Source organism: Jaculus jaculus, chromosome 17, assembly GCF_020740685.1.
Source record: "Jaculus jaculus isolate mJacJac1 chromosome 17, mJacJac1.mat.Y.cur, whole genome shotgun sequence".
NCBI lineage: Eukaryota > Metazoa > Chordata > Mammalia > Rodentia > Dipodidae > Jaculus > Jaculus jaculus.
In genome coordinates, this window is record NC_059118.1 from 49,222,694 (window position 1) to 49,511,051 (window position 288,358).

At 40.6% G+C, this 288,358-nt stretch overlaps 1 protein-coding gene and 1 pseudogene across 1 annotated transcript; both read right to left on the reverse strand.

Moving 5' to 3' along the window:
- Positions 1 to 93,721: 93,721 nt before the first annotated feature.
- Positions 93,722 to 199,326, reverse strand: LOC123455529 (annotated as a pseudogene).
- A 12,445-nt stretch (positions 199,327 to 211,771) lies between these two features.
- Id4 (inhibitor of DNA binding 4, HLH protein) lies at positions 211,772 to 216,384 on the reverse strand. Its single transcript, XM_012951140.2, has 3 exons — positions 215,597 to 216,384; positions 215,228 to 215,286; positions 211,772 to 214,705 (listed from the first exon to the last, which is right to left on the reverse strand). Exons 1-2 carry the CDS (start codon positions 216,038 to 216,040, stop codon positions 215,242 to 215,244), a joined length of 489 nt encoding a protein of 162 aa, XP_012806594.2. The 5' UTR covers positions 216,041 to 216,384; the 3' UTR covers positions 211,772 to 214,705; positions 215,228 to 215,241.
- Between the last annotated feature and the right edge of the window lie 71,974 nt (positions 216,385 to 288,358).

The window sequence follows — 288,358 nt, forward strand, 5'->3', positions numbered from 1 at the left end:
CCTTTACAATAGCTTTGTGAGACAGGCATTCATGTAACTATCTGGCATTAGGTTAACATACTGCTTAGGGGTTCATACAGGCGATTCATGGGATTAGAATTCAAATGATGTTTATTCATACCTAAGTGGGTGTTGGGAGTACTCTTTGTGTTCTACCACAGTGCCTATGAGATTGAGACACTGGGGCCAGACTGGAGTTGCTACCAAGAGGGGTCGGCCATCTAGAGTGACATGACTTTGCACAACTGGTAACAAAACGGAGCCTACAAAGCAACTGGCAAGTTATTCACTCACATTCTGTGACAGAGCTCTGACGGCTCCTCTCAGAGCAGAGCCTAAGTTGTTGGGTTTGGATTAAAGTATTTGAGAAATCCACAGAGGGTTAACAAGTAATCACTTTCTATTGCTTTATTTAAGTCATAAAAGAGATTAACATGTACTAAGCTGAACTGAAATGACAGGGGCGAAGCTAACAAGAAGCAATTTTGCTTTTGACAGATTCTTTTCCTATCCCTCCACTCACTCCAGATGGAGGGCAATGTAAACTTTATATCGTAGAATAAATGCCTATTGATTGATTAAACATTGATGACATTGCTCTGCCTCCATCTGTATAGGACAGTGGCTGTTTCCAGAATTCACCCTTTGTGGGCCTGACACACACCCTCAAGACACATGTTGTCCACAGCTGTGCAATTATGTAAACAAACCCGTTTTCCAGACTTCATTTGCATGTAATGGTAAAAAGCTACTTCTGTAGTTTAATTTAGATACAACACACTGGACCACTGTTACTGATGTCCTTCCCTTGGGAGCACAAAGCTCCTTGTTAGAGTTCTGTCTCATAACGTAAGTGAGTAATTTCCTAGTTACTTTATCGATTCCATTTGTTAGGAGTTATACAAAATCCTGCTGTTTTTGAACCCCCCCCCCCGCAAAGTCCTGTCTGTACTTATACAATGAAAATTATCTCTAAGTAACTTTCACCAGGAATTAGTTCCCCATATAGTCAAAGTATCTTGTTTATTTGTGTGTGTGTTTGTGCATGGTATACCTGCATGTGTGTATGCATATTTATATGTGTGTGGGTGCATGTGCAGTTTTGTGTGCATGCACGTGGAGGCCAGAGGTTGACGTTGGTTGTCTTTCCCGATGCTCTTCCCCTTCTTTTCTGAGTCAGGGCATCTCATGAGTCCAGCACTTACCCACTGGGCCAGAGGAGCTGCCTAGCAGCTTGTCCTGTCTCTTTACCTTCTTTTCCGAGTCAGGGCATCTCATGAGTGCAGCACTTACCCACTGGGCCAGAGGAGCTGGCTAGCAGCTTGTCCTGTCTCAGCCTCCCAGTTAGGGGATGCCAGGCCCCCACTAGCACACGCACCTTGTATGTGAGTGCTGGGATCGAGCTCAGCTCCTCATGCTTGCAGGAAGAACTTTACTAACGGAGCCATCTTCTCAGCCTCGTGAAACTTGTATTTATCTAGGTAGTGTTTTTGTCATGATGAGAAAAATAAATGTATTTTCCTCCTTGTAGTCACAGGGGAAACTCAAAATAAGAATTTATGTTTATTGTGAGTTTTTTTTTTCTCATCTTAACAACAGTTTTTATAAAATACACCATTCTTTATTTGATTTGTGCCTTTATAGTTTGTGGATAGCTGTCGGTTTCACTGTAGTTCATTTCATCCAAGGTCCCATCCTTGACAGGCCTGAGAAACAAGAAGTCCTGAGTCTGCTGGACATAAGTGTAATAAAAAAAAAAAGTCATGTTTTTCGTTTAGCAAATACTTCCTGAGCAGCTCCCATGAGTAAGGCATTGATGTCCACTGTGGAAGGACACAAAAGTATGACACTCACCTCAGTGCCTTTAGAATTAAGCATAGGAAATAAAATGTGCATAGCAGAACTAGATGCAAGATAGACAATAGTTTTGGAAGGGAGAGGGAGAGACGATAAGAGTGGAGGGGCCTAAGACAATGAAACATTAAATACATTCTGAATGCATTATGCATGAATCTATCTAAATTCTTGACTATTTTTCTTACCTCCTCTCTTTTAAAAAGGGGCTTTTTTATTGATAAGTGGCATGCTGGATAAGGTGTCAAAATTTATTCTGTCCTCCATGATTTAGAAAGTCTTACATCTCAAACTTTCAAGCTCCATTGCATTTCTTGTAAGGAATGAAGTTCCTTAACAAAACCTATTAAGCACTGGCTAATTGTAGATTCCTAATAGACTAGCAGTGGGTACTCAAATATCCACTGAAAATAGATTACTATGGAAAGAGGCATGTGTCAGTTGGTCTGTGGTGTGGCTTTGCAGGTAGGATAAAATGTTGGGTGCCTTTTCCAGTTCTGTCACTCATTCGCTGGGTAGTCACTTCACAACTTTGTATTTGAGTTTTCATAGTAATAAAATGTTATAAATATTTTTGGAAGCCATTAAAGGAAATTAATGGTAGAGATGATCTTTAGAATCCTATTATTTTTAAAAGTATCATTTAATCATGTTAAGCTATATACGTACAAGGACATAGGTTAGTATACTTTCAAGTAACATTATTAAAACTTTATATACTAAATTATTTAAAAATATGTATATAACATAGCTAGATGTGGTGGCCAATGCCTACATTTCTAGCATTCAAGGGGTCAAGACAGATGGATCACTACAAGTCTGAGACCAGGCTGGGCTACATAGTGAGTTTCAGGTCAATCTGAGCTACATAGTGAGACTTTGTCTCAAAACAATAGCACACAAACAAACACATTTTATTTATTTAGAAAGTTAACATTGTCTTAATTTTTTTTCCTCACATTCTCTGGGCATTCTACTTTCTCTTGGTCCCCATCTGAGCTGGCTGTTACTGACCTTTGAACTCAGGCTTGCCTATAAGTCAGGAGAAATCTCTGCATGACAGTCCTGCAGGTTTCATGCTAAATGGATCTGCTCTGAAGGTGACCTGTTTTCAGCAGGAGTGGGGACACCTGAGACAGTCAGTTCCAATAACCTTTTGGCTTTGAAGTGGGCTTCATGATACTTTCCTTACCCCCACTTACCATTCTCATTCTTTTGGCATCACTTTCTGGGCTCATTCAAGGTGGTAATGAGCAGGAAAAAGAATCTCCCAAATAGATGCTTGCACATTGCGGTTCCTTGGGGACCCCACTTCACCTGCACTGTGCCTCCTTCTGTCCTCATGTCACACACAGCCCATTCCTCTGTCATACCCACTCACTTTAGGTCTCTTCCTCCCCCTTCTCAGCATCATTTCCCACATATGCACATGTAACTTCACATCTGGATGCTGCATGGGAGAGAAAACATGGAATATTTATTTTTCTTGCTTGGCTGATTTTGCCTGATATAATGATCTGAAGTGGCCTCCATTTTCTTGCAATTGCTGTAATTTCATGTCTCTTTACAGTTGAATAAAATTTCAATGTGTATACATAGCTTATTTTTTAAATTCATTCATCTGTTGAAGACATCTAGGCTGGTTCTGTATCTTGTGACTGGTGCAACAACACAGGCATGTGCAAGTATCTCTGTAGTGTAACTTAGAGTTCTTTGAGCATGCACCTAGGAGTGGTGTACATGGGTTATCTTCTAGGTCTACTCTTAGTGGTTTAGAGGTTCCATACTGATTTGCATAGTGAGTTATAAATCTTTTCCCCTCAACCTTGCCAGCATTTGTAGCCATTTGTTTTCTTGATAACCATTCTAGTTTCACATTCTTCCTAATCTATAAAATCTCAAGCACACCCACTTTTTGTCTCTGACATTATGAGAACACATATCCCTTTTTATTGAGCTTTATGTCTGCAACAAAACTTGAATTTAAAAATCTAAGTGAGCACTGGTCATCTCCAATCTGCAACACTACTTGGACACCTCCTGCTCACTATGTCCATTCCCGCTCATCTTCTTCCCTGTGTCTGGGTCTTCATTCATTTTTCTCCAAGGTCTGAGAGTCTCCTAAATTTCCCCTTTTCTTCTTACATCAAATCAATTGTTTAGTCCTGATAATACAACCTTATATATGTTGCTCAGATCTGTTTTGCAGTTTTCATTTCCTCTACTGTTGCCACAGATCTGTCAGATTTCACTTTTAAACTGGATCAGTATTTCCTGTTGGTCTGTCTTCAGTTTTGCCCCAATATTGCCTCCCATCCAAGTACTAACCAGGCCTGAACCTGCTTAGCTTCCAAAATCAGATGAGATCAAGCATGTTCAGGGTAGTATGGCTATAGATCTTGCCCATGTCTGTCTTTAAATTTCTACCAAATAACTTATGTGAAACATAAATCTCATCAAGTCACCCTCAAGTTACTGATAGTTACAAAATAACTGCCAAATGTTCTTATTATAGCACACACAGCCCTCTACCAGCTGCTCAAATCTGCCTCTTCCTGTCCATCCTCTGTTAAAGTTATTTTTCAACAATACTGCCTTGTGACCTACCTCCCACCTGAAAATACACATGTGGATGCCTTACACGAGGGATCTCCTTCCTAATGTTCTCTCTCCCTAAAATACTTTTCCTAAGTCCTAAATTCAGAGTCAATAAAACATTTCCTCCAAAAAGTTTCTCTGCCTCTGCCTACGACCTCCCAGGTAAGCATCATCTTGCATTTATGATCTCGTTGTACCTTTTGAACAATTCTTACTGCTATCCTCACTACATTGCAGTGAAAAGATCTACTTGTGGACAAGTCCTTTCACTATAGGTAGTAACTCAAGAACTTGGTGTGTCTAGCTTATCTGGGTTTCTCCAGCACCTCAGCATGGACAGTACTTACATGCACAGTGCCATCTTTCCAGACTGCATGCAGCGACACATGCTGTGACGGTTGCAGCTCAAAGATGATGTCACCTGGAATCTCTTCAGTTTTCATGCAGAGGTACATGGATATGAGAGAGGAGGAAGTAGAATGTGTGAGGCTCCTAAAACATTAGTTACCCTTGGTTGAGGACAACTAAGTGTCATCTATATTAATAGTCTTTGGACCCTCAAGTGGCTTTTGGGCTGGAGATAATATTAGCTCTTCATGTTAGCAGACTCTGGTCTGGTGTGTGGTTGTCATTCTACCATTATAGGCCTGGGCATCTCCTTCTATTTGCACGGTTCTTACCATACACTGAACAGAAGACTCTGGGAAGATAATGATCCTCATTTGTATCTGTTAGGGTTTCAGCCTGTGTTCCAGTGCTCTTCATTAGGCCTGTGAGCTGGATTTGTTTTCATTACTTGTGTCCTTTCAGAAATACTTGCTTCTACCCTTTTCTGGATATGTCTACCCATAGAGTTTTTTTTTTTTTCTGAACAATATGAGAAATGTATGTTCTTGTTTGATACTGTACCATTCATTTATTTTTATAGGACATGTAGCTTTCCCATAGGTGGCACACATCACCCCTAAAGAGTTTGGGTCAGAATGTCTCAAAGGTCCTTCCTACTTTATGGTTCTTTTTCTCTTAATCTTTCCACCTGGTTTGGTGTATTGACCTAGAACTTGTCTTTCTATAATCGTAAACAGACTGTTCAAGCTTTGAACCTTTAAACAGCTCTGTTCTATGGTGATGGTTGCCCCACAATGACAGATGAGTTTATTGGAAATACCTTATTGCAAAAATGCTAGTTTTCCCTTCTTAGAGCAACCAGATAGCTAATAAGCAATCAGGAATATGTTCTGGTTGCTAGGTTTGTGTGAAATCTTAACAAAGCCACCAACTCAATATGCCTGAAGACCAAATACACAGCTGCCTGCAGGCTATGGCTTTACTTGCAGATAAAGGAAGAAGCTTGGCATGTTGATGTCACAATGGCTAAGCCAGGGAAATGTATGCTGTCGCAGAACCTCGCTGATGGTGTGAAGTCCAGGCCAGGAAAATGAGCACTGTCCCAGGAGCTGGGGGATGGGGTCGTGTCCAGCCCAGGGATGTGGATGCTGTCCCAGAACCTACCTGGTGGTTTTAGTGTCCACTGCCAGGGCAGTGGACAGTGTTCCAGAACCCAGTTAGGAGAGTGACGGTGTGAACATCTCTCAGGTCTCTCTGTCTCTCATTCTTATAGAAGGCCCTGCTGGGAATACAGAAAACTACCGAAGAGGGACCCAAAATGTCCTTCAAGGTGCCATGGTGAAAACAGAGCTTTTCCAGTATTTACAACAGCCCTGGCTCCCACGTGGTCTTCCCACAGTCACAAATGCAATTCTGCTAGTAACTGTTTTGGTAAATGAGTCATATTGTAGCAATCTTCATGAATCAAAGATAATTATATTTTTACTCAGCTAGCACTGGTTAAGAAAACTCCCTCATTCTTCAATTAGCTGTCTTTTCACGCCAATATTCTGGAAGGTCTTTCATATAATTTTAACCTACTTCCTTGCTCCCTTTCCCAGATCAGTGAATGCCTCTTTGATTTTCTCGCCTCCCCATGTTTTCTTGTGTTTCCTTTATCATTGTTCCTTTTACATTCACAGGAACCTTCTGCAGTGGATTAAATTGGGCTTGCCGGAGGGGACAGAGATAGCATTCCACTGTAGCCAGGAAAGTTATTTATAAACCATGACATTAGTTTTTCATTCTTCAGAAAGAAGGTTATTCTTCACATCTCATCCATCTTACACCAACTAAAAGTCTTCAGCATGACTCTAGAATTGAAATGAAATTGACTAATTATAGCTTCTCTTCAAGCACTGGACAGTGCATCAAGAGTGCTATACATTCAGTTCCTGTCAGGGCCCTTCCAATTACTCCATGACTTAGCTATTATTTTCTCCATTTAACAGATGAGTAAACTGAGGTTTAGAGGTGAAGTTATTTGCTTTGGTTCAGTTACTATGGTAAATCTATTACAAACAAGCTTTCCTTCAAGCATCATATTTTATGTAAATTTATTTTGAGACAAAATTGTCATGTAAGCTGGCCTTGAGCTAACTGTGTAACAGAGCCTGATGCTGAACTCCTCCTCCTCCTGCTTCCACCTCCCGAGTGATGGGATGACAGGGTGCAGTGCCATGCCTTAGTTTAAAGTGTTATTATACATTGTTTCTTCATAACTTTTCTTTCTTAGTCTGTTTGGGCATCTATAACAAGTTATCCTAGGCTGGTTCACTTATAAATAGATATCATGCATTTATCTCTCCAGGTTTGGAGAGTGGGGAAATCCAAGAGTAGGATGCCATGATTTTAGAGTGTGACCAGACAGAAGGATAAAAATGGGCCATAGCCCCAGCCTCCTCCTGCTTCACTGTTTGCATCCCTACCATGCCACGAGCCGCTTTGGTTCTTCACATGCTCCAGGTGGAGTTCTGCCTCCCCCAGACCCTCATGCAACAGAGTAAGCAAACCATGGCTGAAACCTCAGAAATTGTGACACAAAACAAAACTTTCTTCATTACAGTCTATCTCTGGCACTTTTGTTACAGTGATAGAAAGCTGACCAGTAGAGGGTGTGAGGTGTGACAGACGCCAGGTTCATTTTGTTGAGCATGGTCCAGACATGAGAACGGCGCTCCCCTCCCCTCCATTCTGATGATGTGCAGAGCCACCCAAGTGGGCACCCTCGTGTGGGGCTTGTCTTCCCACTTCTCCATATCAGAACTTGTTCTCACGTGTCATGTATGTATCCAGGTCCAGTCCTTGCCCTAGCTTTGTGGAGACCTGTGACACTGCTTCTTGCTCCAGACTTGTTTGACTGCCGAAGAATTGGCTCCTTGCTTGCTGAGTGAAGCTGGTGGTACAGGTGCTGTGACAGTACACTTGGCACAAGTGACTGAAGTAAGGGAGTGTTTCCTGTAGCTCTCAGTTTGGGGCTGTAGTCCATTGTGACATAGAAGCCATGGGTACAGTGTGAGAGTGGTTACATTGTGTCCCAGTCTGGAAACAGAGATGAATGTTGGTGCTCAGTTTGCTTTCTCCTTTCCTCTTTTTTTTTTTTTTTTTTTGAGGCAAGCCAAACAGACTGGCCTTTCTTTATGAGAGAAAGAGAGCAAGAGTGAGCGAGTGTGAGAGAGAATTGGCATGCCAGGGCCTCCAGCCACTGTAATCACTCTCCAGATGTGTATGCCACCTTGTGTGCATGCATGACCTTGCACATGCATCACCTCATGTGCCTGGCTTATATGGGATCTGGGGACTAGAACATGGGTCCTTTAGGCTTTGCAGGCAAGCACCCCATCTATGCTAAGCCATCTCTCCAGCCCATCCCTTTCCTCTTTTTATTGAGTCCTAGGTCCCAACCTGTGCCATCCACATTCAGGGTGAGTCTTCCTTCCTTAGTTAAATCTTTCTGGAAAATACCCTTACAGAAATACCCAGGGGTGTGTTTCCATGGTGATTTTGAATCCAGTCAAGTTGACAATAAAGATTAACTATCACAGTGAGCAAATCTATCTGCCACCCTGTACTTCTGCTTCCTTTCTAATAAGCAAATGCTCATGAAAATCCTACCTAAATCAGAACCTGGCCTCATCCTTTCTCCGGGAAGATTCGTGGTGCTGGTGCTTCAGGCAGTGGGTGGGACTGGCAGGGGTCGTGGCGTGGATGGGAAGGTGTGTGGGACAAAGAGGCAGTGCTGGCTGTGTGGGCCTGACTTCCTTCAGTCCATCGCCCAGTTTGAAGAAGGACTGTGGAAACCTGGACAATCATTTGGGCCTCAAAGGATTCTGCCACAGAATCATACAGCAGAGAATATCTGGTGGCTCGTCAGTCATTTCTCCAGAGCGATGTCAACCCATGCTTCTCTGCACAGCAGGCTTTTCATCAGTTTCTCCATATGGCTGGATCTGTTCCTCCCCTTGAAACCAGAAGGGTGGATGCATGTACCTGCATGGCTTTCCAGGGAATTTCTTCAGTATCATTCATGTCAGCATTGTCTACGAGAACCAGGAAGCCATTTCTCCATCTCATTCACATAATAGATAAGATGATAAATTAGTGGCTGGATGAGCAACCTGGGGTCTGTTCGTTTTGACACAATAAATCAGGCTCTGCTGGTGCTGGCACATGTGCCCCATGCTCTGGTACACATGACACTTTTTCACTCGAGCCCCCAGTTTCACACCCACTGACCTAATAGTCTGAAACAAAACATATCTCAGTTTCCCTACCCCAGAGAGACATGTGATGATGACCACTTGAAGTTTCTCCTCTGAACAACCATCAGGACTCCTTTTCCTGGCACTTCTCCCCACACTGAGCTACAGCCCAGACCTCAGGAGTGGTCTCTGGAAGCCTCTGTAGTCCCAGCCCAGACTTACTGGGTCTGAATTACCATTCTAACTATGTCCTCTGAAGGACTCTTCTGTGCACACTGAGGTCTGGAAAACATAGAGCCCTGGTCTACAGGAGCTGAAATTGGAGTCAGAAGGCACTGCAATTTTGTACATATACGCAACTTGTGGTGCAGACTCTGGCCTCTACGACTTTCCCTCAGTACATTCTGGAAGCAGGGCTCCTCTCCCACCACACCAGGGACAAGGGAGGGGGAAAGGTCTATGGTTTTGGGTGCCTATATCCATTTATGTCCTGATGTCCTAGGAGAGGAACACTTGTTGATCCCTTCATAGACAAAAGGAAGGAATACGCGGTGCCTTAAGGCTTTAAGGCTTCACTTTCTTTCTTTCCCCCTTTCTTTCTTTCTTTCTTTCTTTCTTTCTTTCTTTCTTTCTTTCTTTCTTTCTTTCTTAATAATTGAGCTCATCGGGCTGTCTGGGTGTGGTAGCACATACCTTTGTTTATGTATTTATTTGAATGGGGGGGAGGGAGAGAATGGGTGTGCCAGGGCCTCCACCCCACTGCAAACAAACTCCAGATGCGTGTGTCCCCTTGTGCATCTGACTAACGTGCGTCCTGGGGAATCTAACCTGGGTCCTTTGGCTTTGTGGGCAAATGCCTTAACTATTAAGCCATTCCTCCAGCCCAAGGCTTCCTTTTCTTTAGGTAGATTTAGTATTGTGCTTAGTGATATCAGAAACTGATAGGCTGGGATAGATATAAAGAATGAGAACTTGGGTTGATGATATTCAAGTTAGAAGTGCTGAAGCCAGGTGCAGTGACACATGCCTATAATCCCAGAATTTGAGAGGGAGAGGCAAAAGGATCAGAAATTTACAGCCATGCTTGGCTACAGAGCAAGGAGTTCAACACCAGCCTGTGCCATGTAGGACCCTGTCTGCAAACAAATACACACCTGGAAACAAACACCCGAAACTCAAACCAAATCAACCAGCCAACAGCAACAAAGAAAATTAGAGACAAGCGTTCCTTGCTGCATGCAGACATTATGGATCTTGGGGTTAGTCTCTGAGGGCTGCATGACAAATCAGCACCACCACCACCCAGTGTCACCAAGCAACCAGAATTTATTTTCTTGTGATTCTGGAGGTGGGAGTGTGAGATCAAAGTGCAGGCAGGGCAAGTTTCTGCCCAGGCCTCTCCCCTTGGCTTGCAGAAGGCTGTCTTCTTGCTCTGTCCTCCCACAGTCTCTTTGGTGTGCCTGTCCTCATCTCCTTGTCTCAAGAGGATAGCAATAGCATTGAGTTAGGACCCATGCTGCTGACTTCATTCTTGCTATCTGCTTGTCTGGGAGAAGGTGTGGATCCTTGGGAGACTGTTTGCTTTTGTGGTTTGCTGGCCATGTTGGCACCTCCCAGAGTGGAGATGCATCCCTGGCTCTGTTCTCTCATCTTCATGTGGCACTCTCTCTGAGTTCATGACTGACAGCACACCCCCATCTTCTCTAAGGATGTCAGTCACACTGGAGTCAGGTACATACTAACAGCCTCATTGTGACTTCATGACCTCTTCCAAAGGTACTTTCCAATGAGGGGCACATTCTGAGGTCCTGGGGTTTAAGACTCCAACATCATTTTTATTTTTATTATTCAAGGAGGCCATTCAATTCATAGCAGAACTGAATTTAAGCATATAATGTAAACCTCACTGTATATTGCTAGGCAAGAACAACATTTCATTCTCATTCCTACCTTCCCTTTGGAAGCCTTTGGTATCAAGAAAGTGTGTGTGTGTGTATGTGTGTGTGTGTGTGTGTGTGTGTGACAAGACAGGCAGTGTAACTGGAAGAAAGAAAGTGTAGTCAAGGCAGGGCTTTTTGTTGTTGTTGTTGTTTAATGTTTAGAAAACTAAAGAAAAGGAAATCAATTATGGGGCCTACCTGAATTTTATTTCCTCACCCAAAACCAAATTACTCAGCAAACTTATCGCTTGCTCTTGCAGGCTTTGGTATTAAAGAAAACAATCAGGCGGGCAGGATTAATCTCTGACAGCCGCCTTATCTTTAACTTGCACCTTTGTTATTTTCTGATGAGCTTCTCCTTTTTTGCTGCCACGTTGTACCATACCTCACTGCTTCCTTTCATTTTATCATCAGGCAGGAGCGGGGGACCTTTCAGTTTATTAAAAAACCTTTATTTGTGAAGAACAAAGAGGGGGGAAAAGGCAGACAATGAGGTCAGACAATCTCCTTCCTGCCAGGAGTCACTCACCTGTTATTTAGAGTGTTATCAGTTGGGGGGAGACTTGCATCCTGCAAAATGAGGCTCTGACAGACTCCTTGGGCACACACACACATACACACCCGTGAGAACTCACACACCCCTCACATCTGACTGACTGCACATCAACCACCACCAAAAGTCTCCGGCTACCAAGGCTGCCGTATTCCTTTTGTTTCTCAGTTTCCATAAAAACAGCATACCCACCCTGTGTCTCTGTCTACTTCCCCACCCGTCCTTCCCACTTTCTCCTTCAGTGTGGCTGAGGCTCTCTACGAAGACAGACGTGGTCATTTTAGTTCCATGTGGACTGCGGATGACTAGGATGGCTATGCGGGTGTGTGTGTCTTCTACACACCACCGTCGTCGTCGTAGCAACAACAGCATTGTTGCTGGGACAAAATACCCAACAAGAAGTGGCTTCGGGAAGGAAGAGGTTTATTTTCAGCTTACGGTTCCAGGAGGCAGAGCTCATTTTGGTGCGGAAAACATGGCAGGAGTAGGAATTCATTATCATGCTATCACATCAGCAGAGAGGAAAGAGAGGGAACAGCAAGCAGGACTGAGTGTAAAAATCTCAAGGCCCACTCCCTGTGACCCACTTCCTCCAGCCAGACTCCACTTGCTAAAGGTTCCACAACCTTCCATAACAGTGTTACCAACTGGGGATTAAATATTCAAACACATGTGTCTATGTGGGTCATGTTACCCTTATGCTGCCATCACCCCCACCACCATCATCACTATTATCTTGGAACAGGGTCTCTTTGATAGCCCAGAGTGGCTTCAAACTTGAAGTCCTTCTTTGGTTTCTCACACATAGTCTCCTCCATTTTACTTGCCATTTGTTATTTAGGGATGGCCAAGGGGGAGGCAGCATGCCGGAGCACATGCTGTCTCACCTTTGGTGGTTGTTGGTACTTGTGCCTATTTGTTCTAGGATTCCACTTGCTAGTTTCCTGTGTTCCCAGTATTTGATGGGGACACTGCAAATTCCCTCATATTTCTGTGTCTCAGTTTCTCCTTGTCTAAGAGGCCTGCAACAAGATGATAAAACTCTGGTAGTTTCTAATGCTCTGCATCTTTGATCCATTCCATGGTGAAATGACTTTCAGATATGGTCATTGTATTACTTCTCTTGTTGCTGTGACAAAATGCCTGGCAAACACAATTTAAAGAAAAAAGGCATTATTTTTGCTCATGGCTTGAGGATACAGTCTGTCGTGGTGAGAAAGACATGGTGGCAGGAGCATGAAGCTGCTGGCCATGTGCATCTGCAGCCAGGAAGCAGGAAGCGATGAGCGTTGGCGCTCTGCTTTCTCTTTCTTTTAATCAGCCTAGCACCGCACCCGTGAGTTGGTGCTGCCCATATTCGGGGTGTGTTTTTCCCCACTCAGTTAAGCATTTCTAGACATACCCTGCGAGTCGCGCCCAGTGGTGTGTCTCCTAGGTCTACACAGACTGACACACATGTTCTCCACTTGCGGATCTATGTGTCTGTGATGTGTATATTCACCTACTTCTATATGAGTGCAAAGAAGCCTGAGGTTCAGCGGACCTGCAGCAAGGTGTGTTTGGTTTTTGCAGCTGGTGAAGAGTATCACATATTTGGCCATAGTCTCCATGGGTCAGTCAGAAGCCCAGACATGGGTGGACTGGGTTTGCTGACAGCTCTCACCAGAGTGATGACAATTCATCACTGAGGTTGTGAGCTCACCTGAAACTCTAAGTTCTCTTACAAGTCCACTATGGCTGAGGAATATTTTCATGCCCCAGTGTGGCGCAGTTGGCATCTTCTAGGATGGTGGGACATTATCCTCTGACATTCCATCTTTTACAAAGGCTCCTTTGATTAGACCATGGTGACCAAGAATGATCTCTGTTGCTTGAAGCTGGTGTCTCTCAAATTCATAACTCTTCTTAGGGTAGGATAGAGCACACATACAAGAATGGTCATTGCGAGGTGAGCATTAGAGACTACTGGAGAACCCTACTTCCCACATGTTTCCAGGCTTTCTGCTTTATTATCACCTCTCTAGGGTCCATGATCACCCACAACCAGTCTTCAGTGTTGCCCCGCCCTCCTCCCTGGGGTTGGAGGTTCTAATTTTCCTGTTTATTAATGACCTGACTAAAGAAATGGGAAACAAATATAGCTTGTATGACAGCTGCTTGGAAAGTCTTATGGTACTATAGTGCTCTGGGGAGAGTGGCTAAGCCCATGGGAATGGCCTTAGTTGGATGGAGGAAGATCCATCTCTAGGGGTTTCTAGGAATGCTGGAGACCCCAGTGCAATGCTGGAGATCTGCTTCTCTGCACTTAATAGAGCTTTGTCAGTGGCCTTGATCCCTACTGTCTTCTTGAGTTTTTCTTGCTTTCAATTTCCTGTGCAAATGATCTCAATTTAGATGTCCAAATGAGGCCTTCCAGTTTTTGACCTTGTTTCCTGTTAATTTGCCTCTGTTTCACTCCAGATCCTAATCTCTGAGGTTCTTATCTCACTGGTAACCTGACATCCTGCAGCTGAATTTCTCCCTTGTTAATATCTGACTCTATCTTTGAGTCTGGGCTGAATCCTGACTGTCATATGATTTGCTTTGACAACTCATTGAGAGGACCTTGATCTTTTTTCAGAAAAGGTCTTGGGGCACTTTTGAATGCTTCTCCTTGGTTACCCTGGCTTTCCTGTGTTCCACATGTTCCTGCTTCCAAGATTTTGGAGGGAGTTTGGGAAACAGTGGAAGTGTGCCAGCTCCTCAGCCTAGCAGGCGTCTGTACACTCGGGGGAACTTGCTCACAGAAGCTAAGCTGGGATCAAGAGTTCCACCTCTCTGGGGATTGATGTCCTGGCCTTACTGAGAGGGCAGGCCTTGGGATCTAATGTCAGAGGTCTTTTCTATCCCTATCAGAGTCAGCTCCTCTGTTTTGATCATACATACACACACACACACACACACACACACACATGTGCAATCAGACACACAGCAAGAAGCCACTTCATACCCATTAGGATGGTTAATATTAAATATGTATGAAAATGCCATAATGAAACCCATTACTTTGTATGCTAACTTAAAAACTAATTTAAAATACTTATTAATAAGAACTATGAAAAAAGTTACACCAGTGGTACATGACTGGTATTGTCAGGGTGCAGAGAATTAGAGCCTAAGGCAGTGATGGTGGGAATGTAAAATGGTGTCATGGTAGTGGAGAGCAGAATTAAAGCTCTTCAACAAGCCAATTACAGAATCCAGCCCTGGGTTCAGGGAGAGAAATAATCCGAAAATATAAGGTGGCAAATGATTGAGGAGCACATCTGATGTTGACCTCTGGCCATCGCACACATATGCACATGTGCATGAGCACTCCCCACATATGCCCACATGCACATGAATACACAATATATAGGGTTAGCACACATGCATACCCAGGCCAAGAAAACAGAAACAAAAACTGGAGGGTTGTACTAGAGCCATCCACTTATCTCATGTGTGTTCACTGAGCATTTGTTTGGGGCAGCAGACTCTTCTGAGGTCTCCATGCATACCAGAATCACAGGAAGACCTGGTCCTGGCCAACCTGGAGTTCCCAGGCTAACATAGGTAATCCCATGGCTTCAGGTATGATTTTTTTTTTCTTTTTCTTCTTTTTTTTTGAGGTAGGGTCTCACTCTACCTAGAATTCACTATGTACTTTCAGACTATGTACTTTCAGCCTTGGAACACTCACAGTGATACCACTACCTCTTCGTCCAGAGCCACCACACCCAGCTCAGGTGTGAAATTTTCTAGAAAAAATGCACTTGTGCAGATGTATAGACATATTTCTTGTCATTATCTCCTGAATGCTGCAACTATTTCCATGGCATTAATATACACAGATGATTTTGTATATAAAAGGATGTGGGCAGATTCTCTGGAAATACTACAGCATTTTAGAGCAAGGATTTGAGTATCTGAGGCTTTTGGTACCTCTGAAGGGGTTCTTGAGCCCATGCCCTGAAGATAGATACTGAGGTCAACTGTATATACTGCCGCCTGTGTTCTTGGGACCTCTTGCTGAATTCTGATTTCTCATCTGTTTTCTTCAAATTTTTAAAGTTTTTATTTATTTATGAGAGAGAGAGAGAGAGAAAGAGAGAGAGAGAGAGAGAGAGAGAGAGAGAGAGAGAGAGAGAGAGAGAGAGAGAGAGAATGGGCACACCAGATCCTCTAGCCACTGCAAATGAACTCCAGATGCATGTGCCACCTTGTGCATCTGGCTTACATGGGACCTGGGGAATTGAACCTGGGTCTTTAGGCTTCAGAGGCAAGCGCCTTAACTGCTAAGCACATCTGCAGGTGTGGCTTTGTTCCCTTCTGGTGCTCCCTGTGTCTCCCCTTCCTGGTGCATTGTTTTGCCAGTTCCTGGGGCTGGGAGTCCCAGAGGTATGAAAAGTCTGACCAATTAGGATACAATGCCCCTGAAATGTTTACATAGCTTATTTTTCTAATTTTCAACGTAACATGATGGTGAGTTAGAAAACAGTGCATAACAGAGACAATAAGATCTGTAAAGATGGCATTGCCCTAGTTCCGGAGAAAGGACAGGGCCTGACCTAAGAATGTGAGTGGGGACATGAAGCAAGCAGGGTGGTGACACTTGGGAGATAGAAAAACCTCATTTGGACTCTGAGTCCGGGGAGCCACACCCTCCAGTGCCAGACTGAGAGCACCCAGCAGGAGGGCGGGGCCCACTGTAGGAAGTGTGGAGGCAGGTGGCATGTAGAAGCCTAGGCAGGTGGTGGGTGTTGGAACAGTGCAAGGCTGGGGTGGGTGGGGTGAAGCACAGGAAGCTAGGGATGGGTGACATGTGTCAATATAGGCCAAATTAGCTCCCTGGAGGATGAGCAGCAGACGGGAGGCTGCCTGGGGTGGGGCAGGGCTTAATTTCCTTATGGGTTGAGTGTGGTGAGGCAAGGATCAGGTTTGGGAGAGTAAGTATGGGGTGGATTATTAGGGCAGAGCCCCAGAAAGGAGGGATCTGATAAGAACTGGAGTGCAGGGTGGGGACTTGATTACAAAGAAAAATCAAAGGCAAGAATTACAGAGGATTTGATGTTTGTTCAGTCCTTGCCTCATTCAGCAAACATCAGCTACATGTCTACTCTGGGACAGGCATACTGGTGGATGGGAGAAAGGTGAGGTGGGACAAAACAGGTTGGGACCTCTGCATACTAGCAACAGGGGTTATCTAACAGGTAGATAACCAGAAAAGAGCTTAGCAGTAGCTGCTGGTCAGGAAATAACATAGTTCGTGAGATGGATGGCCAGATGAAGAAGGGTAGAAAGTGGTGGTCTGTGGAAGGTCTAGAGTCAGGGGCTTGAGGCCAACATGGAATAGAGAGGAGTCAAGGTTGGGAGCAGGGAGTGGTAGCGGTGGTGAGTGCTACAAAATGGTACTGGTCAAGCAGACAAGACCCACACAGACCTTGTAGATTCTGTAGGTGTGACAGGAAGATTGAATGTGACTTATTTATTATTTACATGCAGTATTGAAGAATTATTCATAAATACTTATAGAACATTGGAATTTCTTCTATTTCTTTATATAGAGATAATGTAGAATGTCTTCTGAGGATCTGAGGTAGGCATGCAGCTCAGTGGTAGATCCTGGGTTCAATACCTAGCACAGGACAAAAGGGATTCTAGTGTAGCCTATGCATTTGCTATAATGTATATTTTTGGCTTTATCTATTGGTTATTGCAACAGTGAGGAAGAAAATTGCTTATATTTTTACTTGAAAGCTATAGGCATCTTTACTCCTTCCTTCTCCATTAATATCATAACCTTATGAAGATATTTTTTGCTCTCATGGTATGAAATATTTATAAATAGTACAAGCTCACAAATTATGCATCAAACTCTAAGAAATGATTTATGCCCATCCATCAAAGTTCTGTTGTATGTCTTGATACTAAAGATGGGCTCCCAAGACACCAATGGAAATTTAACTAGGGGTGAAATAGTGCACACCTCATAAAACCCAGGAGGAAAACCTTTTTTTGCAAAGTAGTGTGATTCCGAGGCCCTGGGCTACTCAACTGATAAGATTCAGGATGACAGAAATAGGTAGCTGGGTGGAATGAATTGGACTCAGGGGAAGGGGAGGGTGGGCGTGGGGGCGGACGTGACACCGTGACAGCCCTACCAGGATAATCAGAAGCCTCTTCAAGACCAGAGACCAAAGGCGGGTGGGGAGTTTTTATTGTAAGAAAAAGTGGGAAAGGAGGGTGTCTTCTGTGTCACACATGGTTTTAGAGGCTCACACACTGATCTCCTGGGTCCTGAGGCTGGAAGTCTGAGACTCAGGGGTCTCATGGGCAGGTTCTGATCTTCTAGGCCTTACCTTCTGAATGGCCTCATGTGACAGAAAGAGATCACACTGTGTTTCTGGCACCTTATAAATGAGAGAAGAAGGAGCTCCCCACATCCAGCAGTGATAGGAGCCGGCAGGTGGGCGGAGTCCTTGAGACCCCTCCCTTCAGGCACAAGTGGCTTTGCCTCTTGCTTTTGGCAGCCCTGGAGGCCTGCAGGGGATCGCTGCTGGGAAGTGGAGCCTAGGAGCCAGGCCCCTTCCCTGGGGGGTGACTGGAATTGAATGCTGCTGCTCCAAAATCCAGCATTTCTTGAAAGGCAAGTGCTGCTTCTTGGTGGTCACCATGGCAACAAGGGAACTGGACCCACCCTCTTTTGACCAGTCGCTCTTTCCCCTCCTGGGGGCTGACAGGCTCTTCTGATTGGTCCCTGTGATTTCCACCTCATTTACATGCACTTGACCAAGCAGGGCTTGCCTAGTACTAAAGAAAGCTTTCTCCAGAGTGAATTAATCCGCTGGAAGGTGGAAATGGTAAATGAAGGCATTCTGTAGAAATCCACCTCAGGTGCTCCTGGCGCCTCTCAAGGTGTCCACAGCAGGGAGCTGCCTGCATGTGAGGGTTAAGGCCCGAGGCATACGCTCCCCAGCTATGCCATGCTGGTTCCAGCTCTGTGGCAAACCTGTCAGTGTTCCTCTGCCAGGCGTGGTCACAGGCGCTGGCACACCCCTGTGTGCCTCTGGGCTTTCCTTTGGGAGACAGGCACGGAGGCGCCTGGTCAGCAGGAGGCGCTTGACTGTGCCCTCTGACCCTGCTCTCACCTAGCAGCATGGTGTTGGCCCGCGGTGGGCATGCAGTCCTGATGCTTGCTTTGAGCTTCCTGAGGGCGCAATTCACAGTGGGTCTCAGGTACGAGTCTTTTGGAAGTGGCATCAGGCTTCTGCTCCACTGGGTGCCAGGTACCCCACCCTGCAAGAGTCGGTTTTCCTGGAGTCTCCCTGTGCCAGTGTGACTGCACACTGAGCCTCTCTCCCTTCCCACGCACGAGGAAAGAGCGAGCTACTGATTTCTGAGCCTCGCAGGCTCCTGCCACCTGCGGGCGCCCGTCTCTCTCTCAGAGAGCGTCCCTCTAGGAGGACTTCTTGATTTTCTCTCTTAGTTTGTAAAATCCTCTGTTTTACTTTGCTATTTCAGAAAGAAATATTCAAGCCTCACTCACCTCTTCTGTAGCTATTACCCATCTGTTCCAAGTTTATTGCTGGAGACTCTGGTGAGCCATGCCTGAGTGTCATCTGGTATCTTCTGAGGGATAAAGGAAACCAAAGTTGGCCATGTAGCTATCAGAAGTGGACTTTGTTTGTTTGAACAGTGGGCTCTAAACAGTGGGCTGGGTAGCTCACTCTGGATATGATTGTCTTGTCAAGTTTCACACTGAGTTTTTTGTTTTTGTTTGTTTGTTTTTGTTTTTTTTCTGAGGTAGAGTCTCACTCTAGTCCAGGCTGACCTGGAATTCACTGTGGAGTCTCAGGATGGCCTCGAACTCACAGCAATCCTCCTACCTCTGGCTCCCTAGTGCTGGGATTATAGGTGAGCGCCACCACGCCTGGTAAGTTTCACACTTAGTTATTTTACAAAACAAAATAGGAGGATACAGAGTAGATAGGAAAGCAGATTTTTATTTCATATCTATATCTATACCTGCCTAGCTATCTATCTATGATCCATCTATCTATCTATCTATCTATCTATCTATCTATCTATCTATCTATCTAATTTGTTTTTTCTAAGGAGGGTCTTGATCTAGCCCAGGCTGATGTGTAATTCTCTATGTAGTCTCAGGCTGCCCTCGAACTCACAATGATCCTCGTACCTTTGCCTCCCAAGTGCTAGGATTAAAGGTGTGTGCCACCATGCCCAGCCTTTTATTTCATATGTTACAGTAAATTTCACAATTCTCTCTATACATATCTCTATCTATCTATCTATCTATCTATCTATCTATCTATCTATTTATCATCTATATCTATCTATCTACCTAACCCCATATATACATACATTATATATATATATATATATATATATATATATATATATATATATATATATATATGTGTGTGTGTGTGTGTGTGTGTACAGAGAGAGAGAGAGAGGGAGATCTTCATATATCATGTGTATATGTGTGTGGTATGTGTGCATGTTCATGTGTGTGGGTGCACTTGCACACATGTTCATGTGCATGTGGAGGCCAGAGTCCACACTGATGGTCTTCCTCAGTCACTGTCCACCTCATTCTTTGAAACAGGCTCTCTTGCTGAACCTAGACCTCACCAATTTGGCTAGACTAGCTAGCCCAGCCAGTGAGCCTTTGGAGTCCCTGTTACAGTGCTCTGAGCCTGCTCACCATGCCTAGAATTTCACATGGGTTTTAGGGATCCAAAGTTGCTTTCTCATGCTTGCATAGTAAGTACCTTACACTTTCAACCATCTACCCAGCCCCACAATTATATTTTGAAGTGGACATTTTTATTATTTTTATATATGAGGAAACTGAGTCTCAGGGTGGTGAGATCATTTGCTCAAGATCGCATAACCAAAATATGTCTGCCATGAATTTTCTAGCCAGACTTCCTCTGGCTTGTCAGTATATCTCACTATTGAGTTTTCCCTTTGTCAGTTATGATTTTTTTAGTGTATGTGTGGTGTATGTGTTTGTGTGTGGTGGGAGGTATGGTCTGGTATGTGTGAGGTGTGTGATGTGTTGTGCTGTGTGTGTTGTGTGATTTGTGTGTGGTGCATGCATGTGCAGTGGGGTGACCTTGCCTGTGGTGGCCAAAGGGAGATTATCATGTGTCCCTCTTATTGGTTCTTCTGCCCATTCTTACTTGATCAGTAGCCTCTTACTGATACTGGAATTGACTAATCTTCCTTCCTTCCTTCCCTTTCCTTCCTTCCTCCCTCCCTCCCTCCCTCCCTCCCTCCCTCCCTCCCTCCCTCTTTCTTTCTTTCTTTCTTTCTTTCTTTCTTTCTTTCTTTCTTTCTTTCTTTCTTTACTTCTTCCTTCCTCTTTCTTTTATCTGAGCCATGTTGAATCTCTGGACTCTGCTCCCACAGGATTGGGGTTACAGATGTGTGTGGCTATGACCAGCTGTGTATGTGGGTCCTGAGAATGAAACTCAAGCAGTCTTTCAGGTCACCTTAGGCCTTCATGGTTGCAAAGAAGTGCTGTTAACTACTGAGCCATCTCTACTGCCCCGATTGTGATTTGTAAAGTACAGAAAATAATAATATATGCTCCATTTGTTCATTCAGCAAATTAACATGGCCCCCTTCTCATATTACCCAGGCTATCCTGGGTTCTAAGCAGGTCTCAGGTATTGGTGAATAAATATAATCATACAGCCTACCTTTAGGAAGCCTTGCACTAGTAATAAAACACTCATACAGGCACATGCCAAATAGAGATTGTGAAAAGAGGGGAGAGACAAAGGTGTTAGGAGAAGCCATAATGGGGAATGGGCAGGGGTCTTTGAGTTCAGAAAATGCTGCCTGAAGAACTCGCGCTTGTGAGATGAGTTGCCCAGGAGCAGTGGGAGTTAGCAGGGTGGAATGGTGGCAGGAAGTGCCTTCCAGGTCAAGTGAGGAGCATGTGCAATGCCGGGGACAGGGGTGGGATGATCATAGGGAGCAGAGTGGCTAGAGCCCAGGCATCCTGGGAAATGCAGGCTAGGCACTGCAGGACCAGGACCAGAGCTTCATGAGTCAGAAGAGTCAGGAGTCATCTCAGCAGTGAGCGTTTCCTATATGGCAAAGACAAAGAACAGCAGTGTTCAGCCTCCTTTGTCATCTCCTGTATTCTAGGGAATGCTCTACAGCAAGTGTGAATGCCCCTTGGATTAACACCACTTATTTCCTTTGGGGAAATGTGTTTCTGCCACAGTGCTCTTTAAAAATCAAATTACAAACAAACATCTAAACCAAATTAAGCTGCCTAGAAACGCTGATAATAGGAGCCAAAGTGAAACGAAGTGAAATGCTGAGTTCATGTTAGGCAAACATCACTGTGAGCCTCCTGATCATGCTCCCACCCAAGTCTCTCTAAACTTGAGTTGCTCTGCTCACATCAAGATGCCTTGCATTGCTTGCACTGTGCGGGGAGAGGCAGCCTCGTCACCCTTACGTTATTGTACTTAGGAGCTCATCGGTCTCTTGAGTTCACTCTGTATCTTTGCTTCAGATGCCCAGGGCAGGCAACAAACCCACAATTACACATACCCAGTCTCAACAGCTCTCAGCCAGTGGGTGGCAGAGCCCCAGAAGACCTGAAATCACTTCAGTGGAATCTGAGAGCAGTAGACACACCTTCCATTGGACATAGACTGAATACAGATAAGGTCATCTCTCCCCCTGTTTATGAGCTGTACACGGATGCTCTGTGATTATGGAAATTTATCATATCTGTCAGTTTTAGTCTTAATCAACACAGATGCAAGGATAACTTCTCAGCTGGAGGTGGTCCTTGCAGGTTGTTGACATTTAGAAGGACGCCTTATACTCAGACTATCTAGGTCCCCCCCTGATTAAGCAGTGGGCATACTCAGATTTGACAGGGATTCAGGGAGTGTCTAGGTTATTTATCATCCTCACAGGGGCTCTGTAATGTTGGTGTGAAGTTCCAGCCATGCTAATGAGGACTGTAGAGACTTAGGAATCATTTGTAATATACCAACGGAGATGCTCATGCATCAGCCATTGATGAGGTTTGCCTTGGAGGCATGGAATGAACATGCCTGCACCCAGGACTCAGGCTCTCCACCTGTGTGATTAGATCCAAAGGCACAGCTGGCTATGGGCTGGGAGTGGACACGCTTCCAAACTCACCTGAGTTAATGTGAGGTAATGATTCATGCATTTATAGTTATTTTACAATGCTGGCAATCCAACCCAGGGCTTTGTGCATACTAAGCAAATTTTGCACCACGGAGCCACATCCTCAGTCCTGGAAACAATTCCTAGGTTCATTTTCTGCCAAACACCTCAGACATCCCAGGAAGGCAGCTTGAGATCTATGTGAAATTATCTCCTACCTGAGGAAGATGAGTGACTTGTGGTGCCCATCAGTCCCAGTCCTCATAAGTGAGAAGCATCTTTGTTTTTTATTTTTTTATTAACAATTTCCATAATTATAAACAATATCCCATGGTAATTCTCTCCCTTCCCCCACTTTCCCCTTTGAAATTCCATTCTCCATCATATCCCCTCCCCATCTCAATCAGTCTCTCTTTTATTTTGATGTCATGATCTTTTCTTGCTATTATGATGGTCTTGTGTAGGTAGTGTCAGGCACTGTGAGGTCATGGATATCCAGGCCATTTTGTGTCTGGAGGAGCACGTTGTAGGAGTCCTACCCTTTCTTTGGCCCTTACATTCTTTCTGCCACCTCTTCTGCAATGGACCCTGAGCCAAGGAAGATGTGATCAAGATATTACAGTGCTGAGCACTTCTCTGTCACTTCTTCTCAGTACCATGATGCCTTCTGAGTCATCCTAAGGTCACTGCCATCTAAAAAGAGAAGGTTCTCTAACCAAATATAAGAGTAGCATTAATATATGGGTATGAACATTAAGAGTAGTGCTTACTGGGCAGTTTGATGAGCATAATATAAACTTTTAGTCAGACAGCACCAGACATTACACTCCTAGGGCTCATGACTACTCCTGTTGTAGGTTTTCAGTATCAGGGATATATCCCCTCCCATGGAGAGGGTCTCCAGTCAAATTAGAGGACACTTGGTTTCCCTGTGACAGGCATGCCCCTATTGCATCTGCTGGCTCATTTGGCCTGGCTGGCCAAATATAAGGCTTGCAGTGTCCACTGTTGAATATCCCCTGGCTTCTTCCAGCTTTCTGTCAGCTGGTCTACATGGAGGAGGTTTTCCGCTCAGCTCCAGTAGGGTTTCTCAGTGACCTTGCAGCCCAAGTATGTGGCATCTTCAGTAATAGTGTCTTACCATCTATTCCTGGTGGGAAACCAAGGGACTCAGTAATGGCCTGTAATGTTTTGGGGACATCAGGGACCTCCCTGGCCGACAAGTCACTGGAAGTTATCCCATCCCTGGCACTGAAAATTTTCTAGTAACAATCGATGGCTCCTGAATGTATGTATATATGTATATATATGTATATATGTATGTATGTACATATATATATACATACAGTTTCTGGTAGGCAAAGCAGGCCCCAAATATTTCACACTTATTTTCAAAAGAAAAATAGCAGTCTTAGGGCCATGGGGATACTGCCCCTATTTCTGGCACCAGGGATAATTTTGTTAAAGTCCAGGTGCCTTAGCTTCTGTCACAGCAGGAACAACCTAACTTCATCTTCCAGCCTGTTTAATCACAAAGGGGCATTCCAACCACCAGGAGACATAGCTACCAAGACCCAACTATAGTTGTCCTCATATTTAACTCCTTGCCTACCTGATATCAATAGGAGATGTGCAAAAACAGGTAACTAACACCTAATTCTCCTGTACACACCCACTGGTTCTGTGCTTGGCTTCATTCTTGCACCATAACAAGGGTGGAATTATTACCTCATTTCACAGAGAGGGTGCAGACTTATCAAGCTCATAGAGCCAAGAGAAAGAGCAGGGATGTGGATCTAAGCCCATCCGGTGGTCAGGACTATTTCCTGAACACCTTTCTACTGCCTGAACCTTCAAGGATTTGAAAATTTGCTTTTCAAAGGAATCCATTGCCCATGCAGGTTCTCTCTGTTAGAACTTTGTTACAAGGTGGAGGACGATCTCTGCTGGGGTGAGGTGGTAATTGTCAACAAGGTCTCATGATGAACGTGGTCACTGAGGCAGGAGTGCCTATGGAGGCATTCTGCTCTCAGATGTCCTTCTCTAAAGTGTACCTGTCCCATCACCTGAGCACAGCATGGGGCCCCACCATCAGACCACTATCTATAAAATTCAAATCTATTCACTTTCATTTTCATGTGTCTAGAGAGTCTACCCAGGCTTTTTCCTCTCTTGGATGATTTTCAAAACTCTGCCATAAAAATCAACATAAACAAGGAGGGACAAGCCCAAACAGGTTGAGAATCACCAGGGTACTGATGAAATTAGGTTTTCTTATTGGCAGTCTTGATGCCTCCTGCTTCAGGATAAATTTATTTTTCCTTTCCTCTGTTTTTGATGTCCATGGAAATGAAGAATATGTCATCTCCTTGGGTACCTAAAAATTGTTTGTCACTTCCCAGCCTTTCTTACATGAATCTATGAAATGTTTCCTCCAAGGTCTAGTGTTCACCACCCTGAGAAACATCAGGAAAACTTTGCCAATTCACCTAAGCCCTCTTTTGGATGGTTATCACTGGATATTTGTTTGCCTGATGGAATTTGGCCTTTCCCAGTTGTCTTCCTTTGTCTGTCTTTTTCTTTGTGGTCCTTTTCTTTATCATCACCTTCATTTCTTCCTAAGTGTTATTAATTGATGTAAAGAGATCAGACATCTTGCTCATTTCTGGTTCTGAACTTTCTACTAGCAAAGCCCCAAAATGTGACAGTGGTAAATACAATGAAACTTAATAGGTTTAGGGTGACCATGAGGACAGTGAGGGTAGCAGTGCACAACAGGGCAGTGAATAGTGTCCACATCCCAGGGTGGGACTTACTGGGAATGCGAGTTTCCATGAAGCTGAGACATTGCAGTAAGAGCTGGCAGTACGAAGAGTTCATTTTACTTGGAGAGCTGTGTTTGCATAAAATTGGGCACATGTCATGTGTACCATCTCCTGATAAGTTAGGTGCCCTTGAGTATTATTTTCAGGCATGGTGGCATATTCTGTAATACCAGCATGTGGGAGGCTGAGGCAGAAGAATGAAGGCCAGACCTTGCTACACAGTGAGTTTGCAGCCAATCTGGGACAAAACCTTGTTTCCAAACAGAAACAAAAACAAACAAAAAAACACACTGAGCATAGTGTCACATGCTTGAACTCCAGCGGCTAGAATTTAGGAAGCTGTGATTGGAGGATGACCTGCAAGTTTGAATCCAAACTGGGCTTTATAGTAAGTTCTAGGCCAGTCTAAGGTACAGAATTAAGATCCTGCCCTCTGAAGCAGACAATAACAAAAAAGACATTATTGTTTTAAAGTTTAACTAATAATTAACTCTATAAAAGTGAACATTAATGAGAAATCCCAAAAATATCTATATGGTCAAAAATTATAAATCTGGGAGATGGCCCAGTAATGTTTGCCATGAAAGCACAAGACCCTGAGCTCAGGTCCCCAACACCCATATACATGCTCTTAGTGGGCGATAGCCAGCCTGTAATCCCAGGGCTTGGGAGGTGGAGACAGAGGATTCCAATGCAACACTGCCAGACTAGCCCTATCTCCATAAACCAGATGGAAATGACTGAGGAGACATCCAACATCAAATGGCCTCCATACACATATGCACACACACACATCCTTGTGTACTGCACACACTGGGGCACCCACACATATGAATATACATACACATATGCACGCACACAGCACATAAAAGTGACAAATATGAGTGATATATGTGTGTATTCAGTGCTGTGCTTGGGGGCGGATGGAAACTTTATAAAATCAGTTTTGGTTTATTTATAGAATTATAATTGATTCCATTTTTTTCAGATTTGGGCAAAGTATCTAGTTTTGTGCAGACACATATATGCACACACATACATATACACATGTATGTGCACATGCATACACACACACACACACACACACACACACTTCCTGAGGTCTGAGTTGATACACTTTGCTTTTCTGGTTCTGCCCAGTTATCTGAGGGCTGCTGACTACCATTTGGTCTATGCACAGGACAGAATCTACTTCTTACACATTCAGCATTGAAAGCTGCTGTCAAATAGCTCATGTTTTATGTTTACTAAATCTTACTATAGTGATAGGCACTCCAACTTTACTAAATGTTTCCATTTTCTTCCTGTCTTTCAAATCGTTGTTCTAGCTTATTGATTCTAATATTAGGTTGAGGAAATATTTTAGTGTTGGTTACTGGAGATCAGTCTTTCAGGTAAAATTGTCTCTTTCATGATTTATAAAGATTAGTGAGCATTGTATACATGTGTCTAAAATACTCAAACTTTTCAACTAATAATCTGTATAAACACATATTTGTGCATGTTTTTACATGTTGAATGCTATGTAGGTTTATCAACATGTTGCAGCAAAGGGAAAGTAGTAGGCTTTCTTTCATTTTTTTCATTAGTTTTCTTTATCAATGTGTAAACAGTCATGTTGGTACCTCTGTTAGCCTCCTTCCTATCCTCCCCCCTCCTAAGGGACTCTCCTCATTGGAGATTATGGGTCTTGAATTGTGGTGACAGCCATCAGTCATGGGGAAGAGGCAATGTCTCTGTGCATTATGTCCCAACTTGTGGCTCTAACAATTTTTCTGTCACCTTCTTCTGCAAATTTCCCTGAGCCATGTTGGGTTTGTTTTAGGTCTACTTCAGTGATGAGGTCTTGGGAACCTCTGTGTCTCTGGATCTCTGGTTTGGTGAGAGTTGAGTATTTTCTATGTCTATCTCCTTCACCCTTGTGCTGGTACCAGGTTTACCAAGAAAACAGCACTCTTGTTCATTTCCCAATTACTTTATGGTTTCAACTGGCACCCTGGTAAGGTGCAAAGGGAAGATTCTCTTCTCAGGCTCTGCGTCTATCTGAAAAAGAGAAGCAGAGTCTCCAATGGAGAGTAAAGTCAGCACCAGATAAATGGAATAACCATTATTACTTTAGAGAGAATCTAATAGGTGTAGGTCCTCTTGTAGCCCAAGATTGGTGGGAGCTTGATACTGGAGAGCGAACTCACTTTTTTGATCTTGTTTCCCAGATCAAGCTATGGGTTCCATTCCACTGAGCAGATCCATTTGCCAATTCAAGAGCAGCTGGTTACCCACTATGGATGTTTGAAACTATTGCACTGTGTGAGCAGCACATCAGGCTGTTTGCTGCTGAGTAGCTTAGACCACAAGTTGTTTGGACAGATGCTGGTCATTTTCTCCCAGTTGCTCATGTAGCATCTTCACTGACAATGAACTGTTCCAAATTTGACCATTTTTCTTCAAACTTTATTATTACATTTTCCCTCACTGCTGTGTCGAATTCTATCATGTAGATATACCACATCTTGGATATCCATTCATCTAATGATGGACATCTGGGTTGATTCCAGCTCTTAGCTATTATTAATTGGCCTGCTATAAACAAGGTTGAGCAAATCTCTCTGAACTAAGGCATGGAGCTTTTAGGGTAAATAAGGTTTGGAGCTTTTAGAATAAATGCCCAGTAAGGGAATAACTAAGTCTGTTGGTAACTCTATAGTCAACCTTTTTAGGAGTCTCCATATTGCTTTCCATAGTGGTTGTACCATCTTACATTTCCACAAACAGTGAATGAGAGTTCCTATTTCTTCACATCCTCACCAGCATTTGTTTTCATTTAATTTTTTAATGTTTGCTATCCTTACTGGGGTAAGGTAGAATCTCATAGTTGTTTTAATTTGCATTTCCCTGATGGTTAGGGATGTTGAACATTTTCTTAAGTGCTTGCCATTTATATTTTTTCCTCTGAGAACTTCTTGTTCAGTACTCTGCCCCATTTTGTGAGTGGGTTGTTTGGTTTTTTATTGTTTAGGTTTTTGAGTTCTTTGTAGATTCTAGAAATTATGCCTTTGTCAGTTGTACAGCTGGCAAAAATTTTCTCCCATTCTGTTGGTAATCTGTTGGCTTTGGTTTTTGTGTCTGTGAAAAACCTTTTCATGAGAATGATTGAGTGATTAATTTCCTGAGCTACTGGGATTTTGTTCAGGAAGTTTTCCCCCCTCCTATATTGTGGAAAGTTCCTCCTATTTTTTCTTCCAGTAGTAGTAGTTTCTGGTCTTATATCCATTTGGACTTGATTTTTGTGCATGGTGAGATGTGTGGATCTAGTTTCATTTTCCTGCAAATTGTTATCCAGTTTGTCTAGCACCATTTGTTGAAGATGTTGTCTTCTTTCCAGTCTACATTGTTAGGGCTTTTGTTGAATATCAAGTAGCTGTAGTCACTTGACCCAAAATCTGGGTCCTTGATTCTGTTCCACTGGTTTATACTCCTGTTTTTATGCCAGTACCATGTTTTTGTTACAATGGCTTTGTAATATAGCTTTAGATCAGGTATAATGATGCCTGTAGAGGTGTTTCTTTTGCTGAGGATGTGCTTGGATATCTGAGGCTTTCTGCCATTCCATATAAATTTTAAGATCATTTTTTTCTATCTCTGCAAGGAAAAATGTTGGGAGTTTGATTGGTATTGCACTAAATCTGCATATTGCCTTTAGTAAGATTGCAATTTTCACAATGATAATCCCTGCCTATCCAAGAGCATGGGAGCTCTTTCCATTTTCTCAAGTCCATCTCAATTTTTTTTTTCTTGAGTGTTTTTATGTTTTCATTATATAGGTCTTTCACATCATTCGTTAATGTTTTTACAAGGTTTTTATTGTTGCTGTTGCTACTGAAAATTGGATAATGTCACTATTTTCTTTCTTTGCATCTTTGTCTTTTTCTTATAGAAAACCTGCTGGTTTTTGTGCATTGATTTTGTATCCTGCTACTTTGCTGAAGGAATTAATCACCTTTAAAATTTTTGAGATGGAGGTTCTTGGGTCACTTAGGTATAGAATCATGTCTGAAAATAGAGCTAACTTAACTTCTTCCTTTCCAATTTGGATTCCTTTTATTTCTTTCTCCTGTATTATTGCTTCAGCTAGTACTTCCAGTACTATGTTGAAGGGCAGTGGTGAGAGTGGACACCCTTGTATTGATCCTGATCTCAATGGGAATTCAATCTCTCTCCATTAGGTATTATTTGGGCTTTAGGAGCTTTATATATTGCCTTTATTATGTTGAGATATAAACCATCCATGCCAGTTCTTTCCAATGTTTTGATCATGAAGTGATGTTGTATTTCATTGAAGGCCTTTTCTGCATCTATTGAAATGATCATGTGATTTTTGTGTTTAAGCTTATTTATGTGGTGTATTACATTGACAGATTTATGTATGTTGAACCAACCCTGAATTCCTGGGATAAAGCCTACTTGGTCAAGGTAGATAATACTTTTGACGTATTGCTGAATTTGGTTTGTGAGGAATTTGTTCAGGATCTTTGTATCTAAGTTCATCAGGGAAATAGGCCTATAGATTTCTTTTCTTGTGGCATCTCTGTCTAGTTTTGTTATTAGGGTGATATGAGCTTCATAAAAGGAGTTGGGGAGCTTTCCCTGTTCTCAAATTATGTGGCACATTTTGAGAAAAATTGGTTTCATTTCTTCCATGGAGGTTTAATAGAATTCAGCCAAGAAGCCATCTGGTCGTAGAGTCTTCTTTTTGGAGAGGATTACCTTTTCAATCTCTATAGGTGTGATAGGTTTGTTTAGGAGATTAATCTGGTCTGTGTTTAGTTTTGGTAGGTGGTATGTGTCCAGTAATTCATCCATATTTTCCATATTACCCAGTTTTGTGGAGTAGAGGTTTTTGAAGTAAGTCCTGATGATTCTCCCAACTTCACTTAATGTCTGTTGTGCTCTCCCTTTCTCATTTCTAATTTTGTTAATTTGAAGCATCTCTTTTCTTTACTTGATTAAATTGGCCAGAGGTTTATCAATCTTGTTTAGTTTTTCAAAGAACCAGCTCTTTGTATCATCAATTTTCTTAATTGTTTTCTTAGTTTCCAATTCATTAATTTCTGCTCTGATCTTAATTATTTCTTTCTGTCTGGAGGTTTTTGTGTTGAATCCTTGTTTTTCCAATGCCTTTAGGTGGATGGTTAGGTTATTGATTTGAGCTCTCACTGTCTTTATTATAAAGGCATTTAGTGGTATGAATTTTCCCCTAAGGATTGCCTTCATTGTGTCCCATAAGTTTTGGTATGATGTGTTCTCATTGTCATTCAATTCTAGAAATTTTGCAATTTCATCCACTACTCATTTATTGTATGAAAGTGTGTTTTTCAGTTTCCAGGAGCTGGCGGGATTCCTGGTACATCTTTTGTTGTTAATTTCTAGCGATACAGCATTGTGATATGATACCATACAGAGTTGGTAGTTAGTCTTCCTAAATATATGGAGGCAGGTTTTATGGCCCAGTATATGATCTATTTTAGAGAAGATTCCATGGGCTGCTGAGAAGACTGTATAATCTGTGGATTTGGGGTAGTATGTTCTGTAGATGTCTGTTAGGTCTGATTGATATATGGTGTTGTTGAGCTCTATTACTTCCCTGTTAGTTTTCTGTTTTGATGATCTATCTATTGCTGATAGTGGAGTATTGAAATTCCTGACTCTGATGGTGTTGGTGGTTATTTCTGTTTTGTTGTCAAGTAGGTTTTGTTTTATGAATTGTGGTGCACCTGTGTTTGGTGCATAAAGATTGATGTTTGTGATATCCTCTTGTTGAATCATTCCCTTGATAAGTAAGAAGTGGCCTTATTCTTTTTTTGATTGGTTTGAGGTCTATTTTATCATATATTAGTATAGCTATGCCTGCTTGTTTCTTATTTCTATTTTCTTGTTGGTGTCCAGTGGCAGGAAAACTGAAGGAGGGAGGGAAGGGGCATGCTAGCCGGCTGATCTGAGTCTGAGTAGCCTGCAGGAAGTACTGGAGGATGGGATGATGGGATACTAGCTCCTGGTGGCAGGAAAACTGAGGGAAGGAGGAAAGGAGGGAGGGAGGGAGAAAAGGAGGAAAGGGGAGCACTAGACTGCTGACCTGGGTCCACTTGGCCTGTGGGTCGTGCAGGAGGAGCTTGGTGGCACAGCAGCTGGGACTGTCCCTGGGATGCTGCTCTAGGGATTGGGGACTGATGGGCTGCCCAAGAGCATGGGAATCAGCAGATTCTGTACTTTGCTCCTCCACGCCCTCCCACTGGAGGTCAACTACGTTCTGCAAACCCCTAAAACCCCCCAATAGCCTTGCCTTTCCTTCCTAGCAAGGTGGCAGATGCCATGTTGACTGAAAATCAGGTTTTCTTTCATTTTAAAACTTTAATAGGTTAATGCATAAATAATGAGTAAACATACCATTTGTCTCTGTTGAAAAATTAATATGTTTTCTTATGACAATTTAAGAATAGATATGTCCAACAAATAAAGTTTATCAATATTGCATTCATATATTGTGAGCTGATTGTAAATATAAGGAAAAGTTAGCTATCATAAGTTTTTACCAACTCTGAACAAAAACCAAAAACTTAGTATTTATTGAGTGTTCTTACCTGATGAATTCAACTCAGCATGCGGGCCCAGGGTCAACTTACACTGTGCTCTGTGGCTGTCAGCTATAGGCAGGAAGTGGGATAGAGTCAGGTTGCCAGCAGGGGTCCATGACATTATGACATGGGTGCCCCTTTCTCTAAGTAACTCCCTTCACTACTACCCCCAACTTGATAACTCCTTTTTGGTGGGGTCCCTTTGGCCTTCAGAATATTCTCCATAATACTTCACTATACTGACTGATATATCTATCACCCCTTTGGCTCATATGTTCTTTGAGACAGGGGATTGTCTTCATCATCTTTGTGTCATCATCAGTTACCTCAGTACCTGGTGTATGCCTGACATTGAATTGTAGTTTGTTGAATGAATACATCAATTTACATGATGCATTAGGTATGGTTCTCCTAAGAATGTGTGTGTGTGTGTGTGTGTGTAAAAGAGAGAGAGAAAAAGGGAGAAGGGGAGGGAAAAGGAGGGAGGAAAAGAAGGAAAGAGAGAGAAATAAAGAGAGATTAAAGAACTGACTCATAGAATTGTGGAGCCTTCAGAGATCCAAAACTTGATGTGAGAAGTGAGGCCAGAGAACTAGTAAGAGCTGATGTTGCAATTCACGTCCAAGTTTAAGGTATATCTGCTACTAGATGTCCATCTGCAGACTGTCAACTGATTGGATAAGGCCCATCCACCACTTTAAATATTAATCTTATTCAGAAACACCACCACAAAACTATCCTCGATAATATTTGACCAAATATCTGGCCATTATGTCCCAAACAAAATAAATACAACAGTAGCTGTCAGATATGATTTAGTTATAATTTAGCAGGCAATGAATGATTATTTATCACTAGGTAACTCTGAAGGCCTTGCTTCTACTGTAGAACTATTTATCTAGCTGGATATATTTTGAACAAAACCAGCAAATTTTCATAGAAATAATTGATTGATCTTTGTATACTCTGATTTTCCTATTTATTTGTTTATTTTATTTGAAAGGGAGAAAGAGATACAGAGACAGATAGAGTGAATGAGTGCACCAGGGCCTCTAGCCACTGCAAATGAACTCCAGACACATGTGCCACCTTGTGCTGGGGAATCAAATCTGATTCATTAGGCTTTATAGTCAAGTGGCTTAACCACCAAGCCATCTTTAGAGCCCCCCTTAGTTATTTTTAGCTTAATTTTTGGATATATTTCTAGTGTCTTTACATACTTATAAACATTATAGAATTAAAAATTATAAAATTAAATTTGAATTTCTTTTTTTTTAAAATTTTTTTTGTTTGTTTACTTTATTTATTTGAGAGTGACAGAGAGAGAGAGAGAAAGAGAGAGAGAGAGAGAATGGGCACGCCAGGGCTTCTAGCCACTGCAAACGAACTCCAGACGCGGGCGCCCCCTTGTGCATCTGGCTAACGTGGGACCTGGGAAATTGAGCCTCGAACCGGGGCCCTGAGGCTTCACAGGCAAGCACTTAACCGCTAAGCCATCTCTCCAGCCCTTGAATTTCTTAATAAAATATTAGTTTCATTCATGCATCAATGCATTAAGCTCAAACTAAATTAAATTTATTCATTAAGTACAGTTAATTAAAATTATGATTTCAGGGTTAGAGAGATGGCTTAGTGATTAAGGCATTTCCCTGCAATGCTAAAGAATCCAGGTTGATTCTCCAGGACTCATGTTAGTCAGATGCACAAGGGGTACAGGTTATCTGGACTTCAGTTTGCAGTAGCTGGAGGCCTTGGCGTGCCCATTATCTCTCTCTCTCTCCATCTTTCTCTCAAATAAATAAATAAATTAATTAATAAGTAAAATATATTAAAATAAAGATTTAACTTGAAGTCTTCTTTGCCTAAAAAGTTCAAGCATGAGGAGAAGAAAATTCCATGGAGAAAGAGAATGACTCAGAGGAAGAGTACAGACAGACACAGACAGAGAATGCCAGAGACACAGAGATCAGCAGCTCCATCCATGCCAAGCCCAGAGCACCACAGACTGGGGAAGCTAACTAAACTTCTGAGGGTCTCTGTGGAGTTTAGAGACCTTTGTTATCTCCAAAGACAAAATTCTCAGCAGAGAGCCCAATGAGATAAATACTTATACATTAAAGTTACAGAAACTTATGTGGGCATCAGTTCTTCATCTCTAGAAGAATTCAAGTTCAGGTTAGAAGCTACACCTTAGGAGTTCTATAGAAGAGATTCCAAGCTGAGAAAATCATTCCCAGGCTGTATCATCAATGTGTTCTATGGCTTTTAGTATGAAATATGCCTTTTGAAAATTCAAACATGAAATGCAAACAAAATGGCATTTTCTTTATTAACATATTTTTATTTGTTTTCAAGGAGAAAGAGAGAAAGAATAAATGAATATGGACATACTAGGGCCTATTTACACAGCAAACAAAGTACAGATGCATACACTACTTAAATTTTATGTATCTAGCTTTTGGTGTATACTAGGGAACTGAGCCCAGGCTGGTAGGCTTTTCAAGCAAGTGCCTTTGACTTCTGAGCCATCTTTCCAGTCCCCCAATTCCACTTTCAAAAGGTTTGTAGAAAAGATTCAACTAATAAGTTTATTTATTTGGTTATTATTTATTCTTACATTATAACTATTTCTTTGCTAATTATAAGGTTTGCCAATAAGTATTAACATAAACATGATCTGGAAAGGAAATATGCACACTGTTGGGACTGTTTCTGACATATGATGATAAAGTTCACGGAAAACTGAGCACATTCTCTTTCACCATCACTGTCATAAACTATTAATTATTATTATTCAGTGGTGATTTTTTGAGATTAGGGAAGTTCATATTGAATATATGCAACATAAAATCAAGGTTTCCAATTTGATTAACATCACTCTCATGACTCACAATTATTGAATATGTTGGAGCAGTTGGACTTTCAGAGGTAAGAGGGTGGATTTTCACATGCATTATTTTTGTTTTGTTAAAATCACATCAGAAACATTTAGATATTTAAGACTTAACTTTCCATCACTATAAAAATTGTCTGCATGATTAATTTATAAAGAGAGGAGGTTGATGTTGGCTCACGGCTTTGAAGAGTTCAGTCCAAGCTTGTTGGTGTTCCATCATGGTTGGGGCTGGTGGTGATAAGGACCTCATGATGGTCTTGATGATGAAGCAAGATCATGCTCACAGCCATGAGGAAATGAAGTATGAAAATGATGGCCCTTGCTAGTTATGGTGGTGCATACCTTTAGTCCCAGCACTCTGCTTGGGAGGCAGAGGTAGGAGGATTGCCATGAGTCTGAAGCCAGCCTAGAACTACAGAATGAGTTATAAATAGAATGTATCAAACACCTATAATGAAAGGATTTAAAAGTTATGAAACTTTTAAAAATTGAGCATATTATATTCAAATATATCTGGAGAATTTATTTATCAATACTCAATGTTTGAGAACAGCAATATTCTTTTAAAATTTTTTTTGTTTATTTTTATTTATTTATTTGAGAATGACAGACACAGAAAGAGGCAGAGAGAGAGAGAGAGAGAGAGAATGGGCGTGCCAGGGTCTCCAGCCACTGCAAGTGAACTCCAGATGGGTGCGCCCCCTTGTGCATCTGGCTAACGTGGGTCCTGGCGAATTGAGCCTCGAACTGGGGTCCTTAGGCTTCACAGGCAAGCGATTAACCGCTAAGCCATCTCTCCAGCCCAAGAACAGCAATATTCTTGAATGGGTCATTGAGGTAGTCTTTCCAACAACAACAACAACAACAAAAAACATTTCAATGCCCTTGAGAGGTAGAGGCAGGAGGATCAGGAGTTCAAAGCCATCCTCAGCTACCGAGTGAATTTGAGGCCACCCTGGGCAACATGTGAACCTGTCTCAATCGTGAACAGCAACAAAAGTTATCTTATTTGATAATTATTAGATAAACTCAAGATTGCAGGATGATGTTTTTTTTTTTTTAAACAGGTTTACCCAGTTAAGCATTTTTCTCCCAAGATTTGCTACTTGAGACAAAATGTTTTCTGGAAGCCATGCATGTGTAAAGATAGTAGAATATATTTGTCCAAGCAGCCATCAAAGAAATAAATATAACTTAGTGCTTGTATTAGCTCATTTGTGTCTAGATGCTTAAAATAAACTCAAGAGCCTTATATTTTTATTTTTGAGGCTGAACTTGCTGCTTAGCTGATAAACTTCTGATCTCGTGCCTGCTCACCTGCTCTGTTTACAACTGTTTTTTCTTTTTACAACTTTTGTTCTTTTCTAGTACTAACCTAGTGTCACCAAAGCTTTATGTCCTGAAATATGACATTAATCCATTCATGAGGACAGATCTCCTGATGGCTTAATTACCCACCATTTAAGCTCTGCCTCTTAGAGGTTGGTTACAGCACTTCTCAACAGTGTGACCCAGGGACCAAGTGTTCAGTGTATGAACCTTTAGGATTTCTGCTCAAACATGGTCCAGACTATAGCAGGCAGGCAGCACAATGGTTAGAAATCGTGAGCGGATGCATGAGAATGACCAACGTGGGCATCTCAAGGTCCGGGACCAAGTCTTAGCTCTGTGGAAGGAGGTAGAAACTCCTGGGTAGTGTGGCACTGCTGCTGCTGTGGTGCATGGGGATTGACAGTGGGCTGTGGTACATGGAGGTGATTGACAGTGTGCTGTAGTGAGTGGATGTAGGCAGTGGGGATGTGACACACGGAGATGGGCAGTTGGCTATGGCACATGGGTATAGGCAGTTGGCTGTGGTTCATGGATGTAGACAGTGGGTAGTCCTTTAAGAGCCCGGGGTTTCTTGCTTGGGAGACTACATTGTTGTTCTGTTGAGTGCAAAGCTGTTGAGGAGAGATGTTCACTTCTGTTTGTGCCAAGTTCCCTGGAGAATATTGCCAAAGCATTATGTTCTCACACCAGGGTGCTGTAGCAGAGAGGCTGGAGGCAGAGTGCTGGAACCATGCTCAGCCAGCCTTGGATCCTTCTATGCCACTTCCTAGTATCCTGGAACACTTAGCCAATTCATATTAAGGTTTGTTTCTTGGCTGAAATATGGAGATCAAAATACTGCTTATTTTAACAGGGATATGAGAATAAATAGAAAAATGTATGCAGCACTTTTGAACAGTGCCTGACCCAAGGCACATGATCAGTGATTAATTAATAACCAAAGGAAGCCAGAGACTCACATGAGATGGGTATTACTAGTAATGCCTATTGTAACTCATCCCTTTGGTTCAAGGACTAGGGACCAAAGGTGGAGCTCTGGATTGGATAGAAATAAAGAAAATGGTTGATTCCAAGAAAAATGAGCAGATAGGGAAAGACTTATCAAGGTCTTAGAGCCCCATGACCTGGGTTCAAGTTTCTATTTATTACATAGTAGATATGTGACTCATATGAGTCTAGAACAGTACCTAGTATTAAATGTCAAATGTTCAAGTTCTTATTACTGCTTCATTTGTCACATTCTAATTTCTATGACAGAACACCTGGAAGAACAATTTAATGGAGGAGAGGACTTGCTTTGGTTCATGGTTTCAGAGGGCTCAGTCCACCATATGGGGAAGGCCTGGTGGAACAGGAAGCTCACATCATGGCAAGCAGGAAGTAGTAAGAAGGGAATGCTGGAGATTTTTGGATTTCTTCCCCTACTCCATTTATTCTAGCTTGGCCCCAGACTATGGGATGGTACCACCCACAGTAATGGTGGCTCTCCACCATCCCCTCAGTTAAGCCATTGCAGACTTATTTAGTCCTTTACAGATACACCCAGATGTCCCTTACTAATCTCCTGGGTGATATCAATCCAACCAAGTTGATAACCTTAGCCATCACAGTGGTGGTGGTTATCTCTTTTGACATGTGTGATATTTATGCCTTGTATAAAGTTGCAGAGCATAAATCTGGGTCTGCAGAAGTGAATTTGATATCCTTGTCCACTCATTGTACTGATCATTGTATGGATTATGTGATTCTTTAAGAAGAGTTGGTTCAACATCTTAAGCCTTATCTTGGACAGAGATTGGGGAACAGTAGAGCCATAACTGACAAATTTGAGCTGAAAGTGGCATTGATAATCATCTGCTCCAGGTAGCTATCAGGTTCTTCTTGGGACATTTAATCATAGAATCTCAATTTGTAGATACATGCTCAATATTCCTTTTCTTGTTAAACAGATGACTCATGTTTTGGGGAAGGTGTCGCTAGATATGTAATAATAATTGTGGTTAGAATTCATATTTATTATGTGACATAGTTATTTTCTTTTTAAATTTAAGCACAAGAAAACTAAGAGAATAAGTGAAACATCCACCAACAATGCAATGAGTTTTTAGAATACGATTCTCATTCAGTTCTGGGTGACTTAAAATCAGTGCTTTTATTGTGATGCTATATTATGAATTCATTTGAAAAATCGCCTTGTTTTGTTGTTGAGGAATCAAAGTCCAGATCGTCAGGGTTCTTTTTGAGCAGGTTAGGGGAGAACTGAAACCAAAATGACTTTCTTATTAGTCATCACTTTGCAAATGGCCTCCAAACTGGAGAAACTGGAGAACATACATACAGTGCAAGAGAGAAGTCCAGAAGTCCCTTGCACTGTCTCCTCCAATGGAAGCCACAACACATTCTTGCTCTGTGGTCTGAACTGTGTAGCAGGCATTTGTGCTTTAAACACCTGTATGTTCTCCAGTTTCTCTAGTAAGTGTAAAGACTTATGGTGATATTTTGGGATAGGATGCAAAATTTTGCAAGATAGATGCTATTCAGCTGAAAAATGTTTATGATGAAGTCCATTTCTGAATCCTGAATTGTATACCTTGCTACTTGAACCCAATATTTTTTTCCTAATTAGAATATAAGAAATTTATATGCAGATACTCCACTTTCAATTTAACAGGAAAATATGTAAGTAGTACAAATTATGTATTTTGAATTATGCAAATTGTATATTTCTTTGGAAAGCTATGAAGAAGAAGATATAGAGATTATATTTAGTGTACATGAAAAATTAATTACTCACATTTATTAAACTGCTATATATTGTCTACTACTATAATATTGTGATGAAAAAAGGAAAAGATGTCAGTGGAACAGAATAGAGACCAAGGCTCTCTTAGTATGTAGCAGAGGTAGGTGTTATTTCAATTCAGTAAGTAGAGGATAATGCTGGCACAATCATGATGCATCCAGACAAAAGGAAGTTGTAATCTTAATTCACACTGCATAGGAAAAGCACATCACATTTAAAAACTTAAACATTCAAGTGAAGAATAGTAGGAGAAAATATAAAATAGTATTAGATATCTTTGGGTAGGTGTAGTGGTTTGATTCAAGTATGCTCCATAAGCTCATGTGTTTTGAATGCTTGATCACCAGCTAATGGCAATTTGGGAAATGTATCCTTATTGGAGGAAGTACATCTTGAGGGCAGGCTTTTGGGTACTATAGCCAGCATCCCCTTGTCAGTGTTTGGCAAACTCCTGCTGCTGGACTGATGGTAGCCAGAAAGCGTTGTCTACCCTCTGACCATGCCATGTTTTCCCCTGCCATCATGGAGCTTCCCCTCAAGTTTATAAGCCAAAATAAACTTTTTCCTCCCATCAGTTGCTTTGGGTTGGATACTTTCTGCCAGCAATGTGAATCTGACTACAACAGTACACAAGATAACTTTAAACCCAGGCAACAACCTTAAAAGCTATGAAAGAAAAGATAACCATATATTTCCTTTATTTTTAAGACACTCAAAAAGCAAATTACAAATTTTAGGTTATGCAGAATGTGACAGGGTCAGCATCCTTAACAGGGAAAAGACCATGTTTGCTTTTAAAACATTAACATCTCAATAGAAAAGTGGACCAATTGTGTCACCAGGGAATATATAGAAAACCCAAATGGTCAATAAATTTGTGAAAAGCTAAGCAATTTTCTTAGTCATCAGAAAAACTTGAGTAGATATGCTAGTATAATGTCATTTATTTTTACTCAACTGTCAAGAATTAAGAAATAGCATACGATCCCAGTGATGGCTAGGAAGTAAGCAAAAAGCAGTCTCATTTATGGTTAGCAGGCATAAGAAATGTTACATAATTTTGAAAAAACTTGCAATTGGGCTGGAAAGATGGCTTAGTGGTTAAGCACTTGCCTGTGAAGCCTAAGGACCCCGGTGCAAGCCTCAATTCTCCAGGACCCACGTTAGTCAGATGTACAAGGTGGAACATGCATCTGGAGTTTGTTTGCAGTGGCTGGAGGCCCTGGCGTGCCCATTCTCTCTCTGTGTATCTGCCTCTTTCTCTGTCTGTCATTCTTAAATAAATAAACAAAAAAAAATTTAAAAACTTGCAATGTCTATTTCAATGAAAAAAGTGTAATTGGGGCTGGAAAGATGGCTTAGTGGTTAAGGCATTTGCCTGCAAAGCCTAGTGATCCAGGTTCGATTCTCCAGTACCCATGTAAGCCAGATGTACAAGGCGGTACATGCATGTGGAGTTTGTTTGCAGTGGCTGGTGGCTCTAGTGCATCCGCTCTCTCTCTTTCAAATAAACAAATAAAATAGAAAATTAAAACCATAATTGACTTATAAATATTTCTAGTGAGAACTTTTCCTATAGAATCAACTTAGGAGGCTGGAGAGATGGTTCACTGGCTAATGCATTTGCTTGGAAGCCTGCCAGCCTGGGTTTGATCCTTCTCAGTTCCCATGTAAAGCTAGACAGAAAGTGATGTACATTTCTGTGGTCTGAACATATGTGTGCAATGGGAAAAGGAGCATCCCAAAGCTAGTGGACAAAAACAACAAGAGAGACTCTGTCTCTTGGAAGGAGGATGAACACCTCAGGGTTGTCCTCTGAATTCCACACACCACACATATATACATATACATATGAACACATATACATACACATACACACATATACATACACATACAAACAATATACATATACACATACATATATACACATATACACATACACACAATATACATACATGCATACATATATACATAGACACACACAAAAAAGAAACACCAACTCAGTTTTGCAGTATATGTGAAAGAAGAAGAGAAGAAACACCATTCCTTGCAGAGTGTTTGCAGGGGAAGCAACCTCAGTGATCATGGTGGAGCCAGAACTATGCAAGCTGAAGCTCATCTAACATAGAATGCCATACATAGACCCAAACAATGAGTTATTATCATTCAACCACAGTGCATCTATCCCATGAACCTAGGGGAACACCATGATGCATCATTTAGTGAGAAAGCAAACAGCCAAAATTATATACAGTGCAGGCATTTTTGTGAAAAAAGGAAAATCTTTATGTATAGGGTGAATAAAGACATGTTTTCAACAATGAAAATGGGTGGGGTGTGATGCTAGGGAGAAGAGAGATGAGCGGAGATATCCATGGATGATAAAGGAGAACTTGCTCACAACACAAACAAGTAGGTAAATAACAAGATGATGTTCCAAAAGCTATTACTTTGCATACTTGAGAGACCACAGAGCCTAATCTGTTTTCCTCTAGTTTGGAAGCAACATACCCACTTCAGAAAAGTTGCCTATAGAGAGGTGGTACCTGGCAACGAGAGTCCTTCATCCACACAAATTTCCCAATGCATGACCACTGTTTCTCTTGGTCCTCAGCCTAGTGCCAGGCATAGGTGGATCCTTAGTAAGTGGGACACTGTTGTGCCAGAGGACAAGGGGGCAAAGCAAGAATGCTGAATGCAGATGAGGGGGACCCCATGTGGTCCCATCCTCCCATGGCTGGAGCTCAGCTAACAAAACAGAGCCTGCTGGGCTTTCTGCCTGGCAGCCCTAGAAAAGGACAGAGGAGAGGCCATTCCTGGACACCCTCTCAATAGGTGTATTGATTCTTTGAACAAAAAGTGAATTTGGAGCTGGCAGAAGCTGTGCTCAGTGGCCTGAGCAGAATGAGAGGGTCTGACTGGGCAGCATTTTGTTAGCTGATGCTTTAACCACGGGATGCCACAGCTTTGGATTTGTGTCCAGGATGGGGAATCCCTGGGTCCTGGCATGCTTTTTCTGCACGCTGTGGCATTCAGTTCCTGGCCGGAGATGGAAACCTGACAAAAACAGTTACTGGGAGAAGCTAAAACCATCTTTGTGAAGAGAGCAGAACTGTGTGGGAATAGCAGAACCTATGGCAACATTGTTGGACCCAAAATTGTCTCTCTATAGCGTCATCCTCCATATCCCCTCTCTGCTCCTGCCTCTTTTGTGTAGTTGTTTGAGTTCAGTTGCTTGGATTCTTTCCATTGTAATTCCAATTCAGCCATTAAACTGAATATTATGTCTGAAGAGAAGAGAAGAGAAGGAAGGAAAATAAAACAGTAGGGAAAACTTGACATGGCAATTCCCTTAATGTTATGATGCTGGGTACCATAGATGTCTACACACCCATGCCTGGGTGGCATGATTCACAAGAGCCAAGTTACAGATGAAATGCCTTACATTCTGTAGTAATAAATATTCAGCCAAGATTTTATTCTTTATGTAAAAATATACTAACAGATTCATCTCATTAGTATGTACATTTTCTTTGTCTTTAATAAATGATAAAATTATATGTGTGCTAAAAATGTCTTAAAATAAATTTATTTATAATTTATTAGCAAACTATTTTACATACCTGAATATTCTGGTTCAAATAAAAATTTCTTGAGCAAAGTGAAGTCATGAGTGTAAATAGTTTAAGAAACCTTGTTCTTAAAGTTCAATTTGCTAAAATAGCTAAAAGCTAGATGATTCAGTTCACATTGAAGACCCAGCCCTAGCTTTCCACTGCATTGGAAATGACATTCCTTTCTTTTTTAAAATAAATTGTTTTATTTATTTATTTGAAAGTGACAGGTAGAGAGAGAGAGAGAGAGAGAGAGAGAGAGAGAGAGAGAGAGACTGGGCATGCCAGGGCCTCCAGCTACTGAAAATGAACTCCAGATGCATGTGCCCCCCTTGTGCATCTGGCTAACATGGATCCAGGGGAATTGAGCCTCAAACTGGGGTCCTTAGGCTTCACAGGCAAGTGCTTAACTGTTAAGACATCTCTCCAGCCAGACATTCCTTTCTAACACATGTAAATCATTGCTAATGCTCACTTTCTCCAGTAGCTCTTCAGTACCTTTCACTTTAATCCATCCATCTACCCAAACTCTTTCTTCAAGTAGGCCAAACACTTTTCTTCCCTGGCTTTGTGAATAGTGTGTGTGTTTAAATGGATGTGGATGCCAGAGGGCAGCCTTGGGTATTGTTATTTTCAGTTGCTACCTAGTATTTTTTGCAAGACAAGTTCTCTCACTTTCCTGGAACTGACCAATTAGGCTAGGCTGACTGGCCAGTAAGTTCTATGGATCTGCCTGTCTCTGCCTCCCCAGTACCTAGATTTTTTATATGAATTCTGGGGATCAAATTTAGGTCCTCATGCTGGCAAGGCAAGCACTTTACTGTCTGTGGAAGTTGGAATGAAAAGTGTCCCCCATAGACTCATGCGCTTGTGCTTCAGTCTCATACTTCATACCAGCTAGCGCAGCCTTTGGGCGGTGAACCTTGGAAGAGGTATGCCGTGAGGGTGGGCCTTAAGGTTAACTAGTCCAGCCCCACTGGGTATTCATTGCAAGATCATTCTTTAAAATTTTTTTTTTAATTTATTTGATAGGGAGAGAGAGAGAGAGAGAGAGAGGGAGGGAGAGAGGGAGGGAGGGAGGGAGGGAGGGAGGGAGGGAGGGAGGGAGGGAGGGAGAGAATGGGCACACCAGGGCCTTCAGCTACTGCAAATGAACTCCAGATGCATGTACCCCTTGTGCATCTGGCTAACGTGGGTCCTGGAGAATCAAACCTGGGTTTTTTGGCTTTTTAGGCAAACACCTTAACCACTAAGCAATCCCTCCAGCCCTAGATCATTCTTACTTCCTGATATATGTGAGGATGTGAGCCAGCTTCTAGCTTCTGCAATGCTTTCCATGTCATGACGAAACACCCCCTTGAAACTGTAAGCCTGAGCTTTACCATTTTCCTCCCATAAGCTGCTTCCAGCCAGGTGTTTTGTCCCAGCACTGAGAATGTCACTACTCTAGCATTTGCATTCTCTCCAGTCCTTCCTCTGGCTTTTGTGCACACTGTGACTTCTGCTTTAAGGTCCTTCACCCCTGCTCTTCTGTGGGCTAGCCCCGTTTCTCCTGTTGTCTCTCATTTGAGATATCATTCCCCATTGCCATGTAGAAAATAGGTATTACCATCATCCTCTCTAATGATTCTCTCTTTCCTTGTCATTATTTTTTAATATTTTATTTATTTATTAGAGAAAGAGGGGAAGAGAGTGAGAGAATGAATGTGCCAGGGTCTCAAGTCACTGCAAAGGAACTCCAGATGTGTGCACCCCCTTGCTAACGTGGGTCCTGGGGATGGAACCTGTGTCCTTTGGCTTTGCAGGCAAATGCCTTAACTGTTAAGCCATCCCTCCAGTCCTCCTTGCCATTATTTTAATAATTTATTTGTTCATTTACTCTCTAAGGCTAGACTAGGCATTCGATGAGCTTGTCCATGGATTTTGTCCATTTTATCAGTGTTTTAGCTCCCAAATCACATGCAGAGTAAACAATAAATATGTATTGAGTGAATGAAGGGGTTGGGAAAAGGCTGTTAGTTTTAATGATGCCAAAATATTGCCAGTGGCGATGGTGGAACTCATACATGTTATCCAGCCAGAGGACTGGATTGGTAAACATGAAGACATTCTTCCTTGCACAATTGCCAGTGAGGCTACTGTAACAGCTTTTCAGGATGCTCATGTCTGCCTGGGCACTGGTCAGCATCAGGCTGGAAAGAGCTTTTTAGGCAGCCAAGGCATGACAGGGCTGCACCTAAGTCCCTAGACCATCCCAGGGTTCAGAGGGTCATAGCATCTCTTCAAAGAGCTAGCCAGAAAGAGCTGTGCTAATCCTCTGAGAAAGCTATTCCATTTTAGCCTGCCCTGGAGGAAACAGAATATATTGGAAAGATCAGAAGTAGAACTCTTCCTGTGGCCTTGGAGTTTTGCCTAACACTCAGAAGAGGAGAACAATGGGTTCTGAGAACCTCCGCTTCTCAGGCAGTGTCCAGAGGGCAGCCAGGGTTACATCCCTGGAGCTTAAGAGTTTCCAGGCTCATCCTTTTGACCATCCCCCATGCGGCCCCATTTAAGCAAAATCTTATAATTAACGGAAAAATGGCATCTGAGAAGTCATGTGGCATTTCCCTGTTGGGTAGTGGGGGAGGGTCCATGGGGAGATTCCTCCACCAGAAACAGGCAGGGGAAGAAGTGCAAGTCTGAGCCATGGGGCGGATGGGCTGGCTGAGAAGAGGCTGGGGTGGTTGATATCAGCAGGCCAGTCCTTCTATTGTGACAGGACTCCTCAACTGAGAAACTCAGCTACGAGATCCGCAGCCCAGTTGCTCACAAGGGAAGGAGTGGGCCAATTAAGCTTTGCTCACCAATGGCTCCAGATACTGCACTGAGCACTTCATGTACTGTGTGTGTGTGTGTGTGTGTGTGTGTGTGTGCATGTGCGCGCATACAGATGCAGTGTGTATGTATGTGCGCACAAACACAATGTTTGTATGTGAATATGCATACAGATAGACACCCTGTGTGCATGTGTACATGTGTGCATACAGATGTACTGTGTATGGGTGTCTGTTCACAGACATGCTGTGTATGTGAATGTGTGTGCAGATAGACATGCTGTGTGCATGGTGCATGTGTGCATGTAGGTACACTGTGTATGGGCATGTGTGTGCACACAGATATGTGGTATGTATATGTAGGTGTCTACAGATAGACACACCATATGCATGATGTGGTATACAGATGTACTCTATATGGCATGTGTATACATACAGATGTGCCATGTGTATGTGCACATAGACATGCCATGTGTGTGCATATGTACATGAGCTGCATATTTGTGCACGTATGTGGTATTTATGTGCATATCCATGCACAAAAGCCTGGACAACTTAGTGAAACCCTTGTCTCAAAATGAAATTAAAAGAACAGGGCTAGCAATAGAGCTCAGTGCCCCAGCAATTGCCGATCATGTGTAAAACCCTGCTTCAATTCCCAGTACAGCACATAGACAAAAATCCCCCAGCCCCCAAAAATCACACAAAAAAACCACATTAAAATTCGAACTTTGCTTTGTTTTACTCCAAATTCCAAATTTTTAGCTATTTTACTCTGTCACCATTCTCTATAAAATTATAGGAACATATATATATATTCCATTTGAAAGGGAGGATGAAGAGTAGAAATGGGCTGGAATATTTAGGAGATATGTCCTATGGTTTAGTGTCCATAACTCTGGACTTTGAATCTAGCATTAAGTGTTCAAATCTCCGTGGGGCCTGGAATCTTGAAAGAACCTTTATTTGGCAGTGCTGGTGTTTAAGCACCCATAATTTACATTAAAAGAATTCATTAAAAAATACACATAACTCCAGGGTGTGGTGGTACATGCCTTTAATCCCAGCACTTGGGAGACAGAGGTAGGAGGAGCCCTGTGAGTTGGAGGCCATTCTGAGAGTACATAGTTAATTCCAGGTCAGCCTGAGCCAAGGTGAGACCCTACCTCGAACACCTCCCCAAACACACACACAAAAAGAAAGGAATGCACAGAACTTCTCACTGGGTTCCTATTATGAAAAGGCTTGCCAGTTACTCCCCTTCTAACTGGGACGCTGAGCCCTGTGTGAAGGCACTGCTTTGCTCCAGGATCACCAGAGAGTCACTCGGACCTTGCATAGTTTAGGGGTCTGAGAGTGCTGAGTGGGAGGGTTCAAAGGGCCTCCCAAAGGGTAAGCTTACTTATGCTGTCATGTGTGGCACTGCTAGGGGCCAGACACACAGATTTTCAGGTATGGAAGGAAGACAGCAATCATGGTCAGGTGAGGTGTGGAGTGGTCACCTGGATGGTCATCATTCTAGTTAGGGCTCAGTCACTCTCTAGAAGTGTGATCTCAGGGAGTTCATGTCACTGTCTCCGGCTCCAGCATCCCTATCTGTAAAGTGAGGCAGTTGGGTTGATGTCAAAGATCCTTCTGGATTTCTCAGTTCAGTGACTGTATTCTTGAGACAGTAGGAAGTGCTTTGAGCACAGGAGTTGGGCAGGTGAGCAAAACACAAAGCAGCTTTTAAGACACAGAGAAGTTAAAAACATTTCTGGCTGGCTAGGGAGGTGGCTCAGTGGCTTGCTGTGCAAGCATGAGGAACTGAGTTTGGATACCCAGCATCCACCTAAAAGGAAGGCATAGTGATGCACACCTGAACCTTCAGTTCTGGGGCTGGGGCTGCTAGACAGAAACCAGGGATCCCTAGAGCTTGCCGGCCAGCTAGTCTAGCCTAATTGGTGAGCTCCAGGCTCATCAAGAGTCTCTGTCTCAAAAAATAAGATGGAGAATAAATGAGGAAGACCCTCCAACATTGACATCTGGCCTTTACATGCATACATACAGTACATACATACATGTGCTCCCACACACTCACTCGGGCCATCACACATATTTATACTCATGTGCACCACACATATATCACACACAAAAAGGAGGGTTTTGTTTGTTTGTTTGTTTTGCTGTTGCTGTTTCTTCCTAAACAAATAGGTTCCAAAGAAAACCCAGATTTGCACCTACTTTGATGGCTTGTAGCAGTAGATAAGACAGCAGCAGAAACTCAACAGCATCTTGTGATTAGATAAGGATTCCTGATGCCTAAGAGCTTTTCCACCTACTGCAACCTCAAGGAGACACCGCATGTCAGAAAAACTGCCTGATAAACATGCACACAGCTCTGCAAGGCTCCAGCACATTCTGGATCCTGTTAGAATTCTGATGCTTCCCAGGGCCTTTCTCTTCTCATTAGCATTTTCTAAAGATTGCATGACTAACATGAACTAGTCAGACCCTGCCCTGCTGCCCCCAAGTCATGAGAGGCTGGAGGGAGAGAAGATAAGGCAATGAACTTGAAGGAGACTCACACTCAGCTCTGAATTCTTTTAGGAGCTGGAAAAGTCTGTGTTTCCTGGTGAAAGAAGGGCAGTGACCCCTTCAGACTCTGGCTGAGGTGAGGGGGAGGTCACAGGCTGCAGAGCAGGGGCAGTCATCCACAGGACCCTTTCTGCCACCTCCATCTCAGTCCTTGAAGAGACATTTGCAGGCGCCCCAGGAAGCTGACCCCAGAGATTCACATCTCATTTTGAGACCAGCTCCGTGCCTGTCACATTCGCTTCAACAGAACCTTTGCTTTCATGACAATGACCTAGAGATGACCCTGAGATGGAGACTATGTGTCTGACGTTTCACAAGAACAGGTAGCTGTGGTCTGTTCCCAGGAACAGTGAAGGGAAACGCTGTAGAAACCCAGGCCCATCTGAACTCTGACTACTCAAGAGAAGGGGACCTAAAAACTGCGACTTGAGAAAGACTAGTCACTGTGGACAAGGCTTCCTGCCGCTGAGGGAAAGTGCCAGAAACAAAAGGTGTTAATTGAGTTGATAGGAACTCAGACCTCCCTTGGAGCAACTAACAAATGGATGTGAAAGTAGAAACAGAGTTCTGTGTAAAACTGTTTCAAAGAACCTTGGGACAAGGATTGAGTCCTTAATGGAAGCTTCTAGATAAAAGTAAGCAGTGACTCTTACCTACTCTGGCTAAGGTTAGAAGATACACTGAATCATTGCATAATCAAAGGCAGACTTGCCCGCAGTAAGCCTGAACTCACTTGTATTACAGGCAAGTCATTGCTTTCATGTGTGAAATGAATTTCAGCCTTTCAGAACAAGAAACTTGGAGCTGCAAAGCAGGGTGGGTCTGGAAAGGAGGAGGTGGCAGAAGGAGACACTGGGAAGGCTCTCCTGACTGAAGACTGAGATAACCCAGGAGAAGACTGTTCACAGAGCACAAAACATAGACTTTTATAGATGCTCCCTCAATGAAAAACAATATTGGCAAAATTGGGAAAAAATCATCTTCCACAAAATACTATGGACAGAAGTGAGCATTCTAAATATCTAATAAAGTATATTCAAATGAGCAAGTAAAGGCAGACTCCAAAAGCAATAACAGACAGAGTGGGAAATTCAGAGAAAAAGTATGAATGGGCTAATAAACTTGTGATATGGTTTAACTTCACTAATAGCAAATTAAAAACAGTGAAAAGTTCATCAATCCCATTATTCATTTAAACATGATAATACTCATAGTAGTGGTATATTCCCTAGTTGGAATAAAATTTCTTGGAAAGAATTTTTGAATAAATTTTTACACCCTTTGATTCAGTCTATTTTTCTGTGAGTATCTTAAAGAAATTACATGTAAGTTAATATAGATTTATTTATGTGTTGAAATGTTATTTAGACTAGCATGAATAAGGAAGAAGGAAATGAACCAAATGTAGAATGTTGGCAACTTGTAAAATAAGTTATAGCACAGCCTGTCATACAGTTAACTATTAAAAATTCTTAAAGTTGTATTTTTTTTTTTCAGTTAGGATCTCACTCTAGCCTAGGCTGATCTGGAACTCATTCTGTAGTTCTAGGCTGGCCTTAAACTCACAGCAATCCTCCTATCTTTCCCTCCTGAGTGCTAAGATTAAAGGCATGTGCCATCACTCCAGGCTCTCAAATTGTATTTTAATAAGTGAAAATGTTTCCATGCCATGCTAATATAAAATTGAGTGTAATTATTTATGTTTCAAAACATCACAATTATTTATGTGTGGATATATGTGTTCAGTGAAGATCATAAAAAGAAAATATGGTCAAAGGAAAATTGAATTCTGTACTTCACCAATTTGTCTACAATAATGAGTAGACATCATTACTAGTAGACAGATGATGGGCCTCATTTAGAGTTACAGCATGGAACATACTCTGCACTCTGATATATTTCTTATCTCTGAAGCTAGACCACCAGTGAGGAGGCCACCCTTCAAGACTAGCCATCACAGTAAGTGATGTCAGGTAAATCAGTTCCACCTCTGAGCACAAGTTTTCTGAGCTTCAGAATGGGATCTATGCTAACATGTATAATACCTCATTTGAAGATGTGTTGTGGTGGACCAGAAAATCATAGCATAGCATTATTTTTAATTTTATGGCATTTGGATGAGTAGAATATCTCCTCTCATTTCCTTGAATGCTGATAAGGTTGCTGTGATTTCACATTTAATAGTGAACTAAAATTCTTCTGTGAGTTATCTTTACAAAAATCTTTATGCTATATTCTGACTAGGAATTTTTAAGTATTTTATAAATATTCTATCAATTTATTTACTTTTCTTTAACCTTTTGTACAGAATTTTTATTGTGTAGAGCTTTAAAAAATTATGTATTTTATGAGAGAGGCAGAGAGAGAGAGAATTGGCACACCAGGGCCGCAGCCACTGCAATCAAACTCTAGATGCTCGTGTCAGCTACTAGGCATGTGTGACCTTGTGCTTGCCTCACTTTTTTGCACGTGGCTTATGTGGGATCTGGAGAGTCGAAGTTCTTAGGCTTCGCAGATAAGTGCTTAATCACATGGCTATCTCTCCAGCCCTAGAACTTTTAAATATATAAACATTTAGTATATTTAATGCTGCTTGCTAGAGTCTTTAAATCTACAATATAATGAAATTCTGACTCCCAAGTTACAAAAATTGTATTTTTCTCATCATATGTGTACATAAGTGTATAGTTACATTGAATAGATTTGTAGATATATCAATCTACAGCCCAAAGTATGTTCCATGAACCTTCCATATTGTTATTACTTAAGAACTTTTTCTTTTGCATGTGTATATATGTGTGGTGTGCAAGTATGTGCCTATTCATTTGTGTGTGGGCACATGTGTTTGTGTGGGTGCATATGCACATAAAATCTGGGCCATGTTCCATATCTTAGCTCTGCTTCTGATATTCTCATTCCCCTGTGTACACAGTTTCAGAAGTACTGGCCTAGGGCATGACTTCGCTTGAAAGATCTGTATACAATACTATGCTTTGTTGCTTTTGTATCCAACTGAGCACACAATTGACTTATGCATTTCCTTGGATGGCTATTTTAGTTCTGAGAGTCTTAGGAGGGATGTGGGATGGAGGAGGATGAGTGTAGAGATAGAGAAACAAGTTTGCTTTTTCAGAGGAAGTATCAAACAGTACACTCTAGAAAAGGTATCTGTAATGGTTCATCTACAGACTTGATTGGATTTAGAATCAACTGGGAAACATACATTTGAGTGTGTCTATGTGCTGTTTCCAGAGAGGTTTAATGGAGGAGGAGTGTGGTGGTTTGATTCAGGTGTCCCCCATAAACTTAGGTGTTCTGAATGTTAGGTTGCCAGCTGATGGAGATTTGGGAATTAATGCCTCCTGGAGGGAGTGTATTGATGGGGGCAGGCTTATGGGCTTTATAGCCAGTTTCCCCATGCCAGTGTTTGGCACACCCTCCTGTTGCTGTGGTCTACCTTATGTTGGCCAGGGGGTGATGTCCACCTTCTGCCATCATGGAGCTTCCCCTAGAGCCTGTAAGCCAAAATAAACCTCTTTTTCCCAGAAGCTGCTCTTGGTTGGGTGATTTCTACCAGCAATGCGAACCGGACTGCAACAAGGAGAGACCCATTCCAGTGTGGTAGCACCATTGTAGGGGCTGAGGTCCTGACTGAATAAAAAGTGTACAAAGAGGAAACCGTCTGAGCACCAGCATTCATGTCTCTCTGCTTCCTGACGGTGTATCAGTGTGACCTGTCACCACATGCTCTTGTCATAGCAACAAAGAGTACACTCCCCACCATGCCTACCCTGCCTTCCCGCATGAAGGACTGTACTCGCAATGCAAGAGCCTAAATGACTCCTTCCTTCCCGAGTTGCTTCTTGCCAGGTATTTGGTCACAGCCTGAGGAAGCAACTAACAGGGTGTCTAACAGTGCATTCCTTCCACAGCTGAAATTAGAGGAGAAGGCAGGAAGGAGTATTGCCAGGATACATGTGTTTGTTTTGGGAAAACATTTAAAATATTTTACAAATGAGACAAAACTTTTTCACATTGAGATGACAATTTACACATGTTCAAATCATGCATCACACTTTGTTTTGGGCACAAAACTATAAGGCTTACATCCATGTATTCTTTTGGGGGCATCCTGTAACTCTTCTAAAGGCCAAGTCAACTTTAAAGTCGCAGTGATAAATAAAACTATCCTAAATCAGCAAAGATCTTAATACATCAAAGTGCACACTGCTACTATTTCACACTACTATTACCTACCATTGTAGGTGGCTGACTGATGTATATGTTTTACCAGGTTGGACACAATGTAAAAATGCCTAGAAACAATGCCTTTAATCCCAGCACTGGGGAGGCAGAGGTAGGAGGATCACTGTGAGTTTGAGGCTAGTCCGAGACTACATAGTGAATTCCAGGTCAGCCTCGGCTAGAGCAAGAGCCAACCTCAAAAAAAACAAACAAACAACCCCCCCCCCCACAATACAGCAATAACAGCAAATGCTTAGAAACATAAAGACAACTTTGAAATGAGTTACAGGATTAATAATATTTTATTTCTAAATAATAGATATTTTTCTTTTTGAGAGACCAGCACAAAAGAGGGTATGGATTTCTTCTGTTTTCTTTAGCCTGGAATTTGGTTTTGTTTATTGAAAGTTTCTCTGGGGCATGCACTGTACATATGGAGTAAATTCAGTTTTCAGCTGGATCAAATTACTCAGAATACACAATGGTCAGCTTGTGGGTGACTTAAGCAGTAGATATATAGTGTGCCACAGTTCTGGGGTCTGTGAATCTGAGATCAAGATGTGAGCAGAGCTGGTGGTGGGGTAGCTGTTCCCAGACTCTCTCAGTGGCTGGCACATGACTGCCTTCTGTGTGTTCACATATGGTTCCCTCTGCACATCTTCTTCCCTCTTTTGTACAATAAGTTTGTTTTGACTTAAGGCTCACCCCAGTGAGAATGATAATGCGATATATTTATCTGTCTCAAGGCGCTTTCTCCAATCACAGTTACATTCAAAGGTAATGGGGGTTAGAACTTCAAAATAGGAATTTATGAGAGACAGTTCAGCTCCCAGCTTAGGTGGTGTTCTGGAAGGGCTGTGAACAGGTAGGTAGCAGGTCATCTGGTTAACTTTAACCTGGCCATTGGTGCTGTCTTACGTTAGTCTTTAAGATGTCCAGGTTTGTGCTCCTATATGTAATGTTGTTAGTTTCCTGCTAAAATCTAAAACTAATATCCCAAGTTTTGGTTCCAAGCAATGAACAAAAACAAAAACATTTATACCTGATTAGTGAGCTATTTTTGATTTTGCTTATGTATTACAGACATTGGCATTTCCTGTAAAATTCTTGGTCACTTTTTTATTTAGTGTCCACATAATATGGTTCACATCTCCATTATGCATGCTGTAGAAATGTCCCTGACATTCCTGGGCCTTGGAGAGGGGCTCAATTCTTAAGAGTTTCCCTGGCTACAGTTGTCCCAAGTTACTGACACCACTCTTGTGAGGAAGGACCCAACTTTACTTCCTTGTTCCAAAAGTGTTATTGTAAGGGCTCTTGTGGAGAGCAGGTTTTTTTTGTCAGAAGGTTTGTGTATGACTGTGGTGTCCATGCATGCATGTGTATATGTGTATATGTATGCACACCTGTCCATGTTTGTGAATGTGTATATGGAAGCCACAGGTTGACATTAGGTTTCTTCCTCTATCTCTTCTCCACCTTATTTTTATTAGACAGATTTTGTCACTAAACCTGCATCTCACCAATTTGGCTAGACAACAAACTTCTTGTCTTGTCTCCATCTTGTCCCCAGCAGTGGTATTACAGGTACATGCCATCATGGAAGTTCCCGTGGATGCTGAGGACTTGAAATCATATCCCCATGCTTACATATTATCCACAGAGCCACAGCCCCAACAGAAAATTTTAAGGGAGGAGCTAGAGAGGTGGCTCATCAGGTAATGACATTTGCTTGCTGACCTTCCCCAAGCCACTTACATGGAGTTAAACAGTCATTTTATTTTGCAGTGGCAAGAGATCCTAGCACAAACACACATAAGCAAATTATTTAAAAAATCAAGAGAGGAACAAATAACATGATGATCATAGTGTGCTCCAAGAACTTGTTCAAAATGTAATGTAGACCTCTGACCTTTCAATGGCTCAGGGCATTTCTTGCTGAGCCACCAGCTCAGACCTCAGCTCCTGCTACTGTCATGTGTTTCAACCACTGACAGACGAGACTCCAAGTGTTTCATTACTGTGCCTTGCCCTTGATCTCCTGCCCTCAGAGCCTTTCTTCTGATGTCCATTGCCCTCTCTCTGGCTTTGTCACAAACCTCACCCCAGTCTCTCAGAATCAGTGGACAGCCTGTTATTTTCTCACAAGGGGATGTGGCTCCTTTCCAAATGCATCTTTGCTTTTAGGCAGCCCCTGGGAGGCAGTACAGTTGGATTGGATCTCCCCTTCTTCAACCAAAGAGCCATCAAGACTGTTCCTAGCCCAGAGCCAGCCTCTGGTTTGCATTATGTCCCTAGTAAAACAGAAGGGCTATAAGGTCTCATCTCCATCGACATTGTGTGCTGTGACATATTCAAGTCTGCATAATTTATGATTTGCATTCAGGTGTTTTCATTTTTAAAACCTTTTTATTGACAACTTCCATAAATATAGACAATAAACCATTACCCCCCTCTCAAATCCACCTCCCCTTTCCCATTTAAAGAACAGAGGTTTTGTTTTGTTTTGTTTTGTTTTGTTTTTCCAGTTCTGGAGGCTGGAAAGTTCAAGATCAAGGATGTGGTCAGTTAGGTGTTGGGAGAGGGCCTTTGTGGTAGAAAGTGTGTAAGCAGCAAGGTTAGAAGAATTTAAAAAGAAAATGTGGTACATGCACAATGGAATCTTAGCAGTCATAAAGAAAAATGAAATCATTCCATTTGCATAAAAATGTATGGAACTTGAAATCATCTTGTTAAATAAAATAAGCCAGACTCAGAAAAACAAATATCACATGCTTTTCCTCATATGTAAAAATCTAGAATTAAATTTGTATGTGGGGATATGTGTATGTGTGTGTGTGTGTGTGTGTGTGTGTGTGTGTGTGTGTGTTGTGTTGTGTGTGTATGTGTAGAGAAAGAGAGAGGGAAGAAGAAGGAAAGGGAGAAAGAGAGACATCAGATATTATGATGTTACAAAACCAAAGACTAGAAGATGGAGGAAATCCACTCCCACATTTCCCTTTCTAAAATGGCATTAATCTGCCCATGCGGAAAGAGCCCTGTTGAACCTAAATATCTCCCTAAAGTCTCCCCTCTTAATATCATAACACTGTGATTGAGTTTCTACCACATGAATTTTGAAAGGCACATTCAGCAGTCTCTGTTTACAACAAGGCTCCCTCCTTTGCTCTCAATTCTAACTTATGCCATCATAGCTTTGGGAGTCATTTTTTAAACTGTCCAATGGTGAATAGCAGCTGGGGCTACATTTTAGTATTTTCATGTGCCAGAGATGTTAATGGCAAGAAGACAGAAGACATACTTTGTTGTTCTGTTGCATAGTACAGACCATTTCAAGTAAGATACCATGATAATGCCACAAGCCAGGGCTAAGCTGGGTAGTTATCGTGACTGTAGACATATGCTTACATGTCTGGAGGTTTAACTGGCATAGTTTGGGCTTGCCCAACAAACTCAGGGGAGTCCAGGTGACTGGCTTTACTGGACCTGACAGTTGACCCCCTAAGAGTGACAAGGAGCAGTGGGGCTCTTTCCAAATCCCAGAATGCTGGGGGAGGAGGGTGGTGGAGAGCATTCATGTGCACATGAAGAGTGCTCCCCTGCTGCTTCCCAGTGGTGCCTCGGTGGATCAAGGGTGGTAGGCTTGTCCCTGGAAATGCCCTAGGACACTGAAGAGGGCATGAGACCTAGGAACTCTGAGGATCTCCATTTGCAGGACAAAGCTAGCTGCCACATAGGGTCCCTGGAGATAAGCCTCTGCCATGCTGCAGACTTGTGTGAAAGAGTTTCAGGCTATTCTTGCCCTGGGCGACTACTTTTCAAAGCAGCAGTTGCTTCCATTCTGAGTGTAAATGCAGAGGCAGGGTGATTGTAAACTCATCAGAGTAGACTGGGAATATGTGGGCACATGGATATATCAAAACCACATAAGAAATCTAGGTCTGAGGGCTGGGGAAATGGCTTAGAGGTTAAGGCATTTGCCCACGGAGCCTAAGAACCCCGGTTCGATTCCCCAGGACCCACATAAGCCAGATACACAAGGGGGTGCATGTGTCTGGGTTTACAGTGGCTGGAGGCCCTGGCACATCCATTCTCTTTCTGTCTGCCTCTTCCTTTCTCTCTCTCAAATAAATAAAGAAATAAAACATTAAAAAAATTTAGGGGGCTGGAGAGATGGCTTAGTGGTTAAACGCTTGCCTGTGAAGCCTAAGGACCCTGGTTCGAGGCTCGGTTACCCAGGTCCCACGTTAGCCAGATGCACAAGGGGACGCACCTGGAGTTCTTTTGCAGAGGCTGGAAGCCCTGGCGCGCCCATTCTCTCTCTCCCTCTATCTGTCTTTCTCTCTGTGTCTATCGCTCTCAAATAAATAAATTAAAAAAAATAAAAATAAATAAAAAAAATTTAGGTCTGAGAATTTACTGAACATGCTAAACCGAAGAAAGGTGAAATACCCTCAGCTGGACCCCGCTGAAATAGAATGAACACTGATAATGATGGAGGTTAGAATGGTGCCCTTCTTTTGCAGGCAGTGCACAGGCAAAAGAACATGGATGCCACCCTCCCTTGGCAAGGCTGGAAGAGAAATCTAGTTTGATTTATCATGATGGTAATAAACAAGTAGCATCCTGATTCTTCTCCTTCACTTCTCTAAGTCTCTGCTTTCCTCCTGGGCTCACCCATCAGTCAAGGTTCTTCATATGCATTTGAACTTGGCAATGAGGCTTATCCCAATTATAAAAGACCTGCTCCAAGTTGCCATGTGTATGTCCCTGGGTTTTTCCTCTTGGGAGCCTTCCCATTTTGAAAGCTTTCTTTCTTTTCTTCTTTTAAAATTATTCTATCTTTCCCTACTTTGTGTTTATGTTTTATAATTCTTTGCAAATTGTAGATAATACCTCTTTGACAGCTACTGGCTTGGGGTTTCTAGGCCCATCAAGGGCCCAGAGAGGCATTGTTGTCTCTCAACCCCACAACAATAGCAACAGTGCTATACATGTGTACAGGAAGGGCTGGGCAGAGAGCTCTTGATTGTCCCTGGAGTTTCAGTTCAATTGGCTTGCCCAACAGGAATTGGATCATCTGTCCATATGTCCAGACATGATCCTGTGCATCTGAAGCTGTTGTGACCTTGCACCACCTGTGGCTTCGCCTCCAGTATTTCTTTACCTGGGGTCCCTCTCATTTCATCTAATCACCCACATTTGCTTCTGTCTGTACATCTGTATCAGCTTTCTGTCACTGCCTTCACTAAGGCTTTGGAACACTGTGTCCTCTTTAATCTCTATTTTTTTGCTTGTGTATAAATTGTGGTGGTGGTGGTGGTGGTGGTGTGTGTGGGCTAGGGATTGTGTAATGTATTACTTACTAGGGTCCTATGTGTATGCCTTCAGAGGCTAGAGGAGAATGTATGGTATCCCCCTCTCCGTTGCTCATCTGCCTATGTTTCTTTGACATGGAGTCTTTCGCTGATTCTGAAGCTTGCTGTTTCTTCAAAAGCCCCAGCAATTCTCCCATGTCCGATCCCAAGTGGAATGGGGCCACAGATGCATGTGGCCATAGCCATCTGTTTGTATGGATGCTGGGAGTATCAAACTTAGGTAGTCTCAGGTCCCCTTGGGCCCCCATGCTTGCATGGGAAGTGTATCTAAACACTGAGCCATCTCTCTAGCCATTTAATCCTCCTTTAATATTTTTGTAAACTACCTACCTATATCTATATATTGCTGTTTAGAGTACAATGTGTGATCTCAGTGTTAATATTAGTAATTAAGATTAGAATAAAAAAATGTGTGATTGCCAAAGGCCAGCTATCAAGACTACTCAGTAAATTGCAGCTGACAAAACTTAAGTAGCTTGTGTAGTTATTGTTAGTTAATAAATTCTTACACAGTTGGAAAGACAGAAATGTATCCATTTACGTACCTGACATAGTGTGGTTATAGCAGATGGATGCAGGGCTTGAACATTCTAAAACATTTGGGCAGTGTTCTTTAAATAAATGCACATTTCTGAATATAAAAGTTGGCATGAAACGTACTATTTCTTTAGAATGATAAAATAAATCACAATAAATTACATTCTTTAAAAGAAATTTTTGGGGCAAGCCCAACACATGACTTTAAAAAATTTTTTTTTTGTTTATTTTATTTATGATTGAGAGAGAGAGAGAGAGAGAGAGAGAGAGAGAGAGAGAGAGAGGAGGGAGAGAGAATGGGCGCGCCAGGGCCTCTAGCCACTGCAAACTCCAGACACGTGCGCCCCCTTGTGCATCTGGCTAACGTGGGTCCTGGGGAACTGAGCCTCGAACCTGGGTCCTTAGGCTTCACAGGCAAGCGCTTAACTGCTAAGCCATCTCTCCAGCCCAACACATGACTTTTTTAATGAGCAACAGTTAGAGCGAGAGTGTATGAGAGAAAATTGGTGAAACAGGGCCTCTAGCCTCTAAATCAAGCTCCAGATGCATGTGCCGCCTTGTGCACGTGTGACCTTGCACATGTGCCGCCTTGTGCACGTGTGACCTTGCACATGTGCCGCCTTGTGTGTCTAGCTTAGGTGGGATCTGGGGAGCTGAGCATGGGTCCTTAGGCTTCGCAGGCAAGCACCTTAACTCCTAAGCCATCTCTCCAGCCTTGAATTACATTCTTAAAAGGCTGACAAATCTTATAAAAAGTCAAAAAATATTTTCATTAATAGTCTGACTCATTTTTTAGTACAATTTCTATTTCTGCATCTTTTGACCATCTCTTCCAAGGACAGCAAGAGAAGGTAAACATAATTTGGTCTTTTTTTCTAGGCTAGTTAACCAAAATTAATTCTCTTTTTGATATATTTTTTGATGTAAGTTCAACAGACTGTCTTTTTATGTGTATGTGTGAGATAGAGCGAGAAAGAGAGAATTGGCATGCCAGGGCCTCCAGCCACTGCAATTGAACTCCAGATGTGTGTGCATGTGTGACCTTGCATGCTTGTGTCATTGTGTATATGGCTTACATGGTACCTGGAGAGTCTAACATGAGTCTTTAGGGTTTGCAGGCAAGCACCTTAACCACCAAGCCATTTCTCTAGCCCCCAAATTAATTCTTAATTATTGATTGCTTAAATGTATAATAAGATGAAAGCAATGTGAGAAACACAGTCTTTGAAGTAGTCAAAGAGCCCCGTGGCATCAGGTGGATCTGTAGATGAAGGCCTCTGTCTTATTCCTTCATGTTTAGAAATTTAGGATGCTTGGTTTAAAAGGCCGGAGGATAATTCCTGGACACATATCTATACTCATACAGTCAATGATAATTTCATTCTAACAGGAAACAACTTTGAGCCACTGAATCTAGAATTAACTTTCCTTAGATTGCAAAACTTCACTCCCTTAACCATTCCAATGGCATTGGTAATGAGGTGCAGTATAAAAGAAGGGAAATCAAGTTGCAAAGTGACAGTGCTCTTGGCAAGTGATAGTTAAAATAGTTTAATTTTACAGATTTTAGCAAAGAGCATGATTTCATGAGTCATTGATAAGGTCAAGGTCTCTCTCAAATTCTTTGAAGGGATTCTGAAAGAAAGGGGTCCCAAAATTAGACTTCACTACTACATTGTTTATTCCTTTTGTTGCTTTGATCAAATTACCTGACAAGAAGCCACTAAAGGGAAGGACTTATGGTTGCCCATGACTTGAGAGGGGCTACGGTCTATCACGACAGGGAAGGCATGGCGGCAGTGGCTCAGTTTGTGGTGGCAGAAGTTGGCAGATGGGACTAATTGTTCCATGTCCCTCACCAGGCACAGCAGGAAGCAGAGACCTAACAGGAAGTAGGGCAGGCTATCAACCTCAAGGTCCTCTCCAGCAACCTTTCAAAGATTTCACAATCTCCCCTTGTAGCACTACAAGTCAGGGATCCAACACACAAGCCTGTAGGAGAAAGTTCACATTAAAACTGTAGCTACAGTTTTGGAATAGTAGACAAACTCCCTAATTTTTATGTTTTAGCACAATAGTTTATACTTCATTGAAGTGAAGATCAGTGGGGTAGCTGCTATGGGACTTGAGTCGGGTGGGTGGGGAGGGCAGTAAGTAAGGTGTAGGAGAAACCTTGCTCCATGCTGGCATTCAGGAACCCAGGTGACAAAGCTTTTAGCATCTTCAGTATGTGGCCTCCATGGTCACCCTAGGCACTAACAACAAACTGCTGGTCAGAGGAAGAGGGAGAGAATATGGAAAGGACTATATGGGAAGTTTTATGGGCTGGGATGGAAAGTAAGTACATATCACTTCCCTGCACACTTGGCCATGTAACTGCAAAGAAAACTGGGACATATATTCTATTTGTATGCCCAGGAGAATGAAGAAAATAGTTCTTGACATTGGAAGAAACAGAACTTTCCCTTAATTGGGATTGGACTGGTACAATGTGAAGACAACAGTTGGAGCCACAGGAAGCATGCTGACAGACCATCATAAGCTGATGATGGACCATGTTCAGGACATGGGTCCGAAGATGTGTTATAGGCATTGACAGACACTATTGGTTTATAACTGGTATTTTTTTTTACTGTTTGCATCCATCCCTCCACTACTATGTTTTCAGATAACATGGCTGGAAACAAAGCATGGGAATAACCTTATGATCATTGCGGGGAATATGAAGAGATTTTTCAGGGAAAATTTGGGTAAGTCAGATCACTACATTCTACCTACTGTTACTCACTGAAGGAATTTATAGTGTCTATTTCTATTAGACTATGAGTCCCAGGAATGATTAGGTCTCATTTATTTTGGGGACTCAGTACCTAGTCTATTGCTGTGCTAGACAGTGGTAAGTAATATTCCTTTTAGTCTTCTAAATATATACATATTACATAAGCACATAAATTTTTGATATGTTGCATGGTTCAGAAATTTGACAGAATAGATTTTGATTTTAATGCATGAGTTCAACAAATTTTGTTATTCTCTAAACCTAATCCCTTGAATATTCCATATGAATGAACTTTAGGTCATACTTTAAGATTGAAACTTTCCATTAGACCTTTTGTATGGTAATTAAGGAAAGATTGGTTATTTCAAATACATTTCCTTGGCTTTCTTGGAATATGGAAATTTTCCAAATCAGTTGGAAAATATAAGTTCATTATTTCTTCTGGCAAATGGAAAATTACTTTTTCCTTGCAGGGGTTTTCTTCCTTCATGTAAGTTAAAAATCCATTAGTAAATTAGGTCTAGCTGGGCCCATTCATTGATATTTGATCCTTGGAAGCTCTCAAAGAAAATCAATGTGTGGCTTTTCAGTTAATTACCATAATGTTAATATAAAGTATAATGCCAGCATAGCTGGAATCCTCATACTTAGCTTTCTGCTTATCTGAGTGAGCAGAAAGTGCTGATCAATATTTCAGAGACCATCTCTAGACTTCTTAAGAGAAACAAACAGGGCTCACTTAAATTAAAAGTCATCTCATCCACCCATTCCTATGCATTTATTGGATGGGGTGGCTAAATCAGGAAAGAAGATGGCTGTAATGTCTGAGATCAGAAGGTGGAGATACAAATTCTGAATCCACAAAGGTAAATGGTGGCAGTGTCAGATTCTGACCCGCACAACAGACTCAAGTCTACTTATGTGATACACAGAGTTTGAGAAGGGTGTGATGAAGACATGAGGGCTGCTGAATAAATTTTGCTCTCCTTTCTCTATCTGGTCAACAGGTATAACCTCCTAGAACTCCCAGGAACACAGTAGGCAGAACTTTTTGTCATCTACTTATAAAGGTCTTTGTAACTGCAGTTCAATACACATGCCAGAAAAGTTACCAATATGGCCCTGTGTGAGTTTTAGTACTGTAAGAATATTGGTACTGCTGTGTGATCATTACCACCATTCTTTCCTAGTTTTATTTATTGTGCAAAACTAAAATTCTGTACCCATTTGTTGAATAATAAGTCCTTAATCTCCTGTTTCCCATATTTGAGCAGCACTATTCTGCTTCTTCTCTTCATGAGCCTCAATATGAAGCACCTCATGAAAATGGAATGATATATGTCTGCACTTTTGTGATTGGCTTATCTGACTTAGCATAGGTCTCCAAGTTTAATCCATGTTATAGCATGAATCTGAACTCCTCTTGTAAAGGATGCATAATATTCTAATGAAATATATGCCACAGTTTGTTTAGCCATTCATCTTTTGCTAAACTCTTGATTTGTTTTTACTTTTTGGCTATTGTCAGGAATGCTGTTATGAGCTCAAGTGCACAAATATTTCTTCAAGTACCAGACTTTGATGATTTTTTTATAGCTACTAGTGGTTTTGCTAGATCATATGATAACTCTGTAATATTTTTTGAGGAACCACAATAGTGTTTTAACATTTTTTTTTCAGTGCTGAGGGCCAAACCAAGGGCCTTGTGCTTTCTAGGAGAGTGCTCATAGTCTGAGCTAAAGTCCCAACCCCCACAATAATGTTTTAAATATACCACTTTATATATTCACCAAAATGCAAAGTTACAAATACTTACTGAACCTGGTAACTATCCATTCCAGCTATTTATTAAACATAGAATTTCATTGTGGTGTGTTTGTATTGCTGTTTCCCTGATGGGAAAAAATACTTAAAAGTACTTATGGGATATTTGTATCTTTTTTGGAGGAATTTCTATCTGGTGATTTGAATGCAAATTATTCCCCCATGGGCTCATGTGTTGAATATTTAATCCCAAATTGGTGGTGCCACGTAGCCTTCAGGAAGTAAAGATTTGCTGGTGTACGCACATCACTGGGTCTGGGCTTTGGGGCTTTATGGTTCAGCCCCATGTGCTGCACTTAGCTCCTCCTATTTTGAAGATGTGATGGCCAGTAGTCTGCCTCTGCCATGTTTTCCCCACCATGAGGGAATTTTCTCTTGAAACTGCAAGCCAGAAATAAACTCCTTCCATAAGCTTATTCTGGCTAGGTGTTTTGTCCAAGCAATGAAGAAGTAACTGATTCAGAAAACTGGTAATAAAAAGTGGACCCATTGCTGAACTAAATCTACCCTCTTAGTCTTTTGAAAGTGGTTTGTGGGAGGAATATGGAACTTTGAACAAGAAGAGCTTTATAGTACTATAAATAGAGCTTAGGCCATTCTGGGGAGTATTTGAAATATCAAAATACATAGAGAGATGCGGACTGTGAAGGCTTGGCCTGTGAGGTTTCAGTGAGGTGTGAGGGGAGGCCTTTTTCAGGAAATGGGCTAGAGGCAATTTGTTTGATACTCTGAGATACTAGGTGCATTCTGCCCATGTTCTGAGAACTTGAGCAAGGTTTAATTTTGAAAATTATGGGCTTCTGTGTTTGGCTGAGGAAAATAGCAGAAGGGTATAAAAATCTAAAATTTGCCAAAGAGAGAAATGTGACCAAGTTTCAAGTCTTAGGTCATGAGGCTTCAGCTGTGATTGTTAAAGAGTTTATGACCACTGAGGATGAGCCAGCTGCTCTGCATTGGGACCACAGGAAAGATACCCTGAGGGAAAGATCCAAACTAATAAGAATGTTAATTATGTTGAAAGCAGGGGGCCTGAAGGAAGAGTGCTGAAGGAGCTTCCTGCTCTTCCAGATCAGGCTTCATCCCTAGCAGACTTAAAAAATCTAGCAATCTGCTCACATGGCACTAGTTTTGGCAGTATGAAAACTGCAGGAGCTAGCCAGTCATGGATTATGGCACAGTGTTAGAGCAGCTGAGGTCAGGCATTGTGAGGCCGTGTGATGTCCTCCCAAGAAGACTCTGGGAGGCCACTGTGGGAAGCTGTGCAGCTGAGTCTTGGATTACAATGAGCATCCTTGAATGGTAGAGCTGCCAGGACCACAGGACAAGCTGTGGGCTTGAGGCAAATCCTGCCCAAGAGAGGGGCTACAAACACCTCCTGAGCTCTTAAGGAGTGAATAACAGTCCAGGGGCCAACTGGGAGAGGAGAAAATAAGGGTAGTAGTGAAGTGCCCACTCTTTCTAGCCAAAACAGCTCTTTTCTTTTTTTAACTAAGTCTACTCCTTGAGGCTTCCACATAAAATATCATTTGATCTTTTTCCTTATAGAAGAAAGTTCCCAAAAGACTTATGATGAGAATAAGTTGGCTTTAATTGTCTTGTTCTGTTCTTCCTGTTTTGAAAAGAAGATCCACCACTGTGGGTTGTTTCCTTCTTTTGTAAAAGTATTTATTTACTTATTTATTTATTTAGAGAGAACATGCCAGGGCCTCCTTCCATTGCAAACAAACTCCAGATGCATGTGCCACTTTGTGCATTTGGCTTTATGTGGGTACTAGGGAATCAAACATGGATTGTCAGGCTTTGCAAACAAGCACATTTATCCATTGAGCCATCTTTCTAGCTTCCACTGTATTTTTTGAGTTGTTTTCTCAGAAGTGATTTGAGGAGAACCATCATTTCACTTACTGCCATAATCATGGAATCATGGAATGCCCACTGTGTGTCAGACATGTCTTGATCGCTAGTGGAAGCATTCAGAGCTGACTGACCTGAGGGTGGGGTCTGGGAACAGGCTATGAGCAGATGAATGCAGCTTGGGGCTAAAATGTCATCCTGGCTTGCGCTGTATCCCCTGGATCAGCCCAGTCATAATTATCTTATATGGGGCCTGTGGCATCCCTCTTGTCCACACTAGTCTCCTAAAGGCCATGCCAATGGCAGCTGCTCAGCCTAGATTCTGTATGATGAGGCTGTTTTCTGTCTCTGCTGGCTCTCCACCAAACTCTCAATCTCTTCCACATCCCACAACCTTCTCTTTCCCCTCTCTCTCCGCCACATTTCACAAACCATCTGCTGGAACTACTATCTTCCTTCACCTTTTCCTGCTTGTCTACTCTTCAGCAGGAAAGTGTCCCCATCTAGTGCTGACAGACTCACCTCTTCCCTGATCCTTGATTTCCGAATTTTTAAGGGGAGGGGATGGGGAGGATGCCACAGTAAACCACTTTCCCTCAAAAAGGAAGGAATGAGGGAGGACATGGTACGTATTTAGAGCACAGGAGATGACACTGTGGATGCTGGAGTGACCGAGAAGGCCCATCCATGTAATTGCTTCAGGGAAGGAAGCTGCTCTTGTCTGCCGTGGCTCTGAGATCTGTCCTTTCTGGTCTCTAGGTCACACCTTAAGCAAGTCACCTACCAAGATGATTTAAATTTTTTTTAATTTAAAAATTTTATGTGTCCATGTTTTGTGCATATGGTTGCAAATGCATGCTTATATGTGTGCATGCACATGTGAATGTGTACTTATGGAGGCCACAGGACAGCCTTGGGTCTTATCCTCAGAATTGCTGTTAATCTTTGTAGAGACAAGGTCTCTTATTGGCCTGGACTCATAAATAAGGACAAATTGGCAGCCTAGTTAGCTTTTGAGACTCATCCTCCTCTGCCTCCCCAGTGCTGGGATTACAAAAACACACTACCATGTCAGGCTTTTTTTTAAAACATGTGCTCTGGGGATCGAACACAGGTCTTCATGCTTGGAAGATGAGCACTTTACCAACTGATTCGTCTCAAAAGCCCCAAGGAATTTTCCTCTATTGCTGTTAAGATGGTGGCGCTATGTAGGAATTGTTCCTTCTTCTATGTTTTTGCTTTTATTTTTTATTTTTGGAGAAGCAAGTTCTTGTCGCTTACAAAAAGAGCAGGAAACTTAGTCACATAAAAGTTACTCCAAATTACGGACTATGTGACTTAAAAAAAAAAACTACTGAAATATGTGGGGTGACCCCAGTGTGTGTACTGTGAATGTTGAATATGCATATTCATATGTATGCTTGTATGTGGGTAGCTATGTACATAGATGCAAGTGGAGGAAAGAGGTTGATGTCAGATGTCTTCCTCAATCACTCTACACCTGATTTTTTGGGAGAGTTTCTCTCGCTGCACTTGGAGCTCATGGATTTGACTAGCCAGTGAGTCCTAGGGATTGTACCACCACACCCAGATTTTCTGTGGGTGAAGGTCGCCATGCTTGTGTAGCAAGCACTTTATAATCTGAAACATTACCCAGTCTAACCAGAGAACTTTTAAAAATGCACTTTTCTATTTTACTTCAAATAATATGTACCTTTTCACATTCTGAGAGACCCTTTACAAATCCAGAACATTCTCCTTTTATTTTCTATAACATATACATACATACATACATACATACATACATACATACATACATACGTGTGTGTGTGTGTGTGTATTTTTTTTTCTCAGCATGTGCTTTCTTCCCTTCCAAGTGTGGCACATAAATAAGCTGGGCCTATATTTTTACTACTTTAGTGTGCCAAAGTATAAAGTGAGTACGCTACAATTACAGCATTGAAGTGCTGAGGAATGCACACTGGGGAAATGAAGATCTGGCAATGTGTCCACTCTCTGGAAAGGAGGAATTATGATGAAGTGCCGGAGCTTTGTCACTGTTTCAGAACTCTTAGAAGGAAGTAAATTATCATTACTGCAGATGTTATTGCCTTGCAGCTCTTCTCCAACCCTAACATATATCAGGCAATAAAATATGTTCCTGGAACAAATGGATAAAATTACTGTGCATGTGTATGCGTGTGTGTGTGTGGGGGGTGTGGAGCTGATAAAATAGTGAAATTAGGTCCAGATCTCTTGTTATCATTTCTCTAAGATCTAAAGTTTTGCAAGGATAATGGCACAGGAAGCAGTTTTCTTCCACTGAAAGTGGATTTCACAGATTTTTTTCTGCTGCATGAGTACCATTCATGAGCCATAGGACACTGCAGCTTAGGGTGGGGACTTGACAGTCTTTGGTCTAAAGTCCATACTCAGTAAGCCATGATCACATAGCTACAAAGTGACCACCTTCATTTCTGGGAAGACGCAACAGTAAAACCGTCTCTGGCCAGAACACATCCTTTTAGCTATGCTGGCAAGTCTCTCTTCTGTTTGGTACCATTAAGATGGTTTTAAGATACTTGAAGATGGGCTCTAAATGATTTTCATTAAAATTCAGGTCAGATGGTATCATGGTCATGATACATACATAATACTTAGGAACAAATTACAGGCTTTTTTAACATGTTTTTTTTTGTGTGTGTGGCCTGTATATATGCAGGCATGCTTGTATGTGTGTGGGTGCATTTGGGAGGGTGTACATGCACATGTGTGCACATGCATGTTGAGGCCAGAGGTCAACATCAGCTGTCTTCGTCAGTCATTCTCTATCTTATTCTTTGAAACATGGTCTCTCATGGAACCTACAGTTCACTGGCTTGGGTAGAGGAGCTGGCCTGTGCGCTGCAGGGACTCCCTGTCTCTGCCTCCCCAGCACAGGGACTTCAGGAGTGAGTGGCACAGCAAGTGTTTTATGTGGAAGCTGAGGATCTGCACTGCTACTTGCGTGGAAATCACTTGACCCACTAAGCCATTGCCCCAGCTGTATAATTGTTTTGTTTTACATGATACTGCCATATAGATTAGCAGAGGGAACAAATTGCCTTAGTCAATATTCATAAGCTTAGTTCATATGAAGATGACAAGAACAAAAGTTAAATGGCACAGTGTGAAAAAGCCTTTTAAAAATTCCCTCAGTGGTTTTTTCTAGGAAACAGTGAAGTTCAAATCTAAACTCATTATTGTCATGAGATTTATATGTGTTGTTTGTCATTCAAGTACTTTTATTATTACAGAAATTGTCATTGACTTATTTAAATGAGTATCTAAATTAAAGTGAATTATCTTAATTATTTGATAAAAATATCAGGAGGATGACAGCTTAGCATCCCTATGCTGACAATTTTATTTCAATCAAATGACTACATTGAAGGACTTCAGATCCACTGGGACATGTTAAGCATTCATCTTTTTCACTTTTGGGCTCCAATGAATAGGTTGATTATTTCATTTTCTACAGAAGAAAAACCAAAAGAAAATTTAAAAATGTAGTGCATTTTCCATCTTCATCTTTAAGGTTTCAAATCCCTCACTATGTACCCTGTATAATGAGATTGTTTTGAGCTGGGAAATGATGGCTATTATTTTATATAATCTAAGCCTTTAGCCAGGTTATATTTCCATGAGGCATATGGAAGAAATGAACAGACTTTTAATAGATTACCATTATGCACAATTTGTTCTATGCTTCTGAGTAATGAATTCAGTGTAAACATTGCCCTTTCTGCATGAAAGTGATAGTCATTGATGATGAGGAATTCATCCAGAGTAATAAATTTTTGTCTTATAAGGAGAAATCGGTCACAATTCTTTACCAGCATGAGAATTTTAAATTGCTTTTTATTAAAAAAGTCGTTTATTTATTTGAGAAAGAGTCAGACATACTGAGAATGAGTATGGTCATGCCAGGGCTTCCTGCTTTTGCAAACGAACTCCAGATGCATGTGCCGATTCATGCATCTGGCTTACATGGATAACTGGGCTATCAATTTTTGCAAGCAAGTGCCTTTAGCCACTAAGCCATCTCTCCAGACCCTTTAATTACTTTTTGAAAAGTAATGCATTGTAAAGCATCTAATAATGAAGCATGAGAAATGAATGTGACCGTGGGTAAATTAATAGAGTTTCAGTTAGTTGATATTTAGTCTGCTGCTCATCTTACCCCGCATTGCTTTCCAATAATCTCTGGCAGAATATTGTCCAGAAACTGTCTCAGTGCATTTCCTCTCAGAAAAAGGACAATTCCTTTCTACTCATTGGTACAAATTCTCCCTTCTGAAGTCACAGAGAAAAGTTCGGCCTTTAGTCCTAGTCACCCACAAGTAGAAGATCTCTGGTTTGCAAATATCCCCCTTTAAACTGAACTTTCAGAGTAAATGTCATTCAGCTGCTATGCATATGCAATGCAGGATGAGGACATGCTGGACAGAGCCCATCCTGCAAAACCGGTCATCAAGTTTTTCTTTCCTGTGGCATCTTCTCCTCTCATGAGGTTTATTGAATCTCATATAAATGATACCCAGTACATTTTGCCATATATAACATAATATCCTTGTGAGTTTTGAGGGACAAATGGAGTTGTGCAACCTCACTAGACTCAGGATATAACATTATTGTGGCATTTTGTAGTTATCTGCAGTCTTCATCCTTAGTCCCTGGCAACTATTAGCTCACTATCCCCTTGTGTAATTGTAACATCTCAAGTGCTCAAGTGTAATGTTATTTTAGTTATGATGTCCTTCATTAGGATGACAAAATATATACAAACTTATGTGGAATAAAGCTATTTTCAAAATGGATGAGGTGCCTGGGGAGATTGCTCAGTAATTAGAGGCAGTTACTTGTCAATCTACCAGCCTGAATTCAATTCTACAGCATCCACATAAAGTGGCGTATGTGTCTGTAATCCCAACATACCGAAGGCAATGGGAGGTGAATCTAGGGGAACCGGAAGTTTTGGGGACGTCTAGACTGGAATATGCACAGCAGCAAAGTAAATACAAAACAAAACAAATGAAAAAGAGATCGTGTCTCAAAATGACATCAGAAAGGGAGAAATACCTCGATTATCTTCTGACGGCCACATGTGACTCCCTACATCATACATATTCATGCATACATAAACATACACAGATATTGAGATGTGGATGATGCAAGCATTAATGCAAGAATACTTGAAAAAGGAAGAAAAAGAGCTACAGAGAGGGAAGGAAAGGTCAAAGAAATGCTCAACATTGTGATACAAAGTGCCTACGATACTCTTTTCAATTTCTGTTTGGAAACTTCATGTGTCCCAGTGGGAAGTTCACCCATTATATCAAATGGAAACTGGAGAGAACACACAATTGCACAGAGGGAGAAGTAAACCCCTATGTCTAAGTAGTTTAGAATAGCCAGTGTGGGGGGCCGGTGTGCATCCCTAGAACAGAAGCTACTGTCCAAGGTTCTGAATCGCCACTGTACGTTTATGTATGTGTTGGCTTTGGATTCTGGTGACAGAATTTCTAAGTGCTCTCACATGTAAAGGAGCGATAAAATTTTGGTGAAGAGATTATAATGTGGGTTTTGAACCACTGGTTTTTGGAAAACCACTTTCAGAAAATTCATTTAAAATAATTTCATTTGCTTTGAATTTTTTTTTTTTCTGGCCAGTCGGGCAGACACATTTCCTCCTGTATCTCCCCACCACCATTTTCATACTTAGTGATTGGTTTCTCAGATGCTATTACATTAATTCTTAGGGTATAGTATTAGATTCTTTACTCATTGTTATGACCCAATACCTGACAATAAACAACTTGAGAGAGGAGAATTTATTTTGGCTTATGACTTGAGACTACGATGGCGGAAGGCATGGTGGAAGGACCAGCTTTGTGCTCGTGGGTCAGGAGGCAGCAAGGATGCTGGTGCTCCATGTGCTCTGTCTGCCTTTTACTCTTCATTACATCTGGCCCGTAGCTGATGATACAGCTGATGATACCTGAATCCATGGTGTGTCTTTCTCCTCAGTTATCCTCTCTGAAATCCCCCCACAGACATACCCAGAGGTGTGACAATGAAGCTTTCAAATTGTCCTGAAATATGCAAATAGCATGGTTTTAATACTTAAAATGTGTTATTGACTTGTAGGTATCCTCTATTGTATAATTTCTTTAAAGAGATTATTTTAGAATTCTAAATATTGAAAGTAGCTTTAAACTGTGAAATCATGGGGTTGTAATGACAATGCATTGATAATTTTCATGGATGTAAAAATGTATTTTGATCAAAATCACTTTCTCTTATCCCCCTTGATCCCCTCTACGTCCCCACTTCCACTGAACTCCTTCCAACTTGTACTAGTTTTTGCCTTTGAATTTGCAAGTGAAATCATCTCCCTGGTTATATGGTAAGGGCACTTCTAGGGGCTATATTTCATGTGATGTCATCTCATTTTTAGCCAAAGTGAATTATATTTCCTGTGACTTTTCCAAAGGCCTTTCATTCTACTTGTCCTTTTCTTTTTGCTCATTGGCCCATTTAGTTTCCCAGTTTTTGTTTAGCTCTTTACTGTTGGTTTTAATTTAGAATGGCATTCCATGAAAAATAGATTTGTAAAAATTCTTTGCCTTGGACACAACATTGCCAGTTTTTATTTATTTATTATCTTTGTTCTGCCTGAGGGAAGACAAGTATTTAAAATGCATTGTTGTCACATCTGTGAGTAGATAAATTTATTACTTATTTGTGATGGTGCCACAGTGTGCTTCTTACTCCCAATTTTGCCAACAGCAATTATTTGGTTACAATCTTGAGCAGACTGTGTATACTCTGCGTATCTCTGAGAAATCTCCTAAGGTTTTAATCTTGGCAAGACAAATGACAGCAGAATGGACAATGAAATTGAGCCTAATATAAGCATTGCTAATTCTTACCAAAGAATGAATTGCACTCTAAATTTTAGCATTTTAGAAAATGACTATATTAAAATTTTTATAAGTTCGTGTGTCTATCAAAAAATTGAGTGAGCACAGACCAGAATAAGAGATAACTCTTCACCATCATTGTTGAGTGACAGGAAATGTGTTTCGATGGAGCTGGTGTCTAATGCATGTGTGACTGGCAGGCTCATCATGACATGCACATTTGCCTTCCCACATCTCTCCTCTGTAGGTTAAAAAGTCATTTAAAATAAAGGTAGTCATATTTTGGTTAATTTATTGTTAACTCATTACATAATGGCAAGTTCTTTCAATGTATAGTTGAGTAATAAATTTTCTGTTGATTTTTTTCTGTGTAGCTGAAGATGACCTTGAACTCCTGATTCTCCTGTCTCTACTTATCAAGTGCTGGAGTAAAGGCATGTACCACTATATCTGATTTTATGTGTCGCTGAGAATTAAATTCAGGGCTTCATGCATACTAGGCAGGCACTCGACCTACTGAGCCACATACCCAGCTGGTGATTGCTTTTAGTGGTGCTTCTGTGTTCCAAAGTCATTGGGTCCTAGCTAAAAGACGTTGGTCAGAAAAACAAGAGTACTTAGCATGGATAAGTCAATAAGATAAGATTAGAGCCACCTAATTAAAAAAATGGGCCTTCTAAGTGTTGCCTGTGGGCATTGCTGGATATTTGAAGGTGTAATGGGGATGTCTTTTTCAAGAGGATGCTGATAGACAGGTTGGTTACATCTAGGCTCAGAACAGGTTGTTAAGGCAACATGAGCAGAGCACCAGGATAACATAGGAGTGATGGGCACAGCTGGAGTTGAGAAATACACTTTTCCCTTCATTATCCTTCTTGCATCATTTTGTCTTCCTTTCAGCATACAGAGCAGTTTCAAGCCAAGAAAGACTCTAAGCTCACCAACTCAACAGCCTCATTGTGTCCATAAAGGGTCTAATGATGAGAGATTCTCTGAGCATTTCACCAGCACAAGAAGTACCTAGTAGAGCTGGGATCAGGACTCAGGTACGGCATCTCAGACTGGCTTTGAGCTCACCCTAGGACGTTGTACAGTCTGAGTCACATTTTCTAGTTCTATTACAGCTGATGTAGTGCCTGAGTGTTACTGAATGTGGGAATCTTGGAACAGTTATGAATAACTTTGGCTAGAAGTATCTAGATCTATTTGGTTAATTCTGCTTTTAAGGCAAGTCCTTTAATGATCTTTTAAGAATAATATTTTTTCCCAGTTTTCTTGCTTAGGAATGTCTGAGATATTTATGAAAGTGAAGGTGTAAGGTTATGCATGTCACACACATTGGAAAGAACAAATTCCTGGGCCTTGATTTAGGCTTGCTAAGTCAGAATCACTAGTTGATCCCAGAAATATGCATTTTTGTGTGTGCTCTGCTTGTCCATGTGTGTGGTGTTTGCATGCCATGGTGCACATAGTCCATTATCTTCTTGTTAGAGAGTGGTCTCTGCTTTAGTGCTCCATTCACCAGGCTAGCTGGCACATGAGCTTTCAGCACATTCTTCTGTCTCTGCCTCCCTTTTAAGTGACAGCACACTGAAATTCCAGTATCCTGCCACAGTGTCCAACTTTATGTGGGTTCTCAGATCCAAACTCAGGTACTCATGCTTCTGTGCTAAGCTCTTTATCTACTAAGCCATCTCCCCTTGTCCTAAACATGCATTTTTGTGTGATGTGTGGGGGTGTGTGTTGCTGGATCCCCCAGAACAACCCTTGGGTTGGGAGTAAGAAGCTGCATGCAGAGTCAATGACAAAGCCTCTGAGAGTCAGGTGAGAAGCTGAAAGCAGACTCCTTTATTGAGGAGAACAGACATCTCTATGTGTCCCATTCCCTGCTTCCCATTGGTCCTTTTGTTGTTTGGCATTGTGTTGTCCCTTTTCATTGGCTCGTTTCCTGCATCAGCAGAGTCTGGGTGTTTAGACAGGGTTTAGGTTGGCTCACAGGGGAAGTAGCAGTGGCGCATTGCTGTAAACTCAGTGCCTAGTCCCAGGGCCCCCTGGCTATGCTTCTCCTACATATCCACATATCCACCCTTTTTTTAAAAAAAAATTCTTTTGGCATTCCAGCGTGAGTTTGAGCCTAATGCTCTGGTATTATTACTCCTGTCTCAGAGGGCACCCAGCATAATGGTCCATGTCTGTCTTAGGTTAAGCCTTACCCATCATTGGCACATAAATTTTTCTGTCTTAGGTTGACACAGCCCAAGAAGACATTACCTGTCTTTGGCTACCTGGCCCTGGAAGGATGACCACTCTGGGAGACATGCCAGAGTGTTTGGGAGGGCAATTTATATAGAGGGTTCATGGATTTCCATGAGCCAGGCCCGAACGACGTCATGAGACGGACCACGATTAGGATGTTCAAGAGCTGTGAGTACCTGGAGTGGAGACTTATTGGCAGTGCGCTGGCGTGACACATGCTACAGGAGACACACAAGGAGAACAGTTAGAAACAAAATAACTCCACCCATAATAGCATATGTAACGACCCAGGAGGAGTCCAACAGTCTTTTAGAGCACATTTGATTACTGAAATAGATTTATTTAAAGAATGGCACAAGGGCTTCTAAAATCATTTTGTCCAATCTTTATAATTTTTGTTGTACTGTGCCAGCATAAGCCATATATATGAGGTATGAAAGTAGGCACATATCACACCTTAAATATCTAACATAAATATAGGCAGAACCTGTTATCAGTCTTGAGAATGGTACCAATTGATTTACAAACTAACTAATTTAACCTAGAAATTGTCAGAACAGAACAGGTAAGACAGTATAAAGTCTTAGCACCTGTGTTTGAAAACATTTTTGATTAGTTTAGATACCTGTGTAGGTACCAATTACCCAGAGAACATTGAAAAAAGAACCACAAAGCTTGAATATTATTTTTCACAGATGAGGATCATTGTTTGAGCATGAGGCTTTATCCTAAAATAGGGAATATGTGTTAAGAGTTCATTTTGTTATAAGCACTTTGCTTAATATGTTAGAAATGAGACAGTTACTAAACAGCTAGCTAAATTTTAATATAATCCTTGATAAATCTTTTTTGAAAGAAAAGACATCATTTGACAACTAATGATTTTGGTTGAATCTTGATAGCTATTGAGTTTATGTACCAAAAAATTTATTAACATAAAACAATTTTATGTTTTACCCATGACTTGATTTTGATAAGCTTAAGCAAGCTATCACAACATATTTTAGCCTGAAATTAGTATTTTGTTTAAGATTTTGTAAACAGTTGAAAAATCTCTAACTTTAGACATGGTATTTAGGTTTAGTCTGAAAATTCTTTCCTACACACACACATCTTTAAAAAAATTCTTTTTGGTGTTGTTTATTTTTATTTATTTATTTGACAGCAACAGACAGAGAGAGAGAGAGAGAGAGAGAGAGAGAGAGAGAGAGAGAGAGAATGGGCGCGCGCCAGGGCCTCCAGCCACTGTAAACGAACTCCATACGTGTGCGTCCCCTTGTGCATCTGGCTAACGTGGGTCCTGGAGAATCAGGCCTTAAACCAGGGTCCTTAGGCTTCACAGGCAAGTGCTTAACTGCTAAGCCATCTCTCCAGCCCAACACACGCACATCTTTATACACATACTTTAACACTCTGATCTATGTATCACTCTAAAAGCATTTTATTTTGTTTGTTTTTTTGAGGTAGGGTCTCACTCTAGCTCAGAGTGACCTGGAATTCACTCTGCATTCTCAGGGTGGCCTCAAACACATAGCGATCCTCCTACCTCTGCCTACCGAGCACTGGGATTAGAGGTGACCACCACCACGCCTGGCTCTAAAAGCATTTTTAACATGCATTCTATTTCCCAACATTGAAAAATTCCTTCCCAGTTCCTTAAATCAACTCATCTCACCCCATTATTAAACATCTTTCTTATAAGGCTATTAAGAAAACTACACCAAATTGATTAATCCTATTACTCACTAACAAACAAGTAGTCTAAAGACAAGTTTATGTCATTAATACCAATAACCCACTTGGAAATGATTTTGTTAGGAGTAACTATGGCCAATTTTGTTGCTATCATGAGGCAGGCTGGCCTAGAAGTCAGGTTAGTTGCCTCCTCCTTTTAAGTAACAAGATATTACAATCTTTTTTTTTTTTTTTTTAAGACCTAACAAATTGTAATTTACCACTTCAGAGAGAATTCTGTTCTTTTTGATAATCCTTTGTGTAAGTTGAAGTTGACCTAGAACATAAACTCAGGAATTATATTTATGATATCATGTAACAAAGTACGGCATTGTTTATGTAAAACTTCAGTTCACCACCGCATAATTAAATGTGACTTTATTTATTTATTTTGACATGTCTTGGTGCTGACACTGTGGTGGATGACTTCTTCAGGAAAGAAGACTTCACACTGGCTATGATGCCAAGGAGAATAGGGAGAGAAGAGGCGGGGGCCATCCCCGAGCCAACTTCGTGCTTCCTGGCGAGGAAGAGAACCCTCACCCCTGTCTGGGTCCCACATGTTCTCAGGAGAGATCCAGGGTGCCAGTATCGCAGCCTCATTCCAAAATCCTCCAACTCTGCAGGCTTAACCTTAAGCCCCAGAGTTACAAGAAGGGATCTGAGTGCCCTGAATGGGGACTGCCTGCAGTGTGATGGCAGGTTGCCCATCTCATAGGCAAAGCGAAAGCAGAAGAGACAAGAAGTGTGTTGGACCTGAGCATCTTGTGCTTAGTGGGGGACTTCTGTGGTTCCCTAGGCCATGGCCATATGCCCACACAGTGTCTCCGGTTGAGGAGGGCCAGTGGGGTGACCACCCCAGGGTTCCATCTCCTGGGCGGAAGGTCAGCCCTTATGTGGAGACACCGGGCAAACCGAGCATGAAGAATGTACCTTCCCAACGTTCAGACGGACAAACATGGAAAAGCAAAGAGAGGCCACCTCGCTCACCTTTGAGGGGCAACGAACACGGAACACAAAATGGACCAACTTATAGAGAAAATACCGAGTAGGGGCTCCATGTCGTGCCACGAGAGAGGAAGGGCGTCCGTGAGGTTGCCAGTGGGAGAAAACGAAAGTCAGCTGGAGAAAGGGGTAAAAATCAGGACCCAGGACGCGAGGTCAGAACTGGTGCCCGCAGGGTTAAGGAGCACCATGTTGGGCGCCAGCGATTGCTGGATCTCCCCACACAGCCCTTGGGGGTGGGGGAAGGCACCAAGTCAAAGACAGACTCTGAGAATCAGGGGAGAAGCTGAAAGCAGACTCGTTTATTGAGGAAAACAGACCGCTCTAGGCATATACCCCTTCCTGGCTTCCCATTGGTCCTTTCATATACCCCTTCCCCGCTTCCCATTGGTCCTTTCATTGTTTGGCATTGCGTTGTCCCTTTTCATTGGCCCATTTCCTACATCTGCATGTTTAGGCAGTGTTTAGGTTGGCTCACTGGAGAAGTAGCAGTCGGGCATGTGCTGTAGTCTCAGGGCCTGTCCCAGGCCTCCCCTGGCTGTGCTTCTCCTACAGGTGTGTGCATGTGTGTGTGCAGATCCTGTGCACATGCAAAAGCAGAGAATATGCTAAGTGTCCTTTATCACTTGTGTGCATAAATTTCCTTGAGATGGAGTCTCTCACTGGATCTGAAGCTGCAACTGCCATGAGCCCCAGTGTCTGCTTCCCACAGGAATGAGATTACAGGCATCTGTTTGCATGGATGCTGGCGAGTCTAACTGAGAGCGAGTTGGGCCCTCTCAGGCCCTCATGCTTGCATAGCAAGCCCTACTGCCTATTGAGCCACATCCTCAGCCCCAAAACATGAATTTTAACAAGGCAATGCTAATGTAAAAGTTGATAAGCCCCAGTGTGAAGGAACCCCAGGATGCTTATGAGTGACAGCATCCATGTGAGTATTTTATGTGTCTGTATAGTGGCTTTGATTTATGATTACAATCTTCCATGACACTAATGATTATAAGATGCACTGTTAGAGTGGGTGTTATTCAGAAAGAAAGAAGAAAACAACTTCAATGATTGTAATTTTGAGGCTCTATAAATTGTAAGATCCATCTCATTTCAGAGATGCTAAAATATAAGAAAAAAAATCTCAGAATTGATGCAACAGGACAAAATATCTTTCTTTTATGACCTGAGCATACAGAGGATGGCAACTCTATATTTTACTCACAAGAAGCATTCTTGCATATTTATCATTTATTTATCATTAAGTTAATATAAAAGTAATGGGCTTCATTACGTTCTTTTCTTACAGATGTGTCTCCATCATTTCAATGAAATTTATCCCTTCCCTACCATTCTCCTCTGTCCTCCCTGCACACCTCTTGCTTGCTCCTTCCTCCTTCCAAATGCTCCTCCTTTTGCCTTCATGTCAAATGTATTACATTATCTCTTTTTTCCTTTCCTACTCTTCTCTTCTCTCTCTCTCTCTCTCTCTCTCACACACACACACAAACACACACACACATCTTTCCCTCTCCTCTTAACAGTTCTTCCTAATCTTCTCATGGTCTTCTTTTTGGAAGCATATTGTTTTAAAATAATGCACCCATCCATCTAACCATTCATCTGTCCGTACAGCCATTACACATAGAGTCAGGGAGGTCCGACTAGGTACCAGCTGCTGTGCATGGCATTTGGGATATACTAGCTAAGGAGATATGCCTGTGTGGCTTACTCCTTAGAGGGGAAGGCATAAGTTAAATATGAACGTAGGTAAATATATATCTGCTAATCAGGATAAGTACATGAAGGACAAAGAGGGACTTTCAAGTGGCAGTAGACTTGTGGGTAGAGAGAGCTAAAGGAATTAGGGAAAGTGTGTGGATATTCTACTTCTATGACAGAGGGGAAGACGAAAATTGTAAGGTAGTGGCTGGCATGAGGCATATTGGGTTAATGAGGCTAACACCAATGAGTTCTTAGGAACAGTGCATGATCCTGTGGGCACAAGCAAGTCTAGCACAGACTTGGATGTATACACCAATTTATTCTTGTTGGTGTCCAGGTGACCAACAGTCTGCAGAGGCCAGCTATGGAAAGTTCAGAGATAAGTGGCAAGAGAAGACAACAGCTTCCCCTCTCAAGAACAATGGTGTGCTATATTGCCTAATGTCCCTAGCATTCTCAAGAGAGAGTGTTCTGTGTACTTGTGGCCTTTCCATTGCCATTTGCCTTCATGTGGCCTGGGAAGAATACCCCTACACATCAATGTCATTGTGAAATAATGTCTGTATAACACTTCATGTGACATATGGGATTGATGCTACTTCCTGCTAGCTTGATGCAATACTATCACTTCTCCTTTGATCTCTTCCTCTCTCACCGCCTTGCTTCACACTGGTCCTGTATGAAAGGAATGACATTTTCCTTCAAGCACAACATTCACTGTGTGTGCCGAGGCAAGATGATAATATTCTACTCCACCCTAGCCTTCTCTTTCCTTCTCATGCTAATTGAATGTGAAGGCATGCCACAGTCTTGTCAGTTCCCTAAGTGCACTTCAGTCTTTATTTTATAATAATTTTTGCATAAAATCAAATCAACCTAGGTTTTATCTGGCAGTCTAAAACAAATGATATTGTAAAAGTGTTTACTGCTGAGAAGTCATTTGAATAACTCCCCCATTCAAAACCCCTTTGCTAGAAAAAAGCCCTCAAGATCAGTTTTCTCAGGAAATTTAAAAGAAAAAGGTACTTTCATAATAAAAAAGGAACTCAGGATGTTGTTGAGGTGAGTGCTATGCAGCCAGCAGTCATAGGGTAAAACATAAAAGAAATAGCATGGAGTTTTGGAAAAAAAAATTCTGTTGCATGCTGCTTCTATCAAACCACCTAAGAGGTGATTTGAGAAGAGCACCACGGAATAAAGACATTGTTCTGATGGCAAACACAAATGAAATAAGATTGGCTCAAAGCTTTGATGCCAGAACCCACATGGTGAGTGGAGACATAGCAACACACAGCTAAATGCACAAGAGGAATAGACCAGCATAATTTCTAGTGAAGTGTGAATCAGGAATGAAAAAGGAAAATACCATTTTAAAAAGTCCAACCTTCCCCCCCTCCCAGAGATTAAAACAGATCTTTCATGTTGTATTAATTCAGCTGTTTAGAACACTTTCCTAGACATAAGAGTCTGGCAATTTAGCTAACACTTTTTGTTTAATATGTCAGGGAGATGGATGAGTTGTGCCTGTCTATTTTTCTTTTTCTTTTTATTTTTTGAGACAAATTCTATAACTCAATGTGCAGCCTGGGCTGGCCTCACACTTATTAAAACCCTCCTGATTTGACCTCCCAAGTGCAAACATGAGCCACATACCTACTTTCTTCCTACTATTTAAGAGGGATAAGAGGAGAAGGAAAGGTATAGTCCACCTTTGAATATTGCTGAGATTCTAGCTTCACACGTAGGATCATCCACAAAATAAATTCCAAACATACTCTCAGTCACCAAAATTAATTTTAATTAACTTTTTGTCTCTGCCCTAAAAGTGAGAAAGGCACTGAAAATGCTCCTAGTCATTTAGAGATAATACAAACAGAGAGGGAATCAAAACATAAGGAAAAAGAAGAAAGGTGTCAGACATCCTAGGTAGCCATATGTCCATGAGATAGATGTCCACGATGTGCTGGTGTGAGAGTTTAAGAAAAACTATAAATTCACTCACACACTCAGCCTTGAAGATGGTTATATTTTTAAAAATTTTTTATTTATTTATTTGAGAGCGACAGACACAGAGAGAAAGACAGATAGAGGGAGAGAGAGAGAATGGGCGTGCCAGGGCTTCCAGCCTCTGCAAACGAACTCCAGACGCGTGCGCCCCCTTGTGCATCTGGCTAACGTGGGACCTGGGGAACCGAGCCTCGAACTGGGGTCCTTAGGCTTCACAGGCAAGCGCTTAACCGCTAAGCCATCTCTCCAGCCGGAAGATGGTTATTTGCTTATTGTTTTCAGACCAATTACAAAGTACCAAAGCAGAAGCCACAGGAAATAGTGTCATTGTTATTAGTGAAGAGTCTGTTCCTCATTGAGAGGTGATATCACCAGATGCTTCCTGAAGGAGGTGGCTGACAACTGATAACTGATCCTGTAGACTACTAATTGAGTTACTAGATTGTAAGGCTCAAATAGTACTGGCAGATGTTAGAAAAATGAAAAATCCAATAAAAGCAATACAATGACTTAGATTAAACATGTGGTATAATCTTAAGTAATTAAATTCATCATTTATTTTTTTCTTCTTAATAAATGACAAATAAATAGACCATTTCAGGCATTTTGAGCATTGGTCATAATACAGGCATAATATGGTATTCAAAGGCCAGTTATGGATCTTAATAGCTCTATGATTTTGGCCAAGATGCTTATATCTCTTTAAACTTATGCTTCTTGATACCTCAAAATGAAATTAATACCTATTTCTCAGTTTGTCATAAAAAATTAAATGAGTTGTGTACAGCTTCATAGCAGAGTGCTTGATATATATAGGATGACCAAGTCCCAGAGTGTCCAATGGACACAAATAGCCAACTTCTCTTGATTAAACAGATCTCATTTCTCACAGATCTACAAAAGAAAAAGTAAAAATCTCCGGTTTTCCAAAGCCTGTAATTTTTTTCAGTTCCCAATATAATTCATATTTTCATTAAAATTGAAATGTGAACTATTGAAACAAAAAAGATTTTTATCTATGATTTCACCAGTCTTAATATATTTATTAATAATGTGTTACATATAGTATATTAAGAAAGTAATGATAAAAGTATAAATAATATAAAAATATTCTTATGTTTGTAACTATCATAAAATAAGTAAAGCCCCTCAGAAGGTATCTTGGAAAAATCACAAAGTTATTTCAATGAGAGCAACACAATCAGAAACCATAGTCTATTTTTGTGCTTCTTACTATGGTCTATAAACATTTCCTTACTGTATTCAAAACTCTTAGTACATATAATTTGTAGGATTGTATGTTTCATTTGTATAGATATGTATCATAAGAATTTGGAATTTTTCAATGTTTTACTTTTAAAATTCATATTGATATAAATATATGCAGCTATTTAAAAAAATCCTTGGGCTAGAGAGATGGCCTAGCAGTTAAGCATTTGCCTGTGAAGCCTTAGGACCCCAGTTCCAGGCTCGATTCCCCAGGACCCATATAAGCCAGATGCACAAGGTGGCACATGCATCTGGAGTTTGTTGGCAGTGGCTGGAGGACCTGGTGCGCCCATTCTCTGTCTCTTTCTCTCTCTGTCTGTCACTCTCAAATAAATATATAAAAATTTAAAAAATTATTTTAAGAAATCCTTAAGTTTCTGTACTGGTTACTTCCTTGATGGTGAGACAAAATGTCTTATTCAAAGCAGAAAAGGAAGGAAAGGATTTATTTTGGCTTACAGGTTCAGGAGTGGGGTAGAGTCCATCATGGTGGAGAGAACATGGCAAGTGCAAGAAGCTAGCATTATATCACCACATCAGCAGGGAAGAAGTAGAGCTGAAAACAAATGCTGAATACTCAGCTAAGTCACTACTTTTTATACAGTCCAGGAACTAAGCACATGGGATGGTGCTGTCCATACTTAGGGTGAGTCCTTCACTTCAACTAATCTAATCTAGAGCATCCCCCACAAACATGACCATAGACTTGTTTCTATGATGATTATAAACCTTATAAAGTTAACAATCAAAGATTAAGCACCACAATTTCCAACTATTTTCTGTAAAAAGAATTTCAAAGTAAATGAGTATTCATATTTCTAAGACTTGAAACAATGGCAAATAGCTTTCCTATAGAAGAGGATTATTAGGTCATACTAGTAGTGAATGTGAGTCTTGCCCTCATTAACATGAGTATTACTAACTAATCAATAAGCTTTGCAGAAGTGAAAACTTCATTTAGTTCTCATCTGATTATTACTGTAGTTAAGTGTGTTAAGTTACCTGATCCCAACCTGGTCTGTTGGGACCCTCATATTTCATGTTCAAGTAAGTATATCTGTGGAACTGATAAACATCTGGACAAATTTGCTCTGAATATTTTTCTTTAATATTAATTATTTTACTTTTTATAGATATAAAAGTTGAATTAAAATTTTAAATTGTTTTTATTCTTTTTTCATATATATTTATTTTCCTTCAATGTTATTTCTTAATAGAACATTGTAGGACTATTGTTTATTTTTCTTTGGAAAGTTTAGCAACTCAAAGGGTTTCTAATGCAGCAAAAAAGGTGTCCAATATTTTCATCTTTGTGACCCCAGTTAGGAGGAACAAAAGGGCATAATGGGAGTAAAAGATCATAAATGTGATTTATTTCAAACATGAAACTAATTTGTGAATATTTTTTAAAATCAAATACCAACAGAATTTCAAAGACTGCAGAGAATAGAAAGAGTTTATATAACTAAATAAAATGCTAAAATCACCAGGTTTCTTGACAGGTGGGACAAAATACTCTATAGGGAGCATTCTGAGATAGTAAGATATGGCACAGTGGTGATGTGCTAAGTGGTGATGACTATTCAGGACTTTGCTACTCCAAATATTTTTCTGGTCTGCATTTGTCAGAACAAACCTGTGACAGATCTAATTGAATCTGGTCTTGAGATTCAGTGAATAGCAAAAGAGAGCTGAATACTGATTCCTGAATGAAAGGGCATATTCAAGAATGTCTTTTCCCCTCATGCTAACAGGAAACCAGCATGAAAAAATCTTTCTTAGCTTAAGGTCATAGTTAACCTATCTCAACATTAGGTTTGTAGAAAATTATGTAATCCCCTAACAAACACTGCTGGTTGCAAATACAAATTTATAATAAGCAAGACATTTCTTCCTGTCTGACTATACTCTCTGTGTTTACATTGTATTTTCAAACACTAATTTTAGAGAAGTCAAAAAAATCAAATCTTTCCAATTCTGTATATAATAAAACAAATGATTAATTCATAAATTCTGCATATAAAAAATACATAGATACCATACCAAGTGGCAAGGAGAGTGCATCACGAGACAGTGCTGGGTATATAATGCATGGGGAATAGAAATGGTAAATAAAGTATTAAGTCAATATAAGAACATAAGAATATAAGAATGTACTGAGAACAATACACATGACAGGCAACCAGAAGAAAGCAACATCTATTCACCTAGCAAATGGGAAATCATTTATGATTGAAATCAAAATCTTAAGGTGTTTTCTGTGGAGCAAGTACTCATGATCCAAACAATCTCTAAGCAATGTGATGGAAGGGGCTTCTCCAAGCTCTTTCACAGATTTCTTCAAACACTGTCTATCTCATATCATACTTAAGATACCTCATATGGACTCTGCAATAAAATATATAGAAAAGTGACTGGGGATGTCCCTTCCTTGTATATTCTGATACAGTCTTTGGAATTTTTGTAAGTGATGGGAACCATGAAATACTCTTGTACCAGGAATAAATGATCTGATTCTCACTGAGAATGTTCTGCCTGGAAGGCGAGTGAAGACTGGATTGTCTCTGTAAGTCAGGGAGTAAAGAGAACGGTGAGAGGATTTGCAGAATGAGATTTGATGGGGGGCTGAGTGATGAAAGCTAGATGTAGAGTCAAGGGTAAACCTGAGACCCATTTAAGACCCTAACCTCTCATGAATATCAGCATGATGAATATGGACCAAGAAAACAAATGGAATCAAGTGGAATGTTCAGAGTGTCCAGGCACTGCATAACACCAAGTGTACCTCAGTGTCTCAAAGCATTCAAAGAGGAAAATGGCACTTCACATCAAGTTGAAAAAGGAAACAATAAAAACCCAATTTTCATTTTTCTAAGTGAGGTAAATACACTGCCTTTTGTTTTTGAGACAGGATTGTATAATGTAGACCAGATTGGCTTTGAACTCATGTTCCTCCTTATTCCTTCTCCTAAGTGCTGGGGTAATAGGCATGTCCCACCACCCTGGACTTATATTGTTATTATTTTTTTTTGACCCAGTGTATGTTATACATTGTCAGTGCTTGTGCCAAGTGATTACCTTCATGATTTTGAGTTTTGACTTCACCTTTCAGTGGGAGTGTTATGCATTTATGCCCCACCATCACAAGAGATTTCAGGTTTTGTAGGCTGCATTCTATAAAGTCTGTTAACCAATAATGACAATTATTTTCTTTAGGTTTTTGAGAAGCTGAGTTACAACTGTAGAACTCACACTAGCTTTTAAAGATAAGGGTTCCTAATAACCCTGTGAACAGAACTGTTTCATATTCTGACCTTCTCCCTTTAGTTGTTCAAGTCCTTCATGCCAAGTGTATACTATTAGTGTAGGAAGGGGTTTGGTGGTGGAAATACCTTTACTTCCACAAATGCTTGCTGCTCGCCCTTTTCATTCCTGTTCATTGGGAAGATGTTAGGTTTCCTTATTCTGTGGCTATTATTTGGGGCTGGGGGTGGATAGAAATGGGAGCCAAAAATGTATTTTAAAAATTGAAGTGTATCAAGATATCACAGCCTGAGTTGGCCATAAAGATTCACAATTACATTTCCATCACAAAGCCCCTGGCCTGTCATATTTGGCCATGATCATTTATGTTTTGATTTCCATTTCTTTGGCGGGACAACACCCCAATTAGACAGATGAGCATTCAGTTCTGATATTGGAGCCCATCCTTGCTGGCCTAGGTTACTCCAGGACTCCTGTGGCCACTCTGTATTCAGCTGTGCTCTGGGAGTTAGAGCCCTGCTATCCACAAACTCATAGCATATGAAAATCTGTCTAGTTTAATATATGCCCAGCAATTTAACCTTGAACATACCCAAGATGCCCAGTAAAATGACCAGAATTTTCCTAGAATTCTCTGAGCTCTTGCCTCCCTGTCCTCTTACTCTGTGCTTGCTAGGTTGAGGCTTGGTGATGGGTAGGGAATTGTCAGAAATTCACTCTTCTCCCCTTAAGCCCTATGACTGGCTATCTACCTTAGCCATCCTGGTAGCAAACAGTATTCTTTAAAATATCACCCTGGAGCCACCTCTTAGAGAACTGTTATCGCATAAGCTGAGTGTTTTTTTTTTTTTTTAAATGAAGATGCTGACTTTCATGGAAAAAGAACCATTTTTCACTTAGAATTCATGTATTGTTATAATATAGAGCTCACCCTTCCATAGCAGTGGATTGGGTTGTGTGGCAGCATACCACACATCTTCAGTAAGGGAAAGGCAAAGGGGGAAATAGTCACACTTCTATTACTTGCAAGAAATGACAGCCACGGTCACAACCAGGGCTTCCTTTAGATTTCAAACCATTCCAAGGGAGAAGAAAAAGACAGGAAGAGTAAAAAAAAAAATCACATCAAAGATGGTTTTTCCATTTCATCAGGATCAGAGCTGTATTTCATGACTTAAAAAAAAAAATCCTTGTTCACTTAAATAACACTAAAATGCTTCCTGGTCTGGATATATCAGACCATTGGATGGCCACCGTTGACCGTTCATCTGCGACCCTGACTGCCACAGTCAATTCCTAAGAACTGCACTGCCACTTAATGTGACAAACACCCAGCCTCACCATTAAGGGCTCTTTGAGAAGGGCCATCCCCACATGAGATGAATTTAACAGCAGCCATTTGTCATTTTGCCCTTCCTTTGCTGGAGAGAGAGAGAAAAAAAAAATGCTAGTAATTTCTTTTGACTTAAACTGGGCATTCAAAAAGCTGCTTTTATTAATGAATCATATTAAACTACCAGTGAAAGGCTCCCTGACTCTGTTTAAATAACAGGCTATGATTCCTCTCCCCTCAAGCTCCCCCCACCCCCCATTTGGCTCCGCTGTTATTAATTGAGGAGTTTCTTTGTTTCTTTCCTAATGAAGCTAACAGAACACATCTGTCAGGTGCCCGTATTCTTTGCCTGTGTATAGTATGTAATAGACCAGCTGGAGGCTATGATGCCGCACAATACCCCTGGCCGTTACAGCAACTATTTATTCCTGGGCTTTTCCTCCGAAAGGGATTTGAAAAAAAAAAGTCTGAAATTTGGGCCTAATTGCTATTTACCCAGCGATAGACACCTGTTCTAGCTGAGACATTGGCCCATGAATCCCACACCTGAGACCTTAGAGAGAGGAGAGGGGAAATTTCCAGCAGCTGCCAGTACATTTAGATATAAAGAGCTTAGACTGGCCCCTTTTGTGTGCTTATATGTATATATTTTAAAATACTGTATGTTTAGTATGCACACCCATCACCAGAGGGTATATATTAAAGCTGTGTACTGTTATTTCACGGTCAATTGCTTATCTGAAGGCTACTGGTACTGGCATACAGCTACAACTGTGATCGCGTTTAACAGTGATGTGTGGAGGGAGGTTGAATCCAGTATCAATAACAGGCACGTGCCCTTCACAAACGTCTATTCGTGACTCCTAGGGGGAAATGGTTTCTTAGGATGGATGTGAGGGAAAAATAACAAACTGTAACTTTTCTCAGAAAGATTCAACCTTGTTTTATCCATCTCCTTTGCCAATAACTGTGACTTTCCCTGCCACATTGAGCTTGTCTCTTCATCCTGTTCCTAGCAACAGCTTTCTGCATATTTTTAAGTAAAACTTGGTATTTATCATTCTTTCTCTTTTTTATGGTTTACTTTCATAATGGTTATTTTGCCAATAAACCCTCAAGAGAAACAGCTTGTGATCACAATAATTCCCTTTACATGTGAAAAGAAATTAAAAATGTATAAAGTAATTAATAAAATTAATTTATAAACTCTGTATAACACAATTTAATGTATTACCCACTTCTAAGTTTAATCATTTAGAAACTCAAATTTACTAAAATGCTATTTAGTTCATAAAAAACAATTTCTTGCATTTGCAAAAGAATTAAAGTTGTAAGAATAGAAATATGTGTGTATAGATATGCATATGTTTCTATGTGCGTGCCCACATGTGTGATCTTTAACTTCACACATTCCAATTCTATTGCCTCATTTTTGCTTGCTCCCCCCCCCTCTCTGAGTGTGTGTATGTGTGTGAGGGAGAGAGAGAGAGAGAGAGGGAGAGAGAGAGAGAGAGAGAGAGAGAGAGAGAGGGAGGCTGAGAATAGATAGATTTAGTAGAAGCTCAAAACGAACACAACAGTATTGCATTATTATTTTATCTGGCCATTAATGGAAGACAATCGTAAAGCCAAAGCTAGCTTGGGGGCTTGGCAGGGGGATGAGGAGTAGAGATGGGAAAGGAGGAGAAAAGATGAACTAGTCTTTTCTTTCCCTTGTCTTTCATGTCATTTTCCCCCCAGACTTTTGAGTTTTTTGGTGGACTCCTCATTTGTATTATTGAAAGCCTTCTATTTACTTACTGTTTTAGAAATTTGGCCTTTCAGTGCAAAACAAATAAATGATACTTAATTTCTTACCAACCCATAAGATTATTTATTTCTCCCAAAGGACATATGAATCAAATTCCATACCAGTATGATAATTCACAAATAAAATTAAAACAATAAAAGAAATTTAAATAAAATTCCCAAATACAAGTCATAAATGGAAGGAAAATCACTTGAGTAATGTCAAGCACCCTTTTTTCATGTGCATGTGCATACCACACACACTCACACATCCACATAGGTCAGGAAACTCCCTTTGGTCTCCTCTTAAGCCAGGGAGGACGGAAGAGTCAGAGCCTCAGGAAGTGGCCTGGGTGACAGGAGAGATGGACAGTCCTCACATACAAATGAGTTCTTTGCCTCGGGGCTCACACGGTGGAGAGAGCTGAAGCTGAGACAGAAATTCATTTCCCTTGAGAAAAGAGAGAAGTGCACAGTAAATGTAGGGTCATGCCAGAACAGGTGATAATGAAATTAGAGTTAATGAAAGCTGGAAGAAACCAATGCCAGATGGGTTGGTGAAAACTGTTATCTGAGATGCATGCTAAAACCAGACATATATATCAGTATGGGAGAAAACAATTATTAGAGGCCCATGATTTTAAAAATGCATCCTATCTAGAGTAGGCCATCTCTTTTCTATTGTACATTACAGGATTATGACAAGGGTTGGTTCTAGGAAACAAATGATAAGGTTTAGTAGCTTCAGTTTCCTCTCTGGTAAAATGAAGTTGCCAACCTTTATTTGTTAGTTTTTTCCTCTCATCACTGTGAGAAGTGGTTTACTTTGGTCCATGTTCATGGTGCAGTCAATGCTGGGGGTGCAGCTAACATATAAGGCAGACAAGAAGTGTTTGTGAGGGGAAGACTGGAGAAGCACATTTCCAGGTCTGTCTATGGCGGCATTTCCAGAGACAATGGGATCATGAGGGCTCTGGCATACCAACAGCTTCATGGATACATGATGTGGTGGCATTATTGGCAAGAAATTAAAGGTAGGTGGAGCCTAGATGGAGGAAGTAGCTCACTCAGAGTGTTTTTTGAGGACATAGATTTTGCCTTGTGTCCTTTCCATTTCTCTGCTTACTGGCTGCCTAGAGGTGAAGAAAACCATGCATGACATGTTCCTACTGCCATGATGTACTGCACATGTACTTAAGGTCTATCAACCATAGACTGAATCCTCTGAAACTGATCCAGAAGAAATCTGTCCTTCCTTATGTGGTTTCTGTCAGATACTTTGGATATAGTGATACAAAATTGACTAACATGTGAAAGAACTAAATGAACAACTCTTTGTGGAACATCTAGTACAAGCATACAACACTGGTGTCGTGTATAATATTGTTGAACTTGTCACAGGACACTTTTCCCTTGGGGAGACACAAACATACATCTTCACCTCAAATACAGCAAAGGTAGCAGGCCAGTTGAGTACATCGGTACCAATTCAGTGCACCAATGAGCTTATCGGGGCTCACTTGCAGAGCATGGAAAGGGGTTATTAATAGAAATAAGGAGTCCTCAAAGCTGCCACTTTATGGGGTTTTCTGTGTCAAGATTAATCCTTGGATGCTCTTCCTGCACCTTCAGGATGAGGGCTTACTTACAGAACATGGAGGTCTAGTACCACGAAGTCTCATCCTACTCTGAATGATGACACCCCTGTGGCCACTTCCAGAAGCTCCTTGTCCCTGTCCGAGAGTATGAGACCACAGAGCAGACAGAGTGGAGCTCTCTATATTGGAACTTCCTCAGAGCATGCTCCTCCCTCAGCCTCTGGGTGAGGGCTTACTTAAAGAGCATGGAGACTCCAGAGATCTCACCTTAGTGGGGCTCATTGTCCCTTGATCTTTTTTTTTTTTTAAATTTTTTATTTATTTATTTGAGAGCAACAGACAGAGAAAGAGGCAGAGAGAGAGAGAGAGAGAGAGAGAGAGAGAGAGAGAGAGAATGGGCGTGCCAGGGCCTCCAGCCACTGCAAACGAACTCCAGATGCGTATGCCCCCTTGTGCATCTGGCTAACCTGGGTCCTGGTGAATCGAGCCTCGAACCAGGGTCCTTAGGCTTCACAGGCAAGCGCTTAACCGCTAAACCATCTCTCCAGCCCCTCCCTTGATCTTTTACTCTCTATATGCTCTAGCTCCTCCTGAGGACATGAGAACTCATGCATTTTTTTCTTATAGCTGGCATAGGAGATGCCTGACTCTCAGGTGGGGGTGGGTCTGAAGACCCTCCCCACATCTTCCCTCATGAGTTGACCCAGCTTATTTTAATAAAGCTAGCAATAGTTGTTTATACCTTACAATGCAGAGGAAGTTTGCCATACAACAAACTGTGTGTGTGCTTGTGATGCGGTGTGTGGATGTATATTATATGCACATGTGTGTGACCTGTATGCAGTCATGTGGAAGTCAGAGGCACATGCCAGGTGTCCTTCTCTATCCCTTACATATTTACTTGAGATGGAGTTTCTCACTGAACCTGGAGCCTTTGGTCAGACTGGTTGACAGTGAGTCCTAGCAATTCTTCTGTATTCCCCCTCCACACACACAGGACTGGAGCTACATATGTACATGGGCATACTCAGCTTTTTACATCATGTTTGATTTCAAGCTTAGGGCCTCATGCTTTGAGGTGAGTGCTCTTCCTTGCTGAGCCATATTCTTAGCCCCCACATTATCATATTTTTTGTAATAAGCAAGGAGGTCTCATAAAAACATCAGTGCAGGCGCTAGCAATTGGCCTATAAATGTAGTTGTTTATTATTGGGACCACTAATAGTGAATATACCACACCAGAAAAATGAACCATAAGTATATGTTGCTGCTCTTAAGAGGTTTTCATACAAGCAATATATTATTAAAGATAAAGATTTTGTCAGGGGTAAAGGAACTAAGTTATATGAAAGTAACACACAAGACAATTGTTAAAGGGAATTTTTGTTCTGACAAGGGTTAGCATTGGTCCTACAATGATGTGAATTTTGAGCTTACTACAGGTATAGGTTGAGATGGGTTGGCAAGTTTTTCTTCCCAGAGTATATTGTTCATAATGCCACCCTGTTAACTTGAGTATGAGGCATATTATTAGTCATTTGGTAAATAAATCCTTCTTTCTCTGGGTTGGGATTCATCTATCAGAGTGTACATTTTCCTCATCTTGCAGGAATAGGGAATGACATGCATGCAGAGGTTACATTTAAGGCTGTTCTAAATACTTTCTAGAACTCTTATCCTGAACACATTCCACACAGAAACCCACCTATTCCAGTAGGTGTTTTTAAGTCCACCACGATCCTCCCTGGAAGAGAGAGATCAGGTTCAGGAATTGGGCTCTGCCACCAGACACACACACATGAGATGCAGATGCAGAGGTCACAAGGACAGTAATCTCTCAGAAAGCATGCTGTCAAAGGTGTTTGGTTTTGTGGTGTTGTTGCTGGCTGAGTTCCTAGCATTCAAGTTTTAACGCCATCTTGTCAAACAGTATTTACAGGATGTTTCAGCATCAAAGAATCTGGTATGGTGGAATAGTTTCATTGTCTAGTTTGAAAGTTGGCTTTTTTTTTCTTGGTTTTCCAAGGTAGGGTCTCACTCTAGCCCAGGTTGACCTGGAATTCACTGTGTGGTTTTAGGGTGGCCTTGAACTCACAGTGATCCTTCTACATCTTCCTTCAGAGTGCTGGGATTAAAGGTGTGCACCACCACGGCTAGCTTATAGTTGGCTTTTGAGACTGGGTCACACTCTGTAACAAAGGCTGGCTTTGAACTCAAAATTTTCCTGTCTCAGCTGCCCAAGGGCTAGAATTATAGGTATGCAGCACCATGACTAACTCTTTAAACTTACTTTTTTTCATTTTGTATATGCCTGTGTGGTGTGCATGCATGTTCATATGTGTGTGTTGTGGGGGTGCATACACATTGATGCTTGTGCATGTGGAGACAAGAGGTTGATGTGAAGTGCCTCCCTCTATCACTTTCCATATTATTTATGAATACAGCATTTCTCTGAACCCTGAGTTCACCAATTTTAGCCATGCTGGATAGCTAGCTTGCTCTGGGGATCTACCCCTCTCCACCTGTCACACACTGGGACTACAGGCGTGCACCATCATATCTGCTAGTTACCTGGGTACTGGCATCTGAGTGGTCCTTCATGCTTTCCTGGAAAGTGCCTTACCCATTCAGGCATCTTACCAGCCCTTCTAAAGTTTTAAATAAAGTCCTTTTCTGTTTCCACTAAGCTAGAGTGAACTATTATTTTTATTATGAGTGCTTATTGAAATATCACCTATTTTCTTTTTCAATAGGTTGTTATTGTGGCTGTGGTTTGATTTTTGAGACAGATTCTCACTTTGTGGCTTGCCCTCAAATTCACTGACAACTTAGACTGCAGGGAAATCCTTTTACCTTAGCCTTTTAAGAGGGGTTATAGGCCTTTGTCACCATGCCATGCTTCATGATTTCTAATATAATAAGAAGTAAGGGAAAAGTAAGTTATGTTTTTTTTTGTTTGACCAGGGCAGCACTCTGTAGCCCTTGCTAGCCTAAAACTACCCACTATAGTGGTACAGTATGGCCTCAAACTTTCTGCTTGAGCTTAGAAAAAATAAAATTACTGTAAAATACTTGTACACCCTCTGTCAACCTTTTCTTATGTAAATACAATACAGCAACATACAGTTTAGGTATTGGACAGTATTCCTTTTCTCCTTTAATAAGTGACATTTAAATTTTTAAAAGTTGAGGTAAGCAGTTGATGTAGTCAGCTTTCTATCACTATGACGAAATTCCTTGACATGTACAACTTAGAGAGGGAAGGGTTTATTTTGGCTTGTTATTTCAGTGGTTTCAATCTATGGTCAATTGGTCACATTGGCATGGGCTTCTTTTCCAGTACTCATGTTTGTATTTATGAATATAGTACAGATGGTAGTTTATAGAATATAGTTAGCTGATAAAATTATAAAAAAACAATCAGCAACATCTTGGCAAAACAGTAATTTATGGCAATTCTCCAAAAGTAACATAGATCCAAGTTCAATAGTAAAGAAAAAAAAATCACCAGCAGTTGCTACATTAGCACTTGCAAAACTATTTTCAATCTCATTTCATGTTTGGAGCAGCAATTATTTTTCAGATGAGAAGCCTAGATGGCAGAGGTGTGGTTTTTTTTTTTTTCGGGGGGGGGGGTAACCTAGGTCAGAAAGCTACTGGCAGTGACAAGCAGTGTGTTTCCCTGGTCAGACAACCAAGTGAGGAGGTAGCTATTCTGAGAAGCTCCCAAGCAGAGATGCTTGCGCTCATCTAGTGAGAGCTATGGAAGGAGCAGGAACTTCTCTGAGATGCTCCAGGGTAGTCAGAACCAGGGTGTCAGTGCAGCAGCTTGGATGTGGCTCTTTGCTGATGACAGAATTATAAGTATCTTGTTACATTGCCACACATGGTGACCCTTGAGTTCTCCTAGCATCACTGCTATTGAGCTTTTGCATTCAGTGTTAGTGTATTTCTCTTACCAGCACATAAAAGACATCTTCCACACCTTGTCTGCTCTTGGCTAAGATTTCAGTCAGTGGAATTCCATAATTCTTGACCAGTTCATGGAATTGCTTTGTTTCTACTGTCTTTGTTGGCCACTCCTATTTATTTCTTACAAGCGCTATAGGTACATTATTTAAGTCTTTTACTCACTTAATCTGCTCCCTGTGGAGGTCAATATCTACAAATCGCTTGCCATTCTTTTTTATTTTCTTTATTTATTTGAGAAATAAATAGAGAGAAAGAGGTAGACTGAGATAGTGAGACAATGAGTATGGGCATACCCGGGCTTTCTTCCACTGCAAATGAACTCCAGACACATATGCTGTATTTTGCATCTGAAATTTTATTATATGGGTACTGGAGAACTAACCTGGGCCATCAGGCTTTACAAGCAAGTGCCTTTGACAACTGAGCCATCTTCCCATCCCTGGTTTGCTATTTTTGATGGCAAATATTAGGAATGCTTTCTCTGTCCTCATGTACTCTTGTACCCTCATGGTACTAGACCCCCTTGTCCAGCTGCATCTCGTGTGTCCAACAGACAGATCTTGCTATCAATTACTTCTATGGTGGCATCACATTCACCCACAAAATGGTTCTTCATTTGCTAGGTTGTCAATGCACTTCTCCCATCATCACCTGCTCCAACCAACACGTTTGTGCTCGGTCATTTCACATCAGAGAGTACCTCAGTGCCACTAACTTTTGTTTAAATGGATTTTGATTCTCATCTGAGAAAACTGTCTGAGACCCCAGGATTGGCACTTCCTATGCTATGGGCTTCTGTTGAAGATCAATACACATGAGCCTTTGGGAACATCTTATGTCCAAACTGAAGCAATGGTATGTTGAGGCAGCACTTCATAAGGAACCATCCACCCTGTCCTTGTGGTCACCCTGAACATTAGGGGGATGTTAGGATATTGTTATCTGTGATCCCTTTGTCATTATGTGTCTAGGGGATACTAGCTATACCCTTGTCTTTAGGTATAGGTCACTCATGAGGTCCAAGCCTTTGCTTATTAGTGCAATCCTACTTGTTGGGCATAACTGTGGGGCATGAATTTGGTACAATGAAGGGGAAAATGCTCCAGATGCTTCTTGGAAAGTTCTCCTAAGACAGTTTCCAGAAACGTTAGTATCTTCTCATGCATATTGAGAAACAGCTCCTTAACAGGGTTGTTGACTGCCTTATGTTAGCTGTAAGAGGCCATGACCAAGATGAACATGACCGTGAGAGACATGGCAGGAAGCCAGAGGGAGACTATCTGGTTGGTGCTAACCCTAACCCACTCTGAAGTCCACCTACATATGTATGTTCTGCTAATGGAAAATAACTCTTTTTTTTTTACCATTTAAAAATATTTTATTTGTATTTATTTGAGAGAAAGAAGGAGAGAGAAAAAATGGGCACACAAGGAACTCCAGCCACTGCAAACAAACTCCAAACACATGTGCCACCTTGTGCATCTGTCTTACGTAGGTCCTGAGGAATCAAACCAAGGTTCTTTGGCTTGGCAGGCAAGCGCCTTAACTGCTAAGCCATCTTCCAGCCCCTTGTTTACCATTTTGTACTGTGTTCTCTGTTGCTTGCAGTGAATGCATACTTATTATCCAAAGGTATTTTAAAGCAATGCTACTGAATATATGACTTATCTGTATTCTATGAACTGTTAAGAAAGGGGATCCCATCAATTACATGGTGCAATGTTTTTGTTATTTAGAAGTTTTGCAGAACTTTGCAGAGGTCTGGTGTGTCTGGTCATGTCTGTGACTTGGGGGAGGTCTGGTGAGTCTGGTCATATATGCAACTTGGGGGAGGTCTGGTGTGTCTGGTCATATCTGTGACGTTGGGGAGGTCTGGTGTGTTTGGTCATGTCTGCGACTTGGGGGAGGTCTGGTGTGTCTGGTCATATCTGCAACTTGGGGGAGGTCTGGTGTGTCTGGTCATGTGTGCGTTGGGGGAAGTCTGGTGTGTCTGGTCATATCTGTGACTTTGGGGAAGTCTGGTGTGTCTGGTCATATCTGTGACTTGGGGGAGGTCTGGTGTGTCTGGTCATATCTGTGACTTGGGGGAGGTCTGGTGTGTCTGGTCATATCTGTGACTTGGGGGAAGTCTGGTGTGTCTGGTCATATCTGTGACTTGGGGGAGGTCTGGTGTGTCTGGTCATGTCTGTGACTTTGCAGAGGTCTGGTGTGTCTGGTCATGTCTGTGACTTGGGGGAGGTCTGGTGTGTCTGGTCATATCTGTGACTTGGGGGAGGTCTGGTGTGTCTGGTCATGTCTGTGATTTGGGGGAGGTCTGGTCTTATCTGCAACTTGGGGGATTGTACCTTCTCCAGTTTTCACTGAGTTTCTATTAAGATTGCCTCCCTTTATATCTTCAGTTCTAGAGGTAGTTATTTCTTTCTATTTGAGCCACAATGGTAAATTCTGATTCTTGACCATCCCGTGGCTGGTAAAAAGCCAATTCTTGGAGCTTGGAAGATAGTTCAGTTGGTAAGGTGCTTGCCATATGAGCAGGAAGACCTAAATTCATTTGCCAGTATCCATGTAAAGTGCCAGGCTTGGTGGCACACATCTGTAATCTCAGCATTGGGGAGGTAGATACAGAAGGATCTCTGACTCACTGGTTTGCTAATCCAGTTTAATCTGTGAGGCCCAGGCCAATGATAGACTCTGACTCAGAGGAGATGGATGGTATTACACATATGAACACACCCAACTCATACACATGCACACTCATGAACACACCCATAAACATGAACACACACATAAACATACACATGCACATGCACACATACACATGTGCATGTGAATATACATATGTGCATAAATATTTTTAAATTTAATTCTTATAGAGAACTTTTCAACTCATAATCTTTATACTCAGGGCCTCCTTGCTTGGTTAATCCTTACCACTAAGAACTCTGTGGGCTGGGGTATTATTAGTCAGTGACCTGCATTTGGATCCTTAGAACCCATGTAAAGCCATGTAGAACTTGAGTATTTCTCTTGATGGTTCACCATTACTGTCCATAATCCTAAATCTCGTACGTGCTCAAACGCATCTGTGCCACTTCTGACTTCTGAGTAGTCCTTGCCCATCAGGCTTTTCCTGGGAGATGCTATTTTCTCACACTCTGCCCGCAGCCTCTCTGTTCTCCAGCTCACACACACACCACTGTCACACTACAGTAACTATTCCTTGCCCGAAGATCAAGAGCTTCTATGGTCTTATTCCCTTGGAAATACATATTTTTATTCTTAAAAGTCACACCCTTTTATTGTGCTTCTGGTATGTACCTGCCAGTGTTTCAATTACTGTAGATATAAACATGAGATACCCATTGTCAAAGGTTGGAGAAAGACAGGCAAGCTAATGATTATGCTGCAGTATGAATGTAGCACAAACCTGTGTTTTGTTGATTATACTACTCTGGACAGTAAAAACTGGGTCACTTTAACATATATATATATATATATATATATATATATATATATATATATATATATATTCACCTTATTTGAGGAAAGCAATATCTCCTGTGATATTTCTTTCATCTTCAATTCCTGTTCTCCCATATATTTTCTATAAGACCTTTGGCTTCTTACCTAAATTCACTATGTCTCAGTTTCTTCACTTTTTAATGGAAGATAACAGTAAATTCCATTTCAGAGAGTTGTTACAAGAAATAAAAAATAAATATTTATGAAAATCTTATTTATCACCTATAATTTAGTATTGTTCATTCAACATATATATTTAATAATTGCTTACTCCACACAAATATTTCAAAGGCAATGGAAATTGCACTTTCTCCCCATATCAAGACTTTGATTTCTCCTTCTTCATGGGCAGCTCACACTTCCTGTGGGAGGTTTTGGTTCTTCCTTTCCTTCAGGTCTCTGGCTTTCCTCCACTCATTTTAGGAGAAGGGGATTATTATAGAAATCCATACCACTTGCTGCTGGCCCTGGTCTGATGGTCTCAGAGCAGGCAGCTGCTGCCTGCTTTACCCTCAGTGGGCCCCAAGATCTCTGCATTGTTGCCTTTCTCTATTTGCCTCTTCTGTTTCTTCTTTGGAGGGAAACCCACTGATTAGTCCAAAGATTAGCCTCTTCTCCTCAGGCAGACTCTCATGTGTTGAGTCTCATTACACAGATCAATAGTCAGTTTCCTTGCTGGGACACAGAACCTGACCAAAAATAGGTAATAAGAGGAAAGGTTTTATTTGGGTTTACAATCTTGAGGGGAAGCTTCATGATTGCAGGGGAAAACATGGCATAAGCAGTGGCTGGATATCACTCCTGCATGGCAGGTGGATAAGAGTGGTAGGATAGAAGCTGGATTCTAGCAAGGGGGAGCTGGATATAATACTCCGAAGCTCACCCACAACAACACACCACTGTCAGCAGGGCTCCACTTCTCAAATTGCCATCAGCTGGGGCTCAAGTACTCACAACACATGAGTTTATGGGGGCGGGGGGGGGGGGAGCACCTGATTCAAACCACCACAGCCCCTGAGTGAGCTTCTTGGGTTGAGATCCCAAATGTGGTCCAGTCAAGAAGCAGCTCAGCTGTGCTTCATTGACTCAGGACTGTGGGCTGGACTGTGTAAACTTGTCAGTGATATTTGAACAGAAGCTATGACACAGAAACTGCTCATAGATCAGTAAGTGTCAGACTAAGTGTTTAGAAACCTTTGAGGAAACTCGCAGAAACAGCTGGATGCATAACTAGGGCCTTGTTTTGCAATCAAGATAGGGACCACTGGGATATTGTCATGGACACTTATGTGAATTCTATGTGTCAGCCATGTGGTGGTCACTAGAAGAACCAAATTCTAATTCTGCAGTGGATTAGACATTAAATCAAAGCAGCAGGAAGCTGGTCTTTTGTCACCGATCCTATCAGATATATGGTTATAAGCATTCTCTCGCATGTCTATGTGTGTATAATGTGCAAGCGTGTGTACAGAGGCACATGTGAGGATGTGCATGTGTGAGGGGCAAAGGCTGATATTGAGTGCTTTCCTCAATCACTTTTCCCTTAATTCAGTGAGGCAGGGTTTCTCAGATGAACTGACAGCTCCGTGTTTAGCTAGTAGCTTGCTATGGGGATCCCCTTCCATGTTTGGGGATTCTGTGTGGTTACCACACTCGTCCAGCATCAACATGGGTGCTGGGGGTCTGAATTTTAACACACATGTGCAGCAAGCACCTTGTCCACTGAGACATTTCCCCATCCAGTTATAAGCATTTTTGAGTGAATTACAGTATATAACCTCTCTGATGAACAAACTAGTGAAAGCTATCTTTTTATGTGAACACAGACCTTGTGCACACATGGCTTAGCAAACAAACACATTTGAAGCTTTCAACCATAGCTCATCCACTAGCCAGATCTTCTATGCCAGATCTAAACCACAAAACTGCCCACTATCTCCCACAACAGCTGTTAGTCAAGGGCCTTCTGAATGCATGGTTTGTGCTCCCGTCCACATGCACAGATTTCTTTTTTCAAGAATCTCTTCAGCAGGGCCAATACCAGTCTGATCACCAATTTGGGACAGAATTTAAGATAATTTGTCTCTAAAATCTGGTAGATTGAGCAAATCCAGATATGCTGATGGTCATTACTTCAATCATTCCCAAATGCAAGAGGTTCCATGATAGACAAGAGGTTTCTGATGTAGGCTGAGTCTGGAAGAACACCTGGTGAGCTGGCAGGAAAGGCATGCCTAGTTCTACCTGCCATCTGCAGTCCATAGATCACGTGAACCTTGCCCCCTCTGTCCATATGCCTTTGTGAAGTGACGCCCATCAAGAGTTTGGCTTTATTATTTTTTTCACCTCCTTGAATCTGATTGGGTCTTTTAAAGTTGTTTTGACTGATCTAGTGTGTCCAAGGTGGAGTTGTTTTAATTCTGGAGCCCAAACCTGTTGCCCTACTGAAACACTAAAGCCATTAGATAAGCCAGTGTAAGATGAGGGATGGCGAGGAGAACCAAGATGCTAGGTGGCAGCCAGTACTGTCTGACACAGGACTGAATCTGTCTTGAACTTCTGGCTGGAGCTAAGCAGCTAGTGATGGTAGTCGCATGAATGACTGTGACCAGCAGAAGAATGATTAATATGACCAATTCAGGACAACGGTAAAACTTTAATTTTTGAGATGACTTATAAGACAGCAGTGGATAACCAAGATACTATCCCACATGACTGTTCTCTGACCAGCCAAAACCTATAAACATGGGCTTTAGCAGTTTCAACATATATTTTACTATTTCAAGCCAGCCATGAGTTCTTGAGGGCTCCTTGTATGGTTTCTCTTATGCATCTCAAAACAAATACCAGTGCACCTTCCATACACCAGACACTCAAAAATAGGTACTTTAAAAGAATAGGATCTATTCAACATTTCATAATTAAAGGGTCACAGTAGTCTGGTCTTAATAACCCATGCTGAGAAAGGATGAGTACATCAGAAATGCAAATGTAGAGAGCTGGCAATTTAAGGATTCTATCTTTGCTACTTCAGAGGAAAAAGGACAAGAGAATTGAAGACTGACATTTTCTATATCCACATGAAACTTTGGAGAGCCCTCCTAATCTACTCAGTCTTTTCTAATATGATGGATTTTTTTTAATATTACTTATCACACTAAAACTTCAATTAAGAAATTTGATATTAATGTCTTATGCCTTAATATGTCCTCATTATGTGTCATAAAATGGAACTAAGTGATTTCTAATATTGATCTGACCTTTGAGTGTCTAAGTTGATGTGGTTTTCCATTTGCAATAGTTTTTCTTGTGAATGTCCTTTGTCTTGGGTTCCAAGCTCATATTTTATATACTTAGTAATCTCTTTATAAATTTAACCTGTCCCAAAGCCACCTAAAGAGGACTTTTAATATGAGTTTCTTAGTGGCACTAGATATAAAGCTAACCTAGTTAACTTAAATCTATACCATTTTCCTTTTTGTTATTTGTTATATTCGTGAAATTATACCACCTTCCTGTTTTAGAAAAATGGACTATACATCATACTTCAAGACTCTAGAAGCCTATAATTGCTTACTCTCTATTGTTTTCAAGTTCAGTCAAGAGCTCTGTATTTAAAACTTTAGGGGATGGTATTGTATATATGTAAGTAGAAGAACACATTCCAGGGAGGGGAAAGCCTAAGTGAGGTCAGGGGAAGAGATTGTATAAAAGAAGGGTGGGGTTGAGGGTCAATCAAAATTCAAGATATTCTAAATAAGACACATGATAATCTACTTTCTTGAATAGTGGCACATCCAGAAGCCATTGATTGTTACTAGAAAATTTTCAGTGCCATGGATGGGATACCTTCCAGTGAGTTGTTGGCCAGGGCGGTCCCTGTTGCCTCCAAAACATTATAGGCTATTGCCAAGGCCCTTTGTTTCCCATGAGAAAGAGATGGTAAGACCCTATTGCTGAGGACTTCGCATGCCTGAGCAGCAAAGTCATTGAGAAATCAAACTAGTGCTGAGCATAAAACCTTCTCCCTGTAACCCAGCCAACTGAAAGCTGGAAAAAGCTGTACTGTATGCAGCCTTATGGGAGACAGAAGTCATCAGTGGTGAAAATAGTGGACACTGGAAACCTCAAGTTTGGCCAGACAGGCCAAATGACTGAACGAGCACAATAGTGGCATGTCTGCTCTGAGGGAAACCAACTGCTCTCTAATTGGACTGAAGGCCTGCTCTATGAGAGGTAATATATGTCTGGTACTGAAAACCTAATGAAAAGACTATGGCAGGGGAGGTCATGAGCCTTAGTGGTATAAAGCCTGCTCTTGTCTGGATAAATGTTCATATTCATATATTAATGCTAATCTCACTTCTAGTTGGAGAAGCTTCTCTTTTCAGATGATGATGACCACTGGGATGACCCAAAAGGCAACATAGTGCTGAGAAGAAGGGACGGAGGAGCGTCCAGCACGGAAACTTCTCACACCCTCCAAGGTTCAGGGTCCATTGCAGAAGAGGTGACAGAAAGAATGTGAGAGCCAAAGGAAGGGTACCACTCCTTACATAAAACTGTCCAGACAGAAGTTGGCCTCAATGTTCAAGACCCTGCAGTGCCTAGCGACACCTACACAAGACCCTCATAATAGGAGAAAATGTTGATGACATTAATTAAAAGAGAGACTAATGGAGGGAGGGAGGGGATATGACAGAGAGCAGAGTTATGAAGGGGAAAACCAGGGAGGGGAGGAAAAAACCATGGTTTGTTGTCTGTAAGTATAGAAGTTGTCAATATATATATATATATATATATATATATATATATATATATATTATTTACATTTAAGGTAATATATCTATATTGTAATATATCTGATATCTATAGATCTATATTGTAATAAATCTGGATATGTATGTTCTACCTTCCTCTGTTGTCTTTAATAGTACTAGTTATCCAAATATTCACTTTCCAGTAATGTCAAATTGGAAGATGAGGAAACAGAATTTCAAATTAGAGTCCAGCAAAGAAATACCAGTTTGCTTTAATGCTTGCAATGTATCTCTCTTTTACAATTTACAGTCAAATTCATTGGCTAATTACAGGTGACAATAAAATCTGATGTTATCATAAAAAGAAGTTTAATGATGGCTAATATTTTAAACATTATTATTCCTTATTAAAATAGCTGATTCCTTGATTATCCCTCCCTCACTTTTTCCCTCCCTCCCTTCCCTTCCCATTTCTTTCTCTTTCCCTCCTATCTTCCCTCCCTTCCTTCCTTCCTCCCTCCCTCCCTCCCTCCCTCCCTCCCTCCCTCCCTCCCTCCCTCCCTCCCTCCCTCCCTTCCTTCCTTCCTTCCTTCCTTCCTTCCTTCCTTCCTTCCACTTTGAGGTTTGGTCTCACTGCACTGTAAAACTGATCTGGAACTTGCTATGCCGCCTAGACTGGCAATCCTTTTGCTTAGGTCTAATGAGTCCTGAGATTATAAGTGTAAGCTACCCAGCCCAGCTATTTCTTGCTTCTTGAAATCTGTTTTTTAAAAATTTCAAATACTTACAGTTGAATTTCCTGGGTATTTATGAAAGTTTACATCAATTATGGCATAAATTATCTGGAAGTGAATTAAAAATCAATAAATGAAAAACAATGGCCCAAAATTTCAATTAAGGATAATTTATAATCTTTTCCATTGTGGTAATTCCTACCTCATATTATTTTAACCCATTTTCAAATTAATTATGACTAAATAACTGTTCGGATGGAGATGGAAAGAAAAAATCAGAATACAAAAAAGATGGATAAAAATACAGTTCCAAATAGCCTCTAATGTCCAAACCACTGCTTAATAACAAAAGTATATCATTACATATTAAGATAAATATTATACCTTAAAATCAATACACAAAAATAATTCACATGAAATATACGTGCAAATTATCCAAAAGGTTAAGATCTTTCATTGTCCAACAAATATTTATTATCTACTCTGTGTTTGGGTACATGGGGGATCCTTTAAGTACCACAACATCCTAATGCCCAGAAACTACCTGTGGCTTTCTGTGACACCCTCCAGGACTTCTCAACCACCACCCACCTTGGTTTCAATGTGCTCATAAAATGAGTTTCCCATGGATGCCCATGGGAAAATTCCACAATGCTGCTGCTGATGTTGCAGGAACCAGGGCTATGAGAAATGATGCTGGGTTTATTAATATGTTGTTTCATTCGTGCAATTGGAGTTTGCACAACTATCCATGAGCTGTAACTAGTACTGAGTAAGGGGTATATTTGGGTCAGATAAGCCTAACATTGACCATTTCTTGAGTTTCATAGTTTCAGTAGAGGAAGTGGCATGGGCTCAAGTGTTCAGGCTCCTTTGCTGGCTTCACCAAACATCAAACACACTAGTCAAACATCAAACACAAACATCAAACACACTAGTCAACAGACACCTTTGAATCCATAAACACACAAGCACTAGGCACTGTGGAAGCCCACAGCAGGGTCTGTAACTCTGAAGGGAGATGTCTGAGCTTAAGCATGGAAAATGAGAAGATGCACCTTGGGCTGTGGGTATAAGGGCAGGAGAATTTTCTGTGGAAATGTTGGTGGACCAGAATAATTTAAAAGACATGCAGTGGGTATCAGGACAGAGTGTGCAGCAAGGAAGTTTAAGAAATACTGGAGCAGCAAAAGGGACCAGATCATACAGGGTCACAGTACCTTGCTGTGAACAGGTTGCAGTGGAACCACTTTGAAGGAATCTAAGGAGTGGCAAGTTCTATTTTCATGCTTCTAGTTATGCACTTGAAAATATTGCCTACTTTTTACAGGGACAGGAGATCACATTGAACTTCCAGAAGAGTGCACAGCAATCCTTTCTTATCAAAGCCTTTGACTGAATCATATTTGTAATTAATGATTGTTTTCAAATAATCCTTAACATTTTGCCAGAAAAGATAATGTATTTAGAGTTGTTGGAGATTTGGCACAGTCATCTTTGGTGAGCTACTGATCAGCCTAGCACAGGCCATGAGAAAGCTAGATGTTTGCAGGTCTGTTCTAATATCTTTCTGAGACTGGTGTGTGTTTAAGAAGGCTCATCCCAGTATTATTTAAATATCTAGGGACTATGCTTGTGTTTGACTTTGTTATTAGTATTAATAACTTTTCAGATAGTGTATTAACAATAACTCTGATAATAAATGCAAATAATTGTTGTTTAGGAAAGATAACCTCAAAAGTTATGGCTTGTTACCCTTGTAGGGCATTCACTATGTTCCCCCCTTTAATCCAGCAAACATATAGAATCAACCTTTAGTGTAATACATGTTCCCTTTCACATAAATTATGCTACTATTTTAGTGGTTTAATATACTAATGCATTGGATTAATGTTTTTACACAGATTAATAAACAGTATTTATATGTGATACATGGTCTTAACTTTTTGAAAAATAGTCTTTTATAATGTATTTAACCAGCTAACTTTATCAAGTGACCACATCATATGGACATAGTAGATATTCAATATTCCTCCTAACTCCAAAAGTCTGTTATGGTTCTTATCTATGATCTCTGCTCTCAGATGCATATTACACACTCATGGAAACAAAAATGAGGTGGAATTTTCAGCCTAAATTTTGTAGCAAAGAGGTGTCCACCCCAACTTGAATATTATTAATTTTTGATACTTCACCATTTTGCTAACTAATGTATGAAATTGATAGCAATAATGATTGATGAGTAGCTGGTTTCCATGACCATCAGATGAAGACAAGACAAAGGAACCTTGAGGATAGAAAATCCAGGATGTTGGCATTTGATTTGACAAGCCACTAGAAGTGGAAATGGCTACTCATAGGGACTGAAACTGGTTTGCAATGTGATAGGTCCAAAGAAAACAAATATTGAACACTTGAGGAAATCTAGTTTAAAGGTACAGGTTAGTCACTATTGATGACTTTACTTTTTAAAGATCAATGGCAGTAAACATTAAAATATCATATGAAAATGCTTTTAACAAACACAGACTATGTTCTGTTGCCACAGTTTTACATGAGACATTTATAAAATCATAGGAACATGTCATGACAGTGATGGTTTGAGTCAGGTGTCCCTCGCTATAGAATTTGATATTTGCCCTGTTTGTTTTAAATCTTGTATCAGGTCAGTCTTTCTTTGCTATGTACAATGCCTTCTTTTGCAGTGTGAATGCTTATTTTGTGCTATTATGTTTTTTTGTTGATGTTGTTTTATTGATAGTAGTTAAGAGACTCTGGACTATAGGGATGTTTGAACGGTACTGTGATTGATAAAAACTTGGGGACTTTAGCCGGGCATGGTGGCACACACCTTTAATCCCAGCACTTGGGAGGCAGAGATAGGAGGATCACCGTGAGTTCAAGGTCACCCTGAGACTACATAGTGAATACCAGGTCAGCCTGGACTAGTGTGAAACCCTACTTTGAAAAACCAAAACAAAAAACAAAACTTGGGGACTTTTAAAAGTTGGACTGATGGGTTGAGATATTGCTCAGCAGTTAAAAGAATGTGCTTGCAAAGCCTGATGGCCTGAGTATGATTCCCTAATACCCATATAAAGCCAGATGCACAAAGTGGAACATTCACCTGGAATTCATTTGCATGGGCAAGAGGCTCTGGTATGCCCTTTTCTTCTATCTCATCATCTCTCTTATCTCATCATCAACAAAAGTTGGCCTGAATGCATTTCATTTTAAATCATGAGATGCTGTGAGTTTATAGGTGTCGGTGTGAAATGCAGTGGTTTGAATTAGGTATCTCTCATAAACTCATGTGTTCTGAATGCTTGATCCCCAGATGATGGTAATTTGGTAGTTGGATGTTTGCTAGAGGAGATGTGTTCTTGGGGGCAGACCTTGATCATTTATTAGTCCTAGTTTGACAGTGTTAGTTTGGCACAATATCTTACTGTTGTCCACCTGATGTTGGCCAGGAGGCGATGTTCAGCTTTTGTTCATGCCACATTTTCTCCTGCCCCTCAAGTCTGTAATCCAAAATAAACTTTTTCCTCCCATAAGCTACTTTTAGTCAAGTGTTTTTTTTTTTTTTTTTTTTTTTTTTGGTCTGATGTTTTTGTACCAGCACCAAGAAGAAACCTGCAAACCTGTGTAGGAAGGTATAAAAGAGTATTGTGTTAAGGTGTTAAGGATTCTCTAGATAAACTTGGATTCTGTCAGCAACACAGATAAGTCTAACACATTTCTTTTACAAAACTTTTTGCTTATTTTTATTTATTTGAGAGTGACAGACAGAGAGAGAAAGAGGGAGAGAGAAAGAGAGAGAGAAAGAGAGAGAGAATGGGCATGCCAGGGCCTCTGGCCACTGCAAACAAACTCCAGATGTGTGCGCCCTCTTGTGCATCTGGCTAACGTGGGTCCTGGGGAATAAAGTCTCAAACTAGCATCCTTAGTATTCACAGGCAAGTGCTTAACCGCTAAGCCATCTCTCCAGGCCAAGTCTAACACATTTCTTAATCCAGTGCCATAGACTGCTCGGCCATGCTACCAGCTGAGTCTAACACATTTCTAAAGCAACAGAATTAGCAATGCATTCTTAAGAAGGCAAAGGGGCTAAATGTCATTGTAGCTTGGTATTATTTATCAGAGAATAATCATAATCAAGAACAACAACAAACTCTGGCTCATAAACACTGGAAAGCTATAATGGTTGAACTCCTCTGTGTAGTGTAGTAAGAAACTGCCGGAAGGGAGGCTAATGCCTGCTGCGGGAGAAAGGCAAGCAACAGAAGCAGGCATGAGAAGCGGAATCAAAAACATGGGCTGTTACCCCTCTTTGCAGGCATGCTGTGACTTTTTCTTACCTCGATTTAATTCAAATCCTTGACTCATTTGAAGTTCATACTTTATATCTAACTTCCATTGTAAATATTTATTTTCCAATACTGCAACCCGATCTATATATTTTTTAAGTTCCTTAACTTTTTTGTGCTTGCTTTCTAGCAGTACTGTGTTAGTTAGGTCACCATCATTTAGTTCATTGCACTTTGAAGACATGCAGTATTATACCCTGGGCAGATATGGAGAATGGTGTGGGTGGGTTCAAACTAAATAAATTACCTAGCAGTGTTTCAGAAGAAGGAACCTTTACTGGCTTCCTGTTACTTTAAGGCGAGAGTCTCTTAGACTGCTAGTACTAACAGTAGGCAGAAAAACCAAGGAAACACAGTGTTTTTTTTTTTTTTTTTTTTTGTAATGCCAGAGAAAGTGAAGTCTGGTAGAAATATTCAAGACATTCCCTTGAGGTGATGGTAGTAGAGAATGATTTCTGATTGCTGGGGAGAATTTTAATTGGGCTGCTACGAATAGCTGTAGAGAGCATCAAACAATCTCCAGGTAGAGGCTGAGCTAGGAAATGATGGCCCCTGGATGTGATCAAAGCCCCCTGGGTCTCCGTGGTGCCCCTTGCCTCAAACCCATCCTAGCTCCTTTGGATGCTGCTCAGTGTTGGCAGGGCTCCTGAGCTGCGTTTCCTCCAGTGCTTAACCTCTTCTCCCCTCAGACACAAATGTCAATATTGGATTTGGTCTGGTTGAATGGCTGTGTCAGAGGGGAGATTAGTGACTGGCAGCTACAAAAGGGTTTTTCAATTGGCAAAAGTAAATTTCTCACAGATGAATCAAAACAGTTTGAGGTGGAAAAGAAGCAGGGGAAAACGCTTGCCAAATATAGTCATGATGCCTCATTAAATGGATTTGAAGACTTCTGCATGGCATTTTATGTAGAAGCTTCTAGATTCACCTGGCAGGAAGCTGGAGCAGTTAGGAAAGAATGCCTCCTGTAATATCCTTAGTATATTTTCCCTTTGTATGGCACGAAGCCATCTGCAGTCTCACTTTAGATGTTTAGAGAGTGTAGTTCATTGTAACAGTCCCTGGGACATTTTAAATAATAAATTGAAGTGGTAGAAGTTTTTTAAACTAGCAGTCACATTCTTGCCATTTAAAATTGGTTGCAGTCCACATTTTGGTTTATTGTTTTGTTGCAAATGCTTTCCAGAAAAAAGGCATCCTTGCTTTGAATGGTGAAGAAGAAGCAGAGATAGCAAATTGTCTTTCTTGAACAATTGACACTCATACACAATGGCCAAAGTTGGTGTTTTGGTGGTTATATTTATGTATCTAACTTAAAAAATATTTTTATTTATTAATTCGAGAGAGGGAATGGGCATGCCAGGGGCTCCTGACACTGCAGTTGAGGAGCACGCTCCGCTTTTCACATCTGGCTTTACATAGGTGCTGGGGACTCAAATGCAGCCTGTCAGGCCTTCCTAGCAACTGAGAGCCTTTAACCTCTAAGCCATCTCTCCAGGCCTCTGTTTTTAACTTTTTGTTTGAATCAGGGCACCATTGTAGCTCAGGTGGGTCTACAGTGTGCTATGTAGCCTAAGCTGTTGTCAAATTCTCAGTCCACCTGTCTTGGCTGCCTTATTGCTGGTCTTATACCTTTCAGCTCAGTGGCAGAACCTGTGTCTAGCTGGTGCTGGCCCCCTGGAATTTCAGTCCTGGAAAATAAACAATACCTGGGAATTTTCTACTTTATAGGACACATTACCAAGATTTCTAGCATTTGGTGTATAACTTATGTGGTAAAGCACTTGTCTAATGTGTGCTAAGGACTTGAGTTTAATCCCCAGCATGGGCTGGGGAGTAGAGAGCAAATGACTTCTCTGTTCTAATAATAAAGAATTATCAGACTATATAAGTTTGGATTATGTTTGGTCACATGTACCAAGATGCCTCCAATGCCAGTGTCTTAGCCATGCCATACACAATCTCTTGGGAATTTGGCAGCAGAAGACTGATAATGATAACTCTATATGTAATTAGGATCCGCATGGCATCTCTCTTGGTCTTTTGCCACCTGTAGCCTGGCATCTAAGAAGCTGCAGAGTACTTGTGATTTTAAATGTCTTAAGTTGTTTACAGTCTTTTAAGAGACAGGCACATAGAAATTTAACTGTAATGAATAAGTAAAGTATCAATGTAAGGAAACATATATAAGATGGATGTTTTCTTTCTAAGTGATTTAGGATGGCTATAACAGGAAAAACATATTTGTGTGATGGACAGAAGAGTAGCCGCTTCCTCCCGTCTGTCTTCCTTATTTATTTCTCACTGTTGACCAGCCAGCAAGACAGTCAGACCTGCTGATTCTTTCACCAAGTGTCCATTAGTATTTTCTCTCTTTTCCTTTATTTATTTTCTTTATCTTCTTTCCTTCCTTCCTTCCTTTCTTTCTTTCTCTTTCTGAGGTAGGGTTTCACTCCAGCCCAGGCTGACCTGGAATTCACTATGTAGTCTCAGAGAGGCCTCAAACTCACAGTAGTCCTCTTACCTCTGCGCACCAAGTTCTGGGATTAAAGGCATGCGCCACCACACCCAGCTTACTTTGCTTTCTTCATGTCCCACAGCCCCTGCCCCAACCCTGACTTCTCTGAACAGGCTACAGAGTTTGAAATAGTGTTTTTCATCAATTCTCTTGAAATATTATCATCTAGTCTCAATAAAAACTGTTAACAACAAACAAACAAAAAAGAATCTGAAGATATATCTCAGTTGGTAAAGTGTTTACCTTACAAACATAAGGACTTGAGTTCTATTCTCAAAACTCATCTAATAAGCCAGGCATAGTGGTGTGCACTGTCACTCCAGAACTGGGAAGGCAGAGATGGGAGGATCCATGGGACTCAGTGACCAAACAGTCTATCCTAACTGGTGAACTCTAATCCAATGAGAGACTTTCCTCAAAAAGAAATACATGACATTCCCGGGGAACTATACCCAAGGCTGTTCTCAGACATCTACATATGCATGCCTATGTTTGCACCTGTACACACACACACACAAACACACACAAAGGTTCACATTCACATACAGGGGCACATATGCACATTTATACATAAAAGCCCCTCCAAATAAAAATTAAAGTCTTAATATACATCATATTATATTCCCCCTTCTCCTTATCTTTTTCTCATATTTTGACATTTTTACCTCTCTTTTGAATGATGCCCTAGAAGGATTATACTCTCTTAAGGTTCAGGCCACATGTTAAGGCTTGTGTATCACTACTACCAGGAGAGTGACTTGCAATGGTGACTGAGAGTTGTGGAGGACATAAACACATGACTTGATGTATTAGTTTTCTCACTGCTGTGGTAAACTACCTGACAAATATAACTCAAGGGAAGAAGGGTCTACTTTGGCTCACAGTTTAAGATTACAGTCCATCACGGTGTAAAAGACATGGCAGAGGCAGCTGACTACATTGTGTTTGCACTCAGGAAGCAGGGATGAATGCCGACATTGGCCTTACTTCCTCCTTTGTATGTAGCTCAGGACCCCAGACCAGGAGATGGTGCTGGACACATTCAGAGTGGGTCTTGTATTCTCAGTTAAAACTCTCTGGAAACAACTTCATACACATTCCCAGAGCTTTGTCTTCAAGGTGATTCTAGATTGAGTGAAACTGGCAACAATGACCATCCATATTACATGGTCATACTTGACTTTTACAGATAATAACATCCTTGAAATTTGTCAAGTGGTCCTAGGTCATCTAAAGCTTTCCCACAGGGCTCTCCTCCTTTCCAAAAGCCTTAAGATGATCCTCCAGGGAAAATGATGGCATTCTGGTGCAGATGCACAGTGTTTAGTGTATTTGGCTTCTAGTCATATATAACAGTCAATATGGACAGTAGAATTTTAAATCCCTGCTCAGTGGTAAAGTTAGGATCTCCAGTCGTGCAAGGAGGGACGTGAGTGCTGATATCCCCACATAAGCCCACACGCCTCAAAGATCTTCCCTTTTGCCTTAATGGAAGCATGAGAGTAACTGATCTGAGGGTCACCATGGAAAAGTCACCTGTGAGAATTCGTGACAAATCATGTAGATTTTGCTTCTGAATTTATAGCACGCTAAAGGTTCACACAAACAAGGTACAGTAATTTTTGGGATTTTGCAGATTAAAGCAAATTTGCTGTGGAGAAACAGACCTCTAACTCAGGCCTCATGGGTTCTACAGAAAATACTCTCTAATGATGATGGGAATTTGTTTGTATGGTTTCTGCTTTCATCACAGAATACCTGAGACTTGGTGATTTGTAAAGAACAAAATGCACTTATTATTATAATTCTAGAGGCTAGGAAGTGTCTAAGAAGGGCCTTCTTTCTGTGTTGCAGCATGCTGAACCTATCACATGCAGAAAGAAAAAGTCCTGGTTAGACTCATCCTTTAATCCTTCCGTAGTGACAGCCCCATCCATTCATGAGGAACCTCATAACCTAACATATCTTCATGTTATAATTGAAATGAAATTTCAACATGAATTTGGGGGGAGGGAGAATTCAAGCCTTAGTAGTTTATAAGAAAAATTATAAGACATAAGTGAAAACAGGCTACCATGCCAACATCATAATTAGTAAAAATAGTTCTGAAGGGATTTAATATTGAATTAAAATACAAAAATAAATTGAATGTCAGAATAGAAAAATAAAAGAGAAGGAGAAATTAGTTGAGTACAATGAAAAATTCTGTTTAAAGTTCTGGCACATATAAAAATAAATCATGAATTTCTAAAAGTGGAAAATATACTCTTTGATATTAAAGACAAAGTTAAAATGTAAGTAGCAGATCAGCTAGGCCTAGAGCATAGATATGAAATGTAAAAATTAACTTGTACAAAGAATGAAGAAATATAGGATATTAAGAAAAATTAAGAAAAAGTTCTTCCAAATGTCTAACGAAGCTCCAAAAAGGAAGGCTGACACAGTATTTATAACTTAAAATGCTGCAAAGTTTCTGCAATTGAAGACATATAAATAATCAGATTCAGAAAACAGAAGGAATCCCCAGAAGGAAGAGTAAATACAAAATTTCCCAAAGTATATTCAGATATTCAACTGTTGGACATTAGAATATGAGAGACAATGAGCTATTAAAGGCAATAAGAAAGAAAAGAAATCCCCATAATTCCATAAGTAGACTTGCCTGCAGCAAAACTGAAGCCATAACACAGAGGAATATTTTCAAAGCGCTATGATAAAATTATTCTTTAACTGTAACTATATTTGTTTTAAAAATTATTTAGAAATCTTTTTCAAGAACAGGGCTAATGTAAAGATATTGTTGGACAAGCAAGACTGAGTTTGCCATTGGAAAACCTTACTAAGGAAACTTCTGAAGTGAACTCTACAAGGAAGGGTCCGGAATGAAGGAGCTTTCTTGTAAGAAGAAATAATGTGCAAACTTAGGCTATCATTTTGAATCTAAACCAAAATACACTGTATGCAGTAGTGATAGTGATTATAATCTGGGAGTTCAAGGAAGCAAGATAGTGAAAGCCCTTGACAAAACACGTGAAGATAAGGTGTGGGAAGTGGAATTACTGTGTACTGAGGTCTCTGAGTGCTTAAGAGGAGGTGAGAAGAACTGATTAATTTCAAAAGATCCAAGTGAGCACGTTAAAGGTTTCCACTGAAAGAAGTCAAGTATGCCATTCACAAAGTAGGGGATGGGAAAACAGAATGAATAGCACTGTCAATGAAAGGAAGTATAGAATAATTCTTTTAGCTTTGAAAGGGACCGCCATTCTATTTTCCATGATGCCTTTACTAAATTACATTCCCATCAACAGTTTATAAGAGTTCCATCACATCCCCATCACCATCTGTTGTGTCTGCTTGACATTGATGACATTTGATTTGACATCGACATTTGACACAATAGACAGTGGTAGAGAGATATTTCCAGAAGGTAGAGTGGAAGGAATTTTTTTTTAGGAGGTATTAGAACAGATTTATGGCTTTATGGAGCAGTGTGGGGGGTGAATGACTGCAAAGACTATCATGAAAGCCTTGCCCTTCTGACAGGAAGCAAGGGGTATAGAGCACTGTGATGACGTTTGGGAGGAGAATGTTTGTTCCCATCCCTACATTGCAGAAACGTCACACAGGGAAGATAAGGAAATCTCTACCAGACAGGCAGAGCACCCTTGTAGCAGCAGTGAACATGGGGTTTGTGGTCTCATGGAGACTTGTGCTTTGAAGAAGTTACCCTAAGGAGCTTTGCATGGCAGCATACATATTTGTGTATAAGGATCACATGTGTCTGTGTATGCACATTTTATGTGTGTGTTGGCACACGTGTATGCAGATGCATGTGCACTGTGAGTATGAGGAGGCTAGAGGTCAATGTTGGGTGGCTTTTTTAAATCACTCTACCTTATTTGAGACAAGGTCTCTCACTGAATCTGGGAACTCAGCAGTTTTGCTAGCTTAGCTAGCCTGCAGGCTTTCAGAGACTTCTTGTACCCGCTCCCCCAGTACTGGGACTGCAGGCCATAGCACCACACTGGGCTTTGATGTGGGTGCTGGGGGTCTACTTGAGTCCTCCTGCCCGCCTCACGGCAAGCACATTAATGACTAGGCTGTCTCTCCAACTCTATCATCTTATTTTTAATAACAAAAAGAGAATATTTTAGATGCCTAAAAATATGGAATTGGCTAAACCAAGTATGAAGTTGAGAATTTTGTATGCACATAAAGTACTAGAGGCTTATATTATGATGTGAGAAAATTCCAATGTTTTAAATGAAAAACACACATAGTATAGATGAAGAGTGTAAGGATAAATGATTAGTGACATTCTACTTCCTGAATTGGTCATTAGGTTTACGAATATACATTATATTAATAAAAGTAGAAATGAAATAATGGGAAACTGTGGCTGAATGAAGGATGAGTGTATTTTTAATCCAAGAGTTATATTTAAATTGTATCTATATAAGGTTCAGTTAAAAACATTTATAAAATAACAAACAGCGTGGCCCCCTTTTTTTGTTGTTAAATAGAATATAAAACAGAAATTTCTTTTCTTCCATCTCCCAGGCCTTTGAGCACATTGATTATTCTCCATATTTTAGCTTACTCTGACTGAATTAATTATCCATTGCTGTGTAGTGAATTATAGCATGCTGCCAAAAGCTTTGTGACTTAGTATATATTTATTATCACAGAGTTTAAGTGGTCAGGCATCTGGGAGCAGCTTAGCTGGTAGCTCTGGCTCTAAGTAGCTTTGGGGCTGTTTGTAAGAGATGCAGTATCCAATGGCTTAGCTGGGCAGGAATACCAACTTTCAGCTTCCTCATGTGGTGACCGGCAAGGAGCCTGTGACCCTCACCCAGTGGCCCTCCTCACAGACTTATTTGGTTGTCATTCCAACCCAAGGAGGAAGCCACAGTGTGGACTGTGACCCAATCTGAGAAGTCACTTCTGCTTGATTTCATTCATTTGAAGCAAGTCACTAAATTCACTGAAGGGAAAGATGCATGTTCTGAGGCTAGAAGTTGGATGAGCAGACATGGAAGAAATGAGTCCAGTAGTCGGTAGATCAGTGACAGCCCTGTTATACTCCCATCATTTAAAAAACTCTATAATATGAATCTGTCATTGTAGGAAGTGGAAGTTCTTCAAGTTGTAGTTCCTGTCCCACTTCGCTCACTTCCACACTACATATGCAGGTGCTTTTACATAACTCATGGATTTATCTACCATGTGTTCTCATTACATAGAGACCTCCACATGGAAGAGTATTCTGGAATGGGAAATAAAATCAAGAGTTTCTGCAAGTCAACCCTCTATCTGCACTAAACATTCTTTCAAAGCATTTTGTTTTTGCTTTTCTGAAGTAGGGTCTCTTTGTAGTCCAGGCTGACCTAAATGCACTATGTAGCCTCAGGCTGGCCTCAGATTCACAGAGATCCTCCTACCTTGGTCTCTGAATGCTGGGATTAAAGGGATGCATCACCACACCTGACATCAAAACATTTTTTTACTGGTGGTTTTTCAGAATCTGCCTGTTCCATCACTTAAATGGGCTCACGATCTTACTTCCATGTGAAACTATTTAGTAAAAGCATTTGAGTACAAGGATGAATTTTTTATTGCTATTTTTGTGGTAGTGGGGGTAGAACCCATGGCTTTGCCCATGCTAAGCAAGTGCTGTATCACTAAGCTATATCTCTGACCTCATTACATTTTATCTTGAAACAGGATCTCATAGTCTTGAACTTGCAATCCTCGTACCTTGGTCTTCTTAGGAACAGTGATTATAGGTGTTTACTAGCAGTTCAAGCTTCCAGGATGATTTTTCATTTTAGAAATTAGGCACATCAAAGAGAGTAAGCTTAGAAAACAGTACACTGTGGCAGCCCATAATATAACCCATAACATTCTTTCATTCCTGACATCAGATGAGATTATTCTTGTTACCTTTTGGTTGAATTCATCTCTGATCCTAGCAGGAAATGATGATGAAGGACACATTCTTTCTCATGATTTCCCCCTACTAGGCATTGAGTTTAGGGTAATAGTACGTATTTCTCTTGGTCAATTCTCTTTTCTTCAACAGACAGAGAAAACAGGAAAAAGTTCTCTTTACTCAATGCTGGGCCTGATTCTTCAGCACATGAGTAAATGAATCAGTACTATTTACCTAGGAGGTTTGTGATGATTACTACATGTTTGAAATTCAATCCCAATTTTCCTGAAAATGTAGTATTCAGAGGCAAAGAAAAGGCTCAGCTGTCTGTACAAACATGTGGAAGTCAATGATAAATGGACAGAGACTTCTCATTACATTTATTAACCAAGCTCTTGTAAATCATAATTTTTCAACCATTTATTAAACTAATAGGATTGTTTTGGGAACATCAAAGGGTTCTTTATTAAGTCAATAATCATGCTTATCCGCTCAGTTATGGGGAAAGACGAATCATCCACACAGCATTTACTCTGCCTCATCAGATTTCATTGCTTTCAAATGTCAGCCGTTGATAATTTTTACCAAACAACCTGAGGGGAAAGTCCAAACTTCTACTAGGCTCCAGCCACCTTATCAGTTCAGGGAAAGAACTGCTTTCTTTCTGGATTTCTATTTCTTTCCCCCTCAACTGGATACATTCCCGATGTGGTTCTCTCCTATACAGAGGTCAAGTGTGAGTCGTTGGCCATTTTAGCCAACTTACCCATCCATCTGGATCCCTCCCTCCTTGACTGGTTATTATTTGGCCAGCCAGGTCAAGACTACTTCGTTGATTAGGAACAACTACATATCCTTGGTATCAAACTTTGTACTTTTTCCCTCAACCTATCCAACCAGCTAGTATGGGGTCAGAGCACTCAGTGTTAACAGAAATAAAGCACAATTAGAATGCGAAACCTGCTGTCTGCCAGACAGGACACAATCAAACATTTGTTATATTTATTTATAAAATCAACACTATCCTGAAAATTATTTTACAAATCAGAATTTTACAAATAAAATGCACTTCAGTTATATTTGCAATGTTCCAGGGGGATTCCATATTACCCTCATTGATAAATAGTTATTGACCACACTAAGGCTAATCACTGGGCATAGTGGACATTAAAAAAAATTATTGATTTACTCAATAGACAGTTCCTCAGTGCCAGCTATGAGATAGACCCTATTTGTGATGCTGGGAATTCAGAGATGATCACAAAACACATGATACTTGATCTTAGGGAGCAAAATTGATAGTGAGAAAACAAGGTAATAAGCAAAGAAAATGGTTGTCACGTATTATCAAGAAAATTAAAATTTAATAGAGTAACATGGGAGTTGCTATAGCAGTGAGGAAACATGTATTTAGATAATGGTCATGAAGGAGAGGGAACCTTCATGAGGTTCCAGTCTTGTCATGAGGTGCATAGGATGCGTTTCTTTCCTTGGAATGGTTGATAGTCAAGACAGACTCCGGGACTGAATTCAATTTAATATATAACCCAAAGCATGCATCAATAAATGTATGTTTAATATGGAAAAATATCCTATTATTAGTGGTACCAGCCCTGGGTGACTTTAGGTGTTTGGCTGCTTATTTACGGACTGGAAAACACACACACACGCGCGCGCGCGTGCGTGCGCGCACACATACACACCTCTCAAATAAAGCAGCAAGAAATTTTATTAAAAGCAAAATAGCATGCAAAAATCCTGAAAAAATATCTTTGCAAGCTGAATTCAACAACACTTCCAAAGCATCATTTACCTTGATCAAACAGGCTTTATCCCAGGGATGCAGGAATATTTCGACGCATGGAAACCAGTCAATGTAATACACAACATAAATAAGCTTAAACACAAGAACCACATGATCATTTCAATAGATGGAGAGGAGGCCTTTGTCAAAAGACAACACCACTTCATGATTAAAATGCTGAGAGATTAAGCATGGGGGGTTTATATCTCAACACAATAAAGGCTATATACAAAGACCTAGAGCTCAAATCATACTTAATGGAGAAAGGCTCAAGGAGTTCCCATTAAGATCAGGTACAAAACAGGGGTACCCACTGTCACCATTGCTCTTTAACATAGTGCTTGAAGTCCTAGCCCTAGCAATAAGGTAGGAAAAGGATATAAAAGGAATACAATTTGGAAAGGAAGTCAAAGTAGCCCTATTTTCAGATGCCATGATACAGAGATCTGAAAGACTCCACCAAAAAGCTTAAAAAAGGTGATCAGTTCCTTCAGAAGAGTGGCAAGATATAAAATCAACATGCAAAAATCAATAGCCTTCCTATATGCAAAGAGACAAATATATAGAGAAAGAAATCAGCGAGGTTGTACCATTTTCAATAGCCACAAAAAAATCAAATACCTTGGAATAACACTAACCAGAGATAACAAAAACCTATATAATGCAAACATACAAATACTCAAGAAAGAAAGTGAGGAGGACATGAGAAGATGGAAAGTCCTCCCATGATCCTGGATAGGTAGAATTAAAATTGTTAAAATAGTAATTCTACCAAAATCAATATGTAGATTTAATGAAATATCAGTGAAAATTCTGGCATCATTCTTCACAGAGATAGAAAACATAATTTAAAAATTCATATGGAATGGCAGAAGGACTGGGATATCAAAAAGTATTCTCAGCAAAAGGACCATTTCTGGAGGTATCACTATACCTGATCTTAAGCTACACTACAAAGCCATAGTAATAAAAAACAGCATGGTACTGACATAAAAACAGACATATAAACCAATGGAATAGAGTTGAAAACCCAGCTCATAGTCCAAGTTGCTACAGGTAGTTGATCTTTGACAAAGATGCCAACAATGTATATCGGAGAAAAGACAGCCTTTTAAACAAATGATGATGAACAAATTGAATAACCACATGTAGAAAAATGAAACTAGACCCACTTTTCTTACCATGCACAAAAATTAACTCCAAATCAAATAAAGACCTCAACATAACACCTGAAATTCTCAATCTACTGAATGAAAAAATAGGGGGAACTCTCCAACACAGAGAAGTGGGGAAAAACTTTCTGACAATACCCTTAGTAGTGCAGGAAATTAAACAATCACTCAACCAGTGGAAATCTTATGAAGCCAAAAAGCTTTTGTATAGGCAATCATACTATAAACAGAGCCAACAGACTATCCATAGAGTGGGATAAAATCTTCACCAACTATATCACTGACAGAGGCCTAATACCTAGAACCTACAAAAAAATTCCAAAAACTAAGTGATAAAAAAAAAATCAAACAATTGACTCAAAAAATGGGGCAGAGGACTGGAGAGATGGTTTAGTAATTAAGGTGCTTGCCTGAGAAGCCTCAGGACTCATATTCTACTCTCCAGATCCCACATTAGCCAGATGCACAAAGGTGAGGCAAGCACAAGTTTGCACATAACCAGTAGGTGGTGCAAAGCCTCTGGCATTTGATTGCAGCGGCTGAGGCCCTGACATGCCAATTCTCATTTGCTCTTTCTTTCTCTCCTCTCTGTCTTTAAAAAAAGTAAAATAAAAATTTGGGCAGAGACCTGAATAGGGAATTATCAAAGGAAGAAATACAAATGGCTCATACTTATCTAAGTAAACTTTCAACATCCTTATCTATCAGGGAAATGTAAATTAAAACAACTATGAGTTTGCACCTTACTCCAGAAAGGAGGGCAATCATTGAAAAATCAAATGACAATAAATGTTGGCAATGATGTGGGGAAAGAGGAACCCTCACTCACTGCTGGTGGCAGTGCAAACTTGTACAACCACTATGGAAATCAACATCAAGACTCCTGAAAAAGATGAAAATTAAGCTACCAACTGAACCAGCTATTCCTCTATTGGGCATCTTCCCTAAAGGCTCCACTCTTTATTGCAGAGATATTTGCTCAACCATGTTTATAACTGCTCAGTTCATAATAGCTAAGAACTGGAATCAACCTTGATGCCCATTGTTTCATGAATGGATAATGAGAGGTACTACTTATACATAATGGAATTCTCAATGCTAAGGAAAAATGATATAATAAAATTTGTAAGGAAATCAGTAGCATAGGCCAGTAAGCTAGAAGGGGACTAAAAAGGAGGGAGCAGAGTGAAGGACATATGGGGATGGTATTGTATATACATAAATAGATAAACAGATTACTGGGGGTGGAATGGCCCAAGTGAGGTCAGGGGAAGAGATTGAGTAAAGTAAGTGTGTGTGTGGGGGGGAGGGTTAATCAAAATTTAAGAGGGTACAAGTAAGGCAATGGCACACCCAGAAGCCGTAGATTGTAACTAGGAAAAAAAATCAGTGCCATGGATGGGATATCTTCCAGTGAGTTGTAGGCCAGGGAGTACCCTTATGTCCTCAAAAGATTATAGACCATTGCCAAGGCTCTTGGTTTCCCACTAGGAATAGATGATAAGACCCTATTGTTGAAGACTACACATACTTGTGCTGCAATGTCACTGAAAAATCAAGCTGGAGCTGAGCTGAAAACCTCCTTCCTGTAGACTGACTGACAGGAAACTGGAAAAAGCTATGCTGCATTCAGCTCTATAGGAGAGAGAAGTCATCAGTGGAGATAAACAACAGTAGACACTACAAGCCTTAAGTTTGGCCAGCCAGGACAAATGAGCCAATGGGTGCAGTAGTGGCAAGTCTGTTATGGGGGAATCCAACCATTCTCTAATTGGGATGGAGGCCTCCTCCATGGGAGGGAATACATTCCTGGTATGGAAACCTATGATGGGGTAACTCATGAGCCCTAAGGTTGCAATGCATGCTGGTTTCTTGCTAAATGCATATATTATGCTCATAAAACTGTCCAGTAAGTACTTCTCTTATGTTCATACTCATATATTAGCAATACATTCACTCTTGGATTAAAGAAACTTCTCTTTTCAGATGACAGTGCCTTTGAAATGACTCAAAAGGCACATAGTACTGAGAAGAAGTGACAGAGTAGTGTTCATCACTAAAACATCTCTGTCACATCCTCCAGGGCTCAGGGTTCACTGTGAAAAATGTGGCAGAAAGAATGTAAGAGCCCAAAGAATGGTATGTCTGCTTACAATGCAGTCTTCCAGAAAAAAAAAAATGGCCTTGATATCCATGACCTCTCAATGCCTGGTGCTGTCTACACAGGACTGCCATAATAGGAGAAAAGATGGTGACATCAAAATAAAAGACCGACTAATTGAGAGAGGGAGGGATATGATGGAGAGCGGATTTTTGGAGAGGAAAGTGGGGGAAGGGAAGGAGTTATCATGGTTTCTTGTCTGTAATTATGGAATTTGTCAAGAAAAAAGTGAAAAAATAAAATAAAATTTGTAGGAAAATGGACAGAATTGGAACAGATCACACTAAGAATACTTACACAAACACAGAAAGGCAAACGTCATACATATTCCCTCATCTGAGGTTCCTAAACTAGAACAGCTTGAGTTGCAGCACACCTGTCAGTCAACTCCAGGGCAGATAAGAGGAACGGAAGGGCGTGGTGGATGGGAAGTAGGAGGGATCTGGGAGATATACACAAAACTAAATCCAAAGTGGCATGGGTACCAAAGAAACCTTCCTCCTTGATAGCAGATTAAAAAACATAACCCTCAATAGATGGATGGAGGAGTCATCTGGTAAGAAGGGCCCTGAAGAGGGTGGGATGAAGCTTAACCCTAAAACATCTGGCTCTGGCTTGTAACTCTGAGTGCCAGAAATTGGTTTCAGTCCTTGTTGAGCTGTTGATCAGAGAGACCTATGAGGTTTTTCACACCAGACTTGCTTCTACTAAAGTACTTGCTTACCTACTTGAGGTAAAAGGTAAGACCCTATTGCTTAACATGCCACATGCTGCTTGTTGCAGTCCGGTTCGCATTGCTGGTAGAAATCACCCAACCAAGAGCAGCTTCTGGGAAAAAGAGGTTTATTTGGCTTACAGGCTCGAGGGGAAGCTCCACGATGGCAGGAGAAAACGATGGCATGAGCAGAGGGTGGACATCACCCCCTGGCCAACAGAAGATGGACCACAGCAACAGGAGGGTGTGCCAAACACTGGCATGGGGAAATTGGCTATAAAGACCATAAGCCCAACAATACACTCCCTCCAGGAGGCATTAATTCCCAAATATCCATCAGCTGGGAACCTAGCATTCAGAACACCTAAGTTTATGGGGGACATCTGAATCAAACCACCACACTGCTTATGCAGAACATTGAAAGATCTAGCTGAATCTGAAAGGAAGATAGTTTCCAGATGGTTAGCCCATATAGTGCCAAAAAGCACCTCATGGGCTGCTGGGGGGAGGGATGACCAACAATGTCTTGAGTGAGCAGGAGAAACTGCTATATGAAAACAACCAACCTGACAAGATGTGCATACCTGTGCAATAGTGGCACACAGTTACGTGGGGTAGCCAATTGCTCTTTATATATATAAACTTCAATACTTACACACCACAAATCATGGTATTTCCTTCCTGTCCATGGCTTTCCCCTTCATAACTCAGTTCTCTGTCATATCCTCTCCCTCTCTCCATTAGTCTCTCTTTTAATTTGATGTCATCATCTTTTTCTCCTATTATGAGGATCTTGTGGAGGTATTGCAGGGAACTGTGAGGTCTTGGATATCGAGGACAGTTTCTATCTGGACAGTGGTAGATAAGAAGTGGAACTCTTCCTATAGCTCTTACGTTCTTTCCGCTAGCTCTTCTGCAATGGACCCTGAGCCTTGGAGGGTGAGATGTTTCAGTGCTGGACATTCCTCCGTCCCTTCTTCTCAGCACTATGTTGTCTTTTTGGTCATCCCCTTTTGATTACGTTTTCAGTACCACGCATGTATTCCCTCTCATAGAGCAGGCCTTTCAGTCCAATTAGGGAGCAGTTGGTTTCCCTCAGAGCAGACATGCCACTATTGTGCTCATTCAGTCATTTGGCCTGTCTGGCCAAACTTGAGGTTTCCAGTGTCCACTATTTTCACCACTGATGACTTCTGTCTCCCATAAAGTGCACACAGTGCAGCTTTTTTCCAGCTTTCAGTTGGCTGGGCTACAGGAACAAGGTTTTCTGCTCATCACGAGTTTGATTTCTCAGTGACTTTGCTGCTCAGGCATGTGAAGTCTTTGGCAATAGAGTTACCATCTCTTTCTCATGGGAAACACAGGGCCTTGGCAATAGCCTATAATGTTTTGGAGACAACAGGGACCTCCCTGGCCAACAACTCACTGGAAGGTATCCCATCCATGGCACTGAAAATTTTCTAGTAACAATCTATGGCTTCTGCATGTGTCACTATTCAAGAAAGTAGATTATTATGTGTCTGTGTAGAATATCTTGAATTTTTTTAATAATATTTTTTTAATTAATTATTTATTTGAGAGCGACAGACACAGAGAGAAAGACAGATAGAGGGAGAGAGAGAGAATGGGCACACCAGGGCTTACAGCCTCTGCAAACGAACTCCAGACACGTGCGCCCCCTTGTGCATCTGGCTAACGTGGGAACTGGGGAACCGAGCCTCGAACTGGGGTCCTTAGGCTTCACAGGCAAGCGCTTAACCGCTAAGCCATCCCTCCAGCCCGAATATCTTGAATTTTGATTGACCCTCAACCACATCCTTCTTTTATACAATCTCTTCCCCTGGCCTTGCTTAGGCCTTTCCCCTCCCGGTAATCTGTTCTATTTACATATATACAATACTAACCCCTAAATTCCTTCCCTCTCCTCCTTCCCTTATAGCTTTTTTCTAGTTTATGGGCATCTGCTGCTGATTTTTGGTTCCAGCTCAGAAATCTATACACTTGTAGCTAAGATCCACATAGGAGATAGAACATGTGATGCTTGGATTCCTGGGCCTGGGTTACACTACTCCATTGTGCAAATATTCCACATCTTTATTATCCATTCATCTGTGGATGGACTCAGTGGCTCTTTTATTGGCTATGAGATATCTGCTCAGAGGAAAGGAACCCATAACTAGAACTATGAACCAAGTCAGAGCCTCATGGAGACCAAGATAATGAGTTCCAATTAGAAGCTCCCAGTAGCCTTTGTCCAAAAGTGAGACTACACTCATCAAAATTTCTCTAAATTAACAATGCTTATCCTCTTTAATCTATCCTGATCTTACTCTTCACCAGAGAATTTGCTTTTCTTTTTTCAGAAGGCAGTGAGAGCTGAGGACAACCATAATCTACCAAAAAGACAAGAATAAATAGCTGCCATCCTGGCAGGAAGTGAACCACCCCTCACCTAGGAGCCAGGGCCCAGGTGACACTGTAAAGAACCTGGCAAGATGAACAAATGTGCTGCTTCCCCCTCCGCCCCACCTGTGAGCATGACAACCTTGGCCAGGGTGATGGAGGTAAATGCTGAGTAGAATCAGAGCACACCCACCGCGGTTCAGGGAGGTTTGTGGAAGACGGGTAAGAAAGAGTAAAGAGCCACAGGGTGGGAGGGAATATCCAGAGACACAGCCCTCCTCATGGTGACTGACTGCTTCTCTCACAGCTCATAACCCACAACTCCATGGTGAATGCCAGCAATCCCACTCAGGAAAGTCCTCAATGGAGTGGGGGCAGGGAGGAAGGAAATGATTGTGCCAACATATGATGTATCCATACAAAGTTTCTACATCATCATCATCATCATCATCATCATAATAATAATAACCCGGCAAAATGGTAGTATTCTGCCAGGAGGGGCAATGGGCCACCTGAGGGAAGAAAACTAGGGGCCCTGGTTGTGGCCTGGAGCTTCTTTTTAGGAGTATGTGAGAAGGTGGAGTTTGGTTTCTAGGGGTGGAGTTTGGGTGGTCTTCTAGTTAGATTGACAGGTTTGGGTTGTACAACCTTTTCTTTACTGAGCATGTCCCTTCCCAAAGTACACCTGATTTAATTACTTTCATGCCCAGTTATGCATAGGCATAAGTTTCTCCCTAAAAGTCCACTTGGAGGGCAGGTTGACTATTGCACTTGCACCCAGATCCAGGCCGGGCTTGATGGCACCTGCTATTCCAATCCCAGATATGGCTAAGAATAGATCTGAATAGAAACTGACCACAAAAGGGCAACAACTCATGGTTAGCAGGGGAGGAGATGCTTATCCCACTGTTTGGAGCAAGATTTAGGCTCGGCTCAATACAGATGGGGTCCCACATTCTTAGGTGCATTGCTTAGGACAATGGAGTGTTATTGTTCAACTAAGTTGAGCCTGGGCAGCCAAGCTATCCCTATACTTGCCTGACATGCCTATCTAACACAACTTCATAACTCAAAAGATAAAATAGGTGTCTCTGAAAATATACTGTATGCACTGATATAAAATGATAACATTAGCTACTAAAGGTAGTAGAAGAATGGGAAAATAAATGTTTCTGTAGAAGAATTCCAAATAATATATGTAAATACTGCCCTCCCCAGAATGATGACATTAACCCTTTTCTTTGTGAATGTGGTTTGGACTTGGGCCTTGATGCCATCAAAGAAAGAGTATGAAAAATAATCAGCAGCTTCACAGGGAGAAGCTGGTGCTGCTCCTTTCCCCAGTGGTGAGGCTTTACAATATCAGAGACAAGTCATGCTGAGAACCCTGTGTAACACGATGTCCTCCTGTGTTACCCCTCTGCAGCCCTGGTCTAAGAATGAGAATGATCTCAGAAAAACCCAAATCAAAAGACTCTCTACAGAATGATCAACATGCTTCAGAACTGTCATGATTGTAAAAACAATGGGAGGCCATCACCCATTAGGAGAAACTAAGACGACTCAATCACCAAATGCAATGTGAGACCTAGGCTGGGCCTGTCATAAAACAGGGACAAGAAAATCTGCTGAGATCACATCAAGTCTGCAGCTTGGTTCTCCAGGACTTCATAGTGCTCACAAGTGGCTATGGTTTTGTAAGCTGTTCCTGTTAGGAAACATATAGGGAAGCTATGCAGTGACTCTCTGTGCTCTATTTCTTTCAAATAATGCATTAAAAAATATTCTCCTCAAGCCAGGCCTGGTGGCACAGGCCTGCAGTATCAGCTTACATGGGAGGTTGAAGTTGGCTAAAAGCCTACTTGGACTACAGAGAATTCAAGACCAGCTTGGGCAGTTGAAGAAAATCCTCTATTAAAGTCAGAGGTAAATAAGGACTGAGTAGATAGCTTAGTGGCAGAGTATTTGCCTAACATGCATAAGGCTCTTGATTTAATTCTCAGTACAGCAACAAAAAAATACATGTGTGTGCCTCTGTGTGGATGTGTGCACCCCCCCCCACACACACAGTTGTAGTTACCCTCATGTTGCTAGAAAAAATATTTGACCAGAAGCAGCTTATGGGAGGAAAGGTTTTATTTTGGTTTACAGTCTTTGTGAGGAATTCTCACCATGGTAGCAAAGCTTGACAGAATAGAAGCTAGGTATCAGTTCATGCCATAGCAGCTGGAAGGGACAGCAAGAGTGAGTTAGCTTTGGCAAGGAGAAGTTGGCTATAATACCCCTAAGTCCACCTCCAGCAACAAACCTCCTCCACCATGGCTCTGCCTCCCAACTTGCCACCAGCTGGACCAATCATTCAAAACCTGTAAGGCTATGGGGGTCATCTGCTTCAAGCCACTGCACACATACACACAAAGTAACAACAGCAAAACAGAACCAACCAGCAAAGGAAAACAAACCAGTTCACATCAAAGTGATCCAGGTTTTCAGTGGGGGAAAGTTCATGAAAGAGATATCATTTGAGACTGATGACTAAAGCAAATAGAAATGGAACTGAACAAAACAAAATGAAAGAGCAGGCCAGAGGGTTTCCAAAGACCAGTAGAGGTAGCCTAGAATGGGATAATGGGCTTAACAGCATGAAAACTGAAGAGTGTGGGACATAGCAAGCTTTCTATTCTATTATGTAAGATTTTATGCCAATTGGTTATAAATTTCTTTATACTTTCTCTACTTAGTCATTTTTAAATTACCTCTTCAATTTCCATACTATGCTATCTTTTCCTTACTAGACTGTGCTTCTTGAGGGAACAGTGGTCCATAATAATTGTTTTACATGGTGTCTTGTGAAGATCAGGTCTAACGTTGTTGAATGAAGTAAATAGAAGGAAAAAGATCCAAACTAAGAATTAGGCCTTTAAAATGAATACAGTGGGTGTTATGACATATTATTGAGCAAGAGAAAGAGAGAGAGAGAGAGAGAGAGAGAGAGAGAGAGAGGGAGAGAGAAAGACACAGAGAGACACAGAGAGAAAGCTATACAGAAGTAGAGACAGAAGTAAAGTGATTGGTGCAATGTCAGAAAAATCATGACTTAATGCAATAGTGCTGACTTGCTTTGAAGGAGAGGCTTTGGGGAATGAGACTGAAGTGAAGGACCTATGCATGTTGTGCTCTGAAATCTTATAGCACCAATTTGTATAGCCCTCTGTTAGAAGCATTACTCGCTGTCCACTGGGCATTGTCCTGGGCTAAGCCCAGTGAATGTGTGGGCAAAAGGCTAATGAAGCACAGGCCTCCTGCAGGGACCCCACCACCACTCATCTTGCGCAGGTTGCTGACTCAGATGACTTTGTTACATGTACGAGTCAGGGAAAGTCATGCCAGATGCTATGATGAATAATAATAAAAATTGCATCTGTGAGTTTGGTAAAAGTACTTTTTAGGCCTACTATGAATCATGGATGCACGTGGGCAGAGGCTATTCTAAGAACCCATCCAGGAGCATGGCAATTGGCCTTCTTCTCATCCCAGGACTTCCAAATGAGGGAGAGCATGGTATGACATGGATCATTTCTTTTTACCTTGTGGTGACTCAAAACTAGCGATGTGGCCATACCAGAATCCAAAAGGAATAAAAAAGGGAGGCCAGTAGCCTCTCTAGGGAAAAGCAGAGAAGATACATGCCGGGAAGTCCCAGAAGTTTGTCATGCTTTCTATGCTTTTCCTTATGCACATTGCTTACTTTTGAGAATATGACATGCTTTCAATTGGACTAGAAGCTACCTGAGGGCAAGTGCTGGGTCTCATGCTACTTTTGTTGTGTGTTGGAGAGTGTGGTGGTGTGCATTGTATGCGTGATCTGTGGCATAAATATTTGTGTGCCCATGCATGTGCACATGGAGGCCAGAGAAGAACATCAGACATCCCTCTTTTCTCACCCATCATGCGTTTCTTTCCTTGATGCAGGGTCTTTCCCTAAAACGGGGACTGCTGGTCATCACAGGGCCCCAGAGATTCTCTGGTCTCCACCCCCTGTAGACTGGAGTTACACACATGCATGGCCACACCCAGCTTTTTATGTGGGCTCTGGGGAGTCAAATTTGGAGGTCTCCATCCCAAGAAACCTTCATACTTAAGCAGCAAGTGACCTTAAATACTGAGCCATCCAATAGTACCATAAAATTCTACTTCCCAAAAGGCATACCAAATGGCTGAACCTTCACCAGGCCCTTACAGGAAACACCTGAACCAAAGACACTCACTGATAAGGGTAGGATCAAGTCTAACCTAAATCTTCTACATCTTCCCTCCCTCCCTCTTCCTCTCCCTCGCCCTCTCTTTCTCTCTCCTCTCTAACTCTTGTATATTAATTATCGTTTTCCTCATTTTCTTAGGGGGCACTGACCTGTAACTCCCAGTACCAGCATGAGGCTATCACCAACAATGAGCTTTTGATCAGAGAAACCTACAAGGTTTCCTAAAAGAATGACAGATTTCTGCCAGAGTACTTGATGACCCACCAAAGGTTAGTGGTAAGACCCTATTACTGAAGACGCCATATGCAGCTGACACGTAAAATGGAGTGACATGGCTGGAAGCCAGGAGAGAGTCAGTCCCCAGACAGTCAGCGTGTCTAGTGCCAGAAGGTGCTACATAGGCAACTGGGGGAAATAAGCAATATCTGTCCAAGCAACTCATGGTCCAACCTACTTAGCAGCAAATCTGTTGTGATGCCCACACAAGTGCAACAGTGGCACACAGCCATGGTGGGGAACCAACTGCTCTTGATTTGGCTAACTGATCCCCTCAGTGGTATGGGACCCATAGCTAGAGCTGGAAAAACAAGTCAGAACTATATCCAACCATAAGCCCACTCTCCAATATCAAGTTACCATCAATCATGGGCTACAAGAGGGCCCATGATTAAACTATTAAACTCTCTATAAAAAAGTAAGGGTTATCTCATTTGTCCTGGTGCTAACGTAATCACCATTGGAGAATCTGCTTCTCTTTATCAGATAGATGCAGATCCTAAGGAGAGAGCCACCCCAGCATACCTCAAAAGGGCCCTGGCTGAAACTAAGGAAAATTGGCGAAACAAGCAAGGGTGCTGTTTTCTTGATGAACCGGATATCAGCACAAGGGGGAAGGAGATCAACTCAGAGAAAAATCAACTCCTACCAAGTCAGAGAGCCAGAGCCTCAGAGGCCCCCAACACCTCATCACTGAAGCAGAAGAAAAATGAATCCAACATGGCTCAGGGAAATTTTGCGGAAGAGGGGGTGGGAAGAATGTCAGAGCCACATGTTGGGTCATGATATGTAGAAACATTTATCGTACCAATAACTGTGGGCTAACTCCCCAATGCACGACCCATATACCTCAACAAGGAGGGACCAATGGGGAGGGGGTAGGTCATGGATGAGCCTAATAATGGTACCAAACTGCCTGTATTTGCAGAATAGAAAACTAATAAAAAATAAATTAATTAATTAAAAAAACATGCTTGATTACTTAGATTATTTCTAGCATACTTCTGTTACTCCTGGGACAATATTTGTAATATTCACTGCAATTAAAATTAATTAATTAATAAAAAAATACTGAGCCATCTCCATAGCCCCTCTCACACTATTTGTAATCTAGTTTTTGAAAGCTACATTCAAGAGTGGGACTCACACAGCAGTCATGCTTCAGGGGGCTCCTGAGGTTCCTTCCCTCCAGGGATCATTCCCGTGTGTGGTGTCTTCCCATAATGAACAGACCTGACCCGGGTAAGCAGTGGATACCAAGGACAAAATAGAGTGTGACTTCTGAGGCTAGGCCATGAGAATCACTGTGCCTTCTCCCTCTTGCTCTCTTGAACCACAAGCTCAGGAGGAAGCCAGCTGCCACATCATGAGTTTGCACCAGCAGTCCTGTGGAGAAGACCATCTGGTAAGAGTGTGTGGCCTCCTGCCAAGAACTAGCCCTAGCTCACCAGGCCAGTGAATAAGCCATCTAGAAGTGAGTCCTGCTATCCCCACACTTAAGAACTTGATGTCTGCTCTTTGGAATTGTCAAAGCACTTGTAATACACAATGCATATTAATCAACTCATTCATTCATCAGATATTTTCACTTATTTCTGGAAAGACATGGCTTCATAAACCTCATAAAACTTCAGCTTGGTAAGGGATGGAACTTTAAAATCTTCTTCCAGGCCAGCCTCTATTTTTAGGTAGAGATGATCATTGCTGTGCCCAACCTCTGAGATTGTTGCCATCAGTAATACTGGCCAGGGAGGTGGAAGAAAGTGGCACATTGGCATGTGAGCTGGAATAATAAGACTTCTTGGCCTCAGGGAAGGGTCCAGAGCTGCAGGTCTGATGAAGGGCGTAAGGGGAAAGGTGGAGCAGTTGCTATGTGGCCACAAGTCACATAGTCAGCCGATTCATCTGATGTCTTTATCGTCTTCCACGTGGCTTATCCTATGCTAGAGTGCTGAGTATTGTAAGGTTTCCTGCTTTTGACAAAGACTCTACTTCTCAGCTTGAGCCTCAAGTTTTATGATTGTATTTTTTTCCAGAACCAGAGTGAAGGGCAAAAGTATTTGTTAAGTAACTGCTAGAATTTGAAAAAAGCATGAGATTCAGTTTACCCTGTCAGGACTCATTTATATTCTCTACAGGCTTTAGTAGCCCATGTTTGCAAAATGTATAAATTTTCAGGTACTTGCAAAATGCCAAGATCATAAATCTTTTTTAAAGCCTATTTATTTTCTCTAAAAATAAAGTGGGTTTTTTCCTCCATAAAAAGTAGAGCTAAAATGTGAAAGAACAAAAAAATTAAAAACATGTATCTACATAAGACCCCTATGAAAGATAATCATTGTTTTTCTGTTGTACAAGTAAGAAAACACCTACAATTGGGATGATATGATATGATATGATATGATATGATATAATATAATATAATATAATATAATATAATATAATATAATAGAAGCAACTTTGTTCTGATGTCTGTAGTTATCCACCTGACCAGAGAAATCCTGCTTTATTATGTACTCTGTAACATCATTCAAGAGGGTTGCTTATTTTATTATATCCACTTATTAACCTTTATTCTTCCATTTATTTTCATGGAAGGAACGTGCTAAATTGGTATAAATCGTCAAATAAACAAAGCCAGTACTCTTAGATTGTGAAATTATTCATTCCAGAATTAAAAAAAAAATTTGTGTGTGAGGGTATATGTGTGCGTGCATGTGTGTGAGAGTGCGGGCATGGGTGTGCCATTGTGCATGTGAGGGGACAACTTTCAGGTCAGTCCTTGCTTTGCACCTCATTTGAGGCAGGGTTTCTCTCTCTTGATTTCATTCTGCTGTTGTTTTTTGCTGCGTTCACAGGAGGAGCCTCCAGAAAATTCTGTCTATACTTCCTATTGCTTTCAGTATGCTGGGATTACAGAAGCTTGCCTTGTCTTCTGCCTGGGGCTCAAGCTCAGGTACTTGGACCTAAGTAACAAGAACTTGATCTGCTGAGTCATCTTCCCAGCTCCACCTCTAGAATCCTAAATCTGCAAGATTTTCTTACGATGAATGGATTATACAGTTTCATTTTTTATTTAAAAAAAATTTATGAGAGAGAGAATAGGCCTGCCCGGGTCTCTAACTACTGCAATTGAATTCCAGATACATACCCTACCTTCTGTGCATGTATGACTTGTGCACATGTATTCCTTTGTGCATCTGGCTTACATGAGTTCTGCGGAGTCAAACTTGGGTCCTTAGGCCTTAACTGCTAAGCCATCTCTCCAGCTCCCAAATTTTATTTTTATAGAAGAGGAGGATTAGACTGTTTCCTAATTTGTGTAGGATTGCCTAGCTAGTCAATGACAGGACCAATTTCATAGCATGCTAAAAGGCCATATTTTCAGCAACTACAGAAATGCAAAGAGGCAAAATAATAATAAAATAAAATAAAAATTTTCTTTTAGATACTTGGCTTGGTACTCATTCTTTGTCATTATTGTCATAGGTATAGCTCAATCAGGAAGCAAAAAATGTTGGAGCTTTGCATGAGAGTGGGAAGGGTTTGAGTCCACATATACTTAGCTGGGAATCCTGGCTTGCTGGTGTGAAGGGTCTGGAACATGGGATTATCTGTGCTTTGGCATGACTATGGGTTAAGCAAATGAAGTGGAAGGACGCCTACCTCCCTGGATTTCAGCTTCCATCTCATCTCAGTGAGCAAAGTACACTTGTGGGTGTTCTCATGCTCTAACATTTCAGCTTCCAAGCCTGATCTTTTATTCTCCATCTCAAACACAAAGGAATGACTTTGCAGGAAGACCTCTCAGACAAGAATCCTTTTCAACTGCTCAGCTACTGGGGGACAGGGCATAAAGTGCACTATAGAATCCAGAGTGATTTAATTGAGTAAAATCTTTCTATCCTTTCCACATAATGCATCTTTCTTCCCATATTTCTTTTCAGCAATGCAAGGTTAACTGGACTTCCAGGTCTTGACTAGCAAGTAACTTGAATGGTTTACCAATGAAAGAGCTTTTTTCCAGCTCTCTCCATTGTTCAGCTCATCTCAGTGCCTTCAGATTAGAGGAGAATTGCTTCTGGTCTTATAGCTTTGTAACTTAGCCATATTCAACTAGATAGAACTTTATGAATCAGAGCAGGGAATGCCTGCTTGAAGGACTTCTGGCCTCTCCGGGGCTGCAACAGTAGCCCTGCATATCCTGCCTTTCTTTGCTGCCTCTAGTGTCACTGGGCTTGGACTTCTGTTTAATGGCTCTTTGAAATACTGCCCTTGGAGATGTGGGAGACAAATCAATCAGTAAAGTGTTTGACATACCAGAATGAAGACACCTGAAGTTCTCCTCTGGCCTCCACATACCTACAAGCACAACTACACATACACATGTAGCACCACATGTATTACACATGCAGAAATAAGTAGGTACATAAAACTAGCATCACAAAGGAGAGAAAGAAAAAATACTCTTGCATCTTAAACCCTAAAAACTCACAGTTTAAATCTTGAAACAGTGAAGAAGATGGCATTGAAGAATGAGTGGGGATTTCTGTGAAACAGGTAGTCTGTTTACCTCATATTCTATGTCTATTTTTGGCCTCATGAGTTCGTTACTTAAACATTTATGAAGTCCCTGATGGCTAACAGGAAATGGAAAACAGTTCTTTCTTTGACAGGGAACAAGCTCCTGGTCAGGTGTTTTCTGCCAGCAATGTGAACATGACTGCAACAGTGAAGTTGGTACCAAGAAGTGGAATAATTGTTGCTAAAAACCTGACTGTGTGGCTTTTAGCCTTTTGGAACTGATTTTCAGGAGGGATGTGGATGAATTTGAAATCTTGTCATAAGAGGTGCCTTGCAGTGCTGTAAGTACAGCTTGATAGACCATTCTGGTCAGAACTGGAAGACCTGAATGCAGTAAGAAGCATGGGCTGTGAATTTCTTTGATATGACCAGTGCCATCTTTTGCAGTGTGAATGTTTATTCTGTGCCATTATAGTTTTTTTAAATATTTTTTGTTCATTTTTATTTATTTATCTGAGAGTGACAGAGAGAGAAAGAGAGAGAGAGAGAAAGAGAGAAAGAACGGGCGTGCCAGGGCTTCCAGCCACTGCAAATGAACTCCAGATGTGTGCGTCCCTTGTGCATCTGGCTAACGTGGGTCCTAGGGAATGGAGCCTTAAACCAGGGTCCTTAGACTTCACAGGCAAGTGCTTAACCGCTAAGCAATCTCTCCAGCCCCATTATAGTTTTTTTTTTTTTTTTTGTTATTGTATATGGGCATGCCAGGACCTCTAGGCACTCACACAAACTCCAGACCCATGTGCTACCTTGTGCATCTGGTTTATGGGTACTGAGGAATTGAACCTGAGTCCTCAGTCTTCTCAGGCAAGTGACTTAGCTACTAAACTATCTCTCTAGCCCTAAATTCTTTTTATGTTGTTGTTGAGGTAGGGTCTCACTCTAGCCAAGGCTGATCTGAAATTCACTATGTAGTCTCAGGGTGGTTTTGAACTCATGGTGATCCTCCCACCTCTGTCTCCCAAGTGCTGGAATTAAAGGTGTGCACCACTATACCTGGCTTTTCATTGGGTTAAATTCTTATATCCAATGGAATTTCAAAGGGGAAAGTATGGGGGGGGGGAAGGGAGGGAATTACCATGGGATTTTTTTTATAATCATGGAAAATGCTAATAAAAATTTTAAAAAGAAGAAAAATAAATAAATAAATAAATAAAGCCCCCCCCCCAAAAAAGAAAGAGCTTAAAAAAATTCTTATATCCCCTCTCCCATGCCCCAATTCCATGGAGGGCCATCCTCAGTGGGGTTACTGGTATTTACTGTAGGGCCATGAATGCACCAACCAGTCTCTGTGGTGGCAGAATGGGGGAGTGACTGTAACAATCTTTCAAGCCCCTCTTCTGCAATGTTCCCTGAGACTTTGTGGGTGTGTTATAAGTCTCTTTTACTGTTAATCTGTTTGCATTCTCTGAATTCCTGCTTTAATGAGTTTTGAATCTCCTCAGTGTCTACTGCCATCTCCTTGGAGGAGGTTGTCAGGCTGTGGGTGAGAATAGCACTGCATTTAAGTCGATGTTCTCTTTGTAATGTCTCTTGGGTCCAGGCACATGTGATAGAGATGATTTGTGTCCTGCAAGGTGGTTGGCTTTCTTTTCTTAACATATTGGGGAACCTTGGTTCTTCCTGGTACTTGCTGCCATCCATAATGAAAGCAGATTCTCTAACCAAGAGTGAGAGAAGAATGGATCAAAGTGGAAAATATAGTCATTTAAGAGGCTTTTTGATGGGCTTACTCTCTCTTCTTAGCCAAAGAACAGCGGGGTCTTCTCTGTAGAGTCTATAACCTTCCTATCTACAGGACTCTAACTTAGTTCTCAATATGAGGTTTGAATTCCCTCCCATGAAGTGAGCTGCATATCCCATCAGAGGAGAGTTGATTACTCCCATAACCTGTGTGGCAAATTGCACAGAAGTGTGCATCTTGCCTGGATGGTTGCTTCTGTGGCTTGCAGGATTCTCTGCTTGTGAGAGACTCTCCATAGAAGATAAACTGAGATGGAAAGACCCACATGCATGTGAGTGGCAACTTTCTATGAGCTGAGGTTCTAGACTGTATAGAAAGGAGAAAGGAGCTGAGAGTTGGCGCTCATCTCTCGGCATCCTGACTGTAGGTGCAGGTGCCTCCTCCACCATGATGGCCTATCGTGGAAGTCATGCTGAAAATGCTCATTACTTCTCTGTGTAGAACTTTCATTTGCAAGTCTCACAGTGCTTTACAGGCATCAATGTGTCGCATTTAACAGTCACATTGAGGTATGTTGCAGTATATCCCTTTAGTATATTGTGATAAAGAAATTCTAAAGGTGAGAATAGAAATAAAATCAGTACTTGGAAACTTCCATCCTATAGCTTTCTGTACATTTCCCAGTATCTATGGATCTGTGAGTGAGTCCCTTTCTTTCAGAATTGATTCTTGGTCTGATGAAATGTTTGAGGTAATCATGGAGAAATACAGTGTTTGTCAGTGGCCTCAGCTCAAGCCAAGTAAGGGGTTTACTGTCTTTTGTTTTACTTTAAAAGAACATTTCACATCAGATGGCAGTCTTCTTTATCTTTCTTTTCCCAACTCTATCTTCTATGGGTTTGACATACTATTTGTTATGTTCTAGTTTTAGCTGACTATGTTTCTAACTGTAGAACTCCAAGTCTGCATACCCTACAAACCTCAGTTTCTTAATACATAAAATGAGCACAGTATATTATGTATCTATCTCTGTGCTTCCTTGGAGCCAAAAGGGCACATGTCAACATGAGGGGAAATGTTCTGAGAGAATCTATTCAAGCAGCCTTTATTGGCAGTAAGGTAAAGTTGCTAGAGAGAAGCTTCCCAATGGGAAGCAAGGCTTCATTTTTCTGTCATTAAAAACAGAATGGGTTTCATGTGAGTTCTGCTTACTTCCCAGGTCCTTGTAGTGGTAGTCACAAGCATTTATTTTCTGTGGATACGTGAAAGGAAGCAGAACTGGTCCCAGCTGGTCTTGTTGGGAATTTCTGAAATCAGTACGTTTTCTTAGGAAGGCACTGCTTCACCCACTTCTGTTTCTGCTTCTTTGAAACCTCTTTGTCTCTCCTGAGGAGTGTCAATTCACATCTTAATCACTTGGTGTGTAATCTCATTAGAGGTAATCCCATTTGCCAAAGTGTCAGTGTCTTTCCTCGCTATGGACGCATGGATTCCTATCACCGGATTCAGAAATTCAATCCAGCTTGATTTATAAATAGAATGGTCGTGGCTGAGCTCTTCTTTCTGACTTTCTGATGCTGGCATTGAAAGAGATGGGGAAGGATTCTTTAAATCTGTCACACTAAATCCCTACCAGTCTTGACTTCAGAAAGCAAAGACATACTCTTTTTTTTTCCATTTCAATGAAGGAACATTTTTGTTCACTCACAAAAAATCAAAAATGACTTTAATAAATTAATATGGTGATTATATCCTCTTATGATTGGCCTGTTTTTATTTGTGGGGAAAAAGTATTTATAATGCACAAACAAAAGACCTCTCCCCGCCTTGTTTTACTTCGAACACTTGCCTTCTAGTGGTTTTTGTTAGTCAGTCTTCATAGAATTTAGTTGATTTAGACAAGTGCATTTATGGTTGAGGGCTTGATCCAAGGAGGCTCAGGATGGATTGCATGCAAAACTACAAAATGTGAGCAGTGATGAGCTTTTGCGGGGAATGTCAACCCAGATGGCTTCCTTTTTGTCCTAATATACACCACATTAAGTGTGCAAAGCAACTCCTATGTGAACCCCATCTCTCTCTGTCATTCTCCTCTCCCATATGCAACAAATTCAAACCCTATATTCTTAAAGTTGTGGTATGTGTGGGGGTAGTGTTGTAGAGAACAGCAGTCATTCTCATTTGATGGGTTGAAAAAAGAAAAGATGTTGGTACCACTCACTGACTGGCTAATGAATAATCAGATTTCACAGCATGAGAGCTGGGGTGGTAATTTGGTTGCACGACATGCTCCAAACCCATGGAATAGTGCTTCATTAATGTGAAGACCTGTATAATCAAACAATTAGCAGTCTCTCTGCAACGAAAGCAGCTTTTCATCAGCATATATACATCGTTGAAAGATGAGTCCCAAATCAGTGAATCTGACAGCAACCTGACTTATACTAATGCATAACAACCATAGCATGGAGGCAGCATTGAGGCCTTTGCCTTAATGTGAGCTAAGATCTAGCATTGCTGAATAATGCAAACATCTGTAGGACATATGGAATTAAAAGCATGCCTTCTAAATTTATTTACATAAAGTACTTTATACCTTCAATGTTTTCCTCATTTTGCACTTATTACAATCAAGAAGCTTAGGAAGGTACCATGAATTATCAGGAAGAAAGAGGAACTTTTATCCTTCTATCATTTTGCTTATTAACATCCATGATTTGTGTCATCTTCATTCTGATATAGCTGATTAGTTTCTTTGGAGGCTTTGCTTGGTAACCATGGGGAAAAGTGCCGTTTTATGAGGAGATTTGTCGTTTACTTTCTTGACTAATTCATATCAAATGAGTGCCCAACAGGACTGCTCATAGGACCAAGAAAGAGAGACAGAGACATTGGGTTCCTGGTGTCCCACAGTTCTGAGTCTTTTTCTGGCCTTTCAACAGTCCCTGAATATATTAGGTAGCTTTCAATATACAACCCCCAAACTTCTGTGACTGTTTCATGATTCATTTGCCTCTTCTAAATCAGAGGCAGCAAACTTTTTCTACAAAAGGCCAGAGAGCTTGCATTCAGGCTTTGCAGGTCACAAGGAAAACCAAAATATTTTGCCAGTACTTTCATAATGGCTATTTGAAAACGTTTATTAGCCTGTGATCCTCACCAAAACATGCCAAGGACTGAGTTTGGTTGGTAAGCCATAGTTTGCTAATGCCTGGTTTAAATCATAGACTTTGAAAATTCTTACCTGAGACTGAGCATGTTAGTAGCCTCTATCTCAACTTTGTACATAGCTACGGTTTATGGAAATGAAAGTTTTGAAAATAGTATGTTATTGTGCAATAGAAAAAAAATTTAAAAATGTATGGAAAGGCTAGAACTGATTGTAGCAAGAGCTAAAATATGTAATTTACCTGAAGTTCTTAGTGTTTCATTGAATAGTTCAGTGGAGCAGGATGTTCCATTTACTCAGGGGGTTGTATGGTTAAAATTAAGTTCATCCATTTGAGCATGGGCCTGCATGGGTCAGGGTTTGGAGCCTGATCTTTGGATAAGTATCATGGCTTCATACCAAGGAGATAGTTTCATATATGGTCATTGATATAAGTTGTGCCTGTACTAAGTCAGCCCCTCCCCATAAATGCTGGGTAGACTGTTGATGAAAGTGTAGTTGAAATAAAGACAATTGCCATCAACATTGGCAGCAGCATGTCCTTTATGACTGGAATCTAAGGTCAGATTCTAGATAAAAACCAATCATTTGTGAACATAGTTACCAGCAAACTAGATTGGGGATACTTAGGACAGCTCAGGGGTAAGTCAGGAAAATGTAGAGGTAGCATTTCTAAGCTCCAGTGAGGTATATGTAAAGGCTCTCATGAGATCTTTGTTGACAAAGTAAGATAATCTTTATTGAAAGTAACACGTTAAGGTGGATTTCCCAGTAGAATGCCAGGCTCTAATAAATGTTGGCTACTGGTTTGACATGGCTATGGGAGAAATTTACAGTGATATCCTGCTTCAGTTTTGATGTCTTATCCTTCAGGGTTTGTATGTTGGAAGCTCTGTTCTTAGTGTGGTGATATGACACATGCTACGAATCTTTAAAAGGTGGGTCTAGTCAAAGGTCTTCGGGGACATTAACCCTGGAAAGGCTTGAGGTGCTTCTCTTAGAGCCTCTAGATAATTCTTTTGAGTCAATTGTTATGAAAAGAGCAAACCTGGTATGGTGGTTTGATTCAGGTGTCACCATAAACTTATGTGTTATGAATGCTAGGTTCCCAGGTGATGCAAATTTTGGAATTAATGCCTTCTGCAGGCAGTGTGTTGTTGGGGGCGGGCTTATGGGTGTTATAGCCAGTTTCTCCTTGCCAGTGTTTGGCACACTCTCCTGTTGCTATTGTCCACCTTATGTTGGCCAGGGGTTATGTCTACCCTCTGCTCATGGCATTTTCTTCCCTGCCATCATGGAGCTTTCCCCTTGAGCCTATAAGCCAAAATAAACCTCTTTTTCCCACAAGCTGCTCTTGGTTGGGTGATTTCTACCAGCAATGCGAACCTGGCTGCAATCCCTGGTCTGACCCAGATCTCTGGCTTACTGTGTAAAGATCTGAGTTCTAGCTAGGCGTGGTCACACAGCACTTGGGAGGCAGAGGTAGGAGGATTGTTGCGAGTTCAAGGCCACCCTGAGACTACACAGTGAATTCCAGGTCAGCCTGAGCTAGAGTGATACCCTGCCTCGAAAAACTAAAAAATAAAGTAAAATAAAATAAAGATTTGAGTTCTATTCTCATGTGCTCTGATCATTATTACTTTATCTGCTTTTTTTTCTGTGAAAGAGAGGGAGAGAGAGAGAGAAAATTGGCACATCAGGAACTACAGCCACTTTTATTGAACTCTAGATGCATGTGCCACTTTGTGCATCTGGCTCATATGGGATCTGAAGAGTTGAACATGAGTCTTTAGGCTTTGCAGGCAAGTATCTTAGCTGCTAGACTGTCTCTCCAGCCCAAACCATTTTTCTTTATAAAGTAATCTTGCCATAAGTATTCTGCTATAGAAATTCAAAACAGATAAATACACTACCATCAGCTATAGTTCTTTGTTTGCTGCTCTGTTTCACTTTTTTTTTTTAAGTGAATTGCACAAGAACACAGAAGGTATTCTTGTCAACTCTGCAGATGGTGGTAAGCATAGAAAGCTCACAAATTCAGTGAGTAACAGAGTTACAGAATCAACAAAATTTTTACAGCTTACTGTGAACAAACTACAATTTAATTGGGCAAATACACAACTTGTTATTTTAATAAAAAATAAAAAACAACAATGACAGCTAATTATACAATTTCTGAATGGAAAAAGCCCTTAACAAAAGCAAGAATTACTTAATATTACCTATGAATGGATCCATAAGATCCAATTACCTTAACAAATTGATATCCAGTGCCAATGCTACTCTGTGCCATTCCAAACATATTTAGGTGCTATGTTAAAAATTAAACAGACCAAAGTATGTGTGATACAGAATAGCTATGAATTGAGTTTATTCATCTACCTGTTGAGTGAAGGACTGTGGAGGACATGATGCCACTTTTCTCAACTCTGGGCTTCACCATGGACTGATTCAACCGGGATTCTCGATATGGAGTGTGCAGTTCCAAATATTTCTTCAGATTATTCTGATAGAATGCAAGATTTGGAAAGTTATCAATGAGAGAAAAATAATTAAGTTAGCTGAAATAATGAGTTAATAATTTAAATCTGACTAATGATTTAGTTCCACTTTTCTGCTTGTATTAGGTTCTCAACTTTACACTGTGGTCTCTTTGTCTTGGGCCAAATGAACTTTGCTTACTAGTTGGTTTACGTTCTGCCCCTACATCTAGTTACTCTGAATAGATATACAGATGGAAATTCTTGGCTGATCAGGGAACAAAGCTCAAAGATCTGAACCAAAAATACATACCACCCTCAAAGTTAATCCACAGGAACCCAGTTATACTACCTAGACAGCCCTAAGGTGACACAACTTTCTCCAGTCAGTGTCATCAGGGAAAACAACGTCACATGACCCTGGGGGGACATTTCACATTCTAACTATAACCCTGAAACTGCCTGATTTACCCATCTCAAGAAAGGATAAGGTCCAAGCACCTAGGCTTGCATAAAAGATATCCTGATGCCAGGTTCTAAATTGTTTTTTGTTGATGTGTTCAATAATAATTTGCCAATAATTAACCTTATGCAAGGAACAAAGATAAAAAAGCACTTTACCTCTCACTGCACTGACCCTTTGTCCTTACTTTAATAATTTACCCAGCTAGCTTCTTGTACCTCTCAACCTTTGAAGATGAAACATCACCCAAGCATAATGTTTTCTGTTCATCCTAAATTCTTTCCTGATCTTAACAATGAGAAATAACTTACTTCTCTTTGAACCCCCACAGTGCAATTTATGCCAATTATCACCATTTTAATGGCTTGGATATTTACACATTGATTTTCTGTTAGAGTTAAATCATCATTAAGGGGAGGTACCAGGCTGTATTCTTCTCCACTGCTTCTGCAATAGTGCCCAACAGTAAAAATTTGCTCATTAAGGTTTGACGGAATCAAGAGTGCTTCAATTGCATTAAAGGAGGCTCTTTTGATTTGTGACTTATGGCAACCATAAAAAGACAAAATAAAATAGAACACATAAGCTCTTCATAGTTTGAATGTCAGAATTGTGTGGTAGCCAGCAGTTATGAGGAAGAGAATGACAGAATTCTCAGTGAGAGCAACCACCATGTTTGTTAAGCCCACATCATAAATGAAAAATGCCCCTGTCTTCCTTCTCTCATGAACACAGTCAGCTCTTCATGTTTCCAGAAAAGTTGACTTTGAGCCCTTGCTTGGCTTCTTCTTCCTGCACCTTAGGGGCTGGGCTGCACGTGGAGCCACGTGTACAAGATTTTATGGGTTTCCCTCCCCACTAATGAGTGCTTCTATAATTTTCACAGCACCCTGGGGAGAAGCAAGGGTACTTTTTCTGTTCCCCTAGCAATCCCAGTCCCTTCACAACCATGTTACTTTTAGTGTACATCAGGAAAAGAAGGGCGAATGCCAATGTCTATGGCAAGCCTGGTCGGTATCCTCCCCTTTCTTCTTTACAGACCTCTACCATCTTGCCAAGGGTCAAGAAGGAGGAAATACAGACCATGTTTAAAAATAATCAACTTTGGGGCTGGGGAGGTGGCTCAGAGGTGAAAAGTACTTGCTGTACAAGCATGATAATCAGAGTTCAGATTTCCTAGAACTTGTATAAAGCCAGACATGAGTGGCACATGCATCATAGCTTTCGATATGCCTATGGTAGTAGGAGGCGGAGTCAGGAGAACCTGGAAGCTCATACGTCAGCCATCCTGGCATTCATAGCAGTCAAATAATAAGTAGACCATGTCTCAGATACAGTGTGAGGAGAGGAGTAAAGTTGTCCTCTGACCTCCACATGTGCACATGGTAGACATCATACACACACAATGCAGTATTTACACATATAACAATTTTAAAATTACTTAACTTTCGGGACTGGGGATATGGTTCAGTCATTAAAGTGTTTGCCATACATGACTACGGATCTATCGGGATGACCAGTACCTATATAAAATGCCTGGTGTGGTGGCATGCATCTGTAATACTAGCACTTTAGAGGCAAGGATGAGGGATCCTTGAGGCTCACTGGATAGCTGAGATCCAGGTTAAATGAGAGACCCTATTTCAAAGAATAAGATAAGTAGCAGCTGACTACACCTCCTGAATCAGCTTCTGGCTTCCACATGCATGCATACACACATGTTCCCACACACATATGAACACACATGCATGCACACACATGACACCAGACACATGTATACATGTGAAAAAATACTCAATTTTTGTGTGTTACAGAGGGGTGCTATAAAATGTTAGCAGAGATTGTACTGTTGGGCACTTTGTCCTTTTGATATCTCATATAGAAAGGGCTTTTTCCCTTTCAGTATCTTGTATAGCAGGCACAGTTTAGAGCTTCTATGGAATAAGTGGTCTTTCAAAAGCCAGTTCTAAACAGAAGGCAAGAGAGTAAAGACGAATTGGCAAAGCCCACTATTTGGGAGAGTGGATGCCTCTGTAAAGATCTGATTCTTTAGGGCTTGGTTGATGGCTCAGTGGGTAAAGCGCTTACCATGTAAAGATGAATACATGAGGTTAGAGCCCCCAGAACACACACAGTGGGCATCAAAAATTCCAGTGTGCCCACTGCGAGGATGGTGAGCCAGCTAGATTTGAAAGGGGGATCCTGAAGGACCAATGCCTGCAGTTATCCTCTGACCCTCAGACATGCATTGTGGCATGCGCGCGCGTGTGTGCGCGCGTGCGCGCACACACACACACACACACACACACACAATTTAGTTAAGTTTTCATTTATTGTGTGAATATATACTTGGATGTTTTATATAGAAATTTGACACTGCCATGACATAGCATCCATCCATGGTCAAGGAACTAGTCTCCTTCAATAGGATTTGGATTAGTATGGACACTGTCAAAATCACAAGGTGAGTCACAGGCACTGCAAGTTGCATACTGCTTGCACATGCAGGAGACCATAGGCTGATCTCTCAGTTCTTAAAAATTTCATTTAAAAAAATCTTTCAGTTAAGAAATTATTTTTGAGGCAAGCCCAGCATATTAGCTCTTTTTTTTGTTTTATGTTTTTCTTTATTACTTTGTTCTTTCCCTTGAAAAATAGAAACAAAAAAATAACATTTGTGGGAGACCTAAACTTTTCCAGATTCTGTTTCTTTTTTTCATTTTTACATTTTTAAAAATTTATTAATTTTTTATTAAATAGTTTTGTAGTTAGTGAATACAGTCAAGTTTGTACCATTGTTAGATTCATCCATGTACTACCCGCTCTCTCTGGCCTCTCCTTGTTGAGGTATATGGGTTGTGCATTGTGGAGTTAGCCCACAGCTATGGGTAGGAGAAATGTCTCTGCATATCATGACCCAACATGTGGCTCTGGCATTCTTTCATAATCCTCTTAAAGAGTGAGGTGGACAGCCTTAGTTCATGTTCCAGACCAGGCACAGTTATGGAGGGAGGGATGTTTATTGAAGCTTACATATCCAAGGGAACTTCCATAATAGCAAAGGAAGTTAGTTCACTTTCATAGGCCCAACCAGAGAGAGAAAAGCCACAAGCAAAGTCCCAGAAGCCACAAGCAAGCTTACTTCTTGAACTCCAGGCAGAACTCAGGCACTTTGCATATCTTTCAACTGGAATTCCAAATGCACCACAACACCTGAGGGCTGGACCCTAGGATCCGCCCAATGACACCTCTTCCAGCCAGGTGGCTGCAGATCTAAATTACAAAGCAATAAAATCCTGAGCATACTGGAGGTTATCCATTTAAACCTCCACAAAGAGTATCACTGGGGCTGGAGAAATGGCTTATTTGTTCTGCATGCTTGTGAAGCCTGGGTTTGATTCTCTGGTACCCATATAAAGCCAGATACACAAAGTGGTGCATGCATCTGGAGTTTGTTTGCAGTAACAAGAGGCCCTGGCATGCCCATATCCCCCCCTTCCTCTCTCTCTCTTTCTCTGTGTCTCAAATAAATTAATAATTTTTTTTTTTTTTTTGAGAAGAAGCATGGAATTTATTTATTTATTTATTTTTTTAATTTAATTTATTAGTTTTCTTTTCAGTAAATACAGGCAGTTTGGTACCATTATTTAGGCTCATCTGTGATCTACCCCCTCCCATTAGACCCTCCTTATTATTGAAAATGGGTCGTGCATTGTGGAGTTAGCCCCCAGTTATTAGTATGATAAATGTCTCTGAAAATCATGACCCAACATGTAACTCTGACATTCTTTCCGCCCCCTCTTCCGCAAGATTTCCCTGAGCCATGTTGGGTTCATTTTTGGTCTGCTTCAGTGCTGAGGTGTTGGGGGCCTCTGAGGCTCTGGCTCTCTGATTGGTAGGAGTTGAAATTAATAATTTTTTTAAAAAAGAATATCTCTGTAGGTGAGGCATCTTGGACAATGACAGCTCTCGAGATTCCTTTGTGAGTATAGTACTGTCCTCAGACACCAAGCCTAGCTTTCCATGCTGACGATGGAAATCATCACTACAGAGCAGGGGAGAACAGACACCCAGACCTACTGACCACCAAGAATAAAGGAGACAGTGACAGCAGCTCCATCCCCCACCTTTTTGAACACCGAGGATTGAACTCAGGGCTTTGTACATGATAGACAAGCTCTCTAGCACTGAGACACACTCTAGGTTCCCAGCTCCTCTTTTGAGATGCATTCATAAAAATTAGGTTTGACTTAGTTTTTAGAAGCAACTGCTAATATTTTTAATACAGTACTTCTAGAAATTTACTGTGAGAAATTTAAAGATTAGAACATTTATTCATTTACTTAATACTTGTCAAGCTTAAAATATACCAAACCTCTCTAAACTGCATGCTGTTCTGTGGACATACCCATGAATATAATACCACACAGCATGAATATTTCACTACATGAAAACAACAAGTATAGGAAATTTGGCATCTCACCGGAAGATGCATCATTATTCATTTGTTGAGGATAAATCTGAAATCTAAAGACAAAAAGGAAGCTAGTCTTTTCTCATTGACCCCAGCATTATCCCTGATAGTCACTACCCTGAAAAGCTAGTAAATGCATTCTTTTGTTGTTTTTCCTTGATATTTTATAACTAAAAGAATTCCTTTTTTTTTTGCAAGAAACTTAGATTTAGTAAATCATTGCCATGAGCTAAGCCACATTTGAATCTAGAAAACACGTTAGGCATTATCCTTCTCTATTCACATATACTTGAAGTAAATTACATCAAATTGTATTTGAAATACCAAACTGGCATTAATGGAAGCTTTTTTTGCTCCAGGCACCATTTTAAAATAGATGAGCATAAAAATGCAGACTGCATCATTAAGTTTATATGAAACTAGTGAGAATAAAAATCACCATGTAAGTTCTAATAAGATGTGTTTTTCATTCCAGTTTAATAACCCAAGACTATATCCATCTTCCAGTATAATAAATATACAGAGAGGAATGTATTCTTTTGTGGGCTTAACATGTTGAGGTTCCCTTCCCCCAGCCCCAAGAAGATAGAGTTTTCTGGGAAGCCTGGTGAAGAAAATTCTTTAATATGGCAGTGCAGAGTATTATTATCATAAATAATTAATGTGCACAGCAGAAGAAAGCCGAGCTTCATTAATAATTCTTATTTTTAGTTGGCATAAGCTAGAGGTGCTGTCTCTTCTTTCATCCTATCTATGTCAATTTTCCTGATTTTAATTTAATAGATGTTAAAATTTTAAAGGTATGGTACATGATACAGTTGGATTTTGTTTTTGACTGAATAACATCCTACTGCTAATTCTTACTGGAAAAGATATTTTTAGAAATAGGCAAAAGGAAGGAGGGGGAAGTTGTGATGAGGCAAGGTGGGCAGATCCCAATGTCAGTATCCCTGACTTTCGTCCCCTCTGGGGCCAAGGAAAATGTGCCTTTGGTGAGTGCCTCAGGAAATATTAAAAACTCTACTGTGGATTTGAGCTCATCAAACCCACCTGCTTATTTTTCTGATTCAGGGCTGATTCACCTTATATCCTGAAAACATGAGTTCTCCCTGACATAACCAGGCATTTGTGACCAATTTCATAACATGAAAATCCACACTTTGCTAATAGGCATCTGTAACATATTCTGCCTAAGAGCAGGAAGGCAGCAAAGCATTGTGAGGGGCAGGATGAAAGAGCCTGCCACTGTGGCAGGTGGGTCACACCTATGAGGATGACCAAGAAGCAGGCACACCCGTCCAATATCGAAGATTGGGGTGCAACGTGAAGTACTGGGAGACAACGATGTTAACGTTATTTTGGCTATTGCAAAAGAAGGGATCATTTCAACCTCTTCAGGAAAATAAAAACATTCTGCTATGAGACAACTTGGATCTTGAGTCTTCACATTTCTGTAGTGCTTCCTACTGCTCACTGTGGAGGAGACTCTCGCTTGCAGCCACCTGCCTCCCAGCAGCTATCAAGTAGCTTCCCGCACAGTTCAGCTAAGGTGAGGATAGAAACCCAAGCAGTGCTGATCATATGATCTGAGATACTTCTGCATGGCCTCCTGTATCCATTTCTCAGGAACATTCATGTGCTCAGTTTAATCCCTGGCTATACAGTGTCCATCCTCGAAGTTAAGCCAGAAGAGCCCTGCAGTCCACCTCATCCTGCAGACCCCCACAGCCACACCTGACACTCAGCAGCCCCTGAGCTTTGGGGATGAGAGTGGCATTTTTCTCTTTCATTCCTAGATAGAAAACTTTGGACTTTCTGCAGATTCTTTGCTATTTACTGAGAAGACTAATGGACAAACGACCTTGCAGTTATTGCACATTTGATAGGTACCAAACATGTTTAATTATATATAGTAATTCTCAAAGAAGACACTCCATGAGCAAGTTAACTTACTAAAAGTAAAATTTCTTTGGGTAAAATTTTAGTTTGATAAGAAGTTTTTATGTCTATTTACATGACTAAGATTTGTCAAATTCAGAGTAGAAATCAAATTTATTTAGAGATCTATATCCATGTCTGTATTAATCTGTCTCTCTATATGCTATACACAAATGAATATACATTATAATCTGTGAAAATAATTTTGACATCATCGACCGTTAATTTACTATTAATTCATTATGATTGAAATCATAGGTGTTTAAACTTGTGTGTCCATTTCTTTCATCAAGCAATATTTGCTACAGATTGGTGTGGTCTCAGAGATGTAAACTTACTCTAATGTTAGTAGGAGATAAGAACATAAGGAAAAGTTAATCTGGTGCCAAAAATTCAAATTATGCTCAGAATTTCTAATTTGCCTTCTGCCCCTCCTGCTAACTCCTGGAATCTTGTTCTTGCATCAGGCTCAGTAACCTGTATGGCCATCTCAAATCTAGGCAGGAGGACTTTGTGTCCCTGCTGCCTCGAAGCCAGAAGGGGAGCACTGGCAGACAGTACCCAGCCTGTCTTGGGGTCAGCCTCTCTGCTGCTCTTCTACACATTGCTGATCTCTTTAACCTAGGCTCTGACTCCTGCCAGTGGCCCTTCTTGTTTGTGCAGATGTTCATGGACTGAGCATGCTCTGACTCCTTTGTACCCTGTCAGTGCTCTCCTTACCAGTATTCCTAGGACTCTATACCACTTCTTTTGAGGAGCCGAAGGGCTTACTAGAGACTTGCTTTGTGGCTGACTAGGATAACTAAGCTGGGCTGTGTGTTCTTAGACAGGAAGGGGTAACTCCTGTCTCCTTCAGGACCCGGAACACAGTTGGCCTTTACTAGTAATATGCTTATATGAGAGATTAATTACTGAATAAAGATTTGCTGTGGAAGATGTCCTATCCTTCTGGGTAAGCTGATATCCTACTCCCATCTTTACCTCACCCATTTAGTGCCATCTGTAGAATCAAGGCCAAGGTCAAAGTCCTGGGTTTTTTACTCCTTTCTTCAGGTGTCCCTTGCAAGAGACACCTCTCCATGTCTCCTGTTCAGCTACACAGAGAGTTAGATGACCATGCTTGAGGAATATCATTGCATTTTCCATAACAAAGCTTCCAATGAGACAAACACACCTGTGTTTTAATTGTATGTTTATAACTATAAAAAGCACTTGTTTAACACTCCAAGGTCAATAATTGGCAAAGGAGAAAAATGATATAAGAGGTGAAAGTTGCCAGCCATGTTGTCTCATAGAAAACAAGCTAGAAGTACGACTAGGGTCAACCTTACCCCAGTGTTCTCTTGCCCAACCTCCATCTTTACATTGTGGGGTATCTAAGTACTCATAGTAAATGTGCCTTTGGGAGTCATGAGGATGCATGTTTACACTGCATGTGATACTCCTTATATACACTAGAGTCATGAAAAAAGATATATTCTTAAATTTCAAGCCAAATTAGGGAGAAAGAATGTTACTGAAGGGTATTCTGAGTGGAGAAATTTGCTTAAACTCAGAATAGCTTTTGTCTATCTCTGTGAATGGCATCTTATACTCAATAAAAGTTTTACTTAATAGTTTTTATCTAATGATGCAGAACTAGATGCATAAATCATCAGAGTTCACACTTTTTTTTCACAATGAGGTTTTATGTATTCCAGGCTGAACTTTAACTTGCTATGTAGCTGGGAATGACCTTAAAATTCTGATCCTCCTGCCTCAACCTCCTAAGTGCTAGGATTATAGGCACGCACCATCATGCATAGCTTATGTCATGCTGGGATTGAAGCACTGTACCAAATGAACCACATCTCCAGTCTCAGAGTTCAAATCTTGAGTATGCCTTTTACTGGCAGTGTGATTCTGGGCAACTTACCCAATCTCTGTGTTCCCCTGCTACCTCATCTGTACAATAGGAATACTTTTAGTGATGTGATGAGGACTAAAAATAAAGAAATGCAGACAACTTAAAATAATTTGTAGCAGTTGGCAGATACTCAGTAACATCGAGTATTATTATTTCAATCATATTTTTGGCATGCGTGTGCATAGTGCATGTGCTTGGCTTGAGCAGTAAACATACCCTTCTCCTACACATGTACCTAGTTAGTCTGTTGGGAAGTTGGGACCCCCACTGGTACTAAGCTGCATGTATACGCTAAACAAGTAGTTTTTTTCCTTCTTCTTTAGTAATCATTCTTCATGATTTGAATATATCCTATTTATGGATATAGGATCAGAACAGCAGGGCCATCAACCATGGCCTGGTTTTGAGTGTACATGCACAGAAACAGATTGTGTCCTCATACTGATCTATTTTTAAAAAATTATTTTTATTTATTTATTGGCAAGCAGATAGAGACAGATTGACAGATAGAGAGAATGGGTGTGTCAGGGTCTCTAATCATTGTGAATGTACTCCAGATGCATGCACAACTTGGTGCATCTGGATTTACATTGGTACTTGGGAACTGACCCTGGGTTGTTAGGCTTTGTAGGCAAGCACCTTAATTATTGAGCAATCTCTACAGCCTCTCAAACTGAACAAACACAGGTAAATCCCTAGTTACCATTTTAGGCCTATGTATAACTGGGTATACATATGATTAAAATCAGATCAGTCATGGGAAAGAACACTTACTGTACAGAAAATCTTATGTAACCGAAACTTGTCAAACCAGAGGAGCACCCAAACCATGGCCCTAGCAACACTTCCTTCCCTAATAGTCTGTTGGGAACTTGGGACCCCCCACTGGTGCTAAGCTGCACATAAACTCTAAACAAGTAGTTTTCTCCCTCCTGTAAAAATCCTAACTTTGTGGAGCCCTTCAGTGGCTCACTGCCCCTTTGGCAATGTACTCAACCTTTGCTATCGCTTTGCTCTTAATAATAATTTTGCTGCTTAAGTACTTGTACACACCTTTCTTCAATTCACTGAGTAAAACACAAAGAATCAGGAGACACCCAGTTATACCTCTAGCTAGGTAGATAGATGAGGACATTGGTAACATGTATGTGTATAATGTAAGCACATGTAAATGCAAACGCACCACACCCTGTTCACAGGTGTGCAGAGGCCACATGAGAATGTTTTATAACTCTACCATACTGTTGCTTGAAACAGTTTCCCTCTGAACACAGAACTGCCTTTTTCAGTCAGCTTGACTGAGTAGTGAACCACAGTTTTTCTTTGCCCTCCACAAGATGGGTGTTACAGGCATACAAGACTCTGATCAGTTTATAATTTTTAAAAATAATTTATTTATTTGGGAGAGACAGAGAGAGAGAGAGAGAGAGAGAGAGAGAGAGAGAGAGAGAGCGAGCGAGCGAGCAAGATAATGGGCACCCCAGGACCTCTAGCCACTGCAAACTTAACTCCAGATGCATGTGCCACCTTGTGCATCTGGCTTATGTGGGTCCTGGGGAATCGAACTTGGGTCCTTAGGTTACTCAGTCAAGCAACTTAACCACTAAGAAACCCCCTGACCTGTTTTTCAATGTGGGTTCCAGAGAACAAACTCAGCTGGTCTCAGGCCCTCATGCTTGCACAGCAAAGTACTCTTAACCCATGATCATCATCCCCTAATTACCCTTTTTAAAGGAATTAGAATGTAGCACATCTTCTATTTAACACTATTTAATCTTTCATAGATCATGGATAAAGAGGTGTGCAATACTTTGGAGCCATCACTGTAAATATGATCACTACAGAGTTGTCAGTTTAACCTGGTCATCGCTGTTGCATGTGAGCCAGGCCTATATATCTCTGTTTTCCCAGTGGTGACCGGACTCACACAAGATGAAACAGCACCCAGACATCAATGGGACAATTTATGACAAATCTTAATTTGTTGTCACAATGAAGACAAAGTTACATTGCTCAATTTATTCTCTTATTAGGAAGCCAAGTTAAGATTTCTGCACTGGTTTATGAATCCAGGGACTTGCATAATCTCTTAAGTGTTCCTAAGGAGCATTGTAGCTACAGAACAGTCTGAAAACACAGTGTTCACACTACAATTATACCATTGCAAAGAGTTTTCTCTTGCACTAGCAAATAAGCAGTAAGAATGACTTTCTCTACCCTATGTGGCTCCTGGATCCCTAAGACCCATGCCTTCAGGTCTGGCATATCAAATATCACTTCCAATGCCAATCTGAAGATGTATGGTGCCATAGCACATGACTAAATTTACATTTCTTAATAATATCTACCAAAGCTCTTCAATTTCTAGGATTAAAATGCTCTAGGCCTACAAGGAGAGTTTTCATCTCCTCAAATGTATCACTTTATGATTTTCCTGTGTCTTGGTAACAATTTTGATTGCCACCTGGCCTTTTGACCCACAGCCTATTGTTGACTGTCTATCATCATCACAAGTATCAACTATCATTTTGATGGTAAAATCACAAGTGCCATTGACTGGATTATTTTTGTCAATAAAATGTCAGATAGAATAGATTTATTCTATCTTTTAACATAATAAAGTAAAATCCTTTAAGCCAGACCAGAAAATAAGTTTCCAAAGAAACAGACCAAGGCAAGAAGAAAAGGAGTAATATACTGTACTTTCTCTCTCTCTCTCAAAATCATATTTTGATGCAGGGTCTCATGTATCCTGGGATACTTTAAACTTACTATGTAGTTAAGATGGGACTTGAACTCCTGATCCTTCTGCCTCTACCCTCCAAGTGTTGGGACCCGAGGGGTGTACTACCATGCCCCAATGATAGGTCATTCTTTTTTTTATGTGTGTGTGTGTGTGTGTGTGTGTGTGTGTGTGCATGTGTACATGTGCATGTGTACATGTGCATGCATGTGCACACATGTGTATGGGCCAATTCATACCACAGCACATGTGTGGAGGGGTGAGGACAACCTGGCATTGCTTGTTCTCTCCTTCCACTTTTGTTTGAGACAGGTTTCTCTTAGTGTTTGTCACTGCATGGGAGCCAGGCTAGCTGGCCTGTGAGCTTCTTCATTCCCCTAGACCCACTTCCTCCATTGCTGTTGGAATTACAGATGTGAGCTATACTCTATGTTTAGCTTTACAGGGGTTTTTGAGAAATAAAATCCAGACAACAAGCTGGCAAGAAAGTACCTTTAACCACAGAGCATCTCCCCAGCTTCTCACAGGTCATTCTCAAAGAAACTCAGGCTCTATTTTCAGGGTCAATTTGTATCCATTCTGTCTAACAAAGGAACATCAGAAGCACCATCTCCCTGATTAACAAAATGTGCCTTACTCCAGAAAATTTGTTCCAGAAAGGATGAAGCTAAAAGGGGGTTTAAACAAAATTTATGTCACAAAGTGCTTCATTTTTGATTAAAACATATCACACTTGAGAAATGATTGAACAACTGGTTGGAAGTCACAAAAATATTAACTCTAATGAGCTCATTTAAATAGAAACAGACGTGCTACCCCGCTGGTTGTCAAAACTTTTCAAAGACGGTTTCTCTCGAGTAGGCAGGGTCCTGCAGACGGTGTCCATCTGTCTTCACAAGACAGCATTTGACGTGCTCAGGGAGGAAGTGCCCCCGTGGAGGCGCATTTGGAAGTATTGATCTCTTGGTGGCTTGGAGAGCTCAGTGGGAAAGCAGAACAGCAATGGGCTCAGGGAGGACTCACCAGTGCCAAGAACTTTTTAACTTAAAAATTTGGATTCATAGATGGCTCTAATAAAAAATATATCATGCTAAATAAGAGAGAAAATATTTCGCCCTCCTTTGAATCAAAAAAATGGGAAATTTGGCTTTCCCTAAGGTCTTCTTGTCTTCTCATACCACAGTAACCTCTGTTCCTAGTTCCTGAATTCCTCCTGTCAGTTTTCAAGGAATCACATTCATTCATTGGGGTTCTAAGACATGGAGTCTGTGTTTTTGCTTAAGTGTTGTCATTAGTGAATCAGAGACTGCAAACTAGCTCTTAGAGCAACTTTAAGCTGTTGACTAATACTATGGACATTATCATACTAGTGTTTCCTTAAAAGTATACCATCAATTTCCAGTAGAGAATGAGGCTTGGGTATTAAATTTACTTTTTTCTGCTTTAACATGGAAGGACTTAAGACCTTTGCTGAAGTCTTATAATGAACTATTGAACTTCACATTCATTTTCTTTGGGAAAATTAGTCTTAATTTGGTGATATAGAACTCAGTCTTTGCAAAATAACATACAAAGAGGTTGGTTTAGAGACTGTTGAAAAGCAACTCATGCATGGTATCCTTAAAGGTTGTATCAGTCAGGATTCTCTAGAGGAACAGAACTGATAGAATGGTTACATGTTATACAGGGATTTATTAGAGTAGTGTATACCTATGGGCTGGATCGTACAACAATGGCTGTCGGCAGGCTGCATAGGCTGACAATCCGGAAGCTGTTCAGTCTTTGAGGCTTCTGCAGTCTCAACTGTGTGCTGCAGACTTAGAGGATTCCTGGAAATCATCGGTCCATGCTGGAAGATTTCTGGAGAGCCACTGGTTTTCAGTGCATGCTGGAGGATTCCTGGAGAGTTGCTGATCTTCATTCAGTGTTGGAAAGCCAAAGAAGCTGTGTTTTGTTGTTAGCAATGGACAGCCGCAATAGGGTGGACACACTCACCAGCAAGGGGCAAGGGCAGCCAGGAAAAGGGACTGCTTCTGTTTGCAATCTCTTTATGTGTAGGTTGCCACTGAAAGGACTCCTTAGGGTTTTCTACCTCTGTTACTGACATTTATATTAAAATGAACTTGGCTTCAGTATGAAGTTGTAAGCTTGCCTGCAATGACCACTTCTTTTCTAAATATTCTCCATTCTCAGTTTGCATTTAGAGTTGCATATTGGGGGAAAAACAAGCAAATAAATAAAACTGGGCCATGGTATATCTTTCTCTTCTCTTTTATGACATATTCTTACTGTGCAGCACAGACTAATGCAGGATGTATGATCCTTCTTCCTCTCCTTCCCGTGTACTGAGATGGCAGGCATGCCCACAAGACTGGCACTCATGGTGCTTTGGAAGAGCGTGGAGGAGATTGCTGTGCAGAATGGCATGAACGTGCTCACATGGCTTGTTAGCTGCTGTCTGCCCTGTGACACCTCCTGGAATGTTTCTTCCTATAAGGCATATCACACATAAGCTTTGTTATGGGTCAGCTCAGAGCTTTTAAGAAGTAGTGTGAAAAAGAATGTCTTCCATATCATGAAAACCTGATTGTGTGTCAGCCAAGCTTCCTTCCTGGGGATTGCCTCGAAGGCCTTGCACAGGCATTATTATCCAGGGTTCTGTGTACCTCGCCTATTCACAGTCTTCATAGCCAGTCCTGTTCAGATGTTATACCAGCATGAAAATTACAAAGATCAGCTCCTGGTGAAGAATGTTACTTTCCTTGCCATCATGCTGCCCACTATTGATTTCTTTTTTTTTTTCTAAGATTTTGTTTGTTTATTTATTTATTTGAGAGCAACAGACAGAGCGAGAAAGAGGCAGAGAGGGAGAGAGAGAGAGAATGGGTGCACCAGGGCCTCTGGCCACTGCAAACGAACTCCGCGTGTGCCCCCTTGTGCTTCTGGCTAATGTGGGTCCTAGGGAATCAAGCCTCGAACTGGGGTCCTTAGGCTTCACAGGCAAGCGCTTAACCGCTAAGCCATCTCTCCAGCCCTCCTGATTTCTTTTTTAAAGCAGAGTATTACTCTGCTTTAAGGCCCAGGCTGACCTTGGACTCATGACAATTCTCCTACCTCAACCTAGTGAGTACTGGGATTATATGTAGAAGCACCAGATCTTCCTTAATACTGAAGTGTTATTAAGGCAGTCTTATTAATCTGAAAAGTAAAATGACTTAAAATAATCCATAGCTGAAGCTTTCCTTTTAAGCAAAAGAAAGACACAGTTAAATGATGGGTGAAGAGAAAATAAATGTTCAGATTTTAAGTGTTACATTTTAGTTATTATGGGTACCCTGGTTTTGCCTGTTTGGCGTATTGCTGTCCACGTAATAAGGGTGGAATAGATCTCAGTGACATTAGGAGGCTTGAGAGGAGGCTGGGACACAGCAGCTGAGGCAGAGCCATTCACCTGCCTTCTGTAGTTTCCTATTTTTGTTATTAAAGGAATCTGGAGAGAAGCAGGATAGAACACAGTGTTCTGGGAAGCCAGTAATCAAATGGCCTAAAGCTAATGTTTACTTTTTGGAATGCTGTACGAAGGTATTACTTGGAGATGTAAAAGAGGGAAAGAGAGAAAGAAAGAGAGAGCACCTAATCACAGCCTTTCAGTTGCAGAAATAGAGAAGCAGACAGGGCAAACATGGTAATTGAATCTGGATGGTCAAAGTCTGCGTGGTCTCACAGCTGTATTTTCTCAGCCATCTCTTGACTTTTAAGACATGTTCTACATTTTGTTTCCTTTGTACATTGCAGCATTTGGAACTGGATAATTTCCTTGCAAGCTTGGTCAGATTACCTGGGTGCTGTTTTTCTTCTCCTCTTACAAATGAACAAGGTTTGTCTTCATTACCTCTCAATGTTAGTTCCCTCACCTAGACCTCAAGGCAGGTCAGCAGGGTATTTGGGTCAAAGGAAATCCTGAAGTTATTATCAAGGAAAAAATGTAAGCAAATATAAATAAGAGAAGCTTCACCCCTCAAGAACTGAGGTTTATGGCTACTTGCCCTTTGCTCCACATAACTCAGCTTGTTATGCACAGCAGGTGACCCAAAAGGGCCTATTACTGAGGTACTCCAAGACTCAATGCCTCTTGAATTCTGGAGCCTGTGTTCCATAGTGGTGGTATAATCTTACTCATAAATTTCAAATTTTGAGTGTGTATTGCATAAACACTTATGTTCCCAATCCATTTTGTAAATAATAAGAAAATACTCACTATATAACCAACAGAGATTTGTTTGATCTTTAATTGCTATACAAAAACAGTTCCATGCCTTTGCTATAATTTAATATCACTCTCTAGTGTAGAAGTTATTAGTTCTAGACATCTCAGAACGACTAGGATAATTCTGGAGTTGGAAATTTGGTCTCATACATGTAGACTCGAATAAGTGTGCAATATTAAGAAAATGAAATTTCTATTTTAGTTGGAATCATAAAAATTATCAGACTATGTTTGTCTTATTTACTCTCCTTCTTGGCAGCCTGGAAAAATAACTTCTAATATTTAAGCAAAATGTTCACAAAGTATTTCCAAATTTAATATCCCATTTGATGTACACATGAATTAACACACTTCTTCCTTAGAACACTGTTGCTAACATCTGAGTCACTGAAGTACAAAATGGCCCAAAGGGCAGGGTCTGAACACATCTCTCTCCATCCATCCACCGCCAGTACTTCTTCACTACATATTATGTGCCAAGTGTGATGTTTGCACTGAGATTACAACCCAAGCCCATCTCTAGTGCATGGTCTTTGTGCCAAGTGTGATGTTTGCATTGAGATTAAAAACCCAAGCCCGTCTCTAGTGCATTGTCTATGTGCCAGGTGTGAAGTTTGCACTGAGATTACAACCCAAGCGCATCTCTGGTGCATTGTCTAGACATAGTGGCAGTGGTGAAATAAAAGTTAAAAAATTTTTAAATTACAAGTATGATATATACTATAAAGATGAAGTATAATGAACAACAGCTACACCCAGGGGAATTCCAGTAATAAGTTAGTTGTAGGAATCCAGGTCTGCTTCAGCTAGCTTAAGTAAAGGACATGCAGAAAGGCTGAGGTTCTGTACAGTGACATTGTTCTCTGGAACTGAAGAATAAGGGACAGATGATGTGAATGATGATGAGCAAGGGAAAGAAAAGGGGAGGGAGGAGAAGAAAGAAAAGGGAAAGGAGAAGAAGGAGGAACAGAAGAAAAAGTGGCAAGGAGGAAGAGAAAGGGAAGGAGAAGGAGAAAAATAAGAAGGAAGAGAAGAAAGAAAAAGAGGAGGAAGAATAAAGTACTTGAAGTTAAAACTTCTGGGAGACCAACTGCTCTTGATTTTGCTAACTGATCAGCTCAGTGGAATGTGACCCATAGCTGTAGCTGGGAAACAAGTCAGAACCATATCCAAACATGAGCCCACTCTCCATTATCAAGCTACCACCAATTGTGGGCTACAAGAGTGCCTATACCTATTAAATGCTCTATAAAAGAAATAAGGGCTAGCCTATTTGTCTGGTGCTAACCTTACTCTCCATTGGAGAATCTGCTTCTCTTTTTCAGACAGATGCAGATCCTAAGGAGAGAACCACCCCATCATACCTCAAAAGGGCCCCAGGTGAAACTAAGAATATTTGGCAAAACAAGCAAGAGTGCTGTTTTCTTGGTGTACTTGGTACCAGCACAAGGGTGAAGGAGATCAACACAGAGAACAATCAACTCCTACCAAATAAGATATCCAGAGTCACAGAGGCTCCCAAGACCTAATCACTGAAGTAGACCTGAAGTAAACCCAACATGGCTCAGGGAAATTTTGTGGAAGAGGGGCGGAAAGAATGTCAGAGCCACACATTGGGTCATGATACTCAGAGACATTTTCTCCTACCCATAACTGTGGGCTAATTCCACAATGCATGACCCATATACTTCAACAAGGAGGTACCATGGGGAAGGGTAGCAACTTGACTCTATTCACTGAGTACAAAACTAATTAATAAAAAATAAATTAAAAAAAAAAAACTTCTGGGAGATCCTGAAGCTGGTAAAAAAAAAAAAAATCTATAATGAGAAATCTCTTTACTATCTCCTCTTGATTGTCCATCATAAGAGACCATAGAGCTTTTACTGGAACCTAGACGTCAAAAAGCCCACATGCCTCTTCAATAAGCTTGATTTAGAAAGCAAGCCTGGTAAAGTAGACCTGTGGGATTGGAAGGATGTAACTAGGTTCACTAACATGGTGCCAACCAGGAAGCTGAGAGCTTGAGCCAAATCTATAGCAGGTATAGTCCACAGCCTTTCCACGCCTCACACTATGCCCATGACCAATGCGTTCTACAACCACACAAAACAGTGCACCAGCTAGGGAGCAATTTTTCAAATATAAGCCTGCTGGGCATTTTATTTTCAGGGCATAACAATTAGCTTTGTAGCACTGACATTTTGGAATGAATTTGGAGGAACTTGGAAGTGTTCGGTGAAAGGGGAAAGGTCTGCAGGAAAAGAACATTCCACATGCTAGAGACAGCCTGTTGGGAGGTGCCAGAGCAGAGTTGAGCTTTAGGCATTGGAGTTACTGGAAGAAGGCCAAAATACCTTGAGTATATCAAAGTAGCTGGGGTCCTTTGGGGGTGCTGAAGGACTTTGAGGACAAAAGAAGTCATTTAGCCTGCTTCCTAAGGCCAGAGGGAAATCATTATAGCATTAAACTGTTAGAATGACCAAGGCTTTCAGTGTCATAGTCTATTGGTCTTTTTACTCTTCCATAGATCTCATGTCAATAAAAGTGCTAATTAACCTTCATTGATAACCTGACTAGATTTAGAAACACCTAGGAGGCACACCCATAGATGACAGGAACTATGGGAAAAGGCTTCTTTTAGTGTGGGTTATACCATCTTCATAAACTGGGGTTCAGTTGGAATAAAAGAAGAAAAGGAAAGACAGTGGGGGTCCAGCATTTCCCCCTTTCTGCCTCCTGTCTTCCATGACAGGAACAGCTGTATTCCACCACAACCTTACCCTGCCATGATGCTGTTCCCACATGCAGGCAGCCATGGACAGAACTCTGTGAAATAGTGAGTCCAAATAAATCTTTCCATCCTTGAGTTGCCTTTTTCTGGTATTTTAGTCACAGTGATGAGAAGCCAAATAATACAGTCAAGTATTCTAAAAACTATTCAGACCAGGCTATGTAGGCAAAGGCAGATTATGGAAAGTCATGGACTGACCCCCACATCTGTGGGCTCAGTCCCTCAAAGGTGATGCTACTGCTGCAGATTGAATTGTGTTTCTGCTGGAATTCATATGTTGAAGATATAGCCCCAGTGTGATGGTGTTTGGGGGAGGTGGCTAGTTTAAGGTGTGTGGTCAGGAGGTATGGTTCTGATGATAAGATTAGCATTTGGTAATCTTCAAATCCCTCTCCATGTGAGGATATAGGAATAAAGTGGTTGTATCCAAGGTCTTATCCAGACCTCTCCAGGAGCAGAGTCAACCAGTACTTTAATCTGGATTTCCATTATCCAGACTGTGATAATGAGTTTCTATTGGGTTAAGTTATGTGGTCTATGATTCTTCTGTTATAACTAAAATAATCACAGTGAAGAATAAGAACCATGACTCATAACAAAGCAAAAAGACACAATTTCATGTCATGTGAAGCTCCTGTATGTTGTGTGTGCTGGTGTGTCAGTAACTTCCTTGTCCCTGTGAGCAAATACTTGACCAGAGCAACTTAGGAAGGGAGAGATTTTACTTTAACTTACAGTTCCAAAGGATAGAGTCTATAGTAGTGGGGAAGGCATGGCAGGAGTGGGAAGCAAATTGTCATATCATCAGGCAGGAAACAGAGGATGGACAGGAAGTGGGGCCTGCCTCCAGTGACCCACTTCTAGCAAGATTCTTCTTCTAAAGGTTCCACAACATTCCCAAACAGTGCCATTAACTGGAAACCAAGTGTTCAAGCACATGAGTCTATGAGGAGCATTTTATATTCTAACCTCAGTAGGTGAGAATGGGGTAGTAGTGTTCCTGAGGCATTTGGCTTCTGTGACTGTTACTCATTTTCTGTATCACATCTCCCTGGGTCCATCTCATGACCCATTCTCTTGCAGGGAATATAGCTACTGTTGGCATTTTTGCACACAATAGGGTGCTTACCTTCTGGCAGAGATTGGGGAAGGCAGTTCATATATCTCTGGAAGTCAAGCAAACTCTCAGGCCATAATAAAATCACTTGATATTGATTAATTGTATAAAACATTTTATTTTATTTTATTTTATTTTGTAGTGCTGGTAACTAAGTCTGTGGCTGCCACATGCTAGGCAAGTAGTCTACTATTGAGCTATGCCTCCAAGCCCCTAATATCAATTGATGAGACAGTTAATTTATGTTGTCATCTTGACTGGATTTAGAATTACTTAGAATACTTAATCACACCTCAGGGTATGTCTATGAAGATATTTCTAGAGAAGTTTATTTGAAGAAGGAAAAACCCACCCTAAGCATGGGGGCACTCTCCCTTGGACTGTGGTCCTGCATTGAATGGAAGGGAGAAAGCATGCTGAGCACGGGCAGTCTCTCTGCTTCCTGACTGCACATGCAAAGTGTCACGCCGCCTCAGGCCCCTGCTGCCGTGCCTTCCCTGCCGTGTTGGGCTGCACCCTTAATCCACAAGCCAGTTGCCAGATACTTGGTCACAGAAAATCAAAAACAATTAATGCTATGGGTAGCTCAATTATTTTTTAAAGTATTTTATTTATTTATTTGTTTGAGAAAGGGGGAAGGAAAACAGGTGAGCCAAGGCCTCTAGCCACTGCAAGTAAATTCCAGATGCATATGCTACCAAGTGCATCTGGCTGATTTGGGGCATTGAACCTAGGTCCATAGGCTTCAAGGGCAAGCACCTAAAATGCTAAGCAATATCTTCAGCTCTCAATGATGTTTTCATGGTAACCTTTTTTTGTTTTTTATTTATTTATTTGAGAGTGACAGAAAGAGGAAGATAGATAAATAAAGAATGGGCACACCAGGGCCTCTAGCCACTGCAAAAGAACTCCAGACATATGCGCCCCTTGTGCATCTGGCTAACATGGGTCTTGGGGAATCGAGCCTTGAACTGGAGTCCTTAGGCTTGACAGGCAAGCGCTTAACTGCCTATCCATCTCTCCAGCCCCATGGTAACGTTTTTAATGAGTAGATTTGGAACTTCTGAAAGACACGAGTCTACTTGAATACTTCAAAAGTACTTTCTTTTTTATTAGTGTGTATATGTGCTTTCTGTGCATGCACAGATGATGTACGTGCACAGGAAGCACATATACACAATCATGTGTGTGTGGAGGTGGTATGTATATGTTTTGTGTGCATGCACATCATTTATTCACCTCCATGTGTGTGTGGAGGTGGTGTGTATGTGTTTTGTGTGCACGCACATCATGTATTCACCTTCACGTGTGTGTGTGGAGGTGTTGTGTATGTGTTTTGTGTGCACGCACATCATGTGTTCACCTTCACGTGTGTGTGGAGGTGGTGTGTATGTGTTTTGTGTGCATGCACATCATGTATTCACCTTCACGTGTGTGTGTGGAGGTGTTGTGTATGTGTTTTATGTGCACATACATCATGAATTCACCTCCATGTGTGTGTAGAGGTGGTGTGTACGTGTGTTGTGTGCATGCACATCATGTATTCACCCCCATATGTGTGTGGAGGTGATGTGTATGTGTTTTTTGTGCACGCACATCATGTGTTCACCTTCATGTATGTGTGGATGTGTTGTGTATGTGTGTTGTGTGCACACACATCATGGGTTCACCTTCAAGTGTGTGTGTGGAGGTGGTGTGTATGTATTTGTGTGCATGCACATCATGTATTCACCTCCATGTGTATGTGGAGGTGTTGTGTATGTGTTTTGTGTGCCTGCACATCATTTATTCACCTCCATGTGTGTGTGGAGGTGGTGTGTATGTGTTTTTGTGCATGCACATCACCTCCACATGTGTGTGGAGGTGGTGTGTATTTGGTTTGTGTGCATGCACATCATGTATTCACCTTCACCTGTGTATTTGGAGGTGGCATGTTTTTTGTGCATGCACATCATGTGTTCACCTCCATGTGTGTGTGGATGTGTTGTGTATGTGTGTTGTGTGCACACACATCATGGGCTCACCTTCATGTGTGTGTTTGGAGGTGGTTTGTATGTGTCTGTGTGCATGCACATCATGTATTCACCCCCATGTGTGTATGTGGAGGTGTTGTGTATGTGTTTTTTGTGCACGCACATCATGTATTCACCTTCATGTGTGTGTGTGGAGGTGTGTTTGTGTTTTGTTTGCTTGCACATCATGTGTTCACCCTCACATGTGTTTGTGTTTTGTGTGCATGTACATCATGTATTCACCTTCATGTGTGTGTGTGTAGGAGGTGTGTATGTGTTTTGTGTGCATACACATCATTTATTCACCTCCATGTGTGTGTGGAGGTGGTGTGTATGTGTTTTGTGTGCATGCACATCATTTATTCACCTCCTTGTGTGTGTGTGTGGAGGTGTTGTGTATGTGTTTTGTGTGCACGCACATCTTGTTTTCACCTCCATGTGTTTGTGTGGAGGTGTTGTGTATGTGTTTTGTGTGCACACACATCATGTGTTCACCTTAATGTGTGTGTAGATGTAGAAGCCAGAGGTGATGTTAAGTGTCTTCCCCAGTCAGTCTACACTTTGTGCTATTAGATAGGGTCCCTCACTAAACCCAGAGCTAACCCATTCATTTATACTAATCAGATAGTGAGCCCCAGGGATTCCCTGTCTCTGCCTTCCCAGTCTATGGTCACAGACATGCACCACCCCAGCCTGAATTTTCACATGAGTGCTGGGAATCTGAACTCAGGTCCTTATGCTTGGATGACAAGCACTTTAACCACTGAGCAATCTGGCCTAGCCCTCAATGTATTTTTTTTTCATTGTTTTTCTGAAGTCTCAACTATTTTTAGGGATAGTTTCTTCAATTGAATGCAGTGGCTAGCCTGCATTTATATACTCTACATTTTTAGGTGAACAGTAATTTTATTTGCTTTTATAAATTCATGTGTATTCTATTTTTATGAATTCTGACAGTGTCTTCCCTTTTTAATTTTCAGCAGAATGTATACTAATAAAGCACAATTGCAAAGTTAGTTTAAAGTATGTCACCATTTTACTTTAAATTCAAACATATTCTAATGATCATTAATGTGAAAATTTGTTAAATTTGAAGAAGTTAATGACCTTCTTACAAATCCAGGAAGTCTGTTTTAAATACCTTTTAGCTCCATTGAATTGTCTTCATGCATGTTGATTCTGCTGTGTTAAGCTGCATGAAGTTAGGGATCATCATCTGTTTGGTCTATACCTCTGTCCTCTCTTGGGTGCTTAGTCAACATTTATTGACTGAATAATAAAATTTGTTCCTCATTGAGTATTATGACAGTAAAATAAGACTACGTTCTTTCTTAAACAGGGCATTTTTAGAAGTTCTGGAATCTTGTACCTTCTAACTAGAGCTCCTCTTGCTGCTCTGAGAGTGCAGAAGAGATCCAAAGATGTCCAGACAAGTTAGCTGTCCTCTAGACAGTGTATTGCCCACAAAACAGCAGCAGACATGAGAGGTTTCTAAGCCACTGTTGGTCTGTAATTGCTTTGAGAGCAAAATAATTCTTTTGAGGAGAAAGAACATCAAGGGCAAAGCCCTCATTGTAAAACTGTGGGACACATACATTTGTCACTGAGAGAGCAAAACTTCTTGGAGTGGATCTAGAAGCAGTAACAGTCAGAGGGGCAGGGGTGGGGATTTTCATTGATAACCTGTCTTGAGCTGAGCTACCGCAACGACTCTTCTCATTCTGCCATATAAGACACTCCTGGTCTGTCAGTTCTGATGGGCTTCAACAAAGATTGGTGGACCCAGATAATATTCAGAGTGGGAGGAACTCACAAGTAGTTTTGTGGTTGTTTTCATTATTCTGGTCTCCATAAATAATGTTGTGCTGAGCTTATTTTTGTTGTAAAAATACTTCCACCACTTCACATCACAGACTACTTCTAAAATAAAAGCTTTATCTGTCCTGCAAATTTTGTCATGGTTATGACTAAATAACAAGTGATCTTCAAAAGTCTCTGCTGTCATTTACCTATCTGGGAGGGACTGTTTCTGTTGGAGATCTGTTAATTGCATGGGAATTTCTTTGGGATATTTTTGTGTTTATGTGTACAAACGTACTCTCTTTTGATGGTCTCTTATTCTCAATGAACAGAAAACATAGCCATGTCTCAATTTGTCAGACATTTTATTTTACTGACCTCTAATTTAATTTGAAGTGATAGGACCCAACAGTATGCCTCGATAACTACTGAGAACATATGCTTGTCTGATTTATCGTTGTGGGCACATAAAGAGAGTCATGTGATTTACTTAGATAAATGAGTGGATAAACAAACTAAGGTCCATTCCTAAAGTGGAATATAACACAACAGTGAAGGGGACAGAGTACTGATTAATACAATAGCACGAATGAATGTCAAATTCATTTTGCTAAGTGAAGAAAGCCAGACACAAAGGTACTTAATGAATGACTTCATTTATGCAGCACTCTAGAAAGGCAAAACTATAAGGATGAGAAACACGTCAGTGATCCTAATGGCTGGGATTCAGGAAAGGGATTAGTTGACTGTAGAAAGGAGACAGGAAGAAAGTTTGCGGAGATGGAAGTGTTCTTATCATGACTGTGGTAGTGGGCACACCATAGGGACCACACTGCATTTAAATATACTGCATATAATTTAACAAACCTACTATAAAGCAAGTCTGGAATCAAATTAAACATCATTACTGGGTGTGGTGGCACATGCCTTTAATCCCAACACTTTAGAGGCAGAATTCGAGGCCAGCCTGGGACTAAAGCATGAGTTTCAAGTCAGCCTAGGTTAGAGTGATATCCTACTCTGAAAACACACACACACAAACATCATCATATGGACAGTTAGCTTTATGTGTCAGCTATTCTATGTAGACTATGGAGAGGAATTGAAACCCACTGAGGTAGATCAGGAGAGTTTATAGTAATGCTTCTGAGACTCCGTGGAACATAGTCAACTGGAGACATGGCATCAGGGGTTGCTTACAGAAAGGATTCCAGGTTGTTTCTCAATGGAAGGAATCAAATAATTTTGAGCTACCTTACAGTCATAATCCTGTTCTACTTTTTGGAAGTACTGAGCATTGAACCCAAGGGCTTTCACAGGCTAAGTTAGTACTCTACCATTTAACTACATGCCCAAAATCCCTTCTTACTGTCTATTTTGATATACGTTCTTGCTAAATTGTAAAGGCTGGCCTTCAATTTGTTCTGTAGCCCTGGCAGGTCTTGAACTTGTGATCTTCCTGCCTCAGCCTCTTGAGTACATGAAATTTCAGTTCTGTACCAACCAGGCGAGGATATTCCACTTTCTAAGAAATTGGGTTATATATTGTATTGAGATGGACAAAGTTATGCAATGAATAATGAAAAATGAACTTAAACAACAATACCAAGCACTTGACAATGACTTTGTGGTTCTCAAGCTTGTTAGGAAACCAAACTCTTTTTCTAAGATGTTTGTTATCACTTAGTGGATATTATGTGAGAAATCCTGGTCTACAGTCAAGTGGCATATTATCACAGAAATACCAAACCTGCATAGTAAAGAGAACCTTAAGAGGTCATTTTTTTCTTGTAGTCAAATGTAAAATTTAACCTTTTCTTTATTTAGTTCCTAAGATTGAATCCAGAGTCTTGAGAATGCAGGCTAGGCAGGCACTCTGCTACGGATCTATATCTTCAGCTCAACTTAACATTTTTTAAAGTATTTTATTTATTTATTTTCAAGCATCTGGATGGGCGCATTTAACTAAACTATGCATTTTGGACCAGTTCCAAAGCACCTGAGGGCAGTTGCAGTACCTTCGAGGTTTGCAGTAATGCAAAGATTTATATGCGGCATTGACCCCATGCTGCTTTAAAGTGCTGTTCTTTTTCATCATTTGATTTATATGGTTACTCGAGGTTTTTGTTTCTTTCTTTTTTTTTTTTTTCATCTGTGAGCTACATTCTCTATATCAGTTTCTACACATGAGTTGTTCAGACTATTCAACTTGCTTCCCACAGCTCCACAGTGGCCAACACAAAGTTGGGCACATGAATCTGTTTAAGGATCTACCTCCAGAACACTCACTGCACTTCCTCCGTGGCCCAGTGGTCTCTGGGGCCCTGGACACATGTGTTATTCAGCACCATGGGACTTTATGATCCTGGAAAGAAAAATATACACACTCTTATGCATATAATTGAACCTCTTTAGATGTCAATAATTTTATAAGAACAACATTTAAAAAGAAGCACATTTTCAATGCAAACCTTCTTAGCTTCCACTGTAAGGCTCAGATCTACCCTGCCATCTTTGGAATGCAGCTTCTTCCTTCCTGCACTCCTCCACAGCCAGGGAAGCTGCATGTGTGTTGGAGGACGATGGCAATTCTGACATACATTCTTCCTGTGTCTCTCTGTTGAATTCTGACTATCTCCTAGCATAATGAACAGAGAAAATATTACCATCCTGCCAATAATCTTATTTTGAAACTGCTTTTGAAATAAGCATTAACACTTATTTTATATTTAAAGTGGGAGGTAATCATTGAAATGGACCAAGCCAAGTGATCAAGGCAATTGTGGAGAAAAAAACTATTTCTGATAAGAATGGAGCTCAGTCAGGAATGCCTTGAAAGCTTGCTTCATCACCATTTCCATGCTGCCTAATTGACATCCAGGCTGCCTAGGAAGCTGGGTGGAGGGTCTTATACCTCCAGCCTGAAGTTCTCTCTTGGCAAAGCTGATAAACTTAGGGATTTTCCAGAATCATTTTTCTTTTAATGGGGAAAGAGAGGAATAATGGCCAGGAAAGCCAACCTTCCTTCACTTTCCACAGGCTCTGATCTATTTCAAATGCCATTTTGTTGTTTTCTCATGGCAAGGAGTGTTCAGTTTTCCAAACTGAACTCATGTGTCATTCAGGTTCCTGGCTTGACCCCGAGTCCCTTGGAGGCAAACCTGTGAATTGCTTGTATGCCTGGCATCTGGTTCACCATAGAGCATTTAATAATCATTTTAGACATGTTCAGCTGGCTCCAATTTTTGTTTTATCTGTTTGTCATCAGATTATTTGCCTGTGGCACTCAATAAGGAGAAAACATTATCCCACATTCTCAAAGCCATAGAATAGCTACTTTTTTATCCTTAACATTACTATGGGGAAGGGAGGGGGTGGGTAGGAAGGGAGAGGTAGATTAGTAGGTAGGTAGGTGGATAGATAGATACATACATACATAGATTTATAATATATAGATGAGTGATAGATAGTAATAGGTATAGGTAAAAGTCCTCTGCTGGCAGCTTATTCTTGAAAGCTGCTCTTCCATGGCCCATTAGGCTCTGATCTTGAACTTGCAGCAATCTTTGATACTGGGGGTGGAATGGAGAAAATTGAAGAGGAAACTTACTTGTTTCCTACAGAGGAGATGTACCACAGATGGATCCTAACTTAAGTATCAGTTATGATAGTTAGTCTGTGTGAGTGCTTGCTATGTGTGAGGCAGAGTTAATGGTAGTACTCTCTGAATTTATTATAACCTCTCTCTTTCAAATGAGGAAACTGAGGCTAAGGAAGAGTAAAAATTTTCTCAAGGTTACACAAGATTATATCTGTGCTCCAGTGTGAGTGAGTCAACCCACAGTGAACTCCCACATGCTCAAGTTCACCCTTAGGCCTTTCAAGGCAGTGATGGTCACTTATAAGCTCCTCCATGCTGATCAAGCAACTAAGCTTCTGTTTACTTAAAACAAATTTAGAAATGATCATGTCTAAGTTACAGGTTTCCTATGAGGCTTCAAAGTGATACCATAGTTGAAAGTATGAGCGTGACCCTAGCACATGAAAGATGTAAAACATAATGTCTTCCTCTCTTTAAACCAGACATGTATTAGGAATCCAGAAAACTGACAGAAATCAACACATTGACAAGAGACAGAGGCTGCATGGCAATTCTAGGGCCCTGTGGAGTTGGCATGGGTCTAGAGACAGCTCCTCCTGGTACTCAGGGCCTGTGAAGAATAAACTGAAATGGGATTATGTGTGCCATGGTTCTGGAATCATTGTCCCAAGCTTGGCTGTCCTATTCTCCAATTTGTATGGATGTGACCTTGTGAAACTCCCACCTTCCAAGAGCAAGTTCTGTCTGTTCTGCTGCAGAGGCACTTTTTACTCCTTCTCTTTTAGTTCTTAGTTCTGTTCTTAATGATAATGTGATCATCTCTTGTTGCTTTCTCCCGCATGACCATCACATCCTAGAGAACAGGGGCTTCTTTATGTCCTTAGTCCCTAGGGAGATAAGGGACCATTTGTTGAATGACCAGATGAAAAGAGATAGCTACAAAAAGGCAAAGAATAGGGCTGAAAATGTAAAGACTTGGGAATATTGTCTAAGGGAAGAAATGATATGAGTCAAGTGGTTGCCACTATAGGTATTCTCTGAACATTGAATCTGATGTAAAGCACGCACCACCACTGGACAATGTTTGACCTCAGCGAGATTAATTATAGGCCAGTTCACAAAGAAGTCATGGCTTTAAAAATCAGACACATCATACAAAGACATGAAAAAAGAAAGTCATTGGTCTTGAATGACTGTTTAGTTCTGTTAGCAACAAAGGCTGACCTGTTTATAAATAATATCAGTGAAGTGTGGTAAGCACTTAATAAACTAACCCACTACTATTCAGAATTTTCTGAGAAATTACTTAATGAATTATTTAGTATTTAAAGTCATTTGAGCTGTATAAGACATGATGCTCAGTCCCTTCTACCCTTTTCTGTTCCTGAATGCTACAACTCAGAAAGAGGTCAATGTCTTGAAAGACAAGTACCTGTGGTGGACAAGAGCTGACCTGAGTCCTTAGAACTTTGGAGGATGTTCTGGTTCATTCCAAGTGCTTCAAAAACCCAGGCTTCAGGGTAAATCTTCAAGTCCCTGCTACATCTCTGGAGGCCCAAAGAGATGTAACTGGTAGACCAGATGTCCAGACATTGGTATACACAGTTTGTGTATGAAATTGATAGAGCCCCTTTCCTCACAGACTCATATAAGAGACAAATTCTGAAAGCTAAGTGGATCCTAATTTGTCTATATTATCTTTGAGATGTGACTATCTTCCTCAGCCTCCTGGCAGCTTGCCTGGTTCTCAGTTGGCCAGAGTTCACCTGGGTTTATCAGTCCCCCAGGGGAATCTGTTTTCCCTGTGTGCTTCTTTTGTTATTCTGCGGGAACTGGGTCAGCTTTTCAAGAGTGGAAATGTCAGAGGAATAAAGAGGTTCCCTTGAAAAGATCTTTGCCACCACAGAAAGAAACATCTCAGCATATCCCTTAAATAACAATGTTCACTGTGACAGCCTTGCTTCCGACCCAGTGAAAGAAAAGAAGCCAGAAACTCTGAGCAACACTTACCCCCCCCCCCCCCCCCCCCCCCCCGTGCTCTGGACAGCTGGGTTGGAGCTGTGTCATCCCAAAGGCTGAATTAAAGGACCGGAAACATCAGCTTTGTGGGAGACATTTTAGATGGCAAGTAAGGCTAGATGGCAGACAAAGGAAGGCTTTCAGCAAAAGCCCTTTTTCTTTTTGTTTTTATAGCACATTTCCACCATAAGGCTGCTGCCTGGAGGAGCATGGATCTGGGATTACTGGAAAGGAAGAACCTCCATCTAGAAGGCTGTCTCCCACTGACCCCTGCAACAAACAGGTCATTGCCACAGGCAGCAAGCTGTGTGTTGCCACAGTCTATTTGACTGTTCTAGAGAGATGCCACTGGCCATGACATAGATCAGACCATACTAACCAGACTTTCAGGAAGATAAGATTTTTTTTAAAGGTCTGGCTGGGGAAATCTTTGAGACCATTCCTGACAGTCATATGCCCACATAGGAATAGGCGACCAAAATACCATAGCCCAGTTCACAAACTTAAATATGCTATATCTCTCCTTGGTTAAAATATCATTCATCGGGCCTGCAAGTGTAGCACATGAATAACTGACACACCCTAATAAGCAGAACTCTCAATTATCAAGGAAAGAAGGCATTCATAATGGCTCACACCTATAATGTTAGCATCAGGAGCTAGAGGCAGGAGGACAGAGAGTTCAAGCCAGCCTGAGCTAAAGCCATGTTTTAAAATATCATCATCATCACCATCATCATGGAATTTTTGGAAGTGTTTGCCTTTCAGAGTTTCAGCTAGTGTTCTTTCTTTGATCATAATCCTTGATATGCTATGAAAGGCACATTTTCACCTTAAATCTGGCTAGTTTTCTCTGTGAAATACCATTCATGTATCAGGACTCTTCCAAAGCCTTGGCACAAGAAAGTCCATTCTAAAACATCCATATTTATTCTTATCCACTTATTAAGATATTGAAGATGGACAAATACCTGTATTACCGAGGGAAAGTGACTCTCCCGTCGACTTCTCATGGATAGAAAAGAATTATGAGACATCACAGAAACTCTATCCTTGACCTGAGAATATCTGAGATGTCAGTTACAAACTTTTACTTCCTCTCTAGTTGCTTATATTAGTACTACATCATTGCCAATATTAGCCCACTTGTTTTTAGTCAAGGCTGATATGTTGGTAAATGAATATCTGGGCATTGGAGGCATGTTTCTCCGACCCATGTGCAAGTAAGACTTATTTGAAAACCTTGGTAAAAGTAGATTATGGACTGAAGCATCAGGATGGGATAGATCTACCAATGGCAGAGGATTCAGATGTTTAGGAATCATTCTCAAGAATGAGAGATGTGCTAGAATCATGAGAACCTGAGACAACAAGAAATGTAGTAGAAATGTGGCTTTTTGAATAAAAGATTCCTTATGATTCTAATCTGCTTTGTTGTCTAATCTCCCTTTCCCCTAAGAAAAACATTGGTAGTTTGCTTGGGTTAAAATACCTTTGACTAATCCTGGCTCTGCCATGTGGCCTTGAGGCAGTCACTTCACTGACCGCAGTGTCCCTGTTTATAAAATAAGAGCATTGGCCTGGAGAGATGGCTTATTGGTTAAGGCACTTGCCTGCAAAGCCAAAGGACCCAGGTTCAACTCCCCAAGACTCACATCAACCAGATGCACAAAGGAGTGCATACATTTGAAGCTCATTTGCAGTGGCTGGAGGCCCTGGTGCACCCATTCTCTCTCCCTTCCTGTCTATTTCTGTACCTCTCTCTCTCAAATAAATAAATAACAATATTTAAAGAAGAGCATCAGTTGGTTCTATGATTGTCCATTGTTGGAGGCACTTTAACCATATCTTTACTCATAGATGGTCTGCCCTAATTTTCTTACTGTGGGGCAGTTGTACAGCACTCCAGGGGACTGTTCTGAGCCATAAGACTGGTGCGGCAGGCAAGCCTAGGGAATAGCTCAGCTGCCTGGATGTCACTGGGACAATAACTTTTTCCTAAAAATACACTTGGCAACATGGGAGCCCCCCACCCCCACCTGATCTGAACAGCAAGCACACTCTACTCCAAACAATGAAATAGGCTTCTCCTCCTGTAGGCACCATTATTTGGGGTCAGTTTCTATTCAAATATGCTCTTAGATATATCTGGCTTAATCACTGTTGAGGGAGCATCCTGCTTGAACAGACTTTGGGTACATGTACAATAAGACCAATTGCTTTCTCTAAGTGAACTTTTAGGGAGAAATTCCTATTTGCCAGTTTCTTCCTATGTGTAACTGAGAGTAAATATGATTAAAATCATATGTATCATGGGTAGGGACATACAGAGCAGAGAAAAGGTTGTATAACTCAAGTCAATCAAAGTAGAGAACAACCCAAATTATACTCATTGACAAGTGCTTCCTCCTAATGGACTCCTTAAAAGGAATCCCAAGCCAGTAGCCAAGATTTGTTAGGTCTCTTGCACTCAGTAGCCCGCTGTCCATCTTTTCAGTGCACTATCATTTTTAAGGTTTCTTTTAAAATTTTTTTAAAATTTTTGTTAGCATTTTCCATGATTATAAAAAAAATCCCATGTTAATTCCCTCCCCCCCCCACACTTTCCCCTTTGAAATTCGATACTCCATCATATTACCTCCCCATCACAATCATTGTACTTACATATATACAATACTTCTTGATGCTTTATTTTGTGTGTGTGTTTCATTCGCAGGTCCTGGAATTAGCTGCCACGAATGCAGAAGCAGCTATAGAACACTGGCATGATCACTTCTTCTCTGGAATACTCCACCAGTGTCAGCAGGCAGTCATGCGCTGTATCTGCAAGGCAGCCTCAACGACCTTGTGAATTGAAAATTGACCATCTGGTTCTTCCTTGTCATTTGGGAAATTCACATTGCATGAGAATAGGAATGTGGCTTTATTTGATGAGGGATAAAGCAACAAACTTTTTGTGTAGATTAATTTTATGTGTCCATATGACTGCCTGTTTAGGTTATGCCCCAATAGCTGGTAAAATATTATTTACAGTTGTGACTACTTTGAAGTTTCCAGAAGAGGTTAGCATTTGAATCAGTAAACACAGGAGGCCTGTCTTCATTGATGTGGGTGAGAAAATCATTCACTCCTTTAAGGGTCCCAATAGAAAAAGGGAGAGAGCTGGGTTTGGTGGTATACTCCTTTAATCCCAGCACTCTTTCTTGCTACAAAATATTGCCTTCCATATAATCAGCACTACACAATGTCTGTGATATAAACTGGAAACAAATCCATGATTTATCATCACTCTCTAATATCCTGGTCACCTTAAACTATTGTGTGTAGCAGAAATCACAAGGCTTCTTAACAAGCATTTGTGCCCTTGATATTGAGAGTAGCAGAAGAAATGTGACAGCTGTGGGTGAGAACTACCCCCAGCCCTGTGCCTCTGTTCTTCCAGATTTGTTGGGGCTTCTCTGACTGGGTAAAGCCAGAAGCAGGAATGGAGCAGCTGACCTGTTCTTTCAGCCCATTTCAAGCTCACACCTGTGCTGGAAGTTGCTTGGTCCTTTCTGGGCCACATTTATCACATGACAGCCTCTCTGGTGACTAGGCCCCCAAGAAATCCAGTTCTTCTGGTTGCATGTTCCTGGACCACTGCCTGCCTGAAATCCAAGACAGACAGGTACACACCTGTGCTCTCTGATGCTAGCAATGTTGCTACTGCTTCAGGTTTCTACTCAGAAAGCTCTGCAGTTCTAAGGTGCAAAGTGACAGAATGTACATGTTTTGTGTATTAGGAGTTTTTGCCAGCAGTAGCACTTAGGATATGATAAAGTACTCCTTTTTCTCCTCCCCCCAACCCTCCTTTGCTAATGACAGCATTCCCTGTATGTCCCATTAACTTAAAAGCTCCATATTACAGCATATTATCATTTTATAAATTGCATATTTTTCTTGTCTCTTTATTGTACAAGTCATAAAATGTAAAGGTGGTTTCTCACTCACACTGAAAATAATTTTACGATGCGTTCACTTGAGCCAGGGAAAGCTGGTTAATGGATGATGGGAAACATGGGGTCATTCTGTGAGAGGGGGCAGCTGAAAGAACTTTGTACCATAAAAGTTAATGAGGAAAAATCAAGACTTAGGCGTGTGCTTAGGTGTAAATCTTGATGAACTGTGCATTAATTTCTCTCTCGGGTTTTAGCATCATTTGGTCCAGAGAGCAGCTATAAAATGAGTTCGCTTACTGTTATTCAGAAGTTTGGCAATTCTTTTCACCGTGGTATGAGGGTTTGGTTCTACTTTTAAATAGATATTTTCAAACATGGACTGAGAATTTATGAGTTTGGGTAATAGTTTACTAGTGAGAATCTACTGGGCAAAAGAAATTGTAAACATGCAATAAACATTGGTCTCCATCAAGACATGTTTATCACATGTGTATTATGTAACATTATATACAATTAACTATATGTACATAGTTACGTATAATGTATATGTGAAACTAACTATTTGTATAGTTGCATTGTAGGCTCAATACACAAAAAGATGACTTTTCCAGTTCTTTATCTTAAGGCTTCTGCAGTGGAGATTACTATCATTAGAATTCTCTTTCAGTCATGGAACAAGGATTCTCCTTTAGTCATGTTTGAACATTGCCACAAAGAGGAGTTCCTTGGTGTTCAATAAAGTATCCACAGGATGTTCTTCACACTCACTGTCCATACAGCCATTATCATGCATCTGACGGTGTTCTTGTTTATTTTCTTAACTGTGAGTGCGAACTCTGTAAGAACCAGACCCTGGCTGTCTCATTTACTTCCATAATCTAAAAGTGAATGCCCAGTGTACAGTGGTAGAATATTAAACTACTTACTGGGAAAAAAAGAAAAATAATGGAGGAGAAAATAAGACAGAGGGAAGAAGAAAAGGAGGGAGAAAAGAAGGAAGGAAGGTAAGAGCTGAGTTTAGGTACCGGACGCTTACTTGTCTAATCAGTGCAGACTAAGGGGTGTGGAATGAGTTAGATCTTAAAAGATAGCTGAGATGTGGCTTTTTATGGTTAGTAAGAAGAGCAGAAGCAGATTTCCAAGTTAGATCCTCTGAATAGCCAGTTACACCACAGGGTTTGTGTACTCTTATGGCATTAACCTAGTTCAGGAGAGATGACGTGGACAGTAGTTGGGAGATGTTAGGGGTTTTGAAAAAATGAACTCAAGGGTTGTATAGAATTGTAGGAACTCATTTTAATGAAGAAAAATAAAAAGATAGAAAATCTAGTAAAATGAAAGCAGTGACTTTGTAGTTGGTGGCTAGATCTCAATAAGATAAGGGGTGTCTTTTAGTCACTTGCCAAATAACATTTTGCAAAAATAATTGGTAGGTGGTCAGGAATTCAGTTCAGCCATGTAGCACAACTCTGATGGAAAACAGACTCCCTGTACCCTGAAAGGCTGAGAGTACACCACATTCATGCTGTTCCCATGATTGGATAGCTAGTTTTGCCTTTGCAAAGGTATCAGGGGAGCTTGAGAATCAAAATTGGACTATTGTTCTACTAAAAAGACATTATCAGGAAAATCTATGTCTATGGTATAATTATTCCACCAGTTCCAGCTCCCAGGACCCTAGGAAAGTAATATCTCTTGAAATCATTAGAAAACTGAGGAGGACAGTGGGAGAGGCCTTGGAAGTTTCCAACAGTAATTCTTCTCATAGATCTTAAGGATATTGATCTACAGTAGATAGGCAGAATTTGAAGTATTTTTTAAAAATGTCACCAGACTCTAAAAGTCAGGGGTGTGGAAGAGACATATCACTACAGTTAAGAGAAAGCTGGTTGGGTTATAGACAAGTGATTCTCCAACTTCTGCTCTCCTTTACCGATGATGCCTACACGTTGTGGGTACTCTTTCTTGAAAGGTCATGATGATTCTTGGCTTCTGATACAAATTCACGTATTCACCTTTTACCTGAGGAAGATGCATTCATCTTTGCTATGCTTGGTTCTGTGTTCTACATTGATTCCTCTCCCACAGCCATTTTCTAGATTGTCTTAAACCTGAGTTTACCCTTGCCTGTCATTTTCTACTAGTAGTTTGGGAATATTTTCTCTATAAACTATGACTTTACTCTGTTTCTAAATTTGGCCTTGAGGGTACTCAGTCATTTATGGCAAAGCGTCAACTGAATGTCAGTACCTTAGGCATTTCCTTCCTAACCATCTTAGGCTACCAGTACTCATACCACGGCTCTCTTGTTCCTTTGTCACACTCCCCTGGACACACAGAGCCCTCTTTTGTCAAGAGTAGTACATACCAGCATCATTTTTTGAACAAGCACAGTCCTTTCTTTATGTCTGCCTTACAAAGACTGGAAGAGAAAGAGAAAAAAAATAATCCCTGAAAGATCCAGGTAACAGTAGTGTTTTCTTTTTCACTCCATTGTGAGATGGAAATTTTCTGCTGTCTTCCTTTATTAGAATGAAATGATTTATTCTTACCATATAGTATCTTTTTAAGTAGCAATGCTAAATAAAAAATAAGTGTCATTTCTCTCTTTCTCTCTCTTTCTCTCTCTCTCTCTCTCTCACACACACACACACATACACACACACACACACACACCGTTACTTGTGTACTCTTCTGAAGTTATCTGGCCTGGGAACCATTGTGCACGGTGCCCTTGGCATTAGGTAGGGGTCGGGGGAATGTTGCATCTCCCATCTGGGCCTTGGCAGTTTTTATGTTGGTGTGCACAGGAAAACTGAACCTCGTCTGCACGGCTCACTGCTTATCAGGCGTGCACACTGGCTGCCATGCTGTAGGGCAGCAAAGGAAAACAAAACAACAGTAAAGGGAGGCCTTTGTCATGGCTTAAAAAGGGTTAGAAACATCTGAGCCATGCAGTTTTCTAGCACCAACACTGCCAATGCCTCCGTGACAGAACGCTAGGAAACGTGCTAGCTGGTTAGATAGCACTGGTGGAGCAGCCAGCAGCCGGGCTTTTGTTAATGGCCTCTTATCTGTGTGAGTGTGTGGGTGCTCTGCTCAAAGATAAAGTGACCTTTTTCAGAGTGAGAGGAATAAGGTTAATGACATTATAACACTGCTGTTTGTGATTGGAGCTTGGGTATCCCTAAAGATTGTGATTCCTGGGCAAATGCTTTTCTCTCTTGAGTGGGTTAGTCTCATCTACAGTCTCAACTTCTTTCATTAGAAAAATCCATCACAGGCATGAATGCAAAGGTTCCTATCTTTATACATAAGTACAATAGTTGGTTACCTAAATGGGAATGTTTCTGGACTCAGCAAAGAACTCCTTACCTTTGATTCTACACCTCATGATTTGTTCCTTTTTGTTCAATAATGCCCTGTTTAAAGAATTCCTTCTTTAAAAATTTTGTTGTATGGACCTCTAACTTAGTTCTCAGTTTGCCTTTAAAATGAAATCCATGCAAAATACTTAGATATGTCAATATCTTTCTCTCAAAAATTGATAAGGCAATTACATAGAAAATTAGTAAGGGTATAAAAGATTTGAACAACTATATCAGCTAGCTTAATCTAATTAACATTTATAGAAAACTTCCCAATGATAGCAAGACAAGCTTTCTTTTCAAAGGCAGATAGAATATTTTCCAAAATACAAAACTTTGACTTATGGACATATCACAATAATTAAAAAAATTTAAGTCTTATACAAGTTTTATCACAATGGAATTTAATTAGAAATCATGAATGGGAAAAATTTTTTCAAAGTATACTAAACTAACTTTTAGTGTTCATCTCTAATAGAGCTAAACAGAAAACAAAGTATAATGTTAGGGTCTGAAAACAGTCTTCTTGTTTCTGAATAATGCCTGAGACTGGACAATTAGAGTACTTTCATATAAGGCTTTGATGTTTAAAGATACGTTTGGAAAGGGTGTTTCTTTAAATTTTCTTCCTACAAGGTGAACCTGGCCATATGCTGTCCCACAGGAACTTCCCCAGTTCCTGGACTCCAACATGAAGTCTAAAATGTTAGACAAGGCTGTGTGTACTATGGGCCCCAGCTGCTTTACACTTATGCACCAGGACTTCCTTCTGTCTAGTAGTTCATTCTCCAGCCGTTTTGTACAACACAGATTCTCATGACAGCATGTCATCTTTTGACCATCCTTGTCTTCTCGCTTTTGGGCCCCAGAGGTCCCCTTCCACTGGGGAGATCCTAAAGGTTTGCTTCGGTAGTGCCTGAAGCTCTCTTCTCCTGACTCTAAGGAGATGGACGCACTCCTTTCCCCACTTCTGTCCCCTATCTGCCACCTGTGGCTCCTTCCTGGTGAACAAGTGGGTTTATTGGGGTTACTAGCGCATGAATGGGCGAATGGAAGGCAGCCGCATCACTGCCGAGTCGCCCCATCATGGGCAATGAGTCATGAAAACGGAGTCTGTGGAATTTCTTCCCAGGCTGCAGGCAGCTCCACCAAAGAGTCTCTTCTTCACCAATTTCTCACTGCTTTTACAACTTTGGGGGCAGAGCTCGATGAATCTTGTAACTTTCTGAGATTCCAGAACATCATGTTTCCTTTAGAGTTCTGAACATTGTAAGCCACCCTCTTCCTCCCAGAGGGAATATTTCCACACACAGGAAATAGCTACACCACACCACCTTTCTGATTTTTGTCTAGACCAGAATAGTTTGACTATCCTTCATGCCAAACACTTGAGACCAGAAATGTTTTGGCTTTCATATTTCGGGATATTTGCACATACATAATGAGAGAACTTGGGGATATGACCCAAATCTAAACACAAAATATACTGGAGTTTCATATACATCTTATTCATATAGCATGTGGTGATGTTTTTTAATATCTCTCTCTGTTTATATGTATGTGCAATTGATATGTGTGGGTGTGGTCACACAAGTCAGAGGTCAATTTTGGGTGGCCATCTTCACCTTCCACATTTTTTTGAGACAGGATCTGTTTGTTGTTTCCCACTGCATATACCAGGCTACATGGTCCATGGGTTTCTACAAATTCTCTTGTCTCTGACTCTCATCTCGCCATAGGAGAACTGGGATCATAGACATGTGCTATTGTGTTTGGCTTTATGTGTGTTCTGGAGATCTGAAATCGAGGCCTCACACTTGCACAAGCACTTTACCATTGGCATCACCTTAGCCAAAGCCTGAGGTACTTTATGCAGTATGCTTAGCACACTAGTGTTTTGAGTGTTAACTGTCACATGAGGTCAGGTATAGAATTTTTCACTAGTGGCATCATGTTAGCACTTAAAATGTTTCAAGTTTTGGAGCATTTTATATTTCAGATTTTACTATTAGGAATTCTCAGCCTGTACTACATCTGCTATTACATCTATTAGATTTCCTAATAGGATTCATTTTAATTACAAATTCCATGAAAACAAATAATATAATTATATTTAACAATTGAAATTACTAAAAATTAAGTTCAAGCTGTAATCAAATTGATCCTGAGAAATATTCCCCCAAGTTGAGGTCACCTTAAAAGACTAAACTGATTTGTTTGTTAGCAATGAATGGTTCATAGAACTTCACTTAAGATGAGCATGGGCTTCTTCGCTCTATTTTAAGCCTATCCCAGTGTTGGCCATACAAGCAGAAAGGAACATGTGTAACTCCTACTAATAGTGTAGGTTGGAGTCCTTATTTGCTGTCCTGAGAATTCCATGTGAGGGCTCTGTTTGTTTTGGCTTTCAGTTGTGTTAGGGGAGCTCATGCGGGATGCAGCACATATGCAAAGGTCAGAGGACACCATCAGGTAATCAGTCCTCACTTTCCATCTTGTTTGAGACAGGATCTCTCTCTTTCTCCATCTCTATCTCTATCTCATTTGAGACAGGATCTTTATCTCTCTCATTTGCAATTAGGAATGCCAATCTAGCTGATCCTGAAGCTTCAGGGTTCTACTGATTCCATCACCTGTTGCTGTAGGCACACTGGGGTTACAGATGCATGTTCTATGTAGGGCCTGGCTTTATGTGGGTTCTAGAAATCCGGAATTTCATCACTGGGCTTGTTTAGCAAGTGCTTTTAACTGCTGAGTTATTTCCCTAGTCCATTCTTTTAAAGAAAAAGTCTTATTATATCCCAGGCTGGCTTCCAACTGCCAATCTTCCTATGCCAGCCTCCAAAGTGTTGGGATTACTGGTGTGTGCCACCATGCCTGGCTTTCAGTATGATTATTTTACACAGCAAAGAATCCATTAAAGCACTTGCAGCAATGCATACATGGAAATCATATTTTGATGCTTTCTAGATGCAATTAATGCCCAACACCCCAGGGCTTAGCTTGAAATGCATGACCACCACTCATAAGTAACCATAACTCTACCATGGACAGTAGAAGACATGGTCTTCACTCCTTTCCAGCTATTGCTTGTGAGTCTATGTGGCACTGGCTGAGGCCAGGTCATTTAGGCAATCTCTACAAGCCACTCTGGCAACATGAATTCTGTGTTTTTTCTACATATGCAGAAAACTCAAATGCAAGGAAGGTGCTCAGAGATGCTGGTATCTACAAATGTTCAATGTGACTATACTACCCATTTTCCAAGTGATTCTTATTTAAGAAGTTATTCAAAGGGATCTCTAGCTTCTATTCTTTTATAGAAGATGTCACTAGATCTGACAATATCTATGACATAGTAGAGGAAAGTGTTGCTTATTTAATCTTTGCTGTGCTGGACTGAAAAAAAATACCTATGAAGGTCTTTCGTCAGATTTTTCAAGAGTTTCTTATCAAGGTTGGGCACATTTTCAGCAAATATGACGGATGGATCCATAACCAGGTAACTGAGACCATGGGAAGAGTCTAACTTACCTCCCTAGGTGAGTGTATCCTATAGCTCCAGGTTAGAAATATTGTGTTTACTTAAATTTACACAGGGAATGCTGAAGTGAACTTGCAAAAGGAAGGCAAAAGATGCTAATTTGCAAAGCCATTTTCCATCCTGCATTCAACCTCCAAACTAAGGTTTCATCTAGAAACACCTGAAGTTTGACCTATAACTGAGTAAGGTGAGAGAAATGTTCATTGCCAATGAGCATCAGTGTGAGATGATAAAGCTTCACACACTCCGCTCATGTTCTCACTTAGCTGAGAAAAAAATCAAGAGGCCAGTAGATAACCCTAAAATGATTAATAATTTTAACACATTTGTTAAGGGATCCTCTTGAATTTTCATGAAAGCTGCAAGTGATCAATAAAAGTCTCTCTGGGTATTCAAGAGAACAAACTTTTGTTTTTAAGATGTGTGTTGTCTCTCTTGTCTCTCTAGTAGCTATAGGAGGTATGTGGCATACCTAAAAATCCCTCTACTCAAGAGGCTGAGGCTCTGTTATCTTGACTTCAAGGCTAACTTGGGCTATATAGAAAGTTCCAGGCCAACCCAGCTTACACAGCAAAACTCTGTAAGAAAAGAAGGAAGGAAGGAAGGAAGGAATACACTAGCAGCAGTACTCACTTTGAGTCAATCTAGTGCAATTCTTTTATCTTTTGTGCTATTTTGCCTGTCTTTGCTGCTTTTTTGCTATATGATTTTCACTGAGCTATCCCTGTTACCTAGTTTCAATTCTTCAGATGTTACCTTCTTACATAACCATAGTCATGCATCAGAACTATGCTATTAGAGTGCTGTTAACTGAATCTCAACTTTGGGGAAATGTTACTAGTTCTTCCCTGCTACCGTTTTTACATTATATAATCATGGATTCCACATGCATTTCATCATCATGTCATCACATATTTCATAGTTATTCTTCATTGTAAATCTGACTGCATTTAAAGTCACCTTGGAGAGATAGCTTTGGTAAGGCTGTGAAGGGATTCTAGGAGGGCTTAACTTAGGAAAAGACTCTGAATGTGGGTGGCACCATCTCATGGGCTGGGTTTGTAGACCAAATAAAAATGAGCAACAGGACACAGCCAGTGGAGCACCAGAATTCATCTCTCTCTGCTTCCTGACTATGGACACAATGTTATCAGCTGCCTCACATTCCCACCATAATTCCTTCCCCACTGAGATGAACTATATCCCCCAAGACTCTGAGCCAAGTAAATTCTTCCTTCATTAATTTGCTTAGAAAAATTAGCTGGGTGTGGTGGCACACACCTTTAATCCCAGCACTCAAGAGGCAGAGGTAAGTGGATTGCTGTTAGTTTGAGGACAGTCTGAGACTACATAGTGAAATTTTCCAGGTTATCCTGGGATAGAGTGAAACCCTACCTCAAAAAGCTAAATATAAATTTATTTATTTATTTATTTATTTATTTATTTATTTATTTATTTATTTGAGAGTCAGAGAAAAAGGCAGATAGACAGAGAGAAAATGTGTGTGTCAGGACCTGGAGCCAGTGCAAAAGAACTACAGGTGCATGCACCACCATGTGCATCAGGCTTCTGTGGGTACTGAGGAATCAAACCCGGGTCCTTAGGCTTTACAAGCAAACAACTTAACTACTAAGCCATCTCTCCTGCCCCATAATTTGCTTTTGTCAGGCATTTTTGCCACAGCAATGATAAAAGAAATTAAGGCATAAGGCTTTCCTTATTGTCAAAAATCAAATGGTCAAGTCCCCATCTTCCATGTGCCTAAACCACAATATACACAGGTGGTTAAGGGTGATGGGGATATCAAAGACCTCTTAGAGTCATTATTTTTCTCTTTTTGAGAGGGCTATACTACTAGAACAAAACAGACATCTTTTAAAAAATTTATGCTTGGAAGGTCCATGAAGGATTAAATTCAATTGATTCTCACATTTACCAACAGTATAATCTTGTATAATTTGTACTTTTCTGACATAAGTTCCATGTCTTTAAATACCAATGTGCCTTGGTTCCGTACTAGGATTGTTAAGTGTATTAAATGACATATATGCTATGAAGTGGCCAGCACAGACCCTGGCACACAGAGGGTAGGGAAAGATTCTATTCCATCTTAAGCTATTACAGCCAGAGAAGGTGTTAGGTATTTTTGCATTATGGGGCAAAGCCCCAAATGCCAACATTTCCAGTCAAATTTTAGTTGTAAGGGATAAGTTTAGCCTTGTAAGAAATTGCTTTAGACAGACTAAATGTGTATCAATATTTTAGTTATCAAACAAGTGGAAATGCTGACTAAGCAGTTAAAGTGGAGGTGCTGTTGTGAAAGATGACAATGTTCAAGAAGACTTGTTGAGGGAAGTACAACTGGGCAGAGATTCAAGAGCTATGCTGGTATGGTTTAGCAGGAAGGTGCTCGATAATAAAAAGAAGAGTTGTTTCATAAGCAAGGTTGGATGCTTGGGCCACTGACCTCTCAATGACACTGCAGAAAGCTCAGTGTCACCCACCTTGCACTTTTCTTTTTTAAACTTTTTTATGAGAGAGAGAATTAGCACACCAGGGCCTCCAGCCACTACAACTGAACTCCAGATGCATGTGCCATCTTATGAGCACTTGCAGCCTTGTGCACTTGCATTGCCTTATGTGTCTGGCTAACGTGGGATCTGGAGAGTCAAACATGGGTCCTAAGGCTTCACAGACAAGCTCCCTAACCACTAGACAATGTCTCCAGCCCACTTTTCTTTTCTTAACAGATACTTTCCTCCCTCCTAGTTTGGTCTTTCTCTTTCCCTTTAGCTCCCAGGTCAATCTAGGTGTTGAGGAACATACCCTGAAGTCTTTACCTTGGTCTGCTTTCAAAAGCCATTGTACCCTTAAAGCCTTCTCATGTCTCTGGCCATTGATTGCAAGAAGTCATCTAGGTATCAAAACACCCTGAGACTTGTAAAGAGTTTAGAAATGAACCTTCATTGTCAATGCCAGAGAATGGTTGCCCTCTTCCTCACTGAGCACTTAGCTTTTCAGTAGCCTTATCCCAAAGAGAGAATAAAGGAAAAATTTGAGTTGGGACAATGCCCAAATTTGTTTGCATGTAGCTTGGCTGAAGTCTGGTCAGAGAATGGAAAGACAGCCAATATAGTAGATGAGTTGGAAAAAAGCCAAAGAGAAATGTAGGAAGGAAGCTGGAAAATACAGGATATTACCAAAACATGAAAGATAGTGATTATAGTTCATTGAAAAAGACATTCTCAACCTGGCTTCTTATGAAAAAAGGAGAACATTGTTTAGTAAAAGCCCTCTTGTGCCAGGCTCTGTAATGAGCATTTTATATGCTTTCTGTTACTTAAATCAGTAATAATTCCACAAATAGTGGTATCCCAGTTTGTGAAGGTATGGAAATGGAGAGCAGAGAAAGAGAGCATAAACTGTGCAAGATCACACTGTCAGAAAGTATAGTCTTGATTGATTTTAGTCCTTGATAAACATGCAAATGAAAGATTTTCCTGGCTGCGATGTCTCAGTGGGTAAGAGTGCTTGCTGTGTCAGCACACGGACTTGAGTTCCATCCCCAGTGCCCATGTACAAAGTTTGTAACCTCAGCACTGAGGAGGGCAGAGACAGTTGGATTGCTGAGGTGCTCTGATCAGTTACTCTAATGATAAAATGATGTGCACCAGATCGAATGAGTGACTTTCTCTCAAGCAAATATGGTGGAATAGTGATGGAGGAAGAAGGTGCCCAATGTTATCCTTTGGACCCTACAGGCTGCAGGCATGTCTGAACATGAATTTATATGCTCATGTACAGCACACATACACCATTCTTTTCAACAGTTGAGACAGCACTTTGGGCTAGAGTCTGTTTCATGGAAGACTTTACTGTGTATTGTAGAACATTTTCAGCATCCCTAGCCTTTATTTCTTGGACCACAAGTATCCCCATAGTTGTGGCAACCAAGAGAATGTCCACATATGGCTGAAAGTCTCTTGCAAGTAAAACTACCCTTGGTTGAGAATTATGGGCTCAGAGGGACATACCGTTGTCATTGTGTGGCTGTGTGGAAGTGATGCGGATTCAAGTTTGGACAATATGCAGTTTGGGTAGGTTTTCTGAGTAGTAACCTTGGTCCCTTAGTTCATGCTCTCATTTTTCTAGGTAGGACGTGTTGGTCTTCCATCTGGAGTCTGCCGTGGTAGCAAAGAGTTACAGAGCACCACACCTCATCTCTTTCATCATGAGTGTCTGGCAAAGCATGTTTCTACACAGGATGTGAGGAGTTTTCTGAGAGACACATCTGTCCTCAGTGAAGACTATGAGAACACAAAGGTGTGTGATGAATGAACAGATATAGGACTGGGTGGCGGGCACAATGTAGGATAACAGTCCCTTTGCTTATATGAGTATAGTGCTTTTATGTCCAGAATTCCTCCTTTGTGGGTGAGGGGACCAAATTCAGGAGGGGAGGCATGATCACAGCATGCTTTGGAGAGTAGTGCCTCGTCTTCCTTCAATATTTAGATTTAACTTTGGAGTGGAATGGGGAAAAGAAACATGAACATGAGGTTTTTGCTTTATTTTTATTCTTAGGAGGTAACAGCAATTGTGAGTGTTCTCCACCCTTGAGACTCTACTGTGCATCTTTTATTCTTCTTTCCTTAACTCTCCCCTTTTTCTTTAATCTGGTACCATTTTTAAGAAACAGTTACTGAAGAGTGTGTATTGTATGCAGAACTTGGGAGACCAAGGATGCCCAGTACCTAGAAAGTCCCTGTGGCCCTCGGGCAGCTGGGGTTGGGTGCAAGCCACCTGGATAGTTGGAGAATCCAGTAGAGGCAGATAGAATGTGACAATTAGACATGGCAGAAGTCCCAGCCTCAGTGGTCCCATTTGAACTGGAGTATGCTAGTTGCTCTTTTCATTGCTGTGACAAAAGTCTTGACAAGAGTCAACTCAAGGGAGTGAGAATTTACTTTGGCTTATAGGTTTAGAGAAAACAGTTTATCATGGTGGTGGGAAGGCATGGTGGCAGAATATTTCTCATCTGTGGATGAATAGGAAAGCAGAGAGAGATGAATTCAAGACTCAGTGGGCTTTCTCCGTTTTACAATTTTATCTAGTCCGGGGCTCCAGGCCATGGGGTGGTGCCCCAACATTCAGGATGAGTCTTTCCTCCCCATTTAAACCACTCTGGAAACATCTTCTCCCACATAGCCAACAGTATATCTCACTAATAGTCTAGGTATTAGTCCTTTCATTTTAAATATCTTGTTAATTAATTAATTAATTAATTAATTTGAGAGGGAGGGGCTGAGGCAGATAGAAAGAGAGAGAATCGGTGTGCCAGGGACTCTAGTCACTGCAACTAAACTGCACATGTGCCACTTTGTGCATCTGGCTTACATGGGTCCTGGGGGATTGAACCTGGGTCTTTAGGCTTTGCAGGCAGGTTCCTTAACTGTTAAGCCATCTCTCCAGCCCAGTCCTTTCTTAATCCAATCAAACTGACCATAGGAATTAAACTGACAATGGGAGTTCAACATCACAGTGTTTCAAAAGGAATCCAGCCAGCTGATAGGCAAAAGTCTGGAAAGGATTCCTTTCTGGATAAACTAGGCATGTAGGCATGTAGCCTTAAAGGGGACAAGAAGACTGAACCAGAGGCTGGTGAGCAGAACTGCAGAGGCCAAACCCCACTCCTTGGTCAGGCAGGGACACCTCTCTGCTCTGTCATCCTTTCCCGCATTGTCAGTGGCCTGAGAATAGAACCGGTGACAACCACTGGGGAGCCCAGCATGCAAATCCACTACGGAAGAATGGTCACAAGCTTTTGAATAAATGAGAAAGTACAGATGTGTGTGTGAGTGTTTGTGTAGAGCACTTTGATAATATCTCTGTAGACACCATCTGAGGCCTCACAATATCCTGGCTCTCCGGAGCAGGTATTCCTGGTCTGGTCTCCATGATGGGGCCTCTGGAGCCTTGGGGACCTTTGACCTGTGGGCGCTGTGAACTTTATTTTAGAGAAGAAATTCTTTGCATGCTTATCTCCACCTGTAAACTGCTGGGCTTGGGGCTTAGGAATACCCACTCTGCCCCATCCCCGCGGGGGAAGACTGCTCCAGATGTGACAGAAAGTGCCCCCTCTCTCTTCGTGTCATCACCAGCCTCTCCCTTCAGTCTTGTTTCCAGTGCTCTCTTCCCCTGCTTGTTCCTTCATGTTGAGCCTTTTAAAAATATTTTATTTATTTACTTGAGACAGAGAAAGACAGAAAGAAAGAGGCAGACAGAGAGAGAGAGAAAGAGAAAAAGAAAGGGCTCACTAGGGCCTCCTATCAGTGCAAACTCCAGATGCATGAGTCACTTTGGACATCTGGCCTTACATGGGTCCTGAGGAATTGAACCCAGGCCATGATGCTTTGCAAGCAAGCACCTTTAACCACTGAGCAATCTCTCCAGTCCCCATGGTAGACCTTTAAGAAATCTACTTGAGAACACAAAGAAGCTTAAATCAACATTGGGTCTGATCAGATTCAAACAACAACAACAACAAAATGATCATACTATGCTAGAGATTTCCACTTAATTGTGAAAGCTAGAGAATTTTCATTTACCTGGTAAAGAAACTGAAGCTTAGGGGAGGGGCAACATAACTTACCCCAAAGACACACAACAAGTCAGCTACATACAAACCCCTGTCCCCAGATGCTGGAAACAACAAGCACTCTTATGCTAGCCCATAATCCTGCCAGGCAGAGGAAAACATGGTGATCTGACATCTGCCCCGGATGTTTTCCATGTCTTCCATTATTCTTCACAACCACAGTGTTGTCACATTTCCCTTGGTGCTTCTTTCTAACTGATGACAGACTGATCAGCAACATTAGCAAGTGCAGGACGCTGGATTTCCTGAACTTTGTTTCCCTGGGGATTTAAACAAGAGATGATGGTGGAGAACAGTTATTAAAATACAAATGTAGTAGTCAAAATCTGTGCTGAAAAATCTTAGAATTTGATTGCTTTCTATCTCTCTGGTTTAGTGGGGATCCAAATTCAATGTGCTGAGCAAGTCCACCCAGCCAAGAATTGAGGTGAAAAATCCACTACTGTGTCTATCATCTGGAGAGACTTCATGCATTTTGTTTTCCTTACAAGCAGGTTGAGCCGGTTTCTTTGGTCTGACTTTACCTGAACAATCTTCTCACTTTTAGCTTTGTTTTGAAGGGTGTCACCCTGATCATAAAGGAACTGATCTCTTCAGTGAAACCATTTACTAATTTCATAGAAATAGTGCTATAAAAATACAATTTTAGCACAGCTGAAGCTTCTGTTTGTGAGGGTGGACACATACATTCCTTGCTGTGTATAAAGTGCACCTCTATGCTATCTCCTTCTCTTCTTGCTTCTCTCATACACCTAAATCATGTGTATGGTCAGCTAATTTTGCCCTTGTTCCATGATTGATCTCTCCCTCTTCATTTCTCTTCTCTTCTGCCTTTCTGTTTTTTTTTTTTTAATATATTTTTTCTTTCTTTCTGGCTATTCAGTGCTTCTAAAAGCCCCAGCAAACATCTGAAGAGCTGTGATACCTCTAGCAAGGCCTTGCTCTGTTACGAGCTTGCCAGGCACACAATGCCAGCACCAGTCAGTAATCTCCTTGTCAAGCTTGCCTCTCTACCTTCCCATCCTCATTCCAGGAGCCTATTAAATTAATGAGATCGAAGTCAGTGCTACAGCGGTCGACGTGTTATTGGTGTATAGCACCGGTGCTGTTGCAGTGTGCCTGTTTTCTCTCCTGGGACATTTAATTTCCGCTTCTCAAATGAGCTGCAAAGCCGCAAGGCCTGGCAGTGTTCGTTCCCGGCACTCTGTGATGCAGATAATGAGGGTACTGATAGGTGCCTAGGAGACTTCAGTGGCTCCAAGCACAGCCATGGTCTGATAATGCTGTGTGCCAGCGTGTCACAGCAGAGCCACTATCATCCCTCAAGGAATGCTTCATCTTTATGTGGATATAGCAGCTGTCACCTAAATAGCTAATGGGGAAGAAAGTAGAACCTTAGTGCTAGTAATCTTTGTCACTTAATAATTTTAAAGGTATCAGGCTCCAGTGGCTCTGTCAACTTCAAATCAAAGTGCTCCTATGGATTTTGTTTGTGTTGTTTGTGGTGGACAAAATGTAAATTGAGAAATCCATGGTGCTGTTCTGTGCAAATCTAATTTACTATAATTTGAATACCCAAGTAATTAAAATGTATTATAGGTATAAGATGCTGGGATGGTGGAGTGCCTGCATTTAAGAGGAAGATTTATTGGGCTCACAGCATCCTCAGTAAACCTTCTACAAGCACATTAGCTAACATCTGTTGGAAAATGTCGAGGTGCAAGGCAGAAGACATGAACGCAGAATATATGCCCTTATGAGTTGGAACAACAAACCAGAAACATGGGGTAGCTCTTGCAAGTTAAATTCATTAGCAATAGGACCTGCATCTGTATGGGCACATGCATGCAAGTGGCTATGGGGATGGGACGTGGCTTATGCATGTGGCAGGGGTGTGTACACATAAGCACATTCAAATACACATCCTTTTCAATTGACATCCAACTCCCATAGAGTGAGAATTGAAGTTTGATTGGATTTAAGAAAGAAAGTAATAATAATAAGACAGCTAATACAAGCAATGTCAATGTTAACACCGGACCATTAGTGTTTCCTGGAAGGTTGTACTGTTTGCTTTTCCTAAATGTACAACATCATAGGAGGTGATTTAGTAGGCTAGGGCACTGAGTTCTGAAGGGAAGCCAAAGCATTTTCAATCACACCTACAACCAGGCTGTTAATCTTTGGGGAGTTACTGCACCTGTGCTGGTTAAGAGGCAAAAGATTCTAGAATACAGAAATACAGCAATTGTCCAGGGAAGGAAGGAGAGGTAGAAGGGACACATTATTCATCTTAGGGGATAAATCAAACAACTTCGTGAATTCTTAAAGCTCTACTTACAAAAACGTGCAAGATATGCTGCCCAAAAGCAGAACACACTCCAAGCTGGGGTTGGTCAGAAGATATTCAAGAGCACTTGCCACCAGGCAAGAGATGGTCAGCTGTACATGAAAGAATCTTAAGTGGCAATACACATAGAATTCTTCTTTCTTCATCTTTGAGTAGAAAGGGCTATTTCCAAACGATATAAGCCCTGCTAAGAGAACAATCACCAGATAACTTAGAGGAACTGATATTTTGCATAATAGTTGACATTTTACCTGCCTCCATGCCTTTTTGATCATTTTGCTCCCCTTCCAAAACACTTGGTAAGATGAACAACGCTACTGGGAAATTTCAAGGATATGATCAGCTTTGCTCAACAGAGTAGTCTCTTACTAGGCTAAAGTCACTGGTGAGAGGCAAGGAGGTCATAAAGCCTGAGGTCCACAAGTACAAGTGCTTACTTAGTTTAGGACCATAGGCAGCATGCATCTCACTTACCACAAGGATGCAGCAACTGATGACTGTTTTGAATGCACGTGTAGATTTTAAATAATGTTTTCAAAAGCACCCTCTGGTTTGTGATGTCTGAGCCAAAAACAGGTATTGACACAAGAGCTGGAAACATTTACCAACACCTGCAACCTGCTTTCTCTGTCATATGACTCTCAACAAGCAAAAGTAACACAAACAAGGTGACTGCCTTTCAAAGAAGAAAGAAACTGGTGGAGCGAAAACTAAAAATAGTTGTTTTGCCTATTATAAGAACATGATATTCAGCATAGACTAAAATTGGTCACATTTCCTTGAAATTCATTAGAAGGATCATTAATTGACAACAGTGTGTGGGATCTTTATGGGTGCAGTTCACAAGCTCTATGCAAAATATGTTGGAGTTTAGCATTTATTAAAGTTCACTTGCTGTATAATGCCATACTTTTGGGTCAGATCTTCATTTTCTTGCCATTTTGATAAGAAGTCCTGTATTTGTGCTGTGAGAGGAGAGCTGTTCTGAGTTGGGAGTGGGAAAGTTAATACTGTCAGCATAAGAAAAAAGAAGAAAACTAGCATCCAGAGCCTGACTCCATTCAGTTATTCAAACCACAGGTTTTGCCGCACATTGAGTACAGAGGTAATGACTGCATTTGTTGCTGTAATACAGTGAACCGGGAAGAACTATGTGCAATTCAATAAAGTATATTTAGCATATTTTCATTGCACCAAATATCAGCTGATCCACCTCTTATTAGTATAAATGGCATAGATTAGTGTCAGGCATTTTCAACAGTGAAGAAATTACAGGAGTCTGCAAGGCTCATTAAGTTCTGGCTGCATGTTAACGAGGGGCCAGGCCTTATTAATAAGAAGAGGAAAAGATAAAACTAAGCTGCAAGGGGAAGAAAGGAACAAAACATTCCTTTAAAAACTCCCTGGCATGGCATTGAAAAGCAAGAACACTGCACTGAGACATTATTTCTGTCCTAATCTCTGAGGCATTTGTGTACTAGCCTTTAAGATTATGCTTTTCAATATGTAAAAACGTTGTCCTCTTTCAGTTCAGGTCAAACACATACAAAAATTTGCCATTTTTAATGGTGACATGGTTGTCAACTTCTGCTTTTGAATGGATGTTCTGAAGTTGAGTGTACATTGTGTTTACATTTTCTCACCTCAGTAATGTCAGGAAGGTCAGACCTGCCTCAGACTAGAGAAACAAGTTCATCCGTGTCTCCTCCCTGTGCATGTCACTGAGTTGGAAAGTCTATCTGGCAATATTCACAACAAAATCAGACTTTGGGAAGGGAGGTAGAGGCTTTCTGTGGTGTGGTGTCCACCCAATCAGAGGGCTTGCTCAGTTGATTTGAAAATTAGTGTTGGAAGCTGGGAAGGTGGCTCAGCATTTAAAGGCACTTGCTTTCAAAGACTGCCAGCCCAGGTTTGATTCCCCAGTGTCCATGTAAAGTCAGATGCACAAAGTGGTACATGTGTCTGGCCTTCATTTGTAGTAGCAGGAGGTCCTGGTGTGACCATTCTTCCTTTCTTTCTTCTTTTGTTCTCTCTCTCTCTCTCTCTCCTTATGAATAAATTTTTACAAAGTCAATGTTGGGCTTGGCCGATGGCTCAGGGGGTAAGAGTGCTTGCTATGCAAATTTGAGGATGTAAAAGTGCCTAATACACTTGAATTCAGTTCCTTAGAATCCATGTAAAAAGCTGGGCATGACCTTTCAAGCCTGTAACCACCAGTCAGAGACTGGGGAATTAGTGGGATTTGCTGGTCAACCAGTCTGACCAAAAAGAGAACCTCTAGGCTCAAGGAAAAACATGCATAAGTGATAGAGGAGGACAGGCAGAGTTCTCCTTTGGAGTCCACATGGGCATGTGCGGGGTATGCATACCTGCCAGACATGTGCACTCACTATATACACATGCCACATTAAACATGCACATGCAAAAAAGTCAATGTGGTGAATTCTAATTGGAAAACCATAATAAGCAAATAAGCAATAAACACCATGACTAGGATTTTATTCAAATGGTGAGAAATCATTAAAGTCTTACACTAGATCCCAGGGAGAGACAGAACCACACAGCATGTCACAAAATCCAAGGAGCTATCTGAAAGGGAAGTACTGCAAGCAAAAGAAACCTTTTTGGCCCACTACATGTTATGAGATGGGTTTGAAAATAGGAGAAAAAAAAGTAAAGCAATTACCACTTATTCTTTAAAATTATATGTCTATGTATATACACACACATACATATATACATCAACATATACAATCGTACAAGCACATCCACACATATATAACCACTCACATTAGAACAATTTTGTTGCAAAGCTTTTTAAAAGGAACACTAGAATGAATATAAACTGTTTTGGGTTTGGTGTGTACTTGGGTATAGTAGGTGTGTGTGCGCGTGTGTGTGCATGCGTGTGTGTGTGTGTGTGTGTGTGTGTGCATGCGCGCCAGCATGCATGGGGGTGCATATGTGGATGGGTGCTGGAGCACCGGTGTGAGTGTGCATGTGGAAGGCCAGAGGGTGAGGCCAAGTGTCCTTCTCAGCTTCTGTCTGCCTTATGTTTTTGAGACAGATCTTTCACTGAATAGGCTAAAACAGTTCACCTGTGAGCTCAAGGTATCCTTTGTCCACTTCCTCAGTGCTGGGGTGACAGGCAAGTACCACTGTGACCAGCAGCCTGTTACATGGGTTCTAAGGATCAAAACTCAGGCCCTTGTACTTGCATGAAAAGCAATTTACTCACTGAGCCATCTCCTCAGCCTGCCCCCCCATTGCTATTTTTTTAAGCGGAATTTAAAGCCACTCATATTTTACATTCTACAGTCTTTCAAGTCAACAATATTTCAAAGTTTTAGGCTAAGCACAATATCAAAACAATGTAAGTTTTACATTATAGGAGAGGTAAGTGGACTAAGGAAGCAGTCCATAGTTGAACAATCAACAGTATTTCATACAGATTTTAAGAATTCAATTAGCCTCCACGGTGTTTTTTTATATTATCCCATATGCTAAGAAATTTCAGCTCTTTAATACCCACCCATTCCCTTCAGATTCATATATTCCTTCCACTGTATTAAGATTAAAAGTAAAATGAGCTTGACTTTTGAAGTTGGTTTTGGACAAACATTATCACAAGCATTCTTCAAACTCCAGAACACTACTGCTATAGATGACAGCTGCAAGGTGAGCTGGAGAGCCCCTGGCACAGGCCTCTGAGTGTCGGCAAGATGGCTGCACGGTGTGTCACAGGGAAGTGATTGGGTTCTCAGATGTAGAATAATGAGTATTTAGGGAACTCTGCTCAAACTCTCTAGATTATTGGGGCCATTGTAATTTTCATCTTAACTTCAATAATAACAATAAAGCTTCTTTTATTGACTTCATCCAGCTTGTCTTCACAGACAAACAACTGGTGGCAAATTATCTTTAGTGTGCCACAGTAGGGGTATAGGAAATGTTTTCCAGAGTCCTATGTTGCATATGTACCCAGAGCCACATAAATTTGGGTATATGCTGTATAAGCACGAAGGGTTTTAGTCACTGGTTTCAGAATTTCTCATGATAGTTAAATCAGATTTCTGGGAGAGAAACTTTTCTAGTAAAAAAAAGAGATGAATGTGCCTATTTTCACCATATCAATCTCATCAAAGCAACTTCTGGGAACCCATCCCATGAGAGATTTTCCCAGTCTAAGGTGAGGAGACACTGCTTCTCTGTTCTTTCTACTCTCTAGTATGCAGACATGGAGGAAGTGTTGTTCTCCCTTTTCCAAAGCAGCTCTTACAGATGGAATTGGAGCCTGGCTTATGGGACCTTTGTAAGGCTCAAGCCTCCAATCGCACTTCCTGAGAGCGTGAGTTACTGGATTTCTCCAAGTGACAAGATGTATATTAAAAAATATTTCTCTTATTGTTACATTTTAGGCACGTTTACACTTAGCTGCTTGGCTTCGTTATGTATCAGAGTCTGAATCTACAAATCAAGTATAATTAGACTTAGCGAACTGATTGGATTTCTAATTAAGCGACATTGGAAACAATGCATAATCAGTAAATATTCTGACTAGGTACATTTTAAAGAGCAACTCTTGGGCTTTTTGCTGATGACTAGACACCAGTGTCATTAAATTTGTTGGTGGCAAGCAAATTTTAAAGCTAAAATAGAGGCAATTAGTAAAGATCTTGAAATATTTAATCACGTTTGTCCAATTAGTGTGCAATTAGGCAGTGGTGTGGCGTGGGACAGGCATTCTGCCTCAGCGCTTGGTACAGAAGGATCCCTTTGAAATTTTGCTGTTTAGTTTATTGATGTATAAAAAGGAAGTTATGGTTGTAATTTCCAATTTTAAAAAAATACGGTGCAGATGGTCTGACTATATATTTAACAATGTTAAACAAATCCAAACAAGGGAAGCATGCTACCTGAATTACACAGCTGTGGTCTGTGAATAAGCCCTGGATCATGGTAGATTACAGCTGTGCTTATCGCGATCCTTGAAACCACCAGGCATTTTCATACTAGATGAATCAGGAGCCCAATCAGCTCACCCAACAGGTCTTAACATGATTGGCAGCTCCTGACTTGTCCAGGCTCCTGGTGGTTAGCTGGGTTCCTCTGAAATCCGAGTTTTTATGCACAGGGAACAAGGTGTATAGTTAGCAAATAAAAATACAGAACACATGATCACATTTGAATTTCAGACAGAGTGGTTAATATTTTGTATAATTATGTCCAAGCATTAAATGGGGCTTACTTATACACAAAAAATATTAATCATTTATCTAAAAGTCAAGCCTAGCTAGGTGTGCTATTTTTAATCTGGTAACTATGTCTAAAACATATCCACAGGATGACATAAATAACTGATAAAATTGTTTCTTTCCAAAGAACCTGTGTCTTTTTGTTTCAGTCAGATACTCAGGTGGAAAGTAAATTGCTCATGTTGAGATTTCAGGCATGCATTGCTTGAAATTTGGTACTGGTTCTCACCCTTGATAGCATGGCAGAATTTTCTAGGGGACCATGAGGTTCTTATTGGTAAGACCCAAACCGACTTACAAAATCAGAATCTCCAGGCATGAGACCAAGGCACCTGCTTTGATTGAAGCTCACTAGTGATTCTAATGTGTGGCCAAGTGTCACAGACAACCTACCTGAGGAAGAGTTGTGCACAATGGCCCATTTAGAACTATCTGGACAAGAACACACCTGTATCAGGAGCTTGACCTCATACATTGCATTTTATGGGTCTTGGTGAGGGTCTGACAGCCATATTTATTTTCTTGTTGTATGTTTATGTGTACATGTGTATAGTGTATGTGTGCATATGCATGTGTATTTGAATGTGTGCATGTGAATGTCAATGTGTGGACATGTGGGGGGCAGGCATAAATGTTGGATGCTGCTCTCTGCCTTATTATTTTGAGAGAGAGTCTTTTGCTGAATCTAGAACTTACAGATTTAGCTAGACTAGCTAACTAGTGAACCCCAGAGATTCCTTGCCTCTACCCCCTAGGTGCTGGAATTACAGGCATGCACCACTAAATTTGACTTTTATGTTTTCACTGCTGATTTAATCTCAAGTCCCAGAAGTGTGAGCACATACACACATACACCCTGGAAGCTTGGATCCAGAGAAATACCAGGATCATTTGCAAGGCATTCTTGAGCAAAATCTCTTTGGTGAGGTGGACCTGCTGACAGCCACCAGAGAAACAGTATCATCAAGGCCCTTGTCTTGTGACATGTGACACCACACTGCCTATTGATTCTAGTAGGTGAGGTATCCCAGTACGGACAGCATATCCTTGGACTGTATAGCACCTGTAAAACTGTGCAGAAAATGGCAATCTGGGAACCTTTGATTTTTCTATGAGTCACGGATTCACATACTAGAAAGTGATACTGGGGGTAGAGCAGTGACAGGAGGCCACTGTGAGAATTTGAAACCTGAATGAAGCAAAAGCAGTAATGATAGCAAGAGGAAAAAATGGTACAGCTAGGTTAAGAAATGAGGGATATGGAAGAAAGAAACAATGGTACCCATGGGAGGAAGAGTATTCAGTCCCTGCAATGGGTGGCCTTGATTCCTACAGGGCCTTATAGTCTGTGTTCCCAGCTTGTGACTGTTTTTACAGCTAGCTTTTCATTCTCTTTCACTGTCCTCTACGTGGAAGCTTGTTGCCTCAGACACAGCATTTGGGTAAAGCAGAAATACAAAGCCCTTTGCTGGTTCCCACTGAAAAGAGCTACTTATAAAGGGGCACATGGTTATGAACACTTTTTCCCTCCCTTGAGGGCTACCACAGGGATTGGTCTCAAGTGAGGCTCAAGGTTGGTCTCAAGCCTGTGGTTTCTTTTACCTCCCTCACCTCAACCCTATGTTCTTGGATTATGAATATTCTTTTATCTCTCCCCAGGATTTCAGCTAAAATTTTTATAATGTATACTTGCACATTAGTATTTTAAGCCATTGTTAATGGAAGCCTCAATCCCAGGTAGAAAACCTAATCAGGTGATCCTGGACAGTAACTCATGGAACTACCAAGCTTACTCCAGGGATGATTATAGGAAAGCAGACTTTCTAGTTCCCTTGGACTTAACCCTTTCTGTGCCCCCTTCCTTATCTGTAACATAAGAACAGAAATCATGATTATGAGAATGAACATAGGCAAACAATTTCAAAGCATGCTCAGGAAATTATAAACCCCAATGTATATAAGCTGCTGTGTTCCACATCAATGATTTCTCTTGGGGACTTCTAGTCTTTACGAAAGTGTCTCCTCCTCCACTGTGGATGCCCATGAAAGGCAAGGGTGGTCCTTTATGGTTTGCTTCCTGTCTTTGACCCGTCACTTCTTGATACTAAATATGCCTCCTTCCAAGGCTGAGGCATGTCTTGTGTGTGATCTTGTGTCTGGAGGATATTTAATGTGCTTATAGAAAGGAACTAATGAAAATGATGCCCCACCTTTGTCAACCGCCCTATCTGGAATTCCAAACAAGAAGCTACTCAGAATGGGATTGTGTCAGGAAATTCCACCTCAGACTTGGACAAAGACCTTTGTCTCCCCATTTACCAAGGCAACATGGCACTTGGTGGGAAGCCTAGCTCATAATTAAGCAACAGGGATTCACTTACCCATGGTAATTGTCTGGGCTGCTAAGAAGAACAAAAGCCAAGCATGGCAAAATGACCAATTGTGACTGAAGGGTATGAACAAAATAGTGACCAATTACTGTATACATCTATCTCAAACAAGACCTGAGCTGAAAACTTCATACCAATCACCTCTTTCAGTCCTTTTCCTAGTCTCTGTTATACGATTTCAATTCTATTGATGAATAAACTAAATCTTTAGAGGGTTAAAAGGGTTTTCCCAGTTCAACAGCTATAAAGTGACAAAATCATGGTCTAATTTAAGCCTTTGTCTCCATTCTGCATCGACCTTTGCAACATGGTGGGCTGAGTGGGAGCTCTGGCCTATAGTGTGCAGTGTGGTGAACTGAATGGGAGCTCTCTCCTGTAGTGTGCAGTGCAGTACGCTGGGTAAGAGCTGTGGCCTATAGTTGCAAGTTTCATCCTGTGGGGTTGAATGCAAAGCACAACAAGGAGAAAAAACTAACTTTAGGGACCACCAGAAGTGCATTCAGCCATTGTACCAGTTAAAGGACAGCAGAGAACAACTGAGCAGAGTCCATGTGAGACTCTGATTCTAAATTAAAAAACTATATGTGAGAAATCCAAAAGTGTCAGAGCAGAGATTTTCAAAATTTAATTTTATTTTGATTAGCATATATTCATTACACATAGCAATGGGTTTCATGAAAACATTTTCATTCTAGTGTATCATGTAATTTGCCCATAGTCATCTCCCTTTACAAACCTGCATTTTTGCTGTGGCCCCCTCCATGGGTTCCAAAATACTCTTGCTTCTAGTTTCTTGCTGTTGGGTGTGTGTTTATACATAATGTTATACATGTCAAATCCAAGATCTTATTACAGCGTTGTTCATAACAGCCATTATAGAATCTGTCTACATGTCCACGAACCGATGAATAGATGCAAAAATTCATTGTATCTGTGTGTGTGTGTGTGTGCGTGCGTGTGTGTGTGTGTGTGTGTGTGTGTGTGTGTGTGTGGAGAGAGAGAGAGAGAGAGGGAGAGAGGGAGAGAGAGAGAGTTTGATTCAACTATTAAAAAGAACAAAATTTTGTTGTTGACAGGGAAATGAATAAAAAGTTGACTCACATATTCACTTGACTTTAAGAATTTTCTGTGGCTTCTCTTCAACTAAATGATGCGTCTTGGTGGGAGTGAGTGAAAAAAGTAGAGGGGAGGAATCCTTGTGTCCCTGACCTCACTGTCCTTGGTATTCCAGCATATGTTACACACCCTGGGAGGGAGAGAGAGATTCCAGGCCACATCAGTCTAATCTGTGGAAGGGCATAGTTCAGAGGGAATGTGAATCCCTTCTTTTCAAAAGAAGAGATGCTTTCCTGGCTATGTGATTAGGTGACCAGACCGGGCTTCTCACGGTGGTCTTCCCAGGAGGCTGAATATGGAACCCCTAAGAATCTATGTTTGCCAATCTGAACAGCTGGTGCAGGGCTCAGCTACTTGGAAAGAGGAGTGAAGATGGCTTTCTCCCTTTGTCCTCCCCTCCCAACCCCCTTCCCTTGACACTGCCTCCCCCCATATTGTACAAAGCCATGTGGATTTGCTGAACAGGTCTGTAAAATTAATTATACTGTGAGTGCTTGGTAACCAATGAATTGTAAATTGTACATTATTAAAACAGCACCAGAGCTCTGACTGATGTATTATTCTTTGGGGAATGAATGAAGATAAGAGCTTTATACATTTTAGAGGTATTTCTTGCCACCAGACAGCAGGAGCAAGGAGGAAGTAGAAAGTCTTTTTGTTGTTGTTTTTGTTTTTTCATTTGGCAAGTTGAATTGAATAGAAAGAGTATTATTCTCTTTGTCATTAAATTCTTATGTATGTTCTCATCTGTTTGTTTGTAGCATGTAATATGGCAATGGATACTCAATAAATGCTATTATATGTGACTGTGATGATATATGTCTATATATCCACATATTCACCCTGCCAACCAAATGTTAGCAGGAGCTATACGACAGGATGTATCATTGCAAAAAATAAAGTATGTCTATATTATGCTTTTCTACAAAAGCTCTGGAAGAATTTGGAGTAAACCATTGGAAACAAACAAACAAAAAAATCTCCAGCTGAGTATACACTAGGGGTCTTACCACTTCAGTTGAAAAGGAAGAATCTGGAAGAAACAGGATTTCTTGTCTCTCCTTTCTAGATACATCAGGATTCTCCTGGGATCTGCTGGTGAGCCACTCTTCCTATGGAACTATTTTCCTGTGCAGAATTTCTCAGTGTCTTCCCACCTGCTGTGACGATTTCTCCAGGCACATCATACTGTTCTCCATGGAAACTTCCTCTTTTTGAAACTGACAGAGCTTGCAGCCCTGAGACAGAAGCTGCCAGCCGGCCATGCAGCATTGCCCTTGTAAGCCAGCACACCAGCTAAAAGGGCTACAACAGTTGCCGAGAACCCCAAACCACTCCATGCCTAAAATAAATAGTCGATTACCCACCTTCTGGATGAGAAATAATCTACATCAGGATTGACCTCTTCCTTGCTTCTGGGCAGGACAGGAAAGATATTCTGTGTGGCCTATGCAGATAGGCTTCTTGTTCACAAGTTACTAAGAATTTCCAGACTGTGGTAACTGAACATTAAGCATGCACCTTATTCAGCTTCATGAACTACATGACTAGGAAGCTAGTCATGGCACGGATGGGCATTTGCCCCAAGTGTTTGAAAGTACAGGGTGTCTGTATTTGTGGTACATTTTAATGTTCCAGTGGCCTGATAGAGCTTTCAGACAATTCCAGCATTCTTTTGGTAGCCAGTGGATAGGTCATCCATTCTTGTTCCTACTAGGAGCTGCAATGAGACCATCCCTCTATCTCCATGGTTTGAGAGTAGCCCTATTCTATATAAGATGGAAAGATATGGGCTGAAGGAGAATGGTGTTTTATGACCAGGTCTAAGAAGGAGCATGAGAAATTGCCATAGGAAAAGACAAGCCAATTTTGTGAAATGGCTCATTCTCAGACACAGTCCTGCCATGATTTTCCCCAGCAGCACATTATCCTCATCTTCTTGTCTTGAAAATAACTTCCAGCGATCTTGACAAAAGTGGCAATTGACTATTTGATGTTGCCCTGCTCCTGCTCTCCCACCAACTCATTTGATATGAAGAAGCAGTAGTGGCAATGGCCATGCACTTGAGGGTGAAGGGTAGATGTGGTCAGAGAGAGTCTGGGGAAAGAGCTCCATGGTTACTGAAGAATCTGGCACCACAGCAGAGAGCAGCTGATTAGGAGAAGAATGGGGAGGTGAGAAGGGGAAGGAGCTATGCTGCAGAGCTGTGCTAACACAGCAGGTCCAACTTTCTGCAAGGACTTCCCATGTCCTAATGAGCATTAGCCCAGCAAAGATCTCACCCACCACAGAGAGCATAGCTAGAAAGGCCCGTGAAACACTCACTGGTGTGTGTATCCTTCCCAGTATCTTCTTCACCACTGCATGTGGGCATTTAGGATAAGAATATACCAGGGCTGGAGAGATGGCTTAGTGGTTAAGCGCTTGCCTGTGAAGCCTAAGGACCCTGGTTCGGGGCTCGGTTCCCCAGGTCCCATGTTAGGCAGATGCACAAGGGGACGCACGCATCTGGAGTTCGTTTGCAGAGGCTGGAAGCCCTGGCGGGCCCATTCTCTCTCTCTCCCTCTATCTGTCTTTCTCTCTGTGTCTGTTGCTCTCAAATAAATTAATTAATTAAAAAAATTAATTAATTAATTAATTAAAAAATAAATTAATTAATTAAAAAAAACACCTTCTGGGTTGATGAACTGGTGAAGATTAGGAAAGAATTTATATACAATGGCCAAGATATGGAGACAACCTAAATGTATTCGGTGAATGTATAAATACAATGTGGTGTGCATCTATAGCTGAATCCATATGTGAATGTATAGATCAGCATAGTATTCAGCCATAAACAATAAGGAAATCTTGCCCTATGTGAGGACATGGCTGAGCCTGAAAAGCATTATGCTAAATGAAGACATCCAGATACAGAAAGACAAATACTATATGATCCCATGTACACGTGGAATTTTAAAGTATAAGAATCATGAAAGTAGAACTTGGACTGTTGGTTGGGATACAGGGTGAGGAACAGGCAGATGTTGATGGAAAAATATGAAGCTTCAGTTCTGTAGAACAAGTGCGTTCCCAGGTAAGTAGTATTCAGTATGCTGACTACCACTCACAGGGCTGGAATTTAGGGTTTTATCTCTGGGAGCACCACTGGATCTCTGCACCATCCAGTTTCCCAATAAAGGTATATTGGGGACATGAATCCCAAACATGGCTCTGCAGAGAAGTTCTGTGTCTTTTGGCAGCAGAAGAAGCATGAACAAAATGAAATCTTATTTTAAAAATGAATTGACTTGATATAAGGCTCATGAGACCCCTAGCAGCCTTTTTCACTTGACTGAATTTGAAATGGTAAATTTGGGAACTGGAGAGATGGCCCAATGTGTACAGTACAGGAGGAGCTCAGATCTTCATGACCCATGCACATACCAGGTGGACGTGGTAACTATCTGTCATCCTAGGGCACAGGAGACAGAGAATCTGCAGGGCAAGCTGGCTAGCTAGACTACCCAAAGTTAGCTCTTGGTTCAAGTGAGAGACCCTGCTTCCGTAAGTAAACTGAAGAGCAATTGAGAAAAACACCCAAGGTCAACCTCCAGCATCCACATGCACATACATATGCATGCAACCCATACCGATACTCCCTAATATGAGCGCGCGTGTGCGCGCGCGCACACTCACACTCACACACACACACACACACACACACACACACACACACGAAGGTAGACATTAAGTATTTTAACACACACATCATAAGGATGCAAGGTGCTGAATATTGTTAATTATCTTGACTATGGCAATCATTTCACAATGGATATGTATATCAATGAGTCAAAGTGCATAGTGCACTTCTTCAGTAAAGGTGAAAAAAAGAATGAAGAAGGCAATTGCATGTCTTTTAATTCCTTTGCATCTTTGGAAAACAGGGTTTACTTTCACTGAAATCAGCAGCAGAGAAGGTGGTTCTCAAAGGGAGGGCTATAGTACATTCTAGCATTTGATTAGCTGCCCCCTCCCTACCCACTCACCACCCGCCACCCACCCACCCACCCACCCACACACACACACACACACACACACACACACCACAGAGAGAGAGAGAGAGAGAGAGAGAGAGAGAGAGAGAGAGAGAGAGAGAGGGAGAGAGAGAGATCTTTCTGAGACAGCTGGTCCCATTTCTGAGTGCAGTGTGCCCAAAAATTCAAAAGAGGGCAGCAGATAACCTATACTCACTGTTTGTAGGACCAAACAAGTGTGTGTAACCTGAGGAATGCTAACTGGGAAATTTTCTGCCTTTTTCAAAGCCCATATTGTCCAGGCATTCATTGTGCCAGCCAGTTGTGTTTCTACAACTGCGCATTTCCATTGTAAAGCAAATATGTGACTCGTGGGATGGAAAGGGCTTTGGTGATGTTGAGAAGGAAGTGTAGGTGTCTTGTTTGCCACTAAAGCCCTATGCATCATTACTTAGGGATACAAAGACCTGTCATAGTGTAGTCTGTAATGTTAGGATCCACTCTTAAGAACAAAGGCTTTGGAGTATGAGGTGGAAAACTTGATTGAGCCTTTTAATGACCCTCTTCAGAAAGTGTACTTAGTATAGTGTCTTCCTGCCTAGCTAGTTGCCCTGGAAGGAGAGAAAGAAATCTTCCAGAAATGTTCAGTGCTTACAGAAAAAAAAAAGGCTGTGACAGGTAGGACATGCCTCATATCCCCAGGACTGGGATTTTTATAGAGCTTTAGAGGGTCAGTAGCATGGGAGAGAGGAACAGGGAGTCTAAAGCTCTGGCGTTGAAAACAGTATTTTGATATGTATGTGTGTGTGTAGTGTAGTTTGTGTGGCGTGCTTATGTGTGTATAGATGCATGCTCTCCATGCAGAGCAAGCACATAGCACTGTGCATTCTATTTTCCAGTGCTGATGTTTTGCAAGCCTCACCTCCTCTCCAGTCTTCCCATGGAACTTGTGATACATGCGTTTGTGACCAGCTATTTATGTAGAAGCTGGAAAATTGAAATCAGGGTGAATCAGGCCCTCTTGGGCCCTCATACTTGGGTGGCATGGGCTCTTACATGTCGAACCATCTCTCCAGCCCTGAAAACACAATTTAAACTTCATCATGCAGAATTAGCATTATGGTTTTATTTCTGGCATCACCACTAGACTTCTTTATAACCCAGTTTCTTGGAAAAGGTGTCAATGGATTGCAGATTCCAACACAACTTCCTGGAGAATTTATGTCAGAGGAGAAAGTGTGAGTGAAAGGGAATAGTGTTAAAGAAAATAACTAAATAAATCTTGAAGTGATACTGCCAAGTTAATGAGATCTATAGTGGTTTTTTTCAATTGATATTCCTTGAAGTCATCTATACTCTTGGCCATTTATGAAAAGCATTGTAGAATCGTTTCATCCTACCAAGCAAGTATCAAACCACATAAGTAGTTTAGATGCTACCTCTAAAAGTCAAACCTTCTGTTTATTTTGAACAGCCCTTTGATCTCTTAGAAAAGAATTGAGCATGTTTTTTTTTTTCTATTTTATGAACAAGTTAGACTAAGTTGTCAAGATTTTCCATTATGACTTGGGAAAATGTACATTAAGTTCTTATTTTTTTTTTCTGTAAGTTGAAATATCCAAATGCTATCCTGTCTAGATGCAAATTTGTCTCCGGATAAAGGGTTTCTGAGAAACATGTCTAAAAATTCTGGACTGACTGAATACTAAATAATGCCTCTGGAACAAGCTTGACCAGTCCTTTACAGACATTGGCAAACCAAGGCTTCACTACTTAAGTATAATACAAAACCAGACCTGACAGGAGCACACAGGCCACAGTGGTCATGTTGTATTTCTTTGAATTCTCAACACATCGAGGCAGAAGATTCCATTTTACTGTGTTTCACAGGTCATGAAATTGGAACTGCAAAGTGATTAAAAAAAAAGTTGATAGCATCTTCTATGCCCTATGGAATTATTCAAGATTTCTGGAGGGTATTAAGTGTTCCTTGGAGTTGACTTGTGGAATAATATGGTCCACAGTGCTCAAGAAGTCTTCCAACTCAACATAATTGCAAACAAAGGACAAAGTCTCTTTTGGGGGGCAATCAACTCTGGTGGGTATTTTTTGTCTTGTTGTTGTTAGGGAGAATAACTCCAGTTAGTCTTTAGATTATTAATTTAAAACTAATGGCTATTCACAGAATATTATGAGGTACATGATCTAGCAGAAAAAGAAATATATGATGTATTATTATATATGTATCAGAACAATGAGAGTACTTCAAATTGAGCAAGACCTAAAGGTAAAGGGGGGAGGGAAAAGAGAGAAAGAGAGAGAGAGAGAGAGAGAGAGAGAAAGATATTCTGGTAGTACAAGTAATAATAACCTAAATTATTTTATGATTCACTGCACATCAGTGGACACAATGAAATCCAAAATATTGATCCTCTTATACTCTTGAATTCATCATAGCTTTAGTGAGGAAGCTTAGGTACTGCATATTATTTTCAAAATGAATTATGTGGTACATTTTTGTAAGCAATGAAAAAATATATATTTTTATGCTGTTTTCAATGTTAGCTTATTTTTTAAAGTTTATTTATTTTCAAACAGAGAGATAGAAGAGAGACAGACATAGAGAAAATGGGTCTGCTAGGGCCTCTAGCCACTGCAACCAAATTCCAGATGCATACAACACTTTGTGCATCTGGCTTTATGTGGGTACTGGAGAATTGAACTTGTATTGTTAGGTTTGGTAGACAAGCACTTTAACTGCCAAACTATCTTTCCAGCCCAATGTTAGTCTATTTTTAGACAAGGTCTTATGTATCCCAAGCTGGCCTCTAAGTTACTATATGTCTGAGGCTGACCTCAGACTCCTGGTCCTTCTGCCTCTAACTCTCTTTGTTAGGATTGCAGACATCACCCTTCTATTCTTAGATACTACTTGCTACACTTTGTAGCACCCTACACTTGTTACAGGGTTTCAGGATTGTTTCTTCACCAGGAGAATGTGAATAGAGTAACTAGATGACTTAACCCTGAACATAAAGGTTAATGTGCAGGTTCCTCCCTCCACCCCAACCTCAGCATCTCAGCCAATCTTATAGGAAACAGAACCAAACATAGGCAGACATAGTACCTGTTCTGTTAGAGCAAAGTCAACAGACACAGGCCTCTGGTAGCTTTCTTTTTTTTCTGAGTCATCACCTGTGTTCCTCTGCACTCTCACCACTGTAGGCTTTACTCCCTAGCACTGTCTTTCCTCAAACCATTCTTGTACCATCAGCATTTATGGTATTTATGTAATCTGTGTGCAGAGAGCTATGGGGTTATTCTGAAAAGGAATGAAAGAAAAAATAGCTTATATACATGAGAAAGCTTGAAATCTTGGTTTCCCTGAAATGTCCATGCATGTTTGAAACCAATCTCTTCCATCCAGAGTGATATCTCCCCCCACCCTTCCATTCTTTTTGAGCCTATTTTCATAGTGGACAAATATGAGCACACCACTCCAGTCATTCCTTTCTCTATTTACCACTCACAGGACCTGCTGAAAAAACTACCTCCATGAAATAGACAAACAGGGAAAGAATGAGTGAAAAGAGGTAACACAGAAAGATGCTCATTACTAAGTGTTATGTTCCCCAATATAAAAGAAGGCCTAATTAGGGTCCAGAGTGGTTAAGTACCTTGCCCAAGGTCACATAGTTATAGAGCTCAGAATCAAATTCCACATACTTACTGATTTTTATTCTTTTCATTAAAAAACTCATTCAATTTTTAAGAATTGGAATAATTCTCTCCTCCATTGCTTTTTTGGTTCATAGAAAACTACCAGAAAACAACTTTTGCATGAAATTTAGGTATAATTTTATCATGTCCCAATTTCCCATGTAGATAGTAAGTTAGTGTTTAGTAGTAATGAAATGGAACAGTCTTGTGGCGAACATAGTAGTTGGGGACAAGATCACTTAGTCTGTTTTCCTTCATCTGGTTGTAGGCAGACCCTTAGGACAATTTAATACATTAGCAGGAATGAAATACTTCATCTAAATGTGTTTTTCCAGAAGAGTTTCTTTACCATTAAAATCAGCTTGCTCAAGCTGCCTGCAGAGGACATCTTCTCCATACCTCCTCTAGGCCATGATGTAGAGGCAGTGAGAGAAGGGGATGACTTGGAATGACAGATAATAGGATGAAATTTTTCAGGCTTTTAGAAAATAGCATGACTTAGTGTGAAAACATAAGAGGTTGTTATAATCACTGTGACTGAGAACAATATTGCATGGAAGCCACAGTATAGAAAACTTAGCACTTGACCCTCAACCTGTCCCAAGGCCCACTCCAGAGTCTTTCTCAAGAACCTTAACATGCCTTCTCAAGTCCCTTCTCGTACCTCCTATTGCTGTTATGCCATTCCTATTTCCTTGGTGAAAGCCTCTGAAAAGGTGGAAATTCATGTTATAGAAAAGGAACACACATGCATGACATAGCTATGAATGATCTTACCACTCACAACAGTGTATCACTAACTTAGACTCCTGGGGATGTGCTTCAGGGAAGCTTTGCACTTTTCACAAGGGAAATGTGAAAACATGGCCTTCTGGGCCCTCCCTCAGATGTGATGAATCAGAATCTCTGTATAATGAAAGCTTATGAAAAGACCTCAGGAATCTATGATTTTAAAATCTCTCCATACCTACTAACTGTACCAAAATTATAGCCAATGAATGATAAAATATTTTCCTACATAATTTTATCCATAATGCTCTGAGGGGACATTATTGTTAGTCACCATTTTCTAGACAAAGTCATTGAAGCACAGAAAAGTTACTCACCTGAGATATATAACTAATTACTTGCACAGTTCTGACTAAAGCCCTCATCTTTTGAAGGAGCCTGACAGTCCATGCCCCTTCCTCACACCATATTTTTTTATAGACTGGAGAGTGGGACTTCACACAGATATGGTATAATTGTGGATGATAATCTATGCTGGAATCTTTCATTGATTATATTTTGGTGTAGTATTTAAAAACACATCACCAAATCCAATAAAGTATAGGTATTATATGTTTTATTCTTAAATTTTTATATTTTTTTAGTTTGCTTTCAAGTCTGTTATCTGCTTTAAGATAAGCTTTGTCGAAGGGAAAGGTCTAGGTTGAAGTGTTTTGTTTTGTTTTTACCATGTGGACATTCAATTGTTACAGCATCATTTGTCCTAAATACCAACCTTTTCACCACTGAATTGCCTTTGCTAAAGAGCTTTGTGATTCTTGATCCTTGGCAGAAAAGGAATTTACCTCTACTCGAATTTTTCTTAAAGGCAGCCAGATCAGTTCAGCATTTCATAATTATTTGTTTAAGCTTTAAGCCCCTCCTTCTAAGGAAAGATTATGAAGCAGATTGTAAATTAGAATACAGAATGCGATAACCCACTGAAAGGTAAGGTGGAAAGAAAACCATCCACACTGACTTACGGCCTAGTGCAGAGATGGAGAAGCCTGGCTTCAGGCCTGACTCTACCATTCACTGTGTGAGATTCTGTATTGTTGCCTGAAAAGGAAGAGGACATACTAAGTACTAGTACTAAGACATACTCCAGGTTACTAACCACACAACCACTTTTTGGGTACCAGATCAGAGCAGCAGTAATGAATACTTCTCTTTGCACACTGTTTTTTTTTTTTTTTTTTGGTTTTTCGAGGTAAGGTCTCACTCTAGCCCAGGCTGACCTGAAATTCACTATGGAGTCTCAGGGTGGCCTCGAACTCACGGCCATCCTCCTACCTCTGCCTCCCAAGTGCTGGGATTAAAGGCATATGCCACCACACTCAGCTGCACACTGTTTTTTATTCATAGAGCAAGCCTGTCCTTTCAGAATTGAGTCATGAGGATCATCGATTGTAGCTAATCTATCCCACGACACTTTACCAATCTGTGAAATAGAAACCCAAGATGTACAACCAGTTCCCCATCCATTGCGTTCAGACCATTCACATCCTATATCAGTTAAGATCCTTCCTGCTTGCCTGGCATTTTCAGCTCAATGCTCAGCAGTGACATGTCTTTGTTTACTTATCCCAACTTGGATCAGCAATGTCTTTGCTTTTCCTGGGGAAGCAGAATTTGTGCTTCATCTCTTCTCCCTTCTCATTCTTGCCCTCCAGCTCTCTTTGCCTGAGGCTGACCACACTCCTTCATTCTCAAGAACATGCAACTTATCTGTTTTCCATGTTTGAGGCAGCCAAAAGCTTTTAAAGATAATGAAAATCTTTTGACTGCAGTTTTGAGCTGCAAAGAATGTGATAGCTTTGCTGGTACAGAGAGTTACAGGAATGTTCTTCTAGCACTCGTGTTTTGGAGTCCTTGGAGGGTCACGAATCTACCACGGATACAGTCATATGAAAATAATTATAACATAGCATGAGGAGTGGTTGTTACTTTGTGAGGTGAGGTATAGAGACATCAGGTAACTTTTGCAACAGAAGTAACAATTGAATCTTGGAGAATCATTGGAAATTGAATACTCAGGACTGGGAATACGGAATCAGGGATCGAGGCAAGGTAACACCAAGTACAAAGGAAGGAAGCATGAAAGGAGGTAGGTTAGCTCTTCCCACAGCTGGTTTGGCGGGCAGGGCAGGTACCTTCTGTCCTACACCCTTAGATCCCACATCCAAGGTGCATCCTTTTCTGAGTGTTCCTTTTCTGGCACTCAGCAACCAATCACACTCTGTCAAGACTAGAAAGATAAGCTGTCTTACCACATACAGGATGGGGCCTTAGGGACAGTTGAAGTAAAATGTGTGCATGAAGAGAACTAAGGAGAGAGAGGAAGGGCTAATGGGAAATGATTTCTTTAGGACTCACACACCTAGGCCATGGGGTGGGGCTTGTATGCTGGTCCAAGAATCTGGACTTTACCCTATAGACAGAGAGGGTGACAGCTGAGGAGTCATGTGGTTAGATGAGAGGAGCCCAGTAGTTGACCTTGACTATAGATGCAAAATGGAGGGCTGGAGAGATGGCTTAGCGGTTAAGCGCCTGCCTGTGAAGCCTAAGGACCTTGTTCGAGGCTTGGTTCCCCAGGTCCCACGTTAGCCAGATGCACAAGGGGGCGCACGCATCTGGAGTTCGTTTGCAGAGGCTGGAAGCCCTGGCACGCCCATTCTCTCTCTCTCTCTCTGTCTTTCTCTCTGTCTGTCGCTCTCAAATAAATAAATAAAAAATTTAAAAAAAAATGGAAAGGGCATGAACTGGGGTAGCAAAGAGGAAGCTAGGAGCTGGGGTCATGGGATTCAGGAAAACTTCAGCAGCAATATTGTGTCCAGCTGAAGCTGAGGGAGCAAGGTATAGCCAAGTCCTTTCCCAGGTTCCTAACCTGATGATTTATAGTCAAGATAAGGGGTCCAGAAAGACTGAGGGGTTGGGGAGACCATTTCAAATCTACTGCTTCTCAGAAGCAGGGAGGACCAGAGTGTGGTTGGATACAGTGGTTTGAAATTCTGTTGTGACCCAGTGCAGATGGAAGGTCAAATAAGCAAGGGCTCTTGGAAGAGGCTGTCTGAATGACACCCTGTTCACTCAGCTCACCACAGGTCACAGGGCACCACAGGACATGAGAAAAAGCCAACATGATTTTCAACCTCACATGAGTCTCCTTGTTTTAAATACTGCTGTGGACTCTGGTTCAACATGGATAAAATGTGTTTTCAAGGGTTGTTGCTGATATAAGGTCTAAATTTTTAGTCTATTAAGTTTTTGCCTATTTCCTGGGATTTTTTCTGAGGTTTGATATGCAAATAAGCATATCCCTTTTCTCTTTATTTTTTTCCTTGAGATGACTTGTGAGGTTCACACTGCATTCTAGGGCTTTCTGTCCATGACAACTGAAGGACTTACCTATTCTTTGTTTTTAATCCTGGCTTATGCTTAAATATAACATGCTTAGTCATAGTCTTGAAAAGAGAGAAAGATAAAGAAAGATAAGAAATAAAAATGAAGGAAAAAGAAAGAAGAAAGAAAAGAAAGAAGGAAAGAGCAAATTTGTGGTAACCCCCATATTAGAAATTAAAAACTGGGAAGAATGTCAAAGTTAATACAGCATTTTTAAAGTAAAAAATCCATTTATAGTTATTTTCCTATTTATTTCTTTAGTTCACATAGCCACAACTATAGTCTCTCAGTTGGCTATAAAAATGTATAAAGTAGGAAATTGTTAAGAAAACATTTTAAATATTTAAGCAAATGCTTAAAATATTTAAGAAATATTTAAAATATTTGAATATTTAAAGATCACGAATTTGCATGCAAAACTAATACTTTCCTTTGGAAAATAAACTTTGGAATGAAGGATAAAAATTTTAAATTTCACTTTGATATGCATGTCAAATGTGCCAATAGGCATTTTATATCATAAAGGATTGAGGAACAGTAATTAAAAGCAAATAATGGTATGTTGCTTCACAAGAAGCTTGCATACATTACCAATACGTATGTAGTTTCTTAGCAAATCCCTATCAAAAGTATGAGATTTCTTATGGGAAAAATTTTCAAGTTTTAAATTCCAGTGGACTCTTATAGACAATGTCTCAGCTCTCTTTACTTGAGTTCAATTTCTCTCTTGTCATACTTTAGCTAGTGGAATCCAGTAGCACATTTTGACCCTCTTCCCAGAAACTGAGGTGTTTACCCTTTCATGGACTCAGGGGCTTTCCTAAGCAGTGTCAGTTCCTAGAGCTCTGTTCATGTCACATGTGTGAGCATGCTGCAAGGACCTATGGGCACTTAGTACCTCCCTGCTTGCACTGCTGTGTTTTGGTGTGGACAGACAGCCTTTGGTGACATGGTTTATGCCAAAGTTTTAGCACTCAGGAGGGATTTCTTGAAAGGCACCAGAATATGAATGAATATGAAAGAGCATTCACAGAGACATGTTACTAGAAACTCATCAATAACTTAAGAGTGTTTTCAGCGAAGCCCCTGATGTCTCCCTCTAATCAGTGAGTTCCCTTCTGTCAGCACTTTGTGTCCTAGGAAGTAAGCCTTGAACACTTGCTGCAGGTACAGCTGTAAGAAAAAGTAGCCTTATAACCATCTGTGGGTAATTGTTCTAATAAAAAAATATTTAAAAAACTAAGATTTTAGGAAAGCACCATGGGTTATAATTGTGAAAAGTTATCTGGAGCTCCAGCATGCCTACTGAGGGCAGCCCTATTAAGATCATTCTGTGGCAAGAGATTCATTTCCTGAATTGACAAAGCAGCAATAAGGTTTCCCTTCCTCATTAGCCCAGAGAGTTGGGTCTTTGACCCTGTGGAGACCTAAGGGCTATGTGGGCCGATTAACATATATATAAGTGTGCCAACCAGAAAGTCAATGCCAGTTTTATTTTACTCTATAATACCATGCAATCATTTCTTTCTGTCTCCTTCATGCACTTTCCTTTGGATCTAATTTTCCCTGGACACTGCTCAGCTGCCTCTTCAGGTTTTCTACTTCCTGTCCCAGAAGACACTAAGTCAGGAAGCTTTATCCACTCAAACTAGATTTTTCTTCCTGTTCACAGCACCATGTATAAGCCACATTTTCCATCACATGGTGAGACATACTGTAAATAATTGAGGTGATCCATCAACAGACCCAGTCTTGATCATGAAAAATTGCATAACTCAGTGAAAGTCAATTAAAAACCACAAACTTCGGGACCTTTTTCTCAGAGAAGATTGATTTATTGTTACAGGAGGCATCTAATACAATAGGTTTTGGAGGTCAAAATTTTAAAAGTTCTAAAAAATGCAGTTAAAGCTTAACAATAACACTTGGATATGACTTACAATATTAAAGTATATTTTCTGAAAAGTTCTTTTTTCTTTAACATGAGACTTCTGAGATGTCAAGATTTTTATGACAACCTTAGGAATAAAATCCACTGTGGGAGGTACTTGCTTTTCTTCCAGGGGTTTAAATGAGCCTGTTTCTTTGGTTGTGCCTATACAATGAAATTCTACAAATTAAATGAGAGAAGTCAGGAATTCTCTTTTGTTAAAACAAGTATTTGCCTAACTAGAACTATCTAGGTAAAAGATTCAACATGGTTTTTGTTATCTGGTTGTTTTGTTAGGTCACAGCCAACATTTTCATAGAATGTAATATCTTGTACAACTGCATATAATTTTTTGTCACTTAATAAGCAATGATTTTGTTTCATTAGATACATCAAATGGTGCTTCATTAATCAAGGGGAAAATATCAGCTCTCAGAAACAGTCTTTCCAAATACTTTCAGTGGCTTTTCATGTCCCAGATATAAATTCAAGAACATGTCTTTTCAAACACCAAAAATGCCTATCCATGTGTTTTGAGGGTCAGAGTCTAGCAGTCTAACTTTAAACAGCCCACCAGCTTAGGTGGGGCTCAGCAGTGAGGCATGACAAATGTTCTATTTCGTGAAGGGTGCACATGTGACAAGCTTCCCACTGAAATAAACTGCCAAATAAAAGGAGAAATTGTGCTCCTTTTAATAACAAAGAATGCAATCATCAGAGACCTTCAGATTCAGGATTCCTCCAGTGTTTTCCCCTTGATGTGTGACAAGAATGAATAATAGAAAAAGTAAACATAATCTCATCTAAAGCTGCCCTTGACTTTATAAGGTTCAACATCAAATACATCAAATGCTAAAAATATCCAAGACCAATGAAAGAGCTAACAAGAAACATGCTGAGAAGGGGACAATTTTTTTTAAAGCCTTTCGATTGATTTTTTTTTTTTTACCAATTAGCATTAATTTTGCTAAAATCAGCTGACAACAAGGATCACATTTCATATTCATATAAATATTTGGCTTTGACCTCATAAAAGTCCCTTGGGGCTATAATACTTTTATTCTTGTATAATCTGAAACAAATCCTTTCCTTTTAAAAATCAAACAAACCACGTTACACACAGTTCACTATTTACAAAGCACCCAATTAAATCCTACTTAATTCTCTCGCTAAAAATTCCATCTACCTGGCATGTAAAATACCCATTACATTAAATGCATAATGCTCACAAACCCCGCAGCTCCCATCTTATCTAGACAACATTACTTTTAAGGAAGGGAAAGGTCTTAGAAAATAAATTTTAAGGTTGTAAAGAAATGAGAGCAGAAATCACAGTACAAGACAGGTCAATCCACTTTGATTTTCACATGTAAAGATCACACATCACAAGAACTTGGATATAGCTTACTGGTAACTGACATAGCTGTAGTGAAAATCATTTCATAAAAAAATAATCTAGATGCGGTCATCAGAATTTTTGGTCTACTTAATGTTGGTGATCGACTTTGACCCCTGCTTGAAGGATTTGTCATCATGCCCTTTTTCTCTCCCACTGTTGTCTATTAATATTCTTTGGAGGAAGGAAAGCAGAAATGTCTATTTCCAAGAGTTTGTCCTTTGGTAGCAAGCAGAGAACAGATTTCATTTCTATGACTTAAATAATCTGTATAAGTATGAAACTTTGTGACATAATGCTTTAATGTAAAATAAAGAATGACAAGTAAATTTTTTCACTTTGATAAAAGAGCAGGTTTTACAGGTTCCTTAAGAGCCCCATCATTTACCCATCGTCTATGCAAAAATCAATCAAAATCCATTTTAACCTCAGTTATAAAAACAAAAAAATCCCTTTTATTCTATATATTATTACACTACAAAACCCTGTACTTAAAAACTGATAAAGTATATTTTCAACATGTACACTTCAAATACAAACATTCCAATGTAGGCTAAAGAAAACACATCTGAATGGACTCAGAACAAGTTTATTTTGTGATTAAACATTTCATGCAGTCATGCAAGGCGAGTACCTGTAACTGTGACTTCCGAATTTATGATACTGGACACTGAGCAAAACAAAAACAACTGAAAGCCAGGCCAAACAGAAAAGACATCCAATATACCAAGAGCTCTGCCAGTGAGCTGAAAAATAATTTTCAAAAGAAATATTCCCATAGATTAAAAAAACACACACATAATACTTACAAAAAATATTTAATTAAAAATATTTTATAATTACAGTAGTCTATAAAGCTCATATGCTTCCTCACACTCATAGAACGTCTCTGTATATACACGGTATGAAATGTCACTCGGTTATCTATACAATATGAACATTCTTGCAGAGAAAAGAAAGTTCCCTGCCCTGTTATAATCATCTATTTTAAACAATAGATGTAAAAAAAAAAGGAATATCTACAATGCTGTTATATTAGTAAAGCTTCCAAACAAAAACTGAGCTCGTTGGTCACAGTCGGGATTTTGTCCTTATCAGTCCAATCACACTTAAGCTTAAAAGTTCAACTGCACCTCCAAAAATTAATAAAAATAAACACACAGTAATGTACAGTTCACAGCGGTTATAAATGAAGAGACAAAAGAGAATACTATGGAGAATGTTTATGAACGTGCAATTTTTTTAAATGACAGTTTAATTTTCTTCCTCTCCCTTTCTCTTGGAATGACGAGTGAAAACGTTTCTAGATTTGAAGTTTTTTTATTATTATTATTTTTTCCTTTCCTCCGGTTGCTTTTTCTCTAACTTCTGCTCTGGCCTCCCTCTCTAGAGCTGCTGGCTCGGGCTCAGGCGCACACCTGTGGAAGAGGAGTGAATAGAGGAGTGTGAACCTTCCCGCCGCAGACTGGCTGGCGCCGGGGACCCAGCTCGGGACACGCTCCATCAACCATCCCAAACAAACCCGAGGCCCCGCGAGGGGGGATGCGGGCGGGGAGCCGGGACAGGGGACCCGGTACGGGGCGCGCTGCCCTCGCCCCTCCCTGTGGATGTCAGGCTACGAGATGTGTACACGGGGCAGTTTCCACGCCCACGAAGGTGCCTCCATCTGCAGTGGAGAGGACAAGGAGATCCCCGGGGTTACAGGGAGAGGAACCGGGGCGACGGAGACCAGAGCTGACAGAATCTCCGGAGGGAGAAAGCCAAGTCCCAGTTCCCTGGCGAAGTGGGTGGCCGGGGGAGGAGGGGTTGGCGACCTCGGGAGTTTGCGCTCCCACCGCAAGGCTGGGGGTAAAGACTGCCTCGGTGCCTGGCACCGGCTGCCAAGCCCCCGGGGAGGGGCGACTCTCCTCGGTCACCCGAGACGGGCGAAGCGCGCTCACCTGCACGGCGCGGCTCAGCGGCACAGAATGCTGTCGCCCTGTTTGTTCACAGCGCCGGCCTGGAACAGCAACCCGACACCCACAGCAAGGTTAGCCGACGCTCCCGCCGCGGCCGTGGGCCGGTCCCGGCCACTAGCCCGGCGCGCCGAGCCCCCGCCCCACGCTACCCGGGGACACCCTACGTGGACGTGACCGTCCGGGGGCGCTCGGACCCATCCCACCCCGCGCTCGCCCGTCTCCGGGAGCAGCGGGACAGGGCTGTCACTTCAGGCCGGCCCCTGTCCCCAGCTGTAGAGGGACCACCCCGTGCCCCAGCCCGGCCACCGCGCCCAGCATCCCCGCGGCGCCCGTCCCGGGCGTCTCTCTCACCGGGTCCGTGTTGAGCGCGGTGAGCGGGGTCCGCGGCGGCGCGGCGGGACAAGCGCCGGACGGGTGCAGCGGCGACGCGGGCGGCGGCGGCTGTCTCAGCAGAGCCGGGTGCGTCTCCAGCGCCAGCTGCAGGTCCAAGATGTAGTCGATGACGTGCTGCAGGATCTCCACTTTGCTGACTTTCTTGTTGGGCGGGATGGTGGGCACCAGCCTCCGCAGGCGGCTGTAGCAGTGGTTCATATCGCACTGCAGACACAGCGCCGGCTCGTCGGCCGCCGCCTCGGCCGCCTTGCACCGCGCCGCCGCCACCGCCGCCGCCGCCGCCGCCGAGCCGCCCAGGCTGTGGCCGTGCTCGGCCAGGCAGCGCAGCGCCAGCTCCCCGCCGCCGCCGCAGCCCGACGGCGCCTTGCGGCCCGAGGGGCGCACGGGGCTCACCGCCTTCATCGCGCGCACTGCGCCCTGGCGAGCGGACGGACCTGCTCCGGGGAGCGAGCGAGGTAAGGCTCCGAGTCCGTGCGCGCTCGGCCGCTACCGGCGCCCGTGCGCCCGGCACTCGGGGCACCCGGCGAAGCCGAGCCTAACAATTGACGGGAGGGTCGCTTGGGCTAGCGGACCTGTGCTCTCGGTGGGCGACAACAAAAATGAAGAGCACCGGAATAGAAAATTTAAAACAAAGTAGCCCGTTCCGGCCCCCTAGTCTCTGCCCTCCGAGCTCCGACTCAGCACGGTGGTCGCAGCCGCGCTCCCCAAACCCGCCACTCCCCGCTCGTGGCACCTCTCAGGGCCGCGCCTCCTGCACTCCGCTCGGGCCCAGCCCGCCCGCGGTACTTATAGAGCCGCGCGCCCAGGGGGCGTGGCCAGCACCGCCCGCGCCCCGCGCCCCGCGCCCCGCCCCCGAGGACGCCGAGGGCTGGGCGCTGGCGGCCGCGCGGAGGGAGGCGAGGAGAGCCGGGCGGCGCAGGCGGGGCGGGGCGGGGGGCGGGGGCGGCTACCCGAGCGCGGGGATGGGCGCGGGGAGGGGTCGGGGTGGCCAGCCAATCCCGAGAGCAGCACCACCACAGGGAATGACGTGCGGGCCAATGGGAAGGGCAGTGCATTCCATCAACGCCGTGGGGAGGGGCTCTGAGAAAAGAGAGCGAGGTGGGAGTGAGGCCCGGGTGGTGTGTCCCCCAGGGAGAAGACCTAGAAGTTCTCTAGAGGAGCTGGGGAATGTGAGGGCTGGAATGCACTCTCCGAGGGCCTTGGCTTCCCGGGGACGCGGGGCAGTACTGGCGGATCCCGTGTCACTTCTTCCTAGCAGGGAGCCCGGGGACCCTGGGCCACACACCACCACTCCATTCCTGAGATTCCAGAACGCGCTGTGATGTGAAGAAGCGCGTTCTTTCCTTCGGTTCTGTGTTCCTCTTCTGTATCATTATTCTCCTTTTCACGATTGCTGAGACCGGAATGATGGGATGGAATGTGGAGCCTTTCCCTTTTACATGCTTTTTTTTTTTTCTTAAAGCATATCAAAGCTTAGCAAAAGAAAAATAATGAAGGAAACGAATGTTGAAACAAATGCAATATTTTTGAGGAAGGATATAAAGGTCCTGGTGGTTTTTCTTTGACGTATCTAGAGGTACAGGCAGGTCAAAGAGATTGGCTTGGCCATTAACTCAGAGCCAGTGAAGATTAAGCATGCATGAGCAGACATATTGAAGATCCTACCATGACATATACTATTAATCCAGTTTATGTAAACATTCATACTGGTAACTTAATTTAGGCCAGAAATGCACCACTCTACGAACAATAACTGCCCACTTTATTTGTAAGGCCCAGTACAAAATGAAAATGTACTTTGCTTTGTTCACAAATTGCTAAGAAAGTCAGTGCATGTCTATAATCCCAGTATTTGGGGGTGGAGTAGGCATGAGAATTAGGAGCTCAAGTTCAGCCTCTGCTCCATAAGCACAAAGTATGAAAAGTACAAATATTTATGTAAAAATAAAAGTTGTAATCAAAGAAACCCAAATTGTAGCCAGGTGTTGGATTTCAGAGTTCATGCTTTTTGGATTTCTCAATTCCCATTTTCTACACAAGGAGTGCTTTTTTTAAAATAAATAACCTTCTTCTTACCTAAACACACTACCTTTAAAAACTCCTGAAATAAAGCCTTTGTGATGATCATGTCTACCCATTCATATTCAGTATCCATAGTCTTCTCCCCACTGGCCTTTTTTTTTTTTTCAAGTTTAACTTTAATTTATTAGAACCCAGCAAGTGATGATTTTAAAAGCAGAGTTCCCATCAAATTAACACTTAATTCAGGGCAAAAGTACATTAAAAAAAAACCCTAAATCTTAAGATAGAAGTAAAACATTATAAAAACAGCATGTATAACAGACTGTATAATGTCAGAATTTTAAGAGATTCACATAATATTTTTAGCACTAAAATGTTAATACAGTCAGAAATATTATCAACTGGTCCAAGATTTCTCAGTTTATAAAATGTCTAAATTGCTGATTGAAGTTTTTGCTGTGTAAGAATAACTTCCACATGACTAAGTGATCATATGATGACAAAGGAACCGAGGCATGTAACTTCATGGTTTTCATCTTCAAAGGCTGTTACATCAGACGTGACATAGTACTGGTATTTTAGATTATCTCCCCATGCTAATGTCCAAAGTATGTATGTTCTCTTTTTTAATATATTTTTTTTATTTATTTGAGAGAAGTGGGGGAGGGGGAGGGAATGGGTGTGCCAGGGCTTCCACCCACTGCAAACAAACTCCAGACACATGCACCACTTTGTGCATCTGTCTTACGTGGGTCCTGGGTTATCAAACTTGGGTCCTTTGGCTTTGCAGGCCAAATCAATAAGCCATCTCTCCAGCCCAGGACGTGTGTTCTCTTCAACTCTGTTTTGTTTTGTTGTTTGAATTTTTTTTTTCCCCCAAGGAAGAGTCTCACTCTAGCCCTCCCCACTGGCCATTTCTAAGACCATGCACACAGTGAGGTGAGGTTATCAGCGTTTCCTGGAAGGGTCTCACAGCCTAGAGGAAGCCCAGGAATACTTGGTGTGGGATAAAGCAGCCTTGATCTTGAACTCAGTAGTCCTCAGCTGATTCTTTTGGAGCCAGAGATATTCTGGGTGCATAGTAGTTCCTGCTACTCGAAAAGAGTGCCTGTGGCTCCTCCAAGTGAACACTTGCTTACATGTAGAGAAAGACCAAGGCATGGCAACATGTGCTTCTCTGTGTGTCTGATTCTCTGCAGGCCTTGGAGAAAGAAGTATTGAGTCCTAAAAAGGCATCTGGGATGAAGAGTGCCACATGCTCTGTAGGACTGTGAAATGCACAGTCTGGGCAGTGTAGTTCAGCCAGACTCTGGTGAAGCCCTAGAAATCCCCCCAGGAGCCCTGCAGGTCCCTCTGGAGGAGGGGTGTACACAGTCACCAGGGCTTCTTGCCTCCCTCCTAAGAGTGTTTCATCCCAGGTTCCCACTGAGGTAAATGCTTAATCTCTTTGAGCAGAGGGCTAGCCAGTTCCATCTTCACATGGGTGAGCAAAGTGCTTCTGTGAGGAGGAGGAGTCCCAGACTCTGGGTAGAAGTGTAATGCAGCTTATAAGGTTTATTCAAAATCTAGTCATGGCTGAATAGTCTCTGTTCTGAGCTGTCAAGATCAGGAGCCTTGGTGTCCTCTCTGAGAAAACCAAATCATGCACAGTTTTACCTCTAGTATGCTTTGTTTTAAGGGCCCCAAAGCACAAGATCTTTACGTGGGACCCAGAGAATCGAACCTGGGATTTTAGGCTTCACAGGCATTGTGCCTTAATGGCTAAGCCATCTGTCCAGCCCCAAAGACACACACACACACACACACACACACACACACACGGACAGACGGACAGACAGACAGACAGACAGACAGAGAAAGAGAGAGATTATTCCCAGGATATTAAGGAACTACCAAAATTCAATAATACAAACACACTTTAAAACATTAATATATATTTACGTATAAAGTGAACAGAAGGCCTAATGAAGCAGTCTGCTGAAGATGGTGTGAAGATGACAAACAGGTCCACGAGAAGATACTCAGCATCTTCAGGCATTTGGGCAAGTACAAAATGCAAGGAAGGGCCACCAACAGAACTGCTGAAGTTCAAAACTAAACAGCTAGGTGTTGGTGACTACATAGAATGGTAGAGTGATGAGAACTGCCATATACTGCTGGTGGGAAAGTGAATGAAGCCAACTATTTAAAAAATCAAACATACGCATATCATATGAGCCCCTCATTCTACTCCTAGCTATGTGCTCAAAGTTTCATCAAGAGGCATAAAGAAATGGAGAGGCAGTTGAAGAATGCATATATCCATCTTCTTCCCCTCCTCTTCATGTTGCTGTGAGTCAGGTATCACAGCATTAACTGAAGGTGGCAAGCTGCCCTCTGAAGCAGGCGCTACACACATATTGGTTGACTATATCAGCTATCATGGTTATCCGTTAGCATGTTCCATCGCTTGCTGTAAATGGGTTGTACTAAAATGCACATCTGCTCTTCCTGTCTCAGATTGTTCTGCTGTGACCTGATTCAAGGCTCTGTGAAGGACACAACCTAATTGTTTGAAATGCTTTTTCCTGTATGTATGCCACGCAAAGTCTATGATCTGCCCTCTTGCCTCTGTGCGTGGTTCCAGTTGTGGGCTCTGCTGCCACAATCATTCCAAATTTGCAGTTGCTTCCATGCAAAGGCACAGCAGGTAGAGAAGATGCAGAGAGGCTTTTGCTTGTTTTGTTTGTTTTGTTTTTTGAAGTAGGGTTTCTTCTAGCACAGGCGGACATGAAATTCAGTCTGTAGTCTCAGCATGGCCTCGAACTCACAGATATCCTCCTACCTCTGCCTCCTGAGTGCTTGAATTAAAGACGCACACCACACCTATTTTGCCTGGCCATTCTTTTTTGGAAAAGTAATCACTAACAGCATGAAATACTTTTGGTGTCCTTTCCCAAGAAGATAATAAAAGACTCCAATGGTTACTGTATTTTACCCCCAAAAGTTTATAGCTGATGCTGCATAAGCTCAGTTAGGCTTCTCAAAGGTAGACTAAAGAGTAACTGCTTTCAAAGTCCCAGGAAAAAGCCAGTAAATAAACAACTGGGGCGATACAGCGACACACATGTGCGCACTGGGCACCTCTCGATGTCCTCTTGTGACTCTGCCAGCACTGAAGGGAGTGGAGAGAATTCTAGTGGTAAGTCTAAGTTCTGCTTGGGCTCATCATTGTCAGATAGCGAAATTCAAGACAAGAATCATTACAGCTTCAAACCCTTCCCAGGAGATCTTTATGATATCTATCTGCTGCATGCTTCCTTTGCCCAATTACTCTCTAGGAGCAATATCATCACCAAGAACTGTCCCACTCATGGCACCAACTGTGGCTGGAATCACACCAATGAAGGGCTTTTCATTGTGTTTCCCTTCCTTCTCAAGAGAATATGTAATAATACCATAATGTAGAAAACCACACTGAAATGTACTTTAACTACCAGAGAGAAAAGGCGCTAATTGTGTTTCTTCATACCTCATGAATGGTGAGCTCATCTTAGTACATTTGTCTTTCCTAGGAGAAAACACATTCACTTTTTGTTGATATCTAGGTCATGGTTGCTGACAACTGATACAATATTCAAGAGAGTTGCAACTTTTTTCCCACAAGAGTTTTTGAGACATTTTTATAGCCCCCCTCCCCCACATAGTTGCCATGGTTGTTGGGCACACTGCACAGTAGAAGTGAGCTTCATATCTACAGTAAAAGAATGACTGTGTGTAAAGTAGACAAAAGGTGTGAAAATTCACTTATATGCATAATAGTCAAAGTAGTCCTTTTTTTCCCCACTAGCAAGACATATGCACAATAAATCCCTAAAGAAATGACATGTACTTGATTCAAGGCAAAGAGCCTGGATCACTTTTGAACTTCATCAAAATTGGTGGTTCTACATTAAAATATGCAGTTTCAACAAAATGTGTCTTTGGAAAGAATTACAGTAAAATTATGTTTCTGAGAGAGAATTTTAAAAAAATGTATAACTTTGAAAGACTAAGAGCCTTTATTTAGCTTTCTTAAAACAAAACCTAGCTAACAACAACAAAAAAAAAATCTAAAAGTTTGGCAAAGCATTAACACATAGCCTGACATAACTGTACTAAAAACCTCTAACTCAAGCTAACATAAATGTATGTCTCTTGTTAATATTTGTCTTAAAAATGAGTAAAATGAGTGTTATTAGGAAAAAATAGGACAATTACTGTGACAACATTGCAAAAAATACAAAATGTGTTATCAAGACTGTAGACATACAACTAGAGAAGTGGACTTATATCTGATGCTAAAATAACTCACCTAAAATGTCTTTTGTTTTTAAATATGATTCCTCATGCCAGCTTTAGTCCTTGGGAACATGGTTAAGAGGATGTAATTAATTCTTTTTTTATATTAATTCATCCATTTACTTGAGAGAGAAAGAAAGAGGATGAAAGAAACATACAACAAGGAATATAGGTGTGTCAGGTCCTCCTGCCACTGTAAACAAACAATAGATGCATGTACCAATTTGGCATCTGGCTTTATGTGGGTACGAGGGACTTAAACCCAGGCCATCAGGCTTTGCAAGCAAGCAACTTTAACTGCTGTGCCATTTTTCCAGCTTAGTAATGCATTCTTTATGCAGATTCCTGGAAAGCAGGAAAAGAAATCAGAAAATACAGACTAGCATGAATATGCAAACAAGCATCATCCATGAATTTGTATACCAACAGGTAATGAACTCTTGCGCTCAGATTTCCCCCATACCTACAAATTATGTAAGCGAATATTATTTCTTGAACAAATATTGTTGTGTACGTACTTATTCTTGGGAATCTAATTTTTCACCTTTTTTTGAGATAGGATCTCACTGTAGCCCAGGCTGACCTAGAGTTAACTCTGTAGTCACAGAGTGGCCTCAAACTCATGGTGATCGTCTTACCTCTGCCTCCCGAGTGCTGGGATTAAAGGTGTGCGCCACCATTCTGTCTGTTTCTCTGCTCCCTATCTCTTTCTGCTTTCAAATAAATAAATAAATAAATAAATAAATAAATAAATAAATAAATAAATAAATCTATCTCAAGAAGAAAAAAAAAAAAAAAAGGTGTGCGCCACCATGCCAGGCCTAATTTTTCACTTCTTATAATATAGTTGTACTTCCTAAGCAACAGTTACCTGTTTGTCATAATCTTTATGTTCGCGTACACTCTTACACTGCAAATGCATTATCAATATTTTTGTTTCCAGGTTTTGCTATGTGTTTATGTCATCTCTCTATTACATATAATAATTTACATTTGCTGGGATGCTGCTATGCAATTATGTTCAAGCTGTAGGTCCTCTTATTTGGGACATGTCTCTGGAACTCATGTGTTGGGAAATTTACTCCTGAGTCATATGTTAATGATGAAGGGAGGCCTTTGGGAGCTGAGTAATGAGGTCAGAGCTTTCATGAATGGAACAGTTCCTTCATAGATTAATAAATTCAGGACCCAGTGAAGAAGGGAGCTTGTTATGGTGGTATGGGCTATCACACAGCTGTATTGCCCACCTTTGCCATGTGACGTCCTCCTGTACTGCCTTGCAACTGTATGGAGTCCCTACAAGTAACAGTGGCCTCACCAGTGCAGCTCCTTAAGTGTAAACTTCCAAGATCACACAACTATAAGAAATACATTGCTGTCCTTCACAAATCACTTCATCTGGGTCATTTTTTTAGAGCAGCAGCAGAGGACACTCCTTCAATAGGTGTGTGTGCACCTGTTCTTCCACAAAGTGAGAGCATTTTAGAGGAAAGGCCCATTCTTGCTTGTCTTTTTCCATCTCTTTCTTTTGTTCTTTCTTTCTTTTCCTTTTTTCTTTCCTTTCCCTTCCCTTTCTATCCTTTCTTTTGATGTTTTGCACTCTTGCATGAATATAGAAGACAGAGATTCACACTGGGAATCTTCCCCAATCATTTGTTTATACCATTTGTGTGTGTGTGTGTGACAGTGTTTCTCACGGAAACTGGAGCTCACTGATTTGGCTAGACTGGCTGGGATTCTCCTGCCTCTGCTCCTCCAGTGCTGGGATTACCAGAGCACAATACCACCGCAGGCACTTATGTCAGTGTGTGGGATCCAAACCCAGGTATCATGCTTGTGTGGAAAGCACTTTGCCATCTCCTTAGCACATTTGTTTGTTGTTTTCATAGTCCAGGAAAGAGATGTTTGAGGAGTGACAATGGGGTAAAAGTGAATGGAGCAGAGCTGAGCTGCGTGCACCTGCTAAGTCAGCTATTGACTGAGGAAGGTTCTACTTCAGATAGCAGGAAGCTATGGGGAAGTCCCTGAAACTTTAAAAGCAATTTGCCAGAGATCTTCTCAGGCGAGTGAAGGATGGACAGACCATGGGAGCAGAAGACACAGAAATGGTCCTGAAAAGCAGGAATGGGGATGTGCTGGAGTCCTGCAGTGCCTCTGCTGCTCTGAGGAGTCTTTTGTCTCTCTTCCCATTCAGAATTTGTTCACAGGCTAAAGCTTCCCACACCTCTCTCCCCCTTGCTTGCTCTCTCTCTCTTTTTCTCTCTCAGACAAGGTCTCATGTATCCCAGGCCAGCTTGCAGCTTCCAAGGTAAAGATGACCTTAAGTGTCTAACATCTGCCTCCACCTCCAGAGTGCAGAGATTATGCCTGGTTTTATGTGGGTTGGGATTTGAACCCAGGGCTTTGTGTACAGTAGGCAGGTATTCTACCAACTAAACTCCATCTCCAACTCTCAATTCTTCATTTTCAAATATTTAGTCATCTCCTGAAACCAAAACATAAACATCTGTACAAATTGGCAATGAAATCTAAGTCCCTTATGCACAGATAACAGAAAATAATTATTATATTCAGTCTTATTGACCCAGAACATTTTATTCTCCCAATTCAAGCCAGCCTTTTTTTTTTTTTTTTGTGAAACCTATGGTAAGTACCGTATTGAAATTCTATTGTTTAAAATGTAAACAAGGCACAAGTAAGTACAAACACATTTTTATCCATTTTTCCATGGGAAATTCAAATATTCATTCATTTTATTGAAGAGTCAAATATAGACCTATAACTTATGAACTTCAGGGGCTCCATTTGGTAACAACAGTTTTGCGATGGCTGTAAAATATGTCATAAAATAGAAATAACCTTAGGGTAAAAATGACTTCATTTTTTTTTCTGAACTGAAATATAGTTCTTTTGGTTCATTAGGGAAGTGATCCAGGTAATCATACATCTGGTCATAATATACATAACCATACATAAATAACAATGGCAGAAGAATCTCCTTCATGTTGGCATAGCATACTTGCTAAGCCATTATGTTCTAGAGGTAACATTATGGGGAAATGAGGAAGAGTGTTATTTTGTGAAGTGGTGCTATGATGTCTATAGCCACTAATCTTTCTTTCTAGATAAAAGTATCATTTGCCCCATCTTTTGATCAACCTTGGAATCATCTCAAAAAGTGAGAAGTAGTGGCCACAGTTCTGACTCTGCTATTCTCATTCTGAAGGTGAAGATAGTTACATATTTCAGGGACCAGTGAGCAAGTGAGGTGAATGTCATATCCAGCTCCTGGACTGCCCCTGAAGTGCCTCCAACTGTCTAGTGGGGTGGCACCTTGCAGAGGACAGGAGCTGGTTGAAGGTCTCCCTGCCACTCTAATTCACTTGTTGTGAACAAAATGCCCATTTAAGACAATATGGCTTCTTCTCCTTCTCATTTTAGTTTTTGTAATTCTACCAAAGGAAACTGACTTCAACAGAAATCTGGTAGCTTTATCCCAGTAGCCTAGCTCCAATAAAGTTCTCTGCTATCTTTCCTTCCAATTTGAAAGTTTACAAGCAAAGCCTTCAAATACAATTTTCTCCTTATTTAGCATTTTCAAACTCTCACCAAAATAGCTCATAAAATTTGGTTTAATGCTCTCTATCAATTTTACAGTCCAAAGTACCAAGTTGATACATATTCCTTCTCTAGCACTCAAGTTCCAAAAGACCATAATCCACATTGTCAAATTCATCTCAGCAACACCATACTTGATACCAAGTTTTTGTTGAAGTCAGTTTTCACTTTGCTAGGATGAACATACAAACCAGGCACAGTTTATGGGAGGAAGGGATTTACTTCAAGCTTACAGATCCAAGTGGAAATTCCACCAGTGGCAGAAGAAGCTGCTTCCATACAGCCAAGCAGAGAGAAACCAACACCAGCCAGCAAACATCAAGAAAGAAACAAATACACATGAAAAACCAGCAGCAGGCCCCCAGGCAGAGCTCAGGCTGTTCTGCATATGTTTGGGCTGGGAATCAGACCTTCTCCCAAACCTGCCTTAGGACTGGACCCTAGGCTCCACCCCAGTGACATCTCCTCCAACCAGGTGGCTGCAGACCCAAGTTTCAAGCTTTAATAAAGCATCTGAATCTATGGGGGACATACATTCAAACTACTATAATTATAGACATTCATTTTTGAAGTTTTTTCAAATACCTAAGGTACTTAATTCCTGAGGAGGCTTAAAATCATTATGTAATCATCCATTTATTTTTCTAGGTCCTTCCATTTCTTCTGTAGATGGTAACATTTACAATAATAATGCTAACCTAGTCTGTTTTGTGCTACTATAACAGAATGAATAACTTATAATGGAAAAACCCTTGTTAGCTCACAATTCTGGAGGTCCAAATTCAAGATGCTGGCATCTGATTAAGTACTTCTTGCTCTCTCATTCTATTCTTGAAGGGCAAAGAGAGAGGGAAAGAAAGTGAGCACCTGAATGGACCCAGTTAGTCCTTTATAAGTAATGCACTCTTGTAATAGCCAACTGACTCCCTCAATAATGACATCAGTCTATTCATGAGGTCAGTGCTCCTGTGACTTAAGATCACACTTAAGTCAACATACTGTGCATGGGAATGTACTAGAAGGATCAAAGTGGAGTTTGATGATAATGGTGATGGCTATGGTAATGTTAATGGTGATTATGGTGATGGTGGCTGTGGCAGTGATAATGGTGATTATGGTATGGTAATGGTGAAGATCATACGATGCTAGTCCTGACAGTATATAGTACTTGCTGGTTATTTTATTTACAATTGACTGATTTTAAAAGCACTATCAAGTGACTTAGTTAGAGATATGATTTTAATCCTCACAACATTCCTCACAAATGTATTATTTTAAAATAAAATATTTAAATGAAATCAGTTAGCAGTTATCATAAGTAAATCAGAGTAAATGTTAAATGTAATTTTAAAATATTGTAAGAAGTCAATTGAAGGCAAGGATATTATATAAATCTATACCTATATCAATGTTCATAAGCATGTATGTACATATATGTATATGTATATATATATATTTTTTTTTCCTTAGAAGTTTAACCCACTCATCATTAATAGGAATATTCACGTGCATCCTGTATTTTCAAATAATACCAAGGGCATGGCTAGGAACATAAATTATAAAAATAAATATTAAAAATCCTAACATGAGCAGGGTAAATCAGTTCTCCAAATATAGCCCATTAGGAGAGAAAAGTGTTTCTCTTTGGGGAACTTCTGCACAGTGTAGCAACTGAAGCGGCTCTGGCACAGCTACTGGTATGATCCAAGGCAAGGTGGGGCCCTTCTGACAATGAAGACTTTTCACGGAGTTTGGTGAGAATGAGAATTCACTCCCTAAAAAGACCTAGAAATTCAACGGAAAGATAAGTCATGATAAACATTAACTCTGATAGCTTTTATGAAATTGAACTGTATAATATCTATAAGTAACAAGTTACCTGAAGGTAAAACAAACAGGAAAAACATCATTTATAATCTGCAAATATTCTGAATTAACTTGCTTCCCTCAGTTTTAGGAAAGGAGTAAGAACGCGACCTTTCTGTTTGCAGTGGTAGCTCTCCTTCTGACTTGGGTGAGGCTACAGTTTGCTTATCAGGACATATAAATAATGGATTTGTAAGGTTCTGCCCAAACTCAGTGTAATGATTCTAGTGAATTAATTCATTTGCTGATCTGGAGTCCTGTTTTCAAACAGACTAGTGTTGTGAGCCATTAAACTCACTTTTTCTTAGAATGACACCAGTTCTCTCAGGCTGGTTGCTAACCAACAGCCAGTAGGATACTGAGAGACATAGAGAAGAGCCTTTGGCAGCTGTGTGGAGAACGTTCCACAGAATCCAAGGAAAGAGTTTCCATGGGTGATTCAGCAGAGATATTAAAATTCATTTAATTCATTTTAAAGGTATGGCCAGTAGATGAATGTGGGTTGTAAAAGAAGGGAGAATTAAAAGTTAATATTCTAGAGTATGGACTTTGCAACAACTGAAAGGACAGAACTGACATTTTTAACAGGGAATCCTGTGTGAGGAGCTAGGTTGGGGGAGAACAGTTTAGCTTTGTACTTAGTAACTCAGGGTGCCCACTGACATACAAATAGCAATATTGAGTAGGTAACTGGACGTGTAAATACAGAGGCCAGGGAGATGTTGATGCTGGAGATACACAGTGGGAGTGATCATCTCCATTGACTGATATGTATGATGTTTGATCTTGATTTTTCACCTTGAATGGGTTTAGAATGATCTAGGAGACATACTTATTGGTATACCTGCGAGGGTGTTTTTAAAGAGGTTTTACTGGGGAGGAGAGACCTGCCTTGAGTGTGAGCAGCACCAGTCCATGGGCTGGGGTCCTGGACTGAACATAAAGAAAGCAAGCTGAGCACAGCATTCATCTTTCTGTAATTCCTGCCTGTGGATGCAGTGAGTGTGATTATTGCCTCCAGCTCCTGCTGCCATGATGTACTGTGCCCTCAAACCATGAACCAAAATAAACCTTCTATCCTTAAGTTGCTTTTGTCAGGTATTCTGTCACAAAAACAAGTAGAATGACTAATATAATCTGTAATGCTGCAAGGCTGAATACCATCCTCGGGGGGGGGGGGACATATTTAGAGAAGGGGTCCCAGGTTCAAGATCCAAAGTATGAGTCTCTTCATTGTTCCAAAGTCTGGGAGACAAGAAAACAGATGTCGGTCAAGGAGTGTTGAGAGTGACAGTGACATCTGAGAAAGGGAAGTCAAGGGAATAGGTTGCTTTCAGAAATATGGCCATGTCAGGGATGATAATGTGATCCAGGCTGGAGGAAAGAAACTTTACAAGCAGGGAGAGATCCCATCAGAGACACAATGTATGTCACTTACCTCATCTTTGACCTTGAGCAGCAGCAGAGCAAAGAAAAGAGACTTTTAAGTTTGATGTATTCTAAATATAGATGGGTACCTAGCAATTCTGTCAAATTTTTAGCATTTGCTTTTAAATTCAATCATATAGGGAATGGTCCATTCATTTCTTCAAAGTCTTCTATTCTCAGAGATGTGCTAGACTTGATACAGTGGGCCCAAGTGAAGATGACACTGAAGAGGGTGTTCTCAAAAAGCCTCCATGTATAGCTGGTGAGGGCCACATGCCTGTCATGCTAGCACTCAGGAGGCAGAGACAGGAAGGTCATGAAGTCAAGGTCAGATTGGGCTACTTAGTGAGTATAGGCTAACCTGGGCTACAATGGGAGACCTTATCTCAAAAAGCAAGCAAAGCTGGATGTCGTGGCATATGCCTTTAATCCCAGCACTAGGGAGGCAGAGGTAGGAGGATCACCCTGAGTTCAAGGCCATCCTGAGACTACGTAGTTAACTCCAGGTCAGCCTGGACAAGAGTGAGACCCTACCTAGAAAAACAACAACAAAAAAAGCAAGCAAGCAAACAAGCAAATACAAAAACAACACCCACCCACTAACTAAAAAATAATAATAATAATATTTCTATCAGGACAATTCATACCCTCTTACTCTTACTCCTCTCTCTCTCTCTCTCTCTCTCTCTCTCTCTCTCTCACACACACACACACACACACACACATTGCTGGATTGCCTTGTCAACAGAACACATGAAATGTATGAATGAACTATAATGATGTCTCCAATTGAGAGACACTGTAAACTCAGTTTGGCATAGCTCTGTGGGTATTTAGCCACCACACTGAGCTGAGATCTGTCATTTACAACCCCACCTATCAGCTGCCCTCTTTTCATCTCTGCTGTTCTTTCCTGAGAACACTGCTGCTCCAGGTGGTCTGTGAGCTTGAGCTTGCCTACAATAGTTTTTCCCTTCCCCAGTGATAAGTAGGAAACAGCTCTGACAGTCGCCTGGGAACTGGCTATGGGTCTAAGTTGCTCAGTGTCTGGTTGCTTTTTAGGGGTGAAACAAAATGCTTCCCACCTAGACAATTCTCACTAGGCCTTCCTCTCTTTGATCCTTCTTGCCTGTGGATTTCAAAATCTGATTGATGAGAATATTTTTGCATATTCTCAGAGAAAATGCTCTTCTTGGTAGCTTTAAAGAAAAACAAGCTCACTTATTAGCTGTCAGTTTTAGAGAAGGAAGACTCACTTAAAAACTTTATTAGAAACTTCCTACAGTATGGATTATGTGGGTAATTTGGAAAACTGATATTTCAAATCACTGAACATTTAAATTAGTTCCCACTTATGCAGATGATATTGATAGAGGGACATAACCTTGGGAGTGACCTGATATTTCCTTCTATGTCAGCCTGCCTACTTAGTTATTATAATTATGAAAGTTATATTAATTTGTATCAGAAAATACTTTTAACTTATTGCTGTTCTTTCTGTGTATTGTTATTCAAGGGCCATGGGTTACATCCCAGTGACTTTTCCAGCTTACTGGGCGAACTGAGGAAGATCAGTTCTACATGAAAACAATAAGCATAAAACACAATGACATATGATATTTTCTTGTAGCACATGCAAGCTACATATGTTTTCCTGTAACACATAAAAGTAAAACCCAACAAGACTACAAAGCACAAAGGGGAAGAAGGATGGTGGTGGTGGAGTCCGTTGCTATCTTTGTATTCTGAGGCCACTAAAATATTTTAAATTCAAGTGATGCATCATAGATCAATGTTTGCTGAATTTAAAATTTTAATACTCATTTTAAATACTTATCAGGCCCAATCCAGCTTAGCTTTTGACATCAGACAAGATCAGGCATGTCATGGTGGTATAGCCATACATAGATTTGACATTTCTATAGGGTGACATATGTTCTAATCATAGTTTTGATTGCTCTCTAATATATTTTTTTAATTTTTTTTGTTTTTTATTTCTTTGAGAGCAACAGACAAAGAGGCAGATATATATATAGAGAGAATGGGCATACCAGGGCCTTCAGTCCCTGCAAACGAACTCCAGATGCATGTACTACCTTGTACATCTGGCTTACATGGGTCCTGGGCAACCAAGCCTCGAGCCAGGGTCCTTAGGCTTCACAGGCAAGCACTTAGCCATCTTTCCAGCCCCTCCCTAGTATTTTTTAAATAATGCTTTATTTGGGATCATTTTTGTCATGCAGAAATGTTTCACAGAGTTCTACTTCCATTCAGTTACCCCAGGTGCCAACATTTAACAACTATGGTGTGTTTATGATGAAGGAGAATATCTTAATTACCTTGCCATAAGCTCCACTACAGACTTCATTTGGATTTCATCAGTTTTCTTTCTGTCTTTGATTTTCTTTCCTTCTTGCTTTCCCTTTGTTTGAAACAGGGTCTAACTCCATAGCCCATGATGGCCTCCAATTTTCAGTAGACTTTTTAAACCTCAGCTTCCCAAGTAGAGATTATAGGCATGAGCCATCATGCTAGACTAGTTTTTGACTCATATCCTTTTCCAGGCCAGGACACTCAATCACATTTCAAATTTGGAGTTTTTAAGAAAGTTAGAACCAGAACTTGTGCTATACAGTAGACAGCAGCTAAGATATTTCAGGAAAGGTAGAACCACAGCTAGAGCTGTACAATAAATAGGTAATAACAGATTTGTAACCAGGAAGAGGAAGTAGAAATAGCAAGTTTTAGAAAAAACCTTAGCCTTAGAGATGTAGCAATTATCATATTTTACTTCACATATAAATTGCTGATGTTAAAGTTACAATATCTTCTAGTTTTCTTGTCAAGATTTGATGAAAGTTATTTATTTTACTAAAATACTGTTACTTATTTGCAAACAGAGAAGGAGAGAAAATAAATATGAATGGTAATAAATAATTTCTTGCCACTACAAATGAGTTCCAGATGCATGCACCATGTAGTGTATTGGGCTTTACATGGGTTCTGGGGAATTGAACCTGGGCCTGCAGGCTTTGCAAACAAGCATCTTTGGCCACTGGGCCATTTCCCCAGCCCCAGTTTCTTATTCTTTACCTGACCAACATTTAAATCATTCTTTTAAGAGTGGCCTGCAATGATTCTTTCTCTGACAATGCTTCTCTCCCATGTTGCACAGACACACCTAGTGACCAACACCCATGGATTATTGTGCATAAATCAATAATAATACTTATCATGGACTCTTGCAAGGACTGATTTTTGTGTTTGTCTACTTACCACAATGAGACTGTATAACTGAGGCATCATACACATTGATTTTATAGCATATTCTGCACTATAATGCACATCTTTCTTAATAGCTCACAAACTTTAATTAAAGACAACATGAGTAATTAATTGTAACCTGCAGCAATTACATAAAGACAATTTCCTCTTGAGTCTCATTTCTTCTTGAGGTCAGCACCTATGTCTCATTCATTTATCTTGGTATCTACAGCATTTTGGACTATGTGTGGTCTAGGACATCTGCTTAAATACTGGATAAGTAAGAAACAAAATGAGTAGCTAGTCATGGATACAGTGCATAAGAAAGTTGAGTTTTTCCCCAAAACTGAACAATAATGACTCAAGCTAATTTTACAAAATTTCATGAAGGCTCAATTAAAATTTGTAAATCTTTAGCAGGTATGGTGGGGTATGCCTTAAATCCTAGCACTTTGGAGGTAGGGGAAGGAGGATTTCTGTGAGGTGAAGACCAGCCTGGGACTACAGAGTGAGCTCCAGGTCAGCCTGAGTTAGAGTGAGACCCTACCTCCAAAATAATATCATAAGCCCTTAAGGCAAGGGGAAACTAGCTATAATACCCATAAGGCCGCCCCTAACAACTCACTCCTGGTGTTAACTCCCAAATCTCCATCAGCTGAGAACCTAGCATTCAGAACACCTAAATTTATAGGGGACACCTGAATAAAACCACCACATTCTGCCCCTATCCCTCATAAACTGATAACCATACATGATGTAAAATTCAGTACACTCATCCAACTTTAAAAGTCGCCATAGTTTGTTGCTTTATTTATTTATTTATTTATTTATTTATTTATTTATTTGAGAGTGACAGACACAGAGAGAAAGACAGAGGGAGAGAGAGAGAATGGGCGCGCCAGGGCTTCCAGCCTCTGCAAACGAACTCCAGACGCGTGCGCCCCCTTGTGCATCTGGCTAACGTGGGACCTGGGGAACCGAGCCTCGAACCGGGGTCCTTTGGCTTCACAGGCAAGCGCTTAACCGCTAAGCCATCCCTTCAGCCCAAAAGTCCCCATAGTTTTTTATCAATTCCAATGATGTTTATACATTCCCATAATCCCAGGTCTTTTAACTAAGCCATAATACCAAAAAATAACCTAAAAAAAAACCCATAATGTCACAGAACAAACATTCATACTGCAACAAATGGCACTGAGAATATCAATAAAATATTCAACCAATACAAGATATAAACAGGGCAAACGTCAAACTCTGTGGCTTCAAGTCCAACAACTCTAGCTAATGACAAATCTCCATGTCCAATAACGCTAATCAGCAACAAGTCTCTGGAGTTGAAATTCTGCACTTCCAACTAGACTACTCACAGTCCTGGAAAACTTCATTGGGGCCGGCATCTTTCTTTAGCAACCCTCATGTTCCTAGCTTCTCCACTGGGTCACCACTGCAATCAACAGTTCATCCTCATGGCTCCATGGGCTCTCCATGCAAACATCCAGCAAACCTGCTTCACACTGCCCATGGCCATTTCCAAAACACAAGACCGTGTTGCAAACTCAATGACCCTCTCTTTCCTGCATTTCTTATACTCCACAATACCAGGTAGGGTGCCAATTTGTTAATCCAGGGGGGAATAAAGCAGACTTTGAAGAACAGGATACTTACTCCTTGAGCACTCAGGCCCTTTCAAAAGAGTCTACATTCTTCCTGTTGCCCTAGTGCAGATCAGCTGGCCCAATTTCAAAGGTTGTATTTTCTCAATTGCAGTTGAATGGGCAGCAGTTCACCCAAAGATTTTTCTTTCTGTGACATATCCCTCTGCTCACACCAGCTCATTACTATGCAAAGCAACCCTGCAAAACTTCGCCGGACATAGGCATAGCAGCAAGCTTCTCACACAAACTACTAGCCCAGTCCAAGCAAAGCTCTTTCTCACCCTCATAAGCCAAACCTTTCAGTACATAGTTCTTACTGCATCTAGATCTTCCAGCTCTGGCCAGAAAAGTCTGTAAAGCTATACTTAACAGCATTGCAAGGTGCATTTTAGGCCATGGTTTCAAATCCTTCCACATTCTTCTTGAAATTCAGTTCCAAAAGGCCAAAGCCACACAATCATGTGTCTAGCAGCAATCCCACTCCTTGGTACCACTTTATTATTTCAGTTAGGTTCACATTGCTGGTAGAAATCATCCAACCAAGAGCAGCTTCTGTGGAAAAAAGAGGTTTATTTTGGCTTACAGACTTGATGGGGAAGCTCCCTGGTGGCAGGGAAAACAATGGCATGAGCAGAGGGTGGACATGAGCACCTGGCCAACAGGAAGTGGACGATCGCAACAGGAGAGTGTGCCAAACACTGGCATGGGGAAACTGGCTATAACATCCATAAGCCCACCCCTAACAATACATTGCCTCCAGGAGGCATTAATTCCTAAATCTCCATCAGCTTGGAACCTAGCATTCAGAACACCTAAGTATATGGGGGAACACCTGAATCAAACCACCATATGTACATTCTCTGTGGAGGAACATAGTTCCATGCAGAGACTTCTGATAATTTTCACATAGAATTTCTGGCAATAGGAAATAATCAGGCAAGCAAGAAGATTGGCTATGACCAAGATCCAAACAAAAAAACATACAATCCCCCTCCCCCCTAGTAAAACAAAACTGACAACAAAAACTGGTCCATAGTGAGATCCAGATAACACAAACAATTATCAGACATTAAGGTTAGTGTGTGTGTGTGTGTGTGTGTGTGTGTGTGTGTGTGTGTGTGTGTAGGTCAAAGGACAACACTGGATGTTGGTTCTCACATTCCATATTGTTTGAGGCAGGGTCTCTTGTTTACATTACATGTTTGCATTAGTTGGCTGAGAGCTTCTGTGAGATTCTCTTGTTTCTGCTTTCCAGCTTGCTGTAAACACACTGGGAGTATGGCATTTGGCTTTTTATGTGGGTCTGAGGATACAAATTTAGGTATTCATGTTTGCTTGGAAAGGCTTTTTTTCCAATGAGACATCTTCTCATCCCATATATTATTGTTTTAGAAATTAAACTCAAATTAAAATGCAGGTATCTAGAAATGCAATGATAAACCAAAATAAACTTTCAGAATTAAAACACCTGATGAATCTTAAAAGCTAGGTGAATAGGCAATCAGATAATGAGGTCAGCTGTACACATGAACAAAATCAGAGTATGAGCACTGGTTCAAGTATTCCAAGTGTTGATGCAATATTGTGTGTGTGTCTGTGTGCATGTATGTGCATTCACACACAGTTCAATAGACTGTCTTGGTTTATAGTATAGCATAAAGGATTTGGTACAAATAATGAAATCTTTTAATGGGTCCTAAAATAGCCCCAAGATTTCATGTATGAAAAAAATTGAAGGGTTGATGCAGTTTAGTTAGCTTCATTGAGTTGGGCCTTAGGTAGCTGGACAGGTATAAACTGACAAATCACAATCCCAGGAATGACAGGGAAGAAATGCTGGACAGCAGCAGCATGGGGACCATTGTCTGTGGAACCACAAGGATCTGTGTTTAACTCTTGTTACCAGGTAGGTGTCCTTGGAGTAGTTACTTTCAGAATCCTCTTTTCTAAAATAGGGATAATTCTTGCTTTGTTGTAGCTGGTAAGAAGATTAGAAAGGACATATAAAAGTCCCAAAGAATAGGAGGCCTTAGAGCAGGCAAGAGATTTCACATATATAGATCATCTCTAACCATCGCTTTCCTCTAGATACAGAGCTTCCCCAGTTGCCTCTGGTCACGTGTATTCCTTTATTCTTTCCCTTTATCTTCATTCTTACTTGTTTTATTATTAAAAAAGTCTCTTTCTCATGTTATTAGTTAGCACTCATCAGAGGGGTGGAGATTTTGAAACATACTCATTTAAATCTATTCTGAAAGTACTAAAAACTTGACCTTTTAACTTTTCTTACAAGATGCCAAGGATAAAAAAAAAATGGATTGCTCATTTAAGCTAAAAAATATATTAAGGTTCTGCTTCTAGCCAAGGAGAGAGGATTGAAACTTTACATGTGTGTGGTTGTAGTCTTCAGTATTATAAAAGCAAGACTATGTAGCAGAACCACACCATCAGGAAGGCCCCAAGGAGTCGGTCAATGCAGAGGATTCTGCCAAAAGAAGGCTTTTAAATTGATGATCTGCACATGTAGTTTTTGGCCACCTTTCTTCTTCTCATGTTTGTTTTTGATGTCTAAATTTCTACCAGATCTTACCATATTGAGAGACAAATACCACAAGATATGCAAAATAGAAAATTGGATGTCTACAAATGATTCTGAAAATCCCTTTCATAGATGAAATTCTGCTTAATAACTATCATTTGTCAAGAGACATTCATCAGACTAATAAAGCATTAGAGAACAGTTTTTATAGCCAAAATATATGAGCACTTCCAGTCTATGTTCTTCAAATAGCAGTCATGAGAATTTCAATGTTTGTTTTATATAAAAAAAGAGCCTTTGTTCTTTACTTAAAACTATAACATTATGTACTTGATCTCTATGTGTTTTTCTGCCTTGACTTTAATATCTCATTTTTATAAGGGTAATTTCCCCTGAGTTAACCTAAGGAAAAAATTCTAGCATTCTTTAAGAATGGAATCATATATGATTTTCTATGCTTAGATAAAAGTTTGTCTCACATCATTCTTTCTAATGCAAGCACAAATGCCATTGAAGTGAACATCCCCTACAAAATGCCATTTTATTCACTTAAGTAAATAAATTGTTGTACAGATTTATTCTCTCAAGAAAAAAACATTTTTCTTACTGTCTCTTGCTTCTCCATGGTTGCACATTAGTTTTGATTTGTAACCATGCATGAGCCACTATTTAAGAATACCAGGATGAGTCAGTCCCTGTGCTTAGGAAGTTCAGGTGTCCTGGACTCTTACAAGATCTGGAAGATTGTCCAGCTGACATTCTCCGAGGTGAGTTTGTATCTTTCTTCTCGTTTTCCAAGAACAAGAAAACTTCCAAAGAAAGCTTTTCTCCTTTGCTTCTTCTCCATCTTTTCCTTTCTTCTTCATTTTAAGATAAACTGTTTTTCTGGTGTGTGTGTGTGTGTGTATGTGCGTGCGTGCACCCATGCGTGTGTGCGCATATGCATGCATGCATGTGCATGTGTGTATGCACATATATGTTGCAGAATGTGTGTGTAGGGCAGAGGACAACTTTGGATGTCAGTCCTGAACTTCCACCTTGTTTGAGGTAGGACCTCTCATTTCATTGTTCACTGCTGCATTTGGCAGTGAACTGGTGAGCTAGTCCACAGGCTTCTGAGATTCTGTCTCCACATCTCTTTTTACCATAGGCATACTAGGATTATAGATGCCACTATAGGATCTAGATTCTATTGGTCTGAAATAGAAGAAGAAGGAATCTGTAGAGACTACAAGGCTCTCATAGGTAATATCTAAATTGAGTTTTTGACAAAGTAGAGTGGGTAGCACCAGCATCCCTCTTGAAGATATGGGGACATGAAGTAACAGACTGTGTTTGAGGAACCATCTGGAATTCTGAACTGGTACAATATGAAGGGACTGTGATGGAGGGGCAGCAGAAATGAAGCAAATTGGAAAATGTCTGTGTCACTCAGGAAAAGAGATCTGTTAGGAAAAGAGCATGGAAATGGCTGGAAAGTAGCCCATTTAGCTCTCACCTTAAAACAAATTAAAAAGTACTTAGCTTGCTAAGCTTGTGGGTTGACTGAGAGTTGGTAATACAAGATTTAAGAGCTGGTTATATGAGACCTAAGGCTGTCCAGGCTGAGATGTCCTTTGGTCAGAGAAGTCCAGTAGGCTATTTGCCCTCTAGTGGCAAGCGCAATGCATTTCCCACTTTTGCTGGATACAGTACTGGAATCTACAGAATGGGTCAGCTCAGGAAGCTAGTGCTTACTGTACTTTACAAAGCTTTTTTAAATTTAGTATCTAGGCTTAACATATTCAATCTTAATATGAATTAATTAAGACGTGGGTAAAGATACTGTTTAATAATAGATATTTGCCATACATATCACAGGTTATATCACTTTCATTGATGTTAATATATTTAACACAACTTTAAAATATGACATTTAATAGGCTATGATCAGAATGTAATAGCATTGTGTCATAAATAACATCCTTAGGATTTTTAAGTATAGTGATTTATTAAAAATATACAGCATAAGAATATATTTGGAGGTGGAGTCAGTGTCTTTGCATATCCAAGAAGCTATTTTAGGTTCTGAACTATTCATTTAGATTTTACATTTCACATCTAGAATTGTGACCTTATTGCCTAGCATTATAATGCTTCACTTAATTTCTTTTTTCTTTTTCGCCTAAAAATGATTTCCCCTCATAGAGGTGCTTTTGGTATCAGTTTTCAATTTTTTTAATAGTAGTTTTGAGAACTAATGCTTTCCCTGCCTTTGTTAGAGGCATTTCATGGAAACATCTCATTATTTATTCATAATGGTATGACTCCAGAATAAGGTAACATTACCAATAGTCTACTACTGCTTGGAGCATAACAATACATCCATAATTGATAGAATAGTCTATCCTGGTGTTACAGCTCAAAAAGAAAATCTAATGTTAGATATCTGGGAGAACAAATTATGTCATAATTTTTGTTAATAAAGAAATAAGGAACATTAGTTAAAAATTATACAAAAAGTGATGGGCATGTGGCTAGCTAGAGGGAAGACAATGAGGCTGGAAAGCAAACTAGGAAGGTATCCAATATAGAAGAATATTTCAGAATGTTTCTTGCTAAAAAGTATTTTTTGATTTCTTTCTGAGTGGTATTCTTAGGCAGGTGAACCACTGACTGCTGTTATCACCTTTTCTTGGGGGCACTTAAAGAAACTGCAAGTCTTTGAGGAATATCTGCATAAACTGCTTTAGGATGTTCTGAGCTGGAGATCATGGGCAAGAGGTTTATCTCCAGGTCTGCTTCTTTTGGAGGTGAACATTCTCCATACAATGGATGGCTAAGGATAGTGAGGACATGAAGTTACTAACATACTCATTCACCTGAATGGCTGTCAAGGAGCAAAAGAGCAGACTGCAAATATTCACATGTTTAATAATGCCCCCTTTGTAAACCAAACAAAAGCCACATCATGTATATGGAGTTCCACAGAAAAGTCATCTGGATTTGCTCTAAATGTTACCAGTGACTGTCTTGGGCTGGTAGAATTATGAATAAACTGTTTTCCCCATTCACTTTTTAAAAGTTATTTGTAAAAGGTTTTTTTTTTTTTTTAATGTTACAACAAGGATACAAGCCAGCATGGTAGTTCACATCTATTATCCCAGCACTTGGGAGGTGGACAATGGAGGATTTCCACAGGTCTGAGGCCAATCTAAACTACATGTTTAGTTCTAGGCCATCATGGGCTATAAAGTAAAATCCTATCTCTAACAAAATCTAAAACAAGAACATAAATACTTTTCCTTTCACACCCTTCTCCTTACCCCCACTCTCTTTTGCGTTGCTGCGGATGGACCTCAGGGCCTCATGTACCCTACGGTTACTGCTGTGTCACCTAGCTACACCTCCAACCCCAAATGGTTTGCTAAAACCAGAAGTCACACTGTACATGGCTTATTGTAATACTGGTTAATTTGTTTAATAGTTAAAAATTCCTGCAAGAACTAGAAAATATAGAAATTAATAGTAATTGAATGTTTAGTTTTTTATTTTAAGGTAAACAATTTTCATAAAAGATTGACTTTTCATTGCATAAGCTTTAAAATTTCTATAATGCTTCTTTTTAAGAAAATCTTTCTGAATAAATGTCAAAGAGACAAACCAAACTTGGGTAAAATATTCACAGTACCCATGACCCATCAAGAATATTTAGCCTAGCACATGAAACTTTCTGAGGGCTTAATGAAAACAAATCACTATTTTTGTAAGTGTATGAGTTTATTACAAATTAGTAAAAAGTAAAAACTCTTCAAAACTGGACAAAGGACATGAATAAATAAGTCACTGTTCAATGCCTAATAAAGTTCAAACAAATACTGTAGAGATGCATCTATCATATCAAATACACAGCTGTTAACTCATAATATGAATAAAGATTTTTGAAAGAAAAGGAGATGTTTTCTGGTACTGACAAGGTAACAGGAAAATTGTTACTTTTATACCATGCAAATGAAAAAATGACTTTGAACTTTCTAGATGGCAATTTTTCAGTAAATACTTCAAAAGACATTGAAAATATTTATATCATTCAACCCAGAAATTCCATGCCTCAGAACATATTCTAAGAAAATGATTTAAAATATTAACATTCATTCTTTAAAAACATAGTTACTTTATTTGCACAAACTTCCCTCACAGATAAACTTAATATGTGCCTAGACAAAATAACACATATATGGCTAATTATGTAATATTTTTGAGGCACACTCCATAGACTGGCCTTTTTTTCTTTTAATGTGAGAGAGTGAGAGCAAGAGCACATGTGCACACATGCGAGAGAGAATGGGCATGCCAGGGCCTCCAGCCACTCCCGTCAAGTTCCAGACGCATTTGCTCCCTTGTGCACTTATTCAAACATGTGCACTTGTGTTACTTTGTGCATCTGGCTTAAGTGGGATCTGGAGAGGCGAGCATGAGTCCTTTGGCATTGTAGGCAAGAACCTTGACCACTAAGCCATCTCTCCAGTCCAGTCTCCAGTTATGTAATTTTTAAATAAAGGACTGGAAACAATCTAAATTTTTACCATTAACAGTAAGATCAATTATGGCACTTCTAGACACAACACTTACTATATAGTAATATCAAAAGGAAAACAGAATGTATTGATATCAAGAGACACTCTCCTAATATTTTTAAATTTAAAAAGATACAGACCAGTGTAAAATAGGAGAAATAAGAATATATTCATATTTGTTTACATATTCACAAAAATAGTCTAGCAGGATGTGCAAAAACTTAATCACAGGGCCTGTTGTGAATGCAAAATTAAACAGATGCAGTAAAAGAATGAGCAGAAAGACTTATATTTAATTCTCATATCACACAGTCATTAGTTTTATTGCAGCTCTATTTACAATAGCCAAGAATGGGAAACAGCCTAGATGTCCAGCCACAGATGAATGGATAATGAAAAGGTGATGCATACACACAGTGGGATTCTACTCAGCAATATGAAAAATGAAGTCATGAAATTTGCAAGAAAACTGATGAATCTGGAAAGAATCAAACTCAGAGAAGAATTGCATGTTCCTTCTGATATATGGGTCATAGCTTGACACACACACACACACACACACACACACACACACACACACACACACACACATATATATCCATATCTCAAATGTTGATAAGACCTACAAACATAGAACTGTAACCAAAAATGAATATAAAGGGAACCCCTGGAAGAGAGGGCCAGAGATACTTGTGACATGTAAACAGAAGGGAGAAAAATAGAGTGAGGAAAGAATAGCAGGGTAGGTAGAGGGATGCACCAGAATCAACAAAGACATATTGTATTTGAAAATTCCATACATTTTAAAAATGCTGAAAAAAATTAAAGGAATGAATGAATGAATTTTTAAAACAATTTAAAAACTAACAAAATGTAACTCTAAGGAAAAAAATCTGAAAATCCAAATTTACCTTCCAAATAAAAATAGAATACCTGAAATTCACTTTTCTTTTAATTTTTTTATTATTTTAAATTTAGCTCATCTTGTCCTCTTTGAGGACAGAGTGAATATCTCTTGTTTTCCTCTTGGCATCCTCATATCTAAGAAACATATTTGATGCATAGTTGGTATTCCGTTAATTTTAGAGGAATACATGAAATTAATGAAGGTTTGAAAACTGTCAAAGAAAAAGCCAGGAGTATATCACATGCAGAATGGTTTGTCAACGAATAGCTAATATTCCTTTTCAAAGAAGACATAAGGACTAAGGTCTACATAGCTGCTTTCTGTACTTTCCTCTTTCATGGACTCTAATCTTAAAGGGACTTGTAATGTATAATATTATTGGCATTATTATCATTATGGCTTTTGGAGACATGACCTATCTGTATAGCCTGGGCTGGAACTCACTATGTAGCCCAGGCTGGCATTGAAATCATAGCAATCCTCTTCCTGCCTCAACCTCCTTTGTCCTGAGATTACAAGTGTGAACCCCCACAACTGGCTTTTGAGGAGATTATTAAAGCAAAAATAGATCAAACAACTGCAAAGGATCACACACCCTTTATGACTCCATATTAATTCATAAAACCAAGTTTATCACTTACACCCAATAGTGACCAAATTGCTTTTCTTTTCTGGCCAATGAGTGATATCCGTGTATGCTAGATATGGTCACAACTAAGGCCTGGCCATTAATGAGGGATGGAAGACACTGAGCTTCCAGCATGTGCTATAAGCCATCAAAGTACAGCAAGAAACAAAGCAAGTATTAAAAAATGACCTAGTATGATAATAGCTAACGCTGGACGCAATGTTCAAAGGCAGAAATGAAGCCAAAATGGAAGGAGCTGGTGACTGTATATTCAATTTGTGACTCTCAAAATTGCTAACACATTATATCACCTGGGGAGCTTTTAAATATATTGAGATTCCCTCCAAGAAATTTGGATTAAATTCTTGCAGGTTGGCATGCAGGCATTCATATTTTTTAAAATAAAAATATAAGGATGCTGATATGAAGGCAGATTTGAAAACTGCTTTGGACCATGCAAAAGATGAAGGGAATCTTTTTCATTATCTTACTTGAGGAGGCATCTTATTAGCTGGTTCCAGCCATTATAATTTATGCAAATATATCATTTTCTTAGATTAAACCTTCTATTTTCTCATCTCCCTAGCCTGGACCATAACCAAAATTTATTGTTTGCACTATTAATATTGTCTTCCCTTTGTCCTTACTATTTTCACTTTGTAGAACACTGACAAATGATTTTTTCTTCTGTCAAGGATTTTGTTTTTTTTTGCATGGATATAGTATGGATCTAGCATATTCCTGTAACATTACTATATTAAAGCTATGGCCTTAGGGAGGTATTATTGGGAGACAGTAGAACCCTTACTGGGTGTATTCAATTGATTCACTTAATATTGTAATGAAATAAAGCACCCTAATGGTCATTAGGGTGGGTGTCCTGGATTGACATTCTGAGACATTGGTCTCTTCCTCTTTCTCTTTCCCCACTATGAGGTGAGTGAGCAGCTTTGATTTAAAATGTGCTCCTCTCTGTGATGTGTTAACTGCAATGAGGTAGACTGACAATGAACTAAAATCACCAAAACTGTGAGGCAAAATATATATTATTTAAAAAGTTTAAACTTTATTTATTTGATGGGGGGAGAGGGAGACAATGGGTGTGCCAGGGCCTCTAGCCACTGCCAATGAATTCCAGATGCATGCACCACCATGTGCATCTGGATTATGTGTGTACTGGTGAATCAGACCTGGGTCTTTAGGCTTTGCAGGCAAACATCTTAACTGCTAAGCCATCTCTCAAGCCCATAATTTTTTAAACAAGTTGATTACATTAGGCATTTATTACTTTAAAGAAAAGTTGGCTGACAACTACAAGGTTACCTGTAGCTACTTTTTTGGTTGCTGTGACAAAATACCTGGCAAAGGCAATTTAAAGTAGGGTTTGTTTTTGTTCATGTCTTAAAAAGAGATGCAGCTCACTTTGGTAGGGAAGGCATGGAGGCAGAATCATGAGGCAGCTGGTCACATATCTGCAGTAAGGAAGCAGTGAATGGACCGGAATTGAAACAGGGCTATAAACTTCAAGGCCTGTCCCCAGTGACCCATATCTTCTAGCAAAGATCAACCTCCTAAAGTTTCCGTAACTTTTAAAACAACACCATCAGTTGGGGATTAAGTCACACAAAGGTATGGGGGACATTTCACATTCAAATCACAAGCAAAAATTTTCAGATATGACTTCTACTTAGTTCTACCATCATCTAATGAAATCCGACTACTGTTTAGTTTCCTCACTGACACCAGTTTAGTTGGGATTGATAGCCTGTAAATTTCTTCTCTGAAATTGTAAGTTCTTGCTACCAATAGAAAATAATGCCATCATTTGCAGTGTCCGCAAATATCCCTTAATTAATGTTAAACAAAACACTCTTCACTTCTCTACCCCTTTTATCTCTCTAGTTCAATTGCTTGGCATGCTGTCCCAGGCTCAGTAAGTTTGCTCCAGCTCCATGCCTCTGTAAAGTTCTGGAAATGATGCCACTTTCCACCAGCACATTCCTACTTTCCGCTTTCTTTGGTACTTTGTAGTCAAAATCAGCTATCAATACCATTTATGTGCTTGTTAGAGATGCCAAAGACAAGATTTACCCTTGTCTGCTTCTCATCCAGATGCTTGTTAACTTGAATGCACACCAAACTTGAAACAAACAGATCTCTAACAACCTTTTAACACTTGTTTTTATTTTCTAGTGTTTTTACTTGCATATTTTTAAAGGTTTTACTTTTAGATTTATTATTTAACTTTTTTTTTCTTTTTATCTTTTTTTGGGTAGGGTCTCACTCTTAGCCCAGGCTTACCTGGAGTTCACTTTGTAGTTTCAAGGTGGCCTCAAACTCATGATGATCCTCCTACCTCTGCCTCCCAAGTGCTAGCATTAAAGGTGTCCACCACCACACCCAACTATGAAACATTTAAAAATATATTTGTTAGTATACATCATAATAGGTTTAATTACAGCATTTTCACATATCTATGTCATTCCAGTTTGTTCTGATTTAACCCCTCCTCCACTGCCTTTACTTCTCCCCCCTCTTATGAATCCCCTTTTGTCTGTCCCAAACTTTTGCTTATATCATGTATTCTATTACTCTCTCTTGTCCCCCCTTCCTCCCTCCCTTTACTCTTTTTATATCTATTCTTTCCCTCTCATGGTTGGTCTCCTTACAACTCCCCCCGCACCCCTCCCCCCCCCACACAATCTAGATTCTGACAAAGACAGAGCATGCAATATTTGTCCTTTGAGTCTTGCTTATTTCACTTAGCATAATGATCTTCAGCTCTATTCATTTTCCAGCAATGTTATGATTTTATTCCTGTGATGCTGTTTGGGGGTGAAAGGCCCTGGTAGTAAATACAAGTCATGTCCTGAAGCTTATCTTATAATAGAGGAGATGATTCTTCTTTACCTCTTTTCCCCTAAAGGAGTACTTGCAACCTCCATTTTGCTAAAGACCAGCAATACCAGGAAGAATATGGTTTTGCTTTATCACTTTCTTCCCTAGAAGAGAAAAATGAAGGCATAAGATTACTCCCTTTCCTGGAAATCTTGTGGCACCTGGACATCTAAGGTGGGCGCTGGAGTGACCAAGTCTGCCTCCATCTAGCATATTCCCATTAAACAACAACAACAACAACAAACACAAAACAAAACAAGAAAAACCCAACCAGGGTCCTGACAGACTTCCCCATTTCCAGGACCCCTTTCAGGGGCAGAGCTCTGCCTGCTTTCCCTTTCTTAAGGTCCATCTCCATAAACTCTGTGGTGTATGGATTTTATGTGCTGAAATTCATAAGACAAAACCCAGAAGCCACTGACTCAGTGGAAGTTTTGTGTGGCTGTCAGCTTCTGGCACCCTCACTCCTGAATTATGGCCCAAGAGGAGAGGAAAGCTATGCTTCTCACAAACTTAAAACCCCCACCACTTCTTTATGGATGAACAGTTTCTTGATGTGTGTGTACCGCAGTCTCTTTATCCATTTATTTATTCATTCTATTGATGGACAAACAGGTTCTATCTCTAGCTACTATGAATGCTGTGGCAATAAACATGGGTGTGATATAGCTCTGTGGCAAGCTGAATTAGAGCCCTTGGGCTGTATACAAAGGAGTGGTATAGTTGTCATATAGTAGCTCTATATTTTAGTTCTTTGATGAACCTCAACTTCAGTGAAAACTTCCGGTGCACAGTGCTCATATAGCCAAGGGTGCTGAGATGTTTGCGCAGTGAACGAATGTCACATGTACCAAACACCAGGCTCAGTTTTAAAGGATGACAAATGAATGATAGGTTCATAGATCCTCAGGGGTCATGAATGAATTTCTTGCCAAGTTTTTGCCATAACACAGAAAGGGAAGTATGGAGGGGAAATGCCTGCAGCAGTAGGGGCAGATTCAAAGACCTTCCTTAATCACGAATCCACATCTCCAGTACCATAGTATCACTGACTTCTATCCTCAACAAACGCAGTCAAGCACCCAGAAGACATGTTTAGGAATTCAGACAGCCTTTACTGCTGCTCTGTAGATTATCCCTGGGCATCCTCCAGTTCTTATAAAGGGAATGAAGGCGGGAGGGAGGGAGAGGGAGAGAGAGGGAGAGAGGATGGGGGGAAGGGGGTGATGGGTAGGTTGCTGAAGTGACAACCCAGTATTTATGCTCCTGGTGGGCACTTTATAGTGAACACCAAGGTATGAAAAACCCAGAGCACTGAAAAACTATGGCCTTTTGGCCATTTATCTTCTAGAGCAAGGGTGTCCAACCTTTTGGCTTCTCTGGACCACACATTTAATATGTTTACTTAATTAAGAGACCTCCCACATGCTCTAGACTGTAGTCTTAAAGGCACTGTCCAGGCCCAGGGCTGTGGCATGGAGGAAGTGGTTGCCTGGGAGCCTGAAGAGCGGGATTCCTTTCTTCCGCGTTTGGTTTCGAAGTCGTCCAGGTGCCCACTCCCTTTCCTTTTTGATTCCCAACACGTGGCCCCGCGGAGAGCCGAGCAAGGCCACACTCGGTTCCTCCCACGTGGCGTGGACGCCCGCCGCGGACTCGCTGGCCGGCCGCGCAGACCGCCCGGCGCCGGCGCGTGACGTCAGCGCGCGGCCAGCCCGCCCCCCCGCGGCCGGCGCCGGGCGGGCGGTCGCCGTGGCGACGCGGACGCGGCCGCGCGACGACTTCCAGCTGCCGCCGCCCTCGCCCCGGGAGCTGCGGCCGCCGCTGCGCGCTGGCTTGCTTCTTTCCTCCTCCTCCCCTCCGCCCCCTCCTGGCCCAGCTTTCACAAGTACTTTATTTTCCTTCCGATGTGACGTACTTTTTATGGCTCTCCGATGCGTTCTCGCAGCGTCAGTTGTGCGTTGGTTTTGAAACAGTCTGTGCTGCACCACCTGGCCTTGTTACTGCTCCAGTGCAGTGAGGTGAGGGCCAGCCGGGGACAGGCCCGTCCGCCTCCAGCTCGTGGGGCCGCGGACGCCGCCAGCTCGCCCGGCCTTGGCCTCCCGCCTCCGCGGCCTCCCCGCGGGTCTCCCTGCGGGGCAGCGCGGGGCTCTGGAGCCCGTCCTCTGTGGTGACTCCCGGGCGCAGTTTTGCTGGACAGCATCGTGTGTTAAGCTAGGTAGACACCTGGGGTTGGGTTCAGCCCTTGAAAGGATGACACCTGCAGAGGAGCTTCCTGCCAAAAAGCGAAGAGGGAGAATTCATTGTCATTATGGTGACAATGATAAACTTTGGTTGTCTTGGAGAAGAATGCCTGAGAAGGTGTTGTTTAAAGAATAACTTTCTTTAAAAACTTCAAAAGCCCAGTTGTTTTCCTTTTGCCTGTAAATCTGACATCACGACAGTTGGGAGTTGAAGTTAGGATTGTTGGAGAGTGTTCCAAAATGGATAAATCTTCCATGAGAGAAGGGGGGTGGGAGAAACACGGAGGGGGAGAGAGGGAGAGAGAAAGAGAGAGACAGACAGGGAGAGAAAGAGAGAGAGAGAGGGACGGAGGGGGAGGAAGGGAGGGAGAGACGGAGAGACGGAGAGAGGGAGGGAGAGAGAGAGACAGAGAGAAATAAAAAGAAAAAGAAATCTGAGAAGTCGTAGTGCAGTAAGTTAAGAGTAGAAAGTGTGCGAAGGTCGTACTTGGAAGGAAAGAGGAAGGAAGAGACTGCTGGTGTTGGGACAAGGCAGCTTTTCAATCCACCCTCATCATGTTCTCATCCAAAACCTGTAAATCCTGTATGAGGGGGAAAGGCGTCCCCGTGCACGATAGTGGGGTGGGAGATAATTCCTTACGCTTCCTTTTCACTTTTTCTGAGTGTTTTATGACTGATTCTTGCTGTAAAACAGCTGCACTAGGTTCACAGCTGAAAACTAAGTGAAACCCTCTGGTCAAAGCGCATAAATCTGCATTATTAAAGCGGCCCATCTAGGACCTATGAACCCAGAAGATGCAAATTCTCTTTCCAACACATGCTAAAATACCTCTACTACAACACCTTGGCCATCTTCTCATTTCTGTTGGTCACATCTCAGCGTCTCTGCTCCTTGCTTTTTCAATCATTTTATGCATTCAAGTAAACCCTTTGAAGGCAAAGAATGACTGCATGACAAATGAAGAATACCTTAGTTTTCTGGCTGGGTAAATGATCAGTAAGCTCCGTTGATTATGTGATAAAAATGATGAAAACCCAGCAAGGTGTTTAGTCAAGTACTTGCTTATTGGATCAAAATGATGGTTGACTTCTCTCTGTATGTACTACACAGTTTAATCCAGAGATTAATAGATAATAGTTGATAGTCGTTAATGATGATAATAATAATAAAAGTATGTTTGAATTTGTACTTAGGAGAGGACTTCTTGCTTGTTATTTGTTTCCAGGGATTACAGCTTGGTGCTAACACTTTGTTATAAAATAAAATAATAGAATAAAATTTATTTTATCTGAAAAAGAAATGACTCAGGGAAGCATTGATTTTCTCAAATTGCTGCTTTTTTTTTTTGAGACAATCTCACTCTCTAGTCCAGGCTGACTTCAGCCTCATGGTAATTCTTATGCCTCACTCTTTTGAGTGCAAGAAAGACTACACTCAGCTAAAATGCTGCACATTTAAGTGTAATTTTATTAGCTTTTGGCATTTTAAAAGTATAGCACTGATCCCAAATATATATATACGTACATATATATATAAATGTATATAAATAAAAAAAAAAATATATATATATATATATATATATATATATATATATATATATATATATATGGAGAGAGGGGGGAGGGAGGGAGGGAGAGAGGGAATAATGGATGGTTAATTATTTCATCTATATTATTTGGATTCACTTAAACACCAGGCTTCCACACTAGGGGCAAGGGAAATCCCTTAGACTCTTGAAATAGATCTGTATATTTAGTTTCTCCTTTTTTTGTTACCTTTAACTACACTTACTGGTGTTCTGTTTGCCTATTCTTTAAGTCATAACAACTAGCTGCTAGTGATTCCCTATCCTAGCATACTTGAGGATCAGCCTCAAGTTAAAAATTAAAAATAAATAAAAGTTAAATAGATAAAATTAAGAAATTAAATGAATAAAAATTCAAATTAAAATATAGTTGAATGTGTATGTGTGTGTGTTATATGCAATCGATCCTGGATGTTTTTTTGCAATCTGGGAAGTAACTTTGTACCCTATTTTATAAAACTTTGTATTGTGAATTACAGATTCACTGGAACTTATGAAGATTGTCTTTACATCTATTCCAGTATTGATTATATTGTACATAATTATAGTATAAGCCTAAAGTCAGACAAATGGCACTGAGATAAAGGATGGATATAATTCTGTATCATCTTAGTTCATGATCCTCTGAGTTTGCCCCCTCCAAGTTCTTGTGATTTATCTTGAGATCTATTCAAGTTATTTCATGTGTCAGTGATAATTTATGGTCTTAATACACCATAGCTTAACCATTCACCTATTATGAGACATGCTTTACCATGCAAGGTCTTAATTTGCATTTTCCTAATGACTAGTGATGCTGAACACCTTTCCAGGTTTTTCCTTGTCATCTCTGCATCCTCAACAGTGGAATGTCTCTTCATGGCTCTTGCTCATTTTCATATTGCACTGTTTGTCTTGTTACCATTAAGTTTTATCAGTTCTTTATAAGTTATAGATATGACATCTCCATCAGGTACACATAGCAGCATTTTACTCATCTCTTTATCCCTTAGAAGGTATTTGGAGGGGCTGAAGAGATGTTGGCCCAGCAGTTAAAGGCACTTCCTTACAAAGGGGGCTGACCTGGGTTTCATTCCCAAGCTAGCCATGTAGGCCAGAATCAAAAAATGATATAAGTGTTTGGTGTTTGCAGGGACAAGAGGTCCTGATGGATGTGCATGGGTACATGTGTGCATATGCACACACACACACACACACACACACACACACACACACACAGGCAAATAAATAAACACCATTTTAAAAAGTGGAGAGCAAAAGTTTTAAGTTATAATAAAAATTCAAGTTTTAAATTATTTTTCTTATGAATCATGCTTTTATGTCATGTCTAAGAACTTCATGAGTTTGTCATTTGTTTTCTGTAATTAATTTTTTGTTAATTTTTGTATTAGGTATATCAAGGTTCATTTCTTATCTAGGTAGATGGACTTTATTGAACAACATTGCCTTTCTACTGAATTTCTTCTGCACCTTAGTCAAAAATCATTTGGGCACATTTGTGTGAGCCTATTTCTGGCTTCTGCATTTTGTCACATTGATCTGTGTGTCTGTCTCTCCACCAGCACCACACAGACTTAAGTACTATACTAAAGCTGTCAGTCTTAAAACTGAGTACACTGAATTCCCCATATATAATTCCCTTAAAATATTATTTTAGGTCTTTTGGCTCTACTTCCTATGCATATAAATTTTAGCATAATCCTTTGTAGATCTGCAATAAATATTTCCGGTATCTTGATAAAGATTAAAATTGTGCCGGGTGTGGTGGCACACACCTTTAATCCCAGCACCCGGGAGGCAGAGGTAGGAGAATCGCTGAGAGTTTGAGGCCACCCTAAGACTACAGAGTGAATTCCAGGTCAGCCTGAGCTAAAGTGAGACTCAACCTCGAAAAACAAAAACAAACAAAAAAACCCCAAAAAACAAAAAGACAAAAAACAAATTAAAATTGTGTGTCCATATTGGAAGAATAATATCTTTATGGAATGAGACTTTCCTAGTCTGTGGACACAGTATGTTCTTCATTTATCTAGACCTTTTTTTTTTTTTCCTTCAAATTAGGGTCTTGCTCTAGTCCAAGCTAACTTGTCCATTCTGTAGTCTAAGGGTGGCCTCAAACTCACAGTGACCATCCTACCTTGGCCTCCCAAGTGCTGGGATTAAAAGCATGCACCACCACACCTGGAATTTCTTTTTTTTTTTTTCGTGTGCACGCATGTGTGTGCGTGTTTATGTGTGGGGGGTGGTTGTGTGTGTGTGTGTGTGTGGAGTGTTTGTGTATGCAGGTGCACATGGAGGAGCAAAGTCAATGCTGGGTGTCTTCTTGAATTGGCCTCCACTTTATTTATTGAGATATGGTCTGTGGTTGAACTGAGAGCTCACTGATTCGGCTAGTCTAGTTAACCATCTTGCCCTAGAGATCAGCTTGTCTCTGTCTCCTGAGCACTAGGACTATAGGTCCATGCTGTCATACCTGGTGGTTATGTGGGTGCTGGCATCTGAACTCAGGTTCTCACATTTGTGTGGAAACTGCTTTACAGTTTGAACCATTTCCTCAGCCCCTAGGTTTCTGATTTCTCTGTTTCTTTTTCTGGATTTTCAGTATTCAAGTTCTGATCATGTCTTGTTAGATAGAAACCCATTTTTCATCTTGTTGAATGCTTGCTAATGTTATTGTTTCACATTTCCATTTATACATATTCACTGCTAGGGTGTAGAAACACAATTGATTTTTGTATGTTGATCCTTTATTATGGGAACTTGCTGAACTTTTACTAGCTGCTATTAATTCTAAGAGTTTTAGTGTTTCTTTTGTCTTTGTTTCTGGTAGATTCTTCAGGGAGTTTTACAGAGTTTTGTTATCTGTAAAGAAGAAGGACAGTTTAGGTTTTCTCTTTTGCCTTACTATGCTTGATATAGCTTTACATATACTATGGTTTAAAAAAATTTTTTTTTGGCTTTGTTTTGCTTGTTTCAGTTTTGGATTTTTGAGGTAGGGTCTCACACTAGTGAAGGGTGATCTGAAAAGCACTCTGTAGTCTCAGTGTGATCTCATATTCAAAGCAATCTTCTTTCCACCTACTGTGGCCTCCCAAATGCTGGGGTTAAAGGCATGCTCCACCATACCAAGCTTTCCTTTTCTCTTTTGCATGTAAATATTGCCTGGATTTTCTTGAATTCCTGGGTTCAAGCTACCTTCCTGCCTTAGTCTCCTGAGAGGCTGGGATTATAGCTACTACTGAGGTGCCACATACCCAACTACCAACACTACACTGAATAGCTGAGGTAAAACAGGACATCCTTGCTTGGCTCTAGATCTTAGCAGGTAGGCATTCGCTTTTCACTATGGAGTATAATGTTAAATGTTGGTTTTATCATTTTTTAAGTTTTATTTTTATCAATTTGAAAAAGTTCACCTTATTTACTATTTTCTGAGAATTTTTATTATGAAAGATATTGACTTTTGTCAAGTGTCTTTTCTGCACCAGTTGATAGGATTATGTACTTTTTTTTTGCTTTAGCCTGTTAATATGGTGGATTATATCAATTGATTTTTGAATGTTGAACTAGCCTTTTATCCCTGGAATAAATATTACTAGGTCATGGTATATAATTCTGTGCTGATACAGTGCTGAAATCTATTTGCTAATATTTTGTTAAGGATTGTTATATTTGTATTCATGAGGGATATTGGTTTAAACTTCTTTCTCTAATACATACACACACATACACAAACACATACACACACAACATACTTTTATACTATCTTTGTTTGGTTTTGGTATCATAAAAATATTCATTTCCTAAAATGTACAGTACTCCTAGCACTTCTACTTTATAGGAGAATGCATGTAAAGTTTATGCTGATTTTCACATAAATGTTTGGTAAAATTCTCAATGAAACAATCTAGGTCTGGAGATTTTTCTTTAGTTTTAAACACATATGAAGCCATACCTATCTTTTGTTGTTCATTGAATGTGCAATATGTGGTGTGTGTGTGTGTGTGTGTGTGTGTGTGTGCAAGTGTGTGTGTTGGTGTATGCACTGGTATGCAAAAATGTGTTTGCAGGCCACAGAGGCTACAGGTGACGGTTGGGTGCTCTTTCTCTATTACTCACCACTTCTTGAATTGGCATTTCTCTCTCTGAACATGTGGCTGTGGTTTTCAAGACCTCCAGTATTCTCAGGTCTCTGTTCCCCACAGAACTGTGCTTATAATCATGTGTGGCCAGGCCTAGTTGTTTTACATGGGTGCTAGGGAATTGAACTCAGATGGTCTTAGAACTACCCCCCCCCCCCCACACACACAGGTCTTCATGGCAGCTGAGCCATCTCTAAGCCTCAATGTTCTACTAATTTAAAAAAAATCTATTTTCATATATATTCCAGATGAAGTAATTTCTATTACTTTCTTCAATTTTACTGATTGTTTTTGCCACCTCCATTCTGCTGCTGAAGTCATTAAGTGACTGAGTTTTTAAATTTTGATTTTTTTTTTTTTTTTTTTTTTTTGGTTTTTCGAGGTAGGGTCTCACTCAAGGTTGACCTGGAATTCACTATGTAGTCTCAGGGTGGCCTCAACCTCATGGCGATCCTCTTACCTCCACCTCCCGAGTGCTGGAATTAAAGGCATGTGCCACAACACGTGGCACAATTTTGATTATTTTTTCCAGTTCAATAATTTCTTTTTGGTTCCTTTCTATATTCCAGTTTTTCCTTTCCTTATTGGGATGTCCTATTTCTTATGTGCTTCAAAGATGTTGATAATTCCTCACTAAAATGATCTTATGATACTGCTGCCTTGTTGCTGACCATAGGATGGGGGCAAGAACCTACATGTCTGCTTTGCAGAGGTAGGAGTTCCAATTCCCCCTGGTCTCTGATTATACTGTCATACTTTGGGGAGTACTCATTCCTGTTCCCTATGGGGCCATCACTGACATTGTATAGCTTGAGTGGCTTCCTTGCTACTATACAGCAGCGAGATTCTTGATTTGCCATCAAGATTTCTCTGACATCATTCCAGTGGGGAGAGCACCTTAACACCGTTGGAGTTTGGAAGTACAGGTTTTGCATGTGGGCCCCATCGGCATTATCAATGGGAGGGGCCTCCTGGATCCTGCTTCTGTATTTTCCTTCTCAGATGCCACTCATGTAGGAATGTGGGTTACCTGATACTAGGTTACCTGATGATGTAGGTTGCCACCAATTTGACTTTTGCTTAAGGGAGTATGGGCTCAGGGCCACAGGTTTTTTCTATAGTATTGTCTGGAGTTGTATGGTATTTGGCTATTACTGTCTAAACATTTACTATCTAGCAAGGCTGCCTCTGTCCTTATCCTCTGCTTAGAGAAAGCAGGCTTTTGTTGAGTGTTGAGGTATTTTATTTTATTATCTATTATCTTCTAGAATATCTGGATTTCTAGTTTTTCAGTCTAACGTTTATTTTTTGTACACATTTACAGAGATTTTAGTGGTACTTAGTGGGAGGAATAAAAGACAGTGCTTGTTTTCCATCTTTCAGGAAATAGAAGACCCAATGTTTTCCAATGTAAGTAACTCTTTAGAATACAGGTTATTGCATAGCTATGTATATTTTTTGACACTGGAATGTTATAGCCTTTCTTCTTTGTGAAGGAGTGCCAATTTCTGCTTCTCTGACATTTGATTGTTAGCCTTTCTTCTTTGTGAAGGAGTGCCAATTTCTGCTTCTCTGACATTTGATTGTTTTCTCAATCATTTTACCATGTGTCGACTTTGCCTTGCCTGGTAGCATTGATTGTTTGAATAGAGAATGCTTTCTTACTTTTTCAAAGGCAGTTGATACTACTAGAATAGACAGGGATTTCCAAACCAAAGTACCTGTATTACATGAGACTTGGGGGCAAGATTCTTAGCTTTTTAAAAAGTTAATAAAAGTTAATTCATGGGCTGGAGAGATGGTTTAGCAGTTAAGCGCTTGCCTGTGAAGCCTAAGGACCGCGGTTCGAGGCTCGGTTCCCCAGGTCCCACGTTAGCCAGATGCACAAGGGGGCGCACGCTTCTGGAGTTCGTTTGCAGAGGCTGGAAGCCCTGGTGCGCCCATTCTCTCTCTCTCCCTCTATCTGTCTTTCTCTCTGTGTCTATAGCTCTCAAATAAATAAATAAAAAAATATAAAAAAAATTAATTCATGGCATTACTAAGAGTAAATTTATACAAAAGAAAACTCCTATTAGGTAACTAATATATGTTTAAATATTTGTCCTTTCTTCCAATTGTCCATATTTCATGTGCATACTGGTTAAGGAAGCCAAGCACTTGTCCTAGATATTTGATTTAGAGCCCAGGTTCTTGAACTGTGGGTCATGACTCCGTATGGGCACAGCATGGTAATGGGAGTTTGTGATGACAGCTCTTTGCATGGCAGCAAACTAGGAAGCAGAGAGTGGCCCGGACTAGTTGTTGAGCTAGTAACATTCATAAGCTTGCCCCTAGTGACCTACTTCATCCAACCAGGCTCCATCTTCTGTCTCCCACAGTATTTTAGTATTTAGGTTTCATAACCTCCTAAAATACCACTGGCCACTAGTAAGTAAGAATTCAAGTCACAAAAGCCAGGCATGGTGGCACATGCCTTTAATCCTAGCACTCAGGAGGCAGAGGTAGGAGGATTGCCATGAATTCGAGGCCACTCTGAGACTACATAGTGAATTCCAGGTCAGCCTGAAGTAGAGTGAGACCCTACATCGAAAGAAAAACAAAACAAAAAAAAAAAAAAAGAATTCAAAACATGAATATGTAAGTCCATTTCACACTAAGCCATAATATTCCATCTCTAAGACTCATGGCTATCTCATAATGCAGAATGAACTCAGTCCAAATTCAGGAGTACCCAAAGTCTTAACAGTTCTAACACTATTCACAAATCCATAGTATCTTCTGAGACTTAAGTCAATTTCTTAGCTATGAACACCTGCAAAATGAAAAAGAAATTTACATGCATCACATTTACAGTAGCACAAAGTCAACATTCCCATTCCAAAAGAGATTGATATGGATATAGAGAGGAGGGATGGGACCAAAGGGCAAATCCATCAAGGCAAGCATTAAATCCTCTTGTTTTATCTCCAGCATCTAGAACTCATGGTGTCATGATGTGTGCTCTAATGGGTTTGGGAAGTTCAGCCCCCATGGTCCTGTCAGCTGGAGCCCACATGATATTTCTCTGGGGCTAATTGAATTCTGCAACTGCAGTTTTCTTTGGCAGATATCCCATGTTCCTGGTGTCTCCAAAATCCCAGTGTCTCCATTACAATTTAGGCTTCATCTTCACAGCTTTGTGCATAGCAATCTCAGGGAATCTGAGATTGCTGAAGGTAACCTGATATTTGTATATACCACATTGCCTGGCCTCATAATTTTCTTTAGAACCTTGTTGCAAGCCTACATAATCCTATAACTTTTGCAGTTTTCAGGCCTACAAAAACAAGTAACATGTGAATAATTCAAAATTCTTATGTTAGTTCAACAATAGTTACATTCCTGTGGACTGTGGCTACAATAGCTTCTCCATGGGTAGGTGGGTAAACCCAGAAAAAAACTCACCTACTTCATGATACGACCTGGATGCTCTTCCTTTTCAAGCATTCTCTTTACAGTGAAAGTCTTCCAAATGACATTGCACTTTTGCATCTTGAAGACTTTGATGGGAGTTTGTCACTCTCAAGATATCTTCACTATTGTCACACTGCAAATGTGTGACTTATCTTTAATGGCAATCTATTTGACAACTATAGCAATTTTGTCCATTAACGTAAGACATGCTTGTGTTCCCAGACTGTGTGTTTTGTTTAAAAGTGTACATAAACACACACACACACACACACACACACACACACACACCTTTCCCCTACTGTCATGTTGCTATTTCTTCTGTATTGAAACATTTCATGAAGGCTCAGGAAATAAAGATACAAACCTCAGGAAGCTCCTGAAACAGGATAGGAGATAGAAATTGCCTATGTAGTCATGGTAACAGACCCCAAAAGTGATGGTGTTTTATTACTTGAATAAAAGCAGGAAATGTCACTGAACTTGCAGAATCCTGGATGTTACACCCTCCAGCAAAGATTTCTAGATTAAGCTTGCACCCTTCCTAGAGGACAGAAACTCTAATCCTTACCTAAGATTACTGGCAAAACTATAAAATCTTGTCTTTGTCCATAGCAAAATGTTGACCTGGTTTTCTCCATGTAGCCACTCTGCCATAAAAACCCAGATCCAAATTTCCAGGTGGGCTTCTCACCCCCCACCCCTTGCCTCCTTGGGCAAGAGCTTAATCTTGCTTCCTTCTCTTCTGTTCTAGGCTTAAGGCCCTTCTCTTCGACCTCCTAAACCTTTCAACTGTAATCAAATCTTTCTGAACCTTATCCTCTGGTCCATGTATTTCATCCTTCAGTTTCATAGGACAAGGTTCTGGGAATACCCCAAATTATTGGTGCATTGGTTTACAAGAAACCCAAAATTCCTGTATCATGTTTTTGGTGCATTGACTGGGAATGTTAGAATTAAGGTAAGTGCTCTCCCAGTTCCTGCCTTCCTCATGGCAGGAGGCATGATCTGTTCTTTCTCTAATTCTCCATTTTCTTCTGTACAACTCTTCTCTGCTTGTGAACTTGGCAAATTTAAAACTTTGTAAATGGTAGATTTGGGAAATTTCTGTGGGAGACATACATTAGAACTTTTATTTTTCTTTCCATCTGCTTGTAGAAGGTTGAGTTTAGCCAGGAAATATTTTGTGATTGCTCTGTGAAACGTTGGCCTGAATTTTAGATATTAACGACCAGTCCTAACCTGTGGGAAATGCAGATTCTGGTTGTGCTGGTTTGTGTCTGCAGCAGTGCTATGGGACATGGATTCAAACAGTGTATACAGACAGGGGCTCACGCTGGCAGGACCCCATACGGGACTCTGCATATTGGGATATGCTGTGAGGTGGGAAGACACAGCAAGCCTGTAACCCATGCTAGATGGCCAGTAGTAGCACTGTGATAGCAGAGAGAGACCCTGTGCCATAGCCAGACACACAGACTGGGACCCTGCTACTGTGGTTTACTAGGAAGATGTAGACTAGAGAGTATAACATACACAAGAAATGATAGATCTGAGGTAAAGAATCGAAAGCTCTAAGAAAATATCAGAGGCTCAACCTGTGAGGATGCTAGGATCCTCTCTCCTCATATAGACCTTAGAAACTATCATAGTTCTCTGACACCCAAGGGCTTAATCCAGAGTTATTAATAATTATTTCTGTATGGACAGGTAAAATACAGAATGAGGTCTACCACTGTAGATGTTAATGAAGGGTCACAATGGTGAAGAGCAGCTCAATTCCATATAGTCTCTGCTTCCTCACCATGTCGCCAATGAGGGATCCAAGCATACAGGGTGTGACAGACCACATTGTTAATGGGTGACTAACTCCAAGGGTCTCATTTCCCTTTGTTGCTGCACCAAGGAGAAACCAAGGAGGCTCTGAAGAACACTCTGGGGCATAAGACAAAAGGGATTTAGAAGATGTTCCAGTGTATCTTTTTGTCTTATGGATGGGTTGTCATATGTCTTCTACAAAGGCTCCCCTAGACTGTATCCTTACCCAGTGGGATCTCCATAAACTAGAAGATAGAGAAAAATGGCCTCTAGAGGGAAATACTAAATTTAATATGATTTTACAATTAGATCTGCTCTAAGAAAAATCCCAAGCTTAAGAAGGGAGTACAATATAGATTCAACTCGCCTAGCTGCCCTACATCAAAGTAAGCTAGTAAAGGCCTCTTACAGGTACAGCTACCTCTGGAACAGAAAGAGACGTCTCTGCCTTCTTGTCCTCCTTATCGCAGGACTCAAAGCCTGATAAGGCTCATAGTCCTCTTCAAATATCTCCTTGTATCCTACCATAACAGGAGATGGGATCAACAAGATCATAGTTGGGCAGGAAGCTCACAACACAGGCTCAGAGAACAAGTTGGATCCTAAAGTCTGCCAGGTAAAAGCTGAACGCCAGCTACCTAGGGACTGGTAGGTTTACTCAATGGTCAGAGATACTCGCTAGTGATTGATTCTACCTCAGTGTAATATAAATTATATTATTTGTGATATGCTGTTTAAATTTATGATAAGATGGATTATGGGAAATGGGTTGTCCTCCCCCTAACTTAGACCCTAAGCATGTTTAAAACCATGTGTCATCCACATATCCTTAGGCAAATTGGCCAGTTGCCTCTGGACAAGGAAGGGGGAAATGACAAACAGCATATAGTTTTGGTTCTCTCTCAATTTCTCTCTTGTCTAAGATTATTAAAGCCTTGTTCAAATATAGTTCTTGGACTTTTCTGAGACAGAAAATAAACATAACAAACTAGCAATAACCAGATTTTACTAGGATTTACAACATGTCAGAATTTTATGATTTAACAATATGTGAACAGGTAATCTTGGTTACATGATAATCATAACTCAGATTTATCATTACTGCTGGAAGCACTTCTAGGTGTGTTATGTTATTGCCTGGACAATTACCTGCATTTACAAATCCATATTTTTGAAATGTATCTCATAGGGTTTATTAAAAAAAGAAAAAGAATATTTTGGGCTGGAGAGATTGCTTAGTGGTTGAGGCACTTCACTGTGAAGCCCAAGAACTTGTGCTCAAATCTCAAGGTCCCACATAGCCAGATGCATGGTGACAAAAGTACACAATGTCGCATATGTGCCCAAGGGGGCACTTACAGCTGGAGTTTGTTTGCAGTGGTTGAAGGCCCTGGTGCACCCATTCTCTCTCTGCCTCTTTCTCTCTTTCTCAAGAAAATAAAAATAAATATTTAAAAAAAAAGAATGTTCAAATCAAGAGGTTATAAAGTCTAAAATTCAGTTCATGGATGTTGTTTTGCTCATGGTAACATTTATAAAAACTTCCTCAAAATGCTTAATTAAGTTGGCTGTGCTTCTATGTTAAACTTTTAATTGAACACTGCAGCTTAATAAGATTAAAATCTATTTATTAGCTATTGATTTTTCTTTTAAAAAACTAATTCTGGTAAATGGTCATTGCTATGTTTATAACTTAGGTTTCATAAAAGATATAATCGAACTTCACTCATTGTAACCTGTGTTCTCAGGGAGTCAAGAAATTCTCCCCATATTCTGATAACCTGTGTGCATTCTCAATTTTTGAGGAGCTCCATTCACAATTCTTGGGTCAGAATGAGTTTTAATGCTAGAATCTGTAATTTACAAACAATAAAATTTAAATATAAACGATTAGATATCTGGTCAGAGCTTCATTTAATCGTTATAGGTAAGAAGAATAATGAGACATAAAATTGGTATGTGTTAATCCAAGTACCCCTAAACAAGATGCATCAAATTTATTGTTCTATATTTCTCTATTAGGATTAAGTTTGTGTCTAGTCAAGTTTATACAAAAAGATTAAAGCCACTAAAATGTACACAGGTACACACACACACACACACACACACACACACACACATAAAGGTGATTATAAATTACTAAAGACAGACTTCTGGGTTTCAAGTTTAAAACCAGAAGCGCTTGTTTATACCTGTTACAATAGTAATCAGATATTTTTAAGTCCAAAAATTTCCAAAATTCAACTGATTTGAGATTGCCTTACAGACTCAATTAAAAGGTCAAAAATTTATATAGGTTTAATGCTTACTATAATTACTTAAATTTTTGATAGATTGCTTCATTTGAGTTTGTTAATGGAACAATGTAAAATGGTTATAGAACTCAAACTAAGAAAAGTTTACTGTAATGACAAAAAGCCATTGTTATTTGTATCAAATTCAAGTTCAGAACTTCCAATGTTGAATAACATCCTTTTCTATGCCCGTATTGAGGAGGTTTTACAAGGGAGTGATAATTTTATGTTAGGGCTCCATGGGGGGCACCCACTCCTACATGATTCTGGATATCACTCCAGTTTTCCTTATATAGGCAACAGACCCTCTAGGAGATAAGAAAACTCAGCACCTGAAGGGGATGATACTGGTCTTTAACTAGACCCATTCTACAAAAAAGGAAATGAAATAGACTGAGTTGTTCTATTTCCAACTCTTCTTATCTCTGAGACTATCCAAAACTGATCCAGAGCCATGACTTAGACCCTCAAGCTTCTCAATTTCCTGACAGATAGAGCTATAAGACCTTAAATTTCAGGGCTAAACTATGCCAAGACACTATAAAAGTATTTAAGATCAGTTTTGTCAGAGAAACCGGGGCCATTAATGGAAAGGAGAAGTGGCACATTATTGCCTATTCTCTGGGAACCTCAAGCAACTCAGGACATTATTGAGACTCATAATACTCTGTCAGATGGGGTAGAACTTGTCAATAAAGAATTGCTCATGAAACACTGACAAAAAAGTCCAGAGTTTCAGGCCAGCCTGTCTCCCAGTACCTGCAACATTGGCCCTTCTAATTAAGTATGAGAAGACTGTTAATCTCCAAGCAAATTTCTGGCTAGCTAATAACTAACTGGCCCTGAGGCAACAGGTTGTCTGATTAGAGATTCATTCATGATTAAAAGTAAACCCCATCATAAATGCACAAGAACAAAAGTGGTGGCTCTCATCAGGACATTAGTGATAAATAAAAGAGTTAATATTTATAATTTTGTTAAATACCATGTTTTAAGTAGATCTGTTTTGTTAAAGACAAAAGGTACAAACCTACTCTATTTTCCCATTTTTCTGCTGGGTGCTTAACAACCAGATATAGCACCCAAAACCAATGAGGAATTTGGGGTTAAAAGGGTACCCAAAATTTTGGTCCCAGTCCCTGTAGGTTAAAAGGACTCAAGAGACAATGGGACACTTCTTTAGTTAGAGGATCCCAAAGCTCTTGTTATGACACCTCTCTCCTTGATCAGAGAAGACATGGAGACCCCAAAAATGGATTCCAATCACTACCCAGTCTGTAGAAGGAGAGTCAAAACAGAGGGAAAACCCTTAACACTTCCAAGGGAAGGAAAGCCACGTGGTCAGCATGGCCCTGACTCATCTCAGTAGATGGCACAGATGCTGAGAGAGCCACAGAGAAACTCCAGGGTCCCTAAAAGTCTCTCCTAAAGGACCACACCTGACCTTCAAAATTACACAATAAAAATAAACTTTGGCTACCTATATGGTCTTAAGCAGCCAATGAAAATATCACCAGAAAGCAAGGTATATCTTAAAGAGTTTAAATAGCAAATCACAGACTATAGTTTTAGATAGATGGATGCACGATGACTCAATGACATCTGTACCATTATCAAAGTTAAATGCTGTGTAAATAAATATTCTTGATAATACTGCTAATGTCTCATCTACTTTTCAAGAAAATGTATAGACCACACCGTTTGGTAAATTGGTAAAAATCATGCCTATCATTTCTGGTAATAATTCTGTATATTTTGGACATTGCATGTTTAACTGTTATTTTAACCTTGTATCCTCCTGTCTACAGTTAGCGCACATTCAGATGGTCCTATGAAAAATCCAACACCATCTACCTGGGTCCCCTAGATCTCCCTCAAAGGCCTAAAATGCTACATAAATTGGAACCCTGAGGACCTCTCTAAACCCCAATTTACCTGATACTTGCTTTTCTTCCCAAGAAATGTCTTTATCTGGGAATTATGTGTTACTTCCTGCACTATAAGACCACCAGTAAACTTTTGGGGTCTTGTAGAATAGACCCACTGGACAGGTACCTCCAACTTTCACACCTAATGACTTGGAACTCTAGGGAAGAATTGGACAATGAGGAGGAAGAAAATGAGGCAGAATTGATAGAAGATACTCCTCAGGTGAAACCCTTACTACAGAGGAAGGGGAAACCCATGATTCAATAGCAGGTGGGGGCCTTAAAACCATCCCAGAACAAGAACCTATAATAATGAGGGAATAGTGAGTGTCTGACCTACTTGGATTAAGAGACTAATGGCCTGACTTGTAAGATTGTAGGAATGGGAGCAGATAGAATCAATCTGAGTGCTGTGGAAGTAAGAAACCTGAGATAATTGCCCACCCTTCCTCACACAAAGATGGTATAACCTGAGGAAATATGAGAGAAATCAGTCTCTGATGGGCTGTCTCTTATGAGTCATTAGAGACCCTTGGCTATTGCTAGCTAAGATCCCCATGAGTATCAGGGACTAGAGCACTATAGAAGGATAGGCATTATTGAGGGAAGGAGGCATGAGAGTGGGAATGTTTGATGCCTAGCTTACTGGACCTGACAGGACTGTGTTCACAGGAGACTTACCAAAGAGCTTGAATAGGCAGGGACCTTGGGACTGGAATGATGCTTCTGTGGCTTTGCTAAGCCCTTCAGTGGAATGGGGTTTTCATAAGGCAGAAGAACCTCTAGAAGCTCTGAATGAATTTAACCAAGTTGGGTTCATAAGCCTCAGAGTAACTAAGAGGGATGAGGGAAAGGCAAAACAGAGGGGTCTGTCTGGATCACTCAAAGGCAAATGTAGAAAGATTTGTGTCATGCTGGAGTTCACAAAGGAAAGTTACAGACACCCAAATGCTTGCTAGTGAGCTTTAAAGTGAAAGTCTTTAAAGCCCAAGCAACAGTTCACCTAAGACATAACTGATGAAACAGTACAGGTGGAAAATATTCAGCTTAGCTTAGTGGTAGACAGCTATACCCAGGATGTGCTTTTTACATTTCTCCACTGCAAGAAAATATCCTGGGGATGGATGTTGTTACCTCAGCTCAGAAAGTGGTAAAAACTGAGGGGTGGCTTCAGCAGCAGGCATGGAAGCTGAGTCCAGCTCCAGGGTTGAGCCACATTGGGCAGTGTCAGCTTCCCTAAGACCATCCGTAGTGGGGAGATACACAGTGACCCCACAACAGCACCCATACCTCAGGATGAGGAGCAAAATGGCCCATAGAAAATGCTTGTGGATTATGGAGGGCTAGATGGACAGCATCTCCTACCCATGCTGCTATACCCCATGCTGTTTTGTTTATAAAACAATTTCCCACAAGTGATGAAATCTTCCACATTGTATTGGATCTTGCTAACATTTCTTTTTTAGTACCCCTTTAGTCACCCAAGACTAACTTGTACTTACTTGAATTGAGTGGTGGTGAGTCTTCAGAAATCCTGTCCATCCTATGTTAAAAAGGTTCTTTATATAATGTTAGACATTGAGCATATCACAGATTTGTAATTGCATCTGGAAAAACAGTAGGGACAGCAGCTAAGGAGTTTAAATGAAGGTAAACTGGATGAATGGGAAAAGGAACTCCCCAGAGCCATAGCACTATTTAATGAAAATCAGAGTGTCAGGGATGTGGTATAACCCCATGACTTGTTTGTCACGAAGGCTTCTGAAGCATCACAAACCTTAAAGTCTATTGCCCTTACTGTTGGTTCTATTCCAGAAGCAGAAAGTAAATCTCTGTTGGCGAAGACACAATGTTCTTTGGCCGTAGGATATAGAGAAACTGTAGTGATGAGGGAATAGCCACCTGGGACTGAGAATCCCTCTTCCTATTAGCTGGCTTTTAGTGCTGGGAGGTGCCATATGGGCTGCTAGAGGAGAACTGTCACCAATTGTCCTGCTTAGCTGTGGACCCTGTGTAATATACTACCAACATGCCAGGGGAAATTTACCCACTGATGCAATAGTGGCATGGCAGTTATAGATCCAACCAATTGCTTCCCAATTGGCATGTCCCACAGGGAGGAACTCACATGTGGTACTTTAAGACAGATAAGGAGCCCATGGTTAGGGATATCATAGTTTGGAAGCAGTTGCTATTTTTTTGTTAAATGGTTGTGATATGCCCATCAAATTGCCTTCTAAACATTTGTTTATATCCCATAGGCCACTGCTGCTGTCAGCCTCAATAGTCATGCAAGTCAAGAAGACTCATGGGAAGTGTATTACAGAGACTCATGCTTGGCCAAACCCCTGATATTTACCATTGCTGTGTTCAAGAGGCACAACACTCAGATATAGATGGAAGCAGGGGCAACAAAGATGCAATAGTTGAAGAAAGGGGTTGAGTTTTGTGCAGCTATTTCCTACACAGTCAAACATACTGTTAAGACTCAGAAAGCAAATAAAGCTTAAACATCTTAGGAGACTCCAGAAACTTATAAGATTCACAAGGACGAAGATGTTTCCTATAGTAACAACTGCAGGGGAGAGGATGGTCTGGCTAGCCAACTGCCAGCATGCCATGGAAAAAGCTGCAGAAATGCAGCTTTCCTGAGTCATAACTCATGATGGGGCTGGGTCTTGTGATGCAGCTGTTTTTGAGTCACTCATGCCCCTGTAAACAAACCTTACCCATACTTTAAGCCCAAGAAACTCACTGTTTCACTAAACTAGCCATGGACAGAATTATTTCTATTTACATCTCCCTAGGAACAATCATACATGACTCATTCTCATCGCATACCTGACTAAAAGCAGCCAGCAATAATCATGCTATAACCTAAATGCTCTGTTGAAATTTCATTTGCCAAATAAACTAATCCATTACTGTTGAATTCAGCCACACTCAAAGTTTCAGGACACTAGCAAAATGTGGCCAGAGTCTTTTCCAGAATATTATGAATGGCCTCAACTCCAATGATCAATTCTTTGTTCCCATCTGAAATCTGCATTTTTATAAGTATTCTGGTCTTTTGTGCTCTCACCAATCACCCATTAAGTAGAACATACAACATTCTCATGTTTATCTCCCTGTTTTTCTACTCTTCTGTATTCTTACTACAAACCAGTTCCAATAAGGCCCTCATGGTCAGGTTTATTGCACCAACACCTTTACTTCTTAGTAACAATTTTCTGTATTAGTTACTTCTTAGTCACTGTGACCAAAATACTTGTGAAAAACAAGGAATACTGGGTTCATTTTGCTTGTCATTTCATAAGGATTACACTACGTCATGGTGGGGGAGACATGGCAACTGGAACATGTAGTGTATGTTCACATGGCAGTGGACCAGTCAGCAAAGAGAAACTGGAGTTACTAGCTGGGCTAAGATCACCCCAATGACTATGTCAGCCAACTAACTATATCCTACTTCATGAAGGTTATGCAACCTTTTACATTATCAGTACCCACTGGAGAACAAACTTTCAAAATATACACCTATGCAGGACATTTCAGATTCTAGTCCTAAAAACCAGTTTTGACAGTATTTGAACCTTTTATGTCACATTCTTTCTAGAACTTCATATCTTCCTATAGCATTTCTGTTCTTTTCACTTTGTTTCATTCAATTCCAAAACACACACTGTTACCTGTCCAACTCAAACAGATCTTACAAACAGATTTCCCTGAAGATGGAAAACTAGAATAGATGGTAACAAGTACAACACAACTATGACAATCCTTCATAGCTCTTTTGATAGGACCTCCTCTCCCTCCTTTCTTTCCTCCCTCTCTTTCCTCAATATCTTCCTTTATTCCTTGTCTTCTTCCTATTAAATGTGACTGGGAAACATGCCTTATAATGCCACAAAAATTGGAAACCAAGTTTTTAACACTACAGGATGGTTACATAATAAATAAAATCTGATTTCTAGTACATTGCACCATAATAGCATAGCTAGTGTTCTAAGTGTAAACTGATTGACAGCCATGATGCATAGTCATATAGACAATATAATCAAGAGCTTAAAAGACAGCAAGCAAGTCGGAATTTTAGTAAACTAAAAGCACATCTCTTTCACACTTATTTAATAGTTGTAGGGTGTTGATGCCCAGTGTTATCAGTTGCAGGAATTACCATGGCAATTGATAAATGTAAAAATTCAATATATGTCTTTTCCTTGTAGTTTTAAAATTCTTGCTCTGTGTCTGTCCCTGCTGTTCTGTAAATCTACGCAAGAAAGCATTCGCTTTTCTGTAATTTAAAAGCTTCTTGGCAGCCATAATTTATCTTAAAATATCTGACAAAATAGAATTCCAGGATCTGCCAATATATAACATCTATGTTAAACCAAATTCATTTGTTTTTGTTATTAGTATCCTACTATTCATATATATATATATATATATATATATATATATATATATATATATATATACATCTATATTCATATTCCTAGGTAGATAATCACAACAAATAGTCTGTTTTCACACTTTAAATACAGAAGAACTGTTTGTAGATATGAACTGGAACCACTAACCCTATGCTTGACAACTTTCTCACATCAGAATGATGCCACATTTAGTGCAAAATAACAGAAATGAAACCTAAGCTAGTGTATATATTAATGATAAATATATGTAAAGACACAGAACTATCCCTCAGTGTACCCCCAAATACATCTAAGGCTACTCAAGTAGTACCTTATGCTCATTGGCATGGCATTTGTACATAACCTATAGACATCATCTGATATATTGAAAGTTGTCACTAGATGACTTATGAGACCAAAAGCAAAATGAATGCTCTGCAGTAGTTGCTGTACTATAGTAGTTAGGGATAAGATGATGATATGGAAAACATCCTAAATATGTTAAGTATGGATGTGATCTTTTTCTTTCTAATATTTTACATTTATGTTTTGGCGAGTCTATGGATGGAGACTCCCCAGACAGGTGACAGGGGGATGATGGTTCATCTTCACTACTCACCTGACTAGATTGAGAATCACCTAGGGGACATGCATCTGGGAGTGTCTGTGAAGGTGTTTCCATTTCCACAAAGGTTTAAATGAAGAGAAAAGACCAATGCTGAATATGGGACATACTATTTCATGGGCTGGGTGCCAGCAGAATTACAAAGGAGAGCTAAACACTGGCATTTGTCTCTTAGTACTTCCTGATTGCAGGTGCAATGAGACCAACTGCCTCATGCTCCTGACGCCATGCCTTCCCCACCAATATAGACTTGCCCTAAACTGTGAGCTGAAACAAACCCTTCCTTCCTTAAGTTACTTTTGTCAGGTATTTAATGACAGCAATGTATGTATGCATCAATACTTGCGTGTGTTCTTACGTGTGCACACCAACTCAGTAAGCAGGCTGCACCCTTTCTTGCTTAGCCTCAGGCTCCCACTTCCCAACCCCATGGAGCGCTCACATGCAGTTGTCACATTGTGTCTATCAGACTCAGTAGGAGATTCCAAATCTACTGCATTTGGACTAAGTAAAAACTTATCCTCTAATCATGTACATTTTTTAAAAAGAAATAACCTAGTTATCATTTGAAACAAAGCCAATTATTACTTTAGAAAAGCTACCTGCTTTCAATTAAGCAGAAAATTATCTAAGAAGCCATTTAATTTGCTTTGGTCTGTAGTCCCACAACTGCTTTATGCTGAGTGGAGCATAAAATTAAATATGTAACAGCTATCCTAATAGCTATGTTTTAGAAAGCCAGCACTTTAGAATCTTAGGTATACCAAACAGTGACAAATGCAAAAACATACAATTCAAAAAATATGGCTGTATCAAGTTTGAGAAAAAAGTATAAGATATTATTAACATCTTCTGTATATTTTCAGTTAAAGTTAGTACATTAAAAGGCATGTTAATTTATTTATACAGGAAGGGTAGCAAAATATATATGAAAATGTCAAATGATAAAATGTTCCTTTTTGTAAATTATACACTATTTTATTTGGTCCAAATATAAAGTATTTTATAGAACGGTCTTGTAAATGAGAAATGAGTTTTGCCATGTTTTGAAGGAGCATCAATACTAATCCTTTTTTCAAGGGGCTTGTCTTTGTTTAGAGCTGAGAAGACATACTGTTTGCAATGCAGAAACTGTTTCTATAGACATATAAGGGCACGAGTTTATGCAAGAAATTTTAGAAGCAATGCTAGAATGACACTTCAATCAGAACTTAACAATGTTGTAAATGCTAGATGGTGCTCAGAGCCTCTTATTTATTTAAGACATTTTTTACAACTTTAAAACTATTTTTACACTAGATAAATCTTTTCAAACACTAATCATATTTTGAGTAAACATTATAAAAATCTGTATAAATTTGGGTAAAAATATCTTTGCTTTTTTGTAGTTAGTTTAAAGCCATCTTTTTTTATTAAAAGAAAACCCACAAATGAAACATAGTTTCAGTTTTACCAGAAAATTTGACAAATCTTAATAGCAGCTAGTGGGGAGACACTCAGGAGGCCCTCCCCATCCCCGAGGAGTATTTTCAGGGATTATAGTGGTTCGGAGGGGGGGGGCGAGAGATTGTCTTCAGAAGTGTAGCTGCTTGTAAGAAGCCCATGCTCCTGTAAATAATTCCTCACATAGGATTTTGTTTATGATTCTAGATCCTAATAAAGCTCACTGAGTCCACACACACACACACACACACACACACACACACACACACACACACAGGATAGGACAGTAGACGGGGACGAGTTGGGAAGAAGAAGAGAGGAGTAGGAGGAGGGGAGGAGGATAGAAGAAGGTAAGGGGTGAAAATGATCATATACATGTATGAAATTGTCCCAATAATACCCATTTTAATGTGTAGTTAACATATGTTAATAAAATATTTAAAAATAGGAAAATGTGACTGGGTGTCCTTTCTTTTGCTCCACATGTAAAAGAGGGCAAGTCTGAGAGGAAATCGTGAGTGTTACTCAGTTACCCATTTATTTACTCCTGTCAGCCCTGAGAGCCACCCATCTGTCCTTAGCAGTGACTGAGCTAATGTTTGCAAAAGTAGTGTCTCTTGTCTATGCTCAGAAGTAGATTGCTACTGTAGAAAAGCTGGAATGAAAAATAAAAGGAAAGCTGGAATGACATAGGACAGATTTCTTATCGAGTATTTCATGATTAGAGAAATATTCAGGGCATTGTTCTGCTGCATTGGCTCTGCTCTGCCTCTGTTTCTAGTGTTAAACAGGGGTAGGCACATGTGTCTCTTTGCAATGTATGCAAATGCTTTATGATGTATATCTAAACAATAGTATTTTTGATAAAATTAAGTATTATGAAATACCACAAATCAGCATTATTAAATGTTTATATAATTATACTGTATACCTATAGAATAATTATACTGCTTCTCTCTCTCCCTCTATTTCTCTTTCTATCTCTCTTGCAACCTTCAGGTTAAACAGACTTGCACATGGCCTAACACAAAATTGGAAATTTAAAACATTATACCGTTTATTTTTTGGTGATTGTTTTTGGTAGTATCTCAGCTCTGTGATTCTTTTCTTGAGCACAAACATTGTAGATGGCAACATCCTATGGCAATGTCCAAATGTTGGATATGCTTGAAACCAATAAAACAATATCCACTGAGCAGGACCCTATTAGCAAGCATTACTTCTGAATCCTTCAATCGTTCTTCAGTCACGTAGTCAGTGCTCAGTCAGTGTATCTTGAGTCAGTGGCAGATAAAGTGAAAAAAAAAAAGATTATTTTTCAATGTTCTTTTTGGCATTAACTGAAGACATAGGGAAGGCTTGGTGAATCCATAGCATACACCCTGATTGTCATCTATCTTCCTTTAGACCTGGTACCAGAGACTGAAGGAATCCCAGACTCTTCCAATAGAGGGCCTTCAAGATCTGGGGTTCTATCTATCATTTATCTGTCTGTCTATCTATCTATCTATCTATCTATCTATCTATCTATCTATCTATCTATCTATCTAATCTACTTTGTATTTGTTACCTTTATGTAAATACATGTAGATGTGGTTTGGATAACTTTTAAGTGTGTCCTCCAAATATTCACGTATAGTGTGTTAGTCAGGGTTCTCTAGAGGAACAGAACTGATAGAATGAACTGTATTAAAAGGGACTTTATTGGATTATTTTACAACAGTCCAACAATAGCAGATTATAGGCCTGAGAGTCCAGGAACCTGGTAGCTACCCAATCCACAAGGCTGGATGTTTCAACAGTCCCAATCGGGCACTGAAGACCTGGAGGCATACTGGAGAGAGCTGCTCTTCAGTTCACACTGGTCTTCAGTCGACACTGGAAAGCAGCAAGCAGCAAGCAGCACTGGCAGCCAGGTGGGAGGGGAGGAGAATACTTTTCTTCCTAGAACTTCTTTAGATAACCGCCCCCACCCCCACCCCAGAGGGGCCTGCCGCCCACTCTGGGGGAAGAGCTCACCCTGTGGGAAGGCTTCCTCCTTTGCTTAATCCTTCCTGGAGGCAACTTTAGAGACCCACTTATGAGGAATGTTTGCGGGTTCCTAAGCAGATCAAGTTGACACAAACTTAACCATCATATATAGGGAGCATGGTCCTCAGAATGTCAGTGTTAAGAAATAGTGGGATTTGTGCTCACTTTAGCAGTACATACACTAAAATTGATTAAAAAAAGAAAGAAAGAAAAAAGAAAGAAAGAAATGGTGGGATTCCTAAATGGTGGGTGGAGTCCTTTGGGAAGTCATAGACCCTTGTCCTCAGCGTTAATGTAGTTCTCTTGGGATCCTGGCTAGTTTTTGAAAGAGAACTGTTACAAAAGATTAAGACCAGATCCTCCTATCTCCAGAACTGTGAGATACACATACACACGTGTGTGTGTGTGTGTGTGTGTGTGTGTGTGTGTACACATATACATGCATTACATTTTTGTGTTGTGAAGTAGCTCTTTACTTGATCCTTGAAATCCACCCATTTCAATTGTAATGCAGGGTTTTCTTTCCCCTCCTCCTCCTCCTTTTTCTCCACAACATACTTTGTATGGATACATCATGTGCTGGTACCCTCTTTTCCCTTGTCCCTGCCCCCATCCCACTAGGGATCCTTCTCAGTGGGCTTGCAGGTATTCCTTAATTTTGATAGACAATAATGAACATGCATGCATACATACATATATGCAAATGCACTTTACAGCTTGAAAACTCACAAAACTCATATCATTAATACCAAGAAGTATACCACCACCTGCGATTAGTTTTAGCTTTTGGATTTAAATATGTGGTATATCCTAAGGATTTTTACTGTTTTGTATTTTTTATTTTTGGTAGAGGACATGAGTCAAAGATAGTCCTTCCCAAAATATAGCAACAATTATTTTACTAAATTACTATTTGCTGAAAATATTTTCCTTTTCCCATTGAATATCTTGAAATTTTTAATTTATTAATTTTAGAGAGGGAGGGGTAAGAGGCAGATAAAGAGCCAGAAGAGAGACATCTGGGCCTCAAGGCACTGCAAATGAACTCCAGACTCATGTGTCATGTTGCATATCTGGCTTGCATGGGTACTGGTGAATTGAACCTGGGTCCTTAGGCTTTGCTGGTATGTGCTTTAACCACTAGCCATCTCTCCAACTCTATCTTGACATATTTGATGCAATCAGTTGATTACATATGTGTAGATACATTTCTCCATTTTATTCTCTTCTTAATGGTGCCCATTGACAAGAGGATCTTAATTTTAACATATATTTAATTTGTAAAAAAAGTTTATAGAGACCTTTACAATGTTTATTATAATATGATTTATTGTGAAATTTTTGTACCCAAAAGTCATTAGGATATTTTCATGTTTTTGTATAGAAGCTTGTTATTTCACTGTTCATATCTGAATCTGGAGCTCCTCTAGAGCATATTTTCTGTGTATATACAAGGTTACATAACAATAAAAATATTTTTCCCCTGACTATCCAATCAGAAAAGAAAAAAAGTACTTTTAGAAAATGCTGTCATAGCCCCACTGCATTTCACTCGGTAGCAATAAATCAAAGGATCTCATATCTTTGATCTCAAATCAGAGGATCCCCACCGCACTCCATGCCAATGATCTATTACTCTATTTGTTCAATAGCCAATTAGGTCTGTCTTAATTTACAGTTTAGCAATGCTCTGATATTTGGACTATAGCTTTCTTCATCATGGAGAAATAGGGATATTTTATTTAAATTTTGTCTTTTACTTTAGCATATAAATCTTAGAAACAGTTTTGTGAATCTAACCCATTCAGTTTGTTAGAGATTTAAGTAGGATTGCATTCATCTATAGTTAAATTTGGGGAACACTATTAGGTTTATAACATTGGGTTTTGTAGTTCATGAGCATGGTATAGCTACAGTTTTTTTTGCCCTTCACTATTTCTTTGCTAGTATTTTGTAATTTTAAGTGAATAGTTTTTATGGTTTTGTGTTACAGTCACACTTAGATTCTGGATTGTTTCATATGTATGTGTACACATATGTGTACACCTGGAAACCCAATAACAATATAGGTGTCATTCCTCAGGTGCTGATCACTTTTTTTTTGAGAGATACTGTTATTGATGATACTTTGATGTGTCAAGTGAACTCGACCATAGTCAGTTGCAAATAGGAAGCTGAGACTGTTTCATGAACAATGGAACATACACCATTTCTACAGTGACTTGAGTTTTGTATCAAGTAATGAGCTTTGTATTGCAAAATTATTTTTATGGTTCATTATAGCTTTTTTAAAAGAAGAATGCTTAAAGGACCTGAAAACATTAATCAGTTGTTCCATAGAATGCTGGGTCTTGCTGGAAAGATATTTTGTATAGTAGATCTTCTAATGTCTTGACACTAAGTAAAGGATGCCGCCTGAGATCATCTGGGTGGACCTGATTGCATAGATAGGAAGTAGGACTGAGGTTTCCTGCCAAGAGATGAAATCCCATCTGTGAATGCCAGCTTTGGTCTGTGACCATGGAGTTTCTTTCTGGTCATGATTTTCCTTCCCAATAGTCTGGTCCTCTACATAGCAAGCCAATTTCTGTAACAAACTCTATTATCTACCCACCATCTGCCTATTTATTTATCTAATCATCTGCTTAAAACTGGAAGCAGTTTATGTAGTTGAAGACTGATGCAGATTTTCGAACTGGAAGTAGATCTAGAACCGGATTTTAAGTATGAATCTCTGAGTTTGTTCATATAATGACATAGTCAGAGATAATCAGATACTGAGAGTCAATATTAATACCTCAGAAATATTAGATGACTTTAGTCAAGGTCACTAGATACTGAAGTCTGGAGCCAGATTGCAGATTCAGATTTGTCAATTTAATGTCTTTGTGGCTAGCCAATGGCACCTCTTTATAAGCATTAGAGAGTTAATGCCACATATATGAATAGTTTAATATTTATATACAATGCCACATTTAAAGGAGTAAGCACCTTTAAATGGCTTTACACACATTTTAGAGTTACTCTTGGAAACTATATGGTTTGTGGTTTGTTAGACATGGGGAGAGAGAAGATACCCTTTCCTTCCCTTCACTCCCCTCTGCTCCCATCCCTTCCCCTCCTCTTTCCTTCCTTCTTTCCTTTTTGCCTCCCTCTCTTTGCTTCTTGCTTTATTTCTGTCTTTCTCTGTACTGGGGATGGAACCTAGGGCCTCACAGTTGCTATGCAAAAACTCTCTCACTAGAGATACCTCAGCCTGACTAGTACTTTCTGATAAACTTTGGAAAATTTGGTTTGATACAAATATTTATTGACTAGTTTCCTGGAGGTATGGTTGCCTTCTTTGGTGTCAAATACCATAATAATTCATTCATATTCAGAAGCCAAAGAAATTATAAATACCAAAAAACACTGAAAATAATTCATTGTGATTTATAGCCACCTGATATGGCAGAATCCTCTCTCTTCTTAGGAGGGAGAGTGGGCACTGGGGCTCTTGTGGGATTCATATCCTTAGTCTTTTCTGACAGAACATTTGTGCAAAGATTTGTAGGAACAATACCTGCTGCATTTGAGTGCTTGCTGGGATCAGAAGATGAGGTGAAGGTAGCTCATGGGAACCCTGTCGCCCTAGTCTCCCAGAGGCACCTGAGCTACCTCTGCAGCTGACATACCCAGTCAGAGCCTGTCTGTAGGTGATCAGAGCAGAAGCATGCCAAATACTAAGATTTACTTAATGATGGATTTGAGCAAGTCTAATTCCTCAGGTGTGGAATAACATTGGGGATATGGGAAATTTTTCAGGAAAAACAATACAGCTCAAAGAAAAATGGGGGAAGCAAAAAAATAGCAAAACTTTGGGCTCAACCCTCCAACTCTCTTTAAGGAGAACTGTAATAGTAGAGTACACAAGGCAGAGATGCAGCCTGGGCTGGGGGCATCAGCAAGGAAAGTAGCACCGATTCTGCTCTTACATATTGTAGGAAGATTTCTAGCTCTTTCAGTATGTCTCAAACAGAAGGCATTTTCCTGAGAGAAACATTCACTAAATTAATGCACATTTTTGATGGTCTTGGAATTTGTAGAAGGCTGTATGTGTTGTACTTTCATGTCTCAGAATAATCTGGTGCAGGAATTGTTCACATTTCCAGACAAGCTGTGTCCAGTGGTTGGTCCAAGAACCCTAGGAAATTGAAAGATACCTGTCTTGAATATTTGCAAGTTACATCTTGAGGAAATTTGAGAGCGACAGACAGAGAGATAAAGAGAGAGAGAGAGAGGGAGAATGGGCATGCCAGGGTCTCCAGTCACTGCAAACAAACTCCAGATGCATGTGTCACTTCGTACAACTGGCTTACATAGGTCCCAAATTGGGATCCTTAGACTTCACAGGCAAGTGCTTAATGACTAAGCCATCTCTCCACCCCTTAAATAATATTTTGATGTAGCCAAGAAAGTATTACAATCAAATGTACCTACACAAGGAAACTAAGATTCAAGCTTGAGCGTCAACCACTGTTCAGCCATAGAAACCAGAAACTTTGGGTCATGTCCATCATTTTCCCAGCCAGTGTGGAACTACCCACTAGTTGACAACTTGACTTTGTCTTTGCATAGACCCTCTCCCCATAGCTCCCATCTATATAGATTAAGTTTGTGTACCAATTTACTAGGGATGTCCAGATGTCTGGTAAGCATAATTTCTAGTTGCTCTTAGGAGGCTATTTCCAGATGCGATTCACATTTGAATCAGTAGACCAGGTAAAGAAGATCAGTATCCCAGCATGAGAGGACATCACACACTCTATGGAAGCTCCACATGGAGCAGAAAGAAAAGGACAAGTTCCTTCTTTGTTCTCAGCTGAGACATCTACCTTCTTCAACAGGGCATCGGAGTTCCTAGTTCTTGTCCCTTTGTTTTCCAGGAGTCACAGCAATAACTTACTTACCTTATGACTGATTGTGTGATTTGTCATCTTCCATCATAACCTGAATAAATTCCCATAATGAATCTTTTCCTCCCTCCCTCCATCCATCCATCCATCCATCCATCCATCCATCCATCCATCCACCCACCCACCCATCAATGTTCCAGTCTATCTCTCTATCCATCTACCTTGTATGCATCTATCCTATTGATTCTGTTTCTCTAGTGATCATTGACTAATACAAACCCCTAACTCCATACCTGAGCCTGACAGTCAGGTTTTTGGGGAAAGTTCAAGTTTGCTGCATCTGGAGTAGGGGCTGAACCTGGGCTGGTATCTGTGAGGCTTACAGAACAGATTGAAGAGGACCCTGCTGGATCCCCACCTCTGAAGCTAATTAATCTCTCCTTGGCAGATAGTGCAAATCCATATTTCAAGTACAATAAATCTCTTATGGGTATGCCATACAGATTCTCCAGACCTCATCAGCATTAGTCTAGACATTTCTCATTCTGAGAGAAGCTCTCTCTTGCCTTTGCTAACAGTTTGTTGTACTATACATCCACTTTAATTTTCTCTACCAATGGACTGGTGAGAGGTAATGATGATAGCTATTGTTGACTAAGTGCTGACTAAGAGAGAAAGTGCTTTGTTTATATTGCTTCATTAAGACTTCTGAAGCTTTGTTGAAATGATGGAAGAGGAAAATGAGGCAAGGTAGACTGGAAGAGCAGCAAGTTTATATGGTAATGAGCTAGAGTAGAGCCTGGGCATGCACGTGGACAGGTACATGTTTGACACCTCCTAATTCCATTTACTTTCAGCCATGGCAAGAAGGAAGTCCATTTAAAACTGTACTTGAAAGTATCTTTGGGCTACTGATGATACCACTATTGAACTTTCTTGGGGAGCAAGCTGAGTCCTGCTTCATTCTATTAATTACCTGTGTAGGCAGCCTTGAACTTTTAATTCTGCCTTAGACCTGAGATTCCCCCAAGTTTATTTGTATCTCAGAGTGAGGAACATTCTTTCAAAAGTTTAGTGCCTAATGGACTCCAGCACAAAGTAACTGAACCCACACTGAGCCAAGCACTGTTGTGAGTCCATCCAAAACAAACATAAATTAAACTTTGCCCCCTTCTCCAGAAACTTTCAACTTTGAGGAAAACTATTCAAATGAAGCAACTGGACATTTTATAGATGCGTACTAGTAGGTGGCCATAAATGCACGTAGTAAATAACACAAATAATGGGAAGTTATAAACTATTTACTTAAGTGTTCTATATAATATATAACCATGATCAGAAAAATGTCACATGTGACTTGAATAGATCCAAGAAATATTTGATAAAAATTAAGTTTGCATCATTTGGGTAATTCTACTCTGTCTGGGGAATGTGACTCAAGGTTTCTGATTTTTGTGGCAGAACAATGGTGACCCTCATCCTTGAGTCTGTTTACTCCTGTGGGCTCATTTAATATCATAACACTGTCTTATCTATCATAATATATCATTGTATTATATTGGCATTAATGGTGAGTTAGAAAGGCAGCTATTATTTGAGAATCATGTTTAAAATGTGTCTACATGACCACCTAAGGAATCATTTTGTTATGGGCTAGTGGAGGAGATGGTCAAGAGGAGCAAATCATCCAATGTAATAATACTGGATAATTTCAGGACAAAGATACTATTTACTATGTACAAATACTGTATGTATTAGCACAAACATTAATTCTTAGAATATACATTTTCTATATTATAATTTGTCAAATATTAGGTATTATTTTAGCAATTACCTGATGTTACTATTATTTGTTTGATGAAATTGCTGGTTCTTCAGGGAGTGGTTCGAATAAATATGTTTTATAATGCATAGTGTTCTAGAATTGAGTTAGATCCCATATGGCATATTTTTCATTACAAAAAAATGCTTTTTAACATCTTTCATTCTTGTCAGTAAAGTGTTTTGTGAGAAATATTGCTTTGTGGCCTGGCACAGTAACTATTGTTGTATAGTTATTTTCTAGTAGATTGTTTTTCACAAATCCATATATTTTAAAAAGCACAGATTTTAAGTAATTCAAGAATGTCTTCTAGGTTTGTTTATATTCAGAGGCTGTTATCTTGCATGAACATTCCTCCAAATATATACTAGCCATTTTTGTTATATTTTGGGCTATCAATATGAAATGTAGTTATATTTCCCCACAATATCAGTTCTCTTTGATAACAAGTAATGCCTTGTTTTACACTTACTTTCAAGAAAACAATTTCTATGGTTTTTACCTCTAGCTCATATTAAAGGCACACTAATGAGCTTGTTGTCACAAGAAACCATCTTTGCATCAAACTGAATGTAGCATCTGCAGGAGACATTTAAGACGAAGATGGTTCCTTTCCTGAGGAGTACTGGCGTTGAGGGGCTGAGTTACCGTGCCAGGGTGGGGAGTGCGCTGCTGTTGTTGTCTCATTCAGCTGACTGTGAAGGCCAAACCTTTGCAGGTCCAGAAACACTGCACAGTATGCAAACGTTTCTGCAAGGGTCTTCCACAGCAAGGAGGACATGAATTACAAAGGGAGACATACTGATGAGGAACAGGTTCCCATTCTGATCAGTCACTGGCAGTGCCTTCCCTGGGAAAGTGTTTGTACATGTCCCTTTGCATTCTTTTCCGTGTGCTTAGAGCCAACAGTATGAAAATAATATGCCCTCATAAAATGTAGGGAGCACAGGAGGGAATGAAAAGTTAAAACAAACCATGTATGGGTCACCACTGTCAATATTTTATGTGTATCTTTTGTTCTCCTCTGCATATTAAAAAAAACATTGAGACATGTTCATGTCATTTTGTATCCTTTTAAAATGTTTCCTATAATGATAATTTGTTAGTTTTGCAGACATAGAGTTCCACATTTTAGTCTTGCTGGCCATCAGACTAGAGTTACATTTTAATCTCTGGTAACTATAGATTTATGGCCTGTAATAGACTAAAAAATCACAGAAATAAAATGTGTTGCTTGTGTGTATGCATGTATGATATATGTGCATGAGTGCATGCATGTTTGTATGTGTGGGAACATGTGTGTGTATGTGTCTAGGTGAAAAGTGAGCCTACTTCTAAGCTCTGTCCATTCACTTATTCTATAGCTTGACACTACAGTGCACCATTTTCACTACTGAAGATTTTATGTAACAAAACAGGTGGTATTAGCCCTATAACTGCTGATTAGCTATTTTGATTTTCTATGTGAATTTTAAAATGATTTCATGAATTTTCTTCTAGAGAGAACTTTTCCTTAAGTATTCAGAATGCATAAAATACTCTCAATATACTGTCCATATTCACAGCAACTAGCAGAATAGTCGTCAGGTAGAATGTCTCTTTAAAGCTTGTCTCATATTTCGTTATTACTTCTATATTATTTGGGCTAATAAAGACACCTCTTATGTTAGAGTTTCTAGAATTTTCTTCATAATTCTATCTCTTTGAGCAGGAGCTGGAATTACTAGTACAACCAAAAGCAAAGGGTTCTTTTTTGGACCTTCAGTTCTTGCACTAGAGCTCCAGCATGTTTATGGTGCACACTGCCATCTCTGACATGAGGCACGTTGCTGCAATGTCTTTACTCTCCTGGGGCAGCTATCACCAGGGGACTCTCTCATCTCAACCTTTGGTTCCTTGTGACTGTCATGCTCTGTTTAGCCCATCTTCCTTCATGCCTCTTTCTTACTGTGATGTTAGCCAGTAAAGAGGAGTTACTAGTTCATTGAAGTCTTAGCCTATGCTGCGATTAGAATGCATAGCTTCAAGCATTGATTAGATTTGTACTAGACATTGACAATTATAAAGCACTTCAATTATTATATTCAGATTATCAAATATTCACACCTCTGAAATAGGATAAGTGAAATCAGGTGTTTTACATCCAAAATCTTTTTTGAGGATCAAAGCATGAAGCAGACTCTGTGGTGACAGCATATTACATACTTGTCTGAATAAACTTATTAAAATACATTAGCTTTAAGTAAAATCTAGTATTGAATTGTCATTTGTTTTATTAATGGGGCAATTTACATCTGCTCTAAAATCATCTAATCAAAAAATACCTGTTTCCCAGACAGTCTGGAGTACTGTAGTTAGTATAATTCTTCTGTGTGTGGTGGGTAGAGGAGCCAGGTTATCAGCACGCCATTGGCTGGCCTTACTTTCAGAAAAAAACAAATGAGAAGCAGTTCTGGAAGGTAATTGATATTCCTGCACAGGATGGCATTGCTGTGCAAATGGGGAAGGCAACAATTCCTATCAGATCAAGCTTTACAGACACTCATGCTGGCAGGGGTTTGATCCTACCCTTCCTTCTCTTTTGGCTTTGTTGTTATCTGAGAAGCTGGGAAATGAATCCCTGGGAGATGTACTAAGGGATTCAAAACCCCAGCAGAAAAATATGAAACAATTAACAGTTACACAGAAAGTAAATAATAATCTTCTAGCAATACAAGGAGGGTATTACAATGTAGATTTACACATTTAGTGCATTACCAAGTCAGTATGATCATGTTACTATTGCTAACACAGTGCTTCAGGTTCTGTTTTATTTTATTTTTTTTTATTTACTTTTTTTTGAGATTCGACTCTCTCTTTATTGTGAGCCTTGTGAAATGAAATCACAAGTTACATACTTCCAACAGATAATTGCAGACAATAAATATTTCCATTTCAAAAAGTATAGCAAGGAGAGACTGGACCAATGTAAAATCAATATCCAGTAGGAACATATCAAACATTTGTAGTTCCAAGTGTGGCATCTATAAACAAAGATGAAAGTATCTCGATTCTAATTCTGTCTCTTCAGCTGAGCTGAACATCCCATGGAAAATTCTGTTCTGAGCCACAATCTCTCCATGGCAGCCATTAAAAGTCCTAGAATATCCAAAACACTTCAGGTCTGCATTGCAAATCATGATCCATCTTCACAGCCCTATACAATGGCCTTACTTGGACTCCACAAGAATTTCAGCCTTCTTTCCCATTGCCGCCCACATATCAGCAGCAGTTAGAAGTGGTTCTTCATACAAGGCCATTACTGGGTTTCCACACAGGGATTTTATCCTTGCTTACTTTATCAAGATGACATTTCCAAAAAACAAAACTCTGTGGAACTTCCAATGATCTCTCTGCCCCCACCCCATTATTTGCTGTTTTCCATACTACTAGGTGGGCTACCAAATTTCTAAATCCAGGAAGGGGAGAGAGTCATACTCCTTCTTCAGCCTCCCTTTAAGCCATCTCTTTTCAAAAGAATTTGTATTCCTACTCACTTGAACTTTCTATGGTAGGTTTCACCTTTGGCATCTTTTCCATTGTCTCAATGCAAAGCCATTGGCCCACACTTAATGGTGGTAATCAACAATTTCAGCTTAAGCCTATAACTTCAAATTTGCTTGATTTTTTTCCTGTGATACACTGTGCATGTTTCATATCATTTGGTTCTATACCTTCTTCCAAGTCCAACACTTTTAAATTCAACCTTGCTTAAATTCTTTTTCTTAATAATTTATTTTTTTATTAATTAGTTTTGTACTCAGTGAATACAGTCAAGTTGGTACCATTGTTAGGCTCATCCATGTCTTACCCTCACCCCCGGCCCCTCCTTGTTGAGGTATATGGGTCATGCTCTGTGGAGTTAGCCCACATTTATGGGTAGGAGAAATGTCTCTGCATATCATAACCCCATGTGTGCCTCTGACATTCTTTCCACCCCCTCTTCTTCAAAATTTCTCTGAGCCATTTTGGGTTCATTTTTGGTCTGCTTCAGTGATGAGGTGTTGGGGGCTTCTGGGTCTCTGGATATCTGATTTGGTAGGAGTTGATTGTTCTCTGTGTTGATCTCCTTCACCTTTGTGCTGGTACCCAGTTCATCAAGAAAACAGCATCCTTGTTTGTTTCACCGATTGTTCTTAGTATCAGCTGGGGCCTTTTTGAGGTATGATGGGGTGGTTCTCTACTTAGGATCTGCATCTATCTGCAAAAGAGAAGCAGATTCCCCAACGGAGAGTAAAGTTAGCACCAGACAAATGGGATAACCCTTATTTTTTTTATACAGAATTTAATAGGTGTAGGCCCTCTTGTAGGCCACAATTGATGGTAGCTTGATAATGAAGAGCAGGCTCATGTTTGGATATGGTTCAAACTTGTTTCCCAGCTCTAGCTATGGGTCCCGTTCCACAGAGGGGGATCAGTTAGCCAAATCAAGAGCAGTCAGTTTCCCACCATGGCTGTGCACCACTATTGCACTTGTGTGAGCATCATGACAGATTATTTGCTGCTAAGTAGGTTAGACCATGAGTTGCTTGGACAGATATTGGTCATTTTCCTCCAGTCGCCCATGCAGCACCTTCTGGCACTGTTTTAGATTGTGAATAAGTTGGGCTGACCCAGAGGTTAAATTAGGTAATAGATTTTGTTTTTAGTTAAACTCTGTCTTACTTCAATCTCTCTCTGTAGTACACATTGCAATTCATTTGGGGTGGAGTGAGAGGAGTTAAACTTACTTTCAACATTCTTTCATTAAAATTTTAAGTACAGAAAGTCTGTCCTTTACATAATTCTACTTTTGAGCAAGTTTCTGTATCGTATGTTAGAATGTCTGGAGAACATTCAGAAGGGAGTAAACTTGAAAATTCTGTGTCTTCATTTCACCCAGACAAAACAAGCCTGCCAGAAGCTGCCTAGCCTTCTCAGCAGCACCCATCCTTGCTCCATAGCAGTGACACCTGTCTCCAGGAGCATCTTTACTGTGAACGTAAACTTAATCTTGCTGCTGGTCTCACTCCAATGAAGGCTCAGGGTAATCTCCTCTGCACAAGTCCTTGCCTGTCTCAAAGTCCCTTTTATTCAACCCTTTCCAAAGGGGCGTCCTGTTAGTTCTATGGTCAGAGGCACAAGGCCGACATATAGAAATGAAGAAACACAGTACTTCACCTGGTCGTCCCCTGGACTCCTTTTCACAAGTGTCCTTGTACCCAACATGTCTTTAGGTCTAGGGAGGGAATCTGGTTCCAGGTCCTGACTTGCAGACAGCTTCTTTACTTTGTTGTCAGTCTAACCTGATCATCTAATTACAAACAAAACAAGCACCACAGTCTGTATTTCTGCATAGTGCTTACTCCATTAACTTTTACTCCATGGTATTCTGAACAAAAACCCATGCAGCATTTAATTCTTTGTGTGTCTGCCTGTGAGCTTTTTCCCTCCATGATTCTGTCTAACCAGATAATGCTGCAGAATGAAACATTACTTTATGCCAAAAAAGTGAATTGTGGTGTTTGAGTAGTAACTGTTGGTCTGCTTGGTAGAGGTGGTACTTTACGTAGGAATGACTATTTGATGAGATGGCTCTCAGTTTAAGAGGCAGCGTCCTGAGCCTTCTCATGATCTTAAAGTGGTCATTGATGTGTCTGGATTTACAAAATTACAGAGTGTCTGCAAAGGCATTAAGCAGGGAGTGGCTGAAGATGTGAGAAATCTTGATCAGTGAGGCTTCACTTATATTAGGAAAGGAAGATCATTTTTTTCATCATATGTGTATGCCCACATGTGTGTGTGTGGGGGGGGTGCTCATGAGTGTGTGTGTGTGGGGGGGGTAAATGTGGAGGCCAGAGAACTTCAGTGTCATCCTCAGGAACCCCATATACTTCCACTGAGCTGAGGTCTCTATCTGGCCTGGAGTTCACCAGGCTTGACTGGCTGGCCAGGGAGTCTCAGGGATGCTTTGGTCTCTGCTTCCCTGCTACTGAGGTTACAGCCACATGTCACCACACCCAGTATTTTCACATGGGTTCTGGGGATTGTACTTGGGTTTTCATGCTTGCAAAGTAAGCATGTTATGGCCTAAGCTATCTCCCCAGCTCAAGAAAAACAAATCTTTTTTAAACAAGTACTATGATTTGTATATGTGAAAGCCCTAGTGAATATTTTCTTAATCAGCTTATGGCATATTCAGGATCATACATGGCCATGTGACTGCTCACATGCCACCCCTATCTCTAATGGAGGCTAGGAAACCAAATAGATTTTTTTTTCCTTTAGAAAGGGAGACAAGTAAGAGAAAGAAGAATAAGGAATGGTTATTGCATCCTGCCCCAGATGAATGTCTAATTTCATAATTTACTCAACTTTATACCCAGTACCTCAGAATATCTAACATCTGCTTACTGGTTCTCATGTTACCCTTTTTTCATTGGTCTTACTTATCTATGCATACACATAGTTGCTAAGCATGTCTCCATGGGTGGGATAAACTCCAGCTTTCAGGTAGCCACATTTGAGAGCCTCCATGCTTGGCCCTAGCCCCCTTGCCAGCCACCTCCATCTCTACTTTCTGGTACGCACTGGAAAGTCGGTTGTTTTCTAAAAGTAGCATGGCACTTATGTCCATGTTGCCTTGAATCTAAAGTTAGAGTTACTCAGTTGTCAAGGCCATTGAGATCTCTGCTGAGAAGACTTCTTAAAGACCATCTCTATGGGCAGCACAGGCCCTGAATCACCATGATGCTTTCCTCACATGCTTATCTATTCTTACACCCAATGATTTCTTGTCTGGTGGGACAGACAAAAGGGGCCAGGGCCTGGTCTAAGACAAGTATATGGTAAGTGTTCAACAAAGGAGATTGTGAGACACCTGAGGAACAAACTACTTATTATTTCATTCAGCCCCAAAAATCTGATATAGTCAGTAGGTAGTTTGTAGAATAAACTCATTTTATTGGGTGATTGTACAAAGAACCTTGTAACACCAGTATTTATATTTCTAGCCAATCAGTCTGATCATCATATAAGCTACAGACTACCCTTGTGCAATGTCATGGGCATACATGGCAGTCAGTCACAGAGCATATCTTGTGAAACTTTTTTTCTTTTTTTATTTCCCCTTTGGTAACAAGTCATATTGTATTTCTCCTTGTTCATTTTTTCATACCTGGTTAGCAACATTAGGTAGATAGTTTTCCTCTGCCTCAGTAGAGCAGGGATATTTTTGTATCTAACAACTAAAATAAACCCAAGTATTCTAGCACAAACATCATTTAATATTCACAGCAATGGCCTCTGGCAATCAGATTTTGTGTGCAGTGCTATGATGCTGGATTCACTGAGGAATGAAGAATTACATTTTCCCCACAGAAAAGACTGAAGACTATTTGGTTCCCTTATAAAATTCTCATTTAATTAAAAAATGACAATGCTTATTCATATTGCTTAATGCATACTAATTGACCTCAGAAAAATTCATTGGCTTCTTTAGTCCCTTCTCATAGGTTGTAGGAACCCACAGAATATATATATAGAACTTGTCAGGGAAAGAGACCACTGGTAGAATACTGGTGAGCTAACTTGCTTGCTTCATGAGCAGAAAAAGAATGTCTTCAGTATAAGAGGACCTGTAAGGGTACAGAAAGGAAAAAGTTGTCTCTGTAGTAACATCTTAATTGTAAATAAACACATAAGTTTGTGTTGGAGTTACTAATGATACCCAATCATGAACTTGGCATTGCTTAAGCTGGATCCTTTCAGATAGGAAAAGTGATGCAAGCAGGGGCTGGTGAGATAACCTAGTTTGTAAAGCACTTGCTGCACAAGCACAAGTGTCTGAGAATCTGAGAATCTCTGGAACCAGTGTAAGTTCCGGGTGCAGTGCTGTGTGCCTGCCATGCCAGCATTGGGGAAGTGGAGATAGAATCCCTGCAGCTTGGTGACCAGCCAGCCTAGACAAGCACTGAGCTCTGGGTTCAATGAGGACCCTATCTCAGAATTCAGAATTCAGGTGGAAGTGGGATGGAAGAAACACTGGATATCAACTTCTGGCTTCTACACACCCATACACACACATACACACAAATTCTAACACATTTGCACACACAAACACATATTCATACCACCACCTCTACCCCCAAAATTTAAAAACAAGAAAATAAAAAGTATCTTTTGCTTATTTGACTTACTTTAAAATATTTTGAGAACAAAACATAAAAACATGTGAAGTTACACTTTGCTTATTCTTTCAATAAATAATTATTTAGTGGTTCAAAACTAGTTAGATGTGGGAACAAAATCATCCATGCTTTGGTTATATGAATTTGGAGAAGACTCTTAGCCCTTATAAACTTCCATTTCTATATGTGTACAATAAGATTAATACATATCGCACTGTGAGGTAGGGATGCTCTGGGGTAAGTACTTAATAAATGGTAGCTATGAGGGTGAAACTCATCACTTGTCTTGCTGCTTCCAGAACTGCTCATGAAGAGTATTCACTTGCCTTGGAGTGGAGATCTGTAGACAGCTAATTACATTTCAAGATTAGGTAATTCTAGGGCAATAAAAAGGAAAAACTCCAAGTATTATGGGATTAGGAATGAGTAAATTTGGAGTACAGAGAGATAACAGAAAAAGCTTCATGAGGCAGAAGAATCTTTGCTGAACCTTCAGAAATGAGCAAAACCCTAATGACATAGAGGCGGCAACTGACTGGTTGTCATTATCTTCCACCTGTTCTTTCTTTAACCTGCTCACTCATAATGATTGCTACTGTACTCCTCTCCCTTCATGCACATAGCATGCTCCTTGGGGAAGAATATGATACTGTTGTCTGCAAGGGAAATGTTCTATATGAGCACATTGTGTGTAGCCATTGGAAAAAGATGTTCTATATGAGCACATTGTGTGTAGCCACTGGAAAGAATGTTCAGGGAAGTCTGTGTGGCCCTGAAGCACTGTTGTCTGTGGTCTCTTTGTCATGGTCAAGGCTCTGTGGATGTCAGTGAGAACCAGGCTCTTTGGAGAAGAATGTCACAGGCTAGACATAAAGGAAGCAGAGAAGTGTCCCTGTTGGGCTGCAGTGCACTTCTTGTGGCCTTGCTTGTGGAATTCAGTCAATGATACAGAAATTGTCCCTACGCAAATTGGTGGCAGTCACCAGGAGAAAACAGGCAGTTACTAGAAAACCCGAGCAACTGCCCGAGAAACGGAGGACCTTATAGTACACTGAAGAGACAAGTGCTTGACGCGGTCTTCACATGCTTTCAGGGTCCTGAGCACCTGAGCCTGGGTCTCAGCTCTGTCCTTGACCATTGATTGATCTTTGATAGATTCTTTAATGTATCTGAGTGCTATACCATCCATAAAGTGCAAATAATAAAATTGTTTTTATGTGATTTCTGTAAGAATTAAAGGAAATGCTCCCAGCTTTAACATGTGAAGCCTAGAAAGTATTTATTTCCTCTCCTTTCTTGTTTTCTGCTCTGAGTCCCTGCTAGGACAGTATTTTTGGATAGAACAGACTTGAAGGCTGAGGATGCAGCTCAGTGATAGAGGACTTGCCTGTCATGTATGATGTCTTAGGTCCAATCCACAGAACATACACACACGCACTCGCACACACGGGAGGGTGGGTGGAGAATAGACATACATCCATTTTAGTGAGTGTCAACTATGATACGAGGTATCTGGAACATTAACTGAGTAGTCCAGCTTTCCCGAGGGTCAGCATGGAATCATAGTAACCAAAGGGAAGGGCCCCTGAGGAGGTAAAGCTCTGGAAAGAAAGGAAAGACATATATAGAAAGCCATATTCTAATGTAAAATTAAATCAATGGATTGTTTCTCTTAGTAGCATTTTGAAATAGGAAAAAAAAATTACTCTATAAGAAAGAAAATTTAAGAAATTTTAGGTAGTCAGTGAAGATTAGGAGAGAAATGGGGGCAAGCTTGAGGAGTCAAGGACATTTTTCAAGGTCAATGGACTCAACAATTAAACCTTTACTTTACCTAAGTATAAGTGGCTCCAACACAGTAGAGTGTAAATGGTAAATGTGACACATTGACTTTCTTCATACTGGGCAACTGGGATGTATTCTTAGAGCTTGGCCAAAGAATGTCCTGCTAACCTCATGATTTATCCGTTTTCAATTTTTCTTCACTTGCATTTTCAAAAGCAAAGTGAGAAGTAAAACTGGGTCAAGAGTCTGTGTATTACAAACATATGCCCTAACATGAATTTTGGTTCCAAATATTTCAAATCCAGGGGTCCCCCTTAGCCCTGAAGCTTCTTTCTCTGAAT

What these genes read in the sequence shown, in the direction of transcription:
- Id4 (XM_012951140.2), bottom strand. Translation starts at nt 216,040, where the DNA reads ATGAAGGCGGTGAGCCCCGTGCGCCCCTCGGGCCGCAAGGCGCCGTCG. An exon ending in CCGCGCTCAACACGGACCCG is followed by an intron (nt 215,287 to 215,596) that starts GTGAGAGAGACG and finishes TTGCTGTTCCAG; the next exon opens with GCCGGCGCTGTGAACAAACA.